General features: G+C 37.0%; 19 protein-coding genes and 1 pseudogene across 43 annotated transcripts in view; 8 read left to right on the forward strand and 12 right to left on the reverse strand.

Annotated features, from left to right (window-relative positions):
• Positions 1-764: 764 nt before the first annotated feature.
• Positions 765-10,020, reverse strand: LOC306852113 (complement C1q tumor necrosis factor-related protein 1-like). Its single transcript, XM_079388764.1, has 4 exons — positions 9,701-10,020; positions 3,451-3,593; positions 3,074-3,183; positions 765-2,518 (listed from the first exon to the last, which is right to left on the reverse strand). The coding sequence occupies exons 1-4, from the start codon at positions 9,854-9,856 to the stop codon at positions 1,968-1,970; spliced, it is 960 nt and encodes a 319-aa protein (XP_079244890.1). The 5' UTR covers positions 9,857-10,020; the 3' UTR covers positions 765-1,967.
• Positions 10,021-13,302: 3,282 nt separating this feature from the next.
• On the reverse strand, positions 13,303-39,788 carry LOC306852107 (monocarboxylate transporter 4-like). Of its 5 annotated transcripts, XR_013782562.1 has the most exons (7): positions 38,908-39,085; positions 35,732-35,980; positions 35,431-35,574; positions 34,577-35,347; positions 34,030-34,367; positions 25,934-26,086; positions 13,303-15,754 (listed from the first exon to the last, which is right to left on the reverse strand). XR_013782562.1 is itself a non-coding variant. In XM_079388755.1 (6 exons), the coding sequence occupies exons 2-6, from the start codon at positions 35,952-35,954 to the stop codon at positions 26,081-26,083; spliced, it is 1,482 nt and encodes a 493-aa protein (XP_079244881.1). In that variant the 5' UTR covers positions 35,955-35,980; positions 38,908-39,128; the 3' UTR covers positions 25,574-26,080. The 5 variants fall into 5 exon arrangements, 4 of the variants coding, with proteins under 4 accessions (XP_079244881.1, XP_079244882.1, XP_079244879.1 ...); XM_079388755.1 differs by lacking the exon at positions 13,303-15,754 and having other exon boundaries at positions 25,574-26,086; positions 38,908-39,128; XM_079388756.1 differs by lacking the exons at positions 13,303-15,754; positions 38,908-39,085 and adding an exon at positions 37,193-37,236 and having other exon boundaries at positions 25,574-26,086.
• LOC306852110 (casein kinase I-like) lies at positions 14,157-32,018 on the forward strand. The gene is made up of 10 exons (XM_079388759.1): positions 14,157-14,644; positions 19,043-19,153; positions 19,303-19,451; positions 19,556-19,784; positions 22,453-22,623; positions 22,737-22,885; positions 25,740-25,908; positions 25,986-26,128; positions 26,657-26,727; positions 30,548-32,018. Exons 1-9 carry the CDS (start codon positions 14,569-14,571, stop codon positions 26,687-26,689), a joined length of 1,230 nt encoding a protein of 409 aa, XP_079244885.1. The 5' UTR covers positions 14,157-14,568; the 3' UTR covers positions 26,690-26,727; positions 30,548-32,018.
• A 281-nt stretch (positions 39,789-40,069) lies between the features above and the next one.
• Positions 40,070-54,997, forward strand: LOC306852102 (coiled-coil domain-containing protein 57-like). Of its 5 annotated transcripts, none has more exons than XM_079388736.1 (20): positions 40,070-40,345; positions 40,632-41,090; positions 41,192-41,300; positions 44,761-44,862; positions 45,282-45,430; positions 45,509-45,583; positions 45,822-46,022; positions 46,472-46,630; positions 47,314-47,476; positions 47,726-47,848; positions 48,721-48,892; positions 49,225-49,416; positions 49,565-49,665; positions 49,918-50,118; positions 50,271-50,327; positions 50,746-50,968; positions 51,625-51,770; positions 52,039-52,167; positions 52,741-52,936; positions 54,694-54,997. In XM_079388736.1, exons 2-20 carry the CDS (start codon positions 40,693-40,695, stop codon positions 54,864-54,866), a joined length of 3,069 nt encoding a protein of 1,022 aa, XP_079244862.1. In that variant the 5' UTR covers positions 40,070-40,345; positions 40,632-40,692; the 3' UTR covers positions 54,867-54,997. The 5 variants fall into 5 exon arrangements, with proteins under 5 accessions (XP_079244862.1, XP_079244863.1, XP_079244864.1 ...); XM_079388737.1 differs by having other exon boundaries at positions 52,741-52,924; positions 54,694-54,995; XM_079388739.1 differs by having other exon boundaries at positions 40,075-40,345; positions 41,192-41,277.
• Positions 54,998-59,927: 4,930 nt separating this feature from the next.
• On the forward strand, positions 59,928-83,889 carry LOC306852115 (fatty acid synthase-like; the record flags this gene model as incomplete). The annotated part of the gene is made up of 41 exons (XM_079388766.1): positions 59,928-60,054; positions 60,396-60,548; positions 61,948-62,121; positions 62,428-62,628; positions 63,906-64,028; positions 64,440-64,555; positions 66,032-66,166; positions 66,305-66,758; positions 67,844-68,031; positions 68,430-68,619; positions 68,789-68,883; positions 69,285-69,419; positions 69,524-69,727; positions 69,815-69,930; positions 70,027-70,202; positions 70,283-70,474; positions 71,128-71,208; positions 71,328-71,513; positions 71,621-71,800; positions 71,883-72,086; positions 72,618-72,931; positions 73,017-73,403; positions 73,595-73,765; positions 74,168-74,283; positions 74,450-74,604; positions 74,718-74,921; positions 75,016-75,166; positions 75,251-75,429; positions 75,972-76,091; positions 76,193-76,315; positions 76,434-76,657; positions 76,745-76,946; positions 77,691-77,842; positions 77,930-78,021; positions 78,111-78,508; positions 78,599-78,787; positions 79,009-79,236; positions 80,759-80,970; positions 81,053-81,151; positions 81,307-81,558; positions 82,252-83,889. 41 exons carry the CDS (start codon positions 59,928-59,930, stop codon positions 82,387-82,389), a joined length of 7,536 nt encoding a protein of 2,511 aa, XP_079244892.1. The 3' UTR covers positions 82,390-83,889.
• A 101-nt stretch (positions 83,890-83,990) lies between these two features.
• On the reverse strand, positions 83,991-86,313 carry LOC306852114 (cytochrome b-245 chaperone 1 homolog). Its single transcript, XM_079388765.1, has 7 exons — positions 86,143-86,313; positions 85,803-85,890; positions 85,679-85,720; positions 85,497-85,570; positions 85,321-85,417; positions 85,099-85,243; positions 83,991-84,771 (listed from the first exon to the last, which is right to left on the reverse strand). Exons 2-7 carry the CDS (start codon positions 85,888-85,890, stop codon positions 84,615-84,617), a joined length of 603 nt encoding a protein of 200 aa, XP_079244891.1. The 5' UTR covers positions 86,143-86,313; the 3' UTR covers positions 83,991-84,614.
• A 644-nt stretch (positions 86,314-86,957) lies between these two features.
• LOC306852108 (nuclear prelamin A recognition factor) lies at positions 86,958-94,992 on the forward strand. Its single transcript, XM_079388757.1, has 12 exons — positions 86,958-87,235; positions 87,653-87,743; positions 87,881-87,946; positions 88,086-88,223; positions 88,314-88,446; positions 88,981-89,115; positions 90,220-90,338; positions 90,420-90,549; positions 90,796-90,868; positions 91,027-91,164; positions 91,468-91,625; positions 93,045-94,992. Coding segments are annotated over exons 1-12 (1,434 nt in total). The 5' UTR covers positions 86,958-87,233; the 3' UTR covers positions 93,296-94,992.
• A 907-nt stretch (positions 94,993-95,899) lies between these two features.
• LOC306852112 (Na(+)/H(+) exchange regulatory cofactor NHE-RF1-like) lies at positions 95,900-114,783 on the forward strand. Its single transcript, XM_079388763.1, has 6 exons — positions 95,900-96,573; positions 107,555-107,725; positions 110,815-110,968; positions 111,823-111,860; positions 113,576-113,692; positions 113,769-114,783. The coding sequence occupies exons 1-6, from the start codon at positions 96,121-96,123 to the stop codon at positions 113,922-113,924; spliced, it is 1,089 nt and encodes a 362-aa protein (XP_079244889.1). The 5' UTR covers positions 95,900-96,120; the 3' UTR covers positions 113,925-114,783.
• Positions 114,765-126,121, reverse strand: LOC306852106 (MBT domain-containing protein 1-like). Of its 4 annotated transcripts, none has more exons than XM_079388749.1 (17): positions 125,942-126,121; positions 124,697-124,898; positions 123,825-123,958; positions 123,612-123,726; positions 123,415-123,497; positions 123,218-123,335; positions 122,982-123,116; positions 122,753-122,841; positions 121,698-121,932; positions 121,533-121,588; positions 121,352-121,456; positions 121,113-121,260; positions 120,940-121,022; positions 120,585-120,819; positions 120,019-120,090; positions 119,368-119,535; positions 114,765-117,969 (listed from the first exon to the last, which is right to left on the reverse strand). In XM_079388749.1, the coding sequence occupies exons 1-17, from the start codon at positions 125,960-125,962 to the stop codon at positions 117,851-117,853; spliced, it is 2,118 nt and encodes a 705-aa protein (XP_079244875.1). In that variant the 5' UTR covers positions 125,963-126,121; the 3' UTR covers positions 114,765-117,850. The 4 variants fall into 4 exon arrangements, with proteins under 4 accessions (XP_079244875.1, XP_079244876.1, XP_079244877.1 ...); XM_079388750.1 differs by having other exon boundaries at positions 122,982-123,038; positions 125,942-126,107; XM_079388751.1 differs by lacking the exon at positions 119,368-119,535 and having other exon boundaries at positions 114,771-117,969; positions 125,942-126,117.
• Positions 126,122-127,015: 894 nt separating this feature from the next.
• On the reverse strand, positions 127,016-137,532 carry LOC306852104 (tudor and KH domain-containing protein-like). Of its 8 annotated transcripts, none has more exons than XR_013782559.1 (15): positions 137,409-137,521; positions 135,191-135,348; positions 134,946-135,037; positions 133,953-134,145; positions 133,271-133,410; positions 132,874-133,180; positions 131,924-132,090; positions 131,659-131,834; positions 131,439-131,503; positions 131,195-131,346; positions 130,298-130,411; positions 130,162-130,216; positions 127,682-127,770; positions 127,425-127,561; positions 127,016-127,321 (listed from the first exon to the last, which is right to left on the reverse strand). XR_013782559.1 is itself a non-coding variant. In XM_079388744.1 (15 exons), exons 2-14 carry the CDS (start codon positions 135,315-135,317, stop codon positions 127,715-127,717), a joined length of 2,571 nt encoding a protein of 856 aa, XP_079244870.1. In that variant the 5' UTR covers positions 135,318-135,348; positions 137,409-137,521; the 3' UTR covers positions 127,016-127,561; positions 127,682-127,714. The 8 variants fall into 8 exon arrangements, 5 of the variants coding, with proteins under 5 accessions (XP_079244870.1, XP_079244869.1, XP_079244871.1 ...); XR_013782560.1 differs by adding an exon at positions 128,455-129,538 and having other exon boundaries at positions 127,016-127,561; XR_013782561.1 differs by having other exon boundaries at positions 135,191-135,366; positions 137,409-137,502.
• Positions 137,533-138,878: 1,346 nt separating this feature from the next.
• Positions 138,879-162,417, reverse strand: LOC306852101 (transmembrane protein 94-like). 2 transcript variants are annotated; one of them, XM_079388734.1, is made up of 30 exons: positions 162,257-162,417; positions 157,793-157,912; positions 157,582-157,709; positions 157,353-157,489; positions 156,863-157,071; positions 155,894-156,045; positions 155,622-155,724; positions 155,149-155,235; positions 154,341-154,457; positions 151,927-152,031; positions 150,752-150,925; positions 150,349-150,558; positions 149,947-150,259; positions 148,384-148,557; positions 148,191-148,293; positions 147,881-148,089; positions 146,325-146,506; positions 146,098-146,233; positions 145,905-146,014; positions 145,608-145,707; positions 145,263-145,371; positions 144,828-145,017; positions 143,853-143,930; positions 143,680-143,765; positions 143,492-143,573; positions 143,229-143,392; positions 143,052-143,143; positions 142,865-142,958; positions 142,538-142,708; positions 138,879-141,890 (listed from the first exon to the last, which is right to left on the reverse strand). In XM_079388734.1, exons 1-30 carry the CDS (start codon positions 162,278-162,280, stop codon positions 141,818-141,820), a joined length of 4,032 nt encoding a protein of 1,343 aa, XP_079244860.1. In that variant the 5' UTR covers positions 162,281-162,417; the 3' UTR covers positions 138,879-141,817. The 2 variants fall into 2 exon arrangements, with proteins under 2 accessions (XP_079244860.1, XP_079244861.1); XM_079388735.1 differs by lacking the exons at positions 157,582-157,709; positions 157,793-157,912; positions 162,257-162,417 and having other exon boundaries at positions 156,871-157,071; positions 157,353-157,480.
• A 2,534-nt stretch (positions 162,418-164,951) lies between these two features.
• LOC306852100 (unconventional myosin-XVB-like) lies at positions 164,952-184,687 on the reverse strand. Its single transcript, XM_079388733.1, has 42 exons — positions 184,587-184,687; positions 183,181-183,243; positions 182,939-182,996; positions 182,120-182,244; positions 181,909-182,004; positions 181,549-181,784; positions 181,139-181,308; positions 180,871-180,943; positions 178,299-178,472; positions 178,079-178,197; positions 177,814-177,884; positions 177,261-177,339; positions 175,094-175,186; positions 174,923-175,008; positions 174,582-174,824; positions 174,418-174,502; positions 174,217-174,327; positions 173,908-174,067; positions 173,524-173,614; positions 173,194-173,404; positions 172,294-172,409; positions 172,121-172,180; positions 171,931-172,006; positions 171,705-171,820; positions 171,491-171,609; positions 170,974-171,115; positions 170,417-170,528; positions 169,624-169,987; positions 169,494-169,539; positions 169,328-169,400; positions 168,646-168,722; positions 168,481-168,557; positions 168,124-168,254; positions 167,905-167,999; positions 167,747-167,824; positions 167,576-167,672; positions 167,181-167,329; positions 166,457-166,581; positions 166,187-166,320; positions 165,949-166,082; positions 165,711-165,848; positions 164,952-165,594 (listed from the first exon to the last, which is right to left on the reverse strand). Exons 2-42 carry the CDS (start codon positions 183,181-183,183, stop codon positions 165,499-165,501), a joined length of 4,839 nt encoding a protein of 1,612 aa, XP_079244859.1. The 5' UTR covers positions 183,184-183,243; positions 184,587-184,687; the 3' UTR covers positions 164,952-165,498.
• Positions 184,186-190,602, reverse strand: LOC306852733 (unconventional myosin-XV-like; annotated as a pseudogene). Its single transcript has 17 exons — positions 190,475-190,602; positions 190,234-190,297; positions 190,034-190,143; positions 189,889-189,963; positions 189,579-189,672; positions 189,372-189,475; positions 189,232-189,295; positions 188,871-189,160; positions 188,544-188,768; positions 188,135-188,266; positions 187,742-187,867; positions 187,519-187,596; positions 186,967-187,088; positions 186,244-186,358; positions 185,754-185,929; positions 185,555-185,645; positions 184,186-184,194 (listed from the first exon to the last, which is right to left on the reverse strand). The product of its transcript is annotated as an unconventional myosin-XV-like (transcript).
• A 4,919-nt stretch (positions 190,603-195,521) lies between these two features.
• On the reverse strand, positions 195,522-223,448 carry LOC306852103 (LLGL scribble cell polarity complex component 2-like). Of its 2 annotated transcripts, XM_079388741.1 has the most exons (26): positions 223,240-223,448; positions 213,607-213,739; positions 212,507-212,604; positions 211,918-211,999; positions 211,302-211,417; positions 210,095-210,253; positions 209,609-209,771; positions 209,397-209,529; positions 208,391-208,445; positions 207,908-208,062; positions 207,565-207,776; positions 207,064-207,131; positions 205,037-205,190; positions 204,811-204,915; positions 203,649-203,941; positions 202,309-202,456; positions 201,983-202,133; positions 201,731-201,847; positions 200,114-200,280; positions 199,771-200,032; positions 199,535-199,697; positions 199,414-199,442; positions 198,156-198,203; positions 197,727-197,769; positions 197,571-197,632; positions 195,522-196,521 (listed from the first exon to the last, which is right to left on the reverse strand). In XM_079388741.1, the coding sequence occupies exons 2-26, from the start codon at positions 213,679-213,681 to the stop codon at positions 196,517-196,519; spliced, it is 3,063 nt and encodes a 1,020-aa protein (XP_079244867.1). In that variant the 5' UTR covers positions 213,682-213,739; positions 223,240-223,448; the 3' UTR covers positions 195,522-196,516. The 2 variants fall into 2 exon arrangements, with proteins under 2 accessions (XP_079244867.1, XP_079244868.1); XM_079388742.1 differs by lacking the exon at positions 198,156-198,203.
• A 2,272-nt stretch (positions 223,449-225,720) lies between these two features.
• LOC306852470 (galactokinase-like) lies at positions 225,721-229,941 on the reverse strand. 2 transcript variants are annotated; one of them, XM_079389334.1, is made up of 8 exons: positions 229,571-229,941; positions 228,474-228,663; positions 228,065-228,184; positions 227,223-227,358; positions 226,919-227,100; positions 226,677-226,827; positions 226,229-226,391; positions 225,721-226,004 (listed from the first exon to the last, which is right to left on the reverse strand). In XM_079389334.1, exons 1-8 carry the CDS (start codon positions 229,739-229,741, stop codon positions 225,933-225,935), a joined length of 1,185 nt encoding a protein of 394 aa, XP_079245460.1. In that variant the 5' UTR covers positions 229,742-229,941; the 3' UTR covers positions 225,721-225,932. The 2 variants fall into 2 exon arrangements, with proteins under 2 accessions (XP_079245460.1, XP_079245459.1); XM_079389333.1 differs by having other exon boundaries at positions 226,003-226,391; positions 229,571-229,940.
• A 570-nt stretch (positions 229,942-230,511) lies between these two features.
• LOC306852063 (twinkle mtDNA helicase-like) lies at positions 230,512-235,115 on the reverse strand. Of its 3 annotated transcripts, none has more exons than XM_079388670.1 (6): positions 234,861-235,115; positions 232,594-233,981; positions 232,122-232,362; positions 231,854-231,961; positions 231,400-231,541; positions 230,512-231,252 (listed from the first exon to the last, which is right to left on the reverse strand). In XM_079388670.1, exons 2-6 carry the CDS (start codon positions 233,954-233,956, stop codon positions 230,905-230,907), a joined length of 2,202 nt encoding a protein of 733 aa, XP_079244796.1. In that variant the 5' UTR covers positions 233,957-233,981; positions 234,861-235,115; the 3' UTR covers positions 230,512-230,904. The 3 variants fall into 3 exon arrangements, with proteins under 3 accessions (XP_079244796.1, XP_079244798.1, XP_079244797.1); XM_079388672.1 differs by having other exon boundaries at positions 232,594-233,747; positions 234,861-234,928; XM_079388671.1 differs by having other exon boundaries at positions 234,851-234,928.
• Positions 235,116-235,117: 2 nt separating this feature from the next.
• On the forward strand, positions 235,118-236,496 carry LOC306852064 (large ribosomal subunit protein mL43-like). The gene is made up of 3 exons (XM_079388673.1): positions 235,118-235,391; positions 235,774-235,880; positions 235,994-236,496. Exons 1-3 carry the CDS (start codon positions 235,261-235,263, stop codon positions 236,200-236,202), a joined length of 447 nt encoding a protein of 148 aa, XP_079244799.1. The 5' UTR covers positions 235,118-235,260; the 3' UTR covers positions 236,203-236,496.
• A 4,218-nt stretch (positions 236,497-240,714) lies between these two features.
• Positions 240,715-266,379, reverse strand: LOC306852219 (semaphorin-4G-like). The gene is made up of 15 exons (XM_079388918.1): positions 266,282-266,379; positions 262,368-262,663; positions 251,075-251,226; positions 250,915-250,977; positions 250,263-250,361; positions 250,053-250,143; positions 249,860-249,973; positions 249,335-249,489; positions 246,988-247,163; positions 245,085-245,223; positions 244,706-244,928; positions 244,037-244,152; positions 243,770-243,924; positions 242,831-242,892; positions 240,715-242,747 (listed from the first exon to the last, which is right to left on the reverse strand). Exons 2-15 carry the CDS (start codon positions 262,495-262,497, stop codon positions 241,768-241,770), a joined length of 2,655 nt encoding a protein of 884 aa, XP_079245044.1. The 5' UTR covers positions 262,498-262,663; positions 266,282-266,379; the 3' UTR covers positions 240,715-241,767.
• A 1,349-nt stretch (positions 266,380-267,728) lies between these two features.
• On the forward strand, positions 267,729-278,640 carry LOC306852464 (transmembrane protein 180-like). Its single transcript, XM_079389323.1, has 9 exons — positions 267,729-267,846; positions 270,854-271,108; positions 271,810-271,889; positions 271,975-272,424; positions 273,780-273,900; positions 274,003-274,099; positions 275,516-275,687; positions 276,325-276,518; positions 277,208-278,640. Exons 2-9 carry the CDS (start codon positions 270,944-270,946, stop codon positions 277,441-277,443), a joined length of 1,515 nt encoding a protein of 504 aa, XP_079245449.1. The 5' UTR covers positions 267,729-267,846; positions 270,854-270,943; the 3' UTR covers positions 277,444-278,640.
• Positions 278,641-281,578: 2,938 nt separating this feature from the next.
• Positions 281,579-287,158, forward strand: part of LOC306852714 (E3 ubiquitin-protein ligase TRIM8-like) — a 10,197-nt gene continuing 4,617 nt past the window's right edge. Inside the window, exon 1 of the mRNA XM_079389781.1 lies at positions 281,579-283,262. Within this exon, the coding sequence (XP_079245907.1) occupies positions 282,690-283,262 (573 nt within the window). The 5' untranslated portion in view covers positions 281,579-282,689. The remainder of the gene's footprint in view (positions 283,263-287,158) is intronic.

Below are 287,158 nucleotides of genomic sequence, written 5' to 3' on the forward strand. Positions count from 1 at the left end.
CTCTACACTAGTCAACATTTGAAGTGGATCAAAACATTTCATTAAAGTTGTCCTAAAACCTAAAACCAAAAATGCATTCTTGTCTTAGGACAACTTTGATGAACTTTTTTGATCCACTTCAAATGTTGACTACTGTATATCATACAGAATGGATTCAGTGTTACCAAATTCACTCTGGTGAAGTCAAATCTCCCCTTTTTTATCCTTGAATGCATTTTGCACATATGTGAACAGCTTAGGTTGACTGAATTCGACAATACAGCATAACAGGTTATGCTTCAGGATTTCACAAGGGAATGGCTTAAATGTTACTCAAATTCACTCTGTCTAATCTTCTGTTTAATATTCTTTAAAGCATTATGCTCTGATTTGAACAACTGCTGAGATACAGCAGGGTCAGTTTAATCCATAAATGTAGCATAACAGGTTTTTACCCCTCTCTATTTCACACAGGATATCTTCAGTGTTAAATTGGTCATGCATACACTTCTATCTTCTATATTTTAGATTGATATGAAGAGCTACACACATAAACACACACAGTATGGTCATAGAAAGTTCATTAAAAGCTACCAAAATCTGTTACTGCTCTTAAATATGTCTTGTTCACCAAATTAATTTAATCTTTAATACTCCCATTCAGACATTCGGATGGACTAATTGCTTTTTTAAAGGAATGTATTTGATGCATAAATAACAATCAGATGGATAAAACAGACTAAAATGCAATAATGATGATATAGCAAGCAATGGCACTCAGACATCTAGTCTAAAAATATTGTTTATTGTAATAAATGAACTTGTTTTACAGCACCACTCATCTATTGCAGCTTTTTAACATTTAATAAACAGTGACCTCTAGGTCACCAATTTGACAAAATTGACAATGAACACAACATTTACAAATTAATAATAATAAATGTGCTTCCTGCTGAAGCCCCTGTTAGTCTTTTTATAGAAACTTGCTGTTGACCACAGTAACCTGGTTCTTCAAAAACATTCAAAATAATGAGCTTTGGTTAAGTGCTAATAGTTCAGTTCACATTATTTTTATTTTATTTTATTTTAGAGGCCTTGTGCAAAACAGGAACAGATTTTTATAGTCTTACAATTACTGGTGTTTTAAAGCATAAGTTTATTCAGCTCTTATCAAATCCACAACATAGTTGTTTATGTGCTGATATGCATGAAGTCTTACCGGTGCATCCATATATACAAATATAACATTTATAATACAGTACATTCAGAGATCATTATTAATCATAGTTACTCTAGTTGTCTGTAGCATGGACTGTGTCTAAGTTGCCTATTTTCTCATTCTACAATACTGTAAATGATCAAATATTTATTTACTAAAATATTTGACATAGATCACTGTTTAGTTTATTTAGTTTTTTGTTTTGTTTTTTATAATGAAATAAACTATTTGGCATTATTTAAACTTCAGCATCTTTTCTGATTTAATGATTTGAATTAATCCTAAATTAGAATTGTAGCACCATTTTCCATTTTCTACAACCAATTTAATACTGATTTATAGCCAGATATATTATAATGGATATAATACAATAAGCAATAATTCAAGTAATCTGTTAAATGATTACTGATATATCTACACATGAAGAAGGCACCCATAGATGTTGTGCAAAATCTCTGTTAAAATATCTTTATATGTATTTATGTGATACTGTCATTAATCTTTTTTTTAGATAGTAGATATAGATTTGTATTGTTTTTAATATTACTAGCACAATAACCTCTACGATGTTTGTCAAATAGCACCAGCCTCTGTAACAAAGTTAAAGATGGTCAGACACACAGGACACTCCAGTACTGGTTCCTCCTGAAGTACCATGTAAAACTGTTAAAAATATATTACAAAAAAGACAAAATAACAAGAAATTGCATCTCATTTACTGTAATAGACACTGTTACATAAATCCCTGCTGTCCATAGATTGTCTCTGCTTAACCCTCTGACTTTGCTTTAATAAGGTAACCACTAAATGTGATGTAAGTATCAAAGTCATCACTGAACACCGCGTTCTCTCTCTCGCCCTTAAAGAGCCGAATCCACACCTGGTCATCCCTCTCCAGCTCCAGCATGAGGCTCTGGCTCTGCATGATGGAGCGATCACTGGGCTGAGCATACAAGATGGCCATCTCCTGCTCGTTCTTTATTAGATGCAGGTAAGTTTCCTTTTGGTTCCAAGTGTGCGCATTCATGCTGAAGAAATAGATGCCGGGGACGTAGCAAAAGAACTTGCCCGTGAACATATTGAAGTGTCCGTACAAGTTGACAAACTCTGTGTCAAAGATCATGGTTTGGTAGTAATCGTTACTGTGCAGTGCCTTCTTGCGGCCCACGGAGAAAGCAGCATAGTAGGACTTACAGGGTTCTCCGGGAGCACCAATGCTGCCCTTGTTTCCCTTCACGCCATGGGCGCCTCGTGGTCCACTTTGCCCAGACTTGCCCATTTTCCCATAAGGTCCTCGCTCGCCAGTGTCTCCCTTCTCCCCTGTAAGGAAAGGAATGTAGCAGGGAATTGGTTCAAAGTTTTAACTATGATCATTAAAAAGGCCTTTAAATTCTTAATCTCTGATTTATCATGCCTTGCTTCCTGAAACTTCATGTTCTGGTCATGCCTTGGAGGGTGTTTTATTAAACATTCACTAATTAAAAATTATGACTCTCAAATGGTCTTGTTTGTGTGGAGTGTTGTATAGAAGATGGCGCCAATCTCACAGCCATTACTCTTCTGTTGTTTGTGTTGGCCCATAAAGTCACTTTCTGTGGAGGTTTGTCCTTTTTGGTGCATGTTTTCCTGCCCACAGAAGCAGCCTGTGATTAACCGGGCCTGACCTATATCATTCACAGACAGTGAGATATTTAGCTAAGTCTAAGACTAACGTTGACCCAAACAACTGTATACAAGTCAAAATGAGTCAACAGGTTATGTAAGTCGTTCTGTAAATCTAAGCTTTTGTACCATGATTACCCTTGAAATGAAGAAGTTCACTTCATGAGTCCAAAGCCAGAAAACATTTGAAGTAGATTTTGCCATATTTTATACCTTTTAGGATGGTGATGTTTATCTGTGGCACAATATTGTAATGTGGGTATGGACTGGCATACTGTGGAGCCTCCTCTGCAGGGTCACAGCACCGCCTGCACTCTGTTCCACTAAATTCACAAAGAGATATATTAATGAGATAGAATGATACAACGATACAACGATAGATAGAACGATAGAACGATAGAACGATAGAACGATAGATAGATAGATAGATAGATAGATAGATAGATAGATAGATAGATAGATAGATAGATAGATAGATAGATAGATAGATAGATAGATAGATAGATAGATAGATAGATCGATCGATCGATCGATCGATCGATCGATAGATCGATAGATAGATAGATAGATAGCTAGCTCATGGAACATACCTGCCATCCCTGTAGTATTCTGGGGATCTCTGGTTTTCTCTGGGCTCATATGTGTCTTGGTCCACATCCCGGTATTGTGTAATATACGGCTCAACCCATTTGACAAATACCACCATCAGTAGTACCCGGCTTGATAACAGCATCTGAGACAAGAATTAACACATTATTCGGATAGAAGAATATACCAGAAAACATATTCTTTTTTGTTGTTGTTGTTGCTGAAAAAAACACTTTTATTCAGCAAAAACATATTCGATGAATTAATTAATTGCCATCACGTGAATAAATTAAATTTTAAAATATATTTAAATAACAGGATTTTAAATTGTAATAATATTTCACATTATTATTTACATTATATTTTATTGTGTTTTTGATCAAATAACTGCAGCCTTGGTAAGCACAAGTTAACTCAAAAGCATTAACAAATATGTTACCGACCCTCATGAAAATGTGGTTTGAAATGTTATGAAACAATGACAAAGACGTTTTGGAATTTATTGTCCTGTTTTAAACTGGCAATCACACTAAACCACTATTTCATTTATTTTTTCCTTCTCATGACAACATGGCTCAGCCCTTTTGAAACAGTGTTTCCAAACCAAGAGGCAGAAAGGCATCTAGCGATCAGTGATGAGCAGAAAATATTACACTTATTGAGACAAAAATTCACTTAAACTTAAGAGACATTTTTTTAAGGCCAGTTCTGTCTCAGTCTTCCTTAGTCTGTTGGTGTTAGTAGCTTTTCCACAATATAAAAAAGTCCTCATTTGTAAATCACTTTGGATAAAAGGTTCTGCTAAATGATTAAATGTAAATGTAAGATACTTAACAAGATACATTTTATAACAAGTAGCAGTATAGAGTAAATGCTTGAAGTTTTTTTTCACACATACAATTCTTTCTCGTATGCACTGGTGATTTAAATTGATTTAAATTAAAAGTGAATTAAAGTGATTTAAATTCATTTTCAGGTCCATTCAGACAGTTCATTTGAGTCTTTGCAGGGGCATTTACCTTTTTATTGTCATATTGAAATATTAAGTTAAATGCTGCTGTTCATAACTATGTTTCTGCGTCAGTTAAATACGGTAGGCTTTTTGCTGATTTTATTATTTACATTTGATGTATCTGTTCAAGTTAAGGCTGTCACTCTTGTCACTGTGATAGTTTAATCCTGCACTAATATCAAGTAGCAGCTAACTACTTTTTAAAAGGTTAGCTACAGTATATGAGTAGAAAATCAGATGTGATCAACTGCTTCAACAATTACATTATCACAGGCCTTTATACACATGCATTTTAAACATAATTGTGATTCCCTTCATTGCTAGCTCTCTTGCAAGCAAATTTATTTGTATTTTTTTCCCATTTTCTGTGCTTGGGAGCATACTTAAAAAAATCCACAAAGTTGAAAAAGAGCCCACATATTTTGTGAGGTAGCTACAGCTATCCAAAATAATCAAGGCCAGCATGAATTCCAAAAGCTTAATGCAGTCAGAGTCAAAACATACCTACTTATAACAAATTACAAATACTGTGACCATCAACATTCTTCTATGAATTCGTCTTATTTGTCCATAAGGAATGTAATCATTAAGATCATAAACATCCCCAATCCAGGCTAAGTTGTCTTTTTTGCACGATCATGATGTGCAAGTTGTGTGTCTGTGTTCTATCTTCATGTTCCATGAAGATATTTTGTAAATTTCCTATCGTAAATATATCAAATATATATGCATTGCTAGGAACTTAATTTGGACAACTTTAAATGCGATTTTCTAAATATTTAGAATTTTTAGTTTTTTGCACCCTCAGATTCCAGATTTTCAAATAGTTGTATCTCATCTAAATATTGTCGTATCCTAACAAGCCATACATCAATGGAAAGCTTATTTATTCAGCTGTATCCGATGTATCAGATGATAAAATCTCAATTAAAAAAAAAAAAATCTTTATAAATTTCATAAAATTGACCCTTATGACTGGTTTTGTGGTCTAGGGTCACACATAGAGTATTTATATACAATTTCTCATTGTGGAACATTGGTGAGATAAAAATAAACAAAATAAATAATGATAGGGATATTGATACACAATAGGTATAAGTAGCTTGATAAGTGCACAAAATAAACACTGTTAAAGAGAAAAACCTACTGTATGTTAGATTACAGGCTGTCATCATATTAGTTTTGTAGTGTCCAGCTGTGCAGGAAATGACACGCACTAAATAATTGCACAGTAGGTCACATTGTAGCATATAAACATGCCTGTGATTTCATGGACTGTGATCATTGATATTATTAAACAATTTTTAACAGTGAGTGTTTGGTCTATGTAGATAGCATGGATAATCTAGTTATTATCTGTGTAAACAGGTTTCATTCTTTATTTTTTAGTGTTTTACATATTTTGATATTAGTCACTCACGTGATCTCCCAGCCCTCGGGCCATACAGCATGGTGACTGTGCACAATCCAAACATGCCGTAAAGTGTTTAAAACTATAGACTGCACATAATACTGAGATGAATATGATTTTCTGGGGCCCACCACACTGCGTGACCCATCTCGAATCATGAGGTTGAAGAATGAAGTGCAATCCTACTGTTTAATAAACTCACTCAGACGAAGCCTGTGTTCTGAGTGTATCTGTGTGTTTTAGAGTGGTTTAATGCAAGAAGGGCTCAGATCACACACTTCAGTCTGAAGTTCAAAGCAGTTTTAGGGCAGGCCTTAGAGGTTGTGCACTTCTAATCCTCCATAAGCTTATGATGTGTTCAACTGGGAATCATCTGACCATCTTTTGTACACTGCACATGTGTGTCTATAGGAATGTTTGTGGTGTTTCAAAGCAAGGGCTTGGCAAAGGAAGTCAGATGTTACGTGATCTGTCCAAAAGTCCTGTTTTATATTATTTCCCTTTTGCTTCTGTTGCCTTGATTATCCTCATTTTCATGCTCAGCCATGTTTACAGTCCCACATCTGATATCCTGGCATTAGAATCCCGCTCCTTCCTGCGGCGGATGTTGGGGTCTTGAGGTCATGTTTACATGTTCAGCACTTCACTGAGTCCTCCTTTAGCTCAGGCCCAGTCTTCTTGGCTCAATCAACATCTACCCTGACCTTTTAAAATGCATTACATAAGCAGAGAGTGTTTTTTCTCCCTTCGTCTCCAGGGAACATGCTCCAAATCATAAGCATCCAACTGCTATTTTTCAGAACATCTAAAAGTCCCTGAACCCTCTGTAGGTTTGAGACTATAAACGGCAAGCCAAGAGTCCATTGAAGACTTGTTGTACCAAAAAGTTGACAGTTGACCCTTTTTACTTTATAAACGCACATTGCTGGTTGTATTTTGAACAAATAATTTAAGCATTTTACATAACTCCTCAAACTTGCATTTTATTGTTTGAAAAAACTTGGGGTTTAGATCAAAAAGATTCCATTCTGATGCAGAAATTACACACTTCCCCTTTTTGAAATAATCATGATATTAATCTACTTGGTAAACATCATAAAAGGAAATAATGTTGGTGTCTTTCCACATTCCTAAACCGCAAACAGCGACTGAATGTGTCATAACAAATAGCCATTGTGTTATCACAACAGATCATAATAACTATTTACTAATCTGCATTGTGCTTTTTGTCATCGCTACACAATTCCGCAGGCATGCAGTGGCGTGTCCGATCTACGAGGTGTGGTTTTGGTGGATTTTTCCAGTGGAAAACAAGTGTGTGGTCTCGGGTCCCTGATCCTGTTAAATCCAGCATCAATAAAAGTCGGCCAATTCTTTGTCCTTCTGCTTTCATGTTTGGTTCTGGATCATATTTAAGGTGAGGCCCACCAGGTGCACTGTAGCGTTTTCATAAATTCTCCAGTCTGAGGTCAGCAGCTGAAGATAAACACTGGGGTAAATAAGGACTTTTGGCTACAGAAATGAGGTACTGTCTCCATTCTTGGGTTTAGGTGTGTGACCATACGCACCCCAATGACCTACTTTCAACCACATACTGAATACTCTGTGCTTCTGTCACTAGTCATGCACAGTTGAAGCCCCCATATGCCAGGTTCAGTCTACCATGTACCCTTTCCTACTGTACATGCTGTTTTTCTCACATTCATACTTTGCAGCTGTTTTGTAATATAAATTATTTAGAGGAAGTTGAATAAACCTCAGGGAATGAAAGTGAGCATGGTCATAAGTAAACGTCTGTCTTATTAAAGCAACAATCTTCTTTGCCTTCTGAACTTACAATACGTACTTCGAGTTCATACAGATGCTAGTGTTATCAGAAAGGACAGGCACTTGAAACACAGCTGCTCACAAGTCATTTGAGTGTAAAAGAATAACAAGCTCAACCTTGTGGAAAGACTCCAGCAGCCTTCCCGGGCCCATTGAGTTGTTTTCCCCTCTCCATTTTTTGAAATGCAGAGAACTGCTGGGGGTGAACTTCAACAATGTTGTCCGTTTGCAAACAAAGTATTGAATAACATCACATACCTGTACCTACAAGTCCTACCCCTTGTCTTATATGGGAAGGGGATGTACAAAGACAAGATTCTACCTTTTGATTGCTTGGTCATGGGCATTTAGGTGATGTTTGAAAAGACAAGGTAAAGGATAGTTCAAGAATTAAAGTGACAAATCATGGTTTCAATGTCTTATTGCCTTGAATTTATAAGCACAATCTTAGGCTACCGTCAAAGACAATAAAAATATACCATCAAATACCAAGCTGAATGTAAGTATTTGTGTTTGAAATAGAATACTAACTTGCCAATTACTGAATACTTGTATATTGTATAATGCATACTATTTTACTAAAATAGTATTTGAAACAGTACGCATTATGCAAGAACAAAACTTCTAAACAGCAGTATGCTACATTATCACCTGACTTCATATTATACATACTGTATCCTGCTGAAATGGTAAGAGTATTATGTTTGTATGCTTTCCGAATTCAAGCTTGGGAGTCCTTGTGGGATGCTTCCCATGTGACTGCAAGGAATAGTTTCCTCAAAAAATTCATGCACAGAATCCTACACTACCTAGTAATTTCCCAAGGGTTTAACATTGTTTAGAAATCTCATTAATTTTACTTTAAACTAGCAATAGACACCGCTGGATTTGGTGTTGACATCAAAGCTCAAACAGTTTGTGTGGTTAGAAGTTTGAAGTCTGTGTGGCATAACACTGAGGCCAGATTCACCCTTGACCCATATAAGCCACTTTGTCTGAACTTAAACATCTTCCATGGCTCAGTGAACTAGGCAAAAATATTCATGTTCAACTTATCTTTGCCAACCCATTTTACTTCCACAATGTGACGCAAAAAGGATATTGTGGGACTTTTTTATCTACTGGTAACGGAGTGGAGTAACATGGTGACCGATTCCTTGATAGACCACTACTCACTGCCAGTAATATTTTAGGAGTAGACATATACGTAAAATTATGCAAGAAAAGTCTGTTACATAACTTTTGTTATGTAGTTTGGAAAGTACGGTGGAGTTGAAAGCAATCTGGTGTATCACTACTCTTAATCGTGTCATATTTAATCTGTCCCACTTGCAGGAGATGAGGCAATTTGAACTTGGCTTTGTGATGGCATGCCTCAAGAATTCCTGTCCTAGATTCGGTTCCTGTACCCTGTGGCAGTGCTACTCTTTCCATAGATAATAAAAAAAATATATATCTTTTTGCCTCTATGAAATTTACAATGATCCTACATTGCCCATGATTTAATAGATAATCCTTAGGGACAGGGTGGGATGCATCACTAGCAGAATTAATTACTTTGTAAAATTAAAACCACATGAAACCCAGGGTGTTGTTATATTTAAGCCAGCTGTGTCTTTTTGCTTTTTTTTGCACCTGTTATTAAAATTTATATGTGCACATTTCTAAGCTTGCTTGACTTAACAATCATTTTGACAATGCTGCCATCTCTCAAAATAAAACACCTACATTCCTAAACATTTATGTGAATGTGCAACTAACAACAGATAAAGTGAAATAATTTGATAAGTCACAAAAATGTGAAAAACACATAAATCTGGCTCTTATTGTCCAAGCATGTTGTTTTGCACTAGGATTCAGTTTCCTTGGCATCTGAAAAAGTTTTCACATCATTGCACTTGCCATTATTTGTAACCAGGTAATTTGTTCGAACAGTTTCCATTTACAAAAATTAAATGGCATGCAGTACTAGTCTAAATTTCTATTCTGGTGTGTCCCCTACCTTAATCTTGGCAGGTCCAAACATGAGGGTCCACAGAAGCTGGGCTGCACTGAGGATGCTTGCGTTGACTGGGCCGCACTGCTGTTTGTCTCTGAGAGTGTTATAGTCTGTCAGCGTTTTTAAGGCATCTCCCTCCTGCACTCCCAAACTCAGCATGCCATGAGGAGCCAGGAAAAAAAACTGCAGGAAAGGAGGAGCATGGATGCATCCAAGAGGGTGGGGTGAAATGAAAACAACAAAAAGGACAAAGTGAAAAGAAAAGAAACCTTCAAAAAAAAAAAGGGCCAGAGAGGACCAACTGGATAGAAGGAAATGCACAAGACTGTGGAAAGAGTATAAGAGAGAGAGAAAGGAGCAGTCACCACTTTGTTCCCAGACTTTTCAGACAAATGTTAAGTAGCTGCTGACAGCTCCAGAGAACCTTTTAAAGAACAAGATTAGCATTTAAATGATGCAAACATTTCTGATAATATTATAGGACTGTAAAAATAGTAAAGCTTGGAAGAATTGTAGGCCTAATATATTGACAGCAAACTGAAAGATTATATGTAATATAATTTTGATTTGTTGACAGTTTTACTCTTTTTAACTTGGTCTAGAATGCCTGTATCATCAGTTAAACTGAACTTTAAGTCATTATATTTCGTAGGCCAGTATTTACTACCTACTGTATGAATCGTTTAAAATGCATAAATGTAGAGGATAATTAGGGTAATTTTGGCCTTTTTGTGGCTAAAGAAATCCAAAACGAACATTGGAAAAAGAACATTGTTCCAAGGCATTCAGTCACAGGAGAACACAAAATCACAAAATAATCTGACCATTTTTGTAATTTGGCCAGATTGGCTGTTTTGCAACTGTGCCGTGAAGAAGGAACATTTTGTGTGTGTGTTTGTATTTTTAACTTATCTAATGTTAATTTTATTTGTTTAAACTATTCATTTGTTTTTCATTCAATTTATATTTGCCTACAAAATATGTATCTAGTACATTTAAGTAATTAAGTAATTTTTTCAACATTAAGGGACACATTTGTCTGCATTAGTATTTCTTTGTATCATTTTTTAATGCTGGTTTTTAAAAAAAGTTAATGTTATTTATCAGTTACCTTTATACTGATCAACTTTAAATCAAAAAGGAAAAATGGATGCCATTCAAACATTGTAATCAGATCCAGGCTCTCCATGCTTCCCTTGTTTATAATCTCTGCAAAGTGCTTTTCCTCCCATCCACCTGTTTCATCATGACATGAGGCGTGTGCTTACTGTTACTGAGAAAAGACCATATGTTTAGGTTTATGTACATGCTAAATGGTTCAGTGGTAAACAAGACTGAGGAAATTGCTATCTTCTAAGTTGTATATAAAGCAATCTAAGCAAATGGGGGTCTGTAAGTACATGAGCACATAAGGATAAGGTCACCATTTGAAGGATTTTTCTTAGGACTGTGGATCTAGATATTGTCCTACGTTAATTTTTCTGTTAAAACATCACGTGGAGAAATATTAAGCTTGCAAAATATGTATAAGAAATAGCACAAAACTGACCTGTGTTGCTGAGTTTTTAGTTTTTTTTTTGTTTTTTGTCCTTATCAGTTTGTTTCTGCTGTTTATACCAATGAACACTAGATGTCCTCGTTAGCAAATAAATCTTGCTAAAAACACTTCTGTCCACAATCATTTAATAAGCATCTGTAGAGTTGCTTCTTTAAACATTTTTTTAGGCAATTTGTTTATTATTTTTGGTCACTACATAATTACCATACACCTATTTATTTTAAAATTAGTGAAAGAAAATATGGATTTTTATTACCTTGGAAGTCTGATAAAAATGGCTCTTTATATTGATATTAATATTTTAAATATAGTAGTGTTTAATATTTGAATACTTATATTATATTTGTCCTTATTTCTATTTTTTATGTATTTTTAGGCGAATACACAGGAGGGATCACGTTCATTTAAACTAAATCTTTAATCAAAAAAAATAAATAAATAAAATGACGCTTTCTTTTCAAAAGCTCTTTTTTTTCCTGAACAGCTCTTTTGGGTTACTCCGAGGGGAGCATTGAAGAACACGTGCAAGACGCTTACGCAATCTGCTGGAAAACATTACAGCCATGTGACCGTGCCCTGATTGGATCAATCGAAAGAGCTCCACCAATCGGCGAGCGGGTGGGCGGGACCAGGACCCTGCAAACACTTGATAGGGTACAAGATGTTACTGTTCCAATACCGTCTTGATTATTAGGAAGATATTTGATATTGCACTGAAAATATCAGTGCACTCTAGGATCATTTAGCCTTTTTTGGTTTTTTTTTTAGCTTTTGAAGTTTTGTTCATATGAGCACAATAGTTTGTAGATTGCATATGTTGTTTGATTTCATGATTACAGCAATTAATTTGCCTGCCTGTCATTAGGAAATGCCTTTAACGTGTGTTATAAACCCTTTCCAGGGTCTTTTAAAGTTTTGTTTGATAACTTGTATACAAATATCTAAGATAGCATAAAGATCTGATACAATATTTAGTTGCTTGTTCAGCTGGTAAATAACAGATTGTAGTATCATTTCACATTATTTAAGTAGCTAAAGTAACATACCACGTATTAATTTGCACAGTTACTACTATAAAGAAATGAAGTTATAATGCTGAATACATTAAAGACATCAAATGATTTGGTGTTAAGTTTTATGTACAAATGTGTACGTGGACAAGACATATAAAGTTAAACACTTTAAATAGGGCCTTGACATCCCGGACAAATAAAATGTGCCTCCAAACTTGGCCTGTTTATGCAGTCCCAGTGGTACCAGCCGTTGCAAGAGTCACATGCAATATAAACAATATAAGATTTACAACACATGAATGAATATGGTAGTGCAACTTTAAAATACACTGTAGTGTTTATATATAATAATAATAATCTAACATACCCAAGTTGCTACCTTGTCTGGTGTGTGGGGATATTGTTCTCCACAAGCCAGGCACAGAGGTAATCAAGGTGACATTATATTCTTTATCACATGTAATACATCACCCCTTTTTTATATAATGAAGAAAAACCTGATTCATTCAAAAGGCATAGACCCAGGTCTTCACGCATCTGTGCAATGTTTGCGTCTGTGCATGAGTTTAAATAAATTATCTTTCCTTCCTGAGGATATATTACCTGGCAAGACACTGAATTTAACTTTCAATCTTAAAGGAAAAAATCCACTCTCTTATAGTGTAATAGAACAACAGACATCATGGAGTGAAACAAACCAGCAGTGTCCAGTGTGCACCACTCATCTAGCCATTCAGTCAATAGAATATAATAGAATAGAAATAGAGGAGGGGTTAGGTTATATTGTCTTTTCTATACACACATTTGCGATTAAAACTAGAACCAAAATAACCTGCTGTCTTTATTGTATTCATAAATGCTAAATAGCCACATAATGATTTTATCTTTTATCATCACACCATGTTTCTAACCATTTAGAACACAATGTTTATATTACAATTGAAATATATTACAAAAACATGAATTTATTACTAAAGTTGGGTTGATGTTATATAAGCTACCAACTGCGCAAACAATAAGAAACACCACAGAATGATCACAACTGAAACTTTATTATGTCAACAACAGCAAAGATACATTTATATCAGTTATTAACAGTTTTAAAGATTGTCAAAATAAATTAGGTACATAAAAATGTTTCTTGGCTCAGACAAATCAACAAATTAATAGCTGTAATAATTAAACATAACATACGACACAATCTACAAACTATTGTGCCTAAATTAACAGTAGCATGAATACCTGCTGAACTTCATCACACTTTGAAGCATTTCTTATTCTGAAAACAGTCAGTAAACAGGAAACTCATGAATATTAATGTAACACCTGTCAGTCAGCTGGAGCACCAATTACAGAGATGACGCCTTGACTTAAGATTTTAAGCCTAGTGTTTTTCCAAAGCATTTACGAGTTGAATTTGTAGGTCTGTTGTTGGACCGAATATGCGAAGCCAAATATCAATTTTCTATTTTTGATATTTTATTTCTAGTTCTATTTATGTTACTATTACTCTGTTTTAATTGTCCCTTTTTAACCAATAATAAGTAATAGCATAGTTATTTGTATTTATAGTATCTATAACTTTAGTAACATTAAAAATGTACTTTGAAAAATTGGAAAACACACTAATAAATGGACGCTACTATCTATCTAATGTAAATGTGACTAAATTGATTAGTGTAACTTTAAGGAATTCACGTTAAAACGCCTCGCTAATGTATAGCACTGAATAGCATCTATCTGGGACGAACGTATGTCTAATATATAACAAATTAATTGGTGTTCGAGACAGTTAATGAGACTGACCTAAACAAACTCATCCAGCGTTTCTCCCACGTGACTGTGGCGAGCGAGGCGTTGCCAAGGGGAAGTGACGTCACGGCGCTACGTCAGTTCGTGCTCACCACAGAAGATACGAGGCCTGTGACAGTTTCTGCGACGGGGGTCCGCTGTTAAAATCCACCTCCATCTTCTTTATCTTTGGGGATAACGATGACCAAACCGACAAGAGCATAATCTACAGACTCTAAGCTTTCGCTTGATCACAATATTGTGATATTTCGGACTTTGATATATTAGAAAAGGAATGGTGAAAAGTGAACTCCGTCGGAAGAATCCGAATTCTCCTCAGGGATTCGGGGGGGTTGGGGTCGCATAAAGATATATAGGGTCGCAGCAGTTAAATAACGCGTAAAATATTAACGTAAACACGAATTTGAAGGCCGGCAGTATCTGGTTTTATAGAAATTAACTGAAATACAATCTAGGGACTCGTTCGAGAGACACCAGTAAACACCGCGATGGAGCTACGAGTTGGAAACAGATACAGACTGGGTCGAAAAATTGGAAGTGGATCATTTGGAGACATTTATCTGGGTAAGTATAAACTTAAACACACGCATACATTCTTGCCATGAAGCTGTCAAAAACGTAACACGGTTAACAAGCGGTGTTGTTTCATATATCTGTCAGCTGTAACTGTCAGTGGCGTTTTTCCAAAGATTGACTCGTTATGGTCCGCTTATGAGGTCTGTTTACAAGGAATACATGTTTTATAACCGAGACAAGAACGCATTTCACACCACAAGTGGTTTATAGAAGTTGCAGAGTATATAAACTTTACGTCCCGTTTGGAACAACACTCAAGGAGGTCATACGTGACTATAAAAATATGTGCTTTTGACATTAGACTCGGATGTCAGTGACAAGATGTAGCTAATACAGCACTTGCTGTAAATTGAGGTGTAATTTCACTAAACCTGTGAACATGAGTTTTCAAACAGGTCCTCCCTTGTGTTTAACTTTGAATGAATCTTACCTGTTCATACAGGTTTCACTGAATGCATGAACCACCCAAAAGGCCAAACCTGGCATGTTGAATCACCCTATGACGGACATTCAACCAAGCCTGGCTGATGCTTCTGCAGTCTATTAAAAGTCAGATCATACAATCAAGGCTCATGATTCATGCGTCTTATTTCTCTGATCACAGGGTCATGGTGCCTTTTGGGGAAACAGTTTTGATTGATGAAGCAACACAGTCAGGAACCAGAAGAACTCTTTATTTACATGCTAGATGGCCTTCATGGTTGAGAGCATCCGTATCACACCAGGATGTTGTTGTTCATTTGAGTATCTATGGTTGATATTTAGAGATTGTATTGATGGCTATAGAGAGCTATTGTTTTGAATTGCAATGCAGAGCACCGAAGTAGGTCATTGTTTTTCTTTTATTCTCTTAATAGGCATAGTTGATAACAGGCTTTTTAATTACTTCAGAGTCTAGAGTTACTACTTTTAGTACGCTTAACCACCTTAGCATTTCATTTTCGACTCAAAGACTGTGACTAAATGTACTTGTGCAGAGCAAGATGTAATGTTCATCTCTTATTCAGGAGGCATTAAAGGAAGTTTTGCAGCTGCTGGCCTTAATTCTTCTCGCTGTGGTCTCCTCATTAACAGGGTTCCTCTCACATGGATTGAAACCTGTGGACAGAATGTTTAATTTAATCAAAGCTCCTCCAAACATCAGGCTCAAATACAATCAGCTTGCTTTTCCTTTGATAGAGAAGCAGTGTTGGCAAGGGGACTTTGATCATCATGGTGTTAAAGTGTGTGGAGACCTTTATCCTGAAGCTTTCTGGTTGAGATGGGATTGTTTCAGTCTGTCTGTGTGTGTGTGAGAACAGGGCTTGGTGGGTGTGGTGAGATTGTAAACTCCATCTGCTCAGTTGTGTTTCATAACTGCACCCACTCTTTGGTACGTCAACATAATTAAATGCTTTTTGATTAATGCCTAAATGTCAGGTGTGATTCTGAGGCAGTGCTATTGGAAGATCTTCAGCACATGACTCTGTGTGAAATACATTTAAATCATCTGCCATGTCATTAGCATTAGAGGCTCAGAAGATCAAACCCAAGCAGATTTGACTCGATGCGTCACGTTACACCGCTTACTGCCCTTACAAATCATCCGACAGTCAGCGTAAATGCAACACTTCTCCCTTTTTCTCAGGATTCCGCAATATTTGCGTCACTTGGCATTATGGGAGGCCTCAGGTGTGTGAATCACCCAGGACTGTCCCAGTCCTCTACAATTCTGGCTCCTTTCCATCAGCTTTTATGCAACCTCGGAGTGTTTGGTTTGGATTAATGATGTGGTGATGTTAGTAGGTTTGCACAGGATGCCACTTCTGTAACTTCCCTTTATCTTTCGACACCAAAAATGGAGATCTCATTTAGCTATCAGGCTGCAGTTTGCATTTAGCACCTTATCAGATGTTTGACATCTATTTTACAAGTCAGTTTCGAGCACATGGCGTTTCATGTCCATACTCAATATGGCCCCATCAAGAGTCAGCTATTTGATAGGCACTGTTTTTTCTTTTTTTGGTGAGTTCTTGCATAACACTGCCGTATTATTGTTTTTATTTATGATTGCAGTAGAGATGATCTGTAGCCACAGCAGAACCATGTTGTTTATGTTGTTCATTGGCAGATACAGGCTTGGACCTGCTCCCCATTTGAATGTTTTTCTTGTTTGATCTAAATGTAGTCATGGGCTACTGACTGTTTGCACTCTTTGACTAAATGTGTCTAATTTGCTGATTAAGTTGTGTGTATACCTGCTTTGCATGACGTGAGTCTCTTTGCTATCAGCTGAGATGAACATTATCCTATGCTTGTTTGTTTTTTAAACATCTCAGAAACCAGCAAAACAAGTCCTTGAGTTTCAGTTCAGACAACAGTGGGTAGCAGTTTCAGTTTCAAAACTGATTTTTTTTTTCTTTTTCTTTTTTTTTTACAAAATAAGAACATTATAAAAGTATTCATATCATATGACTTGTGCAATATATTCCAATCTAAACAATTTATATTCCCAATATATTATTCCCTTAGAATCTCCATTACAGCTCTCAAATCTTGTTCTGCTTTGCCGTCAGTAACAATGTAGTAGGTCCCTATAAAATTATTAAACAAATACTTTATCACAGTTTAACTTTTTTCTCGATTTTGTTTTAATGTTTTAAATAATAAAAAAGATTATTTAAAACTGTTTATAATCGTTTTTTCTGGATTCTGTATTTCATGACTGAATAATAATGTATTACCATAACGGTGGTAATCAAATTAATGTCTAAAATTATAACTATTTAATTAATCATTTAAAATGTAATCAAATGAAATTTGAAAAATTCTTTCCCTTTTTTCTGGCAAACAAAGTTCTTCACAACAGAGGTTTACTGTTTAGATTAAAGCATGGGGGGGGGGGTAAGGACTGACACTGAAAGCACCATGAGTATATGTACATTTACATTTAGCAGACGCTTTTATCCAAAGCGACTTACAAATATGTAGTGGATATGTATATATTTATATGTAGTGGACAAAACTGTGCCGTTCATTTACACAAAGACACACAAAGCAAGCATACTTCATATTTTAATAGGAGTATTCTTGCAGTTTAATTTTTACCGAAAGTAGTCCATATTGCTTTTTGATTAATTGTACAGGCTTATTCTTGATTTATTCATTTAAATTTTGCCAAATTCTGAGACATTCCCTGTTATTTGGTAAATTCCCTTTTATGACTGAATTCAGTTTTCGTCCGTGTTTTCCACATTGCAAGAATCATAGGGCACTATTGGCGCTTTTCCACTGCATAGTACGGCACGGTACAGTTCAGTACGGCACACTTTTGGAGGGTTTTCCACTGGGTACAGTACCTGGTACTTTTTTTTAGTACCACCTCGGCCGAGGTTCCAAGCAAGCCGTACCGTTACCAAAACAAGACGTGTAAACTCTGCTGATCACTGATTGGTAAGAGAGAATCGTCTCTGCCTGCGTCATTGAACTTGCGGCACGAGACACAACAGACCCACTATTTTTAAATCAGCACAGCCAGCAAAGGATCGAACGCAACTGTTTTGAATGAGAGCACCTTTTTTAACAACCAAAAACGGCTGTTTCATAGTCTGTTGAAGTACAGTACAGACGTCCCTCTCTTTGATAGCGAGGAGCGGATCCAGCGAGAGGTTGATGGAGCGACACAGAATTAAAAAGTTTTTCAGGAGTCACGGCAGTAGAGGCTGCGCAACTATAACGACACGTGAATAATCCCGCTCGACACCCGACGCCCAAGTAGGGTTTTTTTCTCACGCACTGGTTCAGCAGCTGAACAGCCAATCAGAATGATCAGATGGCCCGACTGACCGATGAGCTCTGACGCCGATTCAACATGTCGAATCGGCCGAAAACAAGCCGACGAGGACCAACTTCAGCCGATGGTGCAGAACACACTGAGAAAACTTCGTCGGCCGTCGAACAAAAACTGCCTGACGGCCGACCGTCGGCTTGGTGTGTACCGGGCTTAAAAGTGGTACTAAACTGCAGTGGAAACGCAAACCGAGCCGAACTGAGCCGTGCCGTCCTGAACCGAGCCTAGTTGTACCACACAGTGGAAAAGCGCCATATAATAGCCAAGATGCTTTGTACCAAGCAGGTCCTTTAAGATTAGATAATCATTTTAAAAAAAATTTTGATTTAAGGTTTGGACTTATGGATCATTGTACAATGACTGAATTTGCTGAAATAAATTAATGATTTTGTTCAGCAAAGATGCATTAAACTAATCAAACTTTTGAGCAGTAGTGTATGCACAAATTATAAAGGTCAATTAATTATGATCTGCAGTTATGTCAGTTTGTTGGAGATTCAGGCTGTGTTCTGACCTCATTCACTGTTTTAATGGCTCTGTTTCTCGCTCTGCCCTAGGCACAGACATTTCAGTTGGAGAGGAAGTGGCCATCAAACTGGAATGTGTGAAGACAAAGCACCCACAGCTCCACATAGAGAGCAAGATTTACAAGATGATGCAGGGTGGAGGTAATGAGAAAAGGGTTTCGATTCATCTGTAAATAAGGGTGTTGAGGGGCTCAAATCAATTTAATCAATGAAGTGATTCATACTTGCCAACAAGCATCTATTGGGTTTCCAGGCTGTGTACTTAGGTGTTTTGTGTGCTCCCTTTGCAGTTGGCATTCCTACTATAAAGTGGTGTGGTGCAGAAGGAGATTATAACGTGATGGTGATGGAGTTGCTCGGCCCCAGTCTGGAGGATCTCTTCAATTTCTGCTCCAGGAAGTTCAGCCTGAAGACTGTCCTGCTGTTGGCTGATCAGATGGTATGATACAAAATCATTTTGACGAGTAAAAAATAGTTTGCTGCAGAAGTACAACTTCTTTTAATGTTCTTTTTTTTTTTTTTTTTAAACCTTGCGTTCCTCAGATCAGCCGCATTGAGTACATCCACTCCAAGAACTTCATTCACAGAGATGTGAAGCCTGATAACTTTCTGATGGGCTTGGGAAAGAAAGGCAACCTGGTCTACATCATTGACTTTGGTCTGGCCAAGAAATACCGTGATGCACGAACACACCAGCACATTCCCTATCGTGAGAACAAGAACCTGACGGGCACTGCGCGTTACGCATCCATCAACACACATCTTGGCATTGGTAAAAACACAAATTCTTTCCCGTTAGCTTGTAAATTTGACTGGCGTGTGTGTATATACATGTGACACAGATTTCTTGCCATAGACGTCGTCATTGTATCTGCGAGTCATCTGTGTCACATCACCTGTAGCGTTTCTTTCCCCGTTAGCAAAGGAATGGGCCTGCCCTACTCTGCCTCTGATTGGCTTACCTTAATGTTCTTTCCCTCATCCAACCAATCTCACTCCTGAAGCCTAACTTTTAGACGCTGCTGGCAACTGTCCATATTTCCAGAGGCTACATAAAACGTGAAGGAACAAGCTAACGATAAGCAATTTATTTTTGAAGTAATTGTGGTGGTTAGATTAGCCTGTTTGTAGCTAGCTAAATTAAGTTTGCTGTAGAGCAGGACGGAATGCATTTGTATCTGCTGTAAATTATGGCGTTCCAGTTTAAATGGTGATTATCGCGTGAGGCTGTTTTTTTTTTTTTTTTTGTTTTTTTACATGAGGCTGCTGTTTTGTTTTGCGTGAGGCTGCTGTTGCGATCGATATGAAGATTGTAAGTTACATAATCGCTACATTAGAAGTCGATTTGATAACTGTTCGACCTACAAGTAAAGCATAGTGTTTAATGAACCAGTAATATTTAGTATCACTCAGCTCAAGTGGAGGCAGCGCTAGGTGTCAGCCTGTAACAGCCTGAAGATTGAAATGAAGATTTACAGTGGTTTATTTGCCCAGACTAAGTTCATGTAACGTCTTAACAATCCTTGTTGATTGTAGACCGTAGTTGTCACTCAAACGTCTTTTAATCATATAAAGGTGTTTATCCTTGAATGGTGCACTGCAAAAAATGCTTTCCTACGTAGAGTTTTTGTCTTGTTTCAAGTCCAAATATCTAAAAATTCTTAAATCAAGAAGCATTTTCTAGACGAGTAAAAATGATCTTGTTTTCAGAAAAAAAGTCCAAATTAAGTGAGTTTTTCCTTAAAGCAAACAAAATAATCTGCAAATGGGGTAAGCAAAATAATCTTGTTTCAAACCGAAAACAAGATTATTTTGATTTTATTTTTTTCTGGAAAAAAATTTATGAGACCAAAAATGTAAGAAAAACATTTTTTGCAGTGTGTAACATTTTCTTCCTGTAAAGCAGTTTGACTTGCCATTGTGTGTGAAATGTGCTATGTGAATTAACTTGCCTTTACCTACATTGGCATTTAACTAGTTCAGGTAGCCAAACTTTACCACTCACCCACTTCAATTTTTTGTTGCTAAATAGAACATTTTGCATTTCACACTTTCACTTGTTAAATTGTTTAAATAGTTTGTAGTATATTTTGGGATTTTGTTTTCCCTTCATAAAAAAACCCTTCATTTAAAAACTGCATGTTGTTTACTTGTGTTATCTTTGATTAATATTTAAATTTGTTTGCTGATCTGAAACATTAAAGTGTGACAAACATGCAAAAAAAAAAAAAAAAAAATCAGGAAGGGGGCCAACACTTTTTCACACCACTGTATAGTGGAGAATATGTATATAATATAAATAGAAATCTATAATGGAGATCACTAAACTCATACATGTTTACTGGTGTTTTCAGATCACCAGTGTTTTTCTTCCTCGGAGAAATTGCATGGATTAAGTATTACACTGGACAGAAGATGTATTAATTTAAACAAAAAGCTTTGATATCTGGAAACCCCAACCATGAAAGCATGTGGAAAGATTGTTACAAATGTAAGAGAATACAAATGCTAAAGGACAAAAAATACTTTCAGGATAAATAACAAGTGGCCAAATATCACAGATGGTTATGCCGGGAAGTCGTGGCCTAATGGTTAGAGAGTCGGACTCGTAATCCAAAGGTTGCGGGTTCGAGTCTCGAATTCCGAGTATGGGTCACCATACTTGGCCGTATGTCACTTCACTTCACTTCACTTAAAGGTGCTGAATGGAGGATTGACCTAGTGGTTGAACTAGGTATTACAGTCCAAATTCATAATATTGGAGAGGGTTTTTTCACCCGGCCCCTCTTCCTCAGACTTGACACATGCATGTTGCCAGATTAACGACACCAACAGGAACGAGCACACATGACAATGAATGACATGAAATACGCCTTGTTCTCAGCCAACTGGCAACCCTGGGTGCCAAAATACAATTGGGTAAACTGGCATTGGGCGGGTTTCACAAACCAAAACACAGACATTCCGGCCCGGAATGCACATTTTCAAAGGAGAGTAAGTGACTGTAGCGTTGTTTTTCAGATAAACAAATGTTAACTTGGCAAGTTTCTTAAATATCTGCAAACATATTATGGTATTTTTATGATTTAGTAGAGTCAAAATCCAACTTACAGCACCTTTAATAAATAAAGAGAAGCAGTAATCGCAATCACAATTAAAATGAGATTTATCATCCAGCTCTAGTGACGGCTGTAGTTGCTGATCATTTGATGAGCTTTCTTGATTCATTTTTCTTTCCCATTTCTCTGCTGGCTCTGCATGACCTCAGTGTGTGCTCATGCTCAAGTGGATGCATGTATATTTTTTGCATTTCCCAGAAGAGATAGATTTGTGTACGTGTGTTTGTATGATTCATGAATAAGCATTTATATTGCTGCAATTGCAGCCATCCTTTAATGCTCCATGCAAGCATCTATAATTCTACATGTATGTCTCTACAGAGCAGTCTCGGCGGGATGACCTGGAGTCTCTCGGTTATGTGCTGATGTACTTCAACTTGGGCTCGCTGCCTTGGCAAGGACTGAAAGCCGCCACCAAGAGACAGAAGTATGAGCGTATCAGTGAAAAGAAGATGTCCACCCCCATTGAAGTTCTCTGCAAGGGCTACCCATGTATGTTCAAGGCCTCAATTTCTAACATTTTGTAAATGTTAATCAGACTTTGTCTTTGAAATGATGCTTACAATCCTGTATTGTAATATGGCTGTTTGTTTTCTGTCCCACAGCTGAATTTGCTACGTACCTCAACTTTTGCCGATCACTGCGATTTGATGACAAGCCAGATTATTCGTACTTGAGGCAACTCTTCAGGAATCTGTTCCACAGACAGGGCTTTTCCTATGACTACGTGTTTGACTGGAACATGCTCAAATTTGTAAGTACATATCTGGATGGTCTTTGTTCTTTAGTGTGTGATAAATGAAACTGTTCCGTTTTTTTCCAGCATAAAAACATTCATTTAATTTATCTTTCAATTAATGAAAATTAAACATCTTTTTTGGGGGAAAATAAAGGGGATTTAATATTACAATTAAAACATTGAAGACATTTTATGATTATTCCTTAAAAATAAGGTTTTAATCATTATAGTAGGCTATTACTTACATTCATATATGATATGAGGATAGTTTTACTCAAATGATACGGTCAAATGCTCATGAAGTGACTTCTCAGAGCAGTTCTGGAGATGTTGTTCATGTCCTCATTTAGTGAGGCAGACGTTAATATCACTGCAAGCCTCGCACGCTTCTGTATGAGTAGCAAACAAAACCGCGCGTCTGCACCATACATTAACACAGTGACAGGCAGAAGTAATATTTAAATAGTCGTTTTGCGGCTTAATATTTACAAATACTAGTGGGAGTGGGCTCACTTGTGTGTGCGCGCGCGTACGTGTGTGTGTGTGCGTGCGCATCAGGGCGGAAATTCCGCTGTGCTCATACAGAGCGTGCGAATGTAATGTACCGTTAGAGACAGAAATAACATGCCGTCATGTAAATAAGATAAATAACGTAAGGCTATTTAGTTTAATAAAAGAACAAGGTATAGACCTGTTCTATTGGAAAGGTAACTTTAAATGACTTCTGTTGTGATCTGGCGCTATAGAGGCCGCCCTGCTAAGATAATGGCAGGGCAAACACTGTTAATAGGATTAAAGTATTTGTTTGCAGCTATAATTGAAATAGGCAAAATGAAGATCACAGGCCAAGCAACAAAATACCATATCAGTATCATCCAAACATTTTTAAATCATCCATCTCTATTTCTAGTGTTCGTCACTCGTAGTGTTCATTGCTTACATTGACTGCAATAATCTGACTTTTGACTATTTTGAATTGCCATCATCTACACATGATTTTCCAGTTATTATAACTTCTAATTGTGAATAAAGGCATTATATTATAGTTTTAGTCACATTATTGAAGAAATTAAGAGCTTTATGATTTTGGTATATTTCGAACCCAAATATGCATTATATATATATATATATATATATATATATATATATATATGCACTAATATGTTGTAAAGTGTGGGGTTGGTACGATTTATTTATTTATTTTTTATATAATTTTGCAATGTCTCTTATGCTCACCTTCTGCATTTAATAAAGTAAAAACGGTAATATTGTAAAGTATTATTACAATTTAAAGTAACTGTTCTTTAATTATGTATTTTAAATAGTGCTGTCAAACGATTAATTGCATACAAAAAAGTTTTGTTTGCATAATGTGTTCTGTGTATATTTATGTATATATAAATACTAGAGGTTGACCGATTCATCCGTTTTGCCGATTAATCGGCACCGATAGTTGATTTGCAGAACTATCGTTATCGGCAAAAATACATGCCGATAGTTTTCCATGTTGCGTCTTTTTTATTTTTTTCCCGTGTTGCGTCTGTTGCTGGAATGGTTGAGAATGGTCTGCTATCATTAAACAGTATGAGAGCGGCCTCTAGAGGCGGAAATCACTGACAGCACATGTTGTTTGTTTTGGCATGTGACGCTGCACGCTGAACAGAGCAGGAAACTTCAAATGCACATTTAAATGCAGTCGACAGAAAATCCTGCTGCGGAACAGAGCGCCATTCACATAGTTTTTCATTAAATAACATTATAGCCTATTTGTCCCAAATCATTGTTAATGTACGTAATTATTTCACCCTAGGCTATAAATTATGTATTGTGCATTTTTCAGCAAAACGTGTGTCCTTCTGTGGCTCTAATACAGTCTGTATGCTTCATAGAGAGCTGTAATACAGATCGCGCTTTCCATTTGCTCTGTTTTTTTTTAAACACTGAACTTCAAACTCATTTATGCCACATAGTTCATTCTTGAAGCAAACTTATGTCCGTTTGGTGATTTTAAGACTTTAAAGTTTCTTCTTTTAACATTTGTAAACTATGAAATAACTTTGATAATCAATATTGTAATTAATATTAATACTAAATTTGTATTCATTTATAAAGTATAGTTCAGTACTGTTACTGCTATTTTAAAAATAGTAAAACTCTATTTAGTTTTCATTCAGTATCCATTTTAAAAACTATCGGTTGATTTAATCTGTATCGGCCAGTGTGGTCCAACCTAGCTATCGGTATCGGTAAAATCCTCTATCGGTCGGCCTCTAATAAATACACACAGTATATATTTTGAAAACATTTTCATGTACATGTCTATATTTATATAATTTATATTATAAATAAATATTTTATATATAAACATAACATATTCTTCTGAAATATTTATATGCATGTGTGTGCATTTATATATACATTGTAAATATACACAGCATACATGTATATATTATGTAAACAAACTTATTTTGGAATGCGATTTAATCATTTGGTAGCACTAATTTTAAAATGTAATTTATTACTGTGATGGCAGAGCTGAATTTAAGCAGTCAGTACTGTATTTTTCAGTATCACATGATTCTTCAGAAATAATTCTAATATGCTGATTTGCTACTGAAGTAATATTTCATATCAATGTTGAAAACAATATTTTAAGCTTAATATTTTTGTGGTAACCATGATGTGTTTTTTTCAGGATTCTTTAAATAGACATTTTTATTACAAACAAATGCCGTACTTCTATAAATGTCTTTACTGTCACTTTTACAATGTACTAGAGTATTTGAATCAATTGTGTCAAGCTTCCTGTGTGCATCAAGTAGCACAATTTGCTTCGGTGTTTCAGTACGTTGCATTTCTCCTTTCTCAGGGTGCCAACCGTACAGCAGAGGAGGCGGAACGTGAGAGGAGAGAGCGAGACGAGCGGATGAGGCACAGCAGGAATCCTGCAGCTCGAGGGATCCCAGCAGCCTTAGGCAGACCCCGCCCCACACAGGACGGAGCTCCTCCCATACCCCTCACCCCCACCTCTCACACAGGTAAACAGTCTGACACTTTACTTACAGGTACTTGAAACACTGTAGGGAGTCATCTCATGCTTCTCACTATCTCACAGCAAACACATCCTCACCGAGACCAGTCACTGGCATGGAGCGCGAACGGAAGGTCAGCATGCGGCTTCATCGTGGCGCCCCAGTGAACGTGTCGTCCTCAGACCTGACAGGGAGACAAGACACATCCCGCATGTCCACATCACAGGTATAATGCAGACCCTGCTCATCCAAGCCTTAAGCACAGCAATAATAAACCGCATTACAAAAGTAGCCAGTGTGTATCTGAATGAGCTGTTTTGATATTTGCTTACGAATAAAAGAGATTTTACTCTGGCAGAACGAATAGTTTAGCGCCTCTGGCTTTGAATGGTTGCACTAGGAATTCTTATTTCTACACGTATAAATTGCTCATAAAAATAAATACCTGATGAAATATTAGTACATCTTTTATTGCTTGCAGTAATTGACTTTTGAGTCTCATGATCTCTATTTGAGTTTCTGACTGGTGACATTTAACTTAAAATTCAATCTGCTTATTAGATAGTTGAAAAGCCTTTTCTAAGAACCTGTTGACCTAACGTTTGTGTTTCTGGGAAAAGTCTTTTCAGCTGCATTTTTTTTTTTCAATGTGACAGACAAGTAGGCATTGTATGAATATGTGAGCAGTGTGTCAATGCACATGTGATTGTGTTGTGGGGGTGGAAGGCTGTAATGTTCTCTCTCTTCACCCCAGAATAGCATTCCCTTCGATCACCACGGCAAGTAGTTGATCGTCACATCCTTGTGTGAAGGCAGGTGCACCAGGTGAGTTTGATTAGCTTGTGTTAACTGCACATTGCCTTTTCTACCAACTGGGTGAGTCTTATGTGAACGGTCATGCACTTTTAAAAAATAAAAGGTTCTGAAAGGGGGTTTTGCATCTCTGAATAGTTCTTTAAAAAAAAAAAAACTGACGATTTTAACCATTTTAATTCATTTTAATAATCTGAAGAGCCTTTTACTACCAAAAAAATGCAGAGGAAATGTTCCATGGATATTAAAGGTTCTTCCTGGAATTATAGATTATGGAATTATATATTTTTATAGTGTATTTCAAATTAAAAATGTTTCACAATCTTTAAGATATTAAGACTAAGACTTCTGTGCATTCTTTTTCATTGTGATTTTTCATTAATTGACATTTAAATGCTCCTCCCCAGTTACCATTTATCTATTATGTATGAAGTTATGCGGAAGTTTAATTTTCTTTACTGTAATATAAACTGAGAATTGTATTTTTTAAGGTTATGTGGTAAAGAATCCTAAATATACTGGTCAAAAACCAAGACTGTTTATTTGATCAAAAATATATTGAAAACATCAATATTGTGAAATATTACAGTTTAAAAAATAGCTATATATTGCGTACAGTGCCCCCCAAAAGTATTGCAATATTGAAGACAAAATTGCTCCTTTGGCTGTGGCGTCAAGACATTTACAAATATGATTAATAGATGAATATGAGACAAAACTACAGAATGTCACATTTTATTATTGGGTGGTTCAACACAGATGTTTTTCCAGCTAAGAAGTTCAGCTCTTTTAAAGTTTCATCCCTCTATGTGATGTGAGCATAAGTATTGGAACAGTTGCCTCACAGGTCTTTCTAAGTGAGCAGCTGTGTCCTGTTGCATTAATTCTTCAGATATTAAAAGCAGAGAATGTGTTGTATCAGTTATATCCATTATTTCTGCATTCTGATTCTTGCATTCGATGATGACACACACAAACCAGGATGAAGATGAGGGAGCTGACTCTGAGAGAAAAGCAAGCAATTTGGATGCTAAAAGAAAAGTCCGTTAGAGCTCTAGCAAAAACAAAGGGCATAGAGAAATCAAGAGTTTGGAAACCACCATCGACACCAACAACCAACAACGACCTGATCGGCTGAGAAAACAACAGTAGTTGATGACGGACAAATCATAAAAGCTGTCAAAATGAATCCTAAAAGACGTGTCTGTAAAATCACCAACAACTTCCAGAAAGCTGGGGTGATGCTCTGACAATCTACTGTCCTCAAGAGACTTTGACACAGAATTACAGATGCTACACAGCAAGATGCAAACCTCTGACCAGCACCAAAAATAGAAAGGCAAGATTAGAGTTTGCAAAAAAGCACAAAGGTGAGCCAGAAGAGTTTTGGAACTGTGTTTATGGACCGATGAGACAAAGATGAACATTTATCTAAGTGATGGGAAAGCAAAAATGTGGAGAAAAAAAGGGAACTGCAATGATCCCAAGCATACAGCCTCATCTGTAAAGCATGGTGGAGGTGGTGTCATGGCATGGGCATGCATGGCTGTCTCTGGAACAGGCCCTCTCAACTTTACTGATGACTTAATGTATGATGACAGTAGCAGAATGAATTTGGAAGGGTACAAAACAATCTTGCCTACCAATATTCAAGAAAATGCCACCAGATTCATTGGGAAGTGCTTCATATTGCATCAGGACAATGACCCAAAACACCCTGCCAGTTCAGTCAAGGAATTTATAAGGGCAAAGAAATGGAAAGTCTTAGATTGCCCAAGTCAGTCTCCAGATTTAAATCCAGCTGGAGAGGAGAGTAAAGGCAGAAACTCCCCAAAACAAGCAACAATTGGAATTGGCTGCATTAAAGGCTGGGAAAAGTATTTCAAAGGATGAGACCAAGAGTCTGGTGATGTCTATGGGTCACAGACTCACTGCTGTGATTGTGCGCAAGGGATCTGCAACTAAATAATAGCTTTTAATCTTTTATATCTGCCTTATGTTCAACTGTCCCAATACATATGTTCACATCAATGAGTGGGATGAACTCTAAAAGTGCTGTTCTTTTTATTTGGTAAAACGTGTGTGTTGAAACTGCTAATAATAAAATATGATATTCTGTAGTTTTGTCTCATATTCATCTTTTAATCATATTTGCAAATGTCTTGACTCCACAGCCAACAGAGCAATTTTGTCTTTACTGTTCCAATACTTATGGAGGGCACTGTATATGATTTATTCATGTGATGGCAAAGCAGAATTTTCGTCAGTTGTGACTCCAGTCTTCAATGTCACATGATCCTTCAAAACCATTCTAATATGCTAATTTGGTGCTCAAGAAGAAAAAATATTCTGAATGTTAAAAACAGCGGAAACTGTGTAAATCCTTTGTAACGATGTTGGAAGTCTTTACTGTCACTTTTAATCAATTTAATGTGTTCTTGCTAAAGTGTTGATTTAAAAAAATAAACAAATCACTGAATTAACCAGTGTTAATTTTGACAGCATATTTTGATTTAGTTTTAGTCATAGTCTTTTGACTAAAATACCATTTAGTTTTAGTCATATTTTAGTCATTTGAATTGTTTTTAGTTTTAGTCGACTAAATCTACAGTAAATTTAGTCGGCTAAAATCTAATGGGTTTAGTTACAGTGCATTTATTAAGCATTTCTCTAAAATTTCCAAACTCATTATATAGGTTTGATATTAAGGTTTTATCATGATAGACACTGATTTAACTGCGGTGACACACAACATGTCTTTGTTAAAATTAAATAAAACCACTTCTCATGAACAAGAACATGTTCGTGTTTTCAATGAACTACCAATGGTTGTTTATATATGCATTCTTTATAGCAACTTGTTTACAATATTCTTCGTTCTTTCAAGCAGACATATTTATTTCTATAAATAAATTAAAATTAATCTTTAGGGCTACTAAAGTTTTTCAGTCAAGACCATTGAGTGATTTTCTGTCTGTCTTTTGTTGCTTGATTAGCATTAATGCCACAGACAATAGCAACTTAATTAGACTACTATCCCTTTAAAACCGAATGCACAGCTGCAATGGATGCAATGTACTGATACACGTTCTCCCTAATGTTAACGTTCACTTAAGATATAATTGAATATTTATGTGAATGCTTGTCAAAACAGACAATTCGACGACATTTTATGTGTAATTCTCTGTTCATGTGATGTGAGAGAGTACTTGAATACACTTTCTGTGTGTGTATGCTGCGGTCAGAAAACCGGACCGAATCGAGTTCTCTCTTGCGTCGTCAGATTTAACCATATGTCTGCTCTTCTCTTACTCCCACATATTGACATTTTTGAATGTTTTATGAGACGTGCAGCAAGTGTATTATAGCTTATGTCCTGCCGGTTCATATTTATGCCTCTAACCTCCTAACTACGCACTACAGAACTATGTTCTGAATTAATCTCTTCCCAAATCGTCCCTCCCTAACATTTTCGTCTCGTTTTTATTCGTTGACGAATGTCAATAGATTTTCGTCATAATTTTTGTCATTTCAAAAAGAGTTTTCGTTCAACATTGTCTCGTTGTCGTTGGTGAAAAAAATGTCGTTGACGACAATTATGACACATTAATCGTCAACGAAATTAACACTGATACCCACCCAATATGCACACATTTGATTACTAATATTAAAACCATTTTTTATTTATTTTGGCTTAAAATATGACCCAGACTGTTTTTTGAGATCGAGTCTGTTATAAAATGCATCATTCTTAATGTCTTTTTAAAAGACTCGTTTGGTCTGTGGCAGTTGTCATTTATTGGGTATCTCTTTCTCTTGTTGCTGTTTACAGATTGTCTCCATGTCCCAGAAGCCTCCACTTTGCAATATGGAGCACGATGGGCAACCTAACTACACGGCTGATTGACAGCTCTCCACCATCAGCTAATAGATAGGGCGTCAGTCTCTTTCTTCTATTGACCAAACCAAAATGGTGTAGAACCAACCTGACCTCTTTGCTTACAGGCTCTCTCTCCTCTTCTTCTCTCATTTTTTCATATTTTCTCCCCCACACTCTTTAAATGTTCTCGTGGACATGAGAGCTACAGCCTGTTGCGAATTCAGTGGGTTGACCAATGAGAGACTGGATCAGCCAACCACACCATTGTCATCTCCTGCGTCCTTCCTTCACAGTTCCACTCTTACACATTCAGTGCTGCACAACTTTCTCTGGTTCAGGCTCCTCGCGATTTTGAGGCTAATGTATCGTCTCTGTGGTTTAAATGGGTCTTTTGTTTCTTTGTATACTGAATTTTCTTTTGTATTTTAACCTGGGCAACAGACGAGTCCGTCTGGTGGCGTTATGGGTTTACTTTAATTTTTTTTATTTACTCAGTGTATTTATTTTTTAATATACATTTTAATAACCCTCTGTAGCTGGTGAGGTTCCTTTCCTACGGTGAAGCTGGTGGTATAGAGTGGACTGACCACAAAGGGGCCAAAATCTCAGCATACATCGCTCATGGCAAACTGACTCCACAGCGTGGTTTTCACTCGTACACATCCTCACAGAGGGACTCTGTGAACCTCGCCTGTTTGTCTGCTATATTGATCTCTTTAACTGTACAATACTGCCTCCCCCATTATTGTGTGTCTTCTGTTTCTAAGCTGTGAAATAACTGTAAAATAATCGTGTAAATGTTTCCATGCAGCTCTTTAGAAAGACTATGAAATGACCGCAGATGGTTTGAGTCTGAAATTTATCGTCAGTTATTTTTATCCACACTTTCATAAAGCCACAACAATGAAGTGCCAGACTTTGGGGGTTTTGTGCATTCTGAACTTGAACTTTGACTCTTGAGGGTGTTGTTTTGTCTCATGGAGATCATGCTTAGAACTGCTAGATGTGTCATCTGAAAAGGTTGGTTATGCTTTGCTGCAAGTTTGTGTTCTGATGGCGTTTTGGAAGTGAAAAGTCATTTGTTGGAGATAATGATTGAAAGGTTGAAAGAATGAAAACAAATCAAAGTCTTGCTCTGATGTTTAGTGATCTTTCCCCTTTTACAAAATATTCCAGCACTGATGTGGCTTTTCTACTGCACCTTGAAAGCTGGTCTGGTGATCTTGTTCCCCTGTCATCTGTAGGGGACATTAACGACTTCCTGGGTAAAAGTTTTCATCTGATTCTCCCCTGTTTTGAAGCCCATGGCTGCTTTGGGCTCCACATACTTTTGTGGAAGTCATGCCAATTTGTCAGTCCTGTAAGAATTTGTATTACCACCATATGTGTATTTTAAACCGTGTAAATAAATTAATTACTTGTACTTGTTTGTGGTTGCATTTTTTTTTTTTTAAATCAATTAATACTTAGTGGGGCAAGTTGTTTTATGCTGCCGTCATAAAATTAAAATTGTGTGCATAGAGAATTAAAGGTAGTTGGTTTTGCTTATCCACCATTAAGATTACTTTTGAAAACATGTCCTATTTTCTAGGAAGCACTGGGCTGTGTAGTTCATACCCGTAACACAGTTACTGCCATTGATACCTCAGGCAGTATAGTAACCCACTATTCCTGTGTCACTGAATTTCTCATGATAGCGTTCTACAGCAGGCTTGGACCTTTAGCTTACTCTGTGCTAAACCCATCCTACTGCTTTTTTCTTTCTAGCTACAATCTATTTTTCATGCTCTTCTCGTCACATGCATCTGTAATCTATTTTTTGCCTTGTATGCATCAAATACTGTAGTTGCATTGAAACAACCAAAATTGCTTCGAGTGTCAGCATAGAAATGTGCTATGGCTTTTTGCTCTGTTTAAGTCTGAGAAATATCTACTTTAACCATGTTTCTGTTTCAGCTTACTTGGCTTAACATTGTTCATTTAATCATTAAAGCAAGTTTAGATTTAAACTCCACAGCAGGGTAGATATTTATGAGCAGGATTGATCACCTTGCTAGTTTACCTCACTATGTTTCAGATGAGCTGCTGCTTAAGGTGCATTTACAGAAGGACACCAGCTGGACTGAGCTGAAAATACTGCGCAAATCCTGTGCTAATAGGATCTGGACTATGTCTTACTGTCTTGTAGGAGTAAACATTGTGGTCATTTACAGTTTTCACTTCCCTTTTTTTACCAGCTACCATAGTTTAAGGGCAAATCAGTTCGCTCAGTAATTTAAAGCATAATTTAAGTGAATACTAGTAAAGTGGGGAATTGAATCAAGCTTGAAAGTTAAAAAAAAAAAAAAAAGGCAAGGTACAGTGGAGAGGGAAGGATATTTATTTCTAAAATGATTCACAAATTCTGTACGGCTACAAGATTTAAGGCACAACCAAAAAAAAAAAAGCTCAAGTGTCTTTAGAACGTAGTCAAAGAGGGTCCCTACTCACACAGTGCTGGTGAAAAACAAAACGAGGTAAAGTGAAGGGTTTTATCCACACCACCATTTTCATAAATCTTGTTTCCAAAAAAAAAGTCAATGTTGATTGAACGGAAAATGAATGTTACATAACCAATATATCACAAGTATAAGCTGTGGTCTTCTCCTGATTGATGCAGTTGATCTGAAAACACTGACATTTAAAATCCAAATAAATATAAAGTGGAAATGCCAACTGACATCAACACTAATATAAATACTGAATCTATACAAGAAAGTTAAAAATTAACTAAGTGGCAAAAACCAAACACTATAAAAATAGTGTAACAGCTTTGTCCTCCAATAAGATGCATTTCTGTGAAACGTTTCAAAGTACAAGTATGTCTGAACGCTGTACATTCCTCAAGAATGAGTCCAATTTAAAAAGACTAACTAGGATCCTCATGTCATACATTTCAATTTGTCTGAAATACAGGACTTTAATACAATCCTGTGCTCTCCCAGGACCAGTTTAAAATGTTACAGTAGATGACAACAGATACTATGAACCAACAATCCACATTAGCAAACACTGAATGCCACAAAGAAGCAAGCTGGTAATATTCCATATAATGCTGGTGACCTGCTCTGATGTGGAGTGTTTACTGGCCAGAAATCTGGTGCCACAGTATAAATCGATTCCATTTTTGTAACAAGAAGCTTCTGAGAACATATCCTGACATGTCTGCTAGCATACAAAGCAGTGGTCGACCTAAAAATGGCTGAATCAGAACTGCAGAGCAGGTCTAAAAGCGGTCCTCTGCAACCACACTTGAAGCATGATACAAAAAGCATACACTACAACATCAAACGCACGTCCGCGAGTCCTACAAGGGAAACTCTGCCATACCTATTGTTCTAGTATCCTCACAGAGAGGATTCAGGTTCTACAACCACACCGTTTGGTTCAGTCACCTTTTTGGAAGCGTTCTCCACCTCTATCGAGTCCATCCCTATGCTTTCAGGCTCTTCAACCGTTTTATCATCAGATTTTGTCGGTGCTTCCTGTTCGATGGCTTGCTTCCCATTTTCAGCACCTCCGTAATTTTGGTCATCCTTTGGTGCTTTGTTGAGCTCCTCCATCTCGGTCTCGGTAATGGCCATCTCCATCTTGGCTGGAGGGTCAGGCTGTTGGGGATTCCTTTTGATGAAGAGCATGTTACAGATGGAAAGCACAAGGGCTGAGAGGACCACCTCACACCCAGCCAGCAGGAAGATGTACATGTAATTATTTGTAGCATCCAGAAGACGACCTGTGAAACAAAACAAGAGAAGTATGATAAACTACCCACATGGATTGGCCAAGTTTAACCATTTGCAAAGAGAATGGTTTTCTTTGGTAGGTAATCTAAAAGACTAGAGGAGATACTTTGGTCATGTAAATGTATGTATTATTTGATTAATTTCTCATCTTATGACTTCTTTAACAGCACAGAAACTACAGAACATAAGTGACTCTGACCTGCTCCAGGTGGTCCCACCAACACAGCAATGGCTTCAACCAACAGCACCAAGCCAATGGCACTGGAGAACTTCTCCGTCCCTACAATGGCCATCAACACTTCAAACTGTAAGGCTCCAACCATGCCATAGGAGATACCAAAGAAGATGCAGAACACCACAAGAGATGGATAGTCTTTGGCCATGGAGCCGATAATATCAGTGGTGCCATTGAAGAGCATAGCGAAACTGAAGAGGTAAACACATCGTGGCCGAACCCACTTGAGCCCAGCAATGATACCGCATGTTGGCCTGGCAAAGATGTCAATGAACCCTAGTATGGTGAGCAGCAAGGCAGACTTGGTGTCCTCATTGCCCAGTTCCTTGGCATAGCTTACCACAAACACAGGAGGCACAAAAAGACCCAACACCATAATGGCCGCAGCCACAGTGTAAATCAAAAAGCCACGATCTTTAAAGACTGTGAAGTCAAGAAGCTTGGGTTTTGGTTTGGAGTTTTTCTCCTTTTCGTCCACCTCACTTGTTTTTTTGGGTCCTTTCAAGGGCCTCATGAGGGCTCCACATGCACAGCAGTTCAGTAGAATCCCTCCAAGGATTAGGAAGCCTCCACGCCAACCATACTTGTATTGAAGAACCTGACCAAGAGGAGACAAACAGCACAGAGCCACGGGACTTCCAGCTGCAGCCAACCCATTGGCTAATGGCCTTTTCTCACTGAAATATCTGTTCAGCATGATGAGGGATGGCTGAAAGTTTAGAGCAAGACCCAAACCTGGAGAACAAAGTTTGAGGGTGTCCATAAATTTAAATGAAGTACATCAGAATTTCATAAGTAAATCACAAAACAGTACTCACCGGTTATAACACCCGTGCAGAGATAGATGTGGATGATATTGGTTGCAAAGGATGCCATAATCATGCCAAGTGAGGCAAAAAGACCCCCGACCATCATCACAGGGCGACACCCGAAACGGTTCACTAGGATGCTGCATATAGGCCCTGCAACAAACTACTGTTAGCATGCAGAATCGGGATAGGAAGAATAGGACGATAATACTTGTTCTCTCAAAATAGATCCTTCTTGTGGACCTGCAATTTGAAAACCCACTTAACCACAAAATACTCATCCATCCCTGCTGCAAGTAGACAACTGTACCTGAGCCATAAAGCATTGCAAGAAGTATGGAGGAGATCCAAGCCGTGTCACTGTAGCCCACTCCATACTCCCGGATAAGTTCTTTGAAGAATACGCTGACAGCTTTGGGAAAGGCGTAGGAGAAACCGGTTATGACGAAGCAGCCAAAGAGGACAGCCCAACCCCATCCTCCATCAGGTGCCTTGACCCCACTGTCACCAGTGTCTACAACCGCTCCACCCATGATGCTTTGTACAGGTCAGGTTTCAACTGCGACAAAAAGTGAAGACAATGTCATAAAACTGTTTAATTCAACAGGAACGTTAGAGTACTTGACCTGATTTGTCAACATGACTTTAAATATTAATTGACAAGTGCTTATGGATGATTAATGCTGAATTGCCAAAATCATACTGGTTTACGGAATATCCCTGTACAGCAAGATCTGTTCTGTTTGCCTGGCACACTGGATTCACACCCTCCCTCATTCATGTCATCCTGCCAAAAGCTGTTCTTGTAATTCTGGGTACAACATGTTAAAATGTAATACTCACCAAGTATCAAAAAATTACAACTGTTAAAAATCCCAGCATCACAAGTCAGTTTTTAGATCACAGTTAATTATATGGCTTCTAACCCAGAGTTTCCCAATCCTGATGCTGGAACACTGCCAGCACTGTAGTTTTTGTGTGTCCCTTATTTTACACACCTAATTCCATTCACGAGCATTCAAATAACAACCTGATGAGTTGAATCATGGGTGTTGAATGTGGAAGGAATCCAAAATGTGTTATGTGGGAGTGCTCCAGGACCAGGATTAGCAAACACTTCTGTAACCTACTATGCAATGTGTGAACCGTTGTGCCTTTCAAATGTCTCTCAACAGGAGGATCTGCCAGACAACTGTTGACGGCTACCCAACTTCCTGAAAACATTTGTCATCTTGCTTGCAATTTCTTTTGCCTCATTTCTATGCATTTGGCACACAAAAAAAAAACAACCACACACACACCACAATTTGATTTGAACATAACGTGAAGGTAATGTTGCACAGACTGCTATAAAAAGCCATTACAGAATGGTCAGCCTTATATTGACCTTGCTAAAGGGCAAGACGGCTCCATGACTCATTAAACTAAAGAGGCTGATCAATGAATGCTCATTCATACTCATTTAAAACAAGCTAAATGGACACCTGGTCATCTGTAGACACACTATTTAAATCAATAAGTGAAACCATTCATCTGGATACCAAGAACAACTATATGGTATTGTGTACTATACATGTATAATAAATAAGTTAGTTAAACCACTGAAGTATTACAACTACCACTATTAACCTACTATTAGTGACATGCAAGTAAACAAAAAGAGTGTTTGCTCAACATGTTACACAGTGGAAACTAGTGAATGAAGAACTATGATGTAGAAGAGCTGCATTAGGTAAGAAAAAGTCATGCAACCAACATACGTACAACTTACCTTGCTTAAGGTCCCTGGAAACTGATTCTCTCTCTAACTGTTCTGAACCTCCCACATATCTACCTCGTCTAGAGGCAAGCAGGGGGTGGGGGCTGTGGGGCACACCTCTGTACCCTTCCAGCCTAAATTAAGACTCTGACATTTCTCCATGTGGTACTGATTGCAATAACCAGAATTACCTCCCATTAACCAGAATTACCTCCCATGAGGTTAAGAGTAACTTGTCTTGATTTAAATTGTGTTTGCTTAAAGAGGAATTATGCAGAGTTAGGGTTCATTTTTACAATTGAATTGTTTCTCTGAAACAGGTCATAGCTGGCACTGGCTGTTTGTTAATTATGGATGCTTGTCAAATCCATACTAATTAGTGAAACGGCTGATTCTAATCTGTCAGCTGCAATGCAATGAAATGACAAGAAGATTACTGATTGTATTTTATTTTTATTTTTTTCAAACATCTAATCAATGTATATCCTATACATAGGTCTGTGTGTTACACCACTCCTAATTTTCATGTTTTTTTATTTTTATTATTATTATTATAGTTAAGAATGGTATTGGATGTCGTGATAAGGATAAGTCTGAGAAGATAATTAAGGTAGATTTTATATTAAACATTACAGCCTCCTCTGGCCTTCCTCCCCCAATAATACTCCATGGTGAACTTGATTTCACCAAGTACAACATGTTATGGGTAGGGCTAGGTTCACGGGTAGGGATAGGGTTAGGTATTTGGACAATAATGTTGATCTAGGATAATGTCTTATTTTGCAAAATCACGTGACCCTAAGATACATTTACTACTATTAAAAGTATATATATATATATATATATATATATATATACACACACACACACACACACACACTCTCACACACACACACATATAATGTATATAACTTATATAATATAGCCTGTATATATATATATATATATATATACATAACATATTATATGTGTGTGTGTGTGTGTGTGTGTGTGTATATATATATATATATACTTTTAATAGTAGCAACACTTTTTTTTCCTTGGTGGTAGGCTGATTAAGCATTTTGGTTAATTTCATGACGGGACACTGACAACATTATAGATTTAAATGTCATATTATGTTAAGTTAACTGCTCAAAAGGCTGTTCGAAACGAACCTCAAAATATTGCGCCCATAAATTTTATACATAATTACACGAATTAATATGTCATTCTGTCTTTGCATGAAGAGTATACATGCACCGGCGCTCTCTGGTCTACGTGCTAAACGTGACATTTATACTCTCTCTCCTCCACCAATAAGCGCTGGCACTTCCACATGAGTATAAATCCACATCCTTATCATCAATTTTCTCACTTAAACAATCGTAGCATTTATTAACTATTATTTATTAACATTAACTATTGTACCAATAACTACTCGACGATTACATTACATGCTGTGAAAATATCAGACTATATCATATATGACAACTGAATCGGTAAGTGGATAATTCACGATATACGGACGGTTATTAAAAATGTTTGTGTTTATAACACATATTTTCAACGATAAATAGACAAAAGAATGCTATTTCAGTTTCTGAACCGAAACCTGTTACTTTTCATCAGTCAGTCTCCAGCATCCCCCAACCCGACGACACAAGCACGCCGGCTTAGCATGCGCGAAATCACCCAATCATTTTCTCTGTTGACATATTTAAAGGTATCAGTCCTCATATACATACCTGAACGATGCTCTTCGATTAAGGTGTTTAACTGATGATGCCCTCCTGGGACTAGGACCATCACGTTCGCACGGCACTCATCTTTTGATGAAGAGGCATTGAACAGGATCCGCTCATCCGAGTGTGGTGCTGATCTGACTGTATGTAGCCTGTTCTGTCTCTTGAGTCACACTGAAGTGAGGGCACTACGTGCGTTTCCCCACCGCTCTCTCTTCTCTCTCATCCCTATTCAAACCATGTGCTCAGGGGATTTAAAGGGGATTTACGGACCTTCCCTCCATATATGAAGCATCAGCTTGTTTCTCATTAGGTGCTGAACCAAAACATTTCCCCCCACAACCACATCATGGTGACAGGTAAAACTGAAGAGTTGCGAAACAGGCTGATGCCACTTCCTTGCAATTCAGCAATTTGTCAACAACGCGGAACACTTCTTAGATACAGTGTTTGTTGTTATATTATGTATAGACAGCTGTCGGTTTTGTAGAGAGCTCTGAGTAGCGAATGAGTGTAAAACATACAGACAGATATTACAAAAATTGAAAAGAGGAACATTTTGTTTCCTCGGGAAGTTGTAGCATCCATAATAAGACTAATAAATGATTTACATGCAACATTCTTATTCATAAATGAGAGAAAATGTATAATTTATACACTAAGTAGACTACAGATATTAGTACATGACAGCAGGCAGGTAGAAACCTCGTGAATCTGGTGTCTTATTTCCCTTTGCGTCAGTCGCTTTTGTACTGTTTTGTAAGCCGCAGGAAAAGTAGTATCACAGGTTTGGAAAAATACCAGCCGATGAGGTAAAACTGCCTCAACTTGTCTTATACTTCTGGCAGGAAGGTACAGAATGTCCATGACCGACTTGCAATAGTCTGTTGGGTAAAAACGTTTCAGTACTTTGTGATAAATATAGGTAACTTAACCAAAAATACAATACAAAATAACAAATAATTTTCCATCACCTATTTATACCTCCTTACTCCAAAAGTCTCGGAAACGTTTTATGACTTTACGATAAGTGTAGGTAATGCTTTTATAGCGGGAAATAATAGAAGTGACATTAAACAGAAGTGAACTCATAATTTCCGGCTTTTAAAGTAAGCAAATGACGCTCAATTGTAAACAAAGATTCATCCGCCAGAGTCGCCTTTTGTTTCCATGGCAACACTGATAATTGTGGTGGTGCTAAGCTAGAACTTATGCTGTGCCTTAGCTAGTTAGCTTAGCTCACTTAAAAGCTCAATGTAAACTATTTTAGACATATTCAGCAACTTCCTACCAGAGTAGCTGCTGTGTATTTTGACTTTTACACAGTTCCGGACATCTGTACTTATGACAAGAACATAAAATAAAACAATATTCGCTGTGCAAGCTAACCGGAGAAAATACTTGCCTCTTCATTAATGCCTAGGCTGATATGCACATGGAGGTGAGTAACGTTTTTATTGAATGAAATAATTCTGTCGAAATTGTTTAAAATAGTTTGTTTTTGCGAAGTTCTATGTTTTATGTTCTCCTTGTAGCTGAACATATGTTGTTTCATTCTTTATGGATCAGGATGGAAGAATATAACTTAAGCTACTAACGTTATGCCATTATCGGATGTCTTTTTAACAAATGTATGGCTTTATATGATGTGTAGGGTTTCATTTTTGCTTGTTTGCTTATAAACATGTTCTGATAAACACTTTTATAATCACTTCTTGTGTCTACAGATTTGCTTAACGGGATGTCAAGTGTTTCAGTGCCCTGTTGTTCTGCATCTGCTTCGTAACCATGCAGGAAGCTGTGGACCTGGAGGCCCAGCTGGCTTGGAAAGAAAGAGAATGGAAAGAACTTCAAGCTTTGCGTATTCAACAACTGGAGACTGCTTTAAATGAAGCCACATCAGAGCTGTCCACCCAGAGAGAGCGTTTCCTTCGCTTACGGGATGACTTCAAGTATAATCTACGTGTGTTGGAGGACAGGGATAAAGAGCTGGAGCGTTATGATGCCTTGGCAGCCCGCGCTCAGATGGAAGAGAGTGCCAGGCGGGAAGAGGTCAGTGAGCTGAGGATTGAGATAGCGAAACTTCAGGATGTCCTGGAGGAGCAGCGGAGGGCGAAGGAGGACATAGAAGTACAATATCAGAAGAGGGGAGTCGAGCATAGAGCCAAACTGGAAAAAGTCCAGAAGTATGACTTTGTTTTCCTGGCTCATCTATATTTGGTCATCCACACTGATTTCTAAATTAGGTTTTTGTGGAATTTTGATGACATTTGTTCTGGCTTTTTAGCATGATGGAAATTGAGATTCAAAAACTCAGGGAGGAAAATGAAACACTTAGACGGGATCTCCAGCGGCGAATAAGAGAATCTGATGGTGAGCTGATGCTAAAGAAACAGGTATGGTGTCAACTGCAAGATTTATAGGACACATGTCGGTGCCAATAGCCTTGTGGGCAGCACGCTGACATATAGTGCCATTGCGCTTCAGACGTCCCAAGTTCTCTCCCACTTAGTTTCCTGTCTACATATAGTCCTATCCTGATAAAAGCAAAAAAAAAAAAAAATTATTGGACATATTTGTTGTGTTCAAAAACACAGGGGGTCAGATGTTTTAAAAAAAGCTGGACTTATTTAACTAGACACTGCACAGTACTCTTGGCAGAAGATGTTCAAAAAACACTGCAAGATGCAACGTAATGGCCAAAACCATCTGTCTGCACACAGGTGGCTGTAACACACTAATAACATGGCCACAGAATAACAAATACATTGATTTCATTAACTGACTAAACATCTGTTGTGTCCAATCCCTAAATTTAAGTCTTTTTAAATCTTATTTGTTTTACAGTTATGGATTTTAAGATTTAAATCTTGTTTGGTTTACAGTTATGATGCTGTTTCTGGTCTAAAAATGAATCCACAAAGTGGATGTCCTGGGATTAGTGCCAGGACGTTATATGTTATTTAAAGTAAACGCACTGACCTAAAAGGAATCCAGCTGGCAGGAGTTCTTAGTGGTTGAGCTATGTCAACTAACCGCTAAAGCAATCCTCACCCCACTCAGTAAAGTAAAATGATAAGGCTGTGAAGGTTCACAGATAATGTTGGTGAACCAAAGCTATTTATGCTGTAGGTCAGTTCAAAAATAAATTATTGTTCAGTGTTGTCTCTTGACTTTTGACATTTAGGTGTTGCTTAACCTGTTAACCCGCATCGGCCCGTGGGCGGGCCGGAAGGGCGTGGTCGGGCGTGGTCGGACTTTTTATTACCTTTGTTTTAGAACAATATTCAATCAATTATCATTAACTATATATCATTTGAAAGCTAAAACACTCAAGATTAACGATGTGAGCTTGTTTTTGAAATCAATACACCAGAGAGGAAAGGGTTAACAGAAATGCTGAAAGACCGGCCATTTAAAATGAACAAAGCGAACCGCAGTACTCACGTTTGATCGCCAATAGCGCTGGTCAGCTCAGACTATTCCAAGACACACCAGCATACATTTCAAGAGAAGGGTCCACTCTTCAAAATGCATCCACTTTTTAATCCAAAACAACGAAAAAATAGGGGAAAACACGATAGATCCTCCTTTGTTTACATAAGCGATTCGAGTTATAGTTATCGATAGCGTCCATTTTCCAATAAATATCGATTATAATTCGTATTCCAGCTTTGAAACGCCATCTATTTCCAGCAGAATCGTCTCTTCCGAGTAAGAATAGCCCTCCCTCGTCTCTCTCCTTCAATCGCAGGAGCTGTTATAACCCGGGACAGTAAGCGCGTCCGTGAATGGGTCAGCGAGGTGTCAATCCGGACACATCACAATAGGGGTGTTTGAACCCAGCCAATGCCTCGCCAGCACAGTTTTGATGGATGGAAGTGTTAGCCAACCACAAGGACGTTTACAGTGATTGACAGTTTGAATAGTTTACGTAAGATTGTTTAGAGAATAGCTCGGCGTATTGTCCGTGTGTTTTCGTGCGCTCTCGGGTTACGCATGAAGCGTACACATAATGGCGTCGCAGCGCTACACAGACTGGCTATCAGCGAACAGATGTTGTCCAAAGCTCACATCTGAATCTCTCCATCGTGGATCTTCGACTTGAGAAGTGTTTCTGTGGCGTTTGGTGGTGTTTTGGAGGACGTGGGGAGAAAAATGGCTAATTTAGTAGCCGAATACGCGCTGAGATCGCTGGGAAGCGTGGATAGCATTAGCACGTAAGTGTCTCCACCCTCCTCTTGAATGTTTATGTGTCTTTATCATGTATTTGCAGCTTTTGTTTCATGTTAGCTGTTTTAGATTCTAAAAATGACAACGGAGAGGGATAATATGAGGGGATTACATGAGTTTTGTTCGTGTGGGTGGGTGGGTGTGTTTGTTTGTGGGTATGTCCCGGTTATTGTGTGTGTGTGCGTGCGCGCGTGTGTGTGTGTGTGTACAAAATGTAAACAGTGTTGCAAGTTTGATTTGTTTTGCTTACACACTTTCTCACTCTTTTTCTCTCACTCTTCCCTGTCTTTTCAGAGGTCTGGTGAATCCAGATGGTCAGAAAAAAAACCATTTTAGTGGCTGCTAGAGCGTCTTCCTCCACTGTAAATACTGTAAATAGTTTTTTTTTTTTATTATTTAGTAATATTAGTAATAGTAATCTATTACTATATTAGTAAAATAGTAATATTCATAATATTCACCATATAAAATAAATAAAAAATACAAATGTTGTAAAAACAATGTATTTTGCATGTTTTGTGTTTTCACTAGTTCAAAAATGATCAAATCTGTTTTGGTTCACTGTTTTCATTATTGGAATTGTTCAGAATAAAGACTGTTTAGTTATGTTCAAATTCTGAAATAGTTTTGTGTTTTTTTGTGGTTTCATTGGTAGAGCAGTTCTGAATTGATATACATATGTAGTATGCAGTGTCTTATGGAGTCTCTAAATAGCATTTTTGAAAGGATTCCTAGACTTTTCTTGAAATAAAATATCCAAATGACTTTTCCAAAGCTTTTCTTGAAATGAAATACCATAAAGATGTACTTTCTGTAAGTCTTTACCTATAAAAAATTTATTATTTCATATTTTATTTCAGGAAATATTTAGGCGTTTTTTTTCAAAAATGCCATTTGTAGACTAACCAAATGACTAAATGAGTCAGCACTACAAATGCTGTTCAGAAATAGTTTTTTATTGTGTGTTTTGGTGGGCAGAGCAGTTCTGAATTGATATACATATATGTATTATGTAGTTTTGACTCATTTGGACATTTGTTTACAAAGTGTCTATTTGGGGTCTCCAAATGGCTTTTTTGAAAGGACGCCTAGATTTTTTTTAAATAAAAGCTTACAGAAACTACATTTTTGGGAGTATCATCCTCAAATTTGAATCAAAACATGGTCAGATGTTCAGCTTTATCTTTATGGTGTTTTCAGGCCTTTGGCATGAAAGTCTCATCCATTTTTCCCTTAGTGAGCTTCATTAAAACATATCGCGAGTCAATTTCATGTATATTTTACCTTGTTTTACTCTATTGCTATACTAATTTTGAGTTATTATGACTCTAGAGTAACAAAGGATCAAGTGTCTAGTTTCAAACAACACCAGATTTTTAAATATAGACCTTAGGGTTCAAGAGCTACAGACATTTTTATTTGGTTATATCGTTTTTTACAAAATGCTCAAAAATAGGGGCGCAGGGTAACAGGTTAAGCATAGGCGTATAAGGGTTTTGTAAATCTATTTTTGCCTGCATTATTAGGATAAACAGTATCACTTATATTAAACAGCATTATTGCCTGTATTATTAGGATAAGCTATGACTTCTAGTGATACTTGTAAATTGCAATCCACAACAGGAAATTATGGCAGATTTTGACAGTGAGATGAGGAAGCGGGAGCATGAATTCCATCTGAAGCTGGATGAAATGAACAGTGTGGTTCTCTCGCATGAGCTCAAAGTAAGCCTATTATAAACTTTATGTTGGAAGTCAGGGCTGTTTAGAACAGTGGTTGTCAAACTTGTACCCTCTTGCTGAGGCCTATTGGTTATGAACCACTACCTTAAACAAATTCATGGCCAAAGGTACTGTATGATGATAAATTGAAACGTCCACATGAATGACGAATTGGAATGCTGACCATGACCTAGGCCCCTTTACCTAAAAGTCAGTGCTTGAACTCATACTTATATCTGAATGGGGGCACATTCCACAGCTAGGTTCCAACAAGCCTTTCCAGATAAGTAGAAGCTGTTAGATGTGATGTTCAGGTATCCACATACTTATGGCCATGGTATAACTCTGTTATCTGTATGAGTGATCTTGGATAGTCGAATAATGGATAATTTTGACTTTAGTAATAATATTAAATTGTCTAGGAAAAGCTGTTGAGCAACGAGCTGGAGGTCCACGCCAAAGCTCACAGTCAGGCCCTGCAGACCTCTGAAGAACTTTACCAGCAGGCTCAAAAAGAGATACAGCGCAAACACTGGGACCTAAAGAACACCACTGCAATGAAAGACTCGAGGTAAACTGACATGTGTATGCTAAAAAGCTTTTCTGTTTGAATTTTGAGCAAAAGAAGATTGTGGTTACTGTTTTACAGGATAAAAGAGCTTGAAGACAAACTAAAAAAAATGAAGAACAATTATAAAATAGAGCAAGAAACCTACAACAGGAAGTAAGTAATTCATCTAGAGTTTGACACACCCTGTTATGAAGTATCCTCTGTCAAATCCAGTTATTACTTAAAAAGATACAGTAAAACAAATGACATGAACATTTATAGATCCTAATGACCAATCAAAAAAACAGTTGAGGTCATGAACCTTTCTTTGGTAGATTAATATGCATAGCTCAGATTGCTCTAGGTAGGCCAGCATGTCTTGCTCTGATGTTTTGAAATTTGATATATGCAGACACGCAGAGCTGGAACGAAGGTCTCTGGAGAAAGAGGATGTGTTGGGTTTCATAAGAGAGGCTCATGCCAGGGAGCTCCAAGAGGAGAGAAGGAAAATTTCAGAATTGCAGTCTCAACTGGACAGTATGATCCTGGAGCAGGAGAGGAAAGAAAAGAGCCATACGGATGACATTCATCACAGAGAACAACAGATGCAAGAGTAAGACACAAACGTATCAAAATTGTGATTCGTTTTTACTTGCCAAGAAATACTTAAGCTTTATTGCATAAAGATTTAAATTTTTCATAAAATGTTAAATGGTCCATTTGTGTAAATGGATGGGAGATGCATTACGCGGCTCCTGCTGATGACTAAATTAGTGTAACTACATTGAGAGGAAATGTGTGGGTGTCCCTGAGAATGGCTTTCTGAGCACTAGGATTATATAACATGTTTTAAATTCAAGGCCTCAAGGTAACAAGTGCTCCTAATTTTTCTGTGCTTATAATGTAACATTCATAAATGATATATTTCAGATGCACAGATTAAGACAGACAACATGGCTTCTGTTGATTTATCTGTACTCAATCGAGAGCCTTAACTTGTGTTTGGTACCACAGTTGTAACCAGATCCCCATTAGATTTGAATCCCTTATTTGATACCGAAGGCTCAGAACGCAGCTTGAAACAACCCGATCTGGCTGGGATGCTTACATCAAGCAGATCTCCAAAGAAAATGTTGCCAAGGATACAGAGCTGCTTTCTGCAGGGGAAAAAGAAGCTAAAGTGAGAGCAGAGCTGGAAAGGTGTAAAGAGGATATAGAGAGGTGAGGGGTCACTAGAGAATAATAATAATGTACTGTGAGAAATAAGAGTAGGGATGCACCAATATTAAAATTCTGTCTGATGCATTATTTATTTATTATAATTTATTTTTTGTTATGACCGATAAATGTCAGTAATAAGCAATACATGTCTGATATTAAAATCTATACTAATTTGCCTAAATTAAAAATAAAATTATAAAAACTAAAACGCATTGTAATTATAATGTACACTATAAAATTTATATAAATATAAAAATATAAGATTACATTTAACAGTGTTATTTAGTCATTCGTTTTTTTTTAAAGATTAGCTTTATGTAAGGGTTTGATGAAAAAGGTAATGTAAATATAGGTTTAAGGAGCATGCACAATTAAATATCCAATATAAGCTGATAACAATCAATAAATAAATCTTTAAAGTCATCACTCCCCACTAGGAAACTCTGAGCTTAAATAACATTCCCACTCATAACTGTGACTTTGTGGTGCCTTTTGTGGGCATTCATCTCCTAAATATGATATTTCCAATATCATTTGACCACAACATAATATTGTCCAGTAACTGATATATTGTACATCCCTGAATATGTGGATTTGCAAGTTTAGGTTGAGGTATAGCTACATTTGCTTTACATTTACTTAAACAAAAAAGCAATCCTTCAGATGAATTGTATATCTGTCAGGTATAAGCAGCAGGTGTCTAGTGGTCTGCAGAGGGAACAGGCGTTGGAGCAGAAGAGAGTTCAGCTGGAGTTGGACTGGGAGCGGCGTTGTGAGGAGGTGCGTTCTGAGCACAACCTGAGAAGCGAGGAGCTCATCCAAAGCCTTACACAGGCCAGAGACCAGGTGAGCTGATGCACAGTCAGACACAATAAAATACAAAAGTATTCTGAAAAAATATTCAAAATAAAATAATTTCATGAAGAAAGAAAATGTAAATGTATCCTGTAGTTCCAATTTAGCAAAAATTTATTTGATGACCTATATTTGTGACCTAACGGGTTAGTGTTTCCCACAAGCTTCTGGACTTGAACTTATTCATATGGTTGTTCTCTCTAAGGATGTGATGTTTTAAATTTTGTTATCTGCCCTAAGATAACTGCTGACCTGATAGAGAAGGAACGAGAATTACAGCAGACGGTAACATTGCTGAAAAGTGTCACTGTAGAGCGAGATCAGGTGCTACGTGGAACCAAACCAGCACTAACAGGAATTCAGGTTAGATCACACACAGCTTTCTCTGTTACACCATTCAGACTGCTATATAATACTGTGAAGGAACCATTGCCATTTAGAATGTACTTTAGTAAAAAAACACATGTGGTGTGATGACAGCTAAAGATCTGGTGGGTATCTCGTCCAACAGTTCTCTGGGTTTCATGCCAAAGTGTCTGTAGAGTAGGAGTCACACAGCATATGAAGCAAATCTCTAACTTGTCTCTGGAGGATTGTCTGTGTAGTTGCTTAGAAAATGTAGCTTAAATTACTATTTAAATTAAACAGCAGACAGCGTCAACATTCACAGCATTTATTTAATCTAAGCCTGCTGTTCTGGTCATTAAATAGAAATATAGATAGTATCCACTAGATAGCTAGACAGCTATTCTGAAGTTATATGTCACATTTAGCTGTTCATATTTGCCCTGTCAGCTATTTGGTAGGTCATTTATCAAGAAACATTTAAGAGACTTTAAATAGCATATCAGCAGAAGCTGCTTGGCCACTCACAAAATGTTACTGTGAAAGTTCACTATCTCCCTGGACATTACACGCAAGGAAAGGTTATGTCCCATAATACCATGTATCCATATATTCAGCACAGTATAAATTGTCTTATGTATCAGCACTTTAAATTGCCAGCTGGCAACCAGTAAAGTAATGCATGTCTGTTTAGCACACGCATTATTATGTTTGTGGTGTGTGTTCAGTGCCATAATAGCTTGTTGACTGATTGAAAATTCAGATCTTTAAAAGTGTGTCAGCATGCCACAATCTCCTGCCTCCACCTAGTGGTTGCTAATTGGTTTATACCATCATTTTGTTTCATTACCGTCTTACGTAACATAAAACAATGTGAACTCCATCTTCAGGCATCTTCAGTAGACAGCAGCAGTTTCCCATCAGAAGAGATCAGGAGACTCCAGCAGCAGAACAGCACTCTTAGAGCAGTGGTGGCTGAAATGAGGAAAGAGATGGGGAACTTGAGCCAGCAGATGCCTGCAGCTCAGAGTCAGACAACAAATCCAGAACCCAGCACTGCAGGTACAAGAGGTCTCCTGACCAATAAGGAAACTATGTGATTATTTCTGTGACATATTTCCATCACTTTCAGTAATTTCTAAATTTATTCCCCTACTTGTTGGGGAATAGTCATTAGAATTAGGAATATAAAAGAATATTCTTGTTTAAATACGACAGAAAATAATTTAGGTCTGTCTTCTAGTTCACTTCTAAATCACAGTACAGTAATGCACTTACAAAGTCTTAGTATCCTGCCAAGGATACTGCAAGTATTGCATGAAGTGTATTACTTGCATTTGTGTCAGAACATTTAACCTTCACCCAGTTGTATGACAGTAATTTGTCTATTTCAGGAACTACAGACTACAGTCAGGCTCTGGAGAAAATGATCCAGGAGCTAAAGGCCAAATGTCGTGATCTGGAGGAGCGGTTAAAGGAATCTTTCAAGATAGTCAATACTTCCAGCATTCCTGCCCTTACAATCCCTGTTTCACCTGACAATGCTTACCTTCAAAACCACATTAGATCACTTAATGAGACCATAGGTGATTAAAAACAAATGAGCTCAAACTTTTTATGTAACATTGTGGATTGGTGATTTTAATTAAAATAGTGTGTTTTCTGTGCCTCACCGGAAAAAGATGAAGTGAGATTTTGGTAGGAGCACAGTGTTCTAAAAAAGAGTGTTTGCAGGTGGGCTGCGAGTGGAGAAAGTAGCCAATGCTGCTGCTCTAAAGAAGCAGGAAGTGAGGTTGGCTCATTTGGAGTCTGCTGTGGAACAGCTTACCCAGCAGGTAATGATTTCAGTCCCTTGTCCATGCATCTAATAATTAGAAGGCCATAATATGATGTAATTCTTGTTTAGATGGAAATAAATTTAACAGATAACACACATATACCAGTTAGCGCAGAGGCAGTATACATGATGTGCCTCCCCTAGTTGCTTTTTTTCTTATAAATGTGTTCTTCTCTGACATTTCATGATTAGTTAAGGGGAAAGTTGGCTAAATTGAGCATATACTGTATATATGACTATATTTCTCCAGTGTCACTCAAAACACTTGGAAAATGAGAGCTTACGTCTGGAGTTGGCCAATCACAATAGGGCAGCAGCAGCTGAAGAAGCGAGGCTTAAGCAAAGAGTGGCAGCTACTGAGCTGGAGTTAAATGAAGTGAGACGAGAGGCAGAAGAGTACCAAAAAGGCAGTTTGCTCCACAATCTAGAGACTGTTGCACTTGGCAACCAGGCAAGTTTTAAGTATATAGAATTTATCTTTAAATAATACTTTCTAATAAGTGCAAAAACGGCATGATCTTTCTGCTTTAGAGAGACCAGATGATTAATATATTTTCTGAATTACAATTTATTATGATTACACTGCGATGTATTTGTGGTCAGGTGTCAGCACTGAAGGTTGACCTTGCAAGCAGGAGAGAGCCCATTGTCCTTAACCAGGTACAGCACTGCATGTAATATAATATAATGCACACCATCAAATGTTTTATAGTACAGTCACTAACAAACATTTTATTTAAATGATATAGAAATTTTTTACCCACTTATAGAAATTTCTAAATTCATCCCCCAACTTTTTGAGAGCTAATAGAAATACGTTTTGTTTGTTTGTGGTGCAAAGTCATGACTGGTTGAATAAAATAACAAATTTAAGCAGAGGCTGTTGCCAACTGGCTGTACCAGCAGTTAGGACTACTGGCCAAACAGTCTATCTCCTAATTGATATTTTTGAGCAAATTTAGTAAGGTGTATTATGTGTCATTCTTGTGGTTATATAATGTATTACTGATATGAATTGTCTTTTATTAGGAGCATGTTTTATGGTTGCCTAAACAATAATGTATGTCTGGTATTCAAGAGTGAGATGGTAAAGCAGCTTCAGGAGGAGAACTTGTCCATGAGACAGCAACTGCTACTGCTGCAGAGTTCAGCCAGAGGGGGCGCCGTGGGTGATGTTGCTACTCTTCAGTCGAAGCTCAAACAGGCTACACACTTGATCTCCAGCCTCAGTCAGGACAAACGGCAACTCATTGAAATGGGCAACAGGCTCCGGGCGCAGCTGATAGAAGCAGGACTGGAGGGTTGGTATAGCTTTTGAAGAATAATCATTGGTTACAGAAGTATTTTCATCTAGAATTAATCAACAATATATTAGATTTCCAAACGTTATAAATTATATAAGGAATCTCTAGCTGATATGAAGAACTGTCTTCTGTTATTTTGTGAAAGGGCACAGGGGGATAATAACCATAGTTCACCACTCATTGTTATGCTGGTGCCCTATCATAATGGGCTGATCCATGTTTTTACCAAGGGATTAAAGAAGCCTTAGTTTGATTGTCAATAGAGAGCCCCATGCTTATTTGTCCCGGAAATTCTCCATGCATTGTGTGTTTTGTCTTGATTCATATCGGTTATACAACTCATTGAGAAGTCATTCACTGGCAAATCATTGCTGAATATCAACACATCCAAATATTTTTACTTGCTACATCCTCAGTTTGGTATGTCCTGTGCATTTACAGACAAAAATGGAAATTGTCTAAAATAGACATTTCACCTTTATGTGAAATTGCCCTCTAAAGCTTTTAAATAAGTAGAAAATAAAACAAAATGATTCAGTCGTGTTTTACAAGTTTTTCTGCTTAATTTCATGTTTAATTCAATGTGTTTCTTGTTGTTTCTTTGTAATTAATAGTAAAATATACTAGCAATTTCTGAATTTTTTTTTTTGTAGTTCCATGGCACTCAAAGATCACTCTCAAACCAAATGATCCAGAGCACAGTCTGGTGGAAAAAGAACCCTCTCAATCCGAGCATGGGGTGCAGGCAAAGAGCCGCTTATCTACCCTGGAACAGTTACAGTACCAGCTAACCACTCAGGTCACTCCTGCATAACAGAGATGTTGTTCAATCAAAGCGTGCTCTCTGTATTGATACAGAGAATATATTTCATCATATTAATCAGTTTGGCCTATGTATATGTACTGATGTGAAGATTTAGACACAGCTTTTATGCAATCTTTGTCAAGGTCACTGGAGTGTGGCAGAAGTTAGCGATCACTCTTTAGTCAGATGTATGAAAATACATGATTGATTATAATCACGCAAAGATGAAATTTAATTACATCACTTTTGATTTTCACTCTAGGAGCTACAATATGCACAAAGAGATCAGAATAAGAAAATGGCGATTATAGTCCGTCCTCAATTCTCTGAGAGTGAGAGTTCAGACAAACGCAGAACCGCTAACCCATGGGAGCCTCCAATCAGAGTCCAGGTACTATGACGACATCACCACCCCATAAATATATTTTATACAATATAGCATATTTTACACATACACCGTTGTTTAAATGTTTTTTAATACTTTCATTTGGCAAGGATGCATTAATTTGGTCAAAAGTGAGATTTACAATTTTAGATACATTTCTATTTCAAAGTTTCCACCAAAATATTAAGCAGTACAGCTGTTTTGAACATTTGATAATAATAAGGCTTTTTGAGCACCAAATCAGCGTATTAGAATGATTTCTGAAGAATCATGTGACACTGAAAGCTGCAGTAATGGCTGCTGAAACCTTTGCCATCACAGGAATGAATTTGAATGAATTTTAAAATATATTTAAATAGAAAACTGTTATTGTAATTGTAATAATATTTCACATTACCGTTTCCACTGTATTTTTGATTAAATATATGCAGCCTCTGGTAAGCATAAGATACTTTAAAAAAATCTAACTGACCCCAGATTTTTGAACAGTAGTCTATGTAATTTTTTGGGTTGTAAACAGTACGAGTCTGTTGTTGTTGTTTCAATGTTTGAGTTCCTTTTCTCTGTTCCTTCCTCAAGTCTGTGGGCAGTAAAGAAAACACTCCTCCACAGAACCAATCTGAAGCTCCGGTACGACTGCCTGGGTCATCGCACTTTCTGTTGTCATCCATAGGCACTGATGATTCCCTACAGAATGTGTGGAAGATGTTGGATCAGGGTTTGAGTTCCTCTGTGTTTTCTACAAGTGACAGTGAGAACAAAGGTGAGCAGAAAAGTCATAAATGAGCCGCTTCAATCTTCAGACCATTTATATTTAAACATAAGTGTTGTGTTGCGCCTGTGTAGTTTACAGATTAACATGTTCTTCTGCGTGTGAATTTTCTTCCGTTGAATTGTCAAGGCAAAGGATCAGATTTGATCAGAATTGCTTTGTGAATTGGGGAATCATGAGAGGGCAGCATGATTGGACTCAAGGCCAATGAAAGTTGCCCAATCTATGGTCATAATGCTGATTAGAATATAAAGCCATTTGATTTTTGTAACCAGCCAAAACCTTGTCTTACATTGTCTTATACTGGCATTGATCTGTCCTGACAGGCTGATTTTGAATGAGAATAGTCTACACAGGCATAATATCTCTATTGTGGCTCTTTAATGGCTGTCACGTCATGGTGGTACTTAATAGAGCAAGCGAGGCAAGGCAAACGCACACCTTATGAGGTGCAAGTTGAAGGAAAAAATATATGAATAAATATGCTTAAGTGAGTGTGCAGTTTACATTTACATTTATGCATTTAACAGACGCTTTTATCCAAAGCGACTTTAAATGCATTCAAGTTACAGTTTTTAACATTTTATCAGCTCTTGCTTTCCCTGGGAATCAAACCCATGACCTTGGCGTTGCTAGCGCCATGCTCTACTATTTGAGCTACAGGAAAGTTGTTCTCCTCTACGTCATGGTGGTACATCAGTTTCATCAGACAACTGATGAAGCCATTTAGAGGAGTGGCAAATGTCTTCAATAAACTGAAAACAAAGTCCAGTTGACTAAAAATATATCAGACATGAATTTCACCTCTCTGTACCCTAGACAGACATTTGCATCACTTGAAAACCTTGGCACTGAAACAGGCAACCCGGGGATCGTGCAACCAAAGGTTCAGTGTCAGTGTTGCTTCACAGTACATCATTTAGTCCAAATATCAAATTATATTTACTTAGAGAGCATTTCAGCATCAGTCACATGCACAAGTAAAGAGATTAGATTTTTTCACCTCTGTCAGAAATCTTAAAGATGCTAATATCTGATATTACAAGTGCCGTTGAACTCTATTTGGGTCAATGGCATATCAGGATATCTGAGAGGATAATAAAGAGAAATCTTTTAAAGCACAAGTTCATAGAAATGTAATCTTTGAATTCGTCTTGGTCTTGAATTTTTTTTTTTGTACTCAGGTGGTTTAATCAGTAAATATATATATATATATATATATATATATGTGTGTGTGTGTGTGTGTGTGTGTGTGATTTATATATATATATATATATATATATATATATAACATTTATTTTTTCTTAAAAAGGTCCAAATATTCTTAAATTTTGTTTTTACAGTCTAACACCTTTTTTTTTTCTTTAAGCTTAACCAAAAATATCAAAAAGACATTTAATTAGGATATCTAAATTTCTGAATGAAGTTATGTTCATTATACATACAAAAATGTTTATATATCTAGTCATTTTATTTATCTAGTCATTTATTTGAATTATTTTTTATTATACATTTATTTTTTTATAATTTAATAACTAAATAGATCTGGACAAAGTGATGTCATTTTGCCATTTACATACTGTCTTTTTACTGAAGCACTCTTCTTTCAAGTGCTTTTCTCAAGATCACAATAATGACTAGCTTCAGGAATCAAACCAGCAAATTTGTCATTACCAGTACTGATTTGCAGCCACCACATTACGTGGGATTTACAATTGTAAAATTAAGGATTTAACCCCTTATCATATTGTGCTCCACAGCAAACAGAGGACAACCAGATATTAATCAGCCTCCTGCTCCACCGGTCAGTGTGGAGGGCACAAAAGCCTCACTCCAGGAAAAGAAGAAACAAAATCAGACATTTGCACCTGCTAAAAAGACACGTCCTGCTGGAAATAAGAGCAAGATTCGGAATTACTACATCAAAGACTGAAAAAATCATTTAAAGAACTGTCTCATTTGAAGTGCCGCATTATTATTTGTTCATTTTGTATCATGCAAGATTGTTTTGAGATGTGTACCTTTTGTAAATGTTTTAATAAATTATTGCATAATTTGACTTATAGACAAGTGAGTCTTTTAATAATAATAATAAGCACCTATGATGAGAAGAAAAAAAATCCAGATCCAGCAATATGTGGTCTGGTGTACAAATAATGTAGTTTCAAATTATCAATAAACTTTAAATAGGCACATGAACATTTGGTTCAATTTTCCCTTTACAAAATTCATACAATATATGCACTAAATGTAGTCAGATATGACTGTGTTGTCTTTTTAGTAACATATTACATATTTACATTCTGTGTAGTGTCTTTGTAAATTGAACTTCTGTAACCTTTTTTTAATGCTTTATTAATTCAATGCCACAAGAACAAGAGGTATTACATTTTCACATGATCAAATTAGCTGCCAGAGAGAGAGAGAAAAAGGAAGGAAGAAAATTACAGAAATTTCTATGCTTTCAGAACATTGCTTTTTTGTTTGTTCCAAGAGATTTACATATAATTTAAAGTCATTTATAAAATGTGGTTGACATTGAGCCCACTTTTTCTTGTGTATATGGAATTTTCCTTTCAAAATAAACAAATTGAACTTCTGTAACCCTGTGCTGTCCAGCCCCTCACGATGACATCACAGCCTCAGCAGGTGTAGGATTCCACTCCTCCCACCTCATTGTCCTGACATCACCCTATCTCCTAGCAACACCCTTGCATTCATTCTGATTGGCTGGTTCTACACACCTCCGCTCACTGATTGGTGATTTTTTTCCTCTGGCTCACGTGTCTCCAGAGCTCCACAGCGCCCCCAACAGACACAATCTGTACTGATACTTCTTCATCTAACCAACCATTGATGTTAGACGAACATCAATATAAACCATGTAAACTCACCAAATTTATAGTGTGCATATATTTAGACTGAATCCTTTGGCAAAAAATAAATAAAAAATCGGGCATGAATATGACTGTTCTGTGTTTTGAACAAAAAAAAAACACATTGATTCTCTTGGGTTATTCAAAATTGTATTAAAAATGCTATTTATGTGAAAAATGACTAGAATACTTTTCTATAATGATCATTCTGTATAAGACATTGTCAATTCCTTAAAAAGGAAATGTAGAAAAAAAAGGGTATGATGCTTTTCTTAAAGACAAAAATAAGTGAAGCAAGTTTGTTTAAAAAATATAATTTTTTTAAAACGTTTTGTCTAGCAAATCAAAGCGTAGTGCAACCAACATGCCAAAAGCCATATGGAATGACCAAAATAAATAATAAATATATAAATAAAACATTAAGAAATCTATTTAATTCAGAATTCTTCAGGAAACACAAGAAAGCCTAGATAAATGAAATTAACTTTTTGTAGGAAACTGCATTTATTTCAACAAGTTATAATTCAATATATCCAATAATTTATTACTCGATGCAATTTCTTGTTTAAAAAAGTAATCCATACTGTAAATAAATAACGAATAATTATGACATAAAATATCTATGCTGTGTTGCATGCTAAATTTACCCAATTTCGGTTTGCAAACCGCAGACACACGACCCGATCTTGTCGCCTTGAACTTGAACTTGCTCGCTCAAACCCGTAATGCTGCCATGCATGTGATCATGCCGGGATGAACTTTAGTAACCCAGGCTTTTTAGATGCTTTTTTTTCCCCTCTGCGGCGGTAGGAAATCAGCCCATCACTGGCTGCGTCTACAGCCCTGCCTCCTCTCTCATTGGACTGCACCTCCGAGCCAAGCTGTCAGCCCATGTGGCGTGGCCATCGAGGATGTCAGACATTTAAATGAAACAGACACAGGGACTCAGAAGGGCGAGAGTAATTTCTAGGGCTTGGCCAAAGGGGGGATCACTAAACTCTCCATTCTGTACCGGGAGCCGACAAATATTAAGAAGAATCTAGAAGTCGACTCTATCCCAAAGGATCTGCGTTAAACTGTGCCCACATCCAGGTAAGAGAGCATATATTATTAATAATGTCAGTTCAGGATCTGTAGTTTATCCAGATGCAGACTGGCGTAGTAAAGGTGGAGTTTCAGGCAGGGAAAAAAAAATAATAATATTACTAACGAAACGAATCGTTATAGTGAGTCGGGTCTTTTCAGTGAATCGGCCACAGCTGAATCACCGACTCTTTGAACCGAGAGTCAAAAGCATTTAGAGTGTACGGAGGATTTTACAGATGAGGCTAAATATATTTTAATAGCCGGGCAACAGAAAAAATACACTGCATGTAGCATTTTATTCAAACAAGCAAAACGGGTTTTTAACCCAGGATATGTAAATGAATTTAGTTTGTAATGTAGTGCATGGAATAAAGATGTTGTGATGGCGTAAGGACGTCATGACGTAAAAGAATCACAGAATCGCTTTTGTGGACCTGTTCGAAAGAATCGATTCGCGTAAATGAGTCGAACTTCCCATCACTAATTTCCAACCTGAGAATACTGCACACTTGTGAGTAACCATAACCAGCACACTCTTAACCAAATAATATGTTGAAACGTGGAAAAGTATTGAGGCGAATTGTAGAGTCAATGCGGACTCTGTGAAACCTCCTTGAGTTTTGGCATGTAACCAGAGAGCAGTCAAATTGGAGATGCTTAAAGGGCCGTTTTTGTCAGGCTAGTCTAGTTTCTATTACAGGACTCTGTTTACATCACCCTTGGCTTGTCAGGATTAAACATTCAGCCTAATCATCTATTTTTCCCTTTTTTTTTTTATCAACTCCAGGGCTTGACATTAAGCATTCTCATGTGGTAAATTTGTCATTTACTTGTCCGAGTATAAAAGTTACTTGCCCGGAGAGAATTAATTGAGTTATAAATATAATTATTTATTGTGGCTATACAAAACAAATTTAGTTTATTTAGTTAGATTTTTCTTTTTAAATAAAATAATGAAAAAAATAATAAAGTTTGATTATACTGTTATATTTTAACATAAAAAGCGAGTATTAATTACAAATACAATTATTTTATATTAAACTTAAAAATAAAATGATAATATTTACTTCTTTTTTATATATGAATTTTCAAACTTAAATTTAAATTTTTTTAATTAGACAAGGGGACAAGCGTTAATGTCGAGCCCTGAACCCTTATGTTCATTGGACTGCATTGTTTGGGGTCAGGTAAAAAAAAAAACGTATTACTTGTCATCTTTCTTATTTAGTGAAACCCATTAGGCAGAAATTATCTTCATCTGTCTATCAAATAACTTTTGTGAATTCATTGTATTTATTTATTGTCTAAGGCAAGCGTGTGGCTGATGTTTTAAGGACTTTAGACTGTAATACTGTCACCAGCTAATGGGAGCTGTAGAGGATCTGGGTCAGGTAGATTACAGTTGATTCGGAAATCCATTTATTTTCTCAATCTAAACAAATCTGCCGAGCATAATGTTGTTGTATTTGTGGTTACATGTTAAGAAATCAGAATAGTAATTTATTCCCAGTACTACTGTAATCCTAACCAGGACAGAGTAGCCTGGTTTACAGTAAAATCTACATAACTGTAGCTGCTTTGTTGTGTTGTGTTCGGTTCATTAACTGCTTTTTGACATGTCTGTATTGTACTGTTGCATTAAATAGTACTTTTATGCACGTTCACAGACAAGCTGGTGCATGTGAGCACCTGCCCGGTTGTCACTATGGCAACAAAGAGCACTAATTCCTCCTCTCAGACTTACCTGTCCACTTTTGCTAATTCTGTTTATGCAATTGAAAAGTGTTGTTTTTCTCTAATTATAACTAAATATAATCTCTAAATATAACAACAATTGATTTTCATATAAGTTTCATATTGAATCTGCTCACAATGGCTTGTCACCATGTCAGGTTATTTTAAAGACCTCACTTACTACTGTTTAATCATAAAATATTTAAATATATAGTAGACCTTACTGCATACATACATACATTATATTTATGTGATAGCTCTGTGTGTGAAACAGCCTGAAATTAAATTAATATTCTCTGAAAACCCTGCTCTTGCTGTCCTTTGCACATTTACGACAGAAGATTTGTGAGTGAACCATATCTTTTCCCTTATGAAACAAGAACCAGAATTTCTTTAAAATTGATGTCAATGTCAAAACAAATTATAAAAAGATGTAAAGTTGTTAGTAAAGGCGTCTTCTCTGATTTTCTTTTATTTGGACAATTATAATTAAGTTTATTGATTTATGATATATAATTTGTGCAAAATTATCTGTCCTACTTTTATAGCTACTAGGTACTAATATCATTTACAACTCAGTCATGCTATGAATAGCTGTTATGTAATGTATGTTTATTGTTTTACATGCTAAACTCTATCATATTTTTCACGTTTACAAAAAATGGCTGCTGAATTTAATATCTATAATATCTAATAATTTAATAGAATTTTTTATCTGTAAATTATTTTGTACAAACTCATTTGTACTTTAACTCATTTGTAGTTAATTTTCTGACTTGTTGATGTTCATTTTTGGTTATTGTGCATTCTTTGTAAAGATGGTAAAATATATGAGATGGCATTGCTACATTGCATGCTGTACAGTCATACAGGCATATTTAATGAAGTTTCTGTGGTCCACCAAATTAAAATGAACCCTCCTTTGTGTTTCGAGGAAAGTGGAACAGAGGGACACTTTGTACTTGTCACTGCTTCTTGATTGCATTGAATGAACAGGAATCTCATCCATGCTGTCGCTTTGAGTGCTCTGACCCTGAAACGGGGAACAAAAGTATCCAGCTTTCCAGGCCACACCCCCCGAGCACACACTCCCGCCTATCCCCAATGTTGCACCAACTCGGTGACCCCAACTCACAAACCGCTGATTTAAAATGAATGACACGCTCGCATTCACACAGTTCTTGGTAATGCCAATGTAGTTCAAGCTGGCAGAATCCCTCCATTTTTTGCAAGGTTTTCTGTTCACTGACTGACTGCTTCTTTCTTTTATTTTTTTCCCCAAGAGGATCTAACCAGACATGGAAGATATTGTTATAGCCGGAATTTCAGGTCGTCTTCCTGAGTCTAACAATTTGGAAGAATTTTGGCAGAACCTTTTCAATGGAGTGGATATGGTTACAGAAGATGACAGGCGGTGGAAACCAGGTATGCTAATATTTCAATGTCTTTATCATTTTAAATAACTATTAAATAACATTTAGGCTTAATTAACATTATTATTATTATTATTATTATTATCATAATGCTTTTCTTAAGACCACCTTGGGGTTTGTAGTGTCTTTCAACTGCTGGTCTCCTTGCCTTCCTGGCTGCTGTTCTGTGCTTTTCCTTGTCCGTCTGGCTTTGGGTTTTATGAAGGGCCGTTCTCTCTTCTCTCTGTTGGCACCAAGCTAATGCTCTCATTCATGTGCTAAAGCACAAGCAGGCTTAGGACGATGAGTAGAGAGTGCTTTTGAATCCCCACCCCCCCTTTTTTAAAATTCTAGGTCTGTATGGCCTTCCCCGGAGAAATGGAAAACTAAAAGAAATCGACAGATTTGATGCAGCCTTCTTTGGTGTGCATCCCAAACAGGCACACACCATGGACCCACAGCTGAGGCTTATGCTAGAGATAGCGTACGAGGCCATCATCGATGGAGGTTAGTATCAGCTGCCCTCTTTTATTTATAATAGGTATTAATATTTTGTGGTAGCTAATATCCTTGAAAAATGTATAGCCTTAATGCAATATAAGCCACTTTGGATAACGGCATCTGCCAAATGAATAAATGTAAATGTTATTTTCAGGCATGCATTTATTTGATTTATTTTTATTTTATTTTATTTTTTAAGTTTTATTTTTTAATTACTACAGTTATTATTACTTTATTCAGCAAGGATGCGTTGAGGTGACAATAAACATTTCTAATGTTACAAAAGATTTATATCATGCTGTACTTTTGAACTTTCTATTCAAGAATCCTGAAAAATGTGGCAAGGTTTCCACAAAAATATTAAGCAGCACCACTGTTTTCAACTGTTTTAACTAGGGATGCACGATATTATCGGACTGATATCGGAATCAGCCGATAACGGCTTTAAATGTAAATATCGGCATCGGCCCGAAGTGAAAAATTATGCAGATATGTCTTGCCTACTTCGAATTAAATTAAAAGTAAAATAGCCTACACAAATAACATTTAAACTGTGTTTCTGATTAAATAAAGCAGTTACTGATGCCATAAAATTATGAGTATGTTTTGATTTAAAGGTCAGAAGCTATAGCTTACATGAAAATCACAAACATGACATTTGTAAATTAAATAATTTTATATGTACTAATTTATTCTTTAATGTGTAATATGTTTTATTTTTTAAACAAATCATAAGCTCTAAAAGATTTTCAGAATTTTTACAACTCTTTTGCTTTAGACCATCAACAAATAAAAATCTTAAATCTTAAAAATAAAATGTTATGGTTAACACCGCATCTCTCTGGGGGGGAAAAAATGCAGCGATTGATATATATATATATATATTTTATTTATAGTTATTTTCAAAACTTCAATGTACTGTCAAAAAATGTCATTTTTGTTTAATTCTAACAAATAAGTTCTTGTTAAAAACTAACCAAATTTAAAAATATTTAGCTTATAATTTCTGCACAGGAGAGACTTGGCGTTGTTTCAAAAGGAAATATATCGGTATCGATATTGTTATCCCTAGTTTTAACACTGATAATAAAATAAATTTTTCTTGAGCACCAGATGAGCTTGATTATATTTGACTGTTTTCTGAAGGATCACGTGACAAAAAAAATTGCAGTAATGGCATATTATTATAAAAACTAAATGAATATTATTAGCATATATGGTGCTTATATGAGTATTTAAATTATTTATATTAACATTTCTAAACTGCCAAAGTGATGCCAAATCTCTATGTAGAGCAATTATATTTAGTATTTTTAAACCTAGTTGTAATGCATTGTATGTGTAATGTATTATTTTTCAGTGTTCACTGACTATGTGAATATAAAACATTGATTTTTCCTGTTAGGCATTAACCCAGTGTCCATGCGTGGCAGCAAGACTGGCGTCTACATTGGAGTAAGTGGCTCAGAGGCGGGAGAGGCCTTTAGTAAAGACCCAGAGGAGCTGCTGGGATACAGCATGACAGGATGCCAGCGGGCCATGTTTGCCAACCGCTTGTCTTACTACTTTGATTTCAATGGTATGCAAACATTACAAGTTTAATTACCGACTCAATGCTTGCGCACATTGTAGGACAGAATTGAGTTGCCAGAACCTTTGTTTTGAAAGACTGTGCCGTCATTTTTTCTGTATGGTGTGATGTGTCTTCTGATGTGATTTGAATTAGTGACTAATTACACAGTCACGTCTGTCACTGGTGTAACTTGACTCATACTGTCACGTTACACTGAGACAACCGGTTGAAATGGATTACTCAAATCACTTCATGCTTATTCTTAATGTGATCAGCCATTAACTGTGGTGTTTGATGTACATGAACATTCAGGTCCCAGTACAGCCATTGACACAGCGTGCTCCTCTAGTCTGCTGGCTCTGGAGAATGCTTTCAATGCTATTCGCCATGGCCAATGTGATGCAGCACTTGTGGGCGGAGTCAACCTGCTGCTCAAGCCCAACACCTCAGTGCAGTTCATGAAACTGGGCATGCTCAGTCCTGAAGGATCATGCAAGTCATTTGATGCCTCAGGTGAGATTATGCATGTCACTGTAACGTCTAAAGCTTTCTCAGGAAGGTATTAAAGGAATCTGGTTCTATAAGCATCAATCATTGCATAACAATTATAAGAATATAGTCAAAGTCTCTCTATCAAGTCATGTCACTCGGCGGCCATCTTTGAAACGCCTCTCCGGCATGCAAGTGCAGCTCCTATCTCTTTGAATCGTGAAACATCAAATTTTTGAAACATCAAATCTGTCAACAACTGTATCATAAATGTTGTTTCTTTTGCTCAAATAGCGTTATAAAAAACGTATTTTTCAGGCTAGATCAGCCAGTGCGCATGTTCAGTCCTCACCGATTAGCGATTGGCTCTTTCATTCAGAAGGCGGGGCTTCCTGCGTTTGAGTGGCCATATTGAGCGCTGCATTTTCCCCCACTATACGAGTGACACTTCTTGGGTTTTCTATAGTCTTTGATATAGCCTTCTAAGTGTTCGCACTGAATAATGCATAACAAATATAGTATTTGAAGTATCATGCTATATGTTTTCAGCAGAAGTATGCTAATTGCAAGGTTAATTGAGCAATTATGACTAATATTTTGTTTAAATATGTCTCTACTCTTGTAGTCCAACAAAATAATGAGTTTGGAAAGAGATGTTAAAAATGTCAGCTGATAATTTTTGTTCAATTTGTCAAAATGGAAATCAATAGTCAAGTTGAGCCAGTGTTAGTATTATTGCCTTACTATTATGAGACTAATATTTTTATTTTTATTTTTTTTTAAGTTTTGGTAATTGTGTTGTATTTTTTGTAATTTTTAGTATAGTTTTTATTTTATTTTTTACTTTAGTACTTCAAGTTAAACTGAATTGAATTAATGAACTGAAATAACAATTTTTATTTTATTTATATATATATATATATATATATATATATATATATATATATATATATATATATATATATATATATATATATATATATATATATATATATATATATATATATATAAAAATAAATTAATTTAATTTATATATATTATATATATAATTTATTTTTATTTTTAATGGCTTTAATTTTAGCTTTAGTTTTAGTTTACTCTAAAACCTTGAGTTTCAATGCATTTTTGAATATAATGCCTGACGATATATGTTTTGATAAATATTGCACATTTTGGCAAAAGTAGCATTCCATAAAATTTTAAAAATTTGTGTACTGCCTGAAATAAAAAGATTTCTGAGTGTATTTCTAATTTGCACTGCTGTTTAAAAATGGAGGCAATTTTTTTGTTTAACCCTCTAGGAAATGGCTATTGTCGCTCAGAGGCTGCTGTTGCAGTACTCGTGACCAAGAAGTCAATGGCCAAGAGAATCTACGCCACAGTTCTCAATGCTGGCAATAACACAGATGGCTACAAAGAGCAAGGTAAACTTATCCTTCCTTCCCACAGACGTCAAATCTGCCTCAAATCCTCCAGCATGAGTGAAATCAGCTCAGTTAATACCTTCTTACTCGCTCTGGAAGCCTGGCATTACTATAAAAGCTGGCACTACATGTATCTTAGATGTCGTAGCCTTTCCCCCAGTGCCTCCTGCCACACTTTACACGCCAGTGTTTTTAAACATGACACTTGGCTGAGCGTGAGGGCTCAGGGTATTTGAAATCTCTGGCATGCACCTAACATCAGACCCCCTCTAGTTCCTGTTGTGCTGCCACATTGAGGACCGAATAATCCATGCTGTAGCTCACGTGTGCATTCCAGAAAGGCATATGTTATAGCTGCTATGTGTAAATCTGCTCATATTCTGGAATGTGGTATGTCTCCTCTTTCCTCAGGGGTGACATTCCCATCAGGTGAGATGCAGCAGCGCCTGGTCCGTTCCCTTTACCAGGATGCCAACATATCACCTGACCAGGTGGAGTACATCGAGGCCCACGGCACTGGTACTAAGGTCAGTCAATATGAAATTACACGCATGAATCCCTTAAGAAGAGATTTGCTTTGAAAATAAGAATGGGAACAGTTCGATTCAAACTGGCCATGTTTACATGCACACAATTTTCCAATTAAGGTCTATATTGCAATAAATAAGTAAAAAATAAGCAAGTAAATAAATAAAGATTAATTTAAATATTAATTCATTTAAAAAAAAAAAAAAAAAAACTATGTTTTTAGAATTTAAAGTTTTTAATTTTAGGTGAAAATGGTCAGTTCTGGGTCCTGTTTTATTTAGTGTTTACATGCTACCTCTTGGGCAGATTATTCAGAAGTACGGCCTGGGTTATCATTGTTACGCGGACGACACCCAGATTTATTTTAGCACTCAGCCTGATTCCACTACTTCCTCTTTGACTCTTTCTGCCTGTTTGCTGGAAATCAAGACATGGCTGAATCACAACTTTCTAAAGCTAAATGGTTCTTAAACAGAAATTTTATTAATTGGCACTCCATCTAATGTTAATAAATGCAGTAATTTTAAACTTTCAGTTGACAATACTCAAATATCTCCTCATGCAGGTGCGTAATTTAGGCGTTATTTTTGATGCTCAGCTGACTTTTAATTCTCATTTCAAAAACATAACTAAAGTTGCTTTTTTCCATCTTCGAAACATTGCTCGCATTAGACCCTTTCTTTCCAGGCCTGATGCTGAGAGGCTTATTCATGCCTTCATCACATCACGGCTTGATTATTGTAATTCTGTCTTTGGGGGTTTACCAGCAAGTTCTGTTAAGAGATTGCAATTTATTCAACTCAACAAGCTGCACGAGTTTTTACTTATACATCTGCACGCCATCACTTTACCCCAGTGCTCCAGCAACTTCATTGGCTCCTGGTTCAATCACGTATTGATTTTAAAACTCTGATTTTAACCTATAAAGCTGTGCATGGGCTCCAGATTACATCTGTGATTTGGTCACTCTTTCTACTCCTCCTCACTCTCTTCGCTCTGCTGGTTGTCTCTCCTTGTATCAGCCTCGTTGTAAATTAAAAACCATGGGGGGGGGGGCTTTTTCTTATAACGGGCCTAAGCTATGGAACGCATTACCTGCGTTCATTAGGAATGCTGCTTCCTTGGATTGTTTTAAGAAACTTCTTAAGACGCATCTTTTTAGTAAAGCTTTTAATTTGTGGTTATTTACTGTGATTTTATTTTGATATTATGTAGTTTTGGTTGATTTGTTATTTTGTTTGTACATGTTGTAGCGCTTTGTTTAAGAAAGGCGCATTACAAATAAAATGTATTATTATTATTATTATTATTAATGGTGGTTAAAAAAAGGACATATAATTTCATGTTTATGTTAATATAAAAAATAAATATAAATTTAAATATGCATAATATCATTGTGTATGTAAATATAGTCATTGAGCAATAGACATTTCAGCTTGTTGTTATGTGTATATTGAAAATAATTGCTTTTTCAGGTTGGGGATCCTCAGGAAGTGAATGGCATTGTGAGTGTATTCTGTCAGTCACAGAGGGATCCTCTTTTGATTGGCTCAACCAAATCCAACATGGGACACCCAGAGCCTGCATCTGGATTAGCGGCTCTTGCCAAGGTATATAAAGTGTTTTTTAACAAGTCTTCCTGCTTTAATCAGCTTTAGCTTACTCAGCTGTTTCTTTAAAAATCTGGAAGCTGAATCCCTCATCTTAAATGTGAAGTAAATCAAGTAACTTGTGTTGCATGCGATCAGGTGGTTTTGTCTCTGGAACATGGCATCTGGGCTCCCAACATCCATTTCCATGATCCAAACCCTGACATTCCTGCTCTGACGGACGGCCGGGTGCGTGTGGTGTCGGAGCCCATACCTGTCCGTGGTGGCATCGTGGGCATCAACTCATTTGGCTTCGGAGGCTCAAATGTCCATGTTATCCTGCGTCCACATGGTTCAAAATCAGTGGCTCAACCTTCAGTCCTCAGACTCCTGCAGGCCTCCGGTCGCACTGAGGAGGCGGTCACTTCCCTTCTCAACAATGCCCAGCAGCATAAGGATAACCCAAGCTACCTGTCTCTTCTGAATGATGTGTCTGGAGTTCCAACGGCAAGCATGCCATACAGGGGCTATGCACTGATTGGAGCACAGGGAGAGCTTACCGAGGTTCAACAAGCCCAGCCTACACCCAGACCCCTCTGGTACATTTGCTCAGGTGAGGGGGCATTTATATTTTTTTTATGGTGAACTTTTAAATTGGCGAAATCTTATTTCCTTCAACATTTTATATTAAAGGAGCTTGAGGTACTACAGAATACATACTGTAACTTATACAAACTTCCTGTCCCATCCAAAAAAAGCTTTTATTGGAACCAAGCTGCTAAAGCAATTTTCTGATGTTGTCATGGTGAGATAAAAACATGAAAGCTTGTACTATTATATGCCATTAATCCTAAACATAAAAAGAACTAACAATAAAAGTAAAACTTTGCTTATTTTACATGCAGAAAGGGCATTTCTTAAAGGCACAGCAGCCAAAAATTAAGTTTAAGGTCATGGGAAATTGAAATAAACTAAATCTCAACTAATTACATTTTTTATAATAATAATAAATAAGAAATTAAATATATATATATATATATATATATATATATATATATATATATATATATATATATATATATATATATATATATATATACACACACACACACACAGTGCTGCTTGAAAGTTTGTGAACCCTTTAGAATTTTCTATATTTCTGCATAAATATGACCCAAAACATCATCAGATTTTCGAACAAGTCCTGAAAGTAAACAAAGAGAACCCAAACAAATGAGACAAGCATGTTTTATTTGTCATTTTATTTATTGAGAAAAAATATCTAGTGTTGCATATAATCATGATCATCAAGGCTGCATTTATTTGATCAAAAATACTGTAAAATAGTAATATTGTGAAATTATGATTTACAATAACCGTTTTCTATTGTTTGTAATACATTTTAACTGAAGAATTTTAAGTAGTCTTCAGTGTCACATGATCCTTTAGAAATCATTCTAAAATACATAATTTGGTGCATAAGTAACATTTCTTATTATTAACAGTGTTGATACTTAATGTTTTTTCAAAATATTTTTGTGGAAATAAATAATACAGTAAAATATGCGATATACAACCCTTTAAGGTTGTGATTCAGTGCGAGTCAGTCAACATAATGGAAAGTCTCTCTTCACATGATCACATTGCCTAGATTTTTATTTCTGTGTCCTGTCTTTGTTTGTATCTGTCTCCTGACAGGTATGGGCACACAGTGGGCTGGAATGGGCCGTAGCCTGATGCAGCTGCCTGAATTCCGGGAGTCGATCCAGCGTTCGGACGTGGCTCTGAAGGACACTGGGTTGTGTGTGTCTCGCTTGCTCATGGACGCTGATGAGAGCACTTTTGAAGACACCGTCCACGCATTTGTTGGTCTTGCAGCCATCCAGGTCAGCCTCCCTCATCTCTAGAGATACTAAGTACAGTGCTAGTATGACTGGAACAGGATTGACATTTCTCAATGAAAAAATGACCCCTGGCAACTTTGGAACTGATATAGGCCTGCCAAATCTTGCAATACAGTGGCACAATCAGTCATAATTTCAACAGTCACTCCGTCTGCAAGACGCTCCGTCTGCAGTTCTGTCATTATTAACTCAACCCACATTTTCAAACCTGTATGGCATTCTTTCTGCTCAAACAAACTGCTCTTTCCTGTGGAACTGGCACACTTGCATATTCAAACTTGTCATGTATTCAAACCTTGTAGACCTGCTAGTTGTAGTCTCACAATTTTCATGCCTGACTATCTTTCACCTACCTGAATGCATTCCTGTCAAATTTCCAGGTTGCACAGATTGACATGTTGCAGAAGATGGGTCTTCAGCCTGATGGGATCGTGGGCCATTCTGTGGGAGAGTTAGCGTGTGGTTATGCCGACGGCTCCCTGAGCCACAGCGAGGCCATCCTGGCCGCTTACTGGAGAGGACGCTGTATTAAAGAGGCCAACCTGCCCCCGGGGGGCATGGCTGCAGTGGGTTAGTGTGGCAGCAGATGCTTCAGATGCTTTGCTTCATTAATCGGATGCAAAGCATCCCTCCATGGGGGATTTGCCTAGCCTTTTGTTCAGCCATTTATGCTATAAATGTTTTTAGCAAGCTTACCAATGGTTCCTTTTACCAACCCTACCATCATCTCCCCCCTCAGGCCTAACTTGGGAAGAATGCAAAGCTCAGTGTCCACAGGGTGTCGTTCCTGCTTGTCACAATGCTGAGGATACAGTGACCATCTCAGGTCCTCAGGTATATACCCTCTAAGAAATAACATCACCCTAATTTCATTTAAAAAAAACAAACAACAAAAAAAATAATAATTTTAGTAAAAATACAGTATTAATAGTAATATTGTCAAATATTATTACATATAAAACAACTCTTTTCAATTTGAATGTATTTTAAAATTAAATTTAGTCCTATGATAGCAAAGTAGAATTTTCAGTAGCTTTTACTCCAGTCTCTCCAGCCTTATTTTAAATGAATAAAAATTGTTGTTGTTTTAAATACCAAACTAATATTAATTCTATAGATGTATAAAATATTCTTAGTTTTTTTTTTTTTAGGTTTTGAGAAATTATTGCATTTTTTAAATATATAGAGTGAAAGTATGTATACTAGTACCTAACAGCAAGTGTTTGGTTATGCAGGACTCTGTCAGCAAGTTTGTTGCCCAGCTGAAAGAGACCGGTGTGTTTGCCAAAGAAGTGCGCAGTGCTGGTGTGGCTTTCCACTCCTATTATATGGCCTCTATTGCTCCAGCCCTTCTGTGTGCACTGCAGAATGTGAGTTGGTGAGGCATTGCAGTGTCACAGTGCCCTCTGCTGGATATTAGCATCTCAAAACCTCAGCACAGATAGACACTGACTTCCTGTGCGTGTTCTTCCAGGTAATAAAAAGCCCAAGGCCTCGTTCAGCACGCTGGATCAGCACGTCCATCCCACAAACGGACTGGGAGAGCCCACTGGCGCTCTACTCATCTGCAGAGTACCACGTCAATAACTTGGTCAGCCCTGTGCTCTTTCAGGAGGGACTGAGCTTTGTGCCCGATAATGCTGTGGTAGTAGAAATTGCCCCACATGCTTTGCTGCAGGTAACAAGGAATTGACCTTAATACACATTTTGAAGATTCAAATGTAGATCCATTTCTATTATTAACATGCTCTTAATACATCTTCAGGCCATCTTAAAGCGGAGCTTAAAACCCACCTGCTCCATCCTCCCCCTAATAAAAAGAGGACACGCCAACAATCTGGAGTTCTTCCTCTCTCATGTGGGCAAGATGTACATGAATGGGTTGGTTTTTGTACTCTTAATTTCCTAGTTGTTTTGACTCGAATTGTTAGCATTTCCAATGTTAAATGATTGATGCACACTCTCTTGCATCTGCAGAATTAACGTGGACAGTAATAAATTGTACCCAACTGTTGAATATCCTGTTCCGACTGGGACCCCACTCATCTCCCCTCACATTCAGTGGGATCATTCCCAGGTCTGGGATGTGCCCAAGGTGGAGGACTTCCCTGCTGGCTCAGGGGGATCCACCTCAGCCACTGTGTACAATATCGGTGGGTAGTTGTGAAGTTGAAATTAGTCTTTTTCTCATCTTTGCTGTCATGTCATGCTTATTTTTTAATGTTTTGTGCAGACATGAACCCAGAGTCTCCTGATTACTATATGATTGGACATTGCATTGATGGTCGGGTGCTGTACCCAGCCACCGGGTACCTGGTTCTGGCCTGGAGGACTCTGATGAGATCTCTGGGTACAGTCATGGAGCACACACCTGTTATATTTGAAGACGTCACCATCCACAGAGCCACCATCCTACCCAAGACAGGTAAAAGATTTTTCTTTGACCGCTCTTGTAAATGCAAACTTCTCACTATTGAAACTTTATATGCCTTATTTCTTACTCTGAGTTACAAAAATATACTTTATTACTAAAAATACACTACTGTTCAAACTTTTGGGGTCAGAAAGCTTCTTTTTTTTTTCATAGAAATGAATAAATTTATTCAATAAGAACAAAAAAGTAAAGACATTTTAAATGTTTCAAATAAATGCAGTTCTTTTGAATTTTATATTCATTAAAGGCAACATCTTTAATAATAAGATCACTAAATCAACATATCAGAATAATTTCTGAAGGATCCTTTGACACTAAAGACTGGAATAAGTTAAAATTCAGCTTTGCCATTGCAGGAGTAAATTACATTTTAATATATATTAAAATAAGACTGTTATTTCAAATGATAGTACTGTTTCACAATAATCCTGTTTTTCTCTATTTTGATTAAACAAATGCAGCCTTGGTGAGCATAAGAGGCTTCTTTTTAAAAACATTTAAAAATTCTTACCACTTCCAATTTTTTTAAATGGTAGTGTACTTCCATACTTTGGAGTAAATTTGAAACTAAATAAAACAGACTTGTTGTTAGCTTGTCCGTGTGGCTTAGTGCTAACCAAATTGTTTTGTGCACTGCATCACAGGGTCTGTCCAGCTAGAAGTGCGACTCATGCCCGCCACTAACCGTTTTGAGGTGTCCGAGAATGGAAATCTGGCCGTCAGTGGTGGGTTTCCAGGCAACATGAGACACCATTCACAACTTCTTTCATTGTGACGTTTTTGTGTAAAACAAGATATTTGTAAATCGACAAATAATCACACTCTGATACCCCTGGTGTCTCAGGTAAGGTGAGTGTCTTGGAGGATGCTGGACTTGATGCTTTCCATGCTGAGCTGAAAAAACCAATGGCTGTAGACAAGGAAGATCCTAAACTACTTTTGAAAGCTGGGGACATCTACAAAGAGCTGCGTCTGCGTGGATATGACTACGGAAAAACCTTCCAGGGAATCCTGGAGTCTAACAATGCTGGTAATTCCCCTCAAATGCATCTTACACTTATATTGTGGAGATAATGTTGCAATGGTCAAAAACACGATTTGGTCACTCCTGAGCTCTTTGTATTCTGGTTTTTCCAGGTGACTATGGAAAGCTTCACTGGACTGGTAACTGGGTGACATTTTTAGACACCATGCTACAGATGATTGTAGTGGGGCTGTCTGGTCGCAGCTTGAGACTGCCTACTCGCATCCGCTCTGTGTTTGTGGACCCCAGACTTCATGAGGAGAGGGTAAACAAGTATGCAGATGACCAGAAAGGTATTAGACACACCATCTACCTGAAGTCTGATGTAACCTGTCCCAAGTTGAAATGTATCTGACCAAAATTTCTTCTCGTCAGCTGTGGATGTTCATGTTAACCACTGCCTGGACAATATAACAGCTGGAGGAGTTCAGATCTGTGGGCTTCACTCTACTGTAGCACCTCGTCGCCAACAGCAACAGACTCCACCCACTTTGGAGGAGTTTGCCTTTGTTCCCTATGTGGACTCAGATTGCCTGAGAACCAATGAGAAACTTGGAGACCAACTGAGACATTGCAAAGGCATGTTGTGATTTTCATTTCTTTGAGAAATGCAGCATGGCATTTTGCGTTAACAATTTTTTGTATATTTGTGAAAGAAGACCTTTTTTGCGCACCAGGGCTGATCAAAAATACAGTAAAATTGTGAAATATTATTACAATTCAAAAGAACTGTTTCCTATTTTAATATATTGTGAAATGCAGTTTATTCCTGTGATGGCAAAGTTGAATATTCAGCAGTCTTCAGTGTCACACGATCCTTCAGAAATCAGTATAATGTGCTGATTTGGTGTTCAAGAAACATTTATTATTATTATCAATGTTATTGAGAAAATATTTTTTTATTAACAAAGTTCAAATGAAAAGCAGAATTTTTTTTGCAACATTATAAATGTCTTTTGCTTTTGATCAATTTAATGTTTTATATTCATAGTTTTTGTAAAATTAGATGGACCTAAAATGATTACATTTTTGTCCCCAGTTTTAATTTTCTGGGGTCTTTTCCTCTGTTTCAGTGGCACTGTACTTACTTTCCCTATGTTGTATGTGCAGGTCTAATACAGCGTCTGCAGAGGAAGCTGGCCAATCAGGGAGTGAAGATCTCCATCCCTGGGCTAGAAGGTGCAACAGAGACCCAGCTGATTGGAGCAGAGGGAGAGAAAGGCCTATTGCGGTTGCTGTCTGTGCTGTGCGGACTGGAGCTGAACGGAAACCTGCGCTCTGAGCTGGAACAGACAGTGGAGAAGGAGAGAGACTGTCTGCTGCAGGACCCTCTGCTCAACGGCCTGCTGGACTCCCAGGCGTTACGTCACTGCTTGGACACGGCCCTTGAGAACAGCACTCCTGGAAAACTCAAAGTTGTGGAGGTGTGGTGAATCTATTATTTAGGATGAAAATAGGCAGGGGTGAATGAGACGGTTGAAGTTCTCAACATGTATTCTTCTCCTTCAGGCTCTAGCTGCTGACGGTCATGTGTTTTCTCGGGCTGTTGGTCTCCTCAATATCCAGCCAATGTTGCGTCTTGACTACACGGCTTCAGATGTCTCCATTGACCAGCTTTCTGCTTACCAGAGCTCCCTGGAAGAGCAGGGCATCTCAACTGCTCAGTGGGACCCTCTACAGGGCCCAGCAATGGGTGGTCTGGATGGGGCTGACCTGGTTGTGTGTAACTATGCAACAGGGCACACGGCCAACCCTGCACTTCTGATACAGAACCTGACTTCAGCTGCGAGGGAAGGCGGTTTTGTTTTGATCCACATCCTGCTGAGAGGAGACACTCTGGGAGAGACGGTAGCCTTCCTCACATCTCAAAACAACCAGGAGGGTTTGTTGACACAGGTGTGTCTTAAAAACTTTAACGTGCTAAATCGGTCAGATCCACAACATAAATGAAAGTGAATAACAAAGTTGTATTTAAGTAACAACATTAAATAACACCGTGTATTTTTTTTGTCTGTTCTTTTATTTTGTTTTGTCTGGCTCATTGCAATGTTCTCAGCTTCTAAATGGAATTGTTTTTTTGTTTTCAGACTGAATGGGAGGCGCTCTTCCAAAAGGCCTCTTTAAATGTTGTCATGCTGAGAAAGTCCTATTACGGGTCTGCTCTCTTCCTCTGCCACCGGCGCCAACAGTCCCCTCAGGATCAACCTATCCTGATTTTTGTGGACCCTACTGACTATAAATGGGTGGAGACCCTAAAGGTGATTATTAATGTCAGCATAAAATGAAAATTTACAATATCTGTTTAGACAATACTTGTTCTAGATCTTACTCTGAATTATTCATCCATGTATATGATTCTTTTTTAATGGAAAGAAGTGACCTTGTAATGTTTCATCAAAAATGTCATAAAACTGTCTTCTGGTGAAAACTTCAGCCTTCTCTCTGGTGGCATATGCAAAACTTAGCCAATCATTTAGTCAAAATTTGTCATCAAATTTGTCACTACTTGGGTTTCATCATGCAAACTCATTAGTGGTGTTGCCAAGCCCTCCAAGAACACTCTGTAGTCCCATAACAACAGGCTAAAACCAATCGGCAGACTCATTAAATTAATCCTAATGCATGCCTCTGACCCTTTCTGTCTCCTTTTTTCTCATTAGAGCACTTTAGCTGAGTCATCTGATATCCCAGTCTGGCTCATTGCCACTAAGGGTCATAATGGAGTGGTGGGAATGGTGAACTGCCTCAGACAGGAGCCTGGAGGCAACCGTATACGGTCCGTCCAATTCCTGTGCAATTAGTGTTCCACATATGCTACTGTACTTTTATGTTATTATATTTTTGATGTTACAATTATGCAATTGTAAGATATTGAATGTTTTGTAGTATAGATGTATATGTAGTATTCATGTACATGGTCTTTTTTTTCTCCTCTCCAATAGGTGTGCATTTGTTTCTAATCTAAGTAAGGACGCTGAAGTCCCCTCCCTTGTTCCTACCCAAAAGGAAATGAAGGCATTACTGAAGAAGAATCTGGTTATGAACGTGTACCGTGATGGACATTGGGGTGTCTTTAGACACCAGTTGTTAACACAAGGTAAAAAAGGATGTCATATAAGACTTTTAGTGACATACTGACATATGTCTTAGATTGGATAAAGTCTTTTGAGCATGTTGTGATCGTCTTCTGTTCTGTGCATTCATGTTTAGATCTTAGCGAGGAGTTGACAGAGCAGGCCTACATCAATGTCCTGACTCGCGGTGATCTTTCATCGCTGAGATGGATTGCTTCCCCGCTGCGTCATTTTGTCCCATCCAATCCCAATGTGCTGCTCTGCCGTGTTTACTACTCCTCCCTCAACTTCAGAGACATCATGCTGGCCACTGGCAAACTGCCTCCAGATGCCATCCCTGGTTTGTACCCCATCCTGTTTTTGTGAAATCTCGCACGCTAGCTTACCCTATAAAAAGACTTAGGAAAGAGACTTTTCTCGTTTTGTCCATGCAGGAGACATAGCACTGCAGCAGTGCATGCTGGGAATGGAGTTTTCGGGGCGAGACCCCAGCGGGCGACGTGTAATGGGTTTGCTGCCAGCGAAAGGCCTAGCCACCTGTGTGGACGCAGACAAGCGCTTCCTTTGGGATGTTCCATCTAGCTGGTGAGAACCTCAGCACCTCTGAATCTGAATGAAACGTGTTCCTCCAAAACTCACAATGCTAAGTGAAGCTGTGTTTATGTGCAGGACGCTGGAGCAGGCCGCCTCCGTTCCAGTGGTGTACGCCACCGCATATTATTCCCTAGTGGTGCGAGGGCGTCTGAGGCCTGGAGAAAGTGTGCTGATCCATTCAGGCTCTGGAGGGGTGGGACAGGCCGCTATTGCTATTGCACTTAGTATGCGCTGCCGAGTCTTCACAACTGTCGGTAAGTGACGCACTTTTGCATGTTTTAAGAGTTTAAAAAGATGTGATTTGTAATTAATGAACACTGGTGAATTTAATCTCTTTGCTAGTGAGTAAATTAACTCCAAATACAGCTACACAAAAAGACACAAATGTGTAAAATGAAATGTTAAATGAAAACTAATTTTACAAAACTAAATTTGAATTATTATTATTATTTTAAACTAATTAAAATACGTCTACAACACAGTCGATGAATAACTACAACATAAAAAATTTACAATTCAACAAAGGGCAGTTTAACACATTTAAATTTAATGTTTTAATATATAAAATCTTTGAATATTTGGTTTAATTTTCTTGCATGTGAGATTTCAAGTCATTTTCATAGACTAAATTAGATGCTATTGCACTCAGAGTGAAATTGGCTATAATTAATTAATATGACGCTGTATCGTAAATTGTGTAAATTTAGTGGAGATTTTCATCAAAAGACAAAAGCTATGACTAAAACAGCTGTTGAAAAATGAACATTGCTGACATGTATCTCGTTTTGATTCACAGGTTCTGGAGAGAAGGCGGCGTACCTGCAGGAAAGATTCCCACAGCTTACAGCAGAATCCTTCGCTAATTCTAGAGACGCCTCATTTGAACAGCATGTAATGCTCCAGACTCAAGGCAAAGGTGAATAGACTACATTACAATGACTCTGAATACACAGCAGCATTGCGTCTAAATTGCTGTAGATTGAGATATTAAACCACCTATGTGTTTTTTTTTTTCAGGAGTTGATTTGGTACTAAACTCCCTAGCTGAAGAGAAGCTGCAGGCCAGCTTGCGTTGTTTGGCCAGACATGGGCGTTTCCTGGAGATCGGCAAATATGACCTTTCTAACAACACACCACTAGGTGCGTCCCAGATGTACAACAATTTCTGAATCAATCAAAAATCATCTTAGATCTATTATTCTCTTACTTTTACCCTCAAATACAGTTAAATGTAATTGTCCAATTGTTCTTGATTCAGGTATGGCTCTGTTCCTAAAGAACGTGGCCTTCCACGGCATACTGCTGGATGCTTTGTTTGAGGAGGGGAACAGGGAATGGGAGGAGGTATCTGAGCTTCTGAAGAAGGGAATTGCTAGTGGAGTCGTTCAGCCATTACGTACCACTGTCTTTGAGAGGAACCAAGTGGAGGACGCCTTCCGCTACATGGCTCAGGGCAAACACATCGGCAAAGTCCTGCTGCAGGTAAGGGTAAATAAAAAATGAAATATTGGATGGTAGATTTCTCATCCTTTATTGTGCTAATTGCTTTTCTCTGCCTTCACCTCTCAGGTACGTTCAGAGGAGAAAAGCAGCACTGTTCCTGTAGCCTCTCCTCTTTCTATTCCCGCTATCTGCCGTACCTTCTTCCCTGCCTCTCTCTCATACATCATCACTGGAGGTCTGGGTGGTTTCGGCTTGGAGTTGGCCCAATGGCTCACTGACAGAGGTGCTCGTAAACTGGTGCTGACGTCACGTTCTGGCATCCGCAATGGTAAATATGCATTAATAATTTAAGTAAAACTGAAGTTATATGTAAATCTTATTCATGTAATATTTATATTTGATTTATTTCAGTTAGTTTCCTAGGCAATAATAAGTATAAATTAAAGCTAAAATCGAAATATTACAACACATCAAAAATTAATAAAAATGGCAAAAGCACATACTTTACTAAAACAAAAACTATTAAAAAAAATAATTTTCATTAATTGAAATAAAATATAAAATTAGAAAAACTAGAACATTTTGAAAATATAAAACATTGCCTTTGCAATTAACTGAAATCAAATAAGTACTCTGAAATAAATATATAATAAATAATACTGAAATAAAAATTTAAGCTAAATATAAAAATAAAACCACTAAAGTACTACAAATATATATTTTTTTCATTAAATATAACATCAAATACAGCTAAAATAAAATATAAATATTAGATTCAAAAATATTTTATTTAAATCAAATAAAATTGTTCCCTTGGCAACTAATTAAAATAAAGTTTAAGTTGAAGTACTAAAATGACTAAAACTTAAATAAATATAAATGAAAGGTAAACAGAAATAAATATTAAAAAAACAAATTGCTGAAGCCTGTAACACATTACTAAAACTTAAACTAAAATGAAAACTAAAAATAAGCTAATTCAAAATATTAATAAACACTATAATGTATATAATACTAAAGGAACACTGATGTTGGTCAGGGCAACACATTAAAATGTTTATTGTCTTGACAGGTTATCAAGCCAAGCGCATTCGAGAGTGGCAGGCCATGGGCATTCAGGTCCTTGTGTCCACTAGTGATGTCAGCTCGATGACGGGGTCGGAGCGTCTCATCAATGAGGCCTGCCGCTTGGGTCCAGTTGGTGGCATCTTCCATCTTGCCATGGTAATATTCAGTTGTTGCTTTCAGTTCACTTTCATTGTAGTCAAATTAAGGACAAATACATAACTGATATTTCTCTCTATCAACTAGGTCCTTAAAGATGGCATGCTTGAGAATCTGACCCCACAGCACTTCACTGACGTCAACAAACCCAAATACGGGGGAACCATCCATCTAGACAGGTAGGGAATGGTTTGACTGAATATCTTCTTTCTTCAGCTGTTCACTTGTTGGTTATGATGAATTTTAATAAATGACTCCTTTTCCACAGCGTGACTAGACAGAAGTGCCCAGAGCTTCACCACTTTGTGGTGTTCTCCTCAGTCAGCTGCGGCAGAGGTAACGCTGGCCAGAGCAACTACGGCTTCGCCAATTCCACCATGGAGCGAGTATGCGAGCAGCGCCGACACGACAACCTGCCGGGCCTGGCCATACAGTGGGGCGCCATTGGAGACGTGGGTGTCGTTTTGGAGACCATGGGTGGCAATGACGCTGTAATTGGTGGCACGTTGCCCCAGCGCATGTCTTCCTGTTTGGAAGTACTGGATAGATTCCTGTGCCAGCAGCGGCCTGTAATGTCCAGCTTTGTGTTGGCGGAGAAAGTGGTGGTCGCTAAAGGAGAAGGAAGCGGACAGAGGGACCTGGTGGAGGCTGTGGCTCATATTTTGGGTAAAAGCTCAGACCTGAAATGTTTGAAGTCTGATAAGCTGCACTTTTTTTCATGCTTTTTAAAATTAAAGTGTTGCCTCTTTCTCTCAGGTGTGCGTGACGTGAACAGTCTGAATGCTGACGCCTCATTGGCCGATCTGGGTCTCGATTCGCTGATGGGTGTTGAGGTTAGGCAGACACTGGAGAGGGACTATGACATTGTAATGGCAATGAGGGAAATCCGACAGCTAACCATTAATAAGCTACGGGAGCTTTCCAGCCAATCAGGAGGAAAAGAGGGTGAGCATGTGATTCGTGTCAATATCGATAGCCTGATGGGTTTTTTTCCTAGAACATATTTTGTTATCCACAGTATCTTGAATAAGGTATTGGGAAGTTGTTAAAAGATTGAATAAATTGATAAATTCAGGAGATGTAATTTCATGTTTTGTAAGGTACATTTGAATTATTTTGTGAATAATGCATCAGTATATAACTTTCTCTCATTCTGTTTCTCTCAGAGTCCCGAGCTGCTCCTGCAAAGCGATCTGGTGCTCAAGCTCTGCTGGAATCAGATCTGAGTCGGATGCTGGTGAACCCAGACGGCCCCACGGTGGCCCCACTGAACGAGGTCCAGAGTGCCGAAAGGCCTTTATTCCTCGTTCACCCCATCGAGGGCTCCATTGCCGCCTTCCACACTCTCACTAGCAAGCTTAGTGTGCCGTGCTACGGCCTGCAGTGCACCAAAGGTACAAACTCAAGATTAAGGATCACTTTTCACTGTTAAGGCCCGTTCACATCAAGGACGATAACTATAAAGATTAGTGGTCGACCGATATATCGGCATTTTTCAAATATCAGCATCGGCCGATAAGTTTTTCTGTTTGGCCAATGCATTTGAAGCGGGACTTTTATTTTGACAGCGCTGAGAACGGCAGCACCTGAGCACACAGTGCTCACATTCTCCCTTTTGTTCTGTCTAATACGGATAGAAGTCTGTCTAATAATCAGATAGAACTGTTAAACAAAGGAATTAAATGTATACAAGAAGTGTTATAACGATTTCTTTTATGTTATTATTTGTAGTAGAAAGGCAAACATTATAATACTTTCTCGTTTGCTGTTAGCATTCAGCAAATATGCATTTATATCATTTAAACAAATCTTTGAATGACTAATGAATATTTAATTTCACAAACTTTGTGAACTTAGTCGGATCCAGCTGTGAGATCTTGTGAAGTGTGCATTTGTATCTTGCATGATCGCATGTGCTCTGTGTGACGCCCTTGTGAATTGAATGCGGACAGGAGGAGTTCAGCTTTACTGGAGACATGTGATCGACAAACTTTAAACTCGTGATTTCAAATTATGCTGCAGAATACTGAGTGCCCTGTTGGTTACAGTGTTTACTTCCTTTTTAATTATAATTTTATTAAATTATGTGTGTCATCTAAAGTATAAGTTTATTTTACACGTTTAATTTTTAATCAATTTTCAAATTATTTCAAATTTCTTAAATGTAAATTTAAATTATATCGGCCATCGGCCACCCTGCTTTCCAAGATATCGGCATTGACATCACCATCGGCTGTCAAAAAAACCATATCGGTCGACCACTAATAAAGATAATGATATCCACACCAAAGCTATAACGATAAAGGCATAGAGAAACATTATCGTTGGAATCACTTTCAGAATAATTTTTTTCCAGCTGATGAACGATACAAACATTGACAGCCAATCAGAATCCATCCTGCTACAACGAGCTTGACAATTAAAGTAGCAGACGAGCGTGTGCTTCGAATAAACAGACGATATCGTCCGCTGGTGTGGACACTAATATCTTTATAGTTATCATTCTTGGTGTGAACGGGGCTTTACACTTGAAAGGCAGTATATATGCGTTTTTTCACTGTGCATTCCAATTAATCAACTAAATTCAAATCAATTAAACAATAAAACACAATCAAAACATGATTTTTGAAAATGATCAGTTTTTGGAAATAAACTCTTCATATATATATATATATATATATATATATATATATATATTCATTATATATATTCATAATAATTCTTAATATCTTTGATTTTAAACTTTACTGTAATTGATATTACTGGATATTGTTTGCCTTCTGTATATTTTAAATTCCTTTATTGGTTATATTTGTTTAAAATGCAATTATGTTTAATGATTGTTATTTAATTTATTTATTTGTTCAAATTCAGACCTGTTATATATTTTGTTTTATGTGTTTTGCCCATCTGTAGCCGCTCCTCTAGACAGTATCCACAATCTTGCTGCTTACTACACGGAGTGCGTGAGGCAGGTGCAGCCAGAGGGGCCGTATCGCATCGCTGGCTACTCGTTCGGTGCTTGTGTGGCTTTTGAGATGTGCTCACAGCTGCAGGCAGCCAAATGCCCTGTGGAATACCTCTTCCTGTTTGACGGCTCACACTCTTATGTGGCAGCTTATACACAGGTGCAGTAAAAGGGCTCAGAAAACAGAAAAAATGTGCTATGCTAGGTCACATGGTCATTTCTGTTTTTTTTTTCTCTGACAGAGTTACAGAGCCAAACTGACCCCTGGTAAAGAGTCCGAGGCAGAGACTGAAGCTCTGTGTGCTTTTATCCAGCAGTTCACTGGCATCGAGTACAACAAGGTACATGAACAACTTTGTGGTTCAGTCTTTAAAATATTTTTGACCCTTAATTCTTTAAATTGATTTAAAATGGTATTTTCTAAATAGACAGTACTTAACTCATTACAGTTCAGTCAGTGCTAAAGCTAATGCTATCTCTGTATCCTTTCGCACAGTTGTTGGAGACATTGTTACCTCTGTCAGACCTGGAGGCCCGTGTGAACAAGGCTGTTGATCTGATCACATCCAGCCATAAGAATGTCAGCCGAGATATGCTCCATTTTGCTGCTTCTACATTTTACCACAAACTGAAGGCTGCCGACTGCTATGTTCCAACTTCCAAGTATCACGGCAATGTCACCCTGCTGAGAGCCAAGGCCAGCAGCGAGTACGGTGATGGTTTAGGATCTGACTACAAACTGCACGAGGTAAAGATATGGACCACTAATATGATACTGTAGTCTAAAGTGTCACATGATTTGGTGCTGTATATAATTATTTTTTTAATTGTCACTTGCGATCATTTTAATGCGTTATTGCTGAATGAAAGTAATAATACGTATTTTAAAAATGACCCAAACTTTTGAACTGTTGTGTATTTAAATGTTTTTCTTATTTAAAAAATAAGTTCAAAGAAGTAATATACTTTGAACATATTACTTTTTTTTTTTTTTTACTTGTATATATGATACTAATTCTTCAAGCTATATCAGGAATATTTATTATTAATATTATTATTATAATTTTTTTTTATCAAGAAGAGGGTTCAACTGGGGGGGGGGCATTTTTCATACATTTTTCATACATTAAAAAGTCAAACAAGTTTTATTTTGAAAATACAATCACAAACTTTAACAAAGCAATGATAAAAGTATATTAGTTACCAGCAACTAAGAAACAAGAACAAATCTGGACCCACTGAGGGGGGAAAAAACAAAATTTGAGGACATTTTGTACTGTGATCACCTTTTGAGATGTAGCTCTAAACATGGTCTGTGTACAGCAAGCATAATTGCACAGGAAGTGCTTCTGAATCTGGGAAGGAGATTGTGCTGAGAAAAAGACTTGTTGCTGTAATGCATCCCTGCAGTGTTAATAATTGGATTGTGTTTTGTCTGCAGGTGTGTGATGGCAAGGTGTCAGTTCATGTGATCGAGGGAGACCACCGGACCTTCCTAGAGGGCGAGGGTGTAGAGTCCATCTCAGGCATTATCCACAGCTCACTGGCTGAACCCAGAGTCAGCACCAGAGAGGGCTGAACCTTCCTGGCAAACGGCTTTTACATCTTTTCTCACCCTTACTCTGTTGCTTTCACCTGACAAACCAAAACTGTGTCCCGGCGTATTAAAGCATGCACGTTTATGATCAGTTCGTTCTTCTCACCCACACAACAGCCTTTTCCTTCTCATCCTTCTCATTCTCTACACATCTCAATATCTTATCACCCTTTACTTCTTTATTCCACGCTGGGAACAAAAACGCATGTCTGTTTATTTGCTTTATCGGTTAAGATTCAATCAGCTGTTCATTGTCTTCTATAAATCATCATGTTACTGTGACAACTAAAATGTCACTCTTTTCTAGCATGAGAGCATAGTTAAGTGCCATTTACCCTAAGTAGTGCCTAGCTGTAGTGGTCACTGACACTGTCTAACACCTGCATAAGTCTGCTAAAGGTTTTGTCAAAACGGTGCATTCATGTTCATTCATCCAACCTAATGATGCGGACTGCAAGTCAAGGCTTCACTGTATTCAAATCCACATATTAGCCATTGGGATTCTAGTTACGCACATAGCTGAGATTGTTGTTTACCAATTGTGAGCGGTTACTGATGCTTTAGTTAAAATCGCTTACGTTTACTGTAGCATTGTTCTTTTCTGAATGATATTCGCTGGTTCTCTTGTTGTTGCTGAACATCTAAACTTATGCTGATATAACTGTGCAATTGATGTTTATTTAAAAGGGAAGATATGTATAAAAAAGAACATTCCTGGATGAGAGTGACCATTAAGAGAGCTGGTTAATTGACTTGTCAATGTTTACGTTGAAGTTAGGAGTTAATTACAAAATATTTGTTACTTTAAAAATATATTGCACAAGCTTAAAGCAAAATACAAATATGACACTGATATGAAATGCTCGGCAATCCAGTGAACCATCTCGGCTCATACAGTACTATAATGATACTTTGCTGCTTAACCGTAGACCAATAACTGGAATATTAATATTGTATTGACGTTTCTAATCCTCTTTTTGAGGATAGTACCAACATTCCTTATTCCGATTGTCTTGCAGATGTATATGTTCTCCCAAAATGCTCTGTAATTAATTGGCTGCTTTAATAAATTCAGATGTTAGTTGTAGTAAATTCTTGTGGCCAGGTCCACATTAAACACAAGCTCAGTTCATAGTGCAAATCACATCATATTTTAGTCTAAATCTTGTCAGAATGAAGTGTTATTTGGTGTAGGAGTGAAATTGGCGGCGATGGATGAATATTTTCATGGCAGTGACGTGATTACCGACTTTCTCTTTGTCACAACAGAGGAAAATCTTCTGTTTGAAAGCAAATCACTACACATTTCTGAGACTAATTGTTCAAGTCAGTGACGAATTGTGATTTCTTTCAATGTTTAGAGCAAAGCTGGAAAAGCTAGGGAGCTCATTTTTCTATTATTGAAATTTTTTTCTTGTGGTGTAATTTTTCCAGTATTTATTGTACTAGTCCAAATAAAAAGCTATTACTAACATACACATCCAATGGCTACTGGTTTGTTTTTCTCCAACCATATTAGATGTTGATTCTACAGGTTTAATGATTATGCAACTAAGCTAAAAAGTATGATAATCCACTTTGAACCAATGTTATCAAATAATTTTATTATAAACAAAAGTGTAACAAAGTATACTCAATCTAATAAAAAAGTGGCCACATCAATAAAAAAAAAAACATCCCCTTTGAAGACAACTGATTTTTAAGCAGCTCCAGTGTGTTTAATATTCTTTTTCTTGCTTGAGAGTCTTAAAAAGAAAAAAAAAACTTGGGCTTTAGTATCCAAAATAATATTTACATATATACAAAAAGAAATTAAAATCACAAACCACTAAGGGTATAACACACATCACGGTTTTTCAGTTTCACTCATGCAGTGTATAAAGGCACAGTGTGAACTGAGTGGGCATGCATAGAGGATCAGAGCACATGACCACCTGATCTTTGGTCAAAGAAAGGGAATTCATCATGCAGTTATTTCACAAACTGTTCAATTATTTACACACGTAGCATAGTATACAGAGAAATCTTGCGAAAGTACTGAATGTCATCTGGTAATGGCTCTGAAGATGCAAGTGAAAATGCAAGGCAACAATAAGAGAATGCTTTGAGATTGTCATCAGGATGTTTGTAAGACTGGAATGTTTGGTTGTTTCACGTAAGGCTTGATATGGTGTCTTCCACCATTTTCCATCTATCCCTGAGGTTTTTTAATGTTCATCTTCATCTTTTGAATCACTGCTATCGCCCAATCCCAGATCTTCAATGTCGTCGTCATCATCAGGATCAACTTCTTCTGCCAAACGTCGCTGTAAGTCTTCAAGACCCAAGAAGCGCTTCAGAAGTGCAGCAAGTGCCTCCACATCACTGAATAGAAGAAAAATGGTGATAGTATGCTTAGCTGTCAAGCAAATATCACATTGCAAAAAAATTAATGGTGCAAAAATTCTTGCTGTGATTAATTTATTAGATTGACTTTTTACTTGTTTTTATCTCTTGTAAAGCTTCTTTGAGTACCCTGAAAGGTGCATATTTTATTATATTTTAAAATATAAAATATATTTTTTAACTTGCGTACCCCAAATAATTGAATAGTTTGCACATGAAAATATTAATATATTAAAACACTATATCTATCTATCTATATACATTTTTTTTACATAATCACAGGACTGTAAACGGCGCTTTAAGTACCTGCGTGAGCCCAGCGTGGCACTTTGTGTAAGAGGGTGAGAGAAGCCTGTCGCTAGACGCAGCACTAACAGGTAACCCTTCCCCAAATACCTCACCCTCTCCTCCTGAACACTCACGTCCCGCAGGTGCCGCAGATCTAACACCACTGAGTCAGACAAAACAACATTTCATTTGAGCAGTCATATAGTGCAAAACCAATAGCAACATATAACACAAACTCACCTCTCTCATGTCCTCTTTTCCACATAGTCAATATCATGGTATAGAGACTAAACGTCTTTAATTCGATCTCGTTCTTAGATTTATCAAATACTGCCTCCTAAAGACAAAGCAAAACAGACTGTTAGGACAGCTGAGTACATCCACTACAGATATAGCGCGTGTAAAATGTCTCCCACCTCCCATTCCTCCATATTCTGTAAAGCCACAAAAAAACAGCCAGTCACGTAGAACATCTTCCATAATATGCTGTCTACAACAAAAGAACAAAGCAAAGTGAGCAACACAGATCACAAAAATACTTCCTTTTATGGTTTTATTCACTTCCAGGGTTATTAGACATTCAGGGAACATTTCTCACCAGCGCTGTAATAGGCTGCTGCTAGTCCAACTGAAGCAATTCCTGTAAAAAGAGGAAGTAGGAAGACATTTTTTATGTTGCACATGGTAGAATACACACTTCTTGTCACCAAATTCTCTCATACCAACAAGAAGGGACCATGATCTAATCCCAGGAGACCTCTTCAAATGGAGAAGATCAGATGTGTGTTTCTCCACGACCATATACCCCATCTGTAAATACATTTCAAATGTTTTGGACCACTTAACAGATCTAGTTGGAGATTTCCAGTAATGTGTGTAGCATCACTGTACTCTGAAGGAAAGCTCATCTTTAATACTGCACAAAGGTGTTTTATGAACAGCATGCTATATATAATCATAATAAAGCTGAGCAGTTTCATATACATGCACAAGGACAACACCCTCATTAATGTGATCACAGATGTCCTGCCATAAACTGACAGCATCTGACATCTTACTTACCTTAATAAGTCGCGTTGCTCTTTTAAACAATTAAATATAATTATTTTCAAAATATATCAAATCTAAATGTTGGAAATTTGCAAAAGAAAACAGGAGCAAAACAGATTAAGGAAACAAAATGTGTTGATCATGCAACACACGTGAACACGCCTTCGAAAGACTTTGACTTCCGCTCAGCGGTTTCCGGTCTGGATGTATTAAAGGAGCCCGACCTTTACATTAAAACGACTCCTTTCTGCACGATTTCGAACTCATTCTAAAAGTTCAAAAACAGTTTGGGTCGTGAATAATCTGACACATCTGTATGAATAGCTAGTTCGTGATTATTTGAAGACTGCGCACTAACAGTTATGTTGGTTGGAAATGTCTGTAAATCCAAAGCGTTTTAGTAATTGATGCAATGCCCTTATTAAAATATCAAATATGGCATAACTATCCACAAAATATTACTATATACGACTAAAATGAGTCTTTACAGTAAGTCAAGCATTGTTGCTGATTCACGCATGCGCAAGGTGTCGTTCTCGCGAATCGGTTCTTTCAAACAGTTCGGTTCTGTGAACCGAGTGAACAATTGTAAATGTATTATATTTGTTGCAGCCATGATTTAGAACATAAAGATAATTTGCATTTACATCAGACAATACTAAAATAGCATTATTTGATTGTTAACCGGGATCACAGCGAGTCGAGCGTCCGTATAATCCGGCTAATCACGAATCAGATATGTTCGAAAGAGACTGTTCGGTTGTTCAATCTTTACGAATCGGAGATGTCTGAAAGATTCAATGAGTCAGTAACTCAACGGTTCAACTGATTCATTAAAAAGATCCGCCTCAAAAGGACGGTTCATTCACGAATCGCACACCGCTTAAGGACAATGGAGTCGGATTGTACCGGAGTCAAATCGAGCCGAGAATGTGTCCCACTCGGATGAAAGGATGACTGGATGAACATCAGTGTTATATCACCGCAGAGCGCTGTTTTCTGATGACCAGCTCGCGCTTTCAAGTGTCATTAGGAGAAGTTCCTTGCTGTAAAGACCTACTGCAGCTTCGTCTCCTGGGGTCCCTCTGAACAATAAGGGCTTCATGTGAGTTGGGTGGCCTGTTTTTTGTTTTGTTGTAGTTTATGCTTTATTTTAGCACTCAGACAGTCTGTAAGGTAAGGTTGAGACAGCTGGTTAAGTAAATGTCACGGTTTATTACCCTGTATCACATGTTGAGGAAATGAATGCAATCCAACCGCTTAACTTGTGATTATGTACAAAAGCACGAGAGATCCTCAAAACAGCAATCAAGTGAAACTGAATAGAGTGTATCATGGGAACCTAAAATCATCACATTTCCCTTAAATTGGAGCTTGGGTGGATGTTTGAGGTTAATAACAGGCTTTTCTAACTGCATTTTAATTCTAATCGCACTCTTAAGGTTAAATATGTGTTTTTGGTGTCATATAACGTTAATATCCAGAATGCTCTATAAATACAAGTTTTATTATCTTTTCATAGGGCACTGAACATTTCAGAAGCTCCTTCTTATACAATGTCTGAAGTTAGTATTGGACGGAAAAAAGAAAAGTGTGAGAATTGCACTAAACAGGTAATAAATCCATTTAATACTGATGTATGTCTTAGCCTAACGCATTATTATTTACAAATGTTTTGGTTCCTGTCTGAATCAGAGGCTGTTCCACTGCTTTATCTCGTCATTAATCACTGTTTATTTCCACCTCTTAGTGCAACAAAAAAAAGAGTGATGAAGGTATAAACTCACTGCAGGAGAAAGGTGTTGCCACTGGAGAGGTATTTTTTCTCATTGAGTTGCACTCATCTGTTAAGCTGTGGTTTGCATCTGTTGTTTTGTTTGTGTTTGGTCTGGGGGAGGATGAATGAACAAATTTGTTTTGGACCTGTGGATAATCTGATACATGCTTTTTCTCAGGTGAAGGAGTCTACCTCAGTTCAGCAGGTGTTGCTGAGCGCGTGTCTGTCCTGTGACGGCTGCATATCGGAGGACGAAGGCCAGAGAATCTCTCTGCAAAATGTGGACGAGATCAACCATGTGCTCGCCCTCAATAAGGTAGTGTAGTGTAAACCTGAAAAATGTCAGACTTTGAAAAGATGGTCTGCGTGGATGTATCTCACGTTGTTATTTTTGTGTCTTTGGCAGAAATGTGACACTTCGAAGCACAAAATTCTCGTGGTGTCTGTGTGTCCCCAGTCGCTGCCATTTTTTGCTATTAAATTTCAGCTGGATGTTCCAGCAGCTGCAAAGAAACTCTGTGGCTTCCTAAAGAGTGTGGGTACGTCTGGACGCCACATTTGCCTTGAAGTCACTGTCACTTTGCCAACGTCCTTAATCAAAATGTTCACATACTATAGTAAACATTTGCCACGTACAATCTGACTAAGCTAATAACTGTCCTAAATATTTGTACACATCAGTGTTATTCCAGTATCTTTTATATAGTACTGTAGTTTTTATTATTTTGTATTAGCTTTAATTTTAATATTTTAATTATAATATTTCCATTTTAGTTTTATTTTTAGTGATTTTATTTTTAACTAAATTTAGTAATTTATATTAAAATATATATATTTTTTCAGTTGTAGTTATATTTACAGCTAGTATTTGTAGCATTTTAAGTTTCAATTAGTTGCCAAGGACGCATTTTTTTGGTTTAGTTTCAGTTTTTCCATCTAATGTTTAAATTTGTATTTATTTTACATATATTTCAGTTAACAGAAATGTTTTTAGTAGTTTTAGTTAATGATGATAACCCTGGTACGTGATGTCTTTCATGCGGTTTTAAGGTCTCATTGATCTCTCTCCCCAGGGGTTCATTATGTCTTTGACACTACAGTAGCTGCAAGTTTTAGCATTTTGGAAAGCCAGAGAGAATTTGTGCAGCGTTACCGTCGTAAACATCATGATTCTAATGCCATGCCAATGTTCACATCCTCATGTCCAGGTAAGACCATCCTGATAAACAATGTGCAAGTAGGTCCACACAGAATCTCTGCAGATTTTCGCCGCATTGCATGTTAATTTTTTATAAAATCTATATTAGCTGATGTGATTATGCTTTCAGCTGTCAATGCAAGAAAAGTCTGCAGGTTTCAGTTGGATCCACTGGTGGTGGACGAGGAGACACCACCCCTCACAATGTAGAGCGCTTTGAGTGCTTAGAAAAGCAGAAAAGCGCTATATAAATGTAATGAATTATTATTATTATTATCTCCATATCAGTGTTAAACTTTTGAAGATTATAGGTGAAGTGGTTGCAAACTGACATTGTCTTGCAACACAAATAATCACCTTTGTGTGAACCTCAAGCCTTTGTGTTTCTCAAACATTTTGTTTCTAAATGTAGATAAGAGCCAAATGTGGTTCAGCGTGTAAATAGGGGTTGTGTGAGAAGGGGTGGGACTGTGTAAGATAGCCATAGCATTCTGCAGCTGTGAGATAGATGAGTGTAAGCTGCCTTACACACCCTTCCTGCACTTTTAACAACTTGCTTTCTCACTCTGTGGCCATTATTTCATTTTTATCATGGATGATAATTATTACCTCACTAAGCTGATGTGTTTATCCAATGTGACTTACAGTATGTTTAGTTCAGTGAGAGTTCTCCTGAAACAACCCAGGGCTATGTGTTTTGCTTAAATGTAACATTTTGTTTAATAAAAGAAATTAACACTTTTATTCAGCTAGGACGCAATAAATTGATTAGTAGTAGCATAAATGGGTTCAAGAGAGTAATTTTGTCATGATTTGTGTAGTGCATAGTTATGAGTTATTGTCAGATCTTGCATTTTGGTCAAATATAAATAAATCTCACACTATGTTTCACCTTCTCATCATAGCTCTGAATGCTGGTCACTTATTTTTCTCAAAAATAGTCAAATAAAAAATGACATTGTAAAAAATTACTAAAATATAATTTTTTTTGTAGGAGAATATCAATTCAGTGTTGTCAGATAAAATGGTAGTCCATACTGCTTACTATCGTCACAAGTTGCTGTATGTAATTTACATACGAAGATTAAATGTGTAATTGTGTGTATTTCTGCAGGATGGATTCGCTATGCTGAGCGTGTTCTTGGTAGCCTGGTCACACCACACATCTGCACCGCCAGATCACCTCAGCAGATCATGGGTTCCTTGGTCAAAGACTTTTTTGCCAGACAACAGGTGAGAGGTGTCTAGGGCTTACTGGTCAATTTCTTATTGGTAGTGACAGAATGAGGCACTGAATCGGTGTTGTCTTTGTAGAAGCTGACCCCAGATCAGATTTTCCATGTGGTGGTGGCTCCCTGCTTTGATAAGAAGCTTGAAGCTGTGAGAGAGGCATTCTACAACAGCATCCTGGAGACCAGAGATGTCGACTGTGTGCTTACGTCAGGTATGACTGCGAGGAGATACTGGGCTGTTACCTTTTCAGATCAATTATTAACTAGCAATAGGTTTAGACCATATTATATTTATTTCTCCTAATATAGTACTTCCCTTGTCCGTCTTTCATTTTTGCAAATGATCGGAAAAGTCTATTGCATGTTACTGTATAGAAACAGGTTGAACAGGTTTCATGAAGGGTGTTTTTGTGATATTTGTACTCCTGAAATGACACTAAATGGCTGTTTTTCTTTAGGAGAGATTCTCCACTTAATGGAACAAAGCAAAGTTACTGTAGAGGAAGTGGACTCTTCTCCTTTGGATCATGTGTAAGTTAAATTAACACCATTATATTGGAATTAGAATAAAGAATTCCATAGGTCTTTACATTTATCCTATTAAAGCAAAGGCAATCAGAGTCTTGCTGAATGGTTATACTGTTGAAAATAAGAGGCAAACAATCCTGAAATGTGTGTGTTTGTGTTAGATTTGGTGAGACCAGTGACCCAGGTATGACCAGGCATGAAGGTCATGGATCCGAAGGCTTCCTGGAGCACATTTTCAAACATGCAGCCAAAGAGCTGTTTGGGCTAGACGTCCAAGAGATTGTGTACAAGACACTCAGGTGAGAAACAGACCAGTCAGTGTCAGATCATCTATATCAGCATTTCACAATCCCAGTCCTCGCACAACTCTGCATATTTTGCATGTCTCTCTTAGTTAACAAACCTGATTCAGATAAACATACGAAGGATGTTCGTGGAGGGGAGTGGAGGGGGGGGGGACGCGAGGACTGGGATTGGGAAACGCTGATCTATATGGAAAATCTGTATTATTTACAAGTAATGGATATGTAGTCAGTGCTAAATAATAATCCATAATGTTATCCCTCATTGATTTTTACAAACATCTGTCTTGTTTCTGCTAGGAATCGAGACTTCCAGGAGGTGGCGCTAGAGCGTGATGGAGAGACTCTGCTGCAGTTTGCTGCAGTTTATGGCTTCCGGAACATTCAGACTTTAGTGCACAGAATGAGAAAAGGCAAAGTGCCCTACCAGCTAGTAGAGGTGCTTTCCTGCCCCGGAGGTATGAAATACTTTTTTGCGCAGTAAGATTTTTCATGTTTTTTAAAGGAAGTGTCTTCTGCTCACCAGGCCTGCATTTTTAAACTCACACCTCTGGTATATGCACCTCTTTATATGCAGACCCTGAGCCAAAAACTCATCACCAAACACCAATGACTTCTACATAAGGGTACTGTCATTTTAGACACGACCAAAACTGTTACAACAGAGATGGAAATACAATTTTTAAATACATGAATTATGTTTCCATCTTTGTTGCCACAATTTTGTTAGTGGCTTTTTCTCTTCTAAAGAAGGGGGTGTCCCAACACTTTTGTCCTTATAGTGTCTATACAAGTCATTGGTGTTTGGTGACAAGTTTTTGGCTCAAGGTCTGCATATAAAGTCACACCAGAGGAGTTCAGCTGGGATCAGGACGAGGCTTTCTGCAGACCAGTCAAGTTCTTCCACACTGACTGAATCAATCATGTCATAACAATCAATCATAACCTAGAAAAGTTACATATACAAAGTCAGTACAGGAAAATAGTTAATATTTGGGGTCATAAGTTTTTTTTGTCTCTTGTGCTCACCAAGGCTGCATTCATTTGATCAAAAATGCTAAAACGGTAGTAGTATAATATTACAGTTTAAAATAACTTTTTTATTTGAATATTTTCAAATAATTTGCTGTCATTTATAAACTATAAATAATTTATTGTACTTTAGTAAAAAAAAATCTTGTTTCTTTACTATTTTATTAAGTAACAAATAGCTCAAAACCCATCTTTAATATTAGATATGAATACATCTGTGATATTAAATGTAAAATAATTCTAACCCTAACAATAAATGTTTAAAAAATATTAGTATTATAATTATTTGTACGTTTATAAATGTTTCCTCTTTGACTCTTAAGAAAATGTTTGTAATTTGTAAATTATGTAAATTATTGTAAATGTATTGAAATGGTACTAAAGTAAAGTAAAGTAAAGTCGTGACGTATTGTCAAGTATGGTGACCCATACTCGAAATTGGTGCTCTGCGTTTAACCCATCCAAGTGCACACACACAGCAGTGAGTAGTGAACAAATCCACACACACACACACACACACCGTGAACACACACCCGGAGCAGTGGGCAGCCATGCTGCAGCGCCCGGGGAGCAATTGGGGGTTCGGTGCCTTGCTCAAGGGCACCTCAGTCGTGGTATTGAGGGTGGAGAGAGCGCTGGACATTCCCTCCCCCCACCTACAATTCCTGCCGGCCGGGGGCTCGAACTCGCAACCTTTCGATTACTAGTCCGACTCTCTAACCATTAGGCCACGACTTCCACGTACTGCTAATGTTGCCATGAATTATATTAACTGTAATGGGTGCTGTCATTTATACAACTTTATACAGTTTCTTTCCTCATCTCTCCTTCTCTTTGACATTCAGGCTGTTTAAGTGGGCGAGGACAAGCTGAGGGAGAAGGAGGTCGTCCTAACCGCACATTGGTCCAGCAAATGGAAGAGCACTATAACAGCTTACCTGTCCGACTGCCTGACACCAACCCAGAGGTTCAGCGCCTCTACCAGGACTGGCTGGATGGCCACGACTCCCCACATGCACAGCAATGCCTCCACACTCAGTACAAGAACCACACGCAGCCGCCCTCTCAGACGCTAAATTCTGATATTCAGTGGTGATTGGAAGTCATTCACTGATGCGTTCCCACATATCTGGAACCAAGCTTGGCATTAAAAGCACCAATCAAGACTGATTGTTTGATGCTATCTTGGGCTCACACGGCCTGCAAATGTGTCTGCAGTAAAAGAAACGTTGAACAGAGGACCAAACAGGCTTCCTGTTCTGTGCAGTGAATTGAATTCTGCTTTACTAATGAGAAAAATAGCATTCGTTAACTAGTTTTCTGGAACATTCACCCACATTACACCTAAATTATGTAATGCATGGTTGGGCAACCAGACATCACATAAAAAGTGTTATTAAAAGGACAATAGCAATAACACAAGGCAAAAAAAAAAAACTTACTATTATTGATATTAATTACTGAATCCTGTTAATATACACTTAAGGAAATAGTGATAGCATTTTGTGTATGACGATCACTAAGATTCGACTGTAGAAAGTACAAAACTAATACATATTGGCGCAGTGAATGAATGAATACCCACCATCAATTAAAGCTTAATTTTAATTTTTTTTTTTAATATATATACCCGTGCTACTTATGACTGATTGTGCGATCCAGGGTCACAAATGTGTGTGTGTGTATAAATTTCTTTAATTGACACATTAACTTTTCTGTATCCAGTGGTAAGATTATTGGTTTGATATTTGTTGCAGTTTTCTAATGAGACACTAGATGGTAGAATACACCACTATATATGGATTGATGGATAGCAGTTAGGGCCTCAAATCCCTCACAGTGTGCCCAGTATGTATTGCAAGGAAGAAAGCAAAAAGCTGTCACGTAACAATAATAATAAAAATAATTAGATAATTATAATATCAGAAGTAAATAATGATGCATACACACACAGAGATAGAGAGATAGATACAGTGCAAAAAAAGTGCATGTCCTTCCTTGCTTGACCACTTTTGAGCCATTAACCAGTGTGGTGAATTCAGACACGTGAAGCCAAACACAAGAGGTAGTATGACTTTATTACCGAGTCTCTTACTGTTCACACTTTAATTGCAAATTTAAAAAGCAAATGATCACACAGTGCTACCGAGATGTTCTTTGAACTTTTAGTGTATTTGAGTTTGACACTTGAAGGAGTGGATCCCATTTGTGATTAAACAGTAACAATATTTATGGTATGATTCTCATAAGTTTGCTCCGGTATGTCGACAGGCAGATAATCTCTGCAAGTAAATCAGCAAATCTTAATATTTTTATTGCATGAAAGAAAGCAAAAAGCTATCGCAGTAGCTAGATTTGATTATAGTGAGGAGAAATTACTTAAAGGGAAAACTTATATAGATATTTTTATTAATTCAAAAATCTGATTATAATGATGTTGCTTAATGATATGAATGACTACACATGTTAGTCTACGCATAAAAGCCGTGGAATTCCAACTATGTCAAGATGCAATCCTGAATTGATCACAGAACTATTATGGATATTAAACCTCTAGAACAGAATACTTATTGTTGTTTATAACAATGTGTCCCTATTTAATGTACAAACAGTGTCAAATTCAGGCTTAATAAATGGGCCTAGCATAAAAATGTTAAAAGGTTTAACTGGTTTTAAAAGATAAAGCTAAATTACAATTATTAAAATGAAAAGATACTTCACTTACCTATCTATATTATATGTAAAAATCATTTCTATTAAATAAAATAAATGTTTTTTCTTTTTGTTTGTATTACCCATAGCCCTTTTTTAAAATTGAATCATATTTAATATTTTACATTAGCCAGGGGGTGAAGACAAGAGAAGAAAGATACAAAATCACAATTAAACTAATTTAAATAAAAACATGGAAATGTTTTCATACATTAATACACTTGACAGCTTTCTTGTTTATCAGATTATAAATAGATTTTGGGTATTGTTTAATTTCTGAGAAATAATGGCTTATAATCACCTAACTTACATTAATATATAGTAAATTTTGCCAACAAATTAATTAAATAAAATTCCTTATGGAATGACATATCATAAGTGAAAGAAAAAATAAAAAGTTGAAAGCTGGGTCATAATATGATCTCTAACAAACGAGCAGAAATCTAACCAAAAACTTGAGTCCAGAACAAATTAAAAAACATGTCTGTATGTAACCACAAAACGTACAAAGAAATTGGTTTTACTTTATTTGTTATTAAATATTAATGAGATAATTTTTACATTTTATGCCATATCAAACCATATTAGGAGGTCTAGAGACAACATCCCTTTGAAAAAGGAAGAAAAGCAAACTCGATCAACAGCAGTGTCAACAGGATCCGAAGACTTTTTTTTTTTTTTTTTAAAGAATGATTGCAAATCCAGATGCACATAATAACTCATAGCCCGTTTTTTTTATTTTTTTTTTATTATGCAATAACAAAACAACAATTACAAAGACAAAGAAAGAACAATAAAACAAACAATGAGGGTTACAAACAATAATCCAAAGCATACTAAATTATCTTATAAGACGTACACCATAAGAGAGTCTTACATGCAATAGAATTATTAGAGTTACTCAACGAGTTTACATATCAAAATCTTTCCTGAAAATAAAAAAATATCTCATAGCCCCTGTGAAACTGTGCCAGAGAACTCGTGTGACGTTCTTTTGATTGACAAGTGAAAGCTCCAATCAGTGAGAGGAACGGACGGAGGCGGGTCCATGAAGCGCTGACTGTCTACACTTCAAAGAAAACTGCGATTTGACTTACAGTGTTGCAACACGGTGAAGACGCGGACTTTTCTCTTCACATAACTACTTTGTTGCCTCCAACTTTCAGTTTAGCCGGACTGCCGCTTTTGTGTAAGTCTTAAAGTTTCAAAATGTCCAGCGACCTCAGGCCAAAGCTGTGCGTCTTAGAAAAAGGAGACAACGGCTACGGTTTTCATCTCCACGGCGAGAAGAACAAGTCAGGTCAGTACATCCGGCAAGTGGAAGACGATTCTCCTGCCGCCGAGGCGGGTCTGATGGCCGGGGACAAACTGGCGTTCGTGAACGGGGAGAATGTGGAGGACGAGAAGCATCAACAGGTGGTGTCCCGCATACGAGGCATCACGGGCAAACTAGAGCTCATCGTGATGGACGCAGAGACCGCAAATCTGCTGCAGAAGCACAACTTGAAGTGCAAGAGAGAGCATGTGACCGATGGGATACCGATACCGAGCAGTGCTGAATCGGACCATGAAGAGGAGACGAAGAACGGGACAAGGGAGTCCACCCCTGTCCCGGAGACAAATGGGGACATACGCATGGATAGACTGAGCGTGAGCTCCAAGGTGAGTTCAGCAGCTCTCGTGAGCATCACTTAAAAAGTTATTTTGGATTTTAAGCTGCGAACAAGTTGAGTCTTCTTCACGTGCGCCAAGTTTGACAGCTGTCCCCTTACAATTAGGATATATAATTCATAATATTCATAATAAATATGTGTATATGTAGGTTAATGTCAAATAAGGATGTTCGAGATCATTAAAAATTAGAAATCTCTTTCAAAAACCTAGTTTAAAATCCGTATTTAATAAATCATTTGAATGTAGGCCTATATATTCATGTGTTTCATACATTTTTGAAAACAAAATGTGTGTAGGCCTAAATCTTTTCCACATATATTCTGATTTATTTACTCAAAATGTCAAGTGGTGTAACCATTAAACTAAAATACTATAATTGGGCTTTAAATACATTTGAGTTCACAGGAGTTCAGTTCTTTTTATTAGACTTTTTTTTTTTTTATCTCTGACTGGAGTTTGATTTTAAGCCCCAGAAAATCTTTCAAAATGACTTATAATTCATTTTTGTATTCATTTTGTTCATTTTTGTTCATTCATTTTGTTCATTTTTGTATGAATTGCATTTTGTAGTGTACATTTTGTATACCTTAATATATTCAGACAAAAATCATTGAATATTACACTAATATTATAATACCAGCTGAGCATAAAAGGACATGTTGTCCACAGAAAAGCCCATTTGTACATTTTCTTAAGTTTCATTGCACATTGTTTGATGACCAGGCCACTTGTTGTGGATATGTGCCCATAACAACACAGTGCTTGGTGGGGAAATGAACAGGTGTGGTCCTTCTGAAATGTTTGAGGATATTTACATGTTTCAAATCAGATATTCTTTGTGTTACGTCACAGGTATCACTGGTTTTCACATTGCTTCCAGTCTGACCTGTCAGACAGGAGGACAGTCAGACATGTTTTCCCGCTTTTTGGGGACGATGCTTGTCATCAGATGCATTAACCAAATTCCAGGCCTGATTACTTAATACAGAATTCTAATACTATTCATGCAAAGTAAATGACAAATACTTTATTTATTATTAATTGCCAGTTAATGATAACTGATAATAAAAGCGTTGTCTATAAGGAAGAAGTAGATCAGATACACATCATATCGAGTGTAATAACTGGGCTCTTTGATCATTTACCACTTGAAGTTTTAAGATTACATAATGATGTAGAGTGTATAGGTCATCTGCATGGCTTTCAAATGATATTTTTATGTAACAGTACAAGGTCTGCAAGTGATTTGCACCAATTGTGCAATAAGAATATAAAAAGCTTTGTCTTCGTTCCTGTGATGTTAATCTGAAGGCCTTTCAGTGGGCAACATTCTCTTTCATGGGACAAATATTTTATTTTTGTTATTAACGGGATACCCCACCCAAAATGTACGATTCGGTCATCGTTTACTCACCCTTATGTCTTTTTAAACCTGTTTGACTTTCTTCTGCGAAATGTAAAAAAAGAAAATCTATTCTTTTACGTTTTGGAACAAGATAAGGATGAGAAAACGATGACAGATCCCTTTAAGAGGATGTCCTATTATACACATTCATTTATTTTTCATTCAGAGTCATTGGATTCAACATCAAGTCATTGTATTTTCAACATTTCAATAGAGCTGTATTAGTTTGACGGTAAATAAAATGACCAATTGTACCAAATATAGGCTACTTAATGGTTTTCTTGAGTTGTAATTGTTCTAGTTGAGGACAAAAGCCAGCAGGCTAAGCTGACCCCAATAAAGTTTCAATCCCTTGCCTTGGAGATCTTTGAGCAGTAAAGGGTGTTATTGTGGAAAGTTACTCTTTGTTTGGGTGCAGAAGCAAGATTAGAGAGAAAGAAGCCCACAGTAAGATTGAGATCTTTTATCCTATGTAACAGATTCTGATGTGCCATCAGGCTTGGAGAAGTTACAGGAGATCAAACCTGATAAAGCAAGCAACTCTATTACATTAATGGTTGCTCAAATAATATGGATTATTTAGAGACATTTGGGACTGACACATACACCCCGAATAGTGTAGTTTTTGCACAGGCAATCCCCATTTATATTTTCTTCAGAAAATCTTACTATAGTTACTATAGAAGGTAAATCAGTTTCAGTGCCTGCACAGCAAAAGCAAATGTCAAGTGTGCAGTTTTGATGCTAGTTATTCTTTTACATAATGGCATACAGGCCAGTTTTTGTCTGTCCTTTTTCTGATTATGTGGCTTGAGCTAAAAAAACTTTAATCATCATAACCTTGGCGGACCAGAGAAGGCCTCTGCTCAATAACAGTTATTTAGAGTCCCTGGAACAATATGGATTGTAATCACATTTCTTTCCAGAAATTATCAAAGTGTTTTTGAAGCCCTCAGTCAACCATGAATGGCCCCTTCTGTTGTGTCGTTTTCCTCTCACCCTCCTGCGTCCCATCCTTCCTCTCTGTGATAATTCAGAAATGAAATGCCGCTGGAGGGAACATCCTTGGATTGGCTGTCAGTTAAACCCAGACTAAGCTTTGTTCTTGATGGCAGTGCCCTGCGGGATGCTGTTTACTTACTGAGATGAGTTTCATAGCGGATTACACTCAGACAACTTGCACACATTGTGATGGAAAAGAGGCAGAACATATGATTTATAAAAATTAGATCAATGTCTGAGTCTGGAATATTTCCTGACATTGCAAACATCTGAATCATTCTCTGATAGCAGGTCCTTAGCATAATTCTTCAGAAATGCAGGTGTGTTGAAAGGATGGATGGGTGTGTTTCTTTGGAACAATCCTCAATAGTTTGCTTTGATTCTATTTATAATAAGTGGCATGTGATGATATATCAATCACTACATTTTGTGCTTGTCATGTGTTTTATTTATTATTTAGGTTAGCTTCATGTTAAGTGGACGATGAAAAGATTGAAGTGGCCTACTCCCTAACTTCACCAATGTTAAAAAAGCCATTGTTTTTCTAATACAGTTACAGTTATAGACTGGTGAAAGTGGTCGTTGTCACTGTAGAGTCCTTGCTATATGATATGTATGTCAACCTTGATTTTCTCCTAGCTAATTTTTTCACTTTTTTCTATTTAGCATTAGGGATTTTGAACATGTATTTAAATTATTATTGAAAATTGTAATTCTAAATGTGTAAATATTCTATCTATGGATATGAATGTTTCCTCAAATTGTACAGCTTATTGAGGAGAGGTTTCTTGTTCATTTTTTTCAAGTAATCTTGTGTGATGAAATAGACAGAAATTCCCACAGATATTTAGTTTTACCATGAACTTAAGTCACTGATGGACCATATGCTAGAATATCATGGGATTTTTTTTTTTTTTTTAGCTTGGGATGGTTAGCAACCACTTAGCAATTAGCTAGAGCACCATCACAACACCTTAGCAGTGACATAGCAACACACCAAAAACCTACTGAATACCTTAGCAACCACATAGAATTACCTTGGAAACCACTTCTAACACTCTAGTATCATTGAATGAGACTTTTTATAGGCAAAGCACAAGTTTAAATTTTATTCAGTTAAAAAATGATTTGATCTTTGACAACAATACATTTCAGCAGACACAATACAACATCTTAGAGTGTGTTTGGCAGCCACACATTCTCTAGATGTGTTCATCACTAAACATTTCAAAAGTAAACTCTCAAGCTGAATGCGTAACTCTGCGAGAGAGGGAGGGATGTTCACACATTTAAATTAACCACTTCCTTGTTTACAAGATCGCTGTTTTTCCTGCTGTGGTCTGTTGCATTTTGAGATGACACGAGCAGTTATACCAATCATATCAGTCCTTGCCTCACTGCTCTTGCTACCTGACTGTGTATTTTGCTGTTGGTTGGCAGTCTCCAAATCTCTATTGGTTAATTATTGGCTGTTGAGTTTTGCAAGTGCACATCTTGGATCCAAAGCCTCAGGCCTGTAAATATATTTATGGTTCCTTTGCCAGCTCTGCTCATCTTCACATTCATGCAATGAATGTTGCGTCATACTATTTAAAAAAATGCTCAGTATACCACATGACGTAGGTTTTAAATAAAGCTTGTTTACTTGAACAACCCAGGTTATGTTTTAGGATAATTATTGTTTTCAATCATCAGTTCATGTTTCACCAACCTTTCCCCAGTCCTTCAAGAGTTCAAGAGTTGAGCAAACCAAGGACAAGATTATGAGTTACTAAAGTGAGCCATAAAGTCATTAACCTTTGTATCATCGATCTGTAGTATCTTTTATAGGGCTGGTGGAGGATTTACTGCGGCCTGCTGTGAGCTGGAGATGGGTTAGGTTAGGACCTTACCACACTTGGCTCGTAACAAACAGGTTTACTTAATGGTATGCAACAGTTCCCAAAAATAAAAATTCCATTATTCCTTTTACTCACCCTCATGTGGTTACAAACCTGTATGACTCTTTTTTTCAGTGGAACAGAAAAGAAAACTGTCTAATGCTTTTTTTTTTTTTTTAAGTCACATGAAGTCTATTGTTATTTTGAACCCTGCTGACCTTGTACTGTTGATTGTACAGACAAAACTGTTAAAATTTCCTTCAAAATAGCTTTTTTTTGTGCGTGTTCCACAGAAGAAAGAAAGGTAAATAGGTTTGGAATGACATGAGGATGATGTCAACATAAAGTTGATTTAAACGTCAGTAATCTGAAAGCATATCTACATGCACACATCCTTGTTTTGGACTGATGACAGTGTTTATTTTCCACATGTAAAAATGAGCACATATTTTAAAAATGAATTTTGTTTGCTGCTTGGCTGTGGTGTGAGTTTGTCCCAATTGTGGTAATAAACGGTTGGGTAAATATCATGAGTTTGCATACTGTCCTACATGTCGTAATGATCTGATGTAATGATGCACAGCACTACTCGCAGAAATCTTTAGGCGATCTAGAAAAGAATGCAAAAATTGATGATACTTTTATGCAACGTTGCATCCTTTTTGAAGCTGGAAACTTCAGTCCCCATTTGTAAATGGATGAAAAAGATGAAGCAGTGCAGTATTTGAAAATTTCTCCTTTTGTGAACTTGCTTAAAAAATCAACAAGAACACTTCTCCGCTAAACTGTCACAGTACGTGAGAAGTCAAGGAGAGATAAGTCTAAAAGTTACCTACATTTTCATTTTTCCCCATAATCAGTGATTGATCTCTTAGCCAATAGTTACTCGGAAGGCCACAGGTGCCACGGGTTCATGTTATGTCACACAGACTCTCAGGAGGCTTGATAGTGAATGAAGGTCTTTGTCAGATACTGTAGTTTAAAATGACTCTACCCCACATCTACTGTGGACAGGAGAAAATTATTCCCTCTGCTGACTTCAGCTGTCTGTATTGAATAACCCAAAGGCAAAAGGAGGCCCAGAGGGAGGCTATCTAGTAAAGAGTAAATTCCATAAAGGAACTCTACACTTCCAAAAAGGAACTCTGTGAGTTTCATGCATAGCAACAAGCGATCACAGGCTTTCATCATGCACTGTATTATGGCATGCCATAGTTTAATGCTAGCTTATTGTTAGAAACTAGTTCCGTTGTAAGCTTGAATGCTTCATGACATATAAAGAATAGGCTTATTTCCTCTCATTTCATGTTGGTTTTTGTTAATGTTGTTCTGCCCTGCTTGTAAAACTGGTCACAAAGCAGATCCTCTCAAATTAAACCCCTGCTCTTATGAGTAATCAGACACAGATCTATATAAGTCCATATCAAATATCTCTTGCCAAATGCCTGAATGTTGTTTTCCTAATTTAAACTTGGGTTTGATTAACAGTAGTTTGTACATTTGTGGAATAAACCATTCTGTACCAAATAATACATGATTAACAAGCTATTTAACAAAAACATGCCCATGATATGAAATATTTTACATAATAGGCTAAATTAAGAGTTTGCATTGTGACAATGTTTTTTTATATCAGTATACAGCAAAGATAGTACAACAAGTATTACCATTTTTTTTTCAAAGTTTTGAGAATATTTTTTAAATTATTTAATGACAATTGTTATTTTCATAAAAAATAATGTCACAATGCCAAATCATTTGTAATTCTAAAAATAGGCTTAATTCCGTATCCAAATATAATTTCTTTTTACTTTTCTTGTGATTTTGGGAGGAAATATGACCCAGAAGTGTTCTCGATAGAGTTTGTGACATTCACCTCAATATGTCTTAGATCAGGGGTTCCCAAACTCGTTCCTGGAGCCTCCCCAACACTGCACATTTTGCATGTCTCCTTTATCAATCACACCTGATTCAACTCATCAGCTCATTAGTAGCAACTCCAAGACCTGAAATAGGTGTGTCAGACAAAGGAGACATGCAAAATGTGCAGTGTTGGGGAGGATCCAGGCACGTGCATAATGGCCGTTTCTCAATACCAAGTTCGCAGAGTCTGGACTTCCGTCCTTTCGAGTTTGGACTTGCCAAGTTCGACTCAGAAGAACGAACTCTCGAGGACGGGAGGACGAACTGAATTCTGGGTTATGGCCCGTATCAAGTCCGCACAAGTCACCTCTCGATGCATCCTCGGTAAAAGGGGCGGATCAAGAACACATCCGGGGATTTGAACTGGACTTGGCTAGATGTGAACTTTGAATTGGAACAGTACTTCGGCAGCGACTGATGACGTTTCACAAGTCCACAAGAACACAAGTACAGACAAGTACGCATATTGAGAAACGGCCAATATCTCTCATTTGAGTGTCCTTCTCTTCACGTGGATTTGATGTGTTCCAGGGATCTTATCAATGCGGATGATGTCATCTTTGCATTGTGAATGTGTGGGCCCCTGCCAAACCCTTCTCAGCGATAGCAGTCCACACCCAAGCCCTTTCCCACACTCCCACAATTCTCCCTTTACTCACAACCGACACTGCCAAACACTGAGATGCCAGAGCCATCAGCTCTCCTCATCCGCTGCATTCTTTTGCTTTTGCTTTTCATTGAGTGACAATGCAGCATGATTTCCATATCATACTATATCATCTCATCTGCTTAGTTCATACTTTCAAACCCAAATTTGCTTACGAAAAGAGCGGCCTTGGGTGGAAGGGTTAGCAGAGGATACATATAATTGGTAATGAAGAAACAATAAGAACCAATACAGTGATAACAATCTATGGCTTTGTATATCTTATCACAGCAGGGGTGTATCATTTAGTACATGCTGAGTAATCTTCAGAGTCTACTTGTGCGCATAGTATCATAGGCATTTAAAAACATTGTGACTGTCACACGTGTTTTATGAAAGACCCACCCAGAGAGCGGATAACGTTGTATAATATTCCTGACTGTATGTCCAGTCCTCTCAGGACATTGTGAACCTTCTGTCAAACATAGTCAGACATGGCTACAGCACTTTGGCAGGAAAGTTACAGTTTTGCTGGGTGAAATAAGACCTAATGTTAGTCTCTTGCCAGTTTGGTCAGTGCTTAAAGCCAAGAACTTGTTTGCTAACCCATCCAGCACATTTAAGTTAGAAAAATACCTCAAATTTTTGTGAAGAGAGTCGAAAGAAAGATGTTTCTGTAGTTTAAAGTGAGCACACCACAAGCACTCAGGGTTGTTTATGGTGCTATATGCTCTGTTTTTATCTAGAGCCAAACACGCTTTATTCAAGCCCATTCCGTTCTGTAGCTTCTCTCCCCTGCTAAAGACGAAAAGTGCTACAAGAGCTACAGATGCTGTGGTTATTTGAACAGCAGTAGCAGAAACACAGCGAGCAGCAAAATAGATTAATACAGTTATTTTTATCTGGCATACATATATGACTATGACTGTTCAAATAAACCAGGTTTGTGACAAGACTTTTTAATCTACATTTAATTATTTGTTGATGGCAAGGAAATGCAAAAAGATAGACACTGTTATTTTTGCTCCCAAAGAATTTTCTTTTATTTAATAAATTGCAATGATTCATCCACAAGCTGTCTTCATCAGGTTAAAATGTTGCTATTAATTAAATGATAAAAATTTTTTGGGAGTAAAAATAACGGTGTGTCCATCTTTTTGCATTTTATCTAAGCACCTGCTTAAGAGAATTTTGGATGTGCACATTCTACTTTGAATAGATGGCAAGAAAAGTTGACTTTGAGATATGCTCATGATGAAAGCATTTTGATTATTTCTGTTTGTTTTCAGTAAATACTTAGTCCAGACTTAAATCGGAAAACCTTTACAGTATCTTTTCTGTCACGTGGCCTTCTGCCATATGTATTTTTACATTTAGATACCATACTTCTCTATAGTAAGCAGTAAGTCTTTTAGCGGCCACTTTTATCCAGTTGCTTACAGTACACTTATTACAGGGACAGTGGGGCAGTGTGGGGTTAAGTGCTTTGATCAAGGGTACAATTGGTAATAGCTCATGGCTCTGATTACCAGGCCTTGCTATAACAACTTTGTCACACACCGTCCACAAACCATCCCCAGACAGAGCTCTTCAGTTGCAGCCTTGTGTTCAGCATGAGGGATTAAACTCTTAGCGTAACATATGGCCTCTGCTGGCTAAGCCTATGCTAATCAGAGCTCAGATAGGTCTTGCCTTTGCATAGTCACCTGCTAGAAGCGTTCTTCCTTTCATTAGTGGCTACAGTCGGGCACATTTTCTTTGAGGGACAGTAATGAGGATATCTTTGCCATTGCCAGCTGTATCTGTGACCTGTGGTTAGCCTCCAGCTAGTGTTTTCTGAAGAGTGGGTATTGTTAATCGTGTCGAGCACACTCAGTGACCCTAGTCCTAACCCCTTCACTCCGCACTGCTATCCGGTTTCCCAGAAGAGCAGGCCTCCCGGGAATATGTAGCCTGTACACTGCAGCTTTGTACTGCTGTCTTGGTTTACGTCTTTATGTAATTATATCCATTTTAAATAAATAATAATATATATATATTATTATTACTTGAGTGTTATTGATGGGGATGTGGGAATCATGTATGGCCACATGATTTCCACGATGTGGAAAATGCGGAATCCGGTCATAAAAATGGAATTTACTGTATAACATGGAATGTCACGGAATTTGCCTAATTTTGGATGAATAAATTAAGAGTAGGTCAGTACATTAAAATCAAAACGTGACATGGACTAGTGTCTGTGAATATTAAGATCTGTGTGTCTCTGTACGAATGAATGGCGCAGATGTGCAGTTTCATTTTCTACACATACTGAAGCGTGATGCCCGCGGTCGTTTTAGCCTCTGCCATCTCAATATATGAGTACACGAACACATGAATATAATCTCTAGAACTGCTCTGAGAGTCACTTCATGAGCATTTTTACCATTTCTTTTGTGAAAAACTATTATCACAAACAGATATATCACAAACCTAAAGGTCTTCACATCAAACTGTCAAAATAAAAGTTTGGTTTAACTTGAAGAAACTGTGACAGAAATATAAAACAGTATTTTTAAGGAATATTTACTTATATTCATATTTACCAGAAAAAATACACAACACAGTATTTCTGAAAAAATAAATCAATTAGTTTTTAATAAAATCAATTATTTAGAGATGCTTTTGATTAATAAAATTTAATGAAACCATTAAAATTGGAATCCAGAAAATTTATGTAAAACACAGAATTTGGTTAAAATAAAACAAATTTTGAGAGAAAAAAAAAAAACTTATTTCATAGGGTCTTAAAATTTTTATTTTTGTTACACTTTAAAAAAATAGCTGTTAAATTGTGTAAGTTTCATGATTTCAGTTAATTAGAAGTGCTTTTTACTATTTAATTTAACCATTAAAACAGAGACTATACAAATGAAAAAAAGGAGGGGGGAAATGGAATCTAGAAAAATTAAAAGGAAAAAATTGAATTTTGAAAAAATAAAACGGATTTCATAGGACCCTACATAAGCCAAAACATTGGCCTATATCAACTATAACTGTTATTGTTGTTAATAATAATAATTATTATAATTATAATTCTTAGAATAATAATCATCAGCACCAGTAGATATTATTATTATTATTAATTATATTATTATTATTATTATTAGTGTTTGTTTGTTTTATTGTATCATGTTTTGTTTTATTTTATTAAAATATTGTTGCTTTTTTGTTAATGTAGGGGTACTTGAGCATTATTCCTGGGACTTGTGGGGGAACATAAGACAAAACCCTGGACTGTAAACGACACAAAAACTTTCAAATCAAATGATCAAAATTTTATAATTTTAATATAATTTTATAATAAACTTGAACAAACTTCCTTCTGTATTTGTTTTCATACTTTGCCAGCTCATGTAGGTTTTTTTTTTGACTCATCCATAGATCAATATGTGCAAGGAACACAGTAGGCAGATGTTTGGTTTCTTATCTGTTTGTATAATTTCAGCCATATATTATAGACTGGTTTGCTAAAGAGGGAAGTACACAGATGACAGGTCAGTTTTGTTACTTCTACTTTTCAGTCCTTCATCTCGGGATGTTGACGTACTGAGTCCTCTTTGAAATGGTACGCAAGTTATTTCTCACTTTTAATCGATTGCTTTATAGATTTTGTACATTTCTGTGGTTTTATTTCGAAAATGTTGCTCAGATTATTGTGGAAGGTTTCAGGAAGCAGGTGACTTGTTCAGTTATTGTGTATCGATTGGGGCGGGAGGCTTTGCTTTTTCTTTTGTACATTATGATGTGCATGTCTCAAATATGTTTCTGGTGTGTGATGAAGGTTTGATTGATTTTAACTATATATATATTTATATATATATATATATATATATATATATATATATATATACATTTTTGCAATGAAGAGAATTAGAATTGTTGCTTTGTACAAAATTCTTAGCTGTAGTTTACACTTGAAAGATATGTATCATGATTGACAAAAAATGTATATGTATTTGATATCTTGAAATGTTTTTCTTATTTATACGTTCTGCTTTGTCTGTTTAGGATATATCAGTGTATAAGCTGTTTTCGTAATTTCCTTCCTTGATTATTGCCTTTTTATAGGAATCAAAGAATGAGCTGCGTCCACGTCTCTGTCACATGAAGAAGGGTGCCACCGGATATGGCTTTAACCTGCACACAGAGAAGACGAAACCTGGCCAGTACATCAGGGCGGTGGATGAGGATTCCCCAGGAGAGAAATCTGGACTTCGGCCCCAAGATAAAATAGTGGAGGTATAATACACCATATTTAATCAGTACTTTAAACAACTGTGTTTGTACTTCAGGAATGTATGGTAATAAACTTTTGTGTTCAGATGTTCAGATAGCACCTCTCTCTATATATATTAATATATATCACTGTAACACAAGGCCTCTTCTTAAACGTCTGTAAGATTGTTATTTGAAAGAAATTAATCATTTTATTCAGGGAGAATGCATTAAATTGATTAAAAGTTAGATATATGTTGTTCTTTTGAACTTTCTATTCAACAGAGAATCTAGAAAAAAAATTGTCACGGTTTCCAGGAAATTTAGCAACTGTTATCAGCAATGCTAATAATAAGAAATGTCAAAGAAATGAAAATTCAGCTTTGCATCACCAGAATAAGTTACATTTCAAAATAGAAAACGATCATTTTAAACTTTAATAATATTTTACAATATTTAACCGTATTTTAACAGTATTCAAATAAATGCAACATTGGTAAGAACAAGACACTTCTTTCAAAAACATTGAAAAATATTACAGACCCCAAACATTTGAATTGTAGGATACATATATATATTTTATACATATAGTTACTTTTGGCCATTTTGACTTTCCTTGACAGCCTATTCAATGGATGGTAAACATGTTTTGCTTTTAGTTTTTTTCCAGTGAATTCCACATAAATACTGTGTATTATTATTTTTGTATTAATTTCTGAAATTTTGTGTACAGTTTCTATCATTGTATTATATTATGTAATATTGTTATACATTGCATTATGACATTATATCAGCCAGCAGCCATCCTTCTTTCTAGATATTGCCATTGGCAGCATTCATCAAAAAACACTGTTAGTGATAATATTCTCCAACTTTATCATGTAGTTCATTAGCCTAACCATAGGCTGTTTACAGCTGACATCAGAACGATTAAAGATCAAATTTTAGAGCCAGAGTGATATTTTGCACATTTGATACTTGCACAGAGCATTAACTGTAAATGGCTGAGTGGTTTGGACTGTGTTTCCAAAGTGTTAATCTCATTATCTGTCAGTGAAGAGTGGCCAGTGTAATTACTGTCTCTCTGGGAGTGCTGGGATTACTGAACGCCTGAGGAGAGCGCAGAGCCACATATCTTTATCAAACCACTGATATAATGCCAGGCTCAATCCACTTACCAAAAAACCCCAAAGAAAGTTCAAAGAAGGCTGATAGGGAAAAAAGGCCCTGTTTGTGTCATGTCTAAAAATATATATTTATCACTGTCCCATTTTCAACGCATGTAAATACCTGGTGTGAGGTCAAAGATATGACGAAAATGAGGTTAGACAAATAAATATAAATAAAACTCTTTTGTGTTCAATCCTAATCTATACACAGTTTGGTAATTTACTAGAGTGAGATCTGTTCTTCACCTGAATTCATTCCTGATAAATTTGTGTACAGAACAGATAGTAGATTAGCAGCTAGTTACTAATGAAGTCATTAAAACCAAATCTGAGATGCGTCACTCTTTCCCAGTCAAGTGTTATGTTGATATAGATATCATTATGTCAGTCGTCGTCATTCTGGGAGGGACTTTAGGGGAATCACTCTTGGATTTAAATAAGGTTGTCACTCCCAAAGCCTGTGTAGTGTGTGTACGTGATTTCAGTAAAACTATGTAAATGTTCTGAGGGTAATGGTGAAGTGATTTTGGCTGACTTGTAACTCAATCTGCGGTCATGTGTTTTTCACAGTTTTAATTTAATCTTGCCCTTTCACTGGTTGTGTGACTGGTTGACATAGCTGTTCACCCTGAGCACAAATCCTGACAGAAGATTTTTCATCTTAAAGCCTAGTCTCATTTCCTTCAAAATGCCACTGAACCCTTTTCTTTGAACGCTGACTTCATTCAGCCGCCGTGCTTCAAAGCTCTGAGTGTTTTCACACGCTCAGGATCCCCGTTCTTAGTTTCAATCCCATTTCCCGTGTTTCATCTCAGATTCCACAGAGCTGAGGCATTTAAATGTCAGGCCTTAGCTTTACCTGAACATGACGATAAAAACATGCTATGCTAGGCCTTTTCACAAACCCAAGTGTGTTTCACACTCACTCAGATGAATTCTCCTTTTTGCTTCCCTGCTCTGTGAGAGTGGCCTCTTGTTATGTGTGTGTATGTCTAATAGGACTGTTTAAAGGACACATAAGGGGGCTGTTGTTTGTCCGCTGTGTTTTAATTGCCTGCAGAACGGGAGAGTGGGATCGGCATTCCTAAGAGCCCACTCCTGCCCTGAATCTCCCACGCAGATTCCTTAGCCTCTGGCATTATGGGATAGACCAACAGAACCTCAGTCTTTTCCCAGGTGTCTCCTTTCTGTGAACCGGAGAAGTCATGGTCATGGGATTAGACTTTCTATTGACCCATAACTAAGTACTTCAAATGAATAGAGCGTCAGAGAAAGGAGATTTGCTGTGCATGCTGGTATATACTATATTATAGACTAAAATCAGTTACACATTTGTATTGCCAGAATTTTAGTTTAGCTGCATTGGTGTGAATAGTGTGAATTAAGTAATAATGTAAAGAAACAATTGTGCAAATATATTAAAATAGTAATATTTGCAAGTAAATTCAGAATATATTTTAATAGTTTTTTATTTAATTTGAAATTGTATTTCAATTTAATTTAATTTAATTATATTTTTACATTCAAATTATATTACATTTAAGTTATATTAAAATGTTACATTGAAAATACATTACTTTGAAACAATAAATTAAATTAAAAAGAATTCAAAAATAAAAATTCTATTAAATTCTATTGTATGTATGTATTTCTATACATAATCTTTCACAGATTATTTTACTACTGTAATAAAATAATAATAATAATAAAACTGGCTTTCAATGAAATGTCCACCGAAGATCACTGCAGAACCACAGGTGCTGACTACTTCAACCACATGGTTTGAATGATCCAGGGAAACTACTGTTCATTTAAATATCCAGATATATCAGAATGAATGGAAACTTCCTGCTTTCCTGCCAGGTTCCCACAACCCTTCCTTATCACAATTTAAGTCTCTATCTTTGCTTCAAAATGCTTAACTCCTGTCTGTTGTTTCTGCAGGTGAATGGCGTTCCTGTGCACACAATGCAGCATTCAGAGGTGGTGGCGGCCATCAAGGCAGGAGGAGATGAGACCAGACTCCTGGTGGTGGATCCTGAGACAGACGCCTTCTTCAGAAGCTGCAATGTACTTCCAACTGAGAATCACCTCACAGGTACAAGTGTAACATATTAACCAGCTACAGCATGTTTTTTCATGTGCAAAGTTGGTTTCCGTCTATCTCACCCTTGACTGTAAGTGTGGTTTTGCTGATCAAGAACATCTTTGTTCACTTTGTCAAACATTTCACATGATGTTACGCGCACACACTCACATAGTAACAGACTGCTGGTTAAACATCAACTCGAGGCCTGCGGTGGCACTGTCTGTACATGAGAGAATTAGCCAAAGTCAACAGTGCACTGCCAGCATGTTGTCTTGGTGATCAGGACCATGGAAACAGTATGAGAAATGGGGGAAGTCAGTCACCCCCACCCTAAATGTGCCAGACAGGCAAACGTCTCATGTCCCAGTCACCCCACTATGACACAAAGTAGCAATATGTTACTTCATTGGAGGCTTTTTCAAGGTAATAGAGCAATAGGTGAAACGGTAAAATGAAAAAAAAAAATAATAATTCCTGAGAAAATGATTTCCAAAACTACATTATGATGAGCTGGGCTGTTGGACGTTTTCCATTTCTCACTGAATGGAGGTTGACCGCTGCACCCACACACATCTTTTATTCATTATTTCAACCACAACAGCCATGTTTCCCAATTCTCATTCAATTCTGTGAAGGCTTTTGCCTGTTTCCTATTTTTTTCTTGGTAGGAACTCACTGTTTAGCCATTGTACTGTGACTCAAAACCCTTTGGCAATGGCATTTTGGTTAATAATAGTGATGGGCTGTAATCATGAATCTTATAAGTTTTTTCCCCAAGTTGCATTTGAATGAACTGTTAGACCAGTGTATCTGATCATAAAAATCCAATGAATTGATCTTTGTCTGTCCCTCGGTGTTCTCAGGTCCTCTCCCAGAGGTTTCCAGTGAGGCAGAAGATCAGGTGAGTAACATCTATGTTGCTCATTGTTCAAAAGACTAAATGTATTCAGACCACTTATCTTCATATGTGTTGAGCAAACATACATGTGACCCCCATTAAATTTCTCGAAAAGTGGGCATGTGATGTGCTATGTTTAGTTGCACATGCTAAATGTACAAAATTACATTTGATTGGCTGATAAAGTGTAGTAGTGTCTGAGCGGCAGTGATGGGATTAGACAGGCAGCATTAGGACGAAGGTAAATCTGTGGAGTCTGATAACCAGATTTCAGGCCACTTTTAATGCAGTGTCCTGGTTCCTCTCCAGCAGCTCTTCTCTGTCAGTTTCCCCACTGCTAGATTAGACTAGCTGTGAGAGAATGATAACCTGGAGCAGATAATCGCCAACTTAATGGAAGCTCTCTGCATGTCCAGGTATCTGCTAGTAGATAAAACATCTCAAGGGTGTGCAGGAGTGTTTTTGCTCTTTTTCTTCACACAACAAAAACATCACATGGTATTGCAGGCATTTCTCAGATGCTCTTTCACCCTCAGATGTTTGACTGGCTCTGATAAAGGATTCCTGGCTCTTGCTCAGCTGTAGACATCACAGACAGCATGAGAGCCTTATTAAAAGAATCATACTGAAAATCTCACCTTACCATAGGTTCCCCATGCCTGTTGACCAAATTCCTTTGTGACTGTATAAAACGCATGGTGTGTGGAGACCTGGATTGAGGATTTACTATTTTTTAACTCTTCATTTCAGTTAATGGCTGTCTAAGTGCCTTCCAGCAGACTAATTACTGCAATTTGTTCAAAAACAGAGAAAAAAAATCACTCTACTGTAACTGTTACTTACATGATGTGTTTACTGTATTTAACTCATGTTCATGAGTTAAAAAAACATTTAATTACCCAGTGGGACACACTTACAAAACAGTGTTGCAAAAATGAAATGCAAGTAAGGTTATTAAAGAACGTTAATTATACATTTTGATTTCTAATTCTTTACACTTTAAAAAAACTAAATGTTTGTTCAGTAGTTCCTGTGGAACAGACAGCACAATTTAATTGTGGTGCTTTTAAAAAAAGCACTTCCAAATGTTTTACAAAATACAGTCATTTCTAAACCAATAAATACTTAAAATTTTACTTAAATTTTTTTATGCAATATCTTATTAATTTAGCTTGCGCTTTTCCTCAGTATCTCACGATTTCAAGGCACACAAGTTCCTGCACGTGTAATGGGATACACTTAGCCTCAAATAATGCTCTGAAGTGCAATTAGAGATGTGTGGATTTAGCTTTGGCATTTATCAGACCTGGGACAGTCTTGTGTGTGTACTTCCTGGCACATGCACTTGGCCAAGACCTCAAGTGTGGCTGTTGGGACAGGCCCATGGTCAGACTGTGAACTGAAAGCTCAAGGTCCATCTAGGGGGTTGTTTTTGGTACTGCACTTAAAGGGAAGGTCCACCCATTTTTGTTGTTTATTCACCCTAATGTCGTTCCAAACTAACTTTCTTCTGTGGGAGACAAGATATTTTGAAGAATGTTGGTTGCTAAACAGATTCGGGTTTTCATTGGCTTGCATTGTATGGAAATACAGTGGAAGTCAGTGGGGGACAGAAACTGGTTATCAACATTCTTCAAATATTTTGTGTTCAGCAGAAGAAAGAAATGAAAAAATAGTTTATAATTGCTTTTATATTAACGTCAATGCTTTTTTTGTAGGTGAATGGAAAAGCAACCCAGGAAGAAAAGCCTAAAGTAGCTATGAGTTTGTCGACCTCCAGCACCTCCTCCAACACCTCCACTTCTGCAGCTCCGGCCAGCACCTCAGCACCAGAGGTTTGTGTCTGTGCACACAGTCTTGAGGATGCAGAATGAACGTAGAATGTTAATTTTAATGACCAAATGTTTGCAGGAGAAACCAAAACCGAAGGCCTCGAGTGATGACGCAGGACTATCTCTGAACATATCGCTGCAGCAGGCCAAGGAACGCGCTCACCAGAAACGCTCCAATAAGAAAGCCCCACAGATGGAATGGAGCAAAAGAAACGAGCTCTTCAGCAACCTCTAAGCCTCTTTTGTGCCTCCCCTCTTCCTCTTCTTCTGTTTTTCTTTACTTCCTCTCTCCCTTTACAATTATCCGCCCCATCATGCCTCTCTGCTCCTTTGTTCTCTTTTTCGGTACACTTGCACACAATTAGAAACCCTTTCACATGTATATTTTAAACCAGTGTTATTTTGTCTGTGATTTCTGAATCTGTTGATCGATCAACTTTTGACTTGATTTACCTGTATATCACTGATATAAGATGAAATATATGATTTAACATTACTGTATAATGTACAGACTAGAATATAATTTTTTTTAAAGAAGATGAAAGCTTAAATGATATCTGAAACAGCTGTATATTCTCTTACTTTGCTTACAGTGATATTGATGCAGTATTGATGGCCCTTAAGAGAGCGCTGTAGTGTCTGATGAGTTTCTTTAGGGCTAGTCTTGACCGTTTTGAAGTAACCTTCAAAGCAGCAGCAATCCATTGATTTTTCTTTCTTTTTTTTTGGCAAGTGTGGTTATGCTCAGTTCATAACACGAAGTGTAGAAACTGCAGCCTTTTAATTTTGTAAATGTGAGCTGTTTATGGTTTGGGACCCATTAACCACTGAAATTAATCATTGCATATTTAATTCATACAGAGAAGACTATGCAGTGTTTCATTTTTAGATTTGGTTATTCAATTTCTGTAGTATTTCTTGCATGAATGCTACTGTTAAATAATCTGTACCTAAAAAAAAATTAAAGCACTGTTTATTTAATTTGTATCTTATATCGTATTTTTCCTGTTGTTTGTCATTTGCATTTTTGTGTAAGACAAAATGTACCAAAAAGGGAAAACAACTTGAACGGATAAACGTTTAGTATCCTTTTTAATTCAGTGTAAAAATTTCTTTTTTTTTTAATTCAACAGATACATTTTCACAGCCATGCGGAAACAGTTTGAAATGCTTGTAAACAAATTAACAAAATTCAACCAACAAAAGCTCCCCCCCCCCACAGTTGAACTATATACATATAAGCTATCAAATCCCCATATCACAGCACACATCATTATCATCATCAGAAATAAAGCAAAGACCAGATACAGACTCTATCAAAAAAAGTTACAAACCCACCACCCTCACCCTCTATATACTATGAGGGTCAATGTTAGTTCTTTATTTTTTTCATCGTTATAACAAATGATTTCGGCTACTTGTATCCAAAATACAGATCTGAAGTTATAATCACCAGCTCTCCAACTTATAATTACAGACTTAATTCTTATTTTAATAGACCTAATGAATGAGTTATCAAATATATATATATAGCACCATGATGTGATTACTGAGGACAGAGGGAACGTCACAAAAACCCGTGTTAGTATCGAGACCAGAACAACACTGGCCCTCATAAGATTCTCACATTGCTGCATGCACTGATAATCACTCTACTGGACAACATATTTTTCTTTATATTTTGTATTCTGCTTCTCAATAGATTTACTTGTGTAGAGAAAAAACATAACAGAGGATAAGGCATCAATTCTGCTGACGAGAGAGTATTTATTTAAAGGTGAAGTTGTGCGTTAGGGCTTAAATTCATTTGAGCGTAGCAGCTAAATTTGCCTCAACAGTCATATTTTAATTACAAATGATTTGAGATTTTGGTCTTATAATAATAATAATAATAAAAAAAATAATAAAAAATTTAGCTGGCAAGCATGATCGTAACCAGTGTGTACCTAAATCCTGACGCTATGGATGGGGTTTATGAGGGAAAAAAAACGCATGAAGAATAAGCATTGAAGGAATTAGTATGAACATGACAAAATTGATGTGGTTGCTGATGTAAAATGTAGCCATGAAGTCCCAGGTTGACGTTTACAAATTAAATACACAGTGCCTTGCATTTGGAAAACTATACAGCTACTGAAGAAACCCAAAAATGACTAAAAAAAATAAACCAATTCATAATGATTCAATACAAACATCTGCTAAAACCCATGAAGGAAAAAAGTAAAATGACAAGAGAGCGAGAGAAAGGGAAAAAAACTCAAACCTGTAAAAAAAAAAAAAAAAAAAATACACTGGATCTTTATACAACAAACCATAATTTAACACGGATCTAACTACAACATGTGGGTGACCATTTACAAAATGTACTCAGCATTTGATGAATGCAAGCAAAGATGAACCAGAGGAAAACAATGACATGGTCACATTTGTCAGGAGCTTCAAATATTGGAAACAAAGTAGAACCGGATGATCTTACAAGCAATAGCCGCAAACCTTCAAATAAAGCAGAAGTCGATGAGATAAGTTTCCTGAGAGTTCACCAACAACCTTACTGGTATTGAATAGAGCTTATAGTTATACTAAGATAAACCACTATGCAAATGTTATATCGCTTGATTCTATAGGATGTTATAAAGGTTATTTACACTCAGAACGGTCTATAAGAGGGAAAGCTCAAGTCTAGCTCTTAGAAAATTGTCACAGTTTTGCAATATATTGTAAGAATATTCTGTTTTAAGTCTATAGAATGTATCTAGCCTATATATTTATGAGCTGTATGATTTGTGTTTTCAGAGTAAGACAAAACAACACATTATTATTGCATAACTTTCTTTTCCATTTCAAGAACTCTGTCGGTAACATGCTATGATACAAATATAAATGATGTGTAGACTTTTAAAGTGAAATAAACCATGTGTCCAAGTGTGGATAGTTGCCATTTGCATAAAATATAATGAATATACCCTTTCAAACGGAGCATGAAAACTACCTATTGCAACCTTAGCGAGGCCAAGGAACCACTTGAATCTTCAACCTGTGATATTTCAAAATCACCTTCTCTTTTAGAGGTAGTAAAAATGGTTTTCTTCAGGAATTAATGCTGCGAGTAAAGAAAAATGCATGGGATGTGATGCGATTCCTCGCTGATGCCCGAACAAAGAGGCTGGTAAACAAACAAGCTGGCGCTGTATTGTTCCGAGACTCGCAATACTACTAGAAAGTCTAACAGAAGAATCCTCTGCTGTGCCGTCAACATCAAAGATGACAGGAAGGTAGTGTTCAGGTAGCAGTGATTGCTTACGGTTTATTCGACGGCTCACAAAATACTCTGACCGCCCGTATAAAAATGGCTCTTTAGAACAAATTAAAACCATAAACTTCGGCGTCAAGTAATAACTTTTTTTTTTTTTTGCATATCACAATATTTACTTTGACTTGAGCACATCCCACTTCTATAATTATGTTTGTTAATCACACAATACAATAAAGCTGCAGGTTTTCACTATCGTTTTACAGGCCAAAACAGATATTTTTATCCCTGTAGTGCAAATTGTGAGTGTTTTCCATTAGTCTACTCTTCATACCAGTAAGGTTTGATTTCAATACCATCACCCCTCATTCCACTACTATATTTATACGTTTAAATATTTATATATGTGTGTTTAATATGAATGTCATACATATATGAATATACTGTCTCAATATAGATTTTTACTACTCTTACCAAATGCACACCCATCCAGAACAAATGAAACAGCGCGAGAAACACACAAGGTACTGAAATCTTAGCCCCAAAAACTTTTTTTTTTCTTTTCACCAAAAGGGGAAATAAAGAGAGAAAAAGTGAAGAAAACTTCAAGTACAATGAACACTGAGGAGAAAAAGTCCATCGGGGAAATTGTTTCAACGAAAAGTCAGGACAAAAAAAACAGTATGCCCATTTAAAACAAAACACCCTCTTATACACACCTTTTTCTCTCGGATCAATGACTGAGAAGTCCTTTCTTCAAGCTTTTCAAACCTGACAAAGAACAAAAAAAGAGAGACCTGGTGTGAGGGGAAGTCACTGTGTTTTCTTCCAGGCCTCGTGTGCATCGCTCCGAGTGGGATTTTTCCAGTGCTGTTGGCAGTGAGGTGAGGCTCCGTGATGGCTGATGCTGCTCAGGGCTCCTGTCTGATGTAGTAACTGCCTGAGCCGTTGCTCTCCTGGTCTGAGATGCCCTGCGAGAAGGTGAACTCGTCCATCTCAGGAGTCTCTTCTTTCAACTGCAGTGAGGCCTCTGGAAAACAAAAGCGAGACACAAGAACACCAATCCATAAAATGAAACACACTGGTAAAAGAGGACAACTAAATGCAACAGTAAATGGAAACATTTTCACCCTCGGATATAAAGAAGTGTGGGTGGAAAGGAGAAGCATCACTACACAAACTAAAAAGAGACTTTTGCAATAACCAACAGAAACCAACCTTTTTTATTTTTCCATGTTCAAAATTAGGTGCCAAAAGCAGAAGCATGTTGTAGCATTCACATAATGAAATCAACCAGGCAGCGATATGCAAGGTTTAAGCATTTTAGTAGGCTCATAAACTTACCTGTACTATTTAAAAGGACAGTTCAATCAAAAATAAAAATGTTATCATTTACATACCCTCATGTCATCCTGTATGGCTTCAAAAGTCTTGAAATATAGAAAATGGCCAGAGCAACCTACAGCTGAAGAATTGATAGCTATTCTATAATATATATATATATACACACACACACACACAGAAGGGCTTTCTTTTTCTACAAAAGACTCATATTGAAGAATTTTTATTTTTAATTTGAACTTTTCGTTTGGAATACATCAAACAGAAACCCCATACGATTCAAATGATCTGCAATGTTGGAGCACATGGAGCATATCTATATGTATGCGTGTGTGTATATGGGTAGTTGACAAATAAAAATTGGACTGTGTCCTATGGTGTGACATAGCAAAAATGTAGAAAAAAAAACAACTTAACATACAAATAACATGAGAAAAATGTATCTTCATTCTTAGCGTTACAAATTGCATGAGAGGTTTATCTTGAGTGTTAGAGTTTTTTTTTTTTTTTTTTTTTTTTTCCGGTCACACCATAGGACACATTGATACATATATGTATGTGTATGTCTGTGTTTATTTATACACACACACATACTTGGAATATTGTGCATGAGTCATAACTACTTTTAAGACCATTTTAATTTAATGGATTTTTTTTTTAAAATGGTCTGGAGCTTAACAGCACCAGTATCATTTTGTTGTTAAATGGAAAAAAGTAACTAAAATATTATCTCTTTTTGTGTTCCAAAGAAAGTCATACAGGTTTTAAAAGAACATGAGGGCAAGTGACAATTGACAGTATTTGTGGTGACCCATTCCTTTAACATCCAAAAACTATGAATTAACACCACCCTAAAGTGAATGAAAAGGTCAGGTGTGGGATGAAACTGACCAAATCTTCTGACAGTTCTTCTGAGTCAAACATAAAACTACCCTTCTTTATCATGCAGCTGTTGTTAATGGTGTATGCTGCACAAATTACTCAGACACCTTGTGACGGTGCAACTCCTCACGCCGGCCGACCTGAAAAGTTCTACAGGAATGAGCTCTGTGGCGCCCTCTTCCTGAGTGATGGAGAATTGAGTTACCTGAGTTGAGAGAGCGATCATGCTCTACACCTGAGGTGGGAGGTCGCCCGGACCCAGAGAAGTGGGACAGGTAATGGGGCGGAGTCTGCTCTTCATCACCCGAGAAGCTCCTCCTCCTCAGAGGCCCACCCAAACCGATCGGCCTCCTCCCAACTGGAATCTTCCTCTCTAAACACCAAGCCAGACTGAGGTTACCGAAGTTACTGAGGTTACCCAGGCTACCGAGCTCCACTCCACAACACTGCGGGCCTTCCTTCGGCTGAGCCCAAATTTCAACACAGATGTGAACCTTAATTTGATTTCTACATGACAGAAGGGTGATTGTGTTCAGAAACTGAAGCCCTGAGAAGAGACAATGTGGAACCCAACATGATGACTGCAAATCCCTACCAAAAATTTGCTCAGATTCTGTCACCCTGAGGGAGCATGCCACTCTTTCTCACCTGGGTATAAGGATGATGGCTACAGTTGTCTGTAATTATCTGTGACCCCGCTGAATTGTGACAACTGCTACCGACTATCAAGCAGAACCAGACCAGACCCAAAGCTGAGGAAAACCCAGAAGAAATGGCTCCTGGACCAATTTTGCACCCAAAATCAGTGTTCGGTGAGAGGAAAGAGAAGATGACAGACTGAAAAGACTGCACTCACTTTTCTTTTGTCCTTTATACTGTGCGGTCTTCTTTTTCTGTTTCGAGACATTTGGCGGTGCTTCTCTTGTGGCTGAGAATGAAAGGGACAAGCTGTTATTCTATACAGCCAATTATTAAAGGGATAGCTCACCCAAAAGTGAAAATTCTGTCTTTAATTACTACAAAAAGAAAGGTTTGGTAATGCAGTAATTATCAATTTTACATAACTGCACAACTCGGATAAAAAAAAAAATATATATATATATATATATATATGTGATGGGCCCAAGTTTACTCCGTATTTAGTAGCTTTGTCATCATTACATGTCTATGCTGGTATACAGACGTCAGTCAATAACAGAAGTCATTTACATATAGATTTACATTTAGAGTATCAAACTGTTTAAATCTAAGGGTCAGACAGTAGAAAATATCTGTGTAAAACTAAATTAAAAACAAAAGAACTAATAAGAACTTAAAAGTTTAGATGACCATGAAGACTTTATGGGCGAATAAAAAGTGTTGCTAAGAAACAATTTGAACCTTCTAGAATCAGAATCAGAATCTTTTGGACTGTCCACTCACTCTGCGTGGCAGGCGGCTGCAGCTGATAGCCAGTAAGTTGGCACCAGCCAACAGGGTAGAGATCTGGAGACTCACAGTCCACCCACTGATCGTACTCATCCTCCCAGCCGTCAAAATGAATACGCAGAAGTCTGTGGACGATCCTGGTCACTGTGGCAACACACACCAGACGTGGCTCCATCAGGTCCACTGCCTCCAGCTTCATCCCTACACGGAAGCCGTGATTCGGTACTTCCTGAGAGCAAGAGAGAACACGAATTAATGCATGCATCCCAATGTCTAATTTAAGACAAAACAATGCATAATTTGACAAATAAAAAAAAAACATCCTCACAGTCGATGCATGAAAACTTACTTTGTTAAAGAGCTTCACAGGGGCTGCAATTGAACCCGTTTCTCTGAGGTAGTCAAACCATTTGAAAGGGAGTTTGGTGTACCCTGTGGAGCAGTTTCAGAATCATTAGCAAAAATGGCCAAATTTCATTCAGTGATGCAGTCAGATCAGATCACAAGAGAGAGGAAAAGCACCTCTTGGGGGTGTGAGCTCAATGTTGTTGATTTCACAGAAGCCGACTGGGAAGATGGAGGGAGAGGTTGAATGGTAGCAGAACCAGTCTGACCCATCAGCAGCCTCAGAACCATCAATCCCGATCATTAGGAACCCGTCTGCCAACACCTGAGAGAGATAATCAATTCCAAGTTAAAAATACTTCTTCCTTGTGATTTTTTCGCCCAACTCAATGTTTGAGTCCAAAATGGCATTTTACCTTTCTTACAGTAGCAACACATATAGCAGAGAGATTTAGAGGGTCTATTGCCTCTAACTTCATTCCATCTTTATACCATTCCCCACTCTGATCCACATCCTTAATCTATGGGTTCAAAAGATGACACATGAATGTGACTGTAAACACACAGTTAAATTTAAAAAAGCAATTACAAACATACCTTAAGAAACAACTGTGAGGGAGCATCCATCTGACCCTCCATTTTCTTTGTCACCTCTGCAGAGGACAACATTAGACACTTTTAGATCCATAAGCCACAACTTCATCAAATGTTATTTTTTGCTGAATCAAATTTGAAAAGGTCTATCGAAAACCATTCACTGACCAGATCTTTTGAAACGGTGTCCAATGCTACGTGACCAGCCAATGGAGTGGATGAGTGGGCTGTACATGTGACACCAGAAGTCATCAGTGCCGTCCTGGCTCTCCTCATATACCAGGCGCAAACGTCCACCAATCACCTGTTCCACCAGGGCCACGCGAGTTCGACACAGGTGGGTCTTATCCACAACTTCTACACGCATCAGTTTCTTAAATGGGTACTGCATGTTCTCATGAACCTTCAAGTTAAACATTTAAACAAATTGTTTTTACTCACAGATGGAGACTTGTACACAACCATTCAAAGGCTGGGGTTTGTAACGTTTTTAATGTATTTGAAAGAAGCTTCTTATGCTCACCAAGGCTGCATTTAATTGATCAAAATTGCATTAAAAACAGTAATATTGTTTCATTATAAAACTAGATTTAAAAAAATGTGAATTACTACTCTTCAGTGTCACATGATTCTTCAGAAATCATTCCAATATGCTAATTTTGTGCTCAACATTTATTATTATATTAGACACTTTTTGTAGAAGATTTATATTTTGTAGAAACGGATACTTTTTTAAAATGCATTTATTTGAAATAACTTTTTGTAACATTGTGTTTACTGTAACTGTAATATTTTGTTTTAGCAGGGACGCGTTAAATTGATAATTTCTTTTGAAAAAATAAACTGTAATTGAATATTAATTATATAATAATTCAATATACAAATAAAAGTAATTATGGGTGTCACTTTCAAAATGGCAAGCAAAAGTAAAAAAATAAATAACGGAAGAAACAAAAAAACAAAGATGTAAACAAATGAACAAAAATAAATACACAATTGTTTTTTATATTTATTGCACTTTATCTCAGTGACAGACAATGATGTGCACGTAAACATGGTTGTTGCGGTCTGCTTCCTGTGTTACAATAAAGCAGTCTGACATCTGTACGTTTTGTGATCTTCATATCAGGAAGATCGTGCTGTACTGGTTTTTCCAGAGTCTCTCTCTACCGAAGAACAGTTTCATGATCACTGCAGGGATAGAGTGTGTTGTGTTGGGTTACCTTTGTGGCGAAATCTGGTGGAAGTGTTTTGGCTCCAGTGAGTCGTTTCACAAGAAACGCTTTCCAGTTAGAATACTTATGGTGGATGGCTATGAAAACAAATTATATATACATAAATATATTTAAAAAATTATAATTACTTCTATTCAGCAATGGCAACTTCACACTACCTTAACTGCAAAGAAACCAGCTAATTACATAGTTTAGAATGGCTTAATGTTTTACATACATTTCGGAGGCACCAGTGGCTTTCCACTAGAAGCACACCATCCAACAGGGTGGATCTCTGGAATACACAGATTACACCAGAAGTCTTTGCTTGAGTCGTTATCAAAACCCTCGTAGCGCAGAAGAGCTTTAAAACCTGAGAAATTATTTAAAAAAATAAATAAATAATGCATCATACCTTTTCCAGTTAAAATATTTGAAAGATACTTAACAGAAAAAAACCTTGGCAGTCATTACCTGCCAGTTTGACAATCCCTGCTACCCAGTAAACTTTTGTGGAGAGATTTGTGTCAGAATTGAGGACCTCCACCCTCACTCCCTCTGCTATGTCACCCCAGCACATACCCATGGGCACCTGAAGAGCGATCAAGTTACAAACAGTCAAAATATTAAACAAAAAATATAATGTTCTGCCAATCTCTGCCTGTACTCACATGTTTGAAACAACTGACTGGTGCCCCAACAAGATTATTGCTACAAATGTACTGGCCCCAGTCAAAGCCTTCAACAGGAACCACTACATGAGTAAAAGAACAAATGACGCTGTGGTTAAGTGATGCGACTGCGACAACAGATTATTAATCAATTAGGAATACAATTACATAATGACACTTTAAACCTGGACATTTACCTGATTTTGATTTTGCTTGGTTCTGTTGATTTGCTTGATACTGTGCGTAAGCTGCCAACTTTGCCATTAATGGCTGTTTCTGTAAGACTTTTGCCTTTTTCGTAGGTGGTTTACCCTTGATGGGACACAAGAAGATAATACATTCAAAGAACAACAATACAGGTAGTGTTTTGATTAGGAGTGCTTAAGTCTAACTTAAGTATGAGCAGTTACCTGAAGTCTTGCCAGTATACTGGCCTTTTTAGAATTGGAGGAATAGCTTCTAGAGCAGGATACACTGCAGAATCTCTTTGTTTTAGAATAGAAAGCATCTCGTACACCAACCATACCACACATCTCACAGGTTGCTGTATCAAGAAGAAAAAAAACAACAACAAATCAATCATTCACACTATTGAACTAGCGATGCACTGAAATTTCAGACAAAACCATCTGAAACCGGCCTGTTCTGGAGGGATAAATTAATTGTCTGAAACAGTGACGTTTAATTAGCATTTTTCCAATTGCACGTTTTGACCGTGTCTGTGAATATTTTGTGCACACAATGTGTGTTAAACAACAACATGTGAACATATCAGCTGTGTGGACCCTAGTGCTGGATTAACAATATTGATTTCTCATTACTCAATATGGATATGGATTTCTAAATCAAGATCAATCTTTTAGTCTAGGCTGTTTTCTGTTGATGTGCGAACTTCATTAAACATTAATTGTAGTGAACCTGCCAATCAATAATCTCAATAAGCTTTGTACTTTCTTACCTTTAAAATCAAACTGTCTCAGCTTTCAAATACTTGTGATTTATTAACAAAATTCTAATAATAAATGTGGTTTTGACTCTCTTTGAGAACACTATATTGAACGTATTTATCCTAGATGAAATACAAAGCATAATTTTGTTTTTGTCAGGTAGTCAATTTTACAGTTTTAGAAATTATATTGTAACCATGAGAAATTTCCATAAACAGAAAGTTGACCTGAAAATATAATACCTTCTATTTATTTCCTGGGTTAAATGTAAAACAAAACCAATTTTTGTGTGTACTCAAGACTTTTGGACCCCACTATATATGCAAACTACTAACCCATTCCTGCTTTTCCATCAGGATAGGTGTACACCTGGCCGTTGTTTTTGATGATGGGCAGGCTGGCGGGGATGCTGGGGACTTCATCTTCACTGTCCTCTGAGCTGGAGCTGCTACTGCTGTCTTCACTGCAGCTGTCATACCCGTCAAACATGCCGAACGAATCTCTTCTCTTCCGCTCTGAGCGGGGAGTGTGCTCAGCCTACGCGCCGAGGCGAGAGGAGTGAAAAATGAGGAGAAAAAAAAAAATGAGTTGAAAGAATGTCAAATTAATGGAAGAGCAAAGAAAGACAAGGATTAAAGCTCACTTATATACCACTAATACTTCAATAAATGATTACCTTTGACATAATACAGCCTGATTAATATTACAGTCAGTGATAACCATAATCTTTATATTAGTTCATCAACGCTTTAATGAGCTGGGAATTAGGAAGCAGACTGAATCACATGAATAAAATGTAAGGTTCTCATGGGTCAAAAAAAGCAAATATCATGTAAAAAGGGTCAATATCATCAGCACCCAATATCCCCACAGCACATTTCAAAGCCAAAGCTAAAGAATCTCACTTAATATTTCCATATGGCATCTGCTGTATTTTTCCAATTCTACATATTTATGTTTTTCACTATTTAAGCACTAGACTGGTGCAACAGACACGGATTTGTCCAAACCACTGTAACCTGATTTCAGAATTAATTTCAGACCCTTTTCTTCATATGAACGCATGCAATTTCCATTAGCGTCTATTAAAATACCATTTTACTAAAAACCTACACATTTTATATCCCCATAACCCACCATAAAGTGATTTTAAGCTCTTATTACAACACAAACATAAATATTTGGTGTGCCTCAAAACCTAGAGAGCTTTCTACATAGACAGAACGTTTAATGAAAACGTGCTTAACCCGTTTATGATCCCCAGAAATACTGTCTACTAACTGTTTTGAGACACAACCATAAACACAAACATGTACACATACATGGGCCTGCGGGTATATTTCACCTACACAAAACACATACATTATCAGTTGTAATTGCCCCATTTAGTGAGACAGCTAGTTTGAATAAGCTGTTACATACCATAGAGAGTATTACGAGTGATCTGAATGAGGTAAATTTGGTAGTTTGTGTGACGAGCAGGATCTGTTTCTGACAACCAAAACAAAGAGGACGGCTAACACTGCTAGCCGCTAACTGCGCTAAATCAAGGAAGCGGGCTCAAATAAACTCTTTCTTACCATATCCCTCGGGTTTTCCATTAGCCCTTCATGCAAGTCGGTATCTTATGTTCGGTGTGGTATGGTCCAAGAGCCCCCCTGGGGGAAAGGGCCTGGCTTGAAATTATTTTACTCTAAAGGAAAAAAATAACTCCAGTTGATTATCAACAATTGTCATGGCTCAAGTGCGCATGCGCGTGCATCTATAATGATTGACACGAATATTAGCCAATCACGGTTCACCTGGTCTGCACCTTTTACACCATATAAGGTGACAGGAAATGTCTCAGTGAGGGTGAATAATTACAGGTCAAATAAATACCGACTTTGTGGTGCCATAGCAGATTTATTGACTATAACTATGAAATATAATATGTCTACGGTCATAACTTGGTAATAGGATATGACAGGATGAAATGATGGATGGGGAGATAAATGTCTGGATGTGTGGCCAGCTTAGCAAATGAGGATAGCATCTTGAATAGTTCAGTGAGGTGTGCGGTTGTAGTCCTATTATAAAAAAAAAATTATAATATATATATATAAAAAATAGGATTTTATAAACCGTATGTATCATTTTATACCTTTCCAAATCTGCTGTGTTTATTAAAAATTAATACATTTTCCCTGACCTTTTAGTTTGAGTCATTTATTTGTAGCAGAAACATGTTTTTAAATTTTAGCCAAGTTTTTAGTAGGCTAAATTTAATTCTGACATTTATATAATAATTATTGCTATAAAATTGTAAAATCACACAAATCTTAAATCGGATTTGAATTCAGATCTTGAGGTTGGTCAACATTTTCTTAAGGTTAAGTATATCCTTTCTATAATCGTTTATTGAAAAAGGGAAAAAAAGTGCCTTTGATATTTAAGAAAAATCACTTAAATGCGTTATCACAATATATATATTTTTTACAATAGAGGTACAAACAATAGATTTACAACTTATGTATAGTAGTCTTCAATTGATGCACAGCCTCACAATTACAACAAAATTTGTAATTATTACATCCACATTATCACAGAACAATGATCCAAAAACCATCTTAGGACTGTGTTCACTCAGCTCGCTCAAAATAAATAAATGGGATATAATAATAATCTTTATTTGATTGTATACACATACATACTGCAGCATTCAATGTAATAAAACTCAGTTCACAACAAATATTTTGAGTCAGAAAAAGAGTTCAAACAGTACAAAAAAAAAAGACCCATCAACATAAACTGAACCATCATATCACTGACAAATGCAAACCAAAGGAACTTTGTGCTACACTGCAACAATAATGAGGTTCCTAACTAACTCAATCATGAGTTCCCTGAGCTCTGCTCTTCAACTCTCTTTCATCTGTTCTTCAGACGATCAATGAAATGCAAAGAATGACTGACGTAACCTATTATACGTAAATGAGATGAACACAATGAGAACACAAGTGCAAACAGTAAAAAAATGAAATGTCTTCCAGATGTCCCAAAAAGTTTAGGCGAGATACAAACCGTGGAAACCATTTCCTTATATGAGAGAACTTATCCATTAAATACAGGCAGTCTGAGCAGGTGGGGTAGTCAAGTAAGGCTCTTTCTCAGAGACAGGAAGCATGTGCAGAATGCTAAATGAGGATAATAACTGGTCTCTAGGGAGGAGAGGAGAATACAGTGACATCATTAAATCAATCACCTGGTCTTAAATGGGACATTATATACAGGAGCATCCAAACAATATATAATATGAGATTATACTGATGTTCGCTTACCAATATCAAGGCATACATGTCTTTGGTCTTTTGTCAGTTGAATTCCTCATCAATGGTGTCATCCACACTTCCAGAAATAGAGGCAACTTCTGAAAAATGACAAGAGGAAGAAAAAAAATTATAAATAAAACAGGGCAGAACTGATATACATCATAGAAAGGACAGAAAACTAAATTGAAAGGTGCTGGCCACTTTTTTTTTCCTTTTGCATTTTATGACCTGTAAAAGACTGAAATTAGCCTTTACACGAACAAAAATAAAAAAATCTAGGGGAAAATTTTATGAAATGCTGCTAATAAAAATAATTGTTCACTAAAATTACTACCATTAAAAATCCTTTTCATTAATTGAAAAGCTAAAATAAAAATTTAAATAGATAAAATATAAAAATAAATTTTGAAATGAAACTCGAAGATAACAATTAAAGCTAATTTAAAATAATATTATTTGAACTATATACTGCAAAAACTACTAATACATTTTATTTGTATACCATCTTTCATAAAGAAAAATGCAATTTAAAATGAATTTGAATTTAAAATAAGTACAAGTAATAAGAAGTAAAAAGCAAAATCATAAGAGGAAATGAAGAGGGAAAAAATGATAAACAATAAAATGACAGCAGTTTTTTTTTTTAAAGATGTGAATGTGTAAAGCTTGTCTAATTTAAATAGTTAAAAGGTTCCAGAATTTTGGGGAATAATTATATGAATAATTTACTTTACTATTAATAACTTTGATATTTGGAGTTACATTTTTTGAAAACCCTTCACCTTCAATCTCTCCATTGAAGCTCAAACCCACGTGTATAAAGTTGCAGCTAGGTGTTTTAAAGCCCTTCAGTGAAAACCAGTCACATCCCACAGTGATCCAGTGTGTCGTTAAGTTACAGTATATATAAAGTTACACCTCTTGTTGAATCGTCTTCACCACTGTTGCCTTTTTCAGTTGCCTGTTCCTGAAGATCTTTTCCTCTTTCTTCAGTTGCACTTCCTGCTTCATTATGTAGCATTTCTTCACTCAAACTTGACTTCTGGCATTTCACATCACTTTTTGGTGGGTGTGGTTCATCTAAATTTCCCTCTGTTAAGGACTCATGTTTATACTCATCAGAAGTGTTCCTTAAGTGGCTTTCACAGCTGCTACTGTCACTCAACGTGATGACCTCTGTATTTGTGTGTGGATGAGTCTGATTAGCTGGTCCGAGTGGCATTCCAGCATCTTCAGCACTCCTGGACGAATCTGAACTCAGCACAATCACAGAACCCGAGGAAGAAGTGGTCTCTTCACAAGATCCTCTCAAATAAGATGAAGTGGACGACTGAGGCATGGTGGTGCTGAGAGACACTTCAGATGAGTCCCTAGAGGAAGTGAGGTAATACCACACTCCTCTGATGCCGTCACTGCTCTCAGTATTTTCACTGAAACTGTCCACCATGCAAGATGAGCCCATCTGTTCCGATGCAGATGATGCAATCTTATTCTTACTGCTGTAACAGCGAGTCCCAAGAAAAACATCATCGCTAAGAGTGAAGGAATCCAGCGTTGATGTCACAGCCTCCACACAGGATGGAGATGTAAACGAAGATGAGATGTCCTGCACTGATGGCTCGTGTAATAGTGATGCAGGGGTTAAGTTATTCGACTGGATTGGTGGGTTTAGCACGGAGGAAGACGACTCAAGTATTTGGCTGACCAGATCACTCAGGTTCTGAGATGGAGTGGAGTGGATTAATGAAGAGGAAGACACGAGTCCAAAACACAGGCTCTGGTCCACGTCGGCTCGCTCCATCTCCAAAGAGCTTGTGAGAGATGAAGACCATTCCAGCTGCTTGCCTACCCATGGATATTCTGAAACTTCAAATACGTCACCCCGAGGACTGGTTAAACTCTGCTGAACTGAAATACTACTTTTCAAACGTTTGGGGTTGGTAAGATTTTTTTTTTATGTATTTGAAAGAAAAAAAAACACAGTAAAACAGTAATATTGCAAAAAAATATATTACAATTTAAATATAATTGTTTTATTTTGTGAAATGTAATTTATTTTTATTTTAATATAGCAAAGATGAATTTTCAATCATTCAAGTGTCAATCATTCTAATATGCTGATTTGGTGCTCAAGAAACATTTCTTATTATAAATCTTGAAAACAGTTTGCTGCTTAATATTTTTGTGAAAACTGATGCTTTCAACATTCTTTGATGATTTTTATTTTTCAAAGAACTGCATTTTATTTGGAAAAACAAACATTTTATAGTACTATAAATGTCTTTTCTTTTATAGTCACTTTTAATAAATTTAATGTACCCTTGCTAAATAAAATGTAATAAAAAAAAATCTTACTAACCCCAGGGTTTTGAACAGTAGTGCATGTGGCAAGCATGTAAACAATTATAAATAGCATGAACAATGAAGCTGCCCGTGGAAGTTGAAAGCGTCTCAATTCATTTCTTAGGAACCACCCTGAGAATACATACCTGACAAACTGATGCAGGACATACTGAGTTCTGATGTTGCTCCGGTCATGTCATCCTGCAAAAATGTAAACAATGATTCTCTTAGTGCTGCTTCCACCTGCAATACACTGTATAACACAATCCATATGTATCTTACCAGCATCTTCTGCAGTGATCTGGACTCATCCCAGTCTCCCCTCAGCCCAATCCCTTCATCCTCACAGCTCACAGCATGACCGAGACGAATCAACTCTTTACCGAGATCCAGAGCCTGAGACAGAGATGACAGACCACAGAGGATTAAAACAAAGAAGATAAAACAAACTTTCACAATTTCAGAAGGAAATGTGAGTGGTGCCTGTCAATGCCAATCTTGCCACAACAATGTTAGTGTCGCTCAGTATTTTTAAGGTGATTTGGATTGGTGATAGACTGTAGATTTTTACATCATTTCTAGGTGGTAGCAATCATGCTAATATTCTGCTGAAGAACACATATACGTGTAGATTAACTTTAAGGAGGTTTCAGTACAGTTTTGTTATCATAAAAATATTTTTCATTTAATAGCTTTCATTTAAAATGATTCAAGAATTATATAAATATGTATTTAATTTAATAATAATTATTGTATATTAATAAAAATTAGATACAAAAAAATATATAATTGTTGATTTGGCAAACAACAAATTGAAGGTGAAATAACCATTTAGAAATATTTTTAATTAATAAAAATCTCAAAAATACAATTACAAAATTGAAACAAATTAAAATGAAAATTGAAACAAAAAATATAAGCTAATTCAAAACACTGTTTCAGAAGAGGTAACCAATGAGCTGTGCATTTCCTATACCTCAAACATGGTGCTAGAAATGCCAAGGTCATGGGTATGATACCCCCGGAATTAACTGATAAAAATGGTCAGCTAAATGCAACAATTTAATTTTAATATATTATAAAATACAATATTCCAGTTTGAAGTGCCTGTCAACATCAGAATTTATACCACAACTGCAAAATTCATTAAAGTTCATTAAAGTTGTGATGATCTCTAACCTTTCCCTGGCTGTTGTCATAGAGTTTGACGTTGGGCCAGGATGAGATCTCCGAATGAGAATAACTGTACAATTTGGCCAGTAAAGGTTTCCATTCAGCACAGTATGCCATGCGCTCAAAGTCATCCAGGGCTGCCTCGGTCCAAACCTCTCCTGAAACAAAGTACGAAAAGATGACATTTTTTACTTTATTCTGTGGATGACACTTAAATTTTACTGATAAACACCTGAACATCACTCTTTACCTGCAGGACGAACCCCTGCTAGGCTGCACTCAATGGCTTGAAAGGGCAGGCTCAGGAAGTCACTTCTAAACACCACAAAATAATACACCATCAGAAAGAGTACTGTATACACACCACTCCCAAAATGCATCTGCGTTTATTCAGAGAAGGTAAAACACAATAATCAAGAGCCCAATAATCATATAAATAGCTGATTCTGCATTTTCCATTTCTTATTTACCTCATGCTTCGTAAATGTTCCCGTGGAAGCTCCCCGTTGTCCCCATAGTCCACGTAATACAAATCCACCAGGCCAGTGCCCAGAATTCCCAACACTCGAGCACGATTCCACGTGCCATGGTCCCTGTATGGAGCAGCCACTATATCTCCAACAATAATGGTCTCCACTCTGTGCTCCTGTGGTAGGAGAAGAATAATAGAGTAGAATTCACTCATTTATCAGGGGGAAATATTATCCCAAGTCAAGTGGGGTCAAACAAACTTACTTGTGAGGTATCACTGTTGTAGAAACGGCTCATTTCGGCCGTCAGTTTATCCAGCTGTAGAGATCGGACCCCCAGAATCTGGATCCAAAAGTGTAGAGGATTCTCAGAGGCAGAGACATACACCTCCAGATGCTCATCGGGCTGGAAGCTGAGGTCTGGACTAGGAACTGGTAAGAAAAGACTAATTATTAGTTATTTGGTCTTCTATAGAAGTCTAAATATGACTCCTCAGTGGGCCTGAACAATTTAGGGGGCGAAAAAATAACAGCAATTTTTCAAATAAAAATGATTGTTTATAAAAATATAAAATAAAATAAAAAAATATAAAATAAAATAAAAAAAACTCCAGGTTTGTAGGGCTACAAAATTTGGCCCCCTAAAAAAATCATATTGTTATTATATCTCAATGAGTTTTATTATTAAATAAAAATATTAAACAAAAATACTTCTATTATGTAGTTATATTTATAATAATATAGCAATATACTAATAATTATATACTAATATAGCAATACTAATTTTGTACTGTAAAATAAAAAAATTACTATTAAAAAAATAATACAACTAAATAGTACAAATGTAAAATTACAAAACTTTATTTTCGATTCTCTTTCTAAGCTTTTTATTTTAATTTTGATCAACCATTCAGCCTTATTCCTTGGTAAACTGCAAAAAAGAAAAAAATTTGAGAAAAGGTTCACCAAAAATTACTACAATTTTAACAAATTAAAATGAAAACAAAAGATTTAAAAAACAAAGTTCACCAAAAATTATAATATTTTTAAACTAAATTTAAAATGAAAACACAAAAGATAAAAACCAACATAGAATTCTAATAACTACATTAGTATCTCAATGATACTAACTGGGAGTAAATGATGACAGAAATGTCATTTTTGGCAATTCCTTTAATTCACTGGCCTGGTGAAGGTGGGATTGACGAATCTTACTTTCAAATTTGGAGATCTCCAAAGGCGATACTGGAGAGAGAATCTCCTCCTCGTCTGATTTAAGGGAGTTTTCAGCAGTATCACTGTTGTCTGTAAAGCCATTGACCGTAACAGGCCCCTCTTGTTTAAGCTCAGTCACTGGGGAAGGTAAATCTTTTCCATTAAGCTTTAATAGTTCATTCTCCAGTCCTTGAGCTTTGTTTAACTGCTCTGTTTCCGGCGGCTTCCTCTTCTGACGCAGGGCAGAAGCCTGACTTATTCGCTTTCGTACAGTTTCATTCTCTATGACCTTCTCCATGATCATTTCCTGTGAGGAAAAATCAATCAAACACTGGGTCTGACTACACGTGTGCATAAAACCTGTGCGTGAATGAAGAAATGTATGCTAAAATCTCACCTTTGCACTTTGAGTTTCCTTGCGTGTGCCAGTAATTGTGATCTTGCCCTTCTCCTCCAAGCTGCGTCCACGATCTTTGGAGCAGTTCACCCTGGCCCCCGAGACTCTGTTTATGAACTTCAAAGTCTCACCACCACGACCTGAAGCAAACAACATTTCAAACGTTTTACACAAGATTATGTGTGACCCTGGACCACAAAAGCAGTCTTAAGTCGCTGGGGTGTATTTGTAGCAGTAGCCAAAAATACATTATATGGGTCAAAATTAGCCATTTCTCTTTTATGCCAAAAATCATTAGGATATTAAGTAAAGATCATGTTCCATGAAGATATTTTGTAAAATTCTTACCGTAAATATATCAAAACTTTATTTTTGATTAGTAATATTGATTTGGACAGCTTTAAAGGCGATTTTCTCAATATTTCGATTTTTTTGCACCCTCAGATTCCAGATTTTCAAATAGTTGTATCTCGGCAAAATATTGTCCGATCCTAACAAACCATATATCAATGGAAAGCTTATTTATTCAGCTTTCAGATGTATACATCTCCATTTAGAAAAATGGACACTTATGACTGGTTTTGTGGTCCAGGGTCACATATGTTGACAGAATGAAGCGAAGCACAAATGCTCTAAAAATACAACAATAGGCACTTTTACTTCAAGTAAACTATATGCCAACCTATAATTCGTCCAAATGCCGTCTGAGGCACATCTATGATGTCGGTGATGACCTCACAGTCGGTGGCCAGTTTCTCAAGAGCACACTGCGCTACAAGAATCTGCTCCGGTGAGCCCTGGATCAGAAAATTCACCAGGCTCTGCTCTTCAGTGTTCGGAAGCACATTTATCTGGGCACCAGACTTCTGATTCACCTACACAAACATGAAGTTAGAAAACCACATGATACAAATTGTATACCTTTTTCCATCAAATATTTTTTGTTTCCCTATAAAAATTTTTTTAAACATCATAATTGTTTTGTAATAAGATTTTACAGAGATGATTTCTCTCAAAAAGGAAATATAATAATATATCTCCAACAGTACCTTCAATGCTTTTCCAAAAATTTGTTGATTTACAGCCTTGGAAATCACTTAAAATTAGCCAATTAAATTTTAAATATTTACATTTGAAATATAACAATAAAATAAAATACTTAATATTCATATTAGTAGATCTGAAGCAACAAATGAGGGACATATTCACATATATACACTTTGTTCAAAAGTTTGTGGTCAATACGATTTTTCCAAAGAAATTATTACTTTTATTCAGAATTATTAAGAGCATATTAAATTGATCAAAGACAGTAAGACATTCATAATGTAACAAAACTATATTTTAAATGACTGCTTTTCTTCTGAACTTTCTATTCATCAAGAAATCCTGAAAAAAATAGCAGTTTCCAAATAAATAAATAACCACACCAAATTAGTATATTAGAATGATTACTAGCTGCTGAGAATTCAGCTTTATCATCACAATAATAAATCACATTTTAAAATATTTATAAAGAAAGCCATTTTAAACTAATCATTTCCCAATATTACTATTGATTAAATAAATGCAGAATTCGCTTTCAAAAATATCCTACAGGCCCCAAACTTTTGAACAGTCTATTGCATATACTGTATAGTTCTAGTGCCATACAAAAGACAGAACAAACACTCACTAGGTCTAGAAAGGTGCTCTGATATCTTGCAATAGATCGGTACACATCAAGGGGAACAGATATTCGGGACTCCTCTTTGCTTTGGCATTGCACTACAGAATCAAATAACGGAATAAAGAATATCAGCACTATACTATCATTTTTATACAGTATCATTTTGACCATCCGTGAGAGAAAACGTATGTCAGCAGCACATGGCAATTGTTCAGAACATTAAAAAAAGCTTGCTAGCATTCACAACTTACCACTGCTGCTTCTAATGTGACGGTAAACAAGGTATCCCACCGTGGCCCCCACAGAAAGGCCGGCAGCCAAAGCTACTTTCTTCCCAGAGCTCAGGCTCTTCCACGGTCCATCTTTCACCGCGGCCATCACTTGGGTCGGACCAACCGGTAAACTCCACCTAGAGACGCAGAGCAAGCTGTAAGGTCCGTGAACATAGCAACACCTGAACTTTAGTCCGCACCATGTACGATTTTACATGGGCTTTCTTAGTAGCGCCATGCAACACGAATGAATGATTGATGACAACGGCAAAGATGGGTATTCTAGTTGTCTTTCAATCCCAGAACAAAATATGCAGAACTCTAATCAAAAGTTACTATTTGAGCACTCGTTTAGTTAGCTAGCCTAAATTTTGTTACCCAGTTGGCTCAATAAGGAGAACAAAGATCACATTTAACAAACACTGAGACTCTATAATTGGATTTAGGACATTAAAGGATGTGGAAACCTTTCTGGAACACATTAGATCTTTCAAACACGGCACTTAACAACACAGTCTTTGTTTTATTCAATTGGATTTTAAAGTTCAAGCTCACAGCAAAGCAGTGGACTGGACAAAGCTGCAATAACGACACGTTTTGTCTTCTAATCTCCCTGACCCAATGAAAGCTCATTTGCATGAGGTATTTCTGCAAAAACTGCATCAGCTGAAGGATAAAGCAGAGCTTCAGCGCAGTATTGATGCATAAAGCGGTGGGCGTCCATCTTGCAGACATACACACAGGAGCAACACCATGCAGAACGATTCTCACTGTGAAAACAGGGCAGTGGGGCTGTAGCTCAGAAACACATGGGGTTTAGGGACGTCCACGTCCATCTTGGACCTCAAACCTCCTGTGCTGCCTCTCTTCAGCAGGAGGAACAGGCAAGAGAGTGAAATAGAAATTAAATATAAACACCAGCTGAAGGCACCAACCTGATTCCTTTTAGCATGCAAGAAGCTCCTCAATTGGGGTACCTAATAAATAACCCTAACAAGCACATGCACTATGTAATACACCACTTAAAATATAAAAAAAAGACAAACAGCAAATCCATATTGATGGTCATTTCACATTTAATTTGAAGCCAAATCTATGTTTAGTTCTAATATTGCTGTTTGAGAAGCCCTCGAAATAAGCCCTTTTTCCAGAGATTAATAAATTATATGCAAGCATTGATGTTATTAACTAAACAACAAAAAAAAGTTACAAAATCTAAAATAAAGCAGAAATAAAATAAACTTATAAATTATTAGAAGAAAAACTTACATTTTGAAAAGTTAAGTTGGCAACTAACTTTAAGAATGCCTAAAATCTCTGATTGAAACCTAAAATGCAAACTGAAAATATAAAATAAAAGGTCATTTAAAATATTAATGCATGCTTTATTATATAAACAATCCTAAAATAGCACCGCATGCAACCTAATCTGATGTATTTCCGAGGCATTGTTTTGCATTTGAAAAGGTGCACATCTGCTGCACGTGGCAGAACAACCACAAGTGCTGATAGCCATATTAAATAATTATTTTTAAAAGCTTCTTGAACCAAAAAATAACTTCTTACTCTGTTATTATAATCCACAAATATACTTTTTGTCAAGTGGTTCACATAATAACCATTTTAAAACTCAGCAAATATGTAAAACTCAGATTTGGCTGGAGTCAGTAGGGTCATAGCCATAAATGTAACGTTAGACCAAACCAGACTTTATTTACTGTTTTCTCTCTGCAAACCTCACTAAGATTTTAGCATGTGCAAATACAAACAAGATGGCATTCACGTGCATCGGTAACATCTACCTTTGCTGGGTTTTCTTTTGCTCATTGAATCTGTAGTTTGTATCACTGCACCATTATCCGATACATGCACATAAAAACAGAACCTGTTGTGTATTAAGATCATGCACGTGAATAATATGCGTGTGCAATTATTAATGCAGCGTCTGTTAGCGCGTGATGGATGTCAAGTCACACAGGGTGCGGTGCATTTCTCGCCTTTTCAAACAATCAACCCTGCGTTTTAAAGCCCTAATTGTTTTAAAAGCCTATGTCTGGCACAGGTTTGTTTGGCTGGGTCATGCCTTTGCAACATATACAGCAGGTCGTTTGGGTTTTCAAATGGCATCTTCCTCGGACGCCTAATGCACAAACCAGAACCAGATAAAGCACTAAAACAGATATTCCGATATATTTACCTCTAAAACGGCATAAAATGTGAAGAAACCCACGTAGCGAGTCCTTCAAATGATCTTATGACACCCTTCAGCTCGCGCTGCCGTGCTTCATTCTGGAGTACGCAGTACGCACAGTTAACCTTTCAACGATGATTGGCCAACATCCCGCTGGTCAACCACTAGATCCAATCACAAGCTCTGATGTTGTGGCACCTCTTTAGGTGCAGACAGCGCCCCCTACTGGACGATTATAGCAACACACAGTGGGTGTAGTAATTTCTTACAACCTGCTAAATTTAACAATAATATTTCCCCCAATTGCTCCTTTTGCCTTCAGTCTGAAGAAACAATCAATCATTTGTTTTGGGACTGTGTCTATTGTAAAAGTATTTTGGGTTGACTTTTCCAATTTTGTTAAAAAATATGTATATCCAAATTTCTGTATAACCCCCAAAATTGTGTTTTTTTGGTTATTCTTTAAATTTAGACCCTTCTGACTGCAAATGTATTATTAATCTATTGCTATTTCTTGCTAAATTTTACATTCATAAATGTAAATTTTCAAAGAAAACTATTTTTTTTTATTTTCAGGAAAGATTTTGATATGTAAACTCGTTGAGTAACTCTAATAATTCTATTGCATGTAAGACTCTCTTATGGTTAAGTCTTATAAGATAACTTAGTATGCTTTGGATTATGTTTGTAACCCTCATTGGTTTTTTTGTTGTTCTCTCATTGTCTTTGTAATTGTTGTTTTGTTATTGCATTAAAAAAAAAAAATATATTTTTTTTTTCTTACAACCTTGATAGTTAAATGGTATGTCCAATCACGGAATGTGACTTTTATGTGTTTAAAATGGAATAAGTAAATAACAAATAAACTTTAAAGTGGCAAAAGTCTTTGAAAATCTGAATATTAAAACTCCTGTAACTTTTTCAATCAATATTTCATGACTAACGACTTTTCCAGTTGTTACAGTAACAAAATATAAAATATCTGAAATATATTAAAGCGTATTAGTTTTGCCCAGATCTCCGGAAGACGTATTATTGTGGATTACTATGGACTCGTATTTTGGCCAGAAGCATCAGTTTAGAGTTAAAATGCCTTAATAATGGATTTGTTTATTACAAACATGCAGATTTTCACTTTAAGTCGTGTGGATTATGTATGAATTATTGTGATGTTTTTATCACCTGTTCAAACTCTCATTCTGACGGCACCCATTCACTCCAGATGATCCACTGGTGAGCAAATGATTTAATGCTAAATTTCTTCTTCTAATCTGACCTAATGAAGCAACAAATTCATTTACATCTTTGATGGCCCAAGAGTACATTTTTGGCAAATGATCACTTTTGTGTGAACTATTCCTTTAAATATTGCAGTATGTAAAACTGCAGACTTTGGCAGAATGGATGAAATTATTTGGACAGTTGAATATTACAATATCATAAAAGACTCTCTTAATGAAAGAGCACACTTTTTTTTAATGAACATATTTATTAACATAACATTGGTCACAAATAATCTCTGGTGAAGGGGAGAAATCAATGTTAAAGACATCTTAAAAAAAATACAAACTGTACAACATTTATAAATCTTATGAACATTCATAAATAGCAAATATATTGGGTCAATCAGTGTAGGTTGTAGCCCAGGCATGGCATGTATTTTGCAGAGAGGTTCTGCACAGCCCCCTAAAAGGGCCTGATTCACACTCCTGGTTTAAAGATGACAGATTTTCTGACTGATGGAAAAACATCAGCAACATTTTAATCCATGCATGACTGAGTCAACATATTCAATGTTCAGCAGATGAGTAAATCAAGAAAACCTTGCATTCTTATGGTCTTTATCATGCATACATCAGGAAATAAGGGAAGAGAGAAGATTTCAAAAATAATTATCAAAAAATTACTGTACAAAAAACACTGCTCCCAAAACATTTTTCCTGTTATTACCATTTGTAAATAACAGATTCGATCAGTGCTTATTAAAACAAATTCCCCCCTATACTGATATGCTATTTTACAATTTTCTTAATTGTACATTTTGTGTACCACTGATTTAGCACCAATTAAAAATTAACTACTTAATTTACTTCTTGATGTCTCCGATATGTCTGTATTTGGGTGGCTTAGTTACACAGCAGTGATTCTGAAAGAAAACATCGAACCTCAGCAACAGTTCTGTAATGGAGCAACCTCTGAACACATCATAAGACCCGCCTTCCTGTTGAATGAGCAGGAAAAGTAGAAGAAAGCATGTAACATGCATTGCAAAAATGCACTACGTAGACTTATGAACATTCAGTGCCTATAACAATCTCTAGATGCATTATGGAAAAGGCTGATAGGTTGCAATCATTTGCTGTTAAGATGTACAGACATATGTAATCACTTCAAAATAAATATCAACATTAGATTCGAATTTACAGTATGCATTTGTGATTTAAACTTGAGTATAACAGTGAGACAGGAACAAATAGGCAGGAAATCAATAAATTAAGACATTAATATTGCAGTTCATTACATAGAAATTGGGATAGATAGTGGATTATTGGAAAGAAAATACTAAATGGGTTCTTGAGTATAGGTTAAAATCTACCACTTTATACAGGTCTAGCAGCAACTTAAAGGGACAGTTCACCTAAAAATGAAAAGTCAAACTGATTTATTCACCCTCATAATATTCTAAACCTGAATGACCTTGACTGTATGGATACAAGCAATTAACACATTCTATTAAATATCTCCTTTTATGTTCTGCAGATGAAATAAAGTCTAACAGGTTTGGAACAACATGAGGGTGTGTTGATGACAATTTCCATTTTTGGGTGGACTATCCCTTTAAATTCTCCTTTTGTTAAGTCTAGGGTAAGTCAGAGGTTTCAGGCTATATGATAATGATTTGCACAACAATTCGTTAAAGGAAATGCTGGTAATTTAGAGATTAGCTGGTCACTGTCAGAAAATACATTTGAATGTATTTTTAAATAAGCACATCTGGTGACACTGTAATTGAGCCCCTTATACTCCATAGCTGCAGCCCAACTCGAAAAATGTAAATAATAATAAAATCTATTAAAATCATGACGCTGCCTAAATTATATTAGCAATCAGCTGGAGGTAGAACAGAATAAAAGTTCAATATCCCTCTTTACCAGTAAACACTGAATTCTCTGGATGGGGGTGAAAAAAATAATTACTAATAATTACAAAGAAATGTTTTAAATAAGCCCACCCCATTCAGAGTTAGATATATTCATTACAGAACAACGGAAATAATTCTCTTGAAAAAATGAAACCAGGCAAGTGTTGTCTTGCATGCAAATATATGCAAAAAAAATATAATAATAATCAGTGCATTCTGGCTGACAATCACGTGTAAAAAAAAAAAAAAAACTATAGACAGAATGAGAACAATTCAAGTTGGAACATTCTTCCTTCAGCTGGAAAGCTATTGCTTTGCCTGGTTAAAAAGTCTTTGTTTTGATTGAACTTAAGAACTTTGCAGTAAAAATAGAGTTTAAAAGAAGAAGACTAAAAAAAAAGATTCCAGCTACTCCTGCATTTCATCTGATATTGATTTGTAAGAGAAAACAAAATGTAAAGCCTGACTGATTCTAGGCAAGCTAGTAAATGAGTTTGCACAGTCTCCCACTGACTGCATTTCATTTTGGAAGCTAAGCTTCTCCGCTAAGTTACTCTAGCTGATCAATTCTTGTAAATGAATTCACTTGATCACAAAAGAAAACAGAATGAAATATTTCCCCTCTGAATATGAGGTAAGTTGTGGTGATGACATTCACATTATAACCTGTTAAAACAGGCTTCAACAAGCTCTTATGACGTACTAAATGAACTGCACGAAACCTCTCAGCAGTGTGACAAAGGACCATACGGCTAAAATACAAACACAGAGAACCTAGAGCTAAAGCTCATCTCATGAGCGGTCTCGTGTTTAAAACAAAGGAAATCAATAAAATCCCCATTTCACAACATCTAATAAAAAAGGTAAAAAGTAAGAAGAAAAATCATGCTAATTTAGCCCTCCATTGCACATTTTGGTATATGTTCTCTATATCATGCATTACAGTTTCAGGTTTTGAGAGGGATAAAGGAATAGCCTCATTGAAAAACAATCCCTCCATTAACTGACCCTGTCCAAACCAAAGCAGCATGCAGGTGAACATCCATCAAATAACACAAATTAAATCTTTACTTTGAGTAAAGTCTAAATCAAAAGATAGTTTAGGATCTTACGGATTAAAAACGCAGCCCTCAGTGGCCTTCATGGGAGAAACAGAGTTCTGCCCATTGGAGGTGTTGCAGGAAGCACTCTGTTGGGGGGAAATCCAAACGAGTCTTCATCTTCTCCAACACTGAAATATCCATGACGCTTAAGTGTCCGGTACAGACACAGGTCAGAAGGGAGAGTTCATCCCCAGCTTAGTCTCAAACTGAAGTTTCTGCCTCTTCTGGTAACGCACTCGTACCCTGAAATCAGAGCCATATTTTCATAAACTGTGGATTATATGATTAATGGTTTATGTAGGCTAGATTTGGACTCATTTAAAATGTAAAGGAATCACATAGGAAATTAAATAGTAGATTGTCAAAATAGTGAAATATTAGAATTTAAAATAACTGTTTCCTATTATTGTAAAGTGTTACCTTAATATGTTTTAAAATGTAATTTATTCCTGTGATGACGAAGTTGAATTTTCAGCAGCCATCAACTCATGATCGTATTTTTTAGAAATGATTCTAATATGCTGACTTGCTGCTCAAGAAACATTTCTTATCATCAATGTTGAAATCAGTTTTGTGGATGCATTTTATTCAGGATTTTTTGATGAATGATGAAAGTTTAAAACATAATTGTCTTTCCTGTCACTTTTGATGAATGTAAAGTGTCCTTCCTTACTGAATAAAACTATTATTATTATGACTTGGAATATTTAAAATGAGTCCAATGGCCTACTTTCATGGTGCATTTAAGTGTGTGTTTTTTGTTTTTTTTATAAATGCGTTAATTGTATGAAAAAAGCAACAAAGAAATAAAGTCGTTTAGGGTTGGTAATGGCATGAAGTTGAGTAAGTGATGACAGAGCTCTACATTAAAGCGATTATCTTCCTCTTACCTGATTTCATGCAGTTTTACTGCTTCATTGATTAGCACCACAAGTACGATGGACAGAGATACCAACAGCCAGACCAAGAGGGGAATATGATGTAGCGTGAAGACAACCTCTGTACTCCTGTCCTGCCACAACTGATAATCTATCACAGCTTGAACCACCTGTCCCAACAACCTGCAAGAACAACCATTGGCAAAGTGCTTTTAAATGATCCCAGGCAAGTGAAAATACTTGCTTCTACTAGTAAAAAAAACATTTTACATCTAAACAAATTACTTTTAGCATGTGACTTTGATAATAAAATAACCATTCTCTACATTAAACACTTACACCACTGGCACTGTGAGACACCACCATGTGTTACTGAACGGGTTCCTCCTCCACAGGGGTTGTGAACGGTGCACATAGCTCAGAGAGATGACCACTGAAAGAGAGGAAGACAGATAGGTTTTTTCACTCAGATCCATCTAGATAAAAGTAAATATTTAAATGAGACAATGTATTTTATTAAAGTCACCTGTGTGCAAAGCCAGAAAACCTGCCATGATCTTCTGAATCAAAAGCAGCCCATTGGACAATTCACCAAACCACTGCGGGCCATCCTCAGAGCTGTATACATTAATCATTGATTAGCACTCATAACTAATTCATGGCATCTAAACATAGAGCAAATTTCTTTCAAGTGTTTGTGCACCTGGATATCAGTATGTGAGAGCAGGTGATGGTGCTGTTATCAATTTTTGTTAGATTAGCTGCTCTAGAACACACTTCCTGTAGCGAAAACCCAAAGCCGACTAAGTAGGCTAACATCGTCAGACCGAACTTCAACAGGAACCAGCCCAGGAAGTAGTGCTGAGTCTGTGGGTGGGAGTCAAAAATATAACATCTGAGTTATGTCAAGCATGTTTAAATAGTTTGCTGTTTAAATCCAGTGCACTGTGTGGTCTCATGACTGACCTTGCGTGGTATGGAGTCCAGATTCTTTCCAGTAGCGACTGTCATCACAAAACTGTCAGGAGGTTTTCCCAGGAAGGACACGCTGTGAATGCCAACATGTATAATATAGTTCACCGATATGACACAGTGACCCAAGTTTAACTAAAATGCAACATGTGGGCATCTTTTTTGTGTTTTATCCCTATTACCTTAGCAGTGGGTAACAGAAGCAGGAAAGCCACAGTATGTCTGTGATATTCATGGGAGGAGGCAGCTGAATAAGGCAGGCCAGGAACTACAAAACCAAAACATCAAGAGCACAAATATGAATTCTGTTCATTTTATTTCCTGTAAATAACATACAGGTCTGTTTTTTTCTCACCTGAATCATGACCAGTGTCAGCTGACACTGCAGTAGGAAGAGGAAGCACTTGCGAATGCCGTAAGTGGTGTGTCTTGCCTGAAGATACATCAAGAGACAGCACTCAGATTCAAACATTTCTTTAAAGATTGTTTTATTTGACCTAGTCACAATTGATGGGGGAATGGGATTGGAACTGGTTGAACTGACTTTTTTTGCATGAGCTGTGGTGTGGTTGTTAGCAGATATGTTTATATTGAGCTGTAGTGCTCATGTGGGTGATGCAGGTTTGAGTCTTGCCTGCTCTTTACACCCGATTCCATTCTTCTTCCCAAATAATTTCATGTCCATTTATTATACAGAATGTGTCAATATATAATAAGCACTAAAATCCCCTCAATCGTTTTCTTTCAGTTGTAAACATATGTACACTACCTTTCAAAAGTTTGAGGTCAGTAGGATTTTGAGTTTTTATTTTTTAAGAAATTACTACTTTTATTCAGTAAGAATACATTAAATTGGTTAAACATGACAGTGAAGACATTTATACTGTTACAAAAGAGTTCCAGTTCAAACAAATGCTGTTCTTAGCTGTTTCTATTCATCACAAAAATCTTCAAAATAAAAAAGGATCACTGTTTACACAAAAATATTATGCAGACACTTCAGACCATTGAAGCCTTGAGTAAAGATTACTGAACATTCAGCTTTACCATCACAGGAATTAATTTACATTTTTAAATACATTTTAAAATATAATAAATTAGAAAACAGTCATTTGAAATTCTAATAATATTTCACAATATCACTGTTTTTACTGTATTTTTGATCAAATGCAGAATGCAGATTTGGTGATCATTAAAGACTTCTTTCAAAAACTGTTCAGACCCCAAACTTTTGAACGGTAGTAAATAAATGAGCTTGTATCTTCTTGTCCCATGTGATCAACAGCCTCATCAACCCTACAGTGTGTGTGCATGCGAGAGCTCCCCATACCTGCTCTATGAGTTTGACCATGCTGACACTCTCGCCCTGATGGAAGGACATGGAGCAGGCGAGGCTGTTGAGACGAGCACTGAGCCCCAGTGGAGACAGCTCATCACAGTCTCTATTCAGCCCGCAGCCTGAAGCATACCCAAATGTCTGCCATGAGCACCGGGATGGGTACAGAGGATCCAGGGAGATACTAAAACACACAGAGAGAGGGTTTCCAAATTAAATTTCAAATGAGGCATAGAGTACTCTAAAAGAAACTTCATTTCTTAGGCTGATGTACACCATGTCACACATTTAGAATTATGCAGTGACAAAAAAAGCTATCTTTGTAGTTTCTTGAAAATTGCCACTCTTTAGATTGCAGCTTTGCATAGGATTATAGGTCATATTTAATTCTGGTGTACAGCGGAGTACAGTGACGTGTGTGTTACCCACCTGATGTCACTCTGCAGAAAAAGGCAGCTGTTACGGAAGTTTGCGGAGCTCCCCAAACAGCACGTCATCTCTCTGTTCTCCTGCATGATCTTCATCATTTCACACATTGCTGTCAAACACAAATATTTAGAGGGTTCAACTTAAGTACACTAGCATATACACAAGGACTAAAAGCCACAAAACTTCAAGGGGTCTTTAAGTCAGCATGAGATCAAAATTGACAAAAATCAAGTCCCAAACCACTTTTTTTTTTTTTTTCATTCGAGAAGCAGTTTCATTCGGATATACATTATAACAGAAGAAAAGCGGATCACAACTTTTTGCTTCATGTTGAGGCTAACTCACTTTCAGGGGTGCAGTCTGTGAACAGGGGCACCAGTAGAGGCACATTGTCTATGTTCTTCAAATGTGGGCGAACCTGATGAATGCCACGAGGCAGTTTGGCCTATAGAACAACAGAGAGGAAAGAGCATCAATCAGCATTTAAGAAACTCCAAAACATATTTCAAACTGCTAAACATTTATACCACCTCTGAGCAGCATTAAACAGTCTATGTAAAGATACTTCAGAAGCGCTTCTGTGCCACCTAAATCTGGCACTAGAATGTAATTCTAAAATCTAATTGTACTGCTAATGCTTACTCTGTTGCAGTCTTCTAAGAAACTGGGCACATCACTGTCAGTAGGCTGGAAGCTGGCGAGATCTGATTGGTCCTCAGGCAGTAGTGGGCCCTCTACATCATCACGAGAATCTAAGAATACAGAGAAGTTGGATCATTTAAATTAGGAAAATTGTAAATTGTGTGTGCAGGCAGGCAGGCAGAAAGACACTTACCATGAAGAAGGTCATCATGTAAAGATCCTGCTTGGCTCGGGCTCGACGGAGCACCATCGCAGTGACCATCTCCGTTTGGGGTCAGAGAGATGTGACAGTTCCAGCCTGTCTCCAAACCCATCTTCTCTGCAAACACCTACAATTAAGACAACATTAAAAGGTGACAAAATATGACATGGCAAATGCATCATGTTTTTACTGAGTGTGTTTTCCCATCAGTGTCATACTTTGCTGCGCAACTCGTCCTCCATGGAGAAGTACACAAAGCGGATACAGGCTCCCACAAGGTTTTCAATGAGCCGTACAGTGTCCAGTCGGGCCTGGAACTGGGATGACACCATTCCCATGAAGATCTGGCCACTCAGAGCCTGCACACAGTCCTCCTTCTCCACACCTTCTCCAATACCCTCTGAAACATATACAGTCCACAAACATGTTGGAGTTGGTGAGTTTGATTAATTTCAATGAATCAGTTTAAACCAGGGGTGCCCAACCCTGTTCCTGGCGATCGACTGTCCTGCAAAGTTTAGCTAAAACTCTAATCAAACACACCTGAAGCAACTAATTAAGGTCTTCAGGATCGCGTGAAAATTAAAGGCAAGTGTTTTTGATTAGAGTTGGAGCTAAACTTTGCAGGACAGTTGATCGCCAGGAACAGGGTTGGGCACCCCTGGTTTAAACCATCCACTTCAATCTACAAATCAAAAAATTAATCAATTGTATAATCTATCTATCCATCCATCCATCTATCTCTCTGTCCATCCAGACACATATCTATTCATCCATCTGTCTATCCATCTATCCGGCTATGTATCTGTCTGTCTATCCATCTACTGTATCCATCCATCCATCTATCTGTCTATCCACCTATGTATCTATCCTTCCATCTACATATGTCTATCCAACTGTTTATCTATCCATCAATCCATCCATCTAGCTATCTATCCCTCTACGTATCTACGATCCATCCATCCATCCAGCTATGTATCCATCCATCCACATACTTGTCTATCCATCTATGTATCTATACAGGCATGTATATATCTGTCTATCAATCTATGTATTTATCATCCATCCATCCATCCGTCTATCCATCTTTTTCTATTCCTCCATCCATCCATCCATCCATCCATCTATCCAGCTACATATCCATCTACCATCCATCTACCTACATATCCGTTTATCCATCTACATATCTATCATCCACCCATCCATGTATTCATCTAACCATCTTTCTATTCATCCATCCATCCAACCATCTATGCAGCTATATATCCATCCATCCATCTACATATCTGTCTATCCATCCATGTACCTGTCCAAGTATGTAACTATATGTCTATCCATCTATTTATCTATCATCCAACCATCAATCCATCCATCTATGTATCTATCCAGGTATGTATCTGTCTATCCATTTCTGTATCTATCACCCATCCATTCATCTATCCATCTGTTTCTATTCATCCATCCAGCTACGTATTTATCCTGCCATCTACATATGTCTATCCATCTCTTTATCTATCCATCAATCAATCAATCCATCCATCTAGCCATCTATCCAGATATGTAGCTATCTATCAAGTTACGTTATCTGCCGTTTCTGTTATCTGCCTATCCATTGATGTTTCTATCCATCTATGTACCTATCCATCTACGTATCTATCCAGCTACATAAACATCTATCTATCTATGCATCTATTGGATCAGCTGATCGCTAGACAAGATATATATTTTTAGTTCTATTGTCCAGACTATGAGCTGAACAGACAGTGTCTCTTACCATCAGAGCTCCAGCTGTTCCTGCGGCTGCCGTGTTTGATGGGGGTGGTACTGGGAAGCTCCACCCCAGAAAAGAGCATGGGGCCTGGAGCCAGCTCCACACACTTTCCATTGAGCTGTTCAGACAATGCCACCTGCATAGGCTTATAGGCGAATGCAGAACAATATCCTGACAGACAGGCACGTTGGTAGAAATCTAAAACCTTTTTCCTATGGGGCATAACACCAGTAGTTTAGTATACAAACAAAATTCTCCACTCTGCATATTAAGAAAACTAAATGACTAGTGTTTTTCAATTAGTGTATCTGACCTATCCGAGCCAGACAGCGGATAGATGTCCGCCCCATCCCAGAAATCTGTGCAGGATTCCAGGATGAGGTCGGCTGAGCCGTGGGAAAGCATCTGTACATTATCTAAACAGGAGTTCAAAGGGCAAAGGTCAGGGACTAAACAAACCACCAAGGACAAACAGGAAGTGGGATAGTGAAAAAAATGTGCCATACTGGTAGTGCTGTCCCTGACGAACAGACTGATGAGGTGACTGATGGTGGGCTGGCGTTTAGTGAAGTGATATAGGCGCCGGGGAGCAGATTCTTTGGCCTCCTCTCTGGAAGGAAGCTGATACAGAGCCAGATGGTTCTCATGCTTAAACAGTTCCCTTGCTCCTGGAGTGAAACCTGACATACAACAGAACAGGAAAGAACAACCCAGTAATCTTAAGAAAGGATGTTAAGATGCTAAAAATTAGTTTAAATGTCACTAGTCATTATAAGTACTGCCAGACTAAAAGTTAAACAATAATTAGGGATGCACAATATCCAGTATATATAATTGTGCATCCTCATTGGCTTTTTTTGGAGATTTTTTATTTATTTATCATTATAGGTAGAAGCATGCACCAATTCTGCCTGAAACCGATAACTGTTAAATGCCTCATATGAAAATTCAACATTTTTGTTGACAAAAATTATAAATAAAAATAGAAGAAAGGAATGTCCACACACTGGCAATACTGCTCCTATATACATTTATTTATAACAATGCAATGTTTTGATTGATTAGATCTTTGACAAGCACAAACCTAATCGGTCAAAACGTTGCATTGTTTATAAATAAACACATATAGGAGTGCTATTTTTTCTTTATTTGTTGTTATCTTTTTTGTCCTCACCTGGGCCCAATTCGGGTTTTTGTATGTGCACACCATTAAGTGTTTTCTCAAATTTAAAATGTAAAAATTTTTCTTAATTTTAATTGCTACAAGTAAATATGGGCATCACAGCATAATACGCAGTATAAAATATAATTATATATAATTGATATTCGTTTCGCTAAAGAATACATTAAATTATTAATGTTTTTAAAAAATTAAGGGAGTAAAAAAAACACGGACGTAGTGTCCGTGACGTCACTCGTAGGTTTCTGAAGAGCATTTTTGAAGCTCAAAGTGGGCGGAGTTGGCCGTCCCCATCTTGGCAGCGCATCACTCTCGGATAATCAAAAATGGGCAAAAAGGCTGATGGAGGTTGCTGAAACCACGCCCGTCTAGCTCTACTCTACAGCAGCCGCAATCCACCTGTCACTCAAAGGGCCATGCCCTTAATTATGCAGAACTTTAAGGCTCAATATAATTTAAACGGATGAGATCAAAAATCACCCCCCCCCCCTGTCATGAAGGTAGCTATATAGACGAAACCACTTTTTTTGTACCAGGCTGTAAACATTTTTTTCTGCTGTAAAGTTGGGCATTTTAACATGGTAGGTCTACGGGACTGACTCCCTTTTGGAGCCAATCTCTAGCGGCCAGTCGATGAATTGCAGTTTAAATCACTTCTGTGTTGGTTTCAAGAGAGAGGTTGCCGCTTGGTTTTTACATGTTTTATTTTAAATTTCTGTTAACAATACTAATACATATTTTAATTCTTGTGACATGAGGCCCATAGAAGCAACAGGAATTCAAAATTAATGAAATCCCAGATTAATTAATTAATTTTACAAGTGCAGATTATTGTGCAATACTATAAATCCTAAAAATGTATGTTTATTAACATGCTTCTCTCATTTACCTATAAGGCGAGATAGTTCACAGAGGCCCCAGGGAACATGAACGGGTAGAACTGCCCCGTGGCATTCCTGAAGTGCCAAGTTTGACAAGTGGTCTGAGAATCTGCAGAGCTGCTGGGTAATGGTGGCATTGCACAAGTTCAATAGGATGTTCAAGCCAAGAGGCTTCAAAGAGGGCAGGTGATTCTGCCACCCGGAATCATCAAACTGGATGCTGACAGGGTTCTGCTGATCCTGGGACAGGCTCAACATCTCCAGATGATAGTCGCACACAAAATCTTCTGCTTCACACAGATCATCACCCACACCGCATTGCTGGAAATAGACACACACAAACACATGAACCAAACTGCAGGGCTATAACATGAACCAGCTCTAGTAGCAATATTAAGATGTAGTCCTACCTGGGCAATGTCATCATCACCACCCTCAGTGTCATGGCTGAAACTGACATTGGAGCCTGATGGGTGTTTGGAACGGGTGGTTTGGGGTCCTCGACGCTGGCGCTGGGTATCTGAGGAGCGGACGGTGTCATGTGACGTCTCGCTGGGTTCCTGCTCAGCCATGTGAAGGGAGGGTTCAAACGCTGGTAAACACAGCAGTGCTTCACCTTCCTGAGGCCAAACACAGGAAAACATACATACACACACACAGACTCAAGTGAGACAAAACACAGAGGCTAAAATAATAACTTTTTCAAGTCCAGCCCTATCAAATACAATTACATACTGTATTTTTGCAGTAACCTAATTCAAATCACCATAATTAAAAGAAATTATGATGCTCCAGTCTAGCTATCAGTAGTACCTCATCTCGTTCCTCCTCACCCTCTGTCCTGCAGAGGGAGTTGACTGAAAGGTCGTCTCTGAGGTCATCCTGGCTGTCATGAGGAGGTTCTACTCGTCCACTGAAGAACAGCACGGTCTCGGGACTGGGGTTGGGCCAGGACAGAATGCCCTGCTTATCCACACAGCACAGCACCTATGAGAGGTCAGGAAATATGATGAAACAAGATACTTTATCAGTTAATAAGGCTTATGCTATTCTTTGAATTTAAAACTATACTAAAGGAATAATTTAAGCAAATGTCTATTACTTTCACCAAAAGATGCATTTTAAGGATTATCGCACATGATTGATACAACAATACTGTTAATGCCACCCACGGTTTTGATCATAATTAAGTTTTAATAAAAAAATTTGTGTACTGTTGATGAAGAATAGCTACAAAGCTATTACAACTACACTTCCCATCTAGCATGAAAATGATAAAGTATACTTAAATTACGGTATCTCACAGAAGTGAGTACACCCCTCACATTTTTGTAAATATTTTATTATTACATTGTAGCAAAGTGTAATTTCTTCAGTGTTGTCACATGAAAATATATAATAAAATATTTACAAAAATGTGAGGGGTGTACTCACTTCTGTGAGACACTGTAAGTAATGCATATCATTTGCTAATTATGTCACAAAACATATGCAATGTTTACATTATGCTTAGGTTTGCGTGTTTCTAAATGCATTACAAACTGATTTTAAATGCATATTTCATATATGATCATATTTTGGACATTTAGCCTCTTTGCAGTACTGCATTTATGCCCTCTAGGTTTTGCATTACAAAGCCTATATATTTACTGGAAACACCACTTGACATTGTTTATACATACTCAGGGATGTGTTGTAATTACTATTTGTGGTAATTACAACCATGATACAGATGCAGTATCTCAAGGATGTAAACAAATGTTTAAGAATGGGGACAGGACCCCTTAAAATGGTCCAGCTTATTAAAGAGGCATATTGATTGACCACTAATCTAAATATCTGAACAGGAAAACTGCCCTCCTGAATCCCTATAGCAATTACAGAGCTGTAAATCGATAATTAGGTTGAAAATAAGCCAAAAAGGTCCTTTCAAACATATTAATTTCACCTGGTAATATTTCTAATTTGACAACAGGGGGAGCACTTACAGTGACTGAACCCAACGAGTGCAGCAGACTGGAGGTATAACAGAGGGTCTGGGACTCTCCCTTCAATATACTGACCAGGTGTCTCCACACACAGCGTAGCATCTCCTGTACACGCGTACACACACACACACACACACACACATACACACACACACACACACACACACAAATATGGCATGAGTCTCATCACCTGCCCTGAGTGAAACTCAAGTCCATGTATCAGCAGCTCTGGTTTTCGAATGGCTCTGCAAAAGTGTCAGGATTTTTGAAACCTGGATCTGGGTGTCATCCTCAGACAAAACACACACAGACATTCTGACTGACACACACACACACACACACACACACAAACACATAAACACACAAACACACACTCAAAGAGAAGCTCTGTAAGACAAAGCCTAGGATAGTTAGGCAGGAGAAAAGCAGCAGTAGTGTGTCCAGTCTTGGGTTTGTCCCAGAGATTTAGAGCGGTTTCATAAACATAAATGCACCTTGCAGCAGGCAAGAGGAAAAGGGAGACAGAATTTGAATTGACTAAATGACAGAAGATCTGAAACTGAAGCAAACAACTGAGAGCTTGAGGCAGCAGCTATAGGAGAGCAGCACTGCAGAGGAAGAACTGAAAACTGTTAGTGGCAGGTGAATCTATCTTTCTGACACACATCAGAGTTTCAAGAATCCACCTTTAATGTCAACATGAAATCAAAACTGAACTAATTTACTTTCTTAATACATGTTCCTGTTCTTATTTTTGATGATTCATCAGTACAAAACTGATTGCCGTTCACCTAAACATAATGATTTAAACCACATAAACCACCTTTCAGCATATTAAAGGTGGCACTGTCCTGTGACATTGAAGACTGGAGTAATGACTGCTGAAAATTCAGCTTTGTCGTCACATGAACAAATTACAGACACAAACTCACAAGTGTCCAATTTTGATTTCACTGGGTCTTTAAAGACACATCATCCAACACACACACTCATGTTGGTTTTTGTGGTTTATGGGGACTCTCCATAGGCGTAATGGTTTTTATACTGAACAAACTGTGTGTGCTATAGCCCTACACCAACCCTACACCTAAACTTAGCCCTCACAGGAGACTTTGTGCATTTTTAGATTTTCAAAAAAAACATGTTTTTTTTAAGCCTTTTGAATTACGGGGACATAGGCAGTGTCCTCATAAACCACCTTCATATTGTAATACCTCTGTCAGACCCATGTCATTATACAAATTTGTGTCCTCATAAACATGCACACACACACACACACACACACACACACACACACTCACTCTTCAACTTTGCACAGCTCTGATAAATATACTACTGAGAAAGTTTATGAAGAGCTTCTTAGAAACCTTCCTTTTTTGTATTACATAGTCTTTGAAATAAGAAATTAAACAGGAAAATAGTGCAACACTTTCAGTCTGCTCATATGTCTGATCTCTCCATGCAGACATACTTACCACACTTTGGAAATTTTAAAGGAAAAAAAAAAACAGTCTTGATCATGCAGAAGTTCTCAAAATGTACATTAACTCAGATAAATGTAATCCAGACAAGCACCACCACTATAGAGAGAGTGTATACTCTATCATGCAAACCTCAGGCAGACAGAAGGTGGGCAGGCAAAGGCCGAAGGGGGTCACAGGTCAGCGTGGGGGGGTGCCAAACTAACCGGCAGCACAAGAAGCAAAAAAGGTATAAATAAATAAAAAGACCGCAGGTGTATTGGCTGATTTTGCAAACTTGACCGAACGTGGTGAGATGAAGTGACCGTGTTTTTTAAAAGAAAAAATGAGAACTGAAAAAAAATGGTGACCCAAGAAAAAAATAACAGGCTCTTTTCATACTGATCCTCTGATTAACAAGTTGACATGACTAATTATCAGAACAAAAAGGTGAAGAAAAAGATGACGGTTGTGGCAGGGTCCAGAGCAAGGGAGAAGGATTACAAGAAGCGTGTGGTGAACGGGTGGGACAGGAGGAGGAGGAATACAGAGGATATACCTGGGAGGACACCACTTCCGTGTAGCTGCTTAGAGTGTCCTCTGAGAACTTAGCAAGCTGGGACGAGAGAAAAGTCTGATTAAACACCTGAGCAGACGGTCAGCCCTCCGTTTCAACTCTGGCCTAAACGCTTCACCTCAGATCCGCAATCCCTCCCTAAGCCTCTCTACTACTAGTGTGAGCTGGCCCAATGAGCTTAATGCAGTGTTACAGCTGCAAATCAAAGTTACTACACACAGTAATCATAGACAGAGTGAGTTACAATGTAGCAGCAATATCCGTCGGGGTGGGATTTGGGAAGTTATGCATGTTTTGTGTCTGCATATGTGTGAGTGTGAATTGTTAATGAATAGCATAAACAAGTGAATGAATGTGTGGTGTTCTGTCTGTCTTACCAGGCCAGTGGGAGAGTTACGGCTGGACTCGGCTAACACACGGGCCTCTCCATACGCGTTGACCAGAATCCACATCACAGGAAACAGAAGAGGTAAAATGGGCAACACACCCATCATCTATTCATCAGAGAGCGTAAGACGAGGACAAAAAGAGGGAAAGAGAAACATTAATACCACCATTGTTGTGGCAAATAAAATGTTGGCATCAAACGTTTAGTGGATAAGGATAATGATTTAAATTATTTAAAATTTTTACCCAATAATATTTGAGCTTTGCAACACTAGAAAAAATATATTTCTCTTTAACATCACTTAGGTATAGAAATCAGACCAATTATTATTATTAATTATAAGAAACCAATTTCAGTGGAAAACCTGGTTCTTTCAAAAAAAATATATTAATAATAATTAACAAGAAATATCCTGATTTGAATTTTTTTTTTTTTTTTTTATGTTTGTTTGGCTTATTTAAAATCATTTTAAGTCATCTTGAGACCCCCTGGTTGAGAACCACTGTGTTAGCATATAGCGATGGTTTAAAAATAACCCTCCGTAAAGCTATTTAGCTGCTTGCTTTTGTTTGGAAAATTATATGAGTATTGTTCCCTTCCCATAATGCCTTTCAAGGGTGCAAAAATTTCATTTGGAATTTGCCTAACCACTGATATTATAGATGCAATAAAAATATATTAAATTAAAAAGAGAAAGGCTTAGCAAAAGCTTTAGAAAGGTTTTATGATGGCTTTAACCTAACAAAATGCAAAAATAGTTTTAAAAAAAGGACTTGTTGTGATGAACTATTATCAACCTGCAACTGAAGGAAGTTGAAGGGTCCAGGGGTGAGACCAGGAGTGTCACAGAAGTACCGGATTGTGTTAATAGAGAAAAAGGCCACCTATAAATGAAAAAGTTGACCAAAGATCATTATCAGTAAATGGACACATTTTCACACCAACTTTTTAACTGTTATGCGTTATCACACATCTTGCAACTGGGACATGCGAGCATCATGACAGCTTTCACATTGACCGTGTTTAACGACATTATTTTATGCTGCTTCATAATAGCTTTTTTGCAACAGGTTTACAAAAAAGAATCATCTTATTTTCTTATTTTTATTATAGTTCAGCAGGCTCAACAAAGAAGATCTACATACATACTATGCAATGTGAATACAGCAAACTGTTAATACGGGTGTCAAAAATGATGTTGCTTGCAGACGAAACGTGTGAAACAACCCCATTTTAAAAACTTGCGCATGTGTGATCAGTTTTGTCATACCAATACAGCAGGACAGGCGAATTTGGCAATGATGGACTGCACTGTGAACCGTTCATTATCAAGGGCTGTGACTGGACGGGAGAGAGCCAGGTCAAGACTGTTCCTATTGGCCAGAAAATGGTGATTAGTTACTATTAGCTGCTATGAGAACACAAAAATGTTCACATATCACAAAGAAAAATATGGCATGTAGAGTCATCATTTCCTTAAATTAATCAAACCAAACATATTTCAGCATTTATAGCAAGGTAGTTTAGCTTGGATGTATTAACCTGACACTTTCGAGTATAGGTGTGCGCACCACCCTGAAGAGGCGGTACTGCTGGGGACTGTGGGGGCCCTTCCGCTCATTCCCATGTGGGGAGGGAGGAGGAGAGAACGGTGGAAAAAGGTCTCCTGGCTCCAGCACAATGTGTTCGTCGTCCTGGTAACAGAAGTTACAGTGATTGAGAAGAACAGACCGAGAGTGCCACAGAACCTGAGAGAAACACTCATTAATAAAGTGTTCTCTAAGCTTTTCTTTTGTACAGTTTCAGATTACAGTACAAAATACCAATATATAGTTCATAGAGTTATTGCTACTTCAGGAAAAATCACAATAGCTTGATAGTGAATCTCTATTTAATAAGTCTACTACAATTTCCTAACCAAGCCACAATGAGCGAAAGGTAATGGTGTTACATGCTTTGTTTCTATTTCTAAGGCATTACGACCACGACCACTGAAAGCTAACCGGTTCAAAATCTCACTCCTCAAATATAACTGTATATTAAATATCAACTACTTCCTGATTGGATATGTTTGGGTCATACCATTAAAGTAGTAAGTTACCATACATGTAGTTACCGTGTTACTCTGGCAGAAACTATGGTTACCGTGTAGTGTTGTTATTGTAAACTAAAATTAAAACTATTAAACATTGTCTTTGTTAATTGTCATAAAGCTGAAATTAAACAAAATATAAATATTAGACACAATAACTTTATAGAATTGAAAATGTTGGCAACTAAATTAAATAAGCTGAAATACTAAAATTAATAAAAACAACAAAAAAAAGCTAATTATTAAACAACTAATAAAATGACAAAATAATGAAAACTGAAATGAAAAAAAATATATGCTGTAATTTTCTAAAGATAACACTAAAATAGCACTTTTACCATGGTTATTGTTATGTATATTGCAAAATATCTATATCCTACACAACAAATGAACAAAAAGTAACTCAAATCTGACATTACCTTGATACCTCTGAGAGATGCAAAGGCTTCCTGGCCCGGTCTAAGAGCGATGACATCACCTTCCACCAGAAGACTGACAGGTAGATTAACCAGCTGCTCATCTCTGAATGTCCAATGCAGTGACCAGGAAAGGGAAGTGGGGGTGTAGAGGTCAGGATACAAAGAGGAGGCCCATCTGATTGGATGTCCTGCACTTCTCTCCAAATAATCTGGCAACCCATGGGAAAAATTAGAAAGTTAACAAGGGAACGTTTACTTGTTAAGACTTGGAACAACAAATCTAGCAATTACATGGAATGACATTAGAGTGAATAATGACAGAATTTAAATTTTTCGTTGAACTATCATAATTCTAGTTATATCAAAGTGTACTTAGCATTGCATGGAAATATAATGCAAATGAATAGATGAGTCACAACATAACCATCGATATCATTTCCTGAGGCATGACTGATTTCTTTAGACGTTTATACAGTCACTGTTCTCTCACCGTTCAGCTGTGAGATGATGGACTTGAGCTTCCGCACCATCTCACTCATCCGTAACCTTTGCTGCCGCCCGATGAGGAAGAGGTTCAGCAGCAGCAGGAGGAAGAGTGCGCCCGCGTTCACTAACTCTATGCCTTGACTGATAAAACAAAGTAAAGAGACTTACATAAAAAAACACCTGATAGCTAAACTCCAATATTTGATGTTAAATCAAAACTAAGCCCTGCCCACCTGCCCGCCGGCTGACTGCCATGACAACACAACAGCCCAACCACCACAACCAGAGTGAGAACAGCTCCCGGCCAATGGAAGCACGAATGCCTGCTGCCATGATGAAGGAAGCTCTTAGCCCACAGCTCCTGTAAAACAAAGAGGAAAACCTAAATCAGGAATTGTATAGTAATATACAATAACTGTTGATAACAAGCAATCCAGAACAGACCTGTACGGTGGATCTACGCCGGCTGGATTTCTGGTGTTGTCCCAGTAAGTTGGACAGCTGGTCCCGTAGGGTGCACAGAGCCTGAGCCGTGGACAGTCCCAGTGGAGTCGCCTCCTCCTCCTACAGCACAACCAGATTTCACAATAAGTTGGCCACGTGAATTTTCTATGTTGTTGACCAATAGAAACCTGCTTTGCTTGAAAGTGAATTCTGTGAAAGGTGTGCTTCATACATCGATACATTATTTTCTATAGACAAAGGACTTCTTTTGCACATGAAATTTTGCCAAAATTTCGCTGACGTGACCACAACTTAAGAATGCTGTCTATATAGACAAAAGCTCCTTACCTCCAGTTTATTAAAACAAATACAAATCATGTTAAGTAATGCAATTAGAATGTAAGAGAGTTTAAATGCAGAAATGTGAAGCTTGTATCGTTATAGCATTTCTAACAATTATAACATACACATATAATTATAACATTTATACATTTATTGGTACTGTTGGTTGATTATATTTATTGCCATATCAGCTTCACTGGTTAGTCAGCATTCAACAATATAATAAATACAATATAATAATAAACAAATATTTTATAAATTCAATTTAGAAATATAGTTGCAAGCAGGGATTATTGGATTGAAGTGCTTTAAGGCATTTAAGCACATATGAAAATAGACATTACATATTATTTAGCAAATGTGTAACAACCTAAATCTATGATTAAATATTAATTGGCCAATAGCAGCCACATTTTTTGAGATATGCAAATGTCCATACCAATTTTTATTTTGATTGGACAAATGGCTGCGTAGTTATAGCCAATTTAAAGTTTTTTCTTACACAAGTGTTCTGAGTTTGGCGAAGATATCTCATTCCGTTTAAAAGTTATAGCGTTTCAGTAAAAGCCGTTTTTTTTGTGTCCCTTTGATAAATGATAATTACTGATATTCACTCTGCAGAGAATCTGCACTGGTTTGATTCCGATTGGGTGAAAAACCTGGGACCAGTTCGCAAAAGTAGGTTTTTCAAAAATCCAAAATACCTGAAAATTTTGCCAAGGTGACAATCAAATCCGATATAAGACACCTTGGTGACATTGTAGACGGTGGGAGTACTACAATCCCTCCGATTTTCAAGTCTCTACGACTTACGGTTTGGTTTGCCCGATCAGTTTTATGTGGAGATTGCTGATCCTTGGCCATTCTAATAATTACAAAAGGGTTTCAGCACTACTCGCTTGAACCCCTAATTAAATAGAGTAGACTAAACAATTTTGTATATACAACAAATGATCCTTTAAATGTACTTATGATGAAACTGTAAAGGTTTTTCTTGGTCCATTTTACAAAATAGGAATTCAAAGTTTTCACTAATTAAAAAAAATTATTGTCACAAGGCATTAAAAATTGGGTAGACCAAAAGCATATAGACAAATTTGTGCTTCAGTCTAGTATTACTGGAGCTATATCACACTAGTCAACATCAAAATCAAATATTTTGTATACTTGTGGCTATACGAACAACTAAACAATCACTATTGCAATGCACTGCCCTACAGATTGTCCCAATCTGAGAAACAAGCTGAAATAAGTTTTGTAGAAATTGACAGCATGTCAAAAAGTTGTATTTAATCTGTAACATTTCATCATGACATTCTTAGAAAATAACTATTCGATGCTTTTTTTATTAGCTTTATTCACCAGATCTGAACTACTTAAGCAAAATATTGAGAGAACAGACACAGTAACTCAAACCTATATATTTAGGCAGAAATTTCATTGCTCAATATGCCTAGACTGGTCAGAAAAGTCTCTCTCTGCTGACTAATTCTGCTTTTGCTACCAGACGTCTGGGACGGCTGGGGTCCTGTAGTAGCAAACGAGAGCCCCAGCACTATAAATAAACACGCCGCTTTCCCACAGCCAGAAAGCACTAAATCCCTGCACGAGCATCTCTCACACATCAACAAGCAGGGATTTACCAGCTCGGACACATGCGGTCACGCATGCAGGCCTATTACGGGTAAACCACTCAAGATCTTTAAAAATGCATGGAACAATTACACCCAGAGCTGAGAAGAGTGCACCTGGCACAGGACTCTCACCTGTTCACGGTACTCAAGATTAATCACACACACACAACAGATTTAAGCCTTTCGATTCGCACACAAGACCAAAAAGTCTGTTGGATGCCAGACAATCGGACTCAGACAGATCAAACAACTGAGTTTGTTATAGAAAGTGTACACAGATCCACTCACTTTATTTTTCCAGAACCAGGCCCCATTTTTCAGGATCATGGCTGCGAATGGTCCCTCTGCTGCAGACAGACTAATGTGCGACTGGTGCGCGTGTGGGTTGGACAGGATTATGGCGGGGTGCTATGGGATAATGTATGCTGCTGTTTCAGCACCAGTCGCGTGGTCTGGACAGACAGTCTCTGCCTCTGCGCATTCAGAGGCTGTCTTTTGGGCACGTCCCAGCCACCCTGGACTGAAAAAAGCTTTGCAAACTAAAACCAGTGCAATTGACGCGAGAGGATGAACACACAACTGCTCTTTTCAGACAATAACAGTGTGTAGGTCTCCTGAAAATAGTTAAGCTTAAGAAGAATGAACAGAAAAGAAAAGAAGATTTTGTGAATTCTAGTGTTAACTAATCTGAGAGCTCTGCAGAGGCAGCTGCAACACAAAAGGGTGTAAAATGGCAATGAAAAGCCGGAGGGAATGAGCAGGTATCAGGGCTGGGAAGCTTTTGAGAGAAAGAACTGGAGTATGAAGTGAGGGAGAGGGGCTTGACAGTAAAGCAAAAGCACGGTGTGCCCTCGCCGCTCTGTCCAGGCATTCACCCATTCCAGCTAACACAGCAATTTACGATCCTAGCAATGATGGGGCGCGGCAGGACAGAGAGCATCCTCAATCAACCTCACAACCTTACTAAAGTAGGGATCAAACGATCATTAAATGATAACGAACACTGTCTGTTTAAAAAAAAAAAATTTAAGTGGAAAATTAAATTGTTTAAAAAAATTTACATTATAATATAAAAACATAAGAAACAATTATATTAATTAGTATATTAAATATAAATTAAAATATAAAAAAAAAACTAAATATAAAAATGTTAGTGTAAAACATAATACACTACTGCTTGAGTTCTTGAGATAATTCTCAGTTTTTTCATTGTTTTATATTTGGTGGTGTTAAGTAAAATATTTCAACTTTTAGAAACGCAGCATAGCACCCAAAAATACCACTTTACCCTCAAAATACTAGTCAAAATTATTGTACTTCCATATTAATCAAGTTCTAAACAGAACTTCACATCCTCATTGAACTTTACGACTGCAATGCACTCCAGATTCAGGATCGGATCCAGATCCCCCTGTTCCTGTACCACGGGAACCACTATCCCAGCACACACTCCCTTTACCTCAGCTAAATCAATACAGGTAAGACAAGAACTAAGAGAGGATCCAAGCAACATCATTACTGCCAATTACACATAATGACTTTAATGATGCTGTCCAACACAAGCGATGTTAAAAAATAAATTCAGACAAAGGCTAATTTAGACATTCAAGGCCACACACAAGGTTGTGTGCATGAGTTTTCAAATGATTACCAAAAAAACAAAAACAAACTTTTCTATACACACTTGCATATAAAATGATAATATGTATTTTAACATGCTAATACATGAAACAAATCTCCTGCTTTCACAAGATATGAGTAAAGTCACTGTACTTCTGCCCAACCTCAATGCTTTTAAGGCCCACTATGAACTACAACACAAATGCACAACATATCAGCCATTCTTGTCCAAAGTCAAAAACATGATATGGTTAACACAACCTCTACAACTTCCATCTCCCTTAAAAGAATCTGGGCATGGTTCAAGCTAATTATTACAGGACTCTTCAGAGCAAAAATAACCATGACCGGAAAATAAGAATGAAATTCCCCTGTAAATAAACATTCAATTTTTCTATTTTTGAATTTTGTGCCCTTGACTTTGATTATGAAAAAAAACTTTAATTCCTACCAGCTTTTCAGCGCTTCCTGTACAGAGGTCTAAAATATGCCAGAGAATAAAAAAAAAAAAAAAAAAACAATTAGGGAAAGATTTCTAGTGCTATCACTGTCTCAGCATTGCTGAAGCCCAGGGGCAATGAGTTTGAGTTCATAGGAGTAGGCTAATTAATGCATTGTCTTTGGTGGCTGGACTTTGTTTAGAAAATGTGACCATACTATTGAATTAAATTCTACTACAAAAATTAGCATGAATATTTTTTTAAACATTATATGATAGACTAGTGTGATGAAGTTGACCCTATCTTTCAACTCAATTTTCTTGTTGCTGTTGTTTTACAAACAGAGTGTAAATATAATTTTCAGTGGTAATCAACAGTCTGAGCAAACCCACTCTCATCTATAAGAGGAAGACATCTCAAGACCTTACCTGTTTCTTATCCTGTAGCTCCATGGCAGCTGCTGCCTCTCACCATACTCTGTCGAGATGCCCAGAGCTGGTAGTTACGGTCCACACTTGTCCCGATCCCAGCCCGGCTGGCAGAGGAAGGCAACGGTGGCCCCCAGCTCCAAGACGCTGCACCTGCGGGCACTGCCAGTCTGAGGGACGGATGTCAGGGCTGTAGTCGTGCCCAGGGAACTGGAATCAATGAGTGGGCGTGGCTTCTCTCTTCTTTCAATCAAAGGGATCTGATCAGGCCAGAAAGCGTTAGAAAAGAAGTTATTACAAATAATCAAAGACTACAGCTAACATCATCATCCAAGTCAGGTTTACATGCTGCAGTTATTGGAAAATGTCTGTCACCGGATCTACAGAAGATGGTCAGACTGGCTTTTGCTCACTTACTCATTTCATTGACAATGACACACAAGAGTGCAATAAAAGGCAACAGCATGTCTGTAAATATAAGGGTAGTTTACACACAACATGTCCATACCATAGAATTTAGTTAAGGCAAAGTGTCCAACAGGCACAAAAAACCCATATAATCTCTCAATTAAAAAAAACTACAATAATTATAAAAGAATTAGCAAAATGTTGTTTCAAATGCTAAAGATTAAGAATTAAAATATTCAATTACACCTTATTTTATACTCATGCCATCTGATGCCAACCTGACACAATCAGATGTTTAAGATGTTTAATTTAATAAAAATGAATATTCTTGCTCACATGAAAGTGGTGAGCTTCACCGTTTCCCCTGATGTCACTGTAAAAATGACCAATTAATGATTTAATGACTGTCTAAAATTAAACAAGAGAAATTATATAAGAGTGCCAGCAATCTGCAAAATCAGCTTTTGGCTGCAACTTCAAACAATGCAGGGCATTTAATCATTTAATCTGTGGCTTTCTAGGTAAGATGCTATATTTGACAAACAATGACTGAGCGTTTGGCTTATTCTTTAAAGAGAAAAGCAAAGCTAAACTTGCAAGTTAACTCACCCCTGATTCTGAATATCCAAACTGGCTCACAAAACTACATACATAAATATCACTTACATAATCAATACAAAATATTCAGAGAGAGAAAAAGTGCTGACCTGATTTATAAGGTGACAGAATTACACAAATACCTAGTGTTTATGCAACTAGAGTATTTAATATTTATCTGAACATCTACAGTCTAAGCTTTAAAACAATATGACAGTTTTGTAGAGACATTTCTTTAGTAATATGTATATTTCTCTACAGAGAAACCCTAAATAAGCAGTGGTATTACATAAAGTTATCAAATAACTTACAGTAACAGCTTGCATTTATGAATTGCACATCATAATACAATATTATATTTCAGATTATTATTGCACCTATAGTCATGTGAAAGACAGCTCCCATTTTTTGGCATGTTGATTGTTAGATCAAGGCTTGAGATTGATGGAAACAAGCCTGCTGTATCTCACTGTTGAAATGAGCTGTCAAAGTTACAGTCTTTTATATATAAATATCATTAAGCCATTTATAAATAATCTAAACAGCTGGTTCATGTTAACAGAGGTGGCCTAGGGGTTAAATGCTACTGGCTACATGTTCAAATCCCACTAAATCGACGTAAACTTACGTTATTGAGCTGCAGCATCAACGACCCGCAAGTGGCATCGTCAATCATCAAGAGTGTTTAAGCAGAATCAAATAATATTCGTCTCAAAATCCTTGGACTCGCTCCCTGCTGACGGCCATGTTAGTGACTAGAGGGGCGTGGTGTGTTTGTGCAGGGACGATGTAGTGGAATCTGATTGGTCAGTGTTATCTGAAGGGCGGGATTTGCTTTGTTTTGTCCTTTGTGATTGGTCAGTACTACAGGGCGGGTAATCGGCTTGCTGTTGTCTGGCTCGTAGGGCGGAGCCTCTGTTTGACGTAGTTGCCCTGCATAGCAAAGTGAAACCTTTGATGTCATATATTTACGACCCAAAATATAGTAGTAAAATTATAAGAAATGTGTTTCAATCAAGGAAAATAATTACTCCGAGGGGAATTTTTTAATAGATAAAAAAGCATGGTTCTTACCTTATACATTTAGTAAAAGAATTACATTTAAAAATATATAATGCACAATATATACCCCACAATTGCACAATATAAGATTACATCAAAATTTGGTAATTCTCATTTCAATATTAATTTCTGTATTGAATCTGTTGATCGTCTTTTTTTTTTTCAAATGTCCCCTTGTTAAGGAATTGTGGTCTGAATTGTCAAAATTCCTTGCTTCAAAATCCAACTATATGTGATACATTGTTATTTTCCTCATTGTAAACATAATAATAAGAATATATAGGAAATGTATTTATTTTATTGGAAAAATACTATATTCATAAATGTACATTTTCTTCAACATTACCCAAATTACATAATTTGCGTTGTGATTTTAACTACCCAATTATAACACAAAAAAATTTTAACACAAAAAAAAGTGCCAAATTTGTGAAACTGTAGGCTATATAATGTCATCCAATGTCGTATTTAATTGTTGAAGTTTATTCTTGTTTATACTTGCAATAAAAAAATCTTTGATGTCATATAGGGTTTATAATAAATGCATATTTATAAATATCGCTCTTTGAATGTGTATCCGCACGGAAAATGTAAAGAAAAATATTTTCTCGGTTTTCTGACAGGAGGAGAGATATCAGTGATATTTATTGAAAAATAATGAAAACTACACTTCAGAAGACATTTTACACTTTAATAGTTTAAAATTTGAATAGTTTAACATCTATACTCACTAATCAGTTTGCTTTTATTTGGAGGCAAATAATTCAACATAATGATAACACATACAAAATAGGTCAGCCTTATAATAAATATAATCAAATCATCCCCATTTGTTGGTATAAAGTCATAATGATGCTAAATTAAACACTTATATGTTTGAAAAAAACATTATTACATTAAATAATACTTATTAAATCATTAATGTTCATTCCAAAAAGTTCAAAACGCCATGATATTTTTTATAGAAAATTGTATATTTTCTGCAGTATCTTTACACCCCTGAAAAACTCTGTCTATACTGAATTAAACATTTTGTAAGCATTAACCTTGATCTTACATAAACATTTATACATCTTTTTTTAAATACAACGACTGCAATATTTTATGGCAGGAGACATATTTGAACTTTAGAGTAAGTCATGGGATATTAGGTGACGTTTGCATATGTTGGTTGTTTAGTGTGGAGTTCCAGACCGACTGGACAAACTGCCGTAGGAGGGTTTCACCTCTTCTTCCATAATCACAGCAATGGTGTGGCACAGCTCTTTCGCCTGGGAGACACGAGGGATCAATATACGAGCAATCTCATTAACCATAACCAAATATTAATAAGACCAGCTCTTGAAAACGACCACATGTATATTGTATATATCATCTACATACGAACCTGCTTTAGACTGAAGCTCACAGTCCTGGGTTGAGTTTGGCCACTAAAGCTGATCTCAACTGATGGCAGCTTGTCTTTTTTGGGACGGATTGAGCGCAAGGACTGCACATCCTCCATAGACATCGTCAAACATGTGTTCTGCAAAGTTTGTGATTGTTTAGTTGTGGTTGGGTATGGTTAAAACACACAACAAACATCATGGGAACTGAATTGGAGTGACAGATCAAGGATGTCATACCTGTGATTTGGGATCAAGGACTGTGATAAATTCATGGTTGACTGCCACCAGCGAGGGAGAGGGGCAGCTGCGATGACTTACTTTCTGAGCGGTGAATACATCAAATCCAAAGAAAGGCAGCATACTGACACTTTCTGGAAAGTTGACGAGTTTGTTTATATGGATATAAGGATGTGAAATCAATAAATGGAATGGTTTAACAGCTATCTGGAAACATTAATCAGATTTATTCACTCACTGATAAAGCGAGCTTTGGCATCAAGATGGCTGAGGGGCCCTAAGGTAGAAAACTGTGCCCGTATAGTAGCAAGAAGTCTTTCGTCACTGGAGTTGAGCTGATCCATTCGGGGAAGGTACTGCTTGACCTCAGAGCTGAAGATGAAAATTGATTACATGTAAAGATGTGTCAGGTTTAAAACAATGATTCAACTGTCAGCTGAAATTAATGAAAAGTTTCATCGAAAGGTTTAGGGATAAGAAATCAAACATTTGAGATATATCAAATTACTTGGAGGGTAGTTCAGTCAGCCCAAGTGCAAGGTGTTGAAGAGCAGTCAACTCTGCCAACAGCTGGTAGATTGTAGCACTGTTCGTGGCCAGCAACAGCCTCCCTCCCAGATAGTTAGCCACAAGCTGAAAAATATAAAATCCATTATAAAGTACATGAAAATGAAATGAAAATTGAGGTTGGTAAGATTTTTCAATGAATAAGTCTCTTATGCTCACCAAGGCTGCATTTATTTAATCAAAAATACAATAAAAATAGTAATATTGTGAAATATTGCTACAATTGAAAATAACGTTTTTATTTTAATATATTTAAAAATGTGATTTATTTTTGTGAAGGCAAAGCTGAATTTTCAGCAGCCATTATGCCAATCTTAAGTGTAATGCTGATTTGGTACTCCGGAAACATTTCTCATTAATGTTGAAAACAGATGAGGCGACTCATATTTTCATAGTATGTTTTTTTCAAGATTATCTGATGAATAAATTGTTGCATTTCTTTAAAATATATTTTTTTAAATCTTCTGTAGCATTATAAAATTTTCTGACACCAAACTTTAGAATAGCAGTGTAGTGTGTATACATTTCATTTCAACGGTAGTGTATACAGTACATTTCAAGATATATATCTTGGAATCTTGGATATTCATTCATGTAAAACAGAGGTTGTGTTATTACTTTAATATTTCACATAATAACAAATTCAAAAGTGATTGTTTTTGTACCAGCTGATAGTGGAACTCCAGATAAAGCTCACTGCTGAACTGCAAGGGCTGTTTCCAGAGTATTCGATGAAAGGAGAGGGAGATGGAGCCATCATCCAGCAGGAAGTCAAAAAGATACTCATCGAAGTGAATTGGTCGTGTTTCATCACCTAAAGAGAGGGATTTATGGTTACCACAGTTAGAAAGCATTAGGCCCTTTCGCACCGCAGGAACCTTTTCATAGTACCCACTATTTGGGCGAATGCAACCCTTTAAATGGTACTGGGAAATAGTTCGTGCAAAATCGTCCCAGTACTTTAGTACTGTACTTTTAGTTCTGGAACTAAAGTGGTGCGAAAGGGGCTATTGTCTGATATGTGTTCAAGTGTGCATACGAGTGACTAAAGATATCTTACCCCCCTTCTTAGTGGCATGGATGGAGAACTCCTTCACTTCTGCTGGATTCAAGACGCCCATCTCAATGCAAAAGTCTTGTACCACCTCAAATGCGACCTACAGAAAAGCACTACATGTAAACAACACATTATCTGAATACAATCAAAATAGAAAGAGCGGCCCTCACTTACACTAAAGCTGCGAATCTTGCAGGCAAATTCTTTTCCACCAGGCAGCTTTATGGGCAGCCGACGAGAGTTCCTCCCAGCCTGCAGTGCAAAAAAACAATTTCACATACTTTCATCTGCTCTGTTCAACATATTTTCTTTTCTCATGTGTCTTCACTTACCAAAATGGCCTCCATCTCTGAATTTGAAGGGATGTGTCTGCGTCCTCCGAAACTGAGTGATCGTTTGAGATTCTTCAAGCACACACTTGCCAGTTCTGTAAACAAATATTATATTCACACAACCCAATGCAAACACAAAAACAGCTATTCTTGATACAATTAGGTGCAAATAACTTTTTAATCATATAGTATAGCAAAATCCACAAGTGGATACTGTACCTTGAAAAGGGTGGTTGGCATTCTGAATGATGGCCTCCAGGTGGCGGGTGCAATATGGCATGAGAGTGTTGGAACAGGGGAAGAATCCAGTCACCAGATTAAACAAACGCCAACCACGGGTGCAGTTCTCCCTACAAAATCAGCAAACAATATGCACATTCAAAAATTTAGGGCTGGTAACATTTCAGAATTCTTTAATGACTACAAAGTAGCAACATTTATTTGAAACAGAAATGTTTTATAACATTATGAATGTCTTTACAGTTACTTTTTTATCAATTGAATGTGTCCTTCCAAGTATAACTACTTACTGACCACAAACTTTTGAATGGTAGTGTACAAGTATTATTTACTCACTTCACTGGGTTTTTTGTGGTCTGCTTGATGACCTGACAGTAGATCTCATCCCTGAGGAACTCCTTCTCTTTTCCCAACTAAACCAAAACAAGTAGTCATGAAACAGATGTATAAATTCACAATATCTCTCAAAAGATATACTCTACATTTGGAGGGAACATTTACCTGCAAAATGAAGTTAACGCAGTTGTTCTCGGTCTGATTTTTCTTCATAGGTTGATCCATCATAAACTGCATCAAAACTACAAAGAGACGGCTGTGTCAAATACTTAGAATGGAATGGAATCTGTGAGCAAATATTTTGGTATAACAACAACTAAATATAATGAACACTTTTCCAGGCAAGCAATTTTATAAATAGCCATATTAGGCTTTTTTATTCTTCCAAACTCTTAATTTAAAGCCAAGTTGATGATTAATTCATTAATTTGATTTATTTTGCCATTTTAAATGACATAGAAATCTATTTTATTTTTAATTTATGTAATGTATTTTTAAGTGGGATAATGTACAGTTATACACTTTTAAAAAAAGTTGCTGCCTTCAAGTACAATCAATTTAGCTTTATAAGTCATTTTAACTTGAATTACATTAAACTGACTTAAAAAAAGCTGAACTAATTTTGATGTCATGATGTTCTCATGACTTATTGATCATACCATGTTTTAGTCTGTCATTATAAGAAAAAAAAACCAAACTACACATAAAAGACCTTTTTGTTTCTTACTGGGTTTCTGATTTTATTTTACATGACCCACTGACAGTACATTATCCCATGCAGGGAACCCAGTTTTCTTGCTGTAATAAAGGGTGAACTTACAGTTTTTCAGTACATTTGTTAACTTACCCATGAAGTTTTGAGCACCCAGACGATTAAGATCATTGTCTGAGAAAAGGATCAGTGATTCCTGAATAGGATTCTAATACACAAAAACACAGCAAACAAAAACAATCAAACAACCATATAAAATCCCATCATGCATCGAGTGAGAGACTAAGAGATGTATACGTACTGGAGTGTATTCCACCATCTCGTTAAGACTTTTGTCTTTGTTTTGTCTGAAAAAAAGAAAGAAAGAAATCAATGTCAAGTGGCGTTTGTGAAGTATAATGCAAACTCCTTTGCTTTCCAGAAGATTTCACCTGCTGATAGCATCTGTGAAGAACTTCCTGGCAAACTCAGTCATGATATACTGCTGATGTTCTGATTCAGATCTCTGGATGGACCCCACGTCAGCACTGTATACACTGCTAGCCACTGAGCGGGCAAAATTGGTGTTGGAGACAAAGCCATTAGCAGGTATGTTGGTCGCAGGGCCATTGACAGGCATGTTGGTGATGGGGCCATTGGCTGGTACACTGGAGGAAGAGCCAGTGAGTCTCATACTCTTTTTCCGTTCAAGCTGCCGCTCCATGTTGCTGCTGTGGTAGTCTGGTGGGGCACAAGGCTGAGTGACGTCCACCGGGAAGAGCCCAGAACGGCCCCCACTGGAACCAAACATCCATCCTGCAAAAATAAAACAAAAAACAAAAAAAAAACAATAGTAAATTCCTTTCAGGTTTTATGCTGTACTACTTATTTATACACACAAGTGATATTCGATATATAAACATCTCTATTAAATATCATGCATTAAGTGTTCTTATTTCCTAAAAAATATGTGTCCTGGGAAATAACACTTGTGCCATGTCACTGCTGACAGGCCTAACAGCAGAAATTAATCTAATTGTTTCCTTAGTGTATTAGCAAATTAGAAAGCCTGTTTTTAATGGTCAGACATTGACTTTTTGCTTAACCAATGTTTTTTTTCTTTTAATTTTGAACATGTTTTTACGATTGTGTCACTAATGGCATAGAAATTACACATATTCATTTTTAAGGTAAAGTTTAAGGAGATCCACAATCTGAAATGGTTCTCTCAAGTTCTCTTCTCACCGTCCTTGAGGCCGTCCACGTTGAGGATTTTGATGACATCGCCTCTGTGAAAGCTCAGCAAGCTCTTGTCATCTGTCACATAGCTCTTCACACCAATCACATAGTCTGAGTTCTGCAAATGGAGGTAAGATGCACATTTATCATTGTTTTTGCAAATTTTGAAATTAAAACTATGCACAATAATAGTTAATGTCATTGTTAAAGTCAACATTTAACCACAACCCATTTTACTTGTTATATAGCGAAAGAAACAGGATATTACATTTGAAAAAAAATGTAAAACCTGGTGGGATTTAATCCTTTGGCAATTGTTTGGATTTTGAAAATAAGGTTTTGCATATCAGGATGGAGGGGGTTGAAGGAGAAGGGTTGAGAAATTGAAAAAGAGAGCCTGAGTTGTTTCAGAGCAATTTATATATATTTTTTTACTTTTTTCCTATGAATAAAATACACTGCATCAACAATTCCTTATAAGACCATGAAAGTAAATAAGGTCAGGTATGGTGACTTTAAATGAAAAATGAAAGCTACATGTGTTAAGGTTAGTATCACGGCACCGTAATCAGCTCCATGAGGAAGAGATAAATCACAGCAGCGATCTGTGGTGCCTGTTGAGAGTGAAGTTCCAACTCCTCATTACTCAAAGAGATCACGACTTTATCAGCCCCTTGCTGCTGTACTGACAACACCTGTGAAAAACTGAACAGTATAAACATATGGTTATATAAACTGCAACACTATAGAATATTATATACTACTGTTCAATTGTTCGGGATCAATAATTGTTTTTTTAAGAAAATAATACTTTTAATCAGCGAGGAATAGATCTTGACATTTGTAATGTTACAAAAGAATTCTATATCAAATAAATGTTCTTCTTTTGAACTATTTTCAACATTGAACAAGATTTCCTTAAGCTCCAAATCAGCCTATTGGTTGGCTAATTTGGTGCTGTTTTCTGAAGGATCAGGTGACTAATGCCTACTAAAAATTCAGCTTTGCCATTACAGGAATGAATGAATTTTTTTATTTTTTGTTTAACACAGCAATTCTATCCTGTCATATGTCCTGTACCTGTAGCTGTGGAGTAGTCTGAGGTGTTTAGTGTTTATGCCTGAAGCTCTGGCCACTTTCAGCAGTCTGATTCCTCTATGTGACACTCCCAGAATCTGAGCATCTCCTCCATTCCCCACCTGTTGAAGCACACATGCAAAAATATTTCAGAGTGCTTAACAAATTTCTGTATGCATGTTTCTGCGCATTATGTAAGAAAAGCCAAGTATTTCACCTTCACATTAAAGAGACGTGCAAAGTAATTGGACCAGTTGTCTCTTGCTGCCATGACAATTCTTTTCTTCAGGGTGTCATCTATTGAATTGATACGGGTTCCGATATGGAAGCTTGCTGGTAAGAGAAAAACACAGCAACTAGCTGAACTGTCCATAATCGTTTATCTGAAATATTATTAGACTGGTACATGGTTACAGATGATTAAAAAACAGCATCTGTCATACCCAAAAGATCTTTCATTTTCCGCTTTTCTTCACGTGAAATCCTCAGACAAGTATCCGAGTAAGTGTCTCGCATGATCTGCAGTTCACAAAAACAGTAGATAATATGGCCCAGAATTTGATGTATACAAACTAATATAAAATATATCAATTTTGAAACTTTGCACTGTATAATACTATGTTTGCTACTGACCTGCTCACAGAGTAAATTAAGAATGTATGGGTGGTTGAATTTTTCCCTGGGATAAAAGAGCTGCGCACAAGAAAACACAAATACATTGAGTATACTTAAGTTAGCCAGAAGCAGCCGTGATAACCTTTGTAGGAGTTATGCAAAGTCACATAAAACTCTCTTGACTTAGTTACCTCCTTGCGCAGGAAGAGTTTGCCAGACATACTGGGGTAGGAAAAGTAAACGCTGGCAGAGAATCTGTGCAATTGGGAGCGAACACTCTCCTCCTCAACCATCTTGTTGAACTGATCTTTAGGAACACATAAAGGATGAGAAATGATAAATTATATTACCTTAATATTTGAACTTTAGAGATTAAAATCTTCACAGCTTTCTTCAAATTTGCATATGTATATCTAACTTTCAAATTTATGTGCATACCCCTGTGTTACAAATGATCTCTTTTATGATCCATCTATCCAAATATCCCCAAGAGAACACATTTAAAAAACAAAAACAAAAATAAATAATATTTTTTTTTCTATTAGAGAGAATGGAAAAATTTAAGAAATATATATATATATATATATTTTTCTTAATTGTTATTTAAAACATAAAAACAGATCAAATACAATTGGAAAGAAAAAAAAGTAAAATTTTAATTGCACAAAGGAAAAATTTGCGAATAAGTAAAGTAAGGTAAGGTGAATAAATAAATAATAAATTACTTGTTTTCAACATCTAGAATATTTTGATTACAGGAAGGAAAACAAAACACTTTAATTATTTCTTATTAATTTAAAAAATTTCTTAATAAATTGCCAGTTTTCAACACCTGGAATATTTTGATTAGAGAAAGAATTGTCAGTTTTTCATTTTAATGCATAGTAGCATTACAAAAATGACGACACCCACTCAAACCTAAAAAGTAGTGAATTATTTAATTTCACCTCATGTTCAGTTGATTGTGCTAATTATGATTAAGGAAATTGAAATAATACGATTTCAATCATACTTGACATACCATGTGTACTGCGTATATGTTAGAAATGACCCCTATATATAAGATGTATAAGATATATAAGATCACTTACTAAGGACAGGAGGAGGCATTGGTGGTGGGTCGGGGATGTTGGGAGGTGGAGGAGGGATGGACTCACGGGCTCGAGGTAAAGCATGCGAACGTTGCGAGCCGAAGAGGTCAGCTAGTGAACGCTGCTTCTGCCTCATATCGTTAGAGATTTCACGAGGGCCACGGGACTCAGGCGGCTGAGGGGGTGAAGGAGGCTTCTGTTCCCACTGTTTCTGCAGCACAAATAATAATAAAAAAAGAGATTCATTGTCAGCTTCTGCATCCTTGACTTTGAGCTCAAAACATCTAAAACACCAGATTATGGCATATCACTCAGGTCGGTATCATCTACCTTCTGGTTAGAGACAGGTCCCTGACCTTTGAGAATGGCCAGCGCCTCTTCCTTGGGATCATTTTTCTTTGCAAAGTGCTTGGCCGGAACCCTGTGAAGATCAAAGTCCACATTATTCCTTGTCTTACATTCTGGTAATCACTCCAAGTGAAAAGCATCATAATATTATGCAAGTTTAACAGCAGAGGTTGCAGAGTGCATCACAGTTAGCAACCCATTTTACTTCCGTAGTGCACACATTCAGAGTGACACAGGAAATGTCACAAGAAATAAAAAAGATCAACACTTGATTTTATCCACTAGGAATTCATTGGATTATGAAAAGTGGTCTCTAGGTGGAGCAAGCTATTGCTTTATAATAATTCATGTCAATTCTTGGCCCACCTGACAGGCTCGAAGGCTTTAGGTTCTGGAGAGGGCCGGCTCTGGTACCGCTTGATGATCTCTCTAATGTTACTAGTAGGTTCTGGTTTAGGAGATGTGGGTTCTGGAGATTCTGGTTCAGGTGTTCGGATGTTAGGGAGTGGTTCTGGGAGTGGTTTCACTATGTGAAGAATGGTTTATAAACTTCAAAACACATTATAATCTTAAATAAGACTAAAGAAGACATTAGAATGTCTTAAGTGTGAATTTAAATAAAGACCACAATGAACCACAAAAACTTAGCCCTAGGTGTTGTGACAAACGTCTTACCTTCAGTCTGTACTGGTGGAGGTGATTTGGGTTGGGCCACTTCTGGTGGAGTGGCGTATATCAGTGGCTTAGCAACCTTTGGCGCAGACTTTGGGCGTGCTTCTGATGTTCCTGAGATGCATAAAGATAGTGAAAATCTTATCTTTTATGCAGTTTTATTTTAGACATTTGAAGGATTCTGATTTGACAGTGTCCACTCACCGATCTTTTGAAAAAAATTCCTCTTCTCCTGAAAGGACCCTTGATCTTCTGTGGCCCTGAGATCCACCTCTGCCTCAGGCTGTGTCTTAAAGAACAAATCAAGTCATTGAAAAATCTGAAGCGTAAACGTTTACAGCGTTTACAGCACTGATCAGTTCCTGTACCTCTGGACTGCGGAGCTTTGGAAGGGTCTTTGGGGCTTTTTTGGGGGTCTTAGGGATGGTTCTTTCTTCCTGGGGAAGCCTTCGGGGTTTGGGTGAGGGTGAGCGTGAAGGTGAACGTGCACGCGGAGGAGAGCGTCGCCGCTGACGTGGTGACTGTCTTTTTGACTCTTTCTCGCGTTTTCGCATCTCTTCCTGCTGCTGCTTCTGGGACAGTGTCATCGCCTGCATTGTCATCTGCTGAGCCTGCAGGGAAAAATAGATTTATCTGTCTTCTTTACATTGAATGAACTCATGTTACAAATGTAAGAACATAATAATGTTATACCAGAAGCGTTACTCACCAGAAGCAGAGCCTGTTGATTGATAAAGGTCTGCTGCTGAGCAGCCATTTGCTGTGAGTTGACAGACTCAGTTGGCATCATCATAGCTACGTCCAAAACAAGCAGTAGGAAGAGGGTAAGCATTAAACAGTTTATGCTATCAGAGAATCACAACATCAGCAGGATGCTTACGTTGCATGGGTTGCATCATGGGCATAGTAGGCATCATGTTTGGCATCATTGGTGTGGCACCATAGCCAGCCATGGCAGGATTCATTGGCATTCCTAAATGATAAGGGGAGTAAACAGTCCAGTTACAAAATACATTCTTTTTTTATTATTATTATGTAAGTAAAGAAGGTGACAATATTTACATGTGCCAAATATAGAATCACTTGGACAAACAAACATATAGCCAACATTACAATTCTGATTAGCTCCTGAATTTGCATTCATATGTCTGTGAGCATGCGTGTGTGTGTATGTGTCATTGTGTCTAGGGGTGGGGGAGGAAGCATACAACTGAAATAGTATTTTAACAGATTAATAACAGATATAAGTAGTATAACATAAGTTGTATAAAAAAAAAACCCTAAAAAAAACCGAAATAATAATAATTAAAGGAGACAACAGATGTTATTAGCAACAATACAAAATACATTCTAATGTCAGGTCCAAAATAAATGTCAGGTCTTATTTTAAATATTAAAATTAAATAAAAAAATAAACTAAATAAAACAATAATTAATATTAAAATGACTGGATGTTAAAATAAAAAAAAATTATTACATTAAATAAAAATGTAAATCAAAAATAATTTGTAAATATTATATACAGTGGTGTGAAAAAGTGTTGGCCCCCTTCCACATTTAAATATTAATGAAAGATATGTAAACACAACATGCAGTTTTTGAATGAAGTTTTTTATTATGAAGGGAAAACAAAATCCAAGCCCACATGGCCCTGAGTGAGAAAGTGCTTGCCCCCTAAACCTAATAACTGGTTGGGCCACCCTTAGCAGCAACAACTGCAATCAAGCGTTTGCGATAACTTGCAATGAGTCTGTTACAGCGCTGTGGAGGAATTTTGGCCCACTCATCTTGGCAGAATTGTTGTAATTCAGCCACATTGGAGTGTTTTCGAGCATGAACCGCCTTTTTAAGGTCATGCCACATCATCTCAATAGGATTCAGGTCAGGACTTTGGCTAGGCCACTCCAAAGTCTTCATTTTTGTTTTTATTCAGCCATTCAGAGGTGGATTTGCTGGTGTGTTTTGGATCATTGTCCTGCTGCAGAACCCAAGTTCGCTTCAGCTTGAGGTCACGAACAGATGGCCGGACATTGTCCTTCAGGATTTTTTGGTAGACAGCTGAATTCCTGGTTCCATTTATCACAGCAAGTCTTCCAGGTCCTGAAGCAGCAAAACAGCCCCAGACCATCACACTACCACCACCATTATTTTACTGTTGGTATGATGTTCTTTTTCTGAAATGCTGTGTTACTTTTACACCAGATGTAATGGGACACACACCTTCCAAAAAGTCCAACTTTTGTCTCGTCAGTCCACAGAGTATTTTCCCAAAAGTCTTGGGGATCATCAAGATGTTTTCTGGCAAAACTGAGACGAGCCTTTGTTGTTTTTGCTCAGCAGCAGTTTTCGTCTTGGAACTCTGCCATGCAGACCATTTTTGCCCAGTCTCTTTCTTATGGTGGAGTCATGAACACTGACCTTAACTGAGGCAAGTGAGGCCTGCAGTTCTTTAGATGTTGTTGTGGGGTCTTTTGTGGCCTGGGTGTGGCTAGAGAAACTGAACTCAGGTGTGATAAACCACAGTTATGTTTTAACAGGGGGGAGGGCAAACACGTTCACACAGGGCCATGTGGGTTTGGATTTTTTTTTCCCCTTCATTTAAAAACTGCATGTTGTGTTTACTTGTGTTATCTTTGATTAATATTTAAATTAGTTTGATGATCTGAAACATTAAAGTGTGACAAACATTAAAAAAAAAAAAAAAAAATCAGGAAGGGGGCCAACACTTTTTCACACCACTGTATATTTTCATTCATATATTTTAAATTGTTGTTCTAAACCTGCCATTGTATACTATGAGCATTGTTGGCTCTATGAAAAATTGCTTGTAATGTTTTGTAAATTGCTTTGGATAAATGAGTCTTCTAAATGGATTAATGAATAAATATAAATAAATGTGTAAATAAATTGTTTAAATTCAGCAATCTTATTTGTTACCATCAAATTGTATCATTTGTATCAGCATTATATTGGCTTCACTGCTCTCTAAATATCTGGATCACTATCGATCAATCACTATACACTAATTAAACAGATAAAAACTTTACCTGCTCCGGTGTACATGCTGGGCATCATACCTCCACCTCCTCTCATTCTACGATTCAGCATGGCCATCCGTTCAAAGTCCTATCAATAAAGAACAAATAAAAATGCAGATAGTAAGAACTCAGGCCAGCCCTCAGAGATAAAAGGCAATACAAATAGATCTCAGAGTTAATAAGTGCCAAAGCTATGTAATCTTTGCTGGCTTAATAAATGTTAACAATATATCTGTGTAGCCTAGTGATAATGTGCTCTGACATGTTGAGCTGTGCTGCTCTTGCAGGTGACATGAGTTTGAGTCATGACCCGTATTCCATCTCTATAAATGTAAAACAATAAAAAAAAAAAAAAAATATCAAAAAATCTACAGTGGCATTTATTTTAAAGAAAGACAGCACAAGCACACTTTTCATTTATAATTCACTAAAAATCAACAGATATATTGATCAGTTGCTATAAAATAATGACTTTATTATTAATGGTGAATTTAAAGTAGACTGCCGGTTTGACTATAAACTGTACAAAAATGTTTATATATTTGAACTGGATGATACTGACCGGAGGACCCTGATCAAACACAGGATCAAAGAGGTCATCAACGTAAGCATCCATCTGTCGACCTCGAGATCCTGAAAGAAAGAATGTTTCAGGAGTGTCAGAGTGAAACCATAATTTTATTTACTCTACAGGGTGAGCCTGGTCCCAACCCTCATACCGTAGCTTTCATTCACTTTGATTTCTTTCATCGACCCTCTGCAAAGCTACGCAACAGAATATGACTCAAAATTTACTGTCTGTTTCCTAGGAATGGTTGGACACTCACCCTGGGATGTGGAAGAGGGTTCATAGGTGTCCCATGGGGATGCTTCAAAGGAGGGGAAACCAGGGGCTTGCATAGAGGGAGCAGGTGGTATAAAGTCATCCAGGCTGGTGGTTGCCATACTGAAAAAAAGACATAATGGATTAAAAACAAAGGAATGAATCAGCAATTTCACAATTTCCTTTTGAATGAACTGTCAGCACTGAGCTCTATAGAGGCGTACCTGTTGCCTGCGTTGCTAAAGAAGTAATCGGTTTGAGCGGGTGGGTGACCCAGGGGCACATCAGCCTCCACTCCAGCCAAGAGATCCATTACAAAATCACAGCCAGCCAGGTCAGTCCAGCCCTCCCCAGATAGCAGAGACACAGACCAGCCCCGTGTAGCTTCTTTCAGACCCCTGAGAGGAAAAAAAAAATAGAAGTTTGGACTATAAATAGCTAAATAGAACTAAACAAAACTAAATAAACTAAACTACTAAATTAATTACATATTAAATAATTCCGTTGTATATATTGCACATTATATTGCAATTAAAATAAATTATATAATGAATTATAGAATAGTTAAATTGATTTTATATATATATATATATATATATATATATATATATATATATACATACACTCCCCTCCAAAAGTATTGGGACAGTGAGGCCAATTCCTTTATTTTTGCTGTAGACTGAAAACATTTGGGTTTGACATCAAAAGATGAATATCAGACAAGAGATTTACATGCCGGCTTTTATTTCCAGGTATTTACATCTGGATCTGACACACAACTTAGAAGATATCACCTTTTGTTTGAACCCACCAATTTTTCATGTGAGCAAAAGTATTGGAAAATGTGACTGACGTATTTGGTGTATTTTGTTGCCCAGGTGTGTCCTATCACAATGATTATTCAGACAATAATTAGCACTGAATGTCTACGCTCAGTTTCAGATTTGGGTTTTGCCTGTTCAAACTGCATTTATAGTTAAGAGATGTAACCAACCATATAGCCATTTCAACCATTTGGAATGTCCTGAAGAAGAAAGAAGCCACTGGTGTACTAAGTAACAGACATCGAACAGGTAGACCAAGGAAAACAACTGCAGTTGATGACAGAAACATTGTGAGAGCTGTCAGGAAAGACCCTAAAACAACTGTAAGTGAGATCAGCAACAACCTCCAGAGGGCAGGAGTGAAGGTATCACAATCTACTGTTCGCAGAAGACTTCCTGATCACAAGTACAGAGGCTACACCAGAAGATGCAAACCACTCATTAGCAAGAAGAATAGGAAGGCCGGGTTGGAATTTGCCAAAAAAGTACAGAGATGAGCCTCAAAAATTCTGGGACAAAGATTAACCTTTACCAAAGTGATGGAAAGGCTAAAGTTTGGAGAAAGAAAGGATCTGCTCATGATCCCAAACATACAAGCTCATCTGTGAAACACAGTGGAGGTAATGTCATGCTTGGGCTTGCATGGCTTTTTCTAGGATGGGCTCATTAATCTTCATTGATGATGTAACACATGATGGCAGCAGCAAAATGAACTCAGAAGTGTACAGAAACATTTCGTCTGCAATTTAAAGAAAGATGCAACCAAACTTATTGGGAGATCCTTCATCATACAGCAAGATAATGACCCAAAACACACTGCCAAAACAACAAAGGAGTTCATCAGGGGCTAGAAGTGGAAGGTTTTAGACTGGCCAAGTCAATCTCCAGACTTAAACCCTATAGAGCATGCCATTTACCTGCTAAAGAGGAGACTGAAGGGGGTAACCCCCCAAAACATACAACAACTGAAAGAGGCTGCGCTGAAAGCCTGGAAAAGCATCACAAAAGAAGAATGCAAAAGTTTGGTGATGTCAATGGGTCACAGGCTCGATGCAGTTATTGAAAGCAAAGGATTTGCAACTAAATATTAAGTCTTTTTCATTGTAATCTATGTTAATTCTATCTGTTCCAATACTTTTGTTCACATGAAAAATGGGTGGGTTCAAACAAAAGGTGATATCGTCTAAATTGTGTGTCAGATCCAGATATAAATACCTGGAAATATGATGTCAAACCCAGATGATTTCAGTCTACAGCAAAAATAAAGGAATTAGCCTCACTGTCCCAATACTTTTGGAGGGGAGTATATATATATAGATGGATAGATGGATAGATAGATATAGATATTATTTACAACATTTAATTTTATAGTAATTATTAAATATATATAACATTTCTATAGTACATTATAATTTAATTAACTAATAAAATATTAAACAATCTAACTAACCCCAAACTATTGAACAGTAGTGTAATTACTGATTAATTTGAAAAAGTCAAGGAATGCCTTTCAGCATGATTTTAGGTTCACATACAATATTACATGGTGAAAAAAAATAATAATAAAAACAAATATATATATATATATATATATATATATATATACTGTATATATATATATATATATATGTGTGTGTGTATATATACATATAACACTGATTTCATATATAATCATTTAATTTAAATAGTACAATATAATTATTTTTCCTTTTTTTTTTTTGATTTTGGGGTCAAATATGTCACAAAATAACTTAGAAAGCTAGAAATCTTTTATTAATGCTATTTTAAATAAATAAATACATACACACATACTTATCATTTTGTTGCATTATAGAAATGAAAAAAACTTGCCAGAGTTTTCATGAACATGATTTTTTTATGTTAAAAATGTTTGGGGATAAATATATCCTGGAAGATTTTTTTTTGTTGCAAGATTCATCCACAAAAACAGACATATTTATCTATTAGCTACCTGTAGCTAAGAAGCCAATAGGCCAGTTGTTCTCCTGTGGTCCAAGACTCCACCTCCACAGTTAACCTTTCCTCTGAAAAATAAAAACAGTGAACATCAAATAAACACCATACTTTAATAATATATTTATACTCCAACATATTAATAATAATTAGTTCTCTTGGAATGAACAGTGAAACTGGGAATCCAATATTTTTTTGCTGATAACTATTCCAGTTATCAGGTACAGCTCATCAGCTCAGTTTTCTAAGAAAACTACAGCCCTCACCATTGTAAGTGTTAACCTCCACCACCATCTTTCCTTTTCTCTGATTGGCTGTCCACTCGAGTTGACTCGGAGGGTGTTGTCTGCAGGCAGGAGAGGGGAGCTGGAGGGATGTGAGGAGCTTGTGCTGGCACAGAGCACGAAACTCCCCTGGACCTCGGTCGGACACGTACCTGACAATCATAATACATATTATTTTTAATTCTGGAGATAACCAATAGCTGTACAGAAACACTGACTTCTGTACTGTACTGAATTGATCTATTGATCAATATGAAATTTGACAATCTGTATAGTTTAGTTAGGAAATTTAAAATTTAATAATCATCCAATGGCAATGTTACATCAGTCCGCTCTCTTCCTGTTCTAAAGACCCCTCTTTTGGGTTTATAATACTATTACTATAGACGTACTTGAGCAGGGGTTTCTCCAAGGCAGGAGAGGGTGTGAAGGCACTCAGACAGCAGGCCAGGAGCAACCAGCCCCGCAGGGCACTCTCTTCGTTATCCCCGTCCCAAGTGTGGTACACCAGTTGTGCTAGAATCTCATCTCTGATACTGGGCCGTAATTGGCTCTTCTCCACAATATAGTTCCCCAACATCTGCTCTTGCCATCCAGTCAGATCAGAGTCACCTGTGAAACGCAGGATCTAAAGGAGAACGTAGATGAGGAAGGATTAATTCAAAATCCAAGATTTCAAATACCCAACATTTCTGTGGTGAAATATCCATTCACGCAAAACACGTCAATATGTTTTTAGTTTCTGTACTGACCAGCTTGTAGATTTCTAGAGCTGTACGGGCATCATCAGGATCCAGAGACGTCAGAGGCTTCTGAAGCGGAAAGCCCTGCGGTTGGCACCATCCGTCCTAATTGAAAGGAAAACAGATAACTGCTGTAAAAAAAATGGATGAAATCGATTCACAGGTATGGAAATTGCTTGTGAAGACCACAAAACTAGTTAGGAAGCTTTTTAAGTTCTACCTCCAGGACTGTGTTGGCATATTGGGAGAAAGGGTGTCTGTCAATGTCGTGAGGCAATGAGAGGTGGTGGTCTGCTTTGACCTGTGGCAGACCTACTTCTGTCACTCCTGATCCTTGAGGACGTCCTGAAAGCAATCATTGAAAAATGTGAATACAAATATGGATACTCATCAGTTACTACAACACAGTTTTTACTCAAAGCAATACAGTTTAATTAAATCAGTTACTTAAAATACTTAATTTGAGTGTGAACAACGTCAATCATTCTTATGCATTCTCATGCATTAAATTAATCAAAATGGACAGTTACAAAAGATGCTTATATCCATCAAAGAATCCAGAGTTATTTTAAACTGCAATAATATTTCACAATATTCCATTTTTACTGTAAAAGCAGCTTAGGTGAGCATTACAGCCTTTTTTGAACTTAGAATTTTGTCAAATTTAAACAAAATCGGCTGCTGGTGAATTGAAAAAAGTCAGGAAACACCTTTCAGGATCTTGAATCCAGTTTAACAGTTTCAAATTGTCAAACCATTGAGAAAATTGTAAATAGGTTGCTTTAAAAACCCTGTTAATCAAAGTTACTTTGATGACAAAGAATCAAAAAAGTCTCTTGATTTCATCAGTCAAGAAAAAAGTTTACATTTTACTTTTAGGCGCTTTTACAAATTAATATGGAAACTCTTATATACTTTCACTCAAGTGTGTTTGATCTATTACTTTGATTTTTAATTGAGTAAAATTACAGTACTTATACTTCAGTTTAAAGGATAATTTCAGTACTTTTAATTGGTTATAAAGTATCAAGGATCTCACCTGCTGCACTGCGTAATCTGGCCGACAGGTCTGCCGGGATCTCCAATATTCCCACATCCTTCAGGAAAAATATAGCATTTCATTCTTTTGTGTTGTTCAAAATTAACTTTTAACTCAGAAGTGACCGATTAAATTATGTCCAAGTCCATAAAAATCAGATGCTCAGAGACTTTGAGCGCACAAGTCAAAACGAAAGAAAATTTTTAACATCTATAAAAATGAAAAGATTCAGAGTGTCTCACCATCTCTGAAGAGGAAGATGTAGGTTTTGCTGCTTCCTTCACTCTGGTTCTATCAGTATGTTCCTGATCAAATCAAAATACAATCAAAAACACAATCTAATATTTAAAAAAGTTTAACATTATGCCACTCTCTAGCCATTTGCATATTTTAATGTTTAATTTCTTCTTGACTGAACCATTGGAGATTTATTTTGTAAAGCTATTCCACTCATTTATTCTATTACCTGTTCACGACATCGTATGCAAAGGTAAACAGGACTATTCTTAGCAGCTGGCTTTCTTTTATATCCTAAGAAGACCCTCCCATGACTCGCTCCTCCCCAAACAAAAGAATTACATGAAATATGAGTCACCAAACCCATTTTTTTATCTTATCTTTTAGTATTATCATTGTGTTTAATTGGCCTTTTCTGTTTTGTGTATCATTGTTGCCAGAAAACAGTGTGCGGAAAATAAGCCCACTGATTTTTACATACTGTAGAAACAAATCTGAGAGTATTCTGGAGTGTTGCCACCAGTGTTGCCATACTTTTTGCCTGTTCCAGTGAACCATTTTTAGATTAAACATTTTTTATCTGACATGCAAAAATACTATCATACAACATATGCACAAAGCTGCTAAACCCACTGAATGAGGACCACAGCACAAACCAGTCTTACCACAAATGCATAACAATTACTACAAAGTGATTTGACAGCAGAGTGTATGACAGCTGAGGAGGACATAGTCCAAACTGTATAAAACAATGAGGGGTTACAAGGAAACAGAACTGAAAGCAGCAGGTTATATAACTTAGTGGATCATTTAAATATAACTCACTACCATTCAAAGGTTTGGACTGACTCATTTTCTGATGAACATATTTTTGTTCATAAATATAAATTGTTTTTTTTTTTACAAAACTAACATTTTTATTCATATTCTTTTTAACAAACCTGAGGGAAAAGCAGTCATTAAGTGTCCAGCATACATGGGAACCGTTTAAAATCATCCCATGATGGACCTCATGAAGGCTGAGAGAGTGTGGAGAGTTGCCATCTAGATTTTGAGGAACCTCAAAAACATTTGAACATGATTCCCATATTTCCATTTGTGTTATGTAATACTTTAAAAAACTTTAATATTATTCTACATATATTGAAAACAGTAATAATAAAGAATGTGTAAGTATAACATTATAAGTATAATATTTTTGACTGGTAGTGTAAATCCAAAAAAAAAAGCCAGAACCTTTTAGAATTTAAAAGCTTTTTCCAACATATTACACCACATCAAACAAATCTTAAAGTCTCACATAACTGACATTATCTCTTTCTTATTTTCCGCCCTGAATTCTCTCTGTATCATTAATCTCTCTGTTTGCTATTAGCATGTGTAATATGGATAAATATTAAACACTACCTACCTAGGATGATATTGAAACAAACGTAGCCGCCCCCATGTAAAGTGCTCTTTAACTGATGAAATTAGTTGAAATCCAAACACAAGAGAAGTGGTGCTTAGGTGGGTCTTTGTAGGAATGAGAGAGAAAGTGAGGAATAAAGAGAGCACCTAGGATCAAAGATGAAAGGGCAGGCAGGCGGGCGGGTGGAGCTCACCTCACCTAACTCTGATATTTCTTACATGTATACACACTCTTAAACAGCCCATGACGCACTAGAGAGACCAAACATGCTACATGAATCAGAGAATAAACATAAATGTATTAATAATTGATTTTTGTCTTTGTTTTTTGCATTGTGTGCAAAAAAAAAGGATAAATTTATATAAAAAAAAAAAAAAAAAAAAAAAAAAACATGAATGGAAACCAATAAAATTTTTATTTAATTTGAAATGAAATTGGAATTTGTTTGCTATAGAGGTTGAGTAATCGGAAACTATGGGTGCCATTTTAAGAGCGATAGATTGAATTTCACAATCTCATGAATTCACTCAGCACACAAACAGTCCAAAGTCCTTTCAAAGAGTAAAATATATTATAAGACTCATGACTTCTGAAGCAAGTTCACACGTAATGTAAGGAAACACTAATCAATATTCAGTGGCTCGTATGACTAACTTGGAAATGTATTTGACTGTCATTGCATTAGATAATAAAATATAAAACTGGCTGGCGTGAATTAATATAATGATTACTATAACAATCCTTTATTTAGAATGGGAGGAGTGAGGCTGGAATTTATTGCATTGTATTAGCTGTCACATATTAATAACATGGCCTTGGTTACCTAGCAATGGACCATATAGGTAAACAGCTAATATAGTGAAGCGTGTGGATTTATATATATGCAAATTAAGCCAAGAAGAAGCCACAGGCACACGGGGCAAAGGATTGAAAGAGCTAGAGATAAGGGGAGAGATAAAAGCTCTCACCCTCCAATGACGTCTCTTGATGGTGTCTCTGGTGATCATCATAGCTGCCCAGAAATGAGTGAAGGACTGCTTTAATTTCTTGTAGTACTTTCTGTAACAGAAAGAGGACGCCACTGCTTCACATTCAGAGTCACATTCGATTCTCTTCTGTTTTTATCATGCTCTCAAGGTTTATCAAATTTGAAATCACTGCACATACCGAGCCTGGTGGCCCCTGATGTGGGACTGAATGACGATAGCCTTCTGTTTAAAGAAACGGAAGTTTCTCCGGCAGATGAAGCCGCGAATGTTCCTCTGGATGGTGACTGCCGCCCATGTTTGGGTGCTACTCCATTTTTCCTCCACCCGCTGGTACAGACTCTCCTTCATAAACACCTGTGTGTGTTCACATGAAAGGAAACCATTAGAGGGTGGGGTCTTTAGTGTTAATGTAGTAAATGAATGAGTCAAAATAACCTAGGCTGTGGTATGGGGTGGTGATGGCGCAGTGGATAAGACACATGCCTTTGGTGTGAGAGACCCGGGTTCGAATCCACTGTGAGACACCAATGTGTCCCTGAGCAAGACACTTAACCCCTAGTTGCTCCAGAGGCGTGCGACCTCTGACATATATAGAAATTGTAAGTCGCTTTGGATAAAAGCGTCAGCTAAATGAATAAATGTAAATGTAAAGAGTTATGTTACTGTACTTTAGTGAGTCCTAGTTGGTACTGGCTTTCCTCTGCTCCTATAGTCTCCAGTAAAGTCACTACTTGCTCTTTACAAGACTGGTGTGCATGTCTCTGGGCCAGTAACACACCATATCTGAAATTAGACAAAGAAACGGTGCTAGAAAAATGTAGTTAAAACTCACCTATAAAGATCCACACACATTTTGACCAAAGGAATTACATGAATTGTCCATGATTGTTAGTGTGTGTGTGTGTATAAATAAATAAAAAAGAGGACAACAAAATATCTATAAAAATCTAAATTTTATTTTCAGGCATGGAATAAATATAATTACACACACACACACACACACACACACACACACAGATGTTTGTTTTTGTGAAAAGTGGGGACATCCCATAGGCATAACGGTTTTTATACTGTACAAAATGTATGTGCTATTGCCCTACATCTAAACTTAGCCCTCACAGGAGACTGTGCATTTCAACTTTCCCCAAAAAAACCTCACTCTGTATGATTTATAAGCGTTTTGAAAAGTGGGGACATGGGTCAATGTCCTGAAAAGTCACCTTAACCTTGTAATACCTGTGTCATACTTGTGTCATTATACAAATTTATGTCACAAAAACGCACACACACACACACACACACACACACACACACACACACACACACACACACACACAGTAATACCACTAATAATGTATTTGAATGTCCTAGTTTCTGCTGTAGCGTGTTACCTCTCCATGAACAGAGCGTAAGGGATGCGAACAGGAAATCCTTCTTTTCGTATGTGAATGGTCTCCAGTATCCCTCCATGCCTTAGCTGTGTGGTCCACCAATACATTTGTGCTTGCTTATTCTAAACATAATTGTTCACAACCAGAGAGACTATATGTAAATTAAATATAGTGTCAGCTGAAATTACCTTAACATAGTTTGGTTTAAACTAGCATCGTATAAATGTAGTTTTACACCTAAAAAAATAAATAAAAAAAATAATTTAAATTATCTACACATATTCTCATATTGGCCTAATACATACACCAAATGGCAATACCAAATGTTACAGGTATTTGTTACCAAACATTGGTCCTTCAAAACTTAATGAGACCTAAAGTTTGCATAAATTATATGGGTTGTTGCTAACTCTTTTGTTTTGTCTGGGTGTGTTGACAGTCTCATGAATATATAATAGTGGACACATTATTGTGTTTCTTTGCAATCTTGACACATCACAAATCACTGAGGACAGTGTGAAGTGAGCTTCCATGAACATGAGATGAATTTACCTGTAAACGACTGCAGGCAAAAAGCTCTAACACTTCTGGACGAAACAGATCGTGATTTTTATTTAGAAATTTGTGCACCTGGTAAGGAAATATAAGGAGTTTTTGCCAAAATGTCTGCCAGAAAAGTATTTTAGCCATGGAAATCAAAAGATTATTGGGTAAACTGTCAGAACAATCATCTTTCATGAATAAAACATTTTGTGAACGCTCAGATCAGGCTTGCCTGGTATGTGACAGCGCCTGCATAGTGATATATTGTGAACACTGGGAGAGGAATTTTGGGCTTGGTGTAGTAGGGATTGTTGCCATGGTGATAATGACATTTCTGCAAGAACGTGTGGTCTGTAGCCTGGGACAAAAAAAGAAGGAGAGAGCCAAAGAAAAAAGAAAGGCAAAAAAGACAAAGGCAGCCCATAAATCCATTGTAGTATAATTTGCATTTGAATCAACACTAGGTCATTTTGGTGGAAATTCAAGTTTTGTGATATTTAAACATCACATTAAAGTAGAAGAAGACTTCCAAATCCATAATTGAGCTGTAGTATAAGATTATTCAAAATAATGTTGACATTAAATTCACTCAAATGTCTGGTTTAAAGCTGAAATGGGAAGTTACTTGAAGAAGGCAAGTCTGGTCATCCAGGATGCGAAGGATTCCATACGGCCGTGCTGAGATGAGATCCAGACAGCCATTAGAGTCTTCCAGAATAATTGGATACCACTGGATCTGCTCTGCACTGTATTCCTCCTAACAAAAACACACAGCCAACCACTTGTTTTATTTCCTAAAGTATTAATTATTTCCAGAGCAAAAAACGTATCTGAGAAGCCACATTTATGGTGTGGTATCTCAAGAATTACAATTGCTGGTCCCATTGGAAATGGTAAATATAGATTAAAACGTGTTCCCATCAAGTCCAAATGGTACAAAGTCTCCTCAAGGTGTTAATATTTTCATAATTGGCCTCTAAACTTGGAAAAATGTGAGAATAAATTGTCAATATGATGGCTGAGGACACACTGACCTGCTCTTGGGCCACCAGGACTTTGTTCACAAACTGTTGCTGCTGCTCATTGGCAAAGTTTATGCACAGCTCCTCGAAACTGTTCACAGTTCAATGTATGAGTTGCTCACAGTCACCCAGTGTGTGATGACCATTTGTAAGGCCTCGGCAGACACCTGCAAGAGGTTTCCCACTATCCGAGCTTCGGCTTCACTAAAAAATACGGGCAACCTCAAACGATTCACTCTAATTTTTTGGGGGTACAAACACACAGCTTAAAGCATATACATTTTTAAGGGTGCTAAAAGCTAAAACTGTTTTTAAAAGAGGTAATCCAGGCATCCACACCTCATAGGAGCTGAAGCAAATGTTGCCCAGCTGCAGGATCGATGACAGAATAGCCCAAATGGTTGCAAGTTGATCTGCATGAAAACCAATGGTCTCCAAGCCCTTAAAAGCATTTAAAACGGAAATATTAGACAAATATCATAAACGAATAGGCTTTTAAGTGGCTTTTATTTTACCTGGTTGAGGTAGAAGTAAGTTTCAGCTCCTTGCAGGTAAAGATCCTGCTTGTCCCAATCATTCATTCCAGCCAACAGTTCATAAAACACATGGTAGTTTCTCTCTTCCTTAGCCTAAAGGAAAACGGTTTCATTTAATTCCTTGCAGGTGTACTAAGGTGCAAGCTTATGAACAAACATCTAACCTGGAAGACGATTCTTGATTTTTCAAGCAGATATTTTGACAAAGATGTCCCGACAACAACACCACTAACAAAATAAAGAGAGGTCATATCATGCTCATTTAATGTTCACTACCCTTTAAATCAACATGCAGTACACTTACTGGCGTATGTGGATGTGTAGGTACTTTCCACATCGGCTAGAGTTGCTGTTCAGTATGGTCTTGGCATTACCAAAGCGCTCAAGAATGGGTAAAACATCCATTGGCTGATGAGAGGGAGATTATCTTTTTCAGTTATGTGATTTTGTCTTAATTTTCCTTATGTCTTGATAAATTGCTAAATGACTAAATGTAAATAAATTGATTTACCTGACGTAATTTATCATTTCTGCCTTGATACATGGAACTCAGTTAATGCACAATGAGCTTGGCAGCCTCTGTCTTCCCTGATCTACTTTGTCCACTGTTGAGACATTCACATTCATTCAAATTTATAATATATACTGTAGGAATATGTGTGTATATACATGTAGTCTATTATGTACATATGTATGTGTACTGTAGGTCTCTATGAATATGGATTCATAAATGTGTGTTTATGTATGTGTATGCAAACGTAAATGTGTATTGCATACGTATAGTGTATATGCATATGAAACATACCAATAATCCTCCTCACTTTATGATGATACAGTACTCTTGGGTGGTATTCTGAGATTGGCAAAAGGCAGCATCTGCTGTGGCATATATATGACTACAGGGACAACGAAAATCAGTCTTTACTGCCAAACACTGCTTGAATTTTCATAAGTGAAAGCACTCACAGTGGATTATTGTGCTTCTCTTTACCCTGGTACTGCTGTCTCAGATCCTCAGTGTAGATGCCGAGAGGTTTGAAGGGGTTGATGAACAAGAGCATATTACCAATATACGTCTGTTGGTTTTAATAAACCGTTGAGTTAAAAAGACAACTGAATGTAAGAGACATGATCACATTTCATTGTCTGGAAAAGGTTATGCATACATAAATTGAATCCCGGTGAAGCCGCTTCTTCAAATTCAGCAGAACAGAACTCTCACACACCTCTCTGAAATAAGATGCACACTTTGGTTAAAGTTTTCATGTTTTAAAACAATTCAGACAAACTCAGCATGCTATCTGATGTGCAAATTAATGTTTTGTTCATATAATTAAATTTTACAAGTGTGGCTTTTGACAGTCTACACTAGGAAGTGTACATCAGCTGACTGCTGCGATGACTCACTCCAGCTGTGCTAAATCTTCCACCTCATCCACCTCCACAGCTTGGCTGCTTCCTGGCATCATTTCCTGAGACACAAAGTAAAGGAAGCAGAGCAGAGCTGTCACTGAGAGCCCCCAGTGGGCAGACATGTGGATAACACCTACACTATTTCCAAGCTTCCTGTTTGGAATCAAACAGTAACCATTGTAGATGTCAATAAGATTACTTGCATAATTGCAAAAGAGTTCAACAGCAGTAATCGTGTAAATTATTCTCCATTTGGGTCGGATCTTCAGATTCCCACGGGCCTCTTCCATTATGGACTGGAATGATATGGTCATGTTCATCATCTTGATACACTGTCCATTTAGTAAGCTTCTCCACTGTTTGATGGGGCAGGAGATTTTCCGAACGTAGCCAGTCTTGAGGATCACCACACATTTGCTGAGTCTGAGCCCAGTGTAGCTCCATAGCGGAGGGCAAAAGACCCTCACCCATCAGTTCTGCCACCTCTTGGTCTGCATCCTCCTCATAAGAAGGTAGCATCACTCTATTCCTCCATGTCTCAGGTTCTGCTGACAAATCTGAATTCCTTTGATTCCTTTCCAGTTCTTTGCTCTGTCCCATACTTATACCATTAAGCAAAGGTTTAGAGACAGACAACTTGGTAATGTTTACTTGCGATCCCCCAAGTTTTCCCTTGGCGGCTTGTAGTATACTTGTACCTTCTTTGATGCCTGATATTAGCTCTTTTTTGTCCGCTTTAACCTCAGGCTGCCCCTCAATCACTTGAGAGTTTGGGCTGATATTCTTATCACTTTTACTCTCCTGAGTGTTTTTCTTAATGGACTTTAGTAAGCTAAGGTCTGGTTTGACTGGAAGAACCAGACGAGCACCAGGCTTTGGTGGTTTACGCTCTGTTGTGCCCGCATTACCTGTGCTGGTGCAAGTAGATGGAACAGTGGCTTCATTAGCCTTGCCAATTTTGTTCATCCTTGGGAACACAATTGCATATTTAGTATCTCCTGAGTTGGCCTTTTCCTCTATGTCTTGTGGAAAGGAACAAGGTTCATCAGAGGAGTCACCCTGGGGATCAGCTGTAATAGCCTCTTCTTGGAATCCTTTTAGGATGATACTTCCTTCTTTGATTTTCCACCACTTGCCATTTTCATAGCCATCTTGTGTCAGATAAGACTATTCTTGGACTTGGTGCTGCTATTCCTCTTCTTGACTACCAAAGCAGGGAGCCATTTTGAGATCCCAATCACTTGGGTGACCGCTGATAATTTTCTTCGAACATGGAAGCCCTTTGGCATCTTCTTTTGAATCCATCCTGAGACGTGCCGCAATGTCGTCATGCCTCTTTTCCGGGCCAATAAACTCTCTGTTGACTTTGAGAGCATCTCTTCTTCAGGCTCAGGCTCAATTGCGTCCGCCACAATTTTCTCACGAGTCTTGATTTGGCTCTTCAACAGCATCTTCAGTGTCTCTTGGAGGTTGTTCTTTGGCGTTCTTGCTTTTATCGTCCTTTCCTTTGCCTTTAATTGAAAACAGCATACGAGATTGTCTGTTCAGAAGACTTTTGGGGCCTTTTGTTGGGGCTGCTGCCTGATCTTCCTCTGTCTTGGTCATTGTCTTTGGTTTACTTGCCAACTGTAGAATTTGAGACTTACCTTTAGCAGCGCCACCTTTGGAGAGAGCCATTCCTTTAATATGGACTCCTTTTGAGGCCACTGAATCGTCTTTAGACTCCTCTCCTCTAGAAGGTCCTTTCTTTTGTAGTATCTTAGATTTTAACATCTTTTTCTGCCCCTGGAGGTGAACTGTCAGGTTTAGAGGTCCTTGTTTCTTTGATGAACGGGCTGTCTCTCCCTGTGTGCTCTTTTGCCCCGTATCGCTCAGTACCTCCTCAGAGTCGTCTTCTTCTGCACTGCTAACAGGTTCCTCCTCGGGTTCTTCTTTGATTCTGCTTTCAGCAGGCACATCAGGATTGTCCTTTCTCTCACTTTTCTTCTCCTATTCTTCTTCCACCTCTTAATTTTTTTCCCCTACATCGTCTTCTTCCTCCTCTTCCGTTTGTCATCTGACAGTTCTTCTTCACCAGTTAACACACTTGCATCTGTCTCAGTGTTCTCCACGCAATCTGACTCGTTCTTGTCATACTTTCCTTCTTCATCACTCTCTTGTTCCGAGCTCTCTGCTTTCTCGCTCTCTGATTCGTCCTCTTCTGTATCTACTACTAGCACCTCTCCTTCTCGCAACTTTTGCAGGAGTTTTGGTTGGATTTTTTTTTTCTGGTCAGGTTTTGATTGGACAGCTTTCCCCTTAGTTGGTAAATTAGTTCTCTTAACAGGTAAGATTTTGCCATTTTGCTTTCTTGCTTTGGCTATTTGCCTAGAGGTCTCTATCTCTTCCTCTGCCGGTTCCTCGGTTTGGTCACTATTCCCAGTTTTCTTCTCTTTTTTGTTCTTCCCTTTCCCAGCTGTCTCTTCCTTCTTAAATTTATTACATTTTCCTTTCTCACTTTCATTATTATTTGAGATTCTGTCTTTCCTCCTTTTTGGGGGATAATTGATTCTTTTTTGTCTGTCTTTCTTGTCACCCCTATCTGCTTCCCTCCTCTAGCCCTGGAAGGGGATTTGGCTGGAGGCATGATTCTAGGTCAAAGTAACCTCACAGGTCCTGTTTCTGACTTTTCCTCCAATGCCAGGACATTTCTTTGATGACATAAGAATAATAAAACATTTTCAAAGATTAAAAGAGCACAAAAAGATGCATATCAGCAACCTAAACTACCATGGGTAGAGATCATATGTCATGTCTTTCAACTGAAGTGCAAGGTGTACCTGACCTAATGGTCACCATTAGGACTGGGTTTCAGGCATTTAGCTCAGCACTCTCAATAATGCTGGTTGGATCAGAGATTTGACTTTAGATTTAGATAGATCAAGCACCGTTTAATTTGTAACATAACATAACATAACACAAACAAGTATGCAAATACCACGCAAGTCAAACGTAATTCAAACATATTTCCAAAACCTTACTGCATCAGTGTAACACTGAATGACTCACCCGTCTTTTCAGGTACACGTTGAGGGGTTCTCAAGAGTTTTTTTGCTAGTCCCAAACACTCCATGGATTGATCCTGTGACCAGACTCAAACACCTACAGAGTCTTTCTGACACAAACACACACACACAGACACGCGCGCGCACAGGCATCCAAGGGCTCTGGTGATTAATTTATTTGACGGCACACCATATAGTTATGCACCCATTCATATCGGCACTAACAGATGCTCAAATGCTTACAAAGAAATTCCACAAGACATTCCTTCCAAAACTTTTCAGAAAAGTCTGTTATGGTTTTCATTCTCCATCATAAAAATGGTCTATATTAGAATGCCAAATTAAAACATAAACACACACATGCACAAAACTTTTTAGTAACACTAGACAAACAATAACCTATGTATCAGGATGAAACCAAACTAATAAAAGTGCATCTGTATGGATAAAGTGCAAGGTCAGTTATAATTATTAAATATTTAAGTTTCAAATTAAGTAAAATCTTAAGTAAAAAATATTTTTTTCAAATGTATTTTTTTAATAAAAATAAAATACAGTCCACAAAAAATAAATATATTTTTTCCTTTTCTTTTGCCCTGTCCAATGGGCAACAATATTGAGAATTGTAGAGAATTATATACAGTTGTTTTTAAATCTCATATTTAGAAGCAAGACCATGCTATTTCAAAAATTCTATTTATTTATTTTTAATTCCCATGCTTGTGCTGTGACACAATGGTGTAAATGGCTATTCTCCAGAATTCTTTAAGAGATGGTGTCCAATATCAGGCACACATCTGAGCTATTGCGATTAGGGAACAAAGCATCTCTCAATAATATATGATCAAAACTCTTGGCCGAGTCTGTATGATAATTGATCTGACCAAAGGGAGATTTCTTTTCAAATATTTTCAAAGGCTACAACCCTCTTTATAAGCGGTCATAAATTGCCTAGAAAGACGTAGTTATGGTTCACTTAGAAAAAAAAAAAAAAGTGTCCTGTTCACATGTTATTCTTTCACCTCTTCTCTCTTGAAAAGAGATTAATTAACATTAAGAACTAAATGAATTTTGTATTGAATGAAAGTGAACAAAAGTTAACACTACTTAATATAATTTTTTTCTTGTTTATAGTTAACAATAATTGCCCAACACACCGTGCTATGCAATTTTAGACCCAATTCAAACTTATGCAATCACAAATATAAAACAAAGACAGCATATTGGGCAATTATTGAAATGCATATCATTGCACACTATATTGTTGTTTTATTCATACCAATACAAATTACAAGTATTACATAAAAAAAAATATATATAGACACAACATTGCCATTACATTCTACATTATTGTAAAAACTCACTTTTTTAATTTAGTCTTAAGCTAAAGAAGTCTATTGTTTTGAAAGACAGGTCTCTTACCCATGCTTAAGGGTTTTACGCTTTTCATTTGTTTCTAAAGCATTTAGAGTTGTATGAACATTCTCTATAAATTAAGTTTATGTATTATTACTACATTAAAAATCTTCAAAGTCTCCTGAGCTACAAATATTGAGTTGATCAAATTCCCTATTCCCACTGAATAAGTGACAAGTACAGAATTCTAGGTTATCAATTTGTCTTCACAACACTTTTGCCCAACCTACATCATATCAGTTTTACCATATCAATATTCCTTTGACCTAAAAAATAGATTGCCGTTATTACTCTGAATGCACAATTTACATTTCGATGAGGAAAACTATAACGAGGTGCTAAAAAGTCAGAATAAAGTGCAAAAACATCAAGCTGTCTGACAGTGTCCTTTTAGGCCATTTGTAGTATTTAAACAGGACAAGTGGACTTGAACAAAATGCACATTTTAAAATGATTTATATTTTAAATAGATAGAGCAAAATGTTGTGCCTGCACATCAACTGCACTGATCTATTTGCACACCGTCTAAGAACCTCACAGAATTCCCTAAACTGAGAATATTCTTCAAAAATTAAGAAAAATACAGTTTGTGTGAAAGTTTTACTGAGAAGACTGTAGTGTGAAGTTACAAAGCATAATAATTAGTGTTCTCATACATAATCATGTTTCTACAAAAATATATTCTAGATCCCCCCCCCCAAAGAAATCGCTAAAAGCATTTCAGGAGACAGTACCAAAATATTTCCTTAGATCAGAAAATACAGCCCTCCGTAAAAGGAACCCAGCGTCAAAACCGGTACGGATTTTCATATACACATATATTAAAACATTTGACTACAATATTTTAAAATTACATTCCTAAATTACATCATTCATTATTGGCATAAAAATGTTTTACATTAAAAAAAAAAAAACCCTAGCCCCTCAGAAAGCTGTACAACCTAGAAACTACAGCATATGAACTACACAGTAGTGTATAAGTACCTTTAAGAACTTTTATCTAGCCACTGTTCTCATTGGTGTGGACGGGGAAAGGCAACACTACTTGTTGAGGAATACTCAGTAGGGTTTTAAACATGGATGTGGCTTATTAGCATCTAGTGCTAATGTCACCTTGTCGTCCTAACCTAATTCGTCATCAACAACAGCTAATGGTGTCTTTCTCCAGGTATTATACACCATCTATGCAAATTCTGAGGTCCTCAGTCTGGTAGAAAAGAAAAATCATGCATTTTAAATGAAGTTAAAACAAAATTGTCTTAATTGCCAGTCTTTCAAATGCCACTGCATTTGCTCGGGTTGCTGCAGTGAACTGCGCAGACGCTGGTGGTGTGAATGGCGGTTGGTCAGCATGTAATGGATTTAGTGGAGATACAGTGTTTGGTCTTAACAGGCACAGGTGGTGGTCCCTCGCTTTCCTCTCTCTGGGTGCAAAAGCTCTTGAGTGGGAGGTTTCTCTCTCCAGGGCAAGGCTTTCTCATGGTTCAGTAGTGGTTCTAGCAGTAGTGTTCAGATCGTAAGCAAGTCTGGAACGAAGAGCGCATCCAGAATCGTTCAGGCACTGGGAATTAAAGGCTCAATCTGTGGACACAGCAGAAAGCAGAGGCAAAATGAGCTGATAACTAACATTTTGGCTGACAATTAAATTACATATTTGAAATAATTATATGTCATGTGACATTTACAAGTGTAGTACACAAATTTATTCACTTGAACAAATAGAAAATGATTTTCTCATACATTTATGCACATGGTAAAATACCATTAACACTGTAAATATCAACAATAACATTTTAAATATAATTATTTTTAGCTATTTACATACATTAAACATGAAGTTCTCTTTTCAGTATCATCCTATTTTACGTTCACACTAATGTAACCCAGCAAACAAATAAATAGAGTGAACAGAGACCAAAGTAATAATTTTCAAAGATGAGCTGCATTTAATAACTATTATTATTATTATTATTATTATTATTATTATAGCTGTCTCTAAGAGAAATTCTAGAGGTATCTTGATAAACATTCTCATCTACTCAGTCTTTAAAAATATTGTTTTGGTCTCAAGACAAATTTGCATTCACACTGTAGGTTATGTAACCCAGCCTTTCCAAACCTTATATTCAATTATTATTATATTATTATCATATGCAAAGTATTATTGTTATTATTTTATTAACAAAACTATCTTATTTTTTAAAGACAGGGAAGATTAGAACATTTCTTGAGTTTTTCTTAGAGACAGTCATAATAATAAACAATAAAAAGACAGTAATAATAATAATATTTTATCTTTGCATGTGATAATGACCGGTTCCAACCAAACAAATTTGGAATCATTTAAATATTTTAAAAAGTGAACCCAGAGCACATTTTTATTTTATTATACACAATATGCAAATCCAAACCTCTTTTAAGTGAACAGCACAAACATTTGGAGTGCTTACATAACACACTACTGCGCCGGAAGACATACAGGAAGACCGGCATTTCAAACACTGCTAAAATTCCCTTCTTTGAAACGCGATCATTGTTCTCTCAAATACTTGCAACAAGGCTGGTTACAATATTATTATTATTATATGCAGAATATCAGTTTATGCTAATTAGGAACAGAAAGTAATTACCTCCATTGCTTAGCACATTGCCTGCTTTTGGCTTCATCTTCAGATTGTTCTCTAGGAACGTCCTTTAAACAAACAATTGGCAGATTATTCAAACCTTACGGGTATTAATGCATATTAATAAAGCAATAAGATCTACATTAAATTAAACCTTCTTACGTCTGATCTCCTTCTAGAGACTTCTGGATCTCTTGAAGCACTCCTGTGTTAAAGCAAGATGTGAATCAAACAAATACACAAAGACTTTCCCGCAAATTATTAAGACACTATAAAAACAAGTCCAGCAAACACCGTCCTCAATGGAACTGCTCAAATACCAAAAATCAAGACTTTTTCACAGATATCAAATACAACAATATTATCGTGCAGGCAAATGGGAGTGTTACAGATCATGCACACATGACTGCACGTACCAGGCCACGATTACTGAAAACATACAGCATGTTTAGATTATTGTTTTAAGCCATTTGCATGTCACAAAACATCCACAGCAAGCAGAGATACAAACAATCTGATACTGCTCTACTGCTCTTAACTTCTAAACTACTTCGTAATATGCTGTCTAACTGCTGATCCTCATGTACTCACTCTCATCGTTGAGCAAAGCATGCTCCATTACTTGTTTAGCAGAATTCTCTGGAACACACAAGCACATTGATCAGTCAGGCGAAAGCTTGCAAACACTCTGAGGAGGAGTTATGAATACAATTCATAATTGATGCAACTGGCAAGCCACAACAGTATTATTTTCGTATTATTTATAGCCTATAATAGTATTTATTATATCAATGTTGAATTTAATTTGTTTTCATTTAATTTTAGTGTAATTAAGTGATTTGTTTAATTTATCTTGTTTTTTTTATTAATTTTACCATTTAGTTTATGTACTAGAATAGTATTGATTAATATTTTGAATTTAAATTATTTTTTGGTCATTTTGTTTTCAGTTTTGAGTCATTTTACTCATTTTATTTTATTTGCCAAGGCAATATAAAATGTTTATAAATTTATCATTTATTTCAATTAACAAAAAATATTAATAGTTTTAGTCAACAAGAACAGCAATTGGCCACAAGCATGTGCAAGACGAGTGGTCCCAAAATACAGAAAAATAATTAATATGATATAATGAAACACTGCCTTCCAGTGCACCTAATCAACTTCTAACTTCTTTAGAATACTTGATTGTGATTGGTCAGTTGCAGTTTGTCTAATCACAAGCGCAAAACTCAATTACGAGTTCACTTGAAGGCTGTATTATAATTAGTCCCGTCAAACAATTAATCACATCCAAAATAAAAGTTTTTGTTTACACAATATATATGTGTATACGGTGTATATTTATGTATACATGAAAACACTCATCCATGTATATTTAAAATATTTACATGTATATGTATATTTATATATAATGTATATTCTATATAAATTAAATATTTTATAATTATATTATATTTTTCTTAAATATATACATGCATTTGTGTGTATTTGTATATAAACAATAAATTTACACACATACACCCACCCACATATCATGTAAACAAAAACGTTTATTTTGAATGCGATTAATTGTGATTAATTATAATGTATAATACCAATATGTTTTTGGGGCTAATAATATATATATAATATATATAACTTTTGTTTATAACAAAATTCCAAGTATTAATGTGGCATCGTTTCATCAATTACGGATTGTGTTCGTAACAACAGACTAAAGTCTTTTGAGTGACTTCTGGGAATAACATAGGGAAGCATTCAAAGCACTAAGAACATGCGTTTTTTAGTATTGGATGCTTAGTTTGCACAATTCACACAGATTTGAAAAAAGCACACTGAATCTCACCATATCCTTCACTCTCCCTTTTGAAATTTCTAGAAAAACAGAACAAACAAACATCAATATAAAAACACTTTTGTCAAGAAAAGTAATAATGGATTCTGAATTATTACACAACTACACACACCTGTGTTCAGTAGGTACTCCATCCGGCTGGTCCCTGTGGACGGGACTTGATGGGTTCTTGGGCCTCATCTGGAGGGGAGCCTCAATTAGACAGCGCGGCTCCACCACCCAGCGGGTGGAGAGAGAAAACCGCTCAAACTCAGAAGGGGACATCAGATAGAAACCTAAAAGATGGCCAGACAAACAGTTTTAGAGGAGACTCCGCAAATGCACTGTGTAAACGTGAGAGTTTCTTACCTTGGCCATATTTGGTGAACACACAGGATGCGATTCCACTGACGTCTTCTCTTCGTATGCAAGGATAGTGGACGATCATTTTGATGGAAGGCAAAGAGATGACGTGTAGCTCACCCTGATTGGACAGCACCACCAGGCTGCTCTCTAACTGTTCATCAGTCCGAGAGCCAAACCAAGCCACGCCCACACGGCGAACACGAGAGCCATCGACCGCTGTCAGCTTCAGCTTCGACTTACTGCTCACTTTAGGCAGCGTAAACAGCTGTGTACACACAAATATGGTAAGACACACAATCTATGTTGGCAATGGAAGAAGAATAGGTTGTGTGGTGTAAATTCTCACCTTAAATTGTTCCTCAGACACAACCAATAGGTGATGAGAACCGTGCATTTCAGGACTGCGTGCCAAATCATGGGCCACCTCCAGAGGCTCGGGCAGAGGGGCACCCTTGCCATCCAAGACCACCAAACCAACGACTGGAGCGCGATGCATCAACTGAATCTCTTTAGCTGGTGATGGAGAAGCACTTTTTATAGAAGATCCGTTTATGTAAACATTCGACTACTTTATATGGGTTTTGTGTACACTACTGTTTAAAACTTTGGGGTCAATACAAGTCAAACTCAATTTATTTTTAATATTTTCCACTTATAATAATAGAAAAGTCACTATAAAAGATTATACATTATGTACAGCCCAAAATGCAGAACAAATTACATGACCATTCAAAAGTTTGGGATCAGTAAGATTTTTCTTTAATCTTTTAATGCTCACCAAGGCTAAATTTATTCACAGAAAAAAAACAAAAAAAAACAGAAAAACAGTAATATTGAGAAAAAAAATTTACAATTTGAAAAATAGCTGTTTTTCTATTTCAGTATATTATAAAATATTATTTATTCCTGTGATGGCAAAGCTGAATTTTCAGGCTTTAGTGTCACACGATCCATCAGAAACATTCTAATATGCTGATTGTGCTGATTAATATTTTGTGCAAATGGATTTTTTTCAGGATTCTTTGATTAATAGAGAGTTCAAAGGAACAGGATTTATTTAGTTAAAAGCTATTTATTACATTTTATTATTTATGAATTTTTTAAATATTGAATGATGATGATGATGATGATGATGAAGAAGAAGGATGCATTTATATATATTGACCCTAAACTTTTTAACAGTAGTGTATATTTGCGGGTATTAAAAAAAAAAAAATCAATATGCAAACCATATGTTCAGTAAGATTTTTTTTAATCTTTTAAAGCTTTTTATGCTCAGTGTATAAAAAGCTTTAAAATGTATTTGATCAAATACATTTATGTATTTGACCAAAAACACAGAAAAACAGTAATACTGAGAAATATTTTTTACAATTTGAAAAAAAGCTGTTTTTCTATTTTAATACATTTTAAAGTGTAATTTATTCCTGTGACTTGAAAGCTGAATTTACAGTCTTTAGTGTCACACGATCCATCAGAAACATTCTATCATGCTGATTGTGCTGATTAATATTTTGTGGAAACTGATTTTTTCAGGATTCTTCGATTAATAGAGAGTTCAAAGGAACAGTATTTATTCAAAATAAAAATAAAAAGGTATTAATAATAAAAAGTATTCATTAAAGTATTAATTTCTTAAAAAAATATTGACCCTAAACTCTTTAACAGTAGTGAATATTTGTGGGTGTTAAAAAATAAATAAAAAACATGCAAGAATTCACACTTTACTGTAATTTTACCATGGATAAATGTGTTGTTAGGTGCAGCAGAATTGCCAAAACCCCCTTAACTGTGGTAAAATGACTACCACAAAGTCGTAATGTGGTTTATTGCTCTTACAACAATATTAATCAAAGAAACCAATGTTCAATAAATACATGTATTAAAATATTTGTCTCTGTCTATCTGCTTCAGAGCTGAAATGCTTCTATTAAATTTCATTTATATTTCCTTTTCCTTTTACCTGCATGAGCCACCACTGGTTCCTCCGCCCTTCGTTCCAATGCAGGGACACGGAGGACATACGCAAAAACAGCTCCACCATTGGTTCCTGCCCACAGTGAGGGCGTACTGTGAGAACCTGAGAAAATGAGAAAGATCATGAAGGTCTTCTGCTAATCACACACATGCCATCTGAGAGGATACAGCAGGAATAATGGGAATGATGATAACCCTATACTTAATATTTAACAATTATAAACATTGTGGTACTCACTATCACTGACGAATGTGTCTGCAAAGTAGAGTGTTCTGACGAGGCCAGTGAAGGAGTCGTCAGAGGAACGGGCTTCAATTTTTCTCTGTACAGGTGCCAGCTCCATCTCCTGCAGAGCTTCAGCCTCCAGCTTGGCGTTGATCTCTTGCAGCTGCAGAAACATTGTTGATATTCACTATGAAGCCATCACCACCCTTTTAACAAATCTGAATTATGCAATGCTAACCGCTGCTGAAATAATGGCATGCACGATGTCTAGTTTCATGTTTAGTTAATCTGCCGGGTGAATAACTGCAGCATTAGAGAAAAAGAGAGCCAAACTGTACCTTAGCCGTGTTGTTAGTGTGGTGTTTTCGCATGGAGACCCGGCTGCGGCGAATCCTGCGGAAGGACTGTCGCAGAGACTTTTTGATGGACTTGACGCGTGAGAGTGGCCCCTCCATGGCCATCTGGTCACTGGGGTTTAGGGTGCACCTGCAAAAGGACAGCAAACAACTATTAGCATGCTCAAAGTCTGCAGCAAAACACAACTAATAGAATTTATGTTTGTAATAATCTTAAACAATCTTAACAGTCTTGATCCTAACAATTTAAACGTAAAGCTTGTTGGGCTCAAAATTTCTTTAATATTGACAATTTTGAATTGTGGCTACAACATTAAACTAAAAATGTAAGTAAAATTGATATTTTCTTTTAAATTGATGATATAGAGTCAAAAGATTTTCAAGACCCTAAAATACATGCGAGTAGATTTTTTTTTTTAAAGAAATTCATACTTTTACTCAGCAAGAATGCATTAAAATGATCAAAAGTGACATTAAAAGGCAATAATGTTACAAAAGACTTCAATTTCAAATAAATGTTGTTTTTTTGAACTATCACACCTGGAAAAAAAAATGTATCAGTGACAGTATTCATAAAAATATTAAGCAGCATTCACTAAAATATTAAACTGTTTTCACTGATAATGATAAGAAATAGTACGCATATATTAAAAGAGAAAACTTATTTTAAATTGTGATAATATTTTTAAAAATATTACCGTTTTGATTAAATAAATGTAGCATTGGTGAGCATAAAGACTTCTTTGAAAAACATTAAACAAAACTTCCTGAATCCACACTTTTGAACGGCAGTGTAATTTGGTCTACATTTTTGGTCAATACATAACATTTCATAGTTTTTACTACATTTCTATTATTTTAAATGTGGGAAACATTACATTTGAATAGTATTATGTAAAAAATTTTTAAATGTTTAATATAAATTATTTGAATGAAAAGCCAGTCTATCATTTGATAAGTGAATCAGACTAGGTGCTGTTTTTCCATTTTTGATCCACATTTATCATAGTTTTTCATTTTTCATTGTTTTTCCACTTTTATCATGACAAAAGTACACCATGATGACTAACACTGTAGCTATAATAAAGACTTCTCGTTTTGATGGGAACATTTCTTGTATTAGCCTACTGTGATGAACACATAAGCACATGTATTATTACTCATCATCAGTCTGAACCAACAACATTAGTGTCAGGTTATCTTACAGGTTATTCCCTAATGTTCATTTGTGATACCCTGACAGTCTGCTTGTTTTAATAGTTACAAATCGATCTTTTGAAATAATAAAACTGCAATGCTATTTAAAATGTAATTCTTCTCACTTGACCAAGATGTTATTCCTCTGGTGGTAGTCATAGAGACCAAAGCCATGGCTGGTACCGAAGGCCACCAGTTTCCACTCTGAATGCAGAGCGATTGCTGTGACCACAGCGGGCGGCTGGCACTGCACAAGAGCGAAGGGCTGGAAGCCTGGAGGGAACAGCACCGGCTCCTCCCGCACGTCTAGACGCGCCTGGCCCTTCCAGCGGAATCCCTCCTGACCCTGCAGCAGGTCCACCACTGTAGCCTCAACCGTCTGCTCGGCAGCCTCATCATTCAGCTCCAAAACCAGAATCTGCGTGGGAGGAAGACAAAGAGAGAAATTATTTTTTTCAGATGAAAATTAAACAGCAATATCTCACTTCTGTACTGGCATATTCTCTCACCAGACCTGTAAAACAGAGTATGTCATTACAGCTACATTCAAACAGAGTATACACCAACATTCATGTCCTTGCAACAACATTCACATTTCAGTAGTTCAGTCAAAGGACAACAGGAGAGCGACTGATCCTGAAGCTCATTTCCAAATGGCATAATGTGAAGTGTACTGTTAATAATCAGCTAAATCAGAGCGCTTCAGTCAAGTTCTCTCTCCTGACTAATTATCAACAGCCACTAAAAAGTCTGAGAACTGGGTGTATAGTAAAAGAGATCAGATCTTCAGCACAAGCAAGTGAAAATAAATTCATAGACATACAGTTCCTTAAGCGACAATCAATGTTTCACAAACTCCAAGGCTCCAAGACTTTTAAAAAAAGAAAGACATTAATACGTTTATTCAGCAAGCATGCATTCAACAGATCAAAAATATTCAAGAGATTCCACAAAAATATTATGCGGCACAACTGTTTTCGACATTGATTAAATGCTTCTTAAGCACCAAATCAACAAACAGTATTAGAATGATTTTTGAAGGATCACTTTACACTAAAGACTGGAGTTATGATACTGAAAATTCTGCTTTGCTATAACAGGAATAAAATAAATCTTTAAATTGTAATAATTTCACATAATTATTGATTTTTTTGTATCTTACTCAGATAAATGCAGCCTTGTTGTGTATATGCAGTAGTTTATGTAACAACTAAACAAAAGGAACCATTTTAATATTGCTTATTTACTGATGTATGTTTTCCCTTAAACTCCCACATTAAAACTCACTTGTCCTGCAGTTCCAGCCACTGTGAGATATCCGCTGTATTTACACAGGTGGATCTTCTGAATGCCGAGCCGAGGGTCGTCGCTATATGGGTCAAAGCAGCCCACCTGATATTTTTAAAAACAATAAATTCACAGAATCAAATGTCTGATGAAATCAGTAAACAACTGTGTTAACTAGAAGTGTGAGTGATAACACTTGAACAAGTAAGTGTCAGTAGAACCAGACCTTGCGGAATGGAGGCCACTCTCCCTCACTGCCCTGGTTCATGTTGTCATTTGGGTCGGCGTCTGTGAGGAAGACTCCCGCTGTGCTGAGCTTGTACATGGGGTAAAGACAGACCCCTGAGGCATCCCAGAAACGCACAGTGCCATCTTCATGCCTTTCGAAAGAAAGATGGATACAAAATATTTAAAGTGAAAGGTAAAATCCATTTTAACCATCAGTTCCTCATTCCTTGCATGCAAAACCATTACAGCGTCTTAACAGAACATTTTTCCTTGTTATTCACACGATTTTCATGAAAAGGGAAAAACCCAGCTGTATTGAACAAACATCTTAAACAGGGTCCAAGTACCAACAGGTTGCCAAGGTTGTTTCATCAAAGCTACTAACAAACATCTTTGTAGAAATGAACTGGAATTACTAGATTAATGCTCAATTTTTAGAAATTGCAAAAATAATCCATGATTCAACAGGCAAAATAAGAACAAGAATCTGAACTTTCCAGTTTTTATTATCTGATGGAAGTAATGAGTGACTCAAAACAGACACAAACAGTCTTAAAGAAAATCTCACCAACTTCTCAACTAAAAATCATTTCATTTTACTCGTTTATAATTTTTTAATTTTTGAAGAAAAAAAAATCCACTAAAATATTAGGCAGCACAGCGGTTTTCAACATTGATAATTACAAGAAGAAATTTTTCCATAGCAGAAAATCAGCATATTAGAAAGATTACTCGAGGATCATGTGACACTTAAGACTGGAGTAAAGGCTACTGAAAATGTAGCTTTGCCATCGCAGAAATAAATTACATTTTAAAATATTACAGTTATTTTAAAATATAATAAAAATACAATATTATGGTTTTTACTGTATTTTTGATTTTGTTTTAAATGCAGCCTTGGTGAGCACAAGAGAGGTTTTCTGTCTAATTAATATTTAATAAAATAATACAAAATACAACATCATACAGAAGTGAGCTCATTGCCTGTAAAAAACAAATGTTCTTCATTTTCACACGTTTATAGTTATGAACAGAACAATTCGAGGGGTGAGAACCAGAAAGGCGTAAGTGACATTTCACCAACTTTACAGGACAGCCAAAACAAACATTTTACCATAGTTTGAGCCGACTGTGTGTACTGATTTCAATTGTTTATAATAAAAATTTGTACACTCATGGATGACAGTACTTTTGCAGTAGAAAGATCTCATTAAGAGCTTTCATTTTATATATATATATCTCCATTTGACCAAAAATATCACTTACGCCCTTCTGGTTCTCACCTCGAATTACAGATCACAATGCAAGCGAGAGAAGCCTCATATCACAATCGCAGATGACAACATGTAGGATCAACACTGTTCATGTATCGCAGGGTAGACCTTCTATCTGAAATGTAGACCTTCATTTATGTGTTTTTGACCTACACTGTACAAGACGCGAGAACGGTCCGCTATTTAGGTTTGTACGTTAGCATGGACTCACTACCTTTAACGTTAGCTAGTTTTAGCCAGAGATACCTTGCTAAAGCACAAGAAAACATTAACGTTCTGCTGAAAATTGTAAAAATTGTAACTTGAGTGTATGACAACCAGAAAATGAAAGTTTTTGTCTTCATTTGTATTAGGGTTGAATACTCAGGGACGTTTTGCGGTTTTGTTTGGATTCAGGAAATTTAATAAAATAAATTATATTGCCCATCCTCTCAGGATACCTGGAATTAGTGTTACAAGTACCCCAGGCACATCGTTTTTCCATTTTTGAAGCATAAACCCCATAAAACTGATGCAAGATTCGGATTTTCCAATGTTTCTCTATGGCGCCGAAACCTAAAGATGTCCGAGTTCTGCTCCCTGTGCAACTGACACTCGACTACCATTGGCTGGTCTGCGTTCGAGGGGAGGGGCTTACCGATAGGTCAATTCCCCATATTTTACCGGCTGAAACTTTACAGTGAACCCTGTGAATTCAAGACTGCAATATCACACCAAGATCGATAGCATTAGCTCACACAGGTCTACTCACCCTGTCAGGAGCAAGTCTCTCTGGGGAGGGTCTGGGGCAAGATTCTGGCCTCCATTTATAGGCCAAGGCTACAAAAAGACAGATTTACAACAAGAAGAATTGAATGGCTCAATAGAATCAAGGTCAGCAATTAAAGTTGTCTATGGTGCTCCAACACAGAAATCATCACAACAACACTTAACATAGCTGTTGAAGTGTTCTCAAGCCAACAGTAGTTAATTTATTATTTTTTTTTTTTTAATTTTGTGACATTCAGCCAAGTATGGTGACCCATACTCGGAATTCGTGCTCTGCATTTAACCCATCCAACGTGTACACACACAGCAGTGAACACACACACACACCGTGAACATACACCCGGAGCAGTGGGCACCCTTAAACATTTACATTTAACCTAGCAACTGGCGGTTGAAGAGAGCACTCTCTTTCTGGTAAATGGTTTTATTGGGCAACATGCAATCTGAGCTTAGTATGTGTGTGTGTGTGTATACGGTTTCATACCTTCTTGGAGTAGTGTGTTTTCTGCTGGGCTCCTGCAGCTTGCACTCTCTCCCACAGTTTGAGCGGGATGGAGGAGACGTGGTGCGAGCAGGTGATGGCTGAACAGTGTAATGGCACCAGGTAGGGCGTCTGGATGACGGGCCACCCCTCAGTCTGCAGATCCACCACGACCAGCTCCTCCTCCACCAAAACCATAAGAGCGCTCGGCTCACCTGTGACAGACACACATTTAGACCACTTAGAGGAAGTGAACCTATTGTAGCGCAGATAAAATGTGAAGTAGATGTAGAAAAAAAACATGTAAAGGAACCAAAACCGTGTGTTTGGGAGCATCTCTCTCTACCTCTGTGGTTCTCTCCCTCGCGAATGACGAAGAAGTCGATAATGCGTGAGGTGAAGTCCAGTGCCTCGTGGGTTTTGCTGTGGATGATGGAGATGCAGTGTCTGTCCCCATAACTGGCCCTCGGCATCCCTCCGCTGAAGATGAGAAATGGGGGACTGGGGGACAAAAGGACAAGAGACACATTTCTTTGGATAAGGAAGTGTTTACTAAATGACAAATTCCCCTTGGCTCTTCCAAAACAATAAACCAACAGGAAATGAAAGGAACCGTATGATAAAATAGGCTAGAGATTAGCAGTAAAATAAAAATCATTACTGTGGAGCGGAACATATGAACGTCTATGTAAGGTTTAAATATTAACCAGACGGACGGTGTGAGTCATGGTGAAGCGCTCTGGGATAATGACACCACAAGCAAACACACCTGTCTCAGGACCAGCGAGTGAACACACACAGTACTGTCTAATAAAAAAAATATACTCACCCTTGTTTTGATGGCAGCTGTATAACTTTGGATATGGCCTTGCAGGGGAAGGAGCCTGTGTGAAGATATTGTTCATGAAAGGAAGTAAGGACAGACAGCTCAATATGAATATATTTTACATGTGGACAACAGAGGCTTTGCTGCAAAATCTAGTGAGCTGCCTAATAAGCAAGCATTTTAGGCATAATATTAGGCACCAAATGGTAGGTAACAACATTATTCCACTTTTTGACAGTTAGGATGCTAACTATGTGGGCAGGAGACTTCAAGGCAGCTCATTGGACCAGAGTTTGAATTTTACTACTTCCCTATTTGTCATCACTAGTCGTCATATTTGTAAATGGCAACGGACAGAGATATGGCAGCCATTGTAGGTCATATTACAGTTCCAATATGGTTGAAGTACACTACGTTTCAGAACTTTAAGATCAGTAAAAATGTTTAGACAACTTTCAAAAACATTAAGAAATCTTACCAACCCTAAACTTTTGAATGGTAGTGTTTATTATTTTTTAATCTATATATTTAATAATACAATATAATACGGACTAAACTTATTGCCAGTAAAATTACTTCTGCCCAATAAATTCTTTAATTCACCTATTAGTAGGCTTGGAAAATAAGTATTTTCATATTTCAATTATGTTTATTATTATTAAGAAGACAATCTCCAACATTTTTCAGGGTGCAACTTTACTGAGGAATCAGTTAATTTAATCAGTGATTTTTGTATTCAAAAGTTTGAGGTCAGCAAGACTTTTCTTTAAAAAAAAAAATAATTTAGCAAGGTTGTATATATTTAATAAAACAAATAACAGTATAGACAATTATAATGTTACAAATGATTTCTATTTCAAATATATGATTAATTATTTTTATTTTTTTTTGTTTAATATTACAGACCCCAAACTTTTGGAGAGTAATGTAGTACACCCGCATGTGATACTTCTATTCTTATAGAACATATTTTATTGACAGTTGAGTGATTCCGGTAATGTGGTCTCACCATACGGCATCTCCTGTTTCTCAGGCTCCATCTGCGGATCCTCGCCGTTCCCCGTCCATTGGCAGTAGCTCCCATCACTATGGGAACTGAGTATGTTCCCACCATCCTCCATCCACCAAACATTCTCTAGTTGCTGCAGAGGACCCAAAAAGAAACAATGACAAGCCTATTCTTAGAAGCGATAAAGAACCAACACTGCAAGTATACGGTACCTGTGTGCCTAGAAAGTGTTGGATGGGACGCTGCCGGTCCAGATCCCACAGTACCATCAGGCCTCGGCTGTAGCCGATCAGCACCTGCCGTGGGTTGAGCGGGTTCTCATGCAGAGTCTCCACACACTCCAGATTCCTGCGGCCAACATAATCCTCTGGAATTCTGAAAAAAGTAGCGGTGAACAGATCAGCGATCACAAAGCGTAACTGTAACAGTCGTCTTAGGCATGCGAAACTCTTGCATAATACCATTCCACTGAAACTATTTCAAGAATGTACGCTGTATGTGTATATATGTAAAATTAATTAAAAGATTACGGAGTTGAGGGACACTGGGTCACAGATCACAGTTAAGTCTATTAAATATGGTAATTTTAAGCTCTTGCCTTTAAATAGTGTTCATATGTAAAGTGACCAAACCTTGTATTTTGCTAGATTTAGTAATTGGTGTTTTGGGCATGAATTCAGATCAACATGTTGTCTGACCTGCTCTGTACAGCCTCCACGCTGATGTAGTTCTCCTCCATCTCTCTGAAGCCTGGCACTTCCACAACAAACACGTGCCCTTCCTCTGTGCCCAGCAGCAGCAGCTCACCCGATGAGTGTGCCAGGACCGCCGTGACCCGCGTCACACTGGGAGGGGCACTATCAATGTTTCACATCACAAGCGGGTCAAAATGATGCCAGTGATTTTTTTATTACTACCCAGTTACACTCATTTAGACACTGGATGAAAAATGTATGCTGGCTTATTTTTAGGTTATCTACACTTTTTTATTTTATTTTTTGATATGACGCATATAATGCTTTATAAGGCATATAAAGTACTTTTATTATAAAAATTTATCTTTTCTATGTATTTATATGAATAATCATAACCAATTACAATACCGATACACTAATGAAACAGAATATTTTAATTATAATCTTATAATACATTATAATCTTTTTAGGCATAAATACAAGACAATATAATGTATAATAATTATGATTACAAATTTCATACAAATGTGGTGCCACCAGAACATATCTGATGTTTAATATGCTGCTATGTGAAATGGGTGATTAGACCAATTAAATTTCTTTGTGGGCAGGGCTACCCACCATGACAAAACAGAAATAAAATCCAAGACTGTATCTGAAATTGCATACTCATTTTTGCATACCCATACTATATATAGTGGGCAAAAAAACAGTATGTACGAATTCACAGTATTCACAGTATAGGATTTCTGAATGGCAGCGAAGCCATGCAATTGACACTGGTAGGTCACATGACAATGACAACATGATGAATGTAGTACACCTGGATTACATTCATACTAAAAGTACATACTCAGACTATGCGATTTTGGATGCAGCCTAAGAGATCAAAATGTCTTGTCACTTGTTGCTGGATAACAACAAAAGTATTTGGAAGGACAACCTTTCATGGGAGGATAAAATATGACATCATAGGCTGCAACAAAGTTACTTTGAATCATGGAAGTCAGCTGACTGCATGTGTACATCTATGTATGGATTCAGAGCACCAGTGAGTATCATTCACTCACGTCTGGGTCAGTGTGAGTCAGTGCTCATGTCTCATTCGCTGGGTGTGTGTGCATGAGCATCCCAGCAGGTTTAAAAAAACATCTTCAAGCATGATAATATTAGACTGAGGTGAGTCTGTAGGTGTGTGTTCCTGACTCACCCAGGTGGACCAGAGAGAGTGAAACGTCCTATCTCAAGAAACTCGGACATGCCGTTATGGGCCCGAAGCGTCCACATGTGCAGACTGTTGTCATCCAGTAATGTTACCAACTCCACCTGCAGTAAATAAATAAATAAATAAAAAACTAAGGTAAAAAATACAGACATAATAAAATCGACTTAATCTATTCTTCTAAATAAAAAGAAAATATAACTAAATGCTTTTAATTCACTGTGGATTATCCAAAAACTTAGATTATTCAAATTAAGACAGACAGACAGACAGACAGACAGATTTATATATCCATCATTTTTTGTTGAAATTATATATATATATATATATATATATATATACAGCTAAGGTGATATAAAATAAACTCCATTGTATAATATTTTTCTGATACACCCCCCCCTAATTTTAATCTATGCATGTCATTAAAAGGATGCTTTGTGTTGTAACTTTTTGTAATAAAATTTGACAACCTCACCCAAAATCCCTGATGATTCGCTGAAAACAGAAGCTCAAAGATTGAATTAAATGGAAATTACAGTGCCAAAAAAATAAATAAAATCCAGATGAAATCAAAAGACATTAGGATTGAAGTTCAAAGCCGTACCTGGTTTGGCAGGAAGTGCACCTGTGTAACTGCTGCATTCTCGTCGTGAAGTCCCATAAACTCCACACCTGGAGTTCCATACCTGAGAACTGGTTAAGGAAACACATGGCAACCATTCACACAGAACCTTGTTTTTGTGGCATGTTTAAAATAAAACATTCAATTTGCATTTTGAAATAAAACAAAAATATATTAAACTGCAAATAACTAATAAATACTAGACACATAATGTTAGCCACATACCAGTTATTCATTTCTATTTCCGCTTCTGTAAATGACTAACAGAGAAAATTACGCAATAGTATGAGAAAAAATGTTATATGGACAAGCGTTCGCAGCGCTACGCACTAATATAAACTGTTCTGCCTTTCAAAGTACCTGCATGATGGGTGTGTACCATTGAGCCACTAAAACAACCACGAGATGAGCTACAGGAAATCTCAGTACATTATTACATCACATTGGAGTCACTCTGCCCTCAGGATTCAGAGACAGGGGAAAGGAATGTGATAATTCTACTCGAGAGTTACGTTATACACAGATCAAATAACCCAAAGTGTGGAAATGTCTTCTGGTTGTTGAAGGATACAGTTTGATTGCTCCTGATCTGGTACCGATGGCCAGCAGCTCTAGGCTGGGGCTGAAACCCAGAGCGCTGGGCTGATGTGGGAAGCCATGTTCTACAGTCTAAAGCAGAGAGGGGAGAAATGAGAGTGAGAAATGCTACATTATATACAATGGCTCTGGTATAAGTTGATTACATGTGCAGTTCACATTTTGAAGACATCATAGTCATACTGTTTCAAAGTCTGTTCCAAAATGGAACATTTAAAATTAAGATGCTTTTAAAGATGCCTCATTTTGGGCAAATTATAAGGCAGCATGATTGCATACATCCTTCACAGGGAAGGCAATTCTATATTTTATTGCAAAGAGCTTGGGGAGAACAAAATCTATCCAAATTGTAGGGCTGCATGATTAACCAAAAATTCACACCAAAATTGCATTAAGGTTTAGTGCAATTATCAAATCAGAAAGGCTGGGATTTAATTAATAAAATAAATACATGCATTGCATGTTTCAGAGTGAACCGTGGCACAGTTCTTTTATACGCGAGCAGCTCATGATCCAGTGTTCAGTGTCTCGGAGCATCTCCGTTTAGTAAATGCTGCTCCACACAAACTCTGCTCTGAGTATGGGTCACTTATAACATGCATTTGGGAACGCAACTAGAACCAACCAACTTCACAAACTTGTAACTAGAAGTGCTTATAAACTAGCTGTTGTCTACAAAAGAGAAGCTTTAAGGCCTTCCTTGCAGTTTTCTGCCAATATGAAAGCTTAACATTTGAAAATGAAGAAATAAAGATGAAGAATTAAAAAATAATTTTCCAGTTGTACTATAATTTACAATTATTAATATTATTTTCCTAAATACTATTCTTTTTTTTACAGTTAAATATTACAATGATAATATTGAAATCTTAAATGTTTTTACCAAATTGTCCAGTCCTATCAAAATGGCAAAGAAAGTAATAGAAATGTTGATAAAAATATACATAAACTACATTGAATGCCAAAAAAAGGTCAAACTTTAGTAAAGTAAAATCAAAAACAGTCAGCAAGAGAGCTCCTTGTGTATGTGTAACAGCAAAACATAAATCCTACAGAAGATGTGGGCTTGATCACCTTGTTGAACTGATAGAGATCCTGTTTGTGCTTGTCTCTCTGAGACTCATGCCCATGACGCCTGAACCTCTTCATCGTCCCTGGACGAGCAGGGACCTCACGCTGCCCTCTCTCACGGTTTCTCCTCAGCCACCTGACAAGAGTCAAGGGGTACAGGGTTAATAATTGGCGGCTTTTCAGACAAAAATAAAACCATTAAATGTAAATACATTACACTAATGAATAGCGATGACAGCAAAAAGGAATAATCAAGACTTAAAGTCACAGTTCATCCATAGTTTACTGCTCTTTACAGACATGGTCACCATGCATATTAATTCTATTGAAAAGAGCATTATCCATCTTTTGTGTTTCATGCAACAAATTCAGTCAGGTAAGGAATCACATGAGGGTGACCATTTTATTTTTGGGTGAACTATGCCTTTAAAAAGACAAGTTGAAGCACTGTAAAGGGTGCACAACTCAAACTGACTTTGCAATGGGTTATTGTGTGTATTCCACAAAAAAAACAACAACGGATCTAATAGGATCAGGAATTCCAAGGAAGGAGTTGTGGGCTGTTTGACTGAAACTACACCCCCCCGATTCCTCTCTTTCGCTCTCTCTGCCCAGCCCCCGCAGGGAGATTGTGGATCTCTGCAGTCCTGACTGAAGCAGCTTTTGTTCAGAGCTGAACGCTATTACAGTCCCTCCTGTCATCGGAGCAAACAGCACCTGATGAAAACACCTGTTGCTCTGGGGAAGCCCAATCAGAAAGAGCCTCTTTCAAACAGACAGAGAAAGGAGGGGTGCTACCTGCTTTTCATTACAGAGACCACTCAAACTATAACAATACAGAATAACCTGTGCATGGACGGCAGTTTCTCTCACCCGAAGCTTGAAACAGTTTCCATTTGTTGTGGGTGGAAACAAAGTTGCCACTGGCTATTTTGCTCCTTAAAAACTATTTTACTACGGCAACCAATGCAAGCATCATAATTATTTTCTTAAGTATCATAATTACAAACTCATGTTTGTTCGAAACTAACCCAAACCTGAAGTATTTAACTTCAGCACATAACTTGGCCCACATCGTTTTTGTTACAGATATTATTCATACCTCAAATCATGTAGCTTGTTGATAAAGAGTGACGTGAATAAAATGGGAAATAAAAGTCCAAAAGACTTTTTAGGTTAGATTAGGTTCAATTATTGGATAATATAAAGCTTTATGGCACAATACACTACTATTCAAAACTCTGGGGTCTGTATTTTATTTTAGTTTATTTAAAAACTGAATACTTTTATTAAAAAGTGATACTGAAAGATATTCATAATGTTACATTTTTTTATTTTTAAATAAATGTCTTTTCTATTCATCAAAAAAAAAAAAATCAATAATGGTTTCCAAAACATATTAAACTGTTTTTAAAATTGATAGATGTTTCTTGAGCACAAAATGGGCTGAAAATTCAGCTTTGCCATCAGAAGAATGAATTACATTAACAGTTATTTTAAATTGTAACGATATTTCACAATATTACGGTTTTGGCAGTACTTCTGATCAAATATATGCAGTCTTCATGAGCATAAGAGACTTACTCCTAACTCCAAAATACAATACCCATAAAAAAACTACCGAAATGATGGTTACCAGGGTACATGTTAATAAGGGGAAGTTGTCCTAACGTTCTACACACAACACGCACATACATACAGCATCAGCAGGCAAAGAGAAATTCTGCAGGGAAAACAGTGAGGCTACTAGGATGCAGCCAAGGAAAACGAAAACAAACAATGAGTCAGTCTACTACACTGATTATTGACAATAAAAACTATATTCAGAGTGACATATCCAGGTAACGTTAACATCACATCACACAAGAACTCCCCTGAGAGCGTGTCTAGACAAGCATGCCCCCATAATTTATCACACTTTCTCCAGGATGATAAGCATATCAGCATATCAACAGGAAAAGGGACTTTTTCCCAGCCCCAATCAATCTTTTCCAAGCATAACCTTCCCAGTGAGTCAGCTGCCCCACTCAGACACATATTTCTGTGATTATCACCATTATTAGCCAAGAACGTTTAGTCATCAAGCATGTGGCTACAAACGCTTCCAGAGAAGGAAAAGAGCTCCCATTTCCTTATTTTTAGGACCAGAAATCCAAGGATTACAGGACCCTGAAGAAAGCAGCCAATAAACTAAACTAAACAAAAAGAGAGTCTGTGTAAAGCTTAGCTTAAGGGACAATGGTAAAGTGGGAGGTCTTCTACTTAAGAGTGAGCTTGGCTTTATGAGGGAAAACTCACAGCAGGAGAGCTGGAATGGAGTGAAGGCGGGAGAAAAGACGCGTTTCATTCACAACTAAAGAGGCCAGAAAGTCCAAAACAATCTCTGAACACCATATTGATCATTGGGACCCTTTTGTGAAGCAGTTTCGGGCAATTTTGCTCTCAGAGATCAATATTATACCTCCATCCATCTAATCCCAAGTTAATTAGAGGTAGAAAAAACAAACTGCAGTTTGTTTTGAAGCCTGCTGGGAGGAATTATGGTGGAGGTGCATGTGAGGGCATTGATGTGGGAGTAGCAGCTCTAGCTCGTCTAAATTAGAGGTAGGAGGCCTGTGTGAAGAATTCATAGACTTTAAGGAGAAACGTTATGTGGAACTAAGAAGCCACTAAAGAAATGCTCAGCGTAATCAGCTCAACAGACGACAGATTCATGGCAGTGTGTATGAATATAAAATGACAATTACCAGAGGAAGTATTGATTAAACATCAGCTCTAAAACATGAAAACATCAGTTTGAAGCATAGAAAGAAACGCCTACTATAACTATGACAGAATATAATTTTAAAGTAAAATCTAGATTTTTTTAATTTATTTTTTTAAACATACCGATTTTTAGATTTTACATTTTTGAAACTGCACACTTTCCAATATGTTGTCCTGTGAGTTATACATGCCAGGTTTCAATGTGTAAAATACATATTAAAACAAATAAATGTTCATTTCAGTTTGGTCTAAAGCCACAAGGTCTTAGGGACAGCACAATGATTTATTGCCATGTTATGTATTAGGATTTTATTTATTGTCTACATAATAAATGAAATAACACCAATAATAAAAAAATATTATTTTTAAATTATTTTGATATAATATAATACAAATATTTATTTTAATAATATTAACAATTATTATTATTATTATTATTATATAATAATAGTAGTAATGTTATTATTAACATAACTATTATTATTATTTTGTTAATATTATTAAAAACATAAAAAGAAAACTGTTCTCGTGAGTGCGGATCATAATCTCCTATACTTAATATTATTAAAATTAGGGCCGGGACTCGATTAAAAAAATTAATCTAATTAATTAGAGGCTTTGTAATTAATTAATCGAAATTAATCGCATTTTAATCGCATATAAATATTTGACCTGAGAACAGAGAGAAGTAAGTTTTTTTATATGGATTTTTAAATGTCCCATCCACAGGGCCAACCAAAGCGGTCTCTTCAGCTTCTTTGTCCACGTTCACTGTGGTTTGTTTTTGGCTGTTTCTCAATATGCCTTCTTCAGCGATCTTGCGTCCTTGTGTTCTCGTTCTACGTCATCATTAACCGTCGAAGTTCAGTTCCAATTCTCAAGAACGCAAGTACAGAAAGTGCCCGGATATGTTCTTGAAACTGAGGATGCATCGAGTGCAGACTTGAGAGAATCGAGCCGTTAGAAATCCCAGAAAACGCTGTGGGTGGCCGGTGTACGGAAGCCTGTAAGCTTTAAAGTCGCTCTCACAAATACTTAACGGCTCTTCAAGTTGAAAGTAAACATTTATCGTTTTGTTTTGGTTAATTTTAATAAAGTTATAAGACCCGGAGAAAGTCTGCATTTTTATTGGCATATTAAAATGAATCTTAACAGTAAAACATATAACGCTGTAAAATAAAACAATGCAATTATATGAAAGTAATATCTATAATAGTATGAAATGTTTTAATAAGTTATGACATTTTGTAATATTGATTGTTCATTGGCCGTTTCTTATGCTGAGACTATGCGGTCAGTTAAGCAGGAACGCAGTACATCTCAGTTCTCATAAGTGTGCGTTCTGTGTTCTCGCGTCCTTCCGAGTTCGTTCTTCCAAGGAAGCTTGGCAAGACCGGTCTCCACGAGAACGCAAGTCCGTTCTTTGCGTTCTTGGAATTGAGAAACAGCCTTTAGTCTGAACGCTAGTTGGTGCTCCAGTATAATCGGTCCGCCGAAACTCATCCAGTGAGAAACGTTCCACGGTGCAAAAATAAGTGCGATTAAAATGCGTTAAAAAAATTAACGCGTTATTTTTGTGTAATTAATTAATCTAAATTAACGCGTTAAAGTCCCGGCCCTAATTAAAATAAATAATTATTTATAAAAAAAATTAGAATCAAAATAATTAGAAATTGAACATTTATATTATTTCACAGAAAAGTAGTTACAAACTAAATAGTAGTTACTACATCCCAGTATATACCAATTTAAGGAAGATTTTAAGGACCAGTTTTATCACCCGTCAGGTGAAAATATTAATTAAAATGGATTAGAAAAGTTTGTTGAGTATAGAAAAGCACAAAAAGTGTGGGACAAGTCCTGCCCAGTCCTATATAATGAGTTTGGGGTTTATTTGAATATCCACACCATAAAGGGAGCTACATTTTTAACTAAATTTAGGTCGGAAAGCGAATTTACTAAAGCACAAAAAAACCCTCAAAGTTTTTTTTTTTAAGAACCAGTTTTGAAAGCCCTGCAGTAAACAGTGACACTGCTGAAGAATCGATATGCTTACAGATTCCTCTGTTAAAGGTCATGGTGAGGGGTGACATCACATTACGCAAACACATCAACATGTTTGACGACTAACTCGTTGAAGCTTTACTAGCCAGGACTCGGCCTCATACCCTCAGGACAGCAGCCAAAAAAATAGCACTCTATGGTCAGGACAGGTCAACTGCTTTTTAGTTTAAAAGCAGCCTGTGCAAGCCCACGGTAAATTCGAGACCAACAACACTCTCTCATTTCATGACACAGCACAACACAAACTGAGCTACGCTGCCAGAACCAAACTGTCCCACCCAACCCGACGACTGTTATTACGGGAGGCAACTACATGTGCTTCTCCTATAGCCTACGTCTATTACTGGTTGCACGAAGCAATCGTCAAAAAGAGAACAACAATTCAGATGTAATTTCAGGTGTTAAAGCTTCAGTTTCTGATGGCCGCAGAGCAGGTTCCTCTTCTCCATGATTTCACTCCATATCACCAATGCCTCTGTTAAAGACCAATAAGAGGACAAGATCTCACAACAACAAACATGCAAAAAATAAAATAAAATGCAGCACAACTGACAAAGAAAAAACAAACAAACTTTAAGCAGCACAACTGTGATGACAATACAAAAGGTTTTCTTTTATTAGAATAATTTCTAAAGGATCATGTGACTCCTGAGTAATAAATAACAGCTTTTTCATCACAGGAATAAAAAAAAACATTTTATATTGTGATAATATTTCACACACTATATTACTGTTTTATTGTATTTGTGATCAAATAAATGCAGCCATGTGAGCGCATACACACAGACACACATATATTATCAAGTATATAGACAAATAATATAAATATAAAGGGATTTATCACCTGTATTATCATCTGCCAGGTAAAAATTGATTGTAAACTACAAACTATAGTAATTGTGCTGCCTCAGCAAGAACAACAAATCAATAAAATTGCAATTTTAACCTACTTTGTCTTTCATACCTGAAATACTTCAAATTTAACTAAACCATCAGTTTGACAGCAAACTGTCCGTGTTAACGTATCACTAGTGACATCACTACATTCTCAGCATAGCATCCCACAGGAAACAAAGATCAGAGGAGAAGGCAAGAGTGGAGAACCTGCCCTGACATGAACGTGGATCTGTCAGTGAACTCTCACCACAGCCGTTGTCCCTCAGCTGCATAACCTGGTTTCATACAGCACGTCAAATGTGTCATGCAGAGCATTCTGGGAAATCGAGGAGTTGCATATTCCATTTTTAGACTCGATATGGGTAAAAGGGCACTAAAGAATCAACTAAATGATATTTGAGGTGAAAAGAAAGGCAGTCAAGTACAAATAGGTCAAGCTCTGAAATAATCATCAGCTACACCCTGATTAAGTGAGAACACCATGCAAACACAATGAAAACCAGTTCAACCACCATGAGATGACAAAGAGATTAGAGAGAGCATAGTATTGGAAAGATCTTTATTTTAGGATGCCACGAGTCAGCGGGCTCTTTCTTTTAAATAAACATCGACACTCATGAATCAGGGCTAAATAATAAGAATTGTTCTGCAGTAGTTCAAATATGCCCTTTTCAGTTTTATTTAAAACACATTTTACATTTGGAAACATGTGCATTACTGTTCAAAACATTGGGTTGTTAGGATTTTTTGAAGTCTCTCTTTTTTGACCACATCACATTTGATCAAAAATACAGTAAAAACAGTATATTGTAAAATACTATTAAAAATTAAAATACTCTATTTCAATATATAATTTATCACTTTGATAGCAAATATGGATTTTCAGCATCATTGCTCCTGTCTTCAGTGTCACATGACTCTTCAGAAATCATTCTAATATGATGCTTTTGTGCTTAAGAAATATTTTGTAGTATTATCAATGATGAATAGAGTTTAATATTTTGTGGCTTTTTAATTAAAAGAAAGTTAAAAACATTTATTGGAAAAAAACATTTTGTAACATTATGAATGACTTGTAAAATTTTAATCTTATGGACTACAACATTTTCAACGGTAGTGTATGTCAAAAATATATTTCAACAATACTTAAAACTAAAGTATTTTGTTAGTTTTTACAATTATTGTAAAAATATTCTTGCAATTATTGCTGAAATGCAGCAGAACACCTGTACAAAAATGACGCAAACATTAAAAACCAAAACATAACAGGAAAAAATAAAATAAAAAAGTAGGCCTAAGGCATAACAAATATCAAAGACAAATGCAATGCATAGTGCACAGCTCTGGATCGACAGGCCTGTGTATTCTGAGTCAATACTGTCATAAAAGATATCGCAGCTACTCATTATAACAAAGTCCATAATGAGTAACTTATGACCAGCGGTATGTATGATCATAGATGTTAGCCATTTTTTTGTTTGAACAAAACTGCCCATCCCAAAAATTCATAGTGCTTAAAAAAAAGAACAGCTGGAGAGGATGAGGAAGTGTTGGATGAACTTCCTCTCATTCTTACTGGTCATTGTAAAGCTGATCTCAACCTGCATGCTATCACCCACGCTAACCGTTTGTTGCTGTGGAAGTGAGAAGCCTTTGTTTACCTTCTCTTCCTCTCTGTGAAAATGTAAAAATAAGATCTTGTCTATGGCTATGGGGTGTGTCCCACCACAGGATGTCAGACTCGAGCCTTTCCTGTCTTCTCTGAGAAGGGCCATGAAGTGAAACGTCAAAACCACATTTACACCCAAACGTCTCAAACTGATACATCAGAACGGTAACCAACTAAGCTATAGTTGATACGGGACAGCTAATAAAAGGTAAATAACGAGATGGAGTGCCACCACACCTACAAACGTCTTCTGTAAACAGTCATCGTCTATCTGCAGCTCCTCATTAACTGATGGCAACAAGTTCATGTTCCCTGGTCCTCAGAGACGAGAAAAATATGAAATGATAAACATGTGAATGAGCAAAAACATTAGTGTTCTTATAAAACCATGGCCTTGAATAGGGCAGCCTAGCTGCATTACCTTTGAAGCAAACAGGTGTCAAACAAAGCAATTCATACACTAATGTTCAAAAATTATTTTGAATGAAGCCTCCTATATGCTCATCACAGCTCCATTTATTTGATGAAAACTGTAATGATTTCAATTTAAAATGACTATTTTCTATTTTAATACATTTTAAAAAGTCATTTATTCCTGTAATGGATACATCTTTACTCAAATGTATTAATTTTTGTATTAAAAAAACTACAAACTTTTGAATGGTAGTGTATGCATAACTGACTTTTTTTTTTGGCAACGATTTGAAGACATCCTGATACATTAAAATGTGGATTTTTTTGGGCATTGTGTTTCACAAAAAACATCCTTCTCTGACATGCATTTCAGGTCAATCCTTGTGTCAACACAAGCATGACGGATTTGAAACGAAGGCTAGTTTGTCACGTACATTAACACAATTTTAAATGTGTTATCCGAGGTCACACTACAAGTACTTTGCATTGGCTCTCCACAGCTCAATCCGGCCATACATTACAGGCAACTTCTGAATGAAACGACCCAAGATTAATTACACTTTATGCAAACAGTCCTAATTACGCTATTGTCTATGGCACAGCTGTTACCCGAAGTCTGCAACAATATGTTTAATCCACAAATTAACTATGAATGCTATTGACTCAAATTTAGTCGCTTTACAAAGCAGAGAAACATGACATCAGGAACATGGCTAAGTGTGAAGCAACATGAGAGTCTGAAAGGCGGAGGCTTTATCATATTCTCGATTCTCAACCTGTCAGACCGGTGGGACAGCCATTCACCAATCTATGCCAAGGACAACCAATTCCCCAGTCCTTACCAAAGCACTTTAACTTAAGCCAGGAGCAACACTATAATCTCTGATCTGAAAAAAAAACAATCATGTATTCTAGCAAATATCAACTTTAAACTTAAACTGGTCTTATATTCATTTGGCAGGTCTCATAATGACATTTATAAGTCAAGTAACTTAGTTTAACACTTGGACAAAGCCCCAGGTGGAGATCATAAAATTATTTTTGGGAGCATTTAGAAACTGTGTTTGTGTGTTTATATATAGATTAGTTCTTGTGTCAAAAAACTAATTATGATTTTAAATTAGTTTGTCATATCACTTATCAGATTTGTATCAGCCAAAAAGAAAAGCAATATCGGTTTATATCTACTACACACACACACACATATATACATATCTAGCATACTTAGATTTAGTTTGGCATCTGAGTCTCTATGTGGACACAGTGGGACAACTTCTTTGGTGCAACCAACACAATAAATAAGTGAAATGCCATTGAAACACTTGTACACATTGAAAGTACCAGTATGAGACAGTGTGTTCACAGTAGGGGACAGATATCTGCTTTACAGCCCCTGATCGAAGTAACCAGAGGACAAACAATACATTCTCTGTTCTCTCATTCAGAAAGGTGCAGTTTCATGATAGTGCGGGCAACAGTGGAGAACAAGGTCAGGACTGGGTGTTAGTTTCGTTTTAGACTAAACGTTATTCATTAGTTAGCTGGACAACACTCAGAATGCAAAAGAACTGATTAAAAAGCAGATTAATCTGCAAACAGACAGCATGCACCCTACTACAAAAACATATGTTAAGTTCATACAGAGCTCACTGGCTGTGCCTCAATGCTAAGTGAGCTTCCTAGCTAGACAGCATTTGTAGGTATTGTATGAATATTGGTTTGCTCGCTATCTAGACAGATCAGTATGTTTTGAGACACATCCATAGAGTCGGTGAGTGGAGACACCTGTGGCCGGGCAGCAGTCGACGGGCCCGGGCAGGACTCACCTGATTCACCGCGGCCCGATGTCCCGGCACTGTCCACGATTCAAGCGGGTTTGCTCAATTATCCTGAGGTGAAGAGGAAAACCACACCGGGCGGTGAAGAAGTGCAGGCTCGAACTATGTCCCTCGGCTTCGAGGTCTGTGTATGGACACAATGTTTGAGGATTATCAGTGAAGTGTTTCCTGCTGGATTTCCTGCTGATTTGCGCTCTGGCTCCTCCTCCCTGAGCAAACGCCTTCCGGGACAGTTCAGGGGGCGTCCAGCAGGGGGCGCTCACACCACTGAACTCATTAGAGCACGGTCCACTGAACAAACATCAGAAAATACAGATTAAGCGGATTTTATTTTAACACACATTATATATGGGTGATTCTTAGACTATGGACACTTTTATGTTCTTTGGTCATATTTTTTAAAAATACATATAATTTTGGACAAATTCCTCTTTATTTGTCAAACTAAAAAAAACAAAAAAAAACAAATTTTTTTACTACTTTTCTATTATGATTTTTTCATACTTTTCAAACTCCTTATAGGTGTTTTCTCCTTGTTGCACACTCAGACTTTTAAATTTGAACAATGAAAATACAGTTTAAAAATATGACTTATCTGGTGACTATTAATGTACCTGAATGAAACACTAGTAAAATAATTAAAATGCATTATAGTATTTAATGTGAGACCACTATCAATATGACTTTTTTATACAAAATATAGCTGTCGCACAGTATTGGTGTCATTTCCATAACAACACTGTAATGTCTCTTTAAAAAGTTTATGTGAAAGATTGTTTAGGTGGTTTCTAGTGAAGTGAAGTGAAGTGAAGTGACATTCAGCCAAGTATGGTGACCCATACTCGGAATTCGTGCTCTGCATTTAACCCATCCAACGTGCACACACACAGCAGTGAACACACACACACCGTGAACACACACCCGGAGCAGTGGGCAGCCATTTATGCTGCGGCGCCCGGGGAGCAGTTGGGGGTTCGGTGCCTTGCTCAAGGGTCTCACCTCAGTCGTGGTATCGAGGGTGGAGAGAGCGCTGGACATTCACTCCCCCCACCTACAATTCCTGCCGGCCGGAGACTCGAACCCACAACCTTTGGATTACGAGTCCGACTCTCTAACCATTAGGCCACGACTTCCCCCTAACATTTCTATGGAAATGTTCAGTGACATCAGAGCACATGTTGGACATGGAGGGAGTTAAAATTTTCATCAACAAAAAAAATAAGAAAAATCAAGGTAAATATTGCTTGAAATAGTTCATTTATATTTATTTTCTAATAAGCTCTTACCCAAACCAATATTAAATTTCAGAGTGTGGCAGGTTTACAGTTCAGCATTTGGTCCTTAGGGCAGTTAATTTATCTAATTGACAAATTATTGTACATTGTGGAAAAACTGGTCAAACTAGTTACAAAAATGATTTTAGACAATTCTTGAGTGCCATAAGTTATTGTATTTTTAAATAATAGCTGTATATTGAGATGTGGTGGAAATGACATTTGTTCATTGCAGGTCGGAAAAATTCCTCTTGTAATCTAAATTTGTCCTCTTACAGTCCTTAAAACTAGACAAATTATTTAAACTCATGAGACTGTGTTATGTGACTTTTGAACAAGTTTTTTTGTATTCAACTTCACAAGGCTAAAAGTGCCCCTAGTTGAAGAAACGGCCATATAAATTATATCAAGTGTTGATGTATATACATGCACTACCAGTCAAAAGTTTTTGAACAGTACAATTTTTAATGCTTTTTTAAAGATGTCTCGTGTGCTCACCATGCCTGCATTTTACTTGATCCAAGGTACACCCTTTACGAAAATTATCCATGGTTTTACTACAAATAAAAACACCCCCCCTCAAAAAAAACATGGTTACTATAGTTAAACTATGGCAACCATAAATTAACCTTGGTTTTGCAACACTAACCATAGTTTCACCATGGCATTAATTTCTGGTAAAGTACAATGTGGTTATACAAATGGTAATCAATATGCCAAAAAAACATGGTTACTACCCTTTTACTACGATAAAACCATAGCTAATTTTCGTAAGGGCAGCAAAAACAGTACAATTTTGAAATATTTTTACTATTTAAAATAAATGTTTTCTATTTGAATATATTTTAAAATGTAATTTATTCCTGTGATTTCAAAGCTGATTTTTTTAGCATCACTACTCCAGTCACATGATCCTTCAGAAATCATTCTAATATTCTGATTTGCTGCTAAATTTCAATATTTTTATATTGGAAATATCATTATTTATATTAAGTACACACACTTATTTATATGTATTTGCTAAGCTTAAGCTATACTTATGCTTATGTAAACACAAAACACTCTCCATGTTCACATTTTTATATTAAGTACACACATTTATGTACTTGCTATGTGTATTCTACACTTATGCTTATTGTATATAAACATCATTATCACTATCAATTTAGCCAATAAAAGCAAACAACTCCTTTATTGCATAAATCCTCTTTATTGAAAATGATAATCGTTGTGGGAATTGAGATTCTAAACGCAAAATTGCATCGAAAGCAATGACTGCTGTTTATATATGTGTATATATATATATATATTCTGATTAGTGTATACCGATTAGTTATAAAAATGTAGATCACAGTAAATTTCTAGTTATTTGAAAAAAAAAATCACTGATTTAGCACTGGTTAAAAATCATAGACTGAGAGCATGAGCTCCTTCTGATGGGGTAGTTATGTAGAAAGTTGGAGATCCATGATATTTCTCCTGTAGAGAAACAGAAAAGTATTAATATCTTGGCCTGAACTCCTGTCTAATACTTGTTAGCTTAATTCATAGACAATATGAGGAAAAAGATAAGAGCAGCTACTGAGTTACAAATTCTGAAGAAACAATCGTACTCCTAAAACACCCAGAATACTCAATTCAAACATTTCTTTAGATGAAATTGTCAAACACAGATACACAGAGCATCTTAAACTTGTGAAAACCTGAATGTGTTTGACTGCTCTCTCCGTGGCATGAGCCTGAAGCAAAGTAACTGTGCATCCACCGAACCCTCCCCCTGTCATCCGACTCCCGAACACTCCATCCACCTCCAGTGCTGCCGCCACCAGCTCATCCAATTCTGGACAGCTGACCTCGTAGTTATCCCTAAGACAAACAATATTAACCCCAGTCAAAGAATGCATAATTTTTTAAATTTTTTTTATTAAGGATGTTCAAATACAATCACAATAGAAACAATAAGACAAACACACATAATTATGCATAATTAAAAGCCATTTAACTGACAGTTAACCCCACCTATTCAATAACTGGGTTAAGCAAACAACATTTCAGACACTGCAAAGCACTTTCAATCCTGGGATGTTTCAAAGGAGTTGACTTCTGTAAGTCTTCCAACATGATAATCTTGCTTCGATTATAGATGTTTACCTAAGAGAATTGTGGCTCTCCACCATCAGCCTCCCAAACTCTTTGTAATCCCCTCTCTTCAGTGCCTCGGCAGCTTGAGCTGTGCGTTCAATCTCCTCGATCACATGACGTGCCCGATGGAATGTCACACCATCCAATCGATCCTTGGCAGCTAAATTCAGATTTTTAAATTTTATTATGAAATGACCTTGATTAAAGACATACATTATGGTGTCGGTTCAAAATCTTTCTTTTCTCTTTACCCTCTAAATCTTGTAAAGTAGCCTCTCTTAGACTTTTCTTGCCCAAAACGGCTGCTGCCTCCTCACATTGTTTTCGTCTGGTGGGATACTCGCTTCCTGTGAGAGAATGTCTAACGTTGGAATTTGTGATCAAGATTACAAGTCCAGGGTCAGCCAAAGGGACAGCAGTGGCCTCCAAAGACCTGAAAAGATTACATTTAGTTTTATTAATAGCTGTTTTGATATATTATATTTGCATATACAAATTAGTATAACTGATTATTTCTAATCTGACAGAAGAGTTTGAATTGGTAAATCTACTTACCTGCAGTCAATGAGCAAAGCGTGGCCCTCTTTACCCATAACGGACACAAACTGGTCCATGATGCCACAGGGCACAGCAGCATGAGTGTGTTCAGCCTGCTGACAGGCCACTGCCTTCGCTACCAGATCCCCATCATCTGTGGAAGACCAGAAAACATGAAGCCCATCAAACTATTAACCACTCTACATATCTTCATGTACTGTTCAAAAGCTTAATGTTGGTAAGATTTTTAAAATGTTTTTGAAAGAAGTCTTTTTTGGTCACCAAGGCTGCATTCAAAAATTCATTGAAACGGTAATATTATGAAATTACAAATTTACAGAAAGTTGCAAAATTGTTTTCTATTTGAATAAACTTTAAAATGTATTCCTGTGATGGCAAATCTACTAAATAAGTAACCAATGGATTATTTGTTTATGCAGTTACAGAAATCTTTATTGCTGTTCTGTAAGTACTTTTCCCATTTATTTTCTCTGTAGGGAATTCAAGAACATATTTAGCCATGAACCAAATCAACCAGCTTTGAAATTAATCACAGCGTTAAAGCCTTTAAAAAAAAGTATTGAGGAATGAAGAAGAAGAATAAAAAAAAAGAATAGGTTTCCATGGTGACAGCAACTTCTAGCAATATGGGTAGTATTAGACTTCGAAGCATAACCCATTAAATAACAACCTCAAAGCGCATGATAGTTCTGTCCTGAACACATTTATCAGTAAAGCAAATGCTGTATGGAAAAAAAATGAATGGGATTTTTACTTTGGTAATTTTTATGCTATCTCTGGTCCCACTAACAGACCAAAACTTTTTTAAATGAGTATGACAGACAGACAGAATTTCTTACCTGGACACAACTGCTGCAGGAAGGTGTACACAGCCACTTCCAGTGAAGCGGAGCTGGAGAGTCCACCTCCTAGTGGCACACTACTGGCTATTACAGCTCTGAAGCCAGGGATGGGACGTGCTGTGCAAAGACATGGCCATTTGTGACAGCTAATAAATGCATGAGATTAATATGTACTCCATTTTAAGTATATATTCAAGCTATATTCACTTTTAGAGAAAGACAGTGAACATGTGCTCAGCAACTATTCTGTAAGTGTTGCAAGTATGGTTTTCAGAAACACTGCATTAAAAAGTTAGTCCAAAGATGAGTTCTCAGCATGGGTCCCTAGGGTCACATTTCGTGCTAGAGGCAGACTAAATGTACACTTCCTCATTACTTACAGGCAAAAATGATAGCAAAAGATTACCTCTGTAGTGCTGTACAACTCCCTTTACATAATTGGCCCAGTTTGGCTGCCCTCTTAAAAGTGGGGTCAGTTCATTTGGGAGATCAAAGTCCACCACCCTGGGCTCATCAGCAGCTTCAGTCAGAGTTACAACACAGCACTTCTGGCCAGAAGTTTTGCTGCCCACTATAACGGTCACCATCGGCAAGGCCTGCAATCATTCAAACAAACATTATAACACAGATTGTCAGTGCATAATTGCAGTGTGTTTTGATTTGAGAGGAAAACGTATTTGTTCCTATCATTAATTCCTATTTATAAGGAGAGATGGGAGTGTGTTGGCTATGTTTGCACTACTGTTGGCCACGTCTACTATCTACAATAGAAAATATCATCAAGGATGTGAAAGGACAATCCATCATTTCCATTGTTCTGATATCCGCTCTGCAGGATATAGTATTTTGCATATGGACAAAGAAACATGCCATAAAATTGAGTAACACTGGGTCACTTTACATTAGTGCAGGTAAGGCTGATTCATTTACAGGAGTCGGTTCTTTCGAACAGTTTGATTCAAATTACTGGATCAAAATAATAATAATGCAGCTTATATTATGCCATGACGTAATAACATCAACAATTCCAAAAAGTATAATAACATAAATATAACCTAATTATATTTTCCTTTACAATATAGAATACTAAAATTAATTTAATTCAATATCTTGACTAAAAAAGCTTCACGTTTCAATAAAATTGTATTTGTTAAAACCAGCTTTTTCAAATGTGTGTGGGTGTTGATAAGTCGCAAAAAAATAGTTAATAGTCCTTAAACTCGTCGATTATCGGTACAAAAATTAGTTACTGACTCGAGAACTGGACGCATCAGTTAATCCAATTCGAGAAGAGACTTGTTTTGTGAATCGTTTCAACTGATTCATTTCTAAGATTCGATTCAAACGAATGAATCGTTCGCTACTTCACGTCAAAACAATGTCTCGTATATGCACACACCAAAAAATCTATTACATATTTTACAACATATTTATACTTTTTCATTTTATTTTACCAACACTTGCTGACTAATGGGATTTAATAGTGTCAAAAAAAGTCATTACCATTGGGAGGACAAATCCTTCATTATAATCTGTGTGTTCTCCGATTAAATTCACACGTCCTGGTGCGCAAACTGCAACATTTGCATCATCCCCGTCAAACGTTTCCCGGTACACACGACGAGCTTCAGAAACTAAATCTGCAACACTTTTAACTGGACAAATGCTGGCCATTGTGTCGCAATATAGCTGTTACTTCACAAAAAAGTAATTCTAAGTGTAATTATAACTGCAGATATGCATCTTAAATCCCTGAACAACTAATTTATAGCAATCAATAAAAAAAATGAATAAAATTGTTTAATCCACAGTTTTTATGAAGGAACAGAAACCAGTAATTCAGGCTCAGATACTTCCTACATATACAAGGGTCCTGATTGGTGCAAAAAGTCACATGACACGTTTCTCATCACTCTGCAGTGTGTCAAGGTCCTGCTCAAATCTGGTAACTATGTAACAAACAGGCAAATATCAATGACATGTCATTACAAACTCGTTTTATAGATCGAATTATAACAAGTGCATAGTAAAAATCAGCAAAACAAAAAGATTTTAGGTATAAATCGAATTTAAAAGCATTGTTTGAAAAAGTAAATTGCCTGAGAAAGTTATCACTAAAAGCTGAAGTTGTCACTAATATTTATTAATAGTTAATAACAATTTTCTGTACTGTATACACATTTTTTTAAAACAATTTTGGGTGTCTAAATTGCATCTAAGATTCCTGTGGGAAACCCAGTGTAAATTGTAAGTGCTAGAATAAATTATTTGGATCTATGGACTTTATTTGCATGCTGTGTGTGATCAGGTTTTAAATGTAATTGCTATTCATTTGACTGTAGTATATAAAGTATATTAAAGCATACAATTTCAATAGTTTAAAAATATAAAATTAATTCAACTATCACAAATCAAAATACACAGAGATAAGCAGACGATACAAATCCTACAAAACAATTTATTAACACTTTTCACAGCCTCCTTTAAATAGCTTATTTGACACTTTTCTCCTACAGTAGCAATCACAATCAAACAGAAACAAATCACATTGAATTTTTGGACATAATCCATAAAATGTAGTTACATTGATGTAATGTATGGCAGGATCTCTACAAATGCATCTTTAAGGTCTTGTATTTAAACCTTCTTTAAATCATCAAATACTTGTTCATAACTGATACAGTAAAAACTTTTGAAAACAAAAATAATATGTTGGATTTAAGTGCATATAAAACATAAGTGGATGTACAAAACTTTGCATACACTATATCATTGCATCACTATATCATTACATTTTCATGCTTATTTGAATTCATACAAATAATGAATTCCCTGAGCTACTGATCATTTCCTTCTCCAGCTGTGGTACTTTTTAATGCTGCTGACCCCTTAACTGTCTTTGAGGTCTTGGCTTTTGCAGGCTTGGGAGCTTTCTCACTTTTTTCTTTGAGTTCCGTCTCCTCTATTTCCTCTGTGCTGTTATTCTTGTCCACTTTCACCTTACGAAGCTTCTGCTTTCCCTTCAAAGGCGCAGAGAAGGTAAGCGAGGCTTTATTAAATTCTAAAGGAAAGATCCCCACATCCCCATCAAAGCGGTTCTTGGCCACCTGAAGGGACCTACGGCCTGGACACGTCACCAACTTCTTCTCCTGAAGGATGAGCACATTATCTGCCTCCTGGCTGGCCTGAAATGGGGAAAATTATGCATTATAGACTTTTTATAGACAGATACATTCTATTTACTTATAAATAGAAACTAAGCATGTACATGTAAAAATTTGTATTTCAAGTTAGCTGAGGAATAAACGTGGACACAGCCTGTATCTACCAACCTTGGCTGTGCCAAAGATGGATGCTGTCTGCAGTTCTTTATCATCCTCTTCTTTCCGTGGGTGGATAATTAAAGTCACATGACAGCAGCTGTTTGTGGCAAACTTCCTGAAGGTTCCAATGATGTGGTCTTGTACTGCAAACCTGAGGGGAAAAATACAACAATAATGTAATAATAATAATAATTTTTAAATTGTAAAAGATATCACTATCTCTCTCTCTATATATATAGAAGAGATTACTTTTAAAGAAATCCTTTACAGAAATCTGACTCACAAAGAATAATAACTGAGAATTACAAGAAAAATTACTATTGACTACAGAATTTCCATGACTATTTAAGATTTTTAATTTTATACTTTTCCAAGCCAGGAAATCACAGTCTTAAAAATCCCCAATACTTACAAGTTTTTCAAACTCTGTTAAACAAATAGCATATTAAAATGATTCCCTTACTTGTCCACAGACAGGTTCTCTTGGCCCATCATAAACTGCAGGTTGTCAATGATCACATGACTGATGTCATACAGGTAAACGGCATGCTGCATGGTATCCAAAACAGTCCTGTGCAGGGTGCAAAAGTGCAGTTCATATTTAAAGATCATGAGAAAAATTTGGTCATCTGCAATGCATAAGGAAAATGTAAAAGTGTCGTAAGACTTGCAATACAATTTTACAATCAAACAATGTATTCGATTTTATAAAACGAATGGCAATGATTTACTTGATGTTCTGCTGTCCATGGAAGGTCATAAAGTAGAGTGGTAGGTCCTCAAACTTGTCAGCCCACATGTCATATTGATCCAGGTTCTCCTCCAGCCTTTGCTTGGCAAACTGAGTCAGCATAATTTTGGCCAGACGCACATTGTTGATTTCAAAGCTGCCCCATAATGTGTTGACACCCTGCATGCACAGATCTAGGGCAAACTCGCTGATGAAGGTGGTCTTTCCACTGCCTGTTGGACCTGTATTTACAAACACATGCATGAGAAAAAATACAAATATTCTATTCTGTTCTATTTAATATCTATTATATTACTATTTTCATATTATTTTAGATTTATGTTTTTATTCAATATATTACAGAATGCAATGCTATACTATATATATATATATATATATATATTTATACAGTAAAGTACAGAAAACATTTTCATAACGCAAAGTTCTGCTCTATATAGCTATGTTGTCTGTACCTGTAAAAACTGTCAGCTCCCCCTTGCGATGACCTTTAAGGATACGATTAAGCTCAGGGAATCGAGACCACTGTATCCCAGTCACCTGCTCCACATTAGCCAGTTCCCCGTACACATCCTCCCTGAGCTGCTTGAAGGACACAATGGACTTGTGGGCAGCAGGGATTGAAGCCTTGACAATTCGCGCCAAGTTCCTGCCCTGGGCCAGTGCCTCACTGGGGCACGGCTGAAAGTCCCCTGGCCGGATAAGAGAACAGCGCTTCAGTCCAAGTTTCCTGGAGAATATTTTTGAGGCTTCCCAGGAGCGCATATCTCCCCCCAGCCACAGTGTGACTTTCTTGAATTGCTCCAGATAAGGCAGGAGGATCGGAGGCAGACGGCTTACACCCCGTGGCAAGGCCAAAGACGGAAGACTGGTAGCCTGACTCACTGCCATGCTGTCTATCTCACGTCCCGTGAGCACAACCTCACCGTCCTTCCGTCCTATCAAAGGCAGGCCGAAGAGGTTGTGGTAGCTGGAGATTTTTGGAACCGTAGCTTCAGTGTAGACCACCTGTCCGTCACCTTTCGTGGCAGCAGAAAGCAGCTTAACACCCCGGAGGCCTGAGTCATGTCCACTAAACCAGGGGAACACCAAACTCTTGGTGGGTTTGAAGAACCTGACCCCAAATTTCTTCAGTGTGGCATTGGTGAGTTTACCAATCTGAAACATGGTTTTAATGAGCTGCACTTCCTCATCCAGTAGGTCGGAAAACGGCACAGAGCTGCTCCATATTCTTTGCACCTCCTTCATCTCCATCTCTCTTTCTTCTTGCTCCTCCATGCTCTCAGGAAACCCCAGCAGCACATTAGGACTGATGGAGGTCTGATTCTCATTCAACATCACCTCAATGCAATCCTGGAGGTCCTCCCAGCTTCCCTCCACTAAAGTCTCCTTACACAGAAACTGTCCGGTGGTTTTATCGATGAACAGTGAGTAATTCTCTTTTCCAGACCCTTCGGGTGCTGGTTCCATAAAAATACTAGAAGCATGTAAGCAGCTGTAGCCATCGTGGAAAGGGATATCTTTGGAACGAAGATACTGCTTGATATCAGTCACTGTGAGGGGCTGTGCAGGGAAATCGATGATAGACTTTGCATCTTTTCTTAATGTTCTGCAGAAATATAAAGCAACAGCAGGTTTTAATCGGTTTTCAAAACAATACCAAGTTGGCGCCCTAAAAGAATGCTGTAGGACTGGATTGAGGCAGTGCTGGTAAAATGATAGATATCTCCAGGGAGGAAGATGAGAGGGTTTACAAGGAATACAGCCTGTCCCCTGCAAGAGACAGCCTGCCCCCCTGAGAAACCTGCTCCTCCACATTTGCTGTTAATTCAGGACATCAGATCTGCAATGATCACAGAAAATTTGCACAATTACAATACGCAGTTTAAAAATGTGGCTGAAACAGAACTTGTCATAAACATAGGTCATTTGTGTTATGATCTATCTCTAAACTATCAACATGATTAAAACTTTTTAGAAAATCTGTTGTTACATGCTTTCAGTCATCTGACTGATATTTTATACTTTTTATCAAGTAAAAGTATAATTCTAAAAAAATTCCCCTTCAGATCATGCTTCCCCCATGTCATGATCTTTAATGTGAAAATATGAATAACTTTTATATTGTTAGAAATATTTCTGGATGAACACTTACTGGATCAATAATCATTTAATAGAAAAAAAGCAAATATGATAGATTTTTTGGAACATTTATTTGTACATCTCTCACTTATCACTGTATTGCATTGCAATATATGTTGCCCCCCAAAACAAAATGGTAACATCTACTCAAAACCAAAGTAATTACATTATTTACCTGTTACTTTTTCTGTGATATTATGGTTTAAAAAAATATTTCAATATTTAAAATTGTAAATAACAATATATTAACATGGGGACAGCTTAGCAGAAATTACTTACCTACCATTAATAGCGTCACCAATTATTAATAGATCTAACAGTAAAAAATGCCATATATATACTTTCATAAGAATATGTTTGAACTACTGATGTATTATAATGATTGGTACGGATTCATTAATTAATAAAAGTGATTATAAAGCGTCACCAAAAAAATAACTGTACACTGTCTATGCATGACCCTTAACATTATTACTCAAATATAATATACGTGTATCTGTCAAATTAACGAAACTATTGAAGAGAAACATATAAACCGTAAACATGTGAAATTATATACTGTAAACATACATAAACTTACTAATCTGTAAGAATCGCGTCTGCACGTTATACTGAACATGAGGTCCGCGCTCCAAAATACTTCCGTGTGAAACACGAAACTCTTGTCGTAGTCAGTCAAAACAAAGATAATCAGATTATGTAGCCTCAAATCGTGACAAGAATATCTTTATAAATAATTAAGCTGCCTCATGGTTAAATTTCATGTAACAATGCTATTGGGTACTTTCTGATTGTTGCAAAACTGCATTGTTAATGGGCAGCTTCTATTTCCACCCGGACGACAATTTGTAACGTACATGACATTACACATGTGTTCTGACCACTGTCCTCTACATCTAATGATTCAAAGCGCGTGATATCACTCTAACCAATACTGACAGCAGTCAAAGAGTGAATGTAGGATATCTGAAGAGGTGAACATGACTGCTCGAGGAACACCGAGTCGTTTTTTGCAGAGCGTTCTTCAAAACGGAGTGGGGCGCTATGTTTGTCAGCTGAAGCGAATATCTCTGATCTTCTCGAAGAAAGGCCAGGGCTCTTTGGGAGTCAGGTATGGGTTTACATCATCTGTGCTGATCATGTATAATAAAACACTGTACACATAGAATATTTACTGTGCATGGAGATCCACCAATTTATTATTATTTGTTGTATTTTATTAGTATTTCTGAGATATCACAGATTATGTAAAACGAAATAGTAAAATATGACTAAAATATGGGATTTTTTAAAATATTATTTTTAAAATATTTAGCAAACAAAAAAGTGAAACCTTATTATTTTGCTGGAGTTTAGGATGATATTTAATGCAGCTGATGTTAAATATAGTGTAGGGTAGATTAAGTACCATGTTTCAGTGAGATCATTTGACACTGTGCATTATTTGTGTTTTGCTTTTTGTAAATCACTTAATTCTAATTATATTCCTCCAGGGATTTCATTGAAGAAGGTGTGGTCGACTTTGCCAAGAATAACCCAGGAACAGTGGTTTACGTCTCCCCTCAGTCCTGCAGAATTCCAAAGATAGTAGCGGAATATTGTAAGTCTGACCTTGTGGTTTCCTGCAGTATTTACTAAACGTTTACAATTTGGAGTTATAAAATGTTAAAAATAAATACCTGTGCACTCACTGTTGTTATTTGATCTGTGCAGTGAATGGTAATGTGAAGGAGGAGACAGTCACCAACAAAACATCACAGGAAATTGCAGAACTTATAACCAAGCTCTCCAACCAGTCAGGACTGGACATCATCCGTATTCGTAAACCCTTCCACACAGACAGTCCCAGTATCCAGGGCCAGTGGCACCCCTTCACAAATCGAACCCCCAGTATCGATCCAGTCGGCCCACAGGCAAAATAAGGGCTTAGCATTGTATTTATTTTTCTGACTAATCTTCTGACCTATATTGAAGGAGCTCTGAACTTCTGCCACAGCAGAAAATCAACATAAATTCAACGTTTTCAGCAGTGACCTGTTATTAGACTTTTAAAATTATACTTTTCCGTTTGATGAATTATGACAGATTATCTGTGACTTGATAAAGTTTATATAATAATGAATTTTGCTTAAAATTAATTGCTTTTCACATTTATGTTGGCTCCTTATAAGATGAGAAAAGCAACGTTTCCTTTGGGGAAATAAAGTTTTGAACTGAAAATATGACTCCATATGTTTTTTTTCTCACTTGTTTTGATATTTTTACCTAAATACCCCTGCACTAATAAATCTTAATATCTCAGAAAACTACTCTTAAGAATTCAAGGTGTTATAGTAGGGGAGAGCGGGGCACAAAGTAACACTTTGGCTTTCTCAAATTGTGTAAATCCACTTCGTGTTCAGAGTATAATTTTTTTATCCACAGTAATTTCACACTTGTCTAGTACAAATATGTCGCTTTGTTTCATAAATACAGTGTATATATTTTTCTTTATTTACCCTCAAAAATTAGAAGTGAAATGTGACAACATGCCCCGTAGGTGGGGTACATTGTAACAGCTTAGGGGCACGTTGTAACATGATCATATGACACCCTAAAATGTTATCTGATCTTATGAAAAAAATATACAAGATAAACTAAAATATTTTGTCAATAAAATAAAATAATTATTTATTTTAAATAAAATAATGGCGTTTTTTAATAATTAAAAGTAATCTGATTTTTGAGTTTGACAATGAACACATTGCAACCATGCCTGGGACGGCCCATATAAACGAGCCAAAATGCTTTCCATGTCTTGAAATAATAATTAATAATTTCTGTCTGATAACAGAAACAGTAAAAAGATCAATGAAAACAGTTTTATTGAGAATTTAGCTGCATCAAAATACAGTATGTGGGCACAGAGAGGCAAACAATCTAATAATAAATGTACATTTTGCATGTTCAGAAGAAGTGAAAACAGGTTTGTGTAAATAAATTTCTCAGTGCAAATAAAGAGAAGTAATGGGAACCTGGAATTTCTTTCTTCATGTGTCTAATAGACATGAAAAACATCTATGACCTTTGAAACATGTCTAGTCTTCATGCTCTATGTTGACTATGGTTTCAATCATAATAAACATACATTTGCAAAAAGCATCCATATTTGTCCATGCCCATGTTGATTAGAGTATTAAAAACTTGAAAAGTATTCATTTAAGGTACATTTAGAACAAATAAAAATGTGCGATTAATCACGAGTTAACTCATGACAATCATGTGATTAATCGTGATTAAATATTTTAATCGATTGACAGCCCTAGCATAATTACATGCAAGTAACCCTAATCCTAACCATATAGTAAGTACACGTAGTTAGCTAATCTTACTCAGTACTTATGTAAATTAAAACAACTATTAACTAAAATAAAACACTTTTTTTTTTTTTTCAGCTAGTTGCCAGGGCAACATTTCTCATTTGAATTTAGTGTAACTTGTACTAAAACAACTAAAACTGAAATAAAAATGAATAAGCACTATATTTACATGTAAAAAAAACAACTAAAAATGACAAAAACCACAAAATTGCATATTGAACATATTGAAAAAAAAGATTAAAATATGAATAAAACTATAATAGTACCTCAATTATATTAAAATAACACTGAAGGTATTTCATCTTTGTGAAAAAAAAAACTGTGCTATAGCACAAAAACATTTTGGGTCTGGAAAAATACCCCAGCAAATCGTATTATTGCAAGACTATAACCACATATTTATATGTTTCATGTTTTTGTGGGTTACCAAACGTAATAATTTGAAAATAAATGATCTCCTCATTGGCTGATTATTAATCTGAATATTAGCGCAGAAGTATCCCTCTCAATATCTATGTTGGTTACAATCCTGTTGATTACAGCAGCTGAGAAACTGACATGAATTGTGTGCGTTTAATCTACAGTGACAGCGACACAAAGCTTTTCTCACTCCCACACGTTACTGGCAAAGAAGAAATAAACAGCGTATGCCACAGACCTTGATCAGGTTGGGGGCGGGACAGAAGAATATGTTGGCTGTAATCAGTATCAACAGTTTTGGCACTTCATTTCAACAAACAGCAAGCTAAAATCTGTAAACAAAATGTTACTGACCACTGCGAATGACACTGAGAGCACTAGCTGTTTTCTTCTGGCTGCTGTTCGAACAGCAAGGTAGAACAACTGAGTTTCCACAGAGACGAACCGGTTGCTGAGTAGTAACCTAGCAAGATAACCCGAGGTTGAGCATCTAATCAATGTCAGCCATGTTTTAATGAATCAGTTCACAAGAGAGAAGTATATTTATTATGTCCCATTTATCACAAGCAGATGAGACTAGTGCTCTGATCACATCTTTTTCCCCAGTGAAAACTAGCTTGACCTATTATGTGGATTAAAGAAAGTTCTAAATTAAGAGCTGTGTTGCCAAGTAACGGATACATGAGGGACATACCAACAGGCCTGATACAGATGGGGATCTCGTTAAAATCTCCTACTGTGACAGAAAATTAGGTTCAGGTTAGTCATGCAAAATTATGTTTAACCTTTGGGGTGCACAAGATACAGAAGCAGTAGCAATGATAATAAATACTTTAATAGGATGTAAACATCAGATATCATTTTGTAAGTAGAAGCTCTAAAAGAGTGAAACAATATGTCCACGAATACACACCGTGACTGACATGTAAGCATAGCAAAAACTTTGGGAAAATATTAAGTGCAAAACGTTCTGTGCGATTATAGGGAAGGCAGTGGATGTTCACAACACACAATGACAGCAAACCGCTAATATTTAAATCGTGATGAATCACAGTTTATGACTAGAAGTACACCATAGGCATACAGCACTTAGTTAACATGAAATCAAAATTATTTACTTTCTTAATACATGTTAATATTGTGAACAATTCATCACTTTCTCCACTGCTGAATCTACTTTTTAGCCTCTTGTGCTCATCAAGGATGCATTTATTTGGTCGAAAATACAGTAATATTGTGAAATATTATTACAATTTGAAATAACAGCTTTCTATTGCAATTTATTGTAAAATGTTATATATTCCTGTGACAGCAAAACTACATTTTCAGCAACTATTACTCCAATCTTCAGCATCACATGATCCTTCAGAAATTATTCTGATTTGCTGATTTGGTGCTCAAGAAACCTCTTATTATTGTCATAATTTGCCAAAAAAATTGTTTTATTGCTTTTTATAAGGATCAGCATTTGTAGAAATAGAAATGTTATGTAGCATTGTAAATGCCTTTACTATCATTTTTGAACAATTAAATGCACCCTTGCTGAATAAAAGTATTAATTTCTTTAAAAACTGTCCCTAAATATTTGAACAGCAGTGTAAATACTCTGTTTAACCCAAAAACCCAATAAAATTATTCTTGTATAATGTATTTATATCAGTGAACCAAAAAGGCAGAATCTTATTTTTACTGATGCTCATATGCAACAGAAATACGTCTCGTGGAAGACTGATCAAAAATATTATGTAGATCATCAGACAAGTGGTTGAAGTGGATGGATGCAAAATAACACCTGAATGAAAGGAAAAAATTGGTGAACAAGGGACGAGCTGAAGCACATTGAGTCAGTGTGACAGCACTCATGTATACAAGCTTCACGACTTACTGGCCAAAACAAGCACATCCTGTCTCTCCCTACTCTTTCTGCTGCTTTAAGAAAAGACTCCACACCTCTCTCTGCATCTTGATTGAGTTCTTGTTAAGCAGTGCTGTTCCTGTCAGCAACACTGACTAACACGAGCTCGAGCATGAGCTGGGAAAGCCACTAGGGAGAAACGACAAGAGCTGACTCAACACGCCTCTGTGTAACACTGTTTACAATCCAGAACAAAACCAGAGTCACAATACACACAGCAGAAATAAGATATGCAGCTGTATAGATATTAGGCCTGCCAGTTTAAATGTAAGCTATATGCTGATCACTGAATCAAATTAATTTCAGTTTTCATTAATAATCAGTACACTACTGTTCAAGTTTGGGGTCAGTAAGATTTTTTATTTTTCAAAGAAATTCAGTTCTTTTGAACTCTCTATTCATCAAAGAATCCTGCAAAAATGTATTATGGTTTCCATAAACATATTAAAAGCAGCACAACTGCCTTTAACATTGGTATAAATAAGAAATGTTTCTTGAACACCAAATCATCATATAAGAATGATTTCTGAAGGATCTTGTGACGCTGAAGACTGGAGTAATGATTCTGAAAATTCAGCTTTGATATAACAGGAATAAATATGATTTTAAGGTATACTGTAATAGAAACCAGTTATTTTAAATTGTTGTAATATTTCACAATATTACTCTTTTTATTGTATTTTAGATCAAATGAAAGCAGCCTTGGTGAGCATAAAAAATTAACTCCAAACATTTGAGTTGTAGTGTATCATATTGTTTTTAATTCTTTTGAGTAAATTACAATAATAAACTGACAGCCCTAATAGAAACACATTTATGTCTGGAGTTTAAAACAGTCAATTGTTGTCATGCATTCAAACTGCATAAAATTAACTAAATGTATCTCAAACTTCAAAAGTCCTGGTATTTTGGCTTTTACTTCCCTTTGTGAGCATCTCCTCCTTCATTTAAAGATAAAAGCATATTCTGTCAAAGCTGCACAGCATTTGACAGGGAAATCATGTATCAGAGAGTGTTTCTTCCATTTTGAGATCTATTCACTCCTTTTGACACACTGCCAAAGAGCAACACAACTCATCCCTGAAGGAGGCGTTGAATTCTACAGCTGAGTGGCTCTGAAAATGACCACCTCTGTATCTGTAGATGTCAACGATGCATGTGCTAACACTCGCTGCTCCTGAAATCTGACGGCAATCTAGTGCGAAATTGCGTTGTTAAAAAGTCCAAAGCTCAAGAACATGTGCCCTCACACTCATGAGATTTTGCCAACTAGCTCAAAACCCAAACTCTTTCTGAATTATTAATGATCGAGCAAAGAAGTTTCCATTTTTTATACTTTGATAATAAAATGATTGTTATTTACAACAGGTGCAATTAGGCAAAAACAAAAATCTGTAAACGTCTGCATTTGCGCAATAATACCACATTATGTACAAATATGCATTGCTTTGCTAAGAAAGTCTTTGGACAGTGTTCTTAAGTCTCTTACTTCTCCTTTAAAACAAAACAACATAACCAAATTCAGTTTTGTATGTTCTTGATTGAAGTCTATCTTGTGATTTTTACACTTCGAGGTCCACAGTCTAGGTGTCTTTAGCTACATTTGACAAAGTCAACCAATATTTTCACAAATATATTTTCACAAGATGATTCTCAAAGGTGCCAAGCCTAATAAGTTAAAGTCGTATATTGAGATCACAAAGAACTTCACAACACACAGTTTTCTTGGCTCTTATACAAAATGTAAGCCTCTACACCACAAGGGGGCGATGTAGCAGTGGTGCGAGATCATGCTACACTGAGCTCTCATCTGGTTGGATGTCCAACTGTGTGTGTTTTCTCTTTTCTAGAATCCTGTTCAGCTCCTCGGTGAAGGAGTGGTAAAGCGGAGACGTCATTTCCGTGTCCGTCTGCCCCAGGAGTACGTAGCTATTCCCGTTCATCTTTCTCAGCATGCTAGGCAACGTGGCCGACAGTCCGTTGGCGTACTCCGATGCAGGCAGGGGTGGCGGCATAGGAAGTGGCGGTGCGGCCGGAGGTTCCTTACAAGGTGTGGTCTGGATGTCTGCTGGAACGATCTGTAGAAACTCTCCATCTCTTGACATCGCTCTGCTACGCACCTCTGCTCTGCCATTGCAGTGGCTGGAGATGGTTTTGAGCTCAAAGTGCGAGCTCCTCTTTCTTTCGGTTGCTGTGGTTATGCACAGAGCTTGCTGGGAGTACTTTCTGGCATTGGGAGAGTTGCGTGCACAGAAGCTAACGTACAGGAGGACCACCGTTAGAACCAGGCAAAGCCCACCGAGAACAGCCACCAGAGAGATATACATGGCCTCCATGTGCCTGTAGGTCTGGAACTCTGGCCTAGAAGGCAACAGGGCCGGTGGGGGCGACAGAAGCTGCTCCACAGGACCGCTGGAAGGACTCGGAGTTGGCGCAGTTGTGGTGGTAAAGAAACTTTCGGGTAAAGCCGTTGGGCTTCCCGAGAGATGCGATGCGGGGGGCAAAATGGGTTGGACTCGTACCATATAGCTGCGAACAGGAACCCAGACGCCGTTCTCTACTGCGTAACAGCGGTAGTGTCCACTTTGCTGGTTCTGAGCGCCAATGATGAGGAGGCCATCAGTGCCGGTGCGGTAGCCGAAGTCTACGCCGTAACCTTCCAGCTCCTGACCGTTCAGCGTCCAGTGAGGGGTGGCCAGATTAGAACGGATCTCACACTGTAACAGCACATCATCTCCTGCCATCACTGCACGAGTCCGGTGCATGACGAAACCTGGCAAAATGTAAGGCATTATTAGTCTACTCTTAAAAGTCACCTGACTAGGCTGCTCAGAAGTTTTTCCCATGCAAACGCACCATCGCTTGTAATGTTAGTACAGCCTCTGCTTCCCATCTGGAGGTCCTGGATGAGACTGGACCTATACGAAACAGAATTTCACTTATTAAAGCCATTAATCGAAGCATGCAGAACATAGTGTGAATGTGTTTTGGACACTGGGTTTGAAAATGAACACCAAGAGACCAATGAGAGTAAAAATTGTCACTTTACTTACTAGTTGGCTGGATGCTAATATTACGTGGTTTAACACACACTTTGTAAGAACAATAGTCTGACTTTCATTGATGCGCATCTTCTAACAACTTTTATCTAATTGGAGGTTTATTTAAGACACCTAAAGTTGATAATTTCTCAATTTCTCATTTCATTTGTGTATTTCTATTTAAGATTGGCTCATAATTGTGGTGACACAATGACTTACACTTTTAACATAAGCATAAGACAAAAACATCTCCACTGACATAAGAACAAAAATATTTAAAAATATGTATATAAAAATTAAAATATATAACTTTTTTTAGGAATGTACTGATATTAAAATTCTGATCATTCTTTTTGTTTCATTGATTCTATTAATACTACTTTGTAAAAAAAAAAAAACTAAATACAAAAAACAATGCAAAATAAAAAATAAAAACATAACTACAACTAAAATAAAAAAGTTTGTATGCAAGTTAATTTAGGCATCACAACATTACAGCATTAAATATATCCAATAAAGATAAATCCTTTTTTGAAATTTGCTATATATATCAAAATTTTAAAACAAGCAGAGATGTATCCAATATCAGCCAATTAAATTTAATACTGGTCTCTGATATTGTTGTGACATTATATTGTGCATCCCAAGTCATTTTTCTTCAAATCACCTGCCATTGCCAGAAAAATTACTTTTGGACTGTTGTAACAGTATGTGTAAATATCTACTATTAAAAACAACAGATGTCTGCTTTTACCTGTTATCATAAGCTGCTATTTCAGCACACGCTCTACCATCCCAGCCACAGAATGGATCTCGTGCAAACACACAGTCATAACAGGAGGTGTAGTGCTCACAGGATGACAGGGGTACTTGCACCACTCCAGCGGCGGCACTCACATAGATGCTGTTCTGTTGAACAAAAATGCACATCCTAAGATTTTTTTGGGATCCATAAGCATTTGTATTATACACTTGGATTTAATGCTGGTTTTTAATGTTTACTAGGTGCATCATGGGTTACCTGTTTTTGTGATATCACCATGTTATTGATTGGTTGTTTCTCCTCAAACAGCTGAAGCTCCTCGATGATGTGAACATGGTCTCCGATCTTCACAGCCCTGTGTAACCAGCCCTCATCTGGAGAGAAGCACACAAACCAAGTTTCAAGCTATGAAACCAAATATACACTACCGTTCAAAAAGTTTCTTTTCAGTAAGATTTAAAAATAAATTAATACTATTTTTATTCAGCAACCATGTATTAAATTGATCAAAAATACTCAAATAAAATACTAATTTACTAATACTAATACTAAAAGTATTCTTAAAAAAATGTATCACAATTGCTATAAAAATATTAAGCAGCACAACTGTTTTTAACATTGATAATAATAGCAAATGTTCCTTGAGCAGCAAATCAGCATATTAGAATAATATGAAAATTAATTAGAAAATTCAGCTTTTGGATCACAGGAATAAATTTTACAATATATTAAAATTGAAAATGATTATTTTAATTGTAATAATATTTTTTACAAATTATATATATATAAGAGACTTCTTCTTAACATTAAAAAACTCTTAGCAACCCCAAACTGTTATAATATTCATTTCACAATCAAACATCAATCAAAATGATCTTTTTAATTTCAAAATCAAATCAATAACTAATAAAGGAAATTGATCCTTACCTGTTCCAATGAAGAGCATGTCATAGACGCGCCCATCCAAACCCACAACCTGTTTTATAGCGATCTTAGTGTAGTCTGCTCTCCTCTGGAGCAACACGGGACGTCCTCCCACTGGCTGGATCTGTCTGGACATTAAAGTATGTCTCCGAGCGAAATTCAGTATGTTGTCAGGGAGATCCCGGGAGGAATTTATGAGCAGGGCCCGATGCTGATCAGTTATACACTACAGAGAAACAAGGCCGCTGTTATATAACATTCCTCATAAGAGTGAAAATAGAAACAATGCAATAAAAGTCCCAAAGAGCTGTACTACTGCTATATTACAACAGACACTAGAAGGCAACAGTTTATAGGACTATTTTGATTTAGTGCATCTCACCGAGCCAGGCCTCGGTTCTGGAACTTTCCCAGTGTATTCCCTCCATTTGGTGTCCTGTAGTTCCATGTAAGGCCCATCAAAAGCTGTCTGGACATCTCTGAGTGAATATTGACACACTGCAGACATCTTAACATTTCTCCTGGCAGTGAGAAAGAGAATGAAATGATGAGATGTGAAACTCGTATTCGTAAGTGCTTATACTATCCCTAAATAATGTAATTATAGTGACAAAAAAATTAAGTTTTCGTTTATAGTCAGAAAAATGTAAAAACAAAATATGTTTGCAGTAATTTATTGATCACAGCACATTATTGAATTTTAAATGTAAATGTTTTTTCCCCACTACATTTATAATAATAGTAGAAACAGTTTAATTTTGATTTTTGATTAACCAGGTTGATACATCATTTTATGTTATTGTTACATTTTATCACATTAGTATCATATTTAATGTATATTTAATGTTGTGATAAGAATTTTAAAACATTGGGCCAGTTGCATAAACTGCTTGAACTAGTCTTAAAGATTTAGTCATCTAATTTGTTTTCTTAAAGACTGGTCATAATTCTTTACAGTTAATTACAAAATGGTAGCTTGGCCCAATTTGAATAATTAAAGACTAATTACCTCTTGGTCGAACTAGCTCTTAAGACACAGTTTTAACATAGTGGCTATGTTTATGCAACTGGCCCAATGTGTATTTGAATGTTTATTATAGTCTAACACACATTACTTAATGCACAATTGTTATAAGTCAAAACTGTTGTCAGTTGCAAGTCAACAGCATTTCATATATTCTGCCAATATAAATTTGAATTGAAACCAGAATATTTCTTTTAAAAATTCAACTGTAAATAAACACCAAGTCTGTTATCCTGAGTATCAGTGACACCATTGTGTAATTGCAAACATTGCTGAAAGACCCAATTTTTACATGCTGTTGGGCAAATTTAGTGAATTATTCACTAATTCCTTTGCGTGTGATGGATGAAGACAAAACCAACTTGTCATATTTCAAGCAGTGTTGTCTAAATTTACAAATGATAATCCCTGAACCTGTATCCTTATGGAGAAAGATAAAGCTTATAAAACACACAAGGACAAAAACAAACCCATTGCATTTTTTTTTCACCCGTAGGACATAACACTAGAAAGCTTCAAAATGAAAGACTGATGTTATTACTCCCTTCGGGCCGATAAAAGGGTTTGCCACTCAGCGCTCCATCCTGTTTACTACCTGGAAACAGGTTTGATGGGAGAATATGGTCACCAACTAGTTTGTAGACATTTAAAGGACAATTTAATGTAGCATGACTCTGCATACTTTCTCTTTCCCTCTCTCTCTCCCTCTCTTGATCTCGATTCTGCCAATTCAAATACTGGCTCAGTACCCTGTGTCCTATTGTGAGTGTCCCTGTTATAGCGAGGAAAGCACGTGGGAATATTTAGAGATGGGCTCTCATGCTAAAATCTTTTAGTCATAAAAAATGTTAAGAATGAAGATAACAGGGTCACATGCTAGAGGATTAATGCTACTTCAGTTCACATCACATTTAATGAGACTGCAGCACCCTTCTCACTGTAAAACATTTCAACCCACTAAAACTGAAGGCTTATGTTTAACTGCAGCCTTAAGTTTGAAGCAAAATCATTGTGGTGCCAAAATTGCAATTTGAAGTGATAACATCACACTTGACTGCTCTGAATCTATCTATCTATCTATCTATAGTTCTATAAACTATATTTCCTTATATTTAAGTTTAAATTACAATTCTGCATCCTGTTTGCTACCATAATTCAAATTCAGGAACTAAATTGGAATTTAAAAGGCATTTGCAATTCATTTCTGAATGGTACACAACCTTTTACAGGTTTACAATCCAATCTTAATGAATTTTCTCACCACTCAAGTCCAAAAACACCATAAAAGACACTGTCGTGTACGTTGCTTCCCTCGATGACAAAAACGTTGCGTAGCACGTTGAAATAAAGCTCATAATCAGGAATGGCGCACACCAGTCTGGCTTTGAGAAAGGACGTCCACTTCCTCTGAAGAGTCCTCTGTCCTCCAATGTCCCCCTGTGAAAGCCAAACAAAAAGCAACTGATATAAAAATCCAAGCAAATTACAAAAGTGTGGCTCATTTTTATTAACTCAATAGTGCAGTAGGAACAACACAATATACATATTATGCATAGTCTGCAGTTCTTTTAAAGCTGACTCCTCAGGGGCATGAGTCATACTAAAGTAGCTGTAAAAATATTAACAAATAATGAACATAATATCGCCCCATCTTACAATCTAATGGGATGTGACATAATTGAGTTTAAATGATAAATTATGATTATGTAGCTTTGCATCACACCGCAATCCCTGTCAACTGTCAAATCAGACGTATACTGAACAGGAAAAAAAATATTATCTGGGGAATTTCTACCAACCCACCCCATGGCTTTTTGCATAATTCAAATATACTCCTGAGAGTCGTTCACAGCCAAATGCACCAAGCACTGCTATGTGAAGCTCTCTTGAATTAAACATTTAGCTTGAAATGACACAGTTGTGGGCACAAAAATCTGTCCTAAATGTGCTAACAGCATTCTGCTTAAAAACAGGCTCCATCAGGCTCTAGTTGTAACACGAGGACCTTCAGGCTAATTGTGGTGTCAGTTCACATTCAGGCGAGAAGAAGAAAGACCAGAACTGAGGCTGGCTCAAATTTAAGAGTAAAGGAAATATATCCTTTTGTACAGTTTCTCTATAACAAAAGTTATTAGCAATGTCACATGATCTAAGTATCAGATATTTGTGTCACTGAAAATGGCTATTTTTCCCATAAGATTTTCATTCTTTTTATTTCAAAAAATGTACACTGTGTATACTAGCAGTAGAAAAAAACAACAACTTTCAATCTGTTAGACAAACTATATCAAAGTTGAAATGTCGAGAAACAGATTGCAAAGGAAAAACAGAGAGAGTACAATTTTACATATGCTCATGAAAACTGAGGAAGACAGAATAATAATTTCCCTCCTGCTCATTATTGCCATTATCACAGCAAGGCATGCTTTGTTAATTTGACAGGAAATATTTTCTTAATTAATATGGAATGTATTTATGATGTATAAACACTGAAAAGCAATATACAGAGTACCTTACATATAATAATTGCTATTTAGACTTTAATTGTGGAAATCACATATTTCTTTAAATGTTTATTTTGTGTATTTTCTCTAGTAACTTTTTTTTTTTTTAAGGGTCAAAGCATGGTGATTTATAGGGACACGAAGTATTAATAGTTTGTTGCTGTACTTAATTAGTGATTTGATTAACTTTTATTGTTGTTTTGTGCACTAATCTCTGTAAGGGTGATTACTGTTCCCCTTGGTGAACCTGCTTAATTAAAATAATTTCTCACCGACTGAACACAACATAAGTTAACAGAAGATTTTTAATGTATAGTAAGCAAGGGTTGCCTACATTTAGAAGACAAATTGGACTAATTTAAAACAATTTCTTCAAATTGTTCTTTAACATCTTGATTGAACTTACACCAAAACTTTTGTTTATTGGGACGAGACTAGTGTTTTTAACCAATCTATTTAAAATGCTAACTAAGTTTTTCAACAACTAATAATAATTTTATTTAGTTTTATTTTATTTAGTTAACTAAAAATACAACCACAAACCTTTGAACAGTAGTGTATACGCGTGGATGCTTACATGTGTGTAATCGGCCGTATATATGTGTGTGTGTGTGTGCGTAGTGTGGCCTACTTTGGACCAGAGCTTCTTTCCCTCCTAACTCAGTAAGTCAAACAGTAAGGGACCTGACCTGCTTCCCAAAGCCGTAAAGTGTTAGCTGCAGAGTGAATGCAGACGTGAAATAAACAAAGATATAACGGTGAGGGGAAAATGCTGGGTGGTTTATCCGAACACAATGAAGACACTAAATGAGATGAGAGTAATGCAGGTGGGAGAGCATGTGTGGGAGAAGGAAAGCGAACGAGAGAGATAGTTTGGGTAGTGGGGCTTTATCTGCCCGGCAACAGTGGTAAACCGTAGAAACTCCAGGAACGTGTGGCGACATGAGGTCAGGCTAGCGCTGTCACAGAGCTCTGAATAATTTTAGCTCATTTGAATTGTACTTAGGAGCGAAAATGTCTTGTTAATGCAAATTTGAACACTAGATATGAAAAATACAGATGAACATACAACTGTTCCTCTTCAATATATATCCCAAACTTTACCTTACACACACGGGCCACCCTGGCCACTTTGGTCTGGCTGGAGTAAGCTGTCGGTTCTGTGTTCCTCTCCGTGAAGAAAAAGTAGAGTTTGTCATCATCCCCAATGGAGCTGTTGATGCTCTCTCTGAGTAACGCTGAGCCGACAAAATCTGACTCTACGAGAAAGAACATCAGCATTAACTGCTGCCCACACCACAATGGACCAATTATGAGCCTTACAGATCTTATTGTGGGTCTGAGAAGTTTCAAAGTACAGTGTTTATTGATTAAAATATAGTGACTCCTTTAGGATCTTCTGTTCCCTTTAATCTTATATCTTACGTTTTAACCGAATCAAAACATTTTGCCTAAGAGTATTGAATTATTAGTGATGCTTTCTAAGGCAGGTGTGCTATTACTATTTGATTCTTGCTTGGTAGATGATACAGTGAGTAAAAAACTGCTATGACTTTCAAATAGCAATGTGTTAAAAACCACTCAGAACACATTAGTAACCATTCACATTCTTCTTTTTCAAAAACTAACCCTGTAGCCATCTTGTTGGGGCATCGTCCGTCCGCAAGTTGGGGAAGGGAAAGTTGCGTCGTATATCAGGGATGTTACGAAACTCATACTGGGAGGCAGAGTACATCTCACCATCTGTAACAGCAAATCTTATAGGTCACACAAGAAGAAACCTGCAAGTTATGAAAAAAGCTTATGAATCTAAGTTATTTACCTATTATGAATCCAGTGTAGCCCTTTGTAGGGTCATAAGGACATTTCTCCTTTCCCTCCTCAAAACGCACAAAGGTAAAGCGTGCCACATCCTGAGCAAAACATGGAGATTTATAAGCACCATGCTCAATCTTATACTAGAATATAAAACATTCATGATCACAATTTCTTTGCAATATGAAGTACAGAATGAGAGAGGTAAACATCTCACTATGTAAGCACAGCGTGGTCTGAAGGCATGCGTCCCGCAGGTGTACAGGTGAGTGTCATTGTATCTGTCCAGGAACCGCACATGATTGTAGCATTCAGTCTGTGATGAGACAAGGAAGAAATTATTCTAGAACTCTTAAATTTAAAAAAAAATAAAATAAAGATACATGATGCAGTACCATACGCAGACTTCTGTGGAGAAATGTTTATTATTGTTTGAGAGTGTGAATTTGGGTTCTTATTGTTAAATAAAACCATTTAAAAACTTTTTTTTTTACTCATGAACTGCCTTTTTTATTATTTTGTACCATTACTCGAGGTCCACTGATTTGACATCAAAAAACATCATTTTCTGTCCTGTTTTGACACCCCTCATCGGAATACTCCATTTGAATAGTTTTGGCGGATTGTAGATTTGGAAGTAAATGCCCACTGGTATTGGTTGGCTAACAGTTGTGTCACAAAAAGTACACCTTTTCATGCTTTATATGTAGTTTTCCATTTATATATCCATTTGGAAGAAACTTTTATCCAAAGCAGCTTAAAGTGAATTTAGGCTAATACATTTTACCAGTACTTGTTCCCTGGGAATCAATTACATGACATTGAGTTGATTTAGGGGAGGATATCCTACACAGCAAGAATGGCAATACCTGATTGTTCTTTCCTTTGCTCAGGCACTGCCTCTTCTGTTCTGCAGACGCTGCCCATTCAAGCTGTTATACAGACATGAACAACAACTATGATCAGCCCAGCTGTATTAGGAAGAGGAGTGAAACATATTGAAAATATCGTGACAAAGGCACAACTCACAGAAAGAGAGATATTGGTATCAGAGATGTTTGAGGTGTCCAGCTTGTAAATGGCCTCTCTGGCCCCAACATACAACAACCCTGGTCCGTCCTCCAGTAACAGAGAACTATAGTTCATTGCAACTCCACGGAAATGATTACAACCCAGTAGCCCTGCGAACAGCGAGAGAGACCCAGTTAGAAAAATAGGGACAAACATGACCAAATCATGTCAACAACATAGAGACCCACTCATAGCTCTACACTCTTTTGTCTATTATTGGAAATATTTGAACTGGGATGAACAGATGGAGAGCTAAATCATTATCAGCAATCTATGAATAAACTGAATGACTACAAAGAAAACATGACCATGAAACCGAATAATAAAGCTTAATTCAGCAGAATGAGAAGGTATGGCATGAATTGCATTAATATGACAGCTTTTCCACAAATTAAGATCAAACTTCACTGTAAAAAAATAAATGGTGGGTGGAACAATAAAAAGAGTCAGGGAAAGCAAAAAGGTGCTGTAAAAAGTAGTGGATTTAACACTTCCTGTTTTCATGCGCAATCATAAAGTGTCTTTCTGAGACACTGACGTATTTGGGTGGTCTGCTTCCTCAAATTAAGGGCATAAAGTAAACCCAGGCACATTCTGAAGGGTAAAGGACTTGTATTGCCCATCTACAACACTGCATGCTGAGATTTCCTGCCCCATACTGAGAGACGGGTGGGCTATGCTGATGAGACTTGGCAGTATTAGGCCACATATCAACCATGGTACCCCTCAAATGCCCTTCCCTTACCTCTCAAAACACCCATCCCCCCAAACACGGTGCTAAAATCTGCATCAGCAACAATATACAGTAAATCCAGCATGCAAGCATGGAATACCAAGGTATTTAGAATTAGAATTTAAAATAGATTTGTACCCCATCATATTTTCCATTATATTTTTGAGCAAAGAACAAAAATATTGTTGTTTAAAGACTGCACACTGGAATAGCATACTAAAATACTCTGAGAGACGACGCAACTGAATCAGCAACACAAAACAAATAGTGTGACCAGTGTATTCCAATTACAGAATGAATAACACTCTGCTTTTTGGTGGATCAAAAGCAAAAAGAGAGTCCCTTTCAAGGAAAGTCTGTTCACTTAGCGGCCATTTTTGCAGAACCTCTGAACGCCTTCTACTTGAATGGGGAAATCTGAAATCTCAAAAACTGCTTGCCAAACTTACATTTAAAGAATATTTCAAATTAGCAACAAAATCTTACATAAATTGTCCCATATATGTTGTTTCTTATGCTCAAATAGCATTAAAAAATGTTATATTTTAGGTTGGTCCAGCAAATGCACTTTTGCAGCCCTAAGCGTGTCTCAGGATATTGACTGTTTCTATGACAACCAGAGCCTCTAACAGCAGCTGCAGTGACATGATGGCTATTAACTCCTGATTGGCTCTTTTTTTTGTAAGGCGGCACTTTTTCCACTATACTGCTAGTTGCACTCTCTCGCATTCATAATAACATGAGTGCACCATTTTGGTATTTCTAAAGTTTTTGATACAGGGCAACCAGTGTTTTCCTATTCCCAAATGAATGCCTCTTATGAGTCGGTTCTTTTTAGTGAACCAAAAGCATACAGTGAAACCAGTATAGTAGTCTGATTTCTGAACAAATGACTCTTGAGTTCTTTTTGTTGAATCAAAAACATACAGTGCAAATACTGTAGTCCAGTTTCTGTCCAAGTCTGTTCTTTTTATTGAATCAAAAATATGTAACCAGTCAGTGTAGTCCAATTCCTGAACAAATTACTTTTATGAGCCTTTTATTTTTAAAGCTGCGGTCCGTACGTTTTGGCTCTTTGTCGCCATCTCTGTTTGAAAACCTGGAATTGCAGTTACTTGCTTTATCTTCATTGCGTGGGTTGTGCTCTGGCACGGCTCCAGCGCGGATGAATCTAATGTTATGTGTGGCAGTCAGTCACCGCAGCGGTGTGAATCCTGTACTTAGTAATCACAGATTCTACGTCTTGGAATATATGACCCAAATAATTATTTTCACCGTATATTGTCATCTGAACAAGTAACAAGTCTGCCACGATTGTTCTGACCAACTGAGGAAAAAAGCATTACAATAAATCGCGCTACCAATGGTGGTTTAATCTAAAGATCGGTTAGCTCATATCACACCAAACCGTGCAAAGTATTATTATTGTTATACTTTATTCTCAAATTGTTTATGTTAACAACATCAGCATTGCGTGACTATGAGTATAGTGTGAATTAGCGTGTAGATTTCAATTTCTGTACAGTCTGATCTCTAATTGTCATACCATTCGAATTTCATAAGAAATTGTTTTAACCCAAAAAGCAAACTATGCTCCCTTCGAAAGACGAATCTTGTGTAATCCCAGGCTATCTGTAATCAGAAGCACATTTAAAATTGGAATATAATTTAATTTCATTCCCATATGTTTTATATAATCCTTTCTGGATTACAGTCCGCCATCAAAATGATTTTTTGACATTTAATTATTCTAGCTGCTGTGAGAAAAGGCTATAAACGTTCCACCTCCTGCAGGATCCTCACATGCAATAGCCTACAAGCCGGGACAACTTCTTTATGTTTACAGACATGACATAATGACGCAGTGTCATGCTCGAATTTCCCGCGAAAACCTACCCATACCATTCAAATTAGAAAACACTATTATAAGATAACCGTGGTGAATCGGGCTAAAGTGAGGCGATAGTTTTAAACACTGCCTGGTTATGTACTTGCTCAAATATTGAATTTGGATCATTTTTAACCAAAGAAAGTTACGTACTGCAGCTTTAATGAACCGAAAGCATAGAGAGAAACCAGTAGTAGTCTGACTCTCGAATTAATGATTCTTTTGAGCCTTCCTTTTTTGTGTGTGTACCTCCAAAGACATACAGCACAACCACTGTAGTCCAATTCCAGAACATATTACTTTTGTTAGATGGTTCTTTTTTTGTTGAATCAAAAGAAAGTGCAGTCTGCTTACCTAACAAATGATTCAGCTAAGCCGGTTTTTTTTCTTCCCCCAAACACATACAGCTTGCAACTAACTGACACTTCAATTAGTATAGTTATAGACTGGTTATTTATATTACATTGCACATTATGAGCTCTGACGGCTTTTAAAAGAGCAAAACAAGCCGTACTGGTCTAGTGTTTGAGCTAGCGTGAAAATTAGTGAAAGTATAAACCAAAAAGTCAAGGCTATGAGGATCTAAACTGTCAATCAAAGAAAGGTCAGCGCAGACCTACGGGTTGCAGTACGCGTGGGACGGCCAGAGGCTAAAATTACTCATAACAGGAAAGAAAATATTAAGTTATGCAAACACGATTCAAGACCTCAGGCAAAGTGACGACATTCTGTGTGTGTTGTTAATCCTTGTGTCTCATTGTGTAGAAGGAGAAAGATAGTGACTGTAACACACACAGTGATGAGTGCAGAGCTGATGATAAACTGAGGGATCACACAAAAGCTTTTGAGCTCAAAGCACATTGTGTGTCCTTGGACCATGTACGCACACAGCCACTCATACCCACACACACACACACACACACACGTGTGTGTTTTCTATGTATTTTTTTTAATCATTGCAAATTAAAAAATCTCATTATCACATCTTAAGACTTAAAATAATTAGCTACCAAATACAAAAAAATGGCCTCATATTAATTTTATAATATATGGTCAGCATAAAACTGTTAAAAAAGGTTCCCAGCAGCAATTTAAAGAATACTGGGGATGCTATCTTTGACAATTAAGCCCAAAGCTATGGAACATATTACCAATAGATAGTAAAGATGCCAACTAGCTTGTTTTCATGAAGAACTTGATGCTTATTGTACTGCTTTTTTATTTTTGAGATGGATTTCTTGGATTAAAGGTGCTATACAAATAAGATTATCAAAAAATAAAAATGTCCAGAAGCACTACAGTCCCAGTTTAAAGCTACCTGCATAAATTAAAACATGGGAATGAAGATACAATATATTTGCAACGTATATGGATGCCATGATGATTATGCTTGCTACTGCTCCCTGTTGCATGCTTTCACAGAAAATCTCCATATACGTATTAAAATGTAATTATTTTGTGTTAATACATTTATTATGATTAAATTAACTGTAAATGCATGTGTAAATCTTCAATAAAGAATACACTGATGTTATTTATTTTAAGCTTGCATTTATTTATGTTTAAAATTAGGAGACCAGGAAGCGGGTTCACACGCTGCACTCTTATAAATAAAGGCTCTTTACTGGTATATATAAGTCTATGAAGCACCTTTAAAATCCATGGAACCTTTCCATTGCACAAAAGGTTCTTTAAAGAAGAAAAAGGTACTTTAGATTATTTTAAAAGTGCCTCTTTTTAGTACTGCTCACAGAAAATGTTTCTTCTATGCAATTTCTGCAAAAACCCTCCTTTGGAACCTTTATTTTTTAGGAGTGTAGGCTTAAACAAACAAAATTACTCTAGGATAACATGCATACTGTATAAATGAAATCAGTTTCCATCTATCTAATTTTTTGCAGCACTCCATGATCACAATTTCTAATAACCACTTTCTTTTGGAACTGCTGTTATTCATAAAATAACGGCAAATAAGGGTCTTACGAAAAATAGCCTCTGGCCTGCTAGTGCACTAACTGCCCTACCACACCAGCCTATAAAAACAGACTGGCTCTGTGCATCACTGAGGGAACAAATCCATGAGTAGAGTCAACACAGCGCCCAAGGCCTCCTGTTGTGTTCTAACAGTGTGAGTGGTTTGTTTACTGTTCCCTAGAATGAACACTGGAACCAAGTTTCAACCACACAAACTTCGTGCCAAGCCGGTAATATGTAAATTGTGCATGCAGTGTCTGTATGAATTTGCATTCTTCTTATATTAGAGTATAATTGACTATGAATATATGACATATGAAAAATGACAGTGTGTGGGAGGCTGTGTTATGGCCCAAGGACACACTACAAGGGTTAAGTATTGTAGCTCTCACCTCATGCTTCAAACCCATGCATCTTTGTAGCATGTGTGTGTGTGTGTGTGTGTGTGTGTGTGTGTGTGTGTGTGTGTGACTTGACTGTTGACTCACTCCAACCCTGGCCCAAACAAACTTGAGCGGGCAGCCGCAGTGCTCATGTGTCCAATCGGAATTGTGTTTGCTAGGGGGCTAGCGATGACTAAATAAATACTGACACTGGGTGAGAACAGTCAGCTTCAGACGTGATCAACATTACATAACCACAGTCAAGCTTCTCCAGGATTACAAAATATATTTAATCTTATTAGTTACATATCTCACAGTACCACTACATACTGCTTTAATAATATATTTAACACACACTAACAATAATAGAGATCTGTATTGTAATGTGCACCAAAATAAAATAATATGAGCCCAGATTCTTCTTCAGAAAGTTGAGTTCCCTGTCGATACTCCACTCGTACTGCGTTTTGATAAAGACACATACGGGAAAAAGCCTTTTTTCTCCTGAACTGAAGTCTTATTCAATCACGCAGTGAAACTGCATGACTATTGGTTCGTGCAGTGTGTAAAAAACAAACCAATGGGTCGGCAGCGGAGCTGCACGAGCCTATGGCGACGAAGCCTGCCAGATCCCGCCAGAATGGGCGGGGCTATCTGGCTATATAAGCGGCCGTTCTGCCATAGGATCCTCAGATTTCTTCTCCTTCAGCGACGACGACTTTGCCTCCGCTGATCCCAGAAGCCTACTCGCTGTTGACAAGCCTTGCAGCTGGACCCAGCAACCTCGACCTGCTCGGCTGATTCGCCTTTTCCTCGCGCTCCAGCATCGCAGCAGTTCCGGTCCCATTCGCTGCCGCCATCCGGCGAATCTCACGCGATTCTAAAAGAGTAAATTGCTGTTGTTACAAATGCCGCGCCGTTACTGCGGTTCGTGCAGGTCTTCCCTGCACACCGATGACGGCCACAGCGAGTGCGTTTCCTGTTTGGGGAAATCCCATGCAGATGCCACGCTCGTTGGCTCTGATTGTTCTCACTGCGAGAACATCAGTCTCGCCTCTCTGCGCTCACGGATCGCTTTCTTTTCAGACAGTGACTCCGCCCCTTGCGCCCACCCGTTTTCTTCCTCCCAGGGACCTGTGAAGAAAAAACAGCGGGGCAGAGGATCTCAGCGCCCGGCTGAGAGCGAGCTCACATTGCTCAGATCCCGCGTGCCTCGCTCTTGCCACACAGAGATGTTTCTCCCGTCCCTTTTTTCCCGACCTGACCAGCGTCCCTCTGCAAGCGCGAGCGATCTGGTCTCGTTCGGGGGAAGTGACGAAGAACTGGCCGATGACAGCATGTCATTGGCAGCTTCGGACGCTGAGGAGCTGTTGGACTCGGTAGCTGACTCCGCACCCCCGCATTCGTCCGCGCCCAGCGCTGCCAAAGTTTTTTGCCAAACTTTTCCGTGCCCTCTCAAAGACAGTTGAAGAGCTGGGATTGGAGTGGTCTCCACGAGAGGAGCCTTCTCGCAACCATCTCGACGAGTGGTTCCTGCCAGGGTGCCGTGAGGCCCCTCGCCAGCGACACTCGCAGTTCTTCCCTGAAGTTCACAACAAGCTCACGAGATCTTGCCGCTCCCCCTACTCTGCTCGCCTCCGTACTTCTGCTTCACTACAATTGACGGCGCTGAAGAAAAGGGGTCTCCAGCTCTGCAGCTGCTCCTAGTCGCCGTAAACCTGCGCCGACTCAGCAGCCCACGAAGCCTGCACCTGCCGCCGCTCCCGCCCCTCAGCCTGCCAAGACTCAGCAGACACGAGGGCGCTCCCGCTCGGCCAGACGCCACCCCTTTCCGAAGCGCCAGGGCCCCCGACCCAGGATAGTGTTGGACCCTGCGCCTCCGGCGTCTTCCTGATCTGCAGGGCAGGAAGAGGAGAGGTCCAAGTCCCGCCGTGGCCGGACCGCCCACCAAAGAGCCTCTCTTAAACCTCTTCTCACCCCGTTCATTTCCGGGTGCAGAGGGAATTGTGTTTGTTGCAAATAAACAAATTTTTTCCCCCCACACTTTTACGAATTACATGGGGCTCTTTCCCCTCTAAGACAGATGGGAATCCGGATTCTCAACTACCTCGACTACTGGCTCATTCTGGCCCAGTCAGAGGTGGAGCTACTTTCACACAGGACCCTCCTCCTCAGCTCAGTCAATTTCGCCAATGGGTATCGTTCCTGGGAACAGTTCTAAACTCAGCTCAGATGAGAGCTGTGGTAGCGCCGGAACGCGCTCTGGCCATTCAGAAACTTGCGCCCTCCTTCAAAAGCGGCACCGCTCACCCCCTCAAAGCGTTTCAGAGAGTGCTGGGCCTCATGGCCACAGCATCGCCAATGCTACAGCTGGGCCTGCTTCGCATGCGGCCCCTCCAACGATTTATATTTGAAAACATTAAGGTCCACTATACTTGATTAAATGAATTGACATTTAATAGGTGTTTTTCATTTCAATTCATTTAAAGTGAGATAACTACAAATCTGTTTCAGAAACCTTTTGATAAATACTTTGTCAAAAAAAGCAATAACGGTCATTGATTGGTTCCAATCCTTGGCAGTGAATTGATCACCAACATTGTGGTGTCCAAACCAAGTGTAAACCAAGTTCCCAGTGATTAGTAATCTGTCTGTCAACACTCAAAGTGAGAATGTTGATCTGGAATTCTAGATGAATGAGATTTCAGAGTGGGCGGGTCTACCAGAGCAGATGCCTCAAAAATAAAAATGAATGCAGGGGTTTTGAGATGAGTTTTAAAAAGTTGGCCATTTTTTTAACTTGACAAGTCACTGCGTCCAAATATGCCTACTTTCATACTATAGATTAGGCGAAAAAGTACGTAGTATGTCCGAATACATAGAATCTGAAAAACATTCGGCTTAAAGTATACCTAGATGACCTACTACTTCCACTAACATTCTGTAGTGCGCATTCAGTGGAAACTTTACTATCCCATGAAGCCACGGGAGAGGAGTTGTGAATGGCAGTGAAGCGACACAACTGACGCTGGTAGGTCATGTGACAGAAATAATATGGCGGATGTAGTACATCTGAATTTCATTCCATATTTATACTATATAGAACATACGTTTTTAATTGTTACACAGTAAGTTTCAATCCAAATATTTTACTAACTAGACAGTATGCGTTTCAGGTATAGCTAGTGTCTTAAAAGTGCAACATTTGGTGTTAGCATAAACAAAATAATATAACAAAAACATCTAGATAAAAATAGCTGATTAGTCAACCATCGTGACTCATAGATATGACACAACGTAAAATACAAAAAGAACTTCAAAAAGTTTTTTAAGTTGTTTCTTGCCAGGGAAATTCGTTTTTTTGGTTGGAGAGGAAATCAAAACTGGTTTTAAAAACGACCAGGAAGTATATGCGTGGGGAAAAAACAAAAACAAGTAATTCTCTACCAGAACAATAAAATCCATCTCAGACACTCTGAACCCTTTTTGCATAATGTAAAATATAATCTGTAGCATAATGCCAATGTAAGCAACCCCAAATGTGTGTTTATTATTGATGTTATTTCTGTACTAAAAGAAGGAAGTAGATGGCACCGCTCAAATCCTGTCACCAAGACAACAGCAACCCCCACGCAGATAAAACCCCCTCCATCAGAGGGCTGGATTCCGTGCTTTTGGTTTATCAAGCCTACCTTTTTATGAGTCCCAGAGGAAAGCTGTTACTCTCAAAGCACGTTTAAAACAAACAGTGAATGTTAGATGTGTATTTTAAGTGCCTTTTCTGTAAACCTCAGGGTTTTCAAGAAATGTTACCTTTCTGCCCGAACAGTAAATATAGATCTAGCTTTTTTTCCACAGCAGTTGCCTCGATTGAAATATCTCCTGACCTTACTGAGACTAACTCACATACTGTGATTTTGTTTATAAAACGTTCAACAGAAACTACCCACACCTTTTGACCAATGAATTTCCAAGACTGCTTTAGTTGTTTGTGATAGCTGCATAAGGATTTATTTTATAGAGATTATTCTCACAAAGAATTCCCCATATATATAAAATACACACACATTTTTGAAAGAAATTAATGCTTTTATTCTGCAATGGTGCATTAAATTGATCAAAAGTGACAGCAAGGACTCTTATATTACAAAATATTTATATTTATAAAACCCCCCCCTAAAAAAACCCTAAATATAATAATAATAAATAATATTATATTAAATAGTTCCATTGCTGTTAAAATAGAAAACAGCTAATTTAAATAAAAACATATACATACACATATATACATATACAGTACACACACACACACACATATATATATATATATATATATATATATATGCAATTTAAAATAACTTTTCTATTTTAACAAACAAATTAATTAATTAAAATTACTGTATAACATCTCAAGGTCTTAGACATTCAATAGTAGACAGATACAAAAATCAGAGATAGATGTCTCTAAAGACCCTAGATGCACTTTTACCCTTGTCCTGCTACCCCAGACGAATTACACATGCATACATATTTCATTTCAGCATTACTTCAGGTCTGCTAAGCACTACGAAAACCAGACAGCCATGAACTCAACGACCAGCAGATAAAGAGAAAGCATTCCATGTACTCAAACCCACTACAGCAAACCATTAAAGCAAGTCACCACCTTTTGTTACACCCACAAAATGATCTCTTCTTGAATTCAACGTTATAACTCTCTCCCTGAATAGATATATTGTAAGACAAAAGCTTGATTTAGCAGAGATTCACCACTTTTACATGCATGTCTGTACACTCTCCCTTCTCTCTCTGTATGCTCTAGCTCTGCCTCTCATCCCAAGAGAGCCTAAATATAGGTCAAGGACTTGAGTCAAACAGGGCAAGGAGAAAAATACAATAATGAAGACAAAATTACATGAACAAGATCTGCAGTGTCTGAGCACAAATGGATTTTATGAGCCATTATACAGCAGCAAACTTTAGCAACACTTCAGTTTAAGCACCTGAGTGGGTAAAGATGTCATAACATCCTCAATCATTTTACAAGTATGTCAATTATCTTACATGCAATTAAGTAAAAAGGTGACTGTCATTTTTATGATGTTAAAATGCTTTCAAATCTCATATTCTCATAGTGCATAGGCAAATTCCACCTAAAAATGTGAACACTGGCTCTATGGTGCTATCAAAACATTGCTCAATTTGTTCAAGCATCCTGACCAGCCAGAAATAGCACAATTGGTGTGAGTCTGTGGTGATAAATACACATTTATCTTCATCAGTGCAGTCAGAGGGAAAATCTACTCCAAGAGAACATTCAGCTATAGAAAAAGCTTGGGCTTTATTCCAAATTGCAGGCATTATTAATCAATAACAGCTATTAATGTTCTACTACAGTTATTGGGAACCCATTTGGTGCACAAAGCATAAAGACAACAAGTTTTGACAGATTTAGGAGCATCAGTGAGGCCCACTGCTGATAAAGCCTGGCTCACAATTGGTTTAATGACTTTGTTCAGGCCTCTTAAGGTTTTCACCCAAACCATTTTACAAGTTACTGACTTCTTTGAAACACCACACACACCTTTGGTATGCAGTAACTACCATATCTTCAGGATACAGTTTAAAACTGGGATTTTTTTTTAATGAATATGTTCAAAAGAATAGAATTTATATGAAATAGAATGCTTTTGTAACATTGTAAACGTCTACTGTCAGTTTTGATCAATTTAAGGCATCCTTGCTGAATAAAAGTGTTAATTTCTTTCCAAAAAAAGAAACATAGATTATCAAATTCGTCACACACTGAGAGCCCACATGTTAGTCCAGGCTAACCTCACAGAAGTGAGTGTGACCTAACCTCACTTTATATTCTCACGGCATCTGCTGTGTGAATCTCATGAACTGGGCCAGGACAAGTGAGAAGGGCTGTTTAATAATATCCAGAGACCTGCCATAGCCTCCAGCACTACAGGCAAAATAGTGCGAAACACATTCAGCTCGGCCCATGAATGAAGCAAGACACACCTGATACTTTAATTGACTATGGAAACTAAGTAAATGCTCTCATGATGTGAAATTCAAGGTATAAAATTTACACAAATCTTATTTTATTAGAAAATAAGCTGTTAGACCATACCATCTGCAACACTACAATCAGATATTAGGTAATTATATGATATGAGGAAACTGAAAAATTTAGAACAAAAAAAAAGCATTCTCAATTCAGTTCTGAATTGCACAAAACACTGAAATACATGTAAATAATCTTACCTTTGACATGTACAGTTGTCCTGGGGGTGACATCCACATCAAGAACCGGTCCAAATGGAAAACCCCAAATCACAGGTATTAGGTATCCAAGAACCATCAGCATGAAGTTGGGCTGTTTGGTCGGCTGCATGATCAACAGGATGCACTGAGGTTCTGCTAAGATCCAGGCAGGTTCCTCCAGCAGTACTTTGCTGAAGATAATGCTGTTGTGTAATTGATGCTGATTCACTAGAACACGCTCCCGCTTCCAGCAGTGCAGTCATGGGCTGCTAACTCATCCTTGCTCTGGTTTCCCGCTGCAATGGCAAGAAAAAATGAGTAAGCCTCTTCCTTCCTGAGACACATATCAAGAGCAGATGGCTTGATGAGAAAACACGTCATACACAAATGCATCCACTAAACATTTCATAATGCAATGTATGTCTACTGTATCAAATGCTATTATCAAACTACACAGAGATATGAAAAAGCCTCAGGCAATCGCATAAAAATGTGAAAAACAATTAACGTTCCTGTAGCTGGTACAGCATGGTGCTTGTTTCTCAGGAAGAACACAACCGGATAAAATACTTACAACAAAGTTGGATAAAAGCACATCAAATGCAAAAGAAACAAACTTCACTTCCCAAGCACATGATGAAAAGGCTATAAAATAGCAATAAATGGTTCATATTAAAGGGCTGACTTTGAGTAAAACAAAACAAAGCTTTCGCTTGGTCACTCTGAGGTTCAGTCAGTCATTTTCAACAGAAAAATTGCTGAAAATTTACTCATCCCCATGCCATCCAAGATGTAGATGAGATTGTTTTTTCATCTGAACAGATTTAGAGAAATTTAGCATTCCATCACTTACTCACCAATGGATCCTCTTCTGTGAATGGGTGCCGTCAGAAGGAGAGTCCAAACAGGTGATCACAATAATCCACAAGTAATTAAGTAATCCACAAACTGCAGTTTTGCAATAAACAAATCTATCAAGATGATTTTAACGTTGCTTCTGGTCAAAATATGAGTCCTCTATCCATAACATTGCTTTCTTTATCAAAAAAGTAGTCTTGTCTGAATCAGGAGAGAAATATGCACAGATCGTGCAGAATTTACAAGCAAAAACTGTCCAAAACAATTCTAAATAGATGGATTGTGATGTGAGAGGACAACAGGAGATGGACTTTTTCACTGCTACTGCTATTATGGATTATGGATTTTCGGTAACACTTTATTTTAGGGTCTCTTAACTAGTTGTTTATTAGCATGCATATTACTAGAATATTAGCCATTTATTAGTACTAATTAAGCACATATTAATGACTTATTCTACATGACCTTATTCTACATCCATAAACCTACCCAATACCTAAACTTAACAACTACCTTACTATTAATAAGAAGCAAATTAGGAATTTGTTGAGGGAAAAGTCGTAGTTAATAGTGAATAAGTGTTCCCTATTCTAAAGTGTTACTGGATTTTCTACATATATTTCAGCCAGAAGCGATGGCTCAAAGTTAAAACATACTAATGATGGATTTGTTGTTTATTTCAAACATGCAGCATTTTTCACTTCACAAGATGTTAATTGATGAACTGGAGTCATGTGGATTGCTTATGAATTATTGTGATATTTTTATAGGCTGTTTGGACTCTCATTCTGACGGCACCCATTCACTGCAGGATCCATTGGTGAACAACTGATGTAATGCTAAATTTCATAACTGTTCTGTTGAAGAAACCAACTAATTTACATCTTGGATGGCCTGAGTGTTGATGAGTACATTTTCAGCAGATTTTCGGCTTTGCGTGAACTATTCCTTCGAAAATCTTTTTTTCTGGCATGATGCACTATGTGGAGGATGCACATTTTTTGGCTCTGGAGAACTGCCTCAAAAGCAATTTTTGTAGCTTTTGATTCAGTTTATAGTGAGAAAACCTTATTTCAAAACACTTTGAGTCACAAAAATGATTTGTATATTATGAGGGATCGCTTAAATGTGTTTGCTGTCCATTATGTGATGGTGAAATGGATATGGATGCAGTGGATATAGGCTAGATACAATAGATGCAGCCACTATATACCCCATTGAAGTGAATATAAATGGTTCTGCTTTGCTCCAATTTCTTGTACCTCACTGGAAAGCTGCTGGGTTAATGCATATCACTTCATCTATTCAGAAATATACTGTACCATAAACACATAAGCATTAACACGTCTCCTGTTACAATAAGCACCCTGCTCAGGGTAGTATGGACAAGAGACACATCAACTTGATCACATCACAGGCTGGAAAAGTAAATTTGCCTGCCATATACTGTAGTTAGTACATACAGAAGGATCAAGCATAGAGAGTCATAAAGGAATCATTTCTGATATAGCCATCTGTCAGCTGAACAATATAAATACTATATTTCCAGTCTGACATTTCCACAGATGGTGAAGAAATACCTCCAATCACCCAAATGTGGGATGTTATGGCATATCTCACTAATTCTCCATCTGCACTTAATCTAGTTTAGCTGCACTGAAAGAGTCGTGAGAGATTTTGACTCAATGAGAATTTTCAAGTCTAATTTCCAATACTGATTACAGCATCCTGAAACGCTACTTATAATTATGCATGTCAAAATAGTTCATGCATCCATTCCATCAGACATTATAACTAATTCCCCTAAAAAAGCTGTACAATAGGTTTCTCATTTAGGCTGAGATAAGTAAAATAACATGTTTGATTTGACATAATGGAAAGAACGAACCTTTCAAGAATGCATTAGACCTTCTGAGTGCGTTAGAGACAAGATTAATGTTAAAGACCAAGTTACTGTTACTTTGATGTCATTAATGAGCACATTATCTGTCTTACTTGGGTTAATTAAATCAAATAACAATGCCACTGTTTCTGAAGACGTTTTCATAGTTTGTTTGTCAAAGTAACGTAGTAAGCCTATAAGAGTAAAGAAGACCCCCCATAAGAACAAGACAATTATGTATTCACTTCTGATGACATGGACTAATTCCCCCCACCCTAATTTGCATTAGTTATTCCAGGCTTATTTTCAGTCTAAAATGTCTAAATGCATCTTTTAGTTACAGAAATAAATGTTACCCACTCCTTTCTTCCATTCTCTGGCACAGTGATGCAATTTTATGTGTATTATTAGAAAATTTATTAAAAATGATCATTTAATACAGCACAGGAAATAAACAGAGGACATAAACAGGATTAATCCAATCTCTGGTCAAACTAAACACCGCAAAGATCAAATGCATGCTAACAATTTATTAAGTCTAAATGTTATTAATAATTAATATTAATTTAGCAGGGTTGTATTGATTAAGTTTTATATTTATAAGTAGACTTGCTAATAAAAATGCTACATTGAAGCTAATTTTTTATTTCACATATAGGTTTTTCACCCCCTGGTCAACTTCCAGAAAAAAAGAAACTCAAACTGATCTCTGATAAATCACTCAGAACCATTCACTTCATACAAATCACAGGTCTCATATATAGCACCAGATTTATTAATGCAAAGCTACACCTGCTAAACACATTTACTGGATAGATAGATAGATAGATAGATAGATAGATAGATAGATAGATAGATAGATAGATAGATAGATAGATAGATAGATAGATAGATAGATAGATAGATAGATAGACTTTCATGATCATTATAACAAGAGTTTAGTTTGTGTCTGCGTGTGGTCTACATCAGATTGCACACCACTGCGGTATTTTTAAAGGACACTTCTGGCACTCATTCCCAGTCACCTTCACCTGCGTGTAGAGATCCCAGCAGGCTCCGCTTACATTACAACAGATTATGCGCAAAGATGCCTATTAATGATAACTACACAGATGTAATAAAAAAGCGCATGCAAAATGTCAAGGATATATTACAAACTCTGTAGTTAAATTACCTGCTGTTTCAGAAAAAGTAAGCATCAGTCATCTTGTGTTTCCACTGGATTCCCTGTTGTGCTGCTGATGATGCTTCTGCTCCAGCGATCTGTGTACTGCGCTGCATGCTGCACGCTCCTCAGAGCAGGTGAAGCCAAGCCACGCCTCTCTGGTTAATATTCATCACAGACCACGCCCCCATGCGTTGTGTCGCATTCTCTTCTCTAATGCATAGGTTTACATTTATCTTAGATTTTTTAAAGTTTTATTTATTTATTTTTTTGAGAATGCAACGGACTTGTGCATTCATCGGGGATGGAGGGGTAAATGTGCGACCGTTGCGACACGGATTCAGCCGCTTCATTTGTATTGGTTGCCATCTAGAGGTTAATATTAAAAACGCAGCATGTAGGGCACGCCGGCGCCGGGGCTAGTTGTCACATGGGAGGCGAGAAGTAAGAGCTGGGGCACCTTCAGGCTCACACCGGTGCCCAACGTTTTGCACCGTTTTTTCGGGGCTGTATTTCAGTAACTAACAACAATAACAAGTATAGCAAGTTTCGTCTAGCTTTTTTTTCTTTTAAATTAAAGTTAGATTCGATTTTCTTGTCCTATAGACAAAACAATACCTCTAAAATAATACAATTTTATTTGTGCTATAGGCTTTATGTTGGATAAAAAATTGTTGTTGTCCACAATGCATTTGTTAAAAAAAATAAAAAAATGTTGCTGTTTTGGAATAGTTTCAAGTGCTTAAATTTTTCTATGGCATATAATTTTAAATATTGTGGAATAATGCATACATTTAAATAAATAATACATAGGCCTACATTTTCATAAATTGTGGAAGATGTCTATATTTTCTTCATATTTATGGTATTTTATTTTTTTATGTCAAATAATGTGACAAGATATATTTTTTATTTTTTTTAGTCAAGACTTTAAAGTATATGTTGTATGTCTGTATACTACAAAACAAACGCTAAATTCATACTGTTTAAGTGAAATGAATACTGATAACGATCATTTATCAATATAATTTAAATATAATTTGATTTGGCTGAAATAGATTATTTTCTTTTTTTTCAATAAACAGTCAAAGTACAGTTAAGACTACAATAATACACATGAAAACATAAAAAATTATACAAAATACACATACAGCCAGGGGGGTGGGCTAAACATTGTGTAAATATATTAAAGGACTTACAAATGGAGACAGTCTTAATTGCTTTCTCATTATGTAAATTAAAAATAGCTTTAGTTTCTCACATGTCCATACAATAAGAAAACGTGCTCATTCATGCATTTCCTCATTTATTTTACAGACTTTACTGCTAGTCAAAACAATTTGCCATTTAAATGGCCACAACAACGTGGTATCAATATTCTCAGGTCACTGAATGAGTGTGTGCCTGTCTGTGTGTGTACACATGGCAGCTGGAGTGACGAGGGAAGACTCATAACGTCACGGGCTTCCTCATCCAACACGTGACATGTTTCGATACAACTGTGTAACCTAGAAACGTTTAGAGAGCCTGTCTGGATCACCAGGTGACCTCAGCTTTGATATCAGCTCCATATGGTAAGTGTCTAACAGCCGAGCATCTAAAATCTCGTATGTTTTCTGATCAGCTGGTTGAGAGTGGGTCAGTCTATGGGCTGTGACTTGGTACACGTCGCATTGCTTGATATGAAAGCGGATAGCCTGCTAGCGAGCCTAACTTAGACCAGGATTAGTAGTTTTAAAGGTTATTTTAGGGTTAAAGTGTCACGTCGCGACTCGAACTCATATTTTTATCAAATATGAGTGATTTTCCTTCAGCTATAATGTGATTCTCTGGTCAAATTAAGCGTGGTGAATTACTACAAGTAAAGTCGCTAATGCCAGCGGCTAGCACAGCTAGTGAAATATTGTATCATTATGGTAGTGAAAATGTAAAAGCGTATAATTCAAGGTGGAAATATTCGGTTATGGAATGTGTTTTTAAACAATTATGTTTGTTCAGGAATATTAAATGAAATATCGAAGCATAATCGTCGAGTTGAAGCAACCAGCTCCTCTTTTTAAACGTCTCTGTGTTTTAAGTGTTTTGAATCGGTAATTACGACAGAATATATTGTGGTGGATATATTCAATATTTTCTTACAGACTGATAGTGTGATTAATGGCTCTTTTCATAGTGCTTCAGGGGTAATTGTTTATTAGGAGAACATGGACTGCGTGCGATTTGAGTTGCATCCATATTTGATACCCTAATGTTATTATTATAGTTAATATAAAATAATAAAACACATATTTTGGTCCATAACTTAAAATAGATATTATTTAGCAATTTAACAAGGAAAGGCTTAATTCTACTCATTTATAGGCTATGATAAAAAAAAAAAATGTGACTTGTAATGTTTTGATATATGGAAATATTAAATAATTGTGGAATTATTTATGCAATTTTAAATGAATTGTTGAGCCCTTGAATTAGTAAATATACATAAAGTGTCAATGAAGAGGCATCATTCCACTCAATTGTAGGTTATGAGAAATAATATGCAAGGCATGTATTTTTTTCAAAACATTTATAAATATTAAATTAAGAAATTGTATAATTCTAAATGAATAGTTGTGCAATTGAGTTAAAAAATAAATATACATAAAAATGTCAATGTTCTGAAGACATTAGAAAAGGCTTCATTCTATTTAATTATAGGGTAAAACAAATACGCGTATTTTTGAATATATGGAAATAAAATTTTACTTCATATATTTATATATCTCCTACGTGGCCCTAATGGGTAATCTAACTTTGCTACGGAACTTAACATCTTTCTTCTGGCTGAAAACAATTCAGACAAACAGCGTTCTGTGAAAGCTGTTTAGCTATTGGTTTTATGGTACTATAGGTGTTAAAGCATTTGTGTAAAAAGGGTGTGAATGTTTGATGTTTCGGTCAAATAAAAGAGTCTTCCATCTATGTGAGAATAGTTCCCACGCATCCTGTTGCTCTGGAGAACAGACACAGGTGGAAAACCTGTCACACAGCGCTGCCAAAACGTTGGTCTTTTGCTCCGTGGCACTTGATCTCTTGTTGGATCAAAGATTGCTGAATCGTATCAGCTGGGAAGCAGCCACCTGTCCTCTAGAAATGAGATGAGAATCACTGCGTGCAACACGATCCAGTGCAGTGTGTTTTGCTTCACTGCTTAGATCAGATGGAAATCAGGCCTGAAGTTACAAGTTCACTCATATGTTTAGGGTACTTTAACTGTGCAGAACTGTAATTCATTGTTCTCTCAAAGAACTGGGGGGCAAAGTTATTTTAAAGTTGTTTTAACTATAAGAAGAGGGTGTTTTCAAAGAATCCCAGGACTTGTATGAGCTTGCAAAGCATGTTAACATCAGGTGTGCTAACCAGAAAGCCTTGCACTTTGCTTTTTTAAAGAGTAAAGAGTAAAGAGACTTTATTGTCATTGTAGTTATACAACGAAATTTGTTTGGTAGCTCACAGAGGCCAGCAGCAGTAAAACAAGAAAGCAGCACACAGAACATAGTAAATGTAGTAAAAGTATATATTTTGCTATGCCATGTGTGCCAGGGTGAGGTTGGTGATATTTGCGAAAGGTTGTCACGGATGTCCAACGTTAAAGAAATAAAGGATTCTCTGTGCATGAGGAAATTCACATGACTCTGGCACTATACAGTCTGCTCCACCCTACTATTTGATAGGAATCGCAGGCCTCAGCCTACACCAAGTCTGCTCAGGTTACATCTCTCATCAGACCCCAGAGAAATCTCTGGACTGAATAACAATGTTTGCTATTGTCGTCGTTGAAGCTGGGATGAGATCATCCAGCTCATTAAAATCTAAAGTTCATGTCCAATTACACTTCTCAGTGGGATTTATGGTGATTTTCTGCTAGAAATGGTTTTATAGGCACAATATGGAGGTGTGACCGGAAAGTGCTGAAGAACTGCTCACATGACACTCTATAAAGAAGTCCAGGCTGTTTTTGTTATTATGAATATGGAAAATGGGCTGCCTTGCTTCTTCCCAAATTCCCCCTAACACTCTACATGGAAAAATAAGGAAGCCATTTTTAAGAGAGAGCCTATTTTTTGTAGTGGTATTTTCTGATTCATTTTTGATTCTAGAATAGACTTGTTTTGAAACAAATTAAATATGCTTTAGAATTGAATTTCATACTAAATAACCATAATTTGCTTGACTAACCTTGTAAAAGTTGTGATTAAGCATCTTTTGTGATGTTTTTCCCCTAACTTTCCCCGACGTTATTATTATTTTGCCTCAGAAGGTTTCCGTCTCGTCTGGCTTTAGCTTGTTTTTCCAGATTCATATCAAGTAAAGTGCTGAATCATTAAAACAAAGCATAAGCTGCTTGATAATGTAATACAGATGCTCAGTTTTCTCATTGGCTTGGCCGTTGTCCAGTTACGTTCCCTGAATCTAATTCAAGTAATGCTAATTTTCAGTCTAAAAACAGCCGACAGACATTACCCAGACTCATATTTTACAGAATAATAGACTGCATGGGTTTGAACTGGTTGGTTTGTGTTGGTGTCTGTCTGTTTGCAGGGGTGGATAAAGCGATGACCCCACCCTGCCTGGCCTGTGGGACGTGTAGAGCGCTGCGTGGGCAGGAAGAGCGCAGAGAAGTAGCAAAGGATGGGAAAGAGTGTATGGGGCCTCTGCCAGGGCATCTCAACGGCTGTGCTTTATGGCTCCCTGGCTCTGTTCGTCTCCATTCTCCACAATGTCTTCTTACTGTATTATGTGGAGACCTTCGTGTCTGTTTACAAGATTGACAAGTTGTCATTTTGGGTGGGAGAGGTAGGTTTTTTTTAATGGTATCTTCAATTACTTAAGATTCTTATATTATTCTTATATTATTATTTGTAAAAAAGAAAAAAAGAATCATAATGCATAATTGTGTATACGTAAGATTTTTATTTTTATTTTTAACAAAAATAATGCAAAAAATAAAATAATTATATATTTTTTACAAAGTTTGGGGTCACAAATATTTTTTTTTAAAGCAATAAGACTTTTATTGAGCAACGATTAATTAATTAAATTCATCAAAAGTGATGCTAAAATGTTTTAAACAATTTTAACAATTGCTTTTAACATGGATAATAAGAAGATATGTTACTTGAGCACCAAATCAGCATATTAGAATGATTTCTGAAGGATCATGTGACACTGAAGACTGGAGTAATGATGCTGAAAATTCAGCTTTGCCATCACAGGAATAAAGTACATTTTAAAATATATAAAAATAGAAAGCAGTTATTTCAAATTGTAATAATTTTTCACAATATTACTGTTTTTTACTGTATTCTTGATCAAATAAATTTAGCCTTGGTGAAAATAAGAGACTTAAAAAACATAAAACAAAATAACAGACCCCAAATGTTGGAATTGTACAGTATATTATGATTATTTGAAATGCTTATTCATTATATTTGACTAAAATGCAGATCTGTTTAACATTTTCTTTTCTGTTTGTCATATTGTTTCTTTTTTTATAGACTGTGTTTCTAATATGGAATAGCCTGAACGACCCTCTTTTTGGCTGGCTGAGTGACCGCTCATTCCTGAGCTCTCCTCAGTAAGATTATTCACTCTCTTCAAATTGGAAATCCATATTTCGGTAGGTACATGTCTCATTTAAATCTTTGTGTTTGACTGTTCAGGTCTGGGTCCCAGATCACGTCCCCTGAGGTGGTCCTGAAGCGTCTGCAGGCACTCTCCCGCAGCGGGCCTCTCTTTGCCCTCTCATTCCTGGCCTTCTGGGTTGCCTGGACCTGGCCTGGACTGCAGTTCCTCATCTGCCTGTGCCTTTACGATGGCTTTCTCACGGTGGTCGACCTCAACCACAACGCCCTCCTGGCCGACCTGGCTGTGTCAGCACATGACCGCACGCGCCTCAACTTCCACAGTTCCTTGTTCAGTGCGATGGGCTCGCTGTCCGTCTTTCTCTCTTACTCCTTCTGGAACAAGGAAAACTTCTATTCCTTCAGACTCTTCTGCGTGGCTCTAGCCACTCTCTCAATGCTAGGCTTTTTTGTGGTTTCACGTCTTCTGCTGCACCGGTTTCAGAAGGAAGTCCAGCTACGCAAGAACGAGAGCCAAGCACTCACTGAGTAAGAGCGTTATTGTTTTGCAGTGCTAAATGCTACTTGTCGTTTAGCAGTTACTTTTCATCTGAAGCAATTTACACCACACTAATTGCAGAGCCGGTCCCCATGGAGCACCCTGGGGTTAACTGCCTCACTCATGGGAGGAATGTTGATAGCACTGGATGTGAACATTCATTATTTGTGTTACCAGCACAGCTTCTCAAAGGAATATTTTACCCAAAAATGATCATTTGCCATCATTTACTTAACCACATATTTCTCTAACTTATATTTTCTACTATGAAACATAAAAAGAGTTATTAAACAGAATCTTCAAGCTTCAGTTTTCTATACAAAAAAAAAAAAAGATTATTTGTACAAAAAGGACAAAAAAAACCCATACAATTAGTGTATTACAGCCTGTACTTTGGTCTGATCTTCACATAATGCATCATATGACTTTAAAACTGTTATTTTAATATCACTGAGATACTTTATATGTATGTATGAATGATCCTGGATATATACTATGGGTATATTTGTAGGAATGGCCAACAATACATTGTATGGGTCAAAATGATTGATTTTTTTCCTTTTATGCCAAAAACCATTAGGATATTAATTAAAGATCATGTTCTATGAAGATATTTTGTAAATTTCCTACCGTAAATATATCAAAACTTAATTTTTGATTGGTAATATGCATTGCTAAATTTTAATTTGGACAACTTTAAAGATGATTTTCTTAATATTTTGATTTTATGCACCCTTAGATTCCAGATTTTCAAATAGTTGTATCTCAGCCAAATATTGTCAGATCCTAACAAAAACCATACATCTATGGACAGCTTATTTATTTATTATTTATGTATAAATCTCAGTAAAAAAAAAAAAAAGACTCTTATGACTGGTTTTGTGGTCCAGGGTCATATATATATATATATATATATATATATATATATATATATATATATATATACACACGCATACAAATAATCAGATTTCATTCATGAAATGATTGTAACCGTTTCAGCTGAAAACTATAGAAAAAGGAACATGAAAACGGTGTTCTGTATTTATTTGTTCCTCCCACAGTATTGCTCAAGTTGTGAATCCTCTAAATCTGTTGTAATCTTTATTTTACATTTTTTCTTTTCACTAATTCTGTTATCCATATATTTTGCTGTTTGCACTTTTCTACAATTGCTGGACTACAAGTTTTTGAAATGTTAAAATTGAAACAAACTTCATATTAAAGCAGTAAGCCATTTGTGTTAGTGACTTTACTCCACTGTATAAGTTTTCCCCTCATCTTTTTTTTTTTCTTTCTCTTTTGTTGCCTCCCACTGGACTGTTCATCCTCTTTGACGTCCTCGTAGACTGAGTGTCGGTCAGGCTCCTTTTACTTCACCTGAGAAGCCAGTCACTCTTGGGGAATATCTAAAGCAGCTGTCACGCCACAAGAACTTTATGTGGTTTGTTTCTATGAACCTTGTACAGGTAAATATGCACAAAAAGACAAAGCTAAAGTGGTATTTTCTGTAATCATCCAATTAGAGAACAGACCAATTATGTGTTTTTCCTCTACCCCACCATCTGCAGGTATTCCACTGCCATTTCAACAGCAATTTCTTTCCTCTGTTTTTGGAGCACCTCCTGTCAGACCATATCTCTGCCTCAACCGGATCCTTCCTGCTGGGTAAGACAAAAATAAATCACAACAACAATGCCGGCTATGTAATATAATCTTTTTGAAAGAAGTATCTTATGCTCACCAAGGCTGCATTTATTTGATCAAAAATACAGTAAAAACATTACTAATATGGAATACTATTACAATTTCAAACAACTGTTGGTAACACTTTATTTTACAGTTACACCTATTAGTTGTATGCATATTACTAGAATATTAGCCATGTATTAGTGCTAATTAAGCACATATTAATGCCTTATTCTACATGACCTTATTCTACATCCCTAATCCTACCCAAAACCTAAACTTAACAACTACTTTACTAACTATTAATAAGCAGCAAATTAAGAATTTATTGAGGGAAAAGTCATAGTTAATAGTTAACAAGTGTTACCTATTCTAAAGTGTTACACAACTGGTTTGTATTTTAATATATTGTTAAATGTAATTTATTCCTGTGATGGCAAAACTGAATTTTCTCCAGTTTGCAGTGTCACATGATTCTTGGGGCTCAAGAAACATTGTTTATTATTATGTATGGTAGATACAAGCCCATATAAACCAGTTATTATAAATGGAAAAACAGCAATTGGGATTTTTAGAGATCATACTCATCCCCTCCACTTTACTTTTGAAATGCTTCCATCAGGGCGTAGACTTAAAATTCCTCTGGCCAGGAGGAATGCTTATAAAAAATCATTTGTCCCAATGGCAGTTATTATTTTAAATCGGATTATTGTTTGAAGGAAATGCAAGAGACTGGTTGGTTGTACAGTGTTTAATGGAATAATATTTTTATTTTTTTTATTTTATTTTATTTATTTCTTGAGTCGGTTGCCAAAAATTGTGTAATTTTACGTTGTGTTGTTAATGTGTGATGTGTTTAAGTATTAATGTGTATGTATCTATGTCACCAGTGTCAAAGATACATTTCCGATCTGTGACGAGCAGAACGGACAATAAAGTTTAACTATCAATAATATATGTGACCCTGGACCACAAAACCAGTCATAAGGGTACATTTTTTAAAATTGAGCTGAATTAATAAACTTTCCATACATGTATGGTTTGTTAGGATGGGACAATATTTGGCTGAGATACAATTTGAAAATCTGGAATCTTGAGGGTGCAAAAAAAAAAAATCTAAATATTGCACCTTGAAAGTAGTTTTAGCAATGCATATTACTAATCAAAAATAATTTTTTGATATATTTATAAATTTACAAAATATCTTCATGGAACGTGATCTTTATTTATATCCTAATGATTTTTGGCATAAAAGAAAAATTGATAATTTCGACCATTCATTGTATTGTTGGCTATTGCTACAAGTATGACTGGTTTTGTGGTCCAGGGTCACATATGAAAACCGTGATATATTTTTTTAATTTAATTCTCTTATTCTATTTTCCTGTGACACAGGCATTTCTTACATTGCACCTCATCTGAACAATCTCTACTTTTTGACGCTGTGCCAAAGACTGGGTGTCTATCAGGTTGTCCGCGGGCTCTTCCTCCTGAAGTTGGGCCTCAGCGTGGTCATGCTCTTAGCTGGGACGGACCACGTCTACCTGCTCTGCATCTTTATTGCTAGGTGAGAAATGAACGTTCACGAGCCCTTCTGCTTTCAGACTACAGGTGTTCTGCCTCTTATGTGATTTGAAATTCAAAAAGTTCTGAATGTTTTAGTTATTAGTTTTGTTTAAAAGGAGCAGGTGTGCTTTTGTTTGCTAGCAAATCCATGTTGGTTCAAGACTTGAAACAAAGAACTTTTATCCATGCTAACAGACCAAGGACACGTGTCCTCTCTGTATTGTTACTCTGAATTATATGACATTGCAAAACAGAGAGATTAGATCATCTTGAATGTTGGATAATGCAAAGTCTTTTTTAATTGAAGAAAATCCTTATATGTCCTTATACATACTAAATATTTTGTCATGTCATATTCATTAATTTTAGGCCATTTTAAACAAATTTTAGTAAAATAACATAGGGTTTGTAGAAATAACAAATAATTTAGGTGGTGATAATGTGCAAAATGATACAAACTCTGCATTTCTTTGTACTAGTCTATAACTTTGACAAAAAACACATACATTTTCATTTATGCTGACACTAGTTAATAAAAGGATGCTTGTTAGACTGAGAACAGATTTAGACCATCTTTCCTCAGTATTGTCTTTTATCTATGTTTATTGTTTTGTTGCATTGTTGGAATTTCTCCACAGTAATCGCGTCTTCACTGAGGGCACTTGTAAACTTCTGAACCTGGTGATCACAGACTTAGTGGATGAGGACTTTGTGTTGAACCGCCGACAACAAGCAGCTTCTGCCCTGCTCTTTGGTATGGTTGCCTTGGTAACCAAGCCTGGCCAGACCTTTGCCCCTCTTATTGGTACCTGGCTGCTGTGTGTCTACACAGGTGTGTGTGCAGTGAATAAATATGCATTACATGTAACATTCACATTTAATTATTTAGCAGATGCTTTTATCTAAAGTGACTTACAAATGAGGGAAAACGAAGCAAATGTTTCAGGAGTCAACAACGAAGAATCATCTGTCTAATAAATCCTGCATTGTATATCTTGTTTGACGCAATATATTACAATATAAATATATTTAAATTGATTATATAAATTTTATATGCATGCGTGTGTATGTATGTGTGTGTATATATATATATATATATATATATATATATATATATATATATATATATATATATATATATATATATATATATATATATATATATATATATTACACTACTGTTTAAAGGTTTGGTAAGATCTTTTTTTTTTTTTTTTTTTTGGAAAGAAGTCTCTTGGGCTCCCAGAGGCTGCATTTATTTGATTAAAACGATAGTAAATACAGTAATATTATTGCAGTTTTTTTCAAATTTTTCAGCCTCATTACTCCAGTCTTCAGTGTCACATGATCCTTCAAAAAAAAAAAATCTAATATACTGATTTGTTGCTCAAGAAACATCTCTTATTCCTATCAGTGCCGAAAACTGTTGTGCTGCTTAACAGTTTTGTAGAAACCATGATAACATTTGTTTCAGGATTCAAAAAGTGCATTTGTGTCTCATCATCCCCTATCATTTTCCAGGATATGACATCTTTGAGAGAAACTCGATGGCAGAAGTACCGATTGCCGCTCCTGCAGTCCCTGTGCCACTGCGTCAGGGTTGCTTTTACCTGCTGGTGTTTGTGCCCATTTCCTGTGCTCTTCTGCAGCTGCTGGCGTGGTCTCGCTTCACTCTGCATGGGCGAAGGCTACAAAACATCAAGACCCTAAGGCAAGGTGCCCAACACAGCCACCTCATTGATGTCAAGGCTATCTAATGTTCTTGTATGCATGGGAAGCGAAAGAAAGATGAGTCGTGGACATTCCCCAAGACCAGGCGTGCTGCCAACAGACCCTGAATGGAGAATGGTGACGCCAAATACTGCAAGAGACACTTAAGACAGACTGTGTGGTCCCATATAATTGAAACCTGCCTTAATTTGCTATGTTTGCTAAATGTTAGGTATTTATATCGAGTTTGTGACCAAAAATGAATGGACAGTTTAACCAATCTAGTGGTTTGGGACCATATTGAACAGTACTGCCCCCAAACCTCCTGTTCTGAAGTTTCAATGTATAGTTATATGGATTTATAATCAAGCCAAATCGAATCACATCTCCCTTGCCTGTATGTTTTAACTTTATGTGAAAAAATACACTGTGTTCTGAGAAAGGGCATGTTTACAGTAGGTTCAGCAGCATTCCAGGGACACATTATATGGAATTGCATGGATATTTGTGGTGTTTTCTTTTATACTGTCAGGGCTTATAAATTGTCTTTGTAATTGGGCCAGATGTTGAAGTTGTTTTGTGGCCAGTAACATCTGATTTATATAACTTTTTGAAATTCATTCAGTTACTCATTGCTATCAATGATTATTATTACTGAAAAATTACGAATGCTATAGTTCACATGAACGTAAATGCAGACTGTGTGTTGTACTAGCATGTATAACTAACTTATTTTTGTACCAAATGTCCAATTTCACTTTATTTTTGTGTTTTAGAGGCAGAGTTGTCAAGATGGTAATTAATTCCTTGGCCAGTCTGACGTTAAAATACAAATTGACTTCTCAAAGTTATAGAAATAGTTTTGTACAAGAGTTTTCCCAATTAAAATTTGTATTGCCAAATTTATATTCTCAACTTTTAGTAAAAATACAATTTTTGACACATTCGTGAAATTGCATTTCCTGTATGATCATTGCAAAAAAAAAAAAAAAATTAAGAAACGTCTTAATATGGTTAGTTTTTTGTTCGTCAACTTCTGGTTGGGGCACAATGAGCACATCTTATATTTTATTCATATTTCATGGTTATTTATTGTAGGAAACTTTGCAGTTATCTTAGAAAAAGTTCACATTTTTACACAAATGTGTCAGAGTCTGAGCTGTGGCTTAGGATGTATGAGTTATTTTAGTGCTTTTGCCCATTATTCGAATAATTTTGCTTGCAAATAAATGTTTTATAATAGTAATGTGATGTTCTTGTCTTTGCTAAATGAATGCTTTGAGACAAATTTGTAGTTACTGGATACAGCATTAACTCATTTTAAACTTAATATAATAATTTGTATAGGCCTACAACCAAGATTCAATTCATACATCCAATGTGCAATACAAAATAAATTAAGTACACGCAGGTCATCAGGTTTTAATCGGTACGTGCATTTTGGCACTGTAGCTCTGATCTTGGTGTATGCCACATAAATACAGGTCCTTTTAAAAAAATTAGCATATTGTGATAAAGTTCATTATTTTCTGTAATGTACTGATAAACATTAGACTTTCATATATTTTAGATTCATTACAACACAACTGAAGTAGTTCAAGCCTTTTATTGTTTTAATATTGATGATTTTGGCATACAGCTCATGAAAACCCAAAATTCCTATCTCAAAAAATTAGCATATTTCATCCGACCAATAAAAGAAAAGTGTTTTTAATACAAAACAAAAGTCAACCTTCAAATAATTATGTTCAGTTATGCACTCAATACTTGGTCGGGAATCCTTTTGCAGAAATGACTGCTTCAATGCGGCGTGGCATGGAGGCAATCAGCCTGTGGCACTGCTGAGGTGTTATGGAGGCCCAGGATGCTTCGATAGCGGCCTTAAGCTCATCCAGAGTGTTGGGTCTTGCGTCTCTCAACTTTCTCTTCACAATATCCCACAGATTCTCTATGGGGTTCAGGTCAGGAGAGTTGGCAGGCCAATTGAGCAGTAATACCATGGTCAGTAAACCATTTACCAGTGGTTTTGGCACTGTGAGCAGGTGCCAGGTCGTGCTGAAAAATGAAATCTTCATCTCCATAAAGCTTTTCAGCAGATGGAAGCATGAAGTGCTCCAAAATTTCCTGATAGCTAGCTGCATTGACCCTGCCCTTGATAAAACACAGTGGACCAACACCAGCATCACTGACTGTGGGTACTTGACACTGGACTTCAGGCATTTTGGCATTTCCCTCTCCCCAGTCTTCCTCCAGACTCTTGGCACCTTGATTTCCGAATGACATGCAAAATTTGCGTTCATCCGAAAAAAGTACTTTGGACCACTGAGCAACAGTCCAGTGCTGCTTCTCTGTAGCCCAGGTCAGGCGCTTCTGCCGCTGTTTCTGGTTCAAAAGTGGCTTGACCTGGGGAATGCGGCACTTGTAGCCCATTTCCTGCACACGCCTGTACACGGTGGCTCTGGATGTTTCTACTCCAGACTCAGTCCACTGCTTCCGCAGGTCCCCCAAGGTCTGGAATCGGTCCTTCTCCACAATCTTCCTCAGGGTCCGGTCACCTCTTCTCGTTGTGCTGCGTTTTCTGCCACACTTTTTCCTTCCCACAGACTTCCCACTGAGGTGCCTTGATACAGCACTCTGGGAACAGCCTATTCGTTCAGAAATTTCTTTCTGTGTCTTACCCTCTTGCTTGAGGGTGTCAATGATGGCCTTCTGGACAGCAGTCAGGTCGGCAGTCTTACCCATGATTGCGGTTTTGAGTAATGAACCAGGCTGGGAGTTTTTAAAAGCCTCAGGAATCTTTTGCAGGTGTTTAGAGTTAATTAGTTGATTCAGATGATTAGGTTAATAGCTCGTTTAGAGAACCTTTTCATGATATGCTAATTTTTTGAGATAGGAATTTTGGGTTTTCATGAGCTGTATGCCAAAATCATCAATATTAAAACAATAAAAGGCTTGAACTACTTCAGTTGTGTTGTAATGAATCTAAAATATATGAAAGTCTAATGTTTATCAGTACATTACAGAAAATAATGAACTTTATCACAATATGCTAATTTTTTTAAAAGGACCTGTATAAATAAGTATACACCCGGTGTATGCAAATTGGGATTGCTAATCATGTGTAATAACTCAAAAACACTTATTAGAGATTCTGAATGTGACTTCTTTTTTCCTGTACTGTCTTAGTCACCTGTCGGATACTTGAGTAGTTTCCTATGTGGGAAGGACTGGATTATGTCAGCGAATTTAACAACTTCATGTCATTACAGCTCGGGTAAGAAATCCCCGTAATCCCCCTCTCTCACCCATTCCCTGAACTGATCATGTTTTTGGTAATGACGAAGCTCCTCTTAAAAGGGCAACAACAACTAAGCTATTCAATGAAACCTATTATTATTATTTTTTTTATATTTAGTAAGTAACATTTCAATGAAACCTATTCACTCCTGGTAATGGGAAATTAGAGCCGTGTATGGGTTGACATTTTTGATCTTTCTGTGAAAATCAAGGTCTCTTGAAAATGAAACCAGCCAGTTAACAAATTTAAATTCGCAAAACACACTTTTTGTTAAATATGGTTCATTAATAAAAGTGGGTCCATTTGTGTATATATAAAACTATTTTCACATCACTCAGAAGTGCTCTAGTAATGTTTTGTTCATGAACAAACCATTGTATTTGAACAAATGTTTTGAATGAATCATTTTCATTCACTTCCAAGCACTGAATCATAAGTTTGACGACTTTCTTGTTTTTCCTGCTTTTAAAGATTATAAAATGAGCCAATAGTTTGGTAGACATGCAAATGTTAATATAAAATAATAAAACTTGTGAATGATCTGCTCATAATGATTTGCATTCACAACTGGCCACGTTATTTGCAGAAAAGGTCACTACTAACAGTAAAATTAAAAAATATATATATAAAAGCTCATTTATATACTGTGCATTAATAAAAACTAAAATTTTATACACATAATTATTCAAAAATTATAAATATACGAGTCAGTGAATGATTCATTTTAGTGAACAATTCAAAGGATTCGAGTCACTAGGATGATTCAAAATCCCCACTAATCTTCGCGTTATTCCCCGATGTGGTCGCCCTTTTAAGCAAAGCCCCGCCTCGTTTCTCGAAGCCCCTCCTTTTGGCACGTCAAAGCGGTGATGAGTCACGTGATTGGCGGAGTGGTCGTTGGAAGGGGAGGAGCCAGTGTGAAGCTCTGTGTACTGAAACTCTCTCTTCTGTCCCTGCATTCCAACCCTCATCAAAGCCTGAACGACAGAAGAGGAAAAACCATAAATAATACCATGGTGAGATCAGCCCGTTTTGAGGATCGACCCATGGATGCACGTTCTCAGGAGTCGGCCACGATAGGACACGGAAGCAGCGGAGAAGCGCACGCCTGTAATCCACTTTTGATTTCTTTTAAGCACTAAAGCGAGAGAGGCTTGATGGGGGCCAAACAGAGACGCTTTTTCATTTTTAAAGAGGGACGCAAGATGGCAGATGACAGACTCCAGTAGTGAGAACCACTCCGTTTCGCTTTAAAATCTGTTTATTTCTGGAGGTGTATCGGAACAAGACGTCTTTTTTCTTCTCGCCTGAAGAGATCAAGGCGCTCTAGACTTGGACACCAGTGTATGCTCCTTTGTTATAATGAGGGGAAGTGTCGTATGCGCGCAGTCTAAACATATCTAAGAATTCGTCTAGTTAAGCTCGTTGTTTTCTATGTAATTCAAATATATAACGCCACGGGGATGTGCGATATGAATATTTTAATGTAAAGCGTATGGAGATCTAGCAGAACCATTATAATCCTCTTTGGGAATAAAGTCCATGTCAGTGTGATGCTATGTCAAAATAGCAGCGAACAAATCCTTCTCGTGAGAATAATAATTTACTTTCAATAGCTTTTATTAGTCTCTCACTCGAAGCTGTTTATCTAGTTAACGAGGGGCTGGATTATTCATAACTAGTGGGCGCAGGAATCGGCCATACATGTAGAATATGAACTAATAGTGTCACAAGACAGAGAAGTCCACTTTAGTGCTGTGGCAACAACATTCTCGCCGACGCCTACAGTTGACACGAACCAATGCAGAAGTGGGTTGCCTTAAACTAAAGTGTGCTCAAAGTATATTCTCCTAAAGTATTCGCACTCTCATTGGCACAAAGTTGAGGTTTGTGGGATAAAACAAGGTCCTTGTGGTTCCCACACCACCCATTTCAGGTATCGACATAGGAAACCCTATTTCATGCAGTTTTTACCTTGACTTTTGAGCATTAAAGATGGCTGAGAACTGGAAGAACTGTCTGGAAGAAGAGCTCATATGCCCTATTTGTTTGAATGTGTTCTCGGAGCCGGTTCAGCTCCCTTGCAAACACAACTTCTGCCGCATGTGTATCAATGAGGCCTGGTCTAAAGATACAGGAATGGTTCGCTGTCCCGAATGCAACCATGCCTACAGCCAAAAACCAGCTCTGGAGAAGAACCACAAACTGTCCAACATTGTGGAGAAGTTTAACGCGTTAAACATTGAGAAGACGCCAGCAGTTTTGCACTGCATTCTGTGCCGGCGCGGCCCTCCGCTTCAAGCCCAGAAGGTTTGCCTCAGGTGCAATGCGCCCTGCTGCCATTCCCACGTACAGACCCATCTCCAACAGCCCTCTTCCAATGCTGGGCACTTACTGGTGGACGCCGAGGACGTGCGGGCCTGGAGCTGTCCACAGCATGACGAGTACAGACTATATCATTGTGAAACCGAACATGTGGCCGTCTGCCAGTACTGCTGCTTCTCCAGATGTGCTACCAACCACGGCCACGCAGTGTGCGATATAGAAGTCAGGCGTAACGATATCAGAGTAAGTGGCCTCGACTTCTTGTGTTATATTCTACATTCTGTTGTTTTACCTCCAGCTAAAGGTCGTGGTTCACTTCTGGATGTGGCAGAGGAGGTTTATCGATGTAGTTGCTAAATATTCTGTCCCCTTCCCCCTTTTTTTCTTCCATTTGAATGATAAACAATTGGGTAGAGCTGCAAACAATACCGAAGCTCTCCTTTGAGCTTATCTTCCCAGCACAGGTGCATCCTTGCATGGCGTTTTGGGGAGGGGGAGGACTGCGACTGGAGAATTTAATGATGAGTCTTATTTTCTGTGGCACAGATGAGGGAAAAGGCCAGATTTGGATTTAATTTACCTTCACAAGCTCTAGCATTTTCCTGGCTTGCTGCAACAAAACAACCTGGATTTTCTTGTTTTAAGTAATGAGCGTTGCACAATGCTCTAGATGTTTTTATAGCCTTTTCATAAACCTAAAACCAAATAAAATTCACAGGCAGAATGGAAACTGCTCCGATATTATATTTGCATCAAATATCTAAAAAAAATAAAAGTATCTTTAGTTAGTGCTGGATGTGTTGCATATGAAGCTTTTTCCCCCTTGCAGTATCTTTATGTGTGTAAGAAGTAAAGCAGTGTGCCTCTGATTTGATTCATGTGCACGCTGTCAGCATAATTTCCATTCATGTTGATTATATAAATCATATGGCATCAGTTATCCCAGGCATTTCTGTGACAGGACATGTTAGCAATGACCAATCAGTCTACAAAATGAGCCCTTGTTGTGTCATAGCCCAAGCTATTTGAAACTGAAACAATGTCTTTTTGGGATGTTTCGGGATTTCCAGAGCTCTTTTTCACAGGTAGTCCTTGTTTGTGAATGTTAAGTGTACCATCTTTGATGGACACCATTTGTCCTTCCACGTTCATCTGCTACAAGGCAAAATGGCTCTGTCTGGGGCTGTAGCTCAGGGCAAGGTTGCTATTGCCTCGTTCACTCTGACCTTGGCGGAAGAGACGCTGGTTTGAAATGACAGTGATTTTGAGCACCCTACCCCCATTCCCCCTTGAGAGTGGTCCGTCCTGGATGGCAAGCCAGCACCGCTGCCATGAGGTATTAGGTTCCACCCTCCAGGCTTCTGCCGGCAGCCCGAGCTCATCAGTCACTACAATTAGGCCATGGTTTTAGATCCTGGAGCTTCAAAGACATTCTCTGTCTCAATGCGGTTTTCTGCTTCTTGACCTTTTTTCTGTTCCTGATTGTTGATGTAGATAAACACCAATTTAATCTGTAAAGGAGTAGATGGTTCAGAACTTGTGTTTTCAGAAACCAAACACATTGTTGGCAATTGTGAAGCACATCGCCAAATTCACCACGGATTAAAGTTCACCCAAAATTAAAATGGTGATAAATTATTCACCCTCATCCATGTCATTTCGTTCTTCTGCAGAACAAAAAAGAAGATATTTTGAAGAGGCAAAAAGGTTCTACAAAACAAAACTGGACCCAACTGACTTTCACTGTGTGGACAAAAACCCACTAAGATGTATTTCAGGATGCAGGTTTTCACCAGATTTCTATTTTTGGTGAACTATCCCTTTTAATTACCGACTTAATATGGAGAAAATGGCTCCATATGGCTTTAAATGATGTACTGCCGCTGTAAAAATGTATGCAAGATAGATCTCCTGCTGTGCTAAGATAAATATTGCACATCATACTGTAAATATGTGTAATTTTTGGTAATGTAGAGAGGTTATTGTAGTCTGATTCACTGCCAAATCCAATTCCTTGGATCCAAATCTTGGTAATGGATTTACGCCACAAGAAAATCGGTTGATGCACAAGCGAGATAGACGAAAACAAGTCCGTTTACCCAGTACCATGTGATTGTGGATCCAATTTGTCATACGTTCAACAAACAAAATCTGTTGAAAGGAAAAGGTTTGGCTGCGCGTTTCATCGGCAGTGATTGATGTAGTTCATTTGGCACAGAGGGTACAGTCAGCTGTTATAAGCGTCTGTCAGACGGTGTGATTGAAGATCATTAGTTTGCAGCGCATCCCTCTCTGGGTCTTGCGTTTGTCCTGTACTGCTGCATTCTGAAGACTGACATTGATTCCCTTTGTTTTTTACTCTTTGTAGCTGAGATGAATCAGAATTGTATAACAGCATTACTCTCGAGTGTGAAGAAAAATACCAAAATTGACTTCTTTTGCTTGTACAAGAATACCCGTTTTGTTTAATCTGTCATCCCGCATGTGAGGTTATTTAAATTTGACATCATGCCACTGAATTAGACGTGCCCTCAGTCAGCTTTGGCAGCGCAAGCCCTGTTTTTTGCCTGTAAGCTTTTGAGCATGAAGTGGCTTGATGTGGTTGAGGTTTGTCCTCTTTCTACAGGAAGCAGTTTTATCTGTGAGCTAGCCTGCATTCATTACGGAGCTTTGCTCCAAAATACACACTCACAGGGTCAACACGATTTGTCTCTGCCTTGGATGCAGACAAAGACAAAATGGGGAAAGACGGTGTGAAATGAGCCTTCCTTCTTTCTCGTTGCTCTCCTCTATGCTGTCTTTCCTTCTCCTCCTCCTTCCTCCCTCATATTCCCCTCTGAATATACAGATATGAAAAAAAGAGCTTTGTTGCCATGACAGCACCCCCACCTTCTTTTTGGTGACTGCCTCTTGCACGAGGCGTTTGTTTAATTAAAGCTAATTTGGTTTGTTCCTTAGGTACCACTGAACTTCTGTCAGGCGTCGCAAGTCGTTTGTTGATTGTGTTTTTTCCCCTTTGTTTGCCATTGAATATGAAAGGAAAATAATTGAAATTCCTCTTCAGCCACCAGCCCTTCTCTGCGGGGCCTTGACAATCGCATTCATTGAAAAGAAAGGAACAGGAAGTTAGCAAAGTTACATTTGTGCCATCACAACAGAACTGACTTTTTATCTTTTTGTCTCAGTGCTGCATTATCTAGTTTTTAAGAGAAAAGAATATGCTAGTTAACCGGAATACTAGATTTGTTATGTCATTGTCTTAGCAATAATATAAGACGGGAAAAGATTTTCTGGTATCCAGAATTCTTAGTTCATGGTTCAAACTGAGTTTAAATTACAGCATTAGATATGTAGAACATGGATCTCCTCTTCTTTTATGAATATTCTCTATATAGCTTGAATTCTACTTATTGTCATATATATATATATATATATATATGAACTTTCGGCTGCGCTACATATGAAAGATTTATTCGTTTTACTAGTGATATATAATTAAGCAACATTGTGAATATTGTGATTTATTAAATGCCCATCAAGTTTCCTTAAAAAAAAACATGTCATCACAGTAGTTTTGTGATTCTTTCTTGTTTTATTCAGTATGATATTATGACATGTGCTTTTAATAGTGACTCTGATTGAACTTCTCAAATGATATAAGTTTTTTTTTTTTATGTCAGTGACTGAAAACTCTGAAAGATTCATTTGCTTTACCACTTTAGTATAAATTATAGTTTGGTAGATATTGCTGTTTGAAACTGTGTTGTTGTTTTGAAGCATACAAATGAAGCTGATTAAATATCATTCTTCCTAGCATTCAGTTCTCATGAAACCCACATTTCATGCACTAATTCGTTATTATACAATGTCATGCATACAGAGGAAATTCTTTTGTTCTGAAAGCCATGAACATTTTCACTAAAGTGCCATTTCCACTCCACCTCAGGTCATGTAATTTCATAATATAGCAGTGGTGGAAATTGCATTTTTAAAGTGAGGAATGAAATTGGCTTGGGTAATTTCATAGCCAGCATTTTATGTGTCCAAAATATTCAAATAATGTTTACACATTTTGCATAATTGCATACAAATTGCATTGCAGATTGGAAAAGACATACAAAAATATTCTGATCACAAGT

Source organism: Barbus barbus, assembly GCF_936440315.1.
Source record: "Barbus barbus genome assembly, chromosome: 32".
Taxonomy (NCBI): Eukaryota; Metazoa; Chordata; class Actinopteri; order Cypriniformes; family Cyprinidae; genus Barbus; species Barbus barbus.

What these genes read in the sequence shown, in the direction of transcription:
- LOC306852464 (XM_079389323.1), top strand. Translation starts at nt 270,944, where the DNA reads ATGGGAAAGAGTGTATGGGGCCTCTGCCAGGGCATCTCAACGGCTGTG. An exon ending in TGTCATTTTGGGTGGGAGAG is followed by an intron (nt 271,109 to 271,809) that starts GTAGGTTTTTTT and finishes CTTTTTTTATAG; the next exon opens with ACTGTGTTTCTAATATGGAA. An exon ending in AACCGGATCCTTCCTGCTGG is followed by an intron (nt 274,100 to 275,515) that starts GTAAGACAAAAA and finishes CCTGTGACACAG; the next exon opens with GCATTTCTTACATTGCACCT.
- LOC306852113 (XM_079388764.1), bottom strand. Translation starts at nt 9,856, where the DNA reads ATGCTGAGTTTGGGAGTGCAGGAGGGAGATGCCTTAAAAACGCTGACA. An exon ending in TTGGACCTGCCAAGATTAAG is followed by an intron (nt 3,594 to 9,700) that starts GTAGGGGACACA and finishes TTCTTGTCTCAG; the next exon opens with ATGCTGTTATCAAGCCGGGT. An exon ending in GAATACTACAGGGATGGCAG is followed by an intron (nt 3,184 to 3,450) that starts GTATGTTCCATG and finishes TTGTGAATTTAG; the next exon opens with TGGAACAGAGTGCAGGCGGT.
- LOC306852064 (XM_079388673.1), top strand. Translation starts at nt 235,261, where the DNA reads ATGACTGCTCGAGGAACACCGAGTCGTTTTTTGCAGAGCGTTCTTCAA. An exon ending in CAGGGCTCTTTGGGAGTCAG is followed by an intron (nt 235,392 to 235,773) that starts GTATGGGTTTAC and finishes ATATTCCTCCAG; the next exon opens with GGATTTCATTGAAGAAGGTG. An exon ending in AAAGATAGTAGCGGAATATT is followed by an intron (nt 235,881 to 235,993) that starts GTAAGTCTGACC and finishes TGATCTGTGCAG; the next exon opens with TGAATGGTAATGTGAAGGAG.
- LOC306852112 (XM_079388763.1), top strand. Translation starts at nt 96,121, where the DNA reads ATGTCCAGCGACCTCAGGCCAAAGCTGTGCGTCTTAGAAAAAGGAGAC. An exon ending in CCAGTGAGGCAGAAGATCAG is followed by an intron (nt 111,861 to 113,575) that starts GTGAGTAACATC and finishes CTTTTTTTGTAG; the next exon opens with GTGAATGGAAAAGCAACCCA. An exon ending in CCAGCACCTCAGCACCAGAG is followed by an intron (nt 113,693 to 113,768) that starts GTTTGTGTCTGT and finishes AAATGTTTGCAG; the next exon opens with GAGAAACCAAAACCGAAGGC.
- LOC306852104 (XM_079388743.1), bottom strand. Translation starts at nt 135,317, where the DNA reads ATGGCCGCGGTGAAAGATGGACCGTGGAAGAGCCTGAGCTCTGGGAAG. An exon ending in GAACATTTACGAAGCATGAG is followed by an intron (nt 131,504 to 131,658) that starts GTAAATAAGAAA and finishes TGTGGTGTTTAG; the next exon opens with AAGTGACTTCCTGAGCCTGC. An exon ending in TGAAGACGATTCAACAAGAG is followed by an intron (nt 127,771 to 128,590) that starts GTGTAACTTTAT and finishes GTCATTTTTCAG; the next exon opens with AAGTTGCCTCTATTTCTGGA.
- LOC306852107 (XM_079388753.1), bottom strand. Translation starts at nt 35,954, where the DNA reads ATGGGTGGAGCGGTTGTAGACACTGGTGACAGTGGGGTCAAGGCACCT. An exon ending in TGCAATGCTTTATGGCTCAG is followed by an intron (nt 35,575 to 35,731) that starts GTACAGTTGTCT and finishes AGTTTGTTGCAG; the next exon opens with GGCCTATATGCAGCATCCTA. An exon ending in CTGCACGGGTGTTATAACCG is followed by an intron (nt 35,348 to 35,430) that starts GTGAGTACTGTT and finishes TTTGTTCTCCAG; the next exon opens with GTTTGGGTCTTGCTCTAAAC.
- LOC306852114 (XM_079388765.1), bottom strand. Translation starts at nt 85,890, where the DNA reads ATGGGGTATATGGTCGTGGAGAAACACACATCTGATCTTCTCCATTTG. An exon ending in ATCATGGTCCCTTCTTGTTG is followed by an intron (nt 85,721 to 85,802) that starts GTATGAGAGAAT and finishes CTCTTTTTACAG; the next exon opens with GAATTGCTTCAGTTGGACTA. An exon ending in AGAATATGGAGGAATGGGAG is followed by an intron (nt 85,418 to 85,496) that starts GTGGGAGACATT and finishes CTTTGTCTTTAG; the next exon opens with GAGGCAGTATTTGATAAATC.
- LOC306852219 (XM_079388918.1), bottom strand. Translation starts at nt 262,497, where the DNA reads ATGCAGCCGACCAAACAGCCCAACTTCATGCTGATGGTTCTTGGATAC. An exon ending in CATGCTCTTCATTGGAACAG is followed by an intron (nt 244,153 to 244,705) that starts GTAAGGATCAAT and finishes GCTTCTCTCCAG; the next exon opens with ATGAGGGCTGGTTACACAGG. An exon ending in TGGTGATATCACAAAAACAG is followed by an intron (nt 243,925 to 244,036) that starts GTAACCCATGAT and finishes TTTGTTCAACAG; the next exon opens with AACAGCATCTATGTGAGTGC.
- LOC306852470 (XM_079389333.1), bottom strand. Translation starts at nt 229,741, where the DNA reads ATGGCCAGCATTTGTCCAGTTAAAAGTGTTGCAGATTTAGTTTCTGAA. An exon ending in CCTGCAGCAGTTGTGTCCAG is followed by an intron (nt 227,359 to 228,064) that starts GTAAGAAATTCT and finishes GGTCTTCCACAG; the next exon opens with ATGATGGGGATCTGGTAGCG. An exon ending in TACTTTACAAGATTTAGAGG is followed by an intron (nt 226,828 to 226,918) that starts GTAAAGAGAAAA and finishes ATCTGAATTTAG; the next exon opens with CTGCCAAGGATCGATTGGAT.
- LOC306852106 (XM_079388749.1), bottom strand. Translation starts at nt 125,962, where the DNA reads ATGGAAAACCCGAGGGATATG. An exon ending in TGATGGAAAAGCAGGAATGG is followed by an intron (nt 123,959 to 124,696) that starts GTTAGTAGTTTG and finishes TTCTTGATACAG; the next exon opens with CAACCTGTGAGATGTGTGGT. An exon ending in CCAAGCAAAATCAAAATCAG is followed by an intron (nt 123,498 to 123,611) that starts GTAAATGTCCAG and finishes TTACTCATGTAG; the next exon opens with TGGTTCCTGTTGAAGGCTTT.
- LOC306852110 (XM_079388759.1), top strand. Translation starts at nt 14,569, where the DNA reads ATGGAGCTACGAGTTGGAAACAGATACAGACTGGGTCGAAAAATTGGA. An exon ending in TCTCTGCAAGGGCTACCCAT is followed by an intron (nt 22,624 to 22,736) that starts GTATGTTCAAGG and finishes TCTGTCCCACAG; the next exon opens with CTGAATTTGCTACGTACCTC. An exon ending in CCCGCATGTCCACATCACAG is followed by an intron (nt 26,129 to 26,656) that starts GTATAATGCAGA and finishes TCTTCACCCCAG; the next exon opens with AATAGCATTCCCTTCGATCA.
- LOC306852100 (XM_079388733.1), bottom strand. An exon ending in AATGCCTCCTCCTGTCCTTA is followed by an intron (nt 172,410 to 173,193) that starts GTAAGTGATCTT and finishes GTGTTCCTAAAG; the next exon opens with ATCAGTTCAACAAGATGGTT. An exon ending in CACGTCTCTTTAATGTGAAG is followed by an intron (nt 171,610 to 171,704) that starts GTGAAATACTTG and finishes GTGCTTCAACAG; the next exon opens with GTGGGGAATGGAGGAGATGC.
- LOC306852063 (XM_079388670.1), bottom strand. Translation starts at nt 233,956, where the DNA reads ATGTGGAGGAGCAGGTTTCTCAGGGGGGCAGGCTGTCTCTTGCAGGGG. An exon ending in GGAGCTGACAGTTTTTACAG is followed by an intron (nt 232,363 to 232,593) that starts GTACAGACAACA and finishes TTGTAAATACAG; the next exon opens with GTCCAACAGGCAGTGGAAAG. An exon ending in CCATCTTTGGCACAGCCAAG is followed by an intron (nt 231,253 to 231,399) that starts GTTGGTAGATAC and finishes TCCCCATTTCAG; the next exon opens with GCCAGCCAGGAGGCAGATAA.
- LOC306852101 (XM_079388734.1), bottom strand. Translation starts at nt 162,280, where the DNA reads ATGGAGCTACAGGATAAGAAACAG. An exon ending in CCTATACTCGAAAGTGTCAG is followed by an intron (nt 155,725 to 155,893) that starts GTTAATACATCC and finishes TCTGGCCAATAG; the next exon opens with GAACAGTCTTGACCTGGCTC. An exon ending in TTTCTGCAGAGTGACATCAG is followed by an intron (nt 145,018 to 145,262) that starts GTGGGTAACACA and finishes TGTGTGTTTTAG; the next exon opens with TATCTCCCTGGATCCTCTGT.
- LOC306852108 (XM_079388757.1), top strand. An exon ending in TCTTCTCCTTTGGATCATGT is followed by an intron (nt 90,869 to 91,026) that starts GTAAGTTAAATT and finishes TGTTTGTGTTAG; the next exon opens with ATTTGGTGAGACCAGTGACC. An exon ending in GGTGCTTTCCTGCCCCGGAG is followed by an intron (nt 91,626 to 93,044) that starts GTATGAAATACT and finishes TTTGACATTCAG; the next exon opens with GCTGTTTAAGTGGGCGAGGA.
- LOC306852103 (XM_079388741.1), bottom strand. Translation starts at nt 213,681, where the DNA reads ATGAAGAGGTTCAGGCGTCATGGGCATGAGTCTCAGAGAGACAAGCAC. An exon ending in CGAGGGAGAGAACCACAGAG is followed by an intron (nt 207,777 to 207,907) that starts GTAGAGAGAGAT and finishes TGTCTGTCACAG; the next exon opens with GTGAGCCGAGCGCTCTTATG. An exon ending in GGAGTACCTACTGAACACAG is followed by an intron (nt 199,443 to 199,534) that starts GTGTGTGTAGTT and finishes CTGTTTTTCTAG; the next exon opens with AAATTTCAAAAGGGAGAGTG.
- LOC306852102 (XM_079388736.1), top strand. Translation starts at nt 40,693, where the DNA reads ATGCAGGAAGCTGTGGACCTGGAGGCCCAGCTGGCTTGGAAAGAAAGA. An exon ending in AAACTGGAAAAAGTCCAGAA is followed by an intron (nt 41,091 to 41,191) that starts GTATGACTTTGT and finishes CTGGCTTTTTAG; the next exon opens with CATGATGGAAATTGAGATTC. An exon ending in CTGTTGCACTTGGCAACCAG is followed by an intron (nt 50,119 to 50,270) that starts GCAAGTTTTAAG and finishes ATTTGTGGTCAG; the next exon opens with GTGTCAGCACTGAAGGTTGA.